This window comes from Procambarus clarkii, chromosome 53 (assembly GCF_040958095.1).
Source record: "Procambarus clarkii isolate CNS0578487 chromosome 53, FALCON_Pclarkii_2.0, whole genome shotgun sequence".
NCBI classification, from domain to species: Eukaryota; Metazoa; Arthropoda; class Malacostraca; order Decapoda; family Cambaridae; genus Procambarus; species Procambarus clarkii.
This window is the reverse complement of record NC_091202.1, coordinates 23,974,631-24,262,988: the sequence shown is the minus strand read 5'-3', so window position 1 is coordinate 24,262,988 and position 288,358 is coordinate 23,974,631. Positions and strand designations below refer to the sequence as shown.

General features: G+C 44.9%; 4 protein-coding genes and 1 long non-coding RNA gene across 6 annotated transcripts; 3 read left to right on the top strand and 2 right to left on the bottom strand.

The window, feature by feature from the left end:
• Window positions 1-40,639: 40,639 nt before the first annotated feature.
• LOC123767055 (uncharacterized) lies at window positions 40,640-107,470 on the bottom strand. Its single transcript, XM_045756521.2, is given in 7 exon segments — window positions 40,640-45,046; window positions 51,512-51,738; window positions 79,588-79,741; window positions 83,069-83,241; window positions 100,437-101,318; window positions 101,320-101,826; window positions 107,161-107,470. Coding segments are annotated over 6 exon segments (2,943 nt in total). The 5' UTR covers window positions 101,509-101,826; window positions 107,161-107,470; the 3' UTR covers window positions 40,640-43,728.
• Window positions 107,471-123,409: 15,939 nt separating this feature from the next.
• LOC123767053 (cilium assembly protein DZIP1) lies at window positions 123,410-163,219 on the top strand. 2 transcript variants are annotated; one of them, XM_045756520.2, is made up of 3 exons: window positions 123,410-123,507; window positions 159,357-159,756; window positions 160,617-163,219. In XM_045756520.2, exons 2-3 carry the CDS (start codon window positions 159,400-159,402, stop codon window positions 163,203-163,205), a joined length of 2,946 nt encoding a protein of 981 aa, XP_045612476.2. In that variant the 5' UTR covers window positions 123,410-123,507; window positions 159,357-159,399; the 3' UTR covers window positions 163,206-163,219. The 2 variants fall into 2 exon arrangements, with proteins under 2 accessions (XP_045612476.2, XP_069160902.1); XM_069304801.1 differs by lacking the exon at window positions 159,357-159,756 and having other exon boundaries at window positions 123,427-123,507.
• A 14,620-nt stretch (window positions 163,220-177,839) lies between these two features.
• mRpS5 (mitochondrial ribosomal protein S5) lies at window positions 177,840-237,495 on the top strand. Its single transcript, XM_045756519.2, has 9 exons — window positions 177,840-177,994; window positions 185,939-186,094; window positions 204,393-204,518; window positions 206,712-206,939; window positions 214,224-214,454; window positions 217,193-217,392; window positions 225,374-225,529; window positions 233,600-233,716; window positions 236,945-237,495. The coding sequence occupies exons 1-9, from the start codon at window positions 177,919-177,921 to the stop codon at window positions 237,047-237,049; spliced, it is 1,395 nt and encodes a 464-aa protein (XP_045612475.1). The 5' UTR covers window positions 177,840-177,918; the 3' UTR covers window positions 237,050-237,495.
• A 21,984-nt stretch (window positions 237,496-259,479) lies between these two features.
• LOC138352362 (uncharacterized) lies at window positions 259,480-266,314 on the top strand. Its single transcript, XR_011222778.1, has 2 exons — window positions 259,480-261,798; window positions 265,579-266,314. It is a non-coding gene; the product is annotated as an uncharacterized lncRNA (long non-coding RNA).
• A 14,218-nt stretch (window positions 266,315-280,532) lies between these two features.
• LOC138352454 (jerky protein homolog-like) lies at window positions 280,533-280,889 on the bottom strand. The gene has a single exon (XM_069304947.1). The coding sequence runs from the start codon at window positions 280,887-280,889 to the stop codon at window positions 280,533-280,535; it is 357 nt and encodes a 118-aa protein (XP_069161048.1).
• Window positions 280,890-288,358: the final 7,469 nt, after the last annotated feature.

Genomic DNA, 288,358 nt, shown 5'->3' with positions numbered 1-288,358 from the left:
ACAATAAGGTCAACAATATATGTCTCGCTGGAGTCATACATTTGAAGAAAGTTTGTGCAGAATATTCACAATATATCACAAAGGAGAACTGTAGCAAACACTTTTGGAAAACTGAAGCCGGGTTGTTGTTGCTGTTGTTGATTTAGGGGCGACGACGATGGTAGGATGGGATGCGCCCCAGCGTACCCGTTAAGGGCTAATCGCGAAGCCCGGAAAGGGTGAAATGCCAAGCCTAATCGCGAAACGATTGACGTCAATCACTGGAAACTAATATGCCTCGCGGCAAAGAAACGCAGACAGGCAGATGATTGGGGAGCCCCAGGAGTCCCTCAGGGTGGTGAGCACCGGCCCAGCCCCACACAGAGAACACTAGGTAGCAAAACCAAAAACTCGGCCCCCAGCTAAAACGCAAAAGTCATCTAGTGCTCTCCGGCAGAGCAGAAGCCAGCCGCCCACCACGGGTGAGGGCACACCAGGAGCCCACCAATACCCACCAACTCGCGGCACCTCTTGGCCAAGCCGGCGCCAGACACCGTCACCCCGCCGGGAGAACCAACCAGAACACGTCAAAACAAAATCTACCAACAATCCCGTGACCCAAGGCGATATATGTGCGCCAGGCGTCGTAAAACCAGACCGTGGAATAGGGATGCCAAACGGCAGTAGCAAATCCAAATCGCGAAAACAAAACGTGAAACGGCGGCTCCCAGGCGAAGGTGTCCAGACGTCCACTCGTTGTCAAGGTTGAACCATGAGTCCCTGAAGTCGGGTTCTCCGCCAGCGTGAGATAACAATAACACTGAGCCCGAATACGCTTATGAACGGCGGGGCGAAATCCCTGAGTTGGTAACCACTTTCCTTCTTCTCAACAAAAAAACAATGTCGAATACTTGGGATAATGGAACAAAACAACAAGAAAATAGCAAATGCAGAGAAACCACAAGATACAAGATAAGTGGCAACTGGAAACGTCAACTGGTGGGGAGGACCAAAAGCATGCTGGAACAAATATGGCTGCAGCCGGGCTGGATGATGGCGTCGTCTGTAGAAAAGAACACTGCTTTTTCCCCAACAAGCGGTGGGTTTTCTGAGGGGAAGGAAAACGTATGTCTGGGAGCTGAGTCTAACCACTCAAGCTGCGCGCGCAACGAGCCAATGTTATATAAGCTCTGCCCGCAAACTCGGGGGGTCTCTGTTCTCGACAAGCAAGCAGCTACTCACTTACAAAACGTCCACACTCCTCCCGGGATCCTCTGCATCCCCTGTTTTCTTTCCAAGGGACGACGCACAGGCAGGCTCAGGGGGCACTTGTTCTAGCTTGCTAAGCATTTGTGGTATCTTTGGGGGTGCTCCGCCGGAACCCCCAAAGTGATAAGCCTGCAGATAGCTAAGAAATATTACCATGAATTGTAATTAGTGTAAATTCAAATAATGCAACTTTCAATTACTAACTATAGATGTAGTTATTAATTGTAATTGATTTAATACTTTATCATTAAGGATTATTCATTATAATTATTCTTTAATACTTTATTGTTATGCATTAGTCACTAATTATTAAACATTCACCCTAATTAGCTATTTGATTCATTAAAAATAATTGCTTATCATTATACTATGTTATTATTATTATATTATTTATTATATAATAATAATAATTTATTATTTATTATTAATTAATTATTTATTATTATTAATTTATTATTTACTATTATAAAATAAACAAGTCCCCAATCTGAGCGCGTTTTCTTCCAACAATAGAAACAATGAATATTTGCAGAATTTGCAGAAAATAGAGAAAATTGCCAAAAAATTTAGAAAATTGACATCGTGAACATCGTAGGAGCCAAGAAAATGAATCTAACGTTGACAAACTTGCTAGATGAACGGAAGCCGTAGGGTACTAGTAGGGCAGGATCCAAAAATTATGAAAAATAATGTAGAAGCACAGAAAAACACAGGAAATAGGGCATATAGAAGACACAGAAATCAGGAATCACAATGTCTCGGACAACCCAGCTGAAAAACATTGAGCAGCACCCAGCAAACCGGAGAACATATATGGTGCAACCAAAGACAGCAAACTGAAACTGTAGCATTGAACACCAACTCTCAATCGAATTTAGAAGGATGACGATGAAGACAGCGTGGCGAGGTCCTTGTGATCACCGTATAGGCCGATTACTCACTGCGCCAGTGTTGAGGTGGTCGCCTATGGGGCAAGGGACAACCGACCACGTGGAATGTTAAAGATATGGAGTTATATTAAAGACAGGGGCTCACCTAGAGCTGTAGTCTTCGAGTTGGAGGATTGAATTATGCCTACGTTTCTTAGAGGAGAGGATGGGCGAGGTCCAAGAAGTCTTGTCGAGATAGGGTACCCCAATAAGTCCTAGGTGGGTCGGTAGCAGGTCTACACATGATCAGGTGGGGTTCTTCTCTGTCTGCCTCTAACTCCTCCGGGCGTGGGCGATGCGCAGAGACGATGCGCAGGGCCCACGTCCACCAATCAGGAGCACAGCTCTGCCTAACATATGAAATATTCCCGCTGGCGGGCACTTTGAATATGATTCCCTCCACAACGTGAAGAAAAATAACAGGTACATTATAGTAAAGTTTGATGATTATCAACAGTTACATATTAGGAAGGTAGGTATCAACAGGTACATTTCAAGGTAGGTAGAGTAGACATAGTATTAACCTACAAGCAAAAGTTACTAGTGTGCAGGGCAGGAGAATGACATACCCTAACAAGAACCTAAATTAGGGCGGCACTCATGTGTATCTGGGATGGAAATCCAATTACTGTTCCCTTGAACATTTGTGTAATATTAAGACAAAAGGAATCGAGTTTATACAGGCCAAGACTGGCATTAAGAGTATTGCCACAATGATTAATTAAGACAGATTCAATCAAATTTCTTTCAAGAATGTCCCTGCTGCTAGCGATACATTTTGAGTCTTTCCTGTTAATGGCATGATGACAAAGACTGACGTGTAGATATAGTGAACTGAACTGTTGTGCCGTTAGAAGAGGAACGGTGTTGAGTCAAACGGGATTCCAATATTTTTTTAGTCTGGCTGATGTACTGGAACTTTCAATATTTGCATGGGATAGAATACGCACAACCTACAGTTGACGCTGGAGAGGTCTTGCTTAAAATGAATCTAATCGTATTGTTGTTTTTGAACACTACATTAATATCAAAGTTATTTAAAACCAGAGAAAGTTCAGCAAGTTCACCAGAGTACGGAAGAACAAGCGAGTTTCTGAGGTTAGGTTTAGGCCTGGGATTATGACTGTAGAACGTCCGCTGAGCTTGTCCAAACGACTCATCCAAAACTGTTTTGGGATATTGTAGCCTAGCACCAATTTCGTACATCTTTGCCAACTCGTCATCAACAAATTCCAGACTACAAATCCTCAAAGCTCTGAGAAACTTTCCAGTAAATATAGCCCGTTTGACTATAATATGATGATTTGAATAGAAATGCACAAACGAACAAACATTAGTAGGCTTCCTTATACACATTAACTTTACAGCACCTATTGACTCTGTGGATCATAATGTCACTGCTGGCTAAGCGCAGCTTGCCCTCATGTAATATTAAATATAATTTCAATCGATTTATGCAGAATCGTCCACACAAATTTACCTTCAGTGATTGACACAGATAAGATGCAGTATTGTGCAAGCGACCTTCATTATTCTCACTGCCAAGACAACAACACAAAGTTACTCGGGAGGGATTAGAAACGGAAGCAAACCCGCACTCAGAGACACGCGATATTATGTAAATGTTGGTGGGCCAACAGTGGGAATCTGGTGAGACAGTTTACAGACACTCGTCCCGACGTTACTATGCAAATTGTTGCAAACTTGGTAATATAAAGCAAAGTGGGTCTCGGCGTCTCTGGGTAGTGCAAGCCGCTCCTCTCCTTGTCGGTGGAAATAATTATATTTACCATTCCACTTGTTAATGTGAGCCACATCACATCCTTCAGCACAATATGGAATTTGACTTTGTTTTCATGTACTGTATATGTTTATGGACTGAGGAAGGAGCAAGGCCAGGAATGCCACTCACAGTGCAGACACCAGATTACTGTTGTCTTTCTTAATAAACTCATTCTTGCTTTTAGGGTCAATAGCAGACCGAGTGAAATTTAAATACTTCCTGCTCATTTGGGTAGTAATGTGACCCGCTGGGAAGTTCAGTATATGTCACTTGGAAGGGGAATAGAGTTGTGATCCATAAGGTTAAACAAAAGGAAAATAGGTTAAGAAATGGTAAAAATTGCCTACTCATATCACATAACATTGAAAGAACGAAGATAAATCGCTTGAAGAAAACAAGAAAGCTAAACAATCTGTTCTTGATAGACTGGAGATAGTAAGTGTCAGAGAAACCTTTGGGTGGTAGTCCATTTCACAAGATCACAAGTTAGTTGTGGATAGGAGAAGAAAGAATGTGTTCAGTTATTATGGCAAACAATTACAATGAGAAGCCGCCATGCGAGCATTGCGCGTCCATGCTTGAGGAGAGGCTACACCACTCTCAAGTTCCAAAGAGCACGAGCGTGGCTAATAACAATAGAATAGAGAGAAGCGATATAAAGCGGGAGACCATCGACTCCGGGTCGGCTGTCAGACTCAGTGTTCTGGTGATGAAACGAACGGGTACTATAACAGACTCGGTGTTCTGATGAAACGAACGGGTACTATAATAGACTCAGTGTTCTGGTGATGAAACGAACGGGTACTATAACAGACTCAGTGTTCTGGTGATGAAACGAACGGGTACTATAACAGACTCGGTGTTCTGGTGATGAAACGAACGGGTACTATAACAGACTCGGTGTTCTGGTGATGAAACGAACGGGTACTATAACAGACTCAGTGTTCTGATGAAACGAACGGGTACTATAACAGACTCAGTGTTCTGGTGATGAAACGAACGGGTACTATAACAGACTCGGTGTTCTGGTGATGAAACGAACGGGTACTATAACAGACTCGGTGTTCTGGTGATGAAACGAACGGGTACTATAACAGACTCAGTGTTCTGATGAAACGAACGGGTACTATAACAGACTCAGTGTTCTGGTGATGAAACGAACGGGTACTATAACAGACTCAGTGTTCTGGTGATGAAACGAACGGGTACTATAACAGACTCGGTGTTCTGGTGATGAAACGAACGGGTACTATAACAGACTCAGTGTTCTGGTGATGAAACGAACGGGTACTATAACAGACTCAGTGTTCTGGTGATGAAACGAACGGGTACTATAACAGACTCAGTGTTCTGATGAAACGAACGGGTACTATAACAGACTCAGTGTTCTGGTGATGAAACGAACGGGTACTATAACAGACTCGGTGTTCTGATGAAACGAACGGGTACTATAACAGACTCAGTGTTCTGGTGATGAAACGAACGGGTACTATAATAGACTCAGTGTTCTGATGAAACGAACGGGTACTATAATAGACTCAGTGTTCTGATGAAACGAACGGGTTTTCTTTCTTTTCTTTAATTTTCAGATTTGCAAGTTGGGCGTTTACAGTGTCAAGTACATATTGAGGCTAGTTTAAGTAAAGCACATCTTGTGTTGCTTCCCATCCTCACCGCCGTGCCCAACACACTCAGCCGCTGCTGGTCAACTACAAGGAATCTACACCGCTCTAGTCTTGAGTAGCGCGGATACCGCCATTAAGCAGAGTTGGATTCTTAGCTGCGGCAACTCAATTACTCAAGGTAATTGTTCCGAGATTGGTCGGTTTAAGCCCTTCCCCGGACCCAGTGGCCACAGTACTGAAGAGTGACGTTCATTACACGTTTAGTAGACGTTATCAGCGTCGTTGACGTTGATTCAGCGTTGCTTGGATATTGTGTCTACTGAAGGTGTTGCTGTCAGTCGGGGCATGACCGTGGAGTTGTTGGTCTGGCGTCGGACGGGTTGTTGTTGACGGTCATGGTGTTGTTGTTAGACGGGTGACGGTCCAAGAGTCACAGCCCCGCTCCTGTCCCAGGTAAGTCCACTACGGGCTCACCATAGCCCGTGCTACTTGCAACATTTTGCTTCAAGTAGCGAATCTTAAACAACAACAACAGGGTGACGGTCGTGTTGTTGTTGGTCGGCCTTCAGTTGTGTTGGTGGTCGGGCGAGGGTCGACGTGTTGGTGGTCGGGCGAGGGTCGACGTGTTGGTGGTCGGGCGAGGGTCGACGTGTTGGTGGCCGGGCGAGGGTCGACGTGTTGGTGGTCGGGCGAGGGTCGACGTGTTGGTGGCCGGGCGAGGGTCGACGTGTTGGTGGTCGGGCGAGGGACGACGTGTTGGTGGTCGGGCGAGGGTCGACGTGTTGGTGGCCGGGCGAGGGTCGACGTGTTGGTGGTCGGGCGAGGGTCGACGTGTTGGTGGCCGGGCGAGGGTCGACGTGTTGGTGGTCGGGCGAGGGTCGACGTGTTGGTGGCCGGGCGAGGGTCGACGTGTTGGTCGGGTGTTCGCCAAGAGACGGTCTCTCTCTCTCTTAAGTAAGATTAGGGTTCACTGCTAGTTGAAGTACCTAGTGAAACTACAAGCAAGAGCTGTTATCCTATCTCAGCTCATCTGAAGCCTCCCCCTTGATTCTTCATTATTAGGAATGATCCTTATTTAAATCTAAGTAACAGTTATATAAGGAACAGGATGAGCCAATAGCCAACTGTGTGTTAGTGCATTTATGTAAACAATTGACGTGATCTCCCGTGTGTCATCCTGTTGAGAGAACAAGTTCCAGATGCGAGTTAGTCGAGGAATGAATGATCGCTGCTCAAGATGATTCCAACATTAGGCTGGTGATGGCTGAGAGCCTTGTGTCATGGGTACCAACTAATGGTTTCTCATGAAGCTGATCCAGGTGCGGAACTTTGAGAATATTGGCCTTATAAATAACAGTAAGTCCACCAACAGTAAGTCTCCCGTGTGTCATCCTGTTGAGAGAACAAGTTCCAGATGCGAGTTAGTCGAGGAATGAATGATCGCTGCTCAAGATGATTCCAACATTAGGCTGGTGATGGCTGAGAGCCTTGTGTCATGGGTACCAACTAATGGTTTCTCATGAAGCTGATCCAGGTGCGGAACTTTGAGAATATTGGCCTTATAAATAACAGTAAGTCCACCAACATCACAATGATGTTGGAGACTTTGATGTTCAGACCATTCCCACCAGACTTGGTCAAGAGTAGAGATGGGCCTCCTTGCCGGTCTCTCCACTCTGTCCAAATGTCTGATGAATGATGGGGGGGACAGTCCAGGAGAGCGACTGTTGATGATGTTGATGCTCTGTATGCGGGGGGGGGGGGGAGGTCGAGAAAATAAAACATGCACTGGACTCTCTATCAGCTAACAATGAACAGCAAGTGAATATAAGGCGACAGACAGAAGGATTGAGCAAAACAATGGAAAACCTGGAAAAACATGTCACAATTCTTTGGACTGACATGCTAGAAAGAATGAACAAAACAAACAAGGTCCCATAATCAAAGGACGTGAACATCCTTGTTGCCACGAGTCTTCTTGAGTCTATAAAAACCTATCTTCAGGAAACTAGAGACAAATTTAGTGAATATGAATTCAAAGCCCGGAGTATGTGTCCAGATACAGATTACAGTGATGGGACAAGACGAGAACGAAAACGAAGTGTGCGTCGTAGTAGATATGATGAATCAGCAGAAGAGATGTTTTTCTTTAAAACCGAAAAATTCATAGTGGAAACTTTCCTCCCTACTCTGGACACTAATCTTTGAATAGACAAAACGTCCAGAGAAAATTCACAGATTGGAAATCTGTTTTCTTTCTTCAGTGAATTGAAAACCATTGCTTCTGATGCACTAAAGAAAAAGTGTGAACATCTGGCTTATATGTATCACAAAGACCTGAATTATGATGACCTTCTAAAAGGTCACTCCAAGCACTACACGGCTCTGGGGGAACATTGTGAGACTCCTCCTCCACTGTACAGAAAAATAATTTCGGACAATTTGAAATCTGTATTCCCGAATGTTGAAATTGTACTCAAAGTGTTCATGTGCATGATGGAGACCAACTGTGCAGGAGAACGTTCTTTTTCAAGACTGAAACTTAGCAAAAATCTGCTTCGTAGCACAATGGGGCAACATCGTTTGAACTGGCTTTCACTCATGTGCATGGAGCATGACTTCCTGAAGACCATTGACTTCGAGCCAATAATAAAGCAATTCTCTGAAAAAAATGCCCCAAACGCTTGTCATAATAAGTTCGTAGTAATTTCATTCTGTGCCATCTAGTCTCTGTAGCTTACTAAGTATTCTTGTGTTTTTCAAGCTTTGTGTATTGTTCAAACGTTTATCATGTTGATTAGTTGCCGCTCTACAGCAGGTTGTTAATGTTTTAACACCAGTTATGTTGAAGTGACAGTGATATATGATGAATATTATCGAACATTTACTTTTTATTCCTGGTTGTTGTGGGGCCCCCAGCACACCTGGACCCCACACTATGGGCCCAGGGGCCCATAGTGCTGTTAAGACGGCCCTACGGGACCCACATACCGGCAACATGGGAGCCACGTACTAACAACATGGGAGCCACATACCGGCAACATGGGAGCCACATACCAACAACATGGGAGCCACATACCAACAACATGGGAGCCACATACCAACAACATGGGAGCCACATATAAACAACATGGGACCCGTAAATGATAGACTCAAGACTCTAGAAGAAGAGAGCCAGAGCGAGAGTAGAGCGGACCAAAGAGGCTCTAAGGCGCACTTTAGGTGGCAGAGCACCATAAAGAGCAGAGTTATTCCTAAAGTTGTGGTGACTGGTGTGGGGGAGCAGGTGTGTGCCTGGTGTGGGGGAGCAGGTGTGTGCCGGGAGGAATGAGGTGCTGGGGACGTGTGTGTGAGGGGCTCGGGGGCATATTAGAGCAAAATGATTGGTTAATGAGTAGATAATGAGGCGATGAGCAGTCGAAAACACTGCAGTAATTAGCTCAGTTTTATGACAGTTGAAGAGGATGGGGAGAGGTAATTAGCCTGGAATTGGTAGTTTAGCGACGAATGGTAAGTGGGGCAGAGGTGTGAGGGAGAGGTGTGAGGGAGTGTGAGGGAGAGGTGTGAGGGAGAGGTGTGAGGGGGAGAGTGAGGGAGAGTGTGAGGGAGAGGTGTGAGGGAGTGTGAGGGGGAGGTATGAGGGGGAGTGTGAGGGAGAGGTGTGAGGGAGAGGTGTGAGGGGGAGAGTGAGGGAGAGTGTGAGGGAGAGGTGTGAGGGGGAGTGTGAGGGGGAGTGTGAGGGAGAGGTGTGAGGGAGAGGTGTGAGGGGGAGTGTGAGGGAGAGTGTGAGGGAGAGGTGTGAGGGGGAGTGTGAGGGAGAGTGTGAGGGAAAGGTGTGAGGGAGAGGTGTGAGGGGGAGTGTGAGGGAGAGATGTGAGGGAGAGGTGTGAGGGGGTGTGTGAGGGAGAGGTGAGAGGGGGAGTGTGAGGGAGAGGTGTGAGGGAGAGGTGTGAGGGGGAGGTGTGAGGGAGAGGTGTGAAGGAGAGGTGTGAGGGAGAGGTGTGAGGGGGAGTGTGAGGGAGAGTGTGAGGGAGAGGTGTGAGGGAGAGGTGTGAGGGGGAGTGTGAGGGAGAGGTGTGAGGGGGAGTGTGAGGGAGAGGTGTGAGGGAGAGGTGTGAGGGGGAGGTGTGAGGGAGAGGTGTGAGGGAGAGGTGTGAGGGAGAGGTGTGAGGGGGAGTGTGAGGGAGAGTGTGAGGGAGAGGTGTGAGGGAGAGGTGTGAGGGGGAGTGTAAGGGAGAGGTGAGAGGGGGAGTGTGAGAAAGAGGTGTGAGGGGGAGTGTGAGGGGGAGGTGTGAGGGAGAGGTGTGAGGGAGAGGTGTGAGGGGGAGGTGTGAGGGAGAGGTGTGAGGGAGAGAGGTGAGGGGGAGTGTGAGGGAGAGGTGTGAGGGGGAGGTGTGAGGGAGAGGTGTGAGGGAGAGGTGTGAGGGGAGTGTGAGGGGGAGTGTGATGGAGAGGTGTGAGGGAGAGGTGTGAGGGGGGAGTGTGAGGGAGAGGTGTGAGGGAGAGGTGTGAGGGGGAGTGTGAGGGAGAGTGTGAGGGAGAGGTGTGAGGGAGAGGTGTGAGGGAGAGTGTGAGGGAGAGTGTGAGGGAGAGTGTGAGGGAGAGGTATGAGGGAGAGGTGTGAGGGGGAGGTGTGAGGGGGGGAGTGTGAGGGAGAGGTGTGAGGGAGAGGTGTGAGGGGGAGTGTGAGGGAGAGGTGTGAGGGAGAGGTGTGATTGAGAGTGTGAGGGGGAGGTGTAAGGGGGAGGTGTAAGGGAGAGTGTGAGGGAAAGGTGTGAGGGAGAGATGTGATTGAGAGTGTGAGGGAGAGGTGTGAGGGAGAGGTGTGATTGAGAGTGTGAAGGGGAGGTGTGAGGGAGAGTGTGAGGGAGAGGTGTGAGGGGGGTGTGAGGGAGAGGTGTGAGGGAGAGGTGAGAAGGAGAGGTGTGAGGGGGAGTGTGAGGGAGAGTGTGAGGGAGAGGTGTGAGGGAGAGGTGTGAGGGAGAGTGTGAGGGGGAGGTGTGAGGGAGGTGTGAGGGGGAGTGTGAGGGAGAGGTGTGAGGGTGAGTGTGAGGGAGAGGTGTGAGGGAGAGGTGTGAGGGGGAGGTGTGAGGGGGAGGTGTGAGGGAGAGGTGTGAGGGAGAGGTGTGAGGGGAAGTGTGAGGGAGAGGTGTGAGGGAGAGTTGTGAGGGAGAGGTGTGAGGAGGAGTGTGAGGGAAAGGTGTGAGGGAGAGGTGTGAGGGAGAGGTGTGAGGGGGAGTGTGAGGGAGAGGTGTGAGGGAGTGGTGTGAGGGAGAGGTGTGAGGGAGAGGTGTGAGGGAGAGGTGTGAGGGGGAGTGTGAGGGAGAGGTGTGAGGGAGAATGTGAGGGAGAGGTGTGAGGGAGAGGTGTGAGGGAGAGTGTGAGGGAGAGTGTGTGGGAGAGGTATGAGGGAGAGTGTGAGGGAGAGTGTGAGGGAGAGGTGTGAGGGAGAGGTGTGAGGGGGAGTGTCAGGGAGAGGTGTGAGGGAGAGGTGTGAAGAAGAGGTGTGAGGGAGAGGTGTGAGGAGAGTGTGAGGGAGAGGTGTGAGGGAGAGGTGTGAGGGAGAGGTGTGAGGGGGAGGTGTGAGGGAGAGTGTGAGGGAGAGTGTGAGGGAGAGTGTGAGGGAGAGTGTGAGGGAGAGGTGTGAGGGAGAGGTGTGAGGGGGAGGTGTGAGGGAGAGTGTGAGGGAGAGTGTGAGGGAGAGTGTGAGGGAGAGGTGTGAGGGAGAGGTGTGAGGGAGAGTGTGATGGAGAGGTGTGAGGGAGAGTGTGAGGGAGAGTGTGAGGGAGAGTGTGAGGGAGAGTGTGAGGGAGAGGTGTGAGGGAGAGGTGTGAGGGGGAGGTGTGAGGGGGAGGTGTGAGGGAGAGGTGTGAGGGAGAGGTGTGAGGGGAAGTGTGAGGGAGAGTGTGAGGGGGAGTGTGAGGGAGAGGTGTGAGGAGGAGTGTGAGGGAGAGTGTGAGGGGGAGTGTGAGGGGGGAGTGTGAGGGAGAGGTGTGAGGGGGGAGTGTGAGGGAGAGGTGTGAGGGGGAGTGTGAGGGAGAGGTGTGAGGGAGAGGTGTGAAGGAGAGGTGTGAGGGAGAGGTGTGAGGGAGAGGTGTGAGGGAGAGGTGTGAGGGAGAGTGTGAGGGGGAGGTGTGAGGGGGGGAGTGTGAGGGAGAGGTGGGAGGGAGAGGTGTGACGGGGAGTGTGAGGGAGAGGTATGAGAGAGAGGTGTGAGGGAGAGTGTGAGGGAGAGGTGTGAGGGAGAGTGTGAGGGAGAGATGTGAGGGAGAGTGTGAGGGAGAGATGTGAGGGAGAGTGTGAGGGGGAGTGTGAGGGAGAGTGTGAGGGGGAGGTGTGAGGGGAGGTGTGAGGGAGAGGTGTGAGGGGAAGTGTGAGGGAGAGGTGTGAGAGAGAGGTGTGAGGGAGAGTGTGAGGGAGAGGTGTGAGGGAGAGTGTGAGGGAGAGGTGTGAGGGAGAGTGTGAGGGAGAGTGTGAGGGGGAGTGTGAGGGAGAGTGTGAGGGGGAGGTGTGAGGGGAGGTGTGAGGGAGAGGTGTGAGGGGAAGTGTGAGGGAGAGGTATGAGGGAGAGGTGTGAGGGAGAGGTGTGAGGGGGAGTGTGAGGGAGAGTGTGAGGGAGAGGTGTGAGGGAGAGGTGTGAAGGGGAGTGTGAGGGAGAGGTGTGAGGGAGATGTGTGAGGGAGAGGTGTGAGGGGGGAGTGTGAGGGAGAGTGTGAGGGAGAGGTGTGAGGGAGAGTTGTGAAGGGGAGTGTGAGGGAGAGCTGTGAGGGAGAGGTGTGAGGTGCTCAGCTGCCTCACCTGGCCTCGTCACCACCACTCAGCTGCCTCATCTGGCCTCGCAACTGCCTCACTTGTCCTCTCAGCTACCTCACCTGGCCTCGCAACTGCCTCTCAGCTGCCTCACCTGGCCTCGCAACTGCCTCTCAGCTGCCTCACCTGGCCTCGCAACTGCCTCTCAGCTGCCTCACCTGGCCTCGCAACTGCCTCTCAGCTGCCTCACCTGGCCTCGCAACTGCCTCTCAGCTGCTGGTGAGGTATTTTCACGAAGAAAGCGGCGGACTTTATTTTCTGTAAGGCTGGATACTTGCAGGAAGACGGATGGTTTTACCCCGAGCGAGCTGTCAGCTGCACGGAGGTGAGAGGTGAGAGGCAGGAGGGAGAGGAGGCAGAGTGAGGCGGTGAGAGGAAGGGAGGAGCAAGGGAGAGAGTCAATGAGGTACTGAGAGGTGGCACAAAGGGGGAATGAGCGAGAGAAAAAGTGGGGTTAAGTGGTAATTGTTGGGCTTAATGAGATGGATATGTTATTATTGGCGTCATGACTGATGGTGGGTGTGTCATGACTGATGGTGGGTGTGTCATGACTGATGGTGGGTGTGTCATGACTGATGGTGGGTGTGTCATGACTGATGGTGTGTGTGTCATGACTGATGGTGGGTGTGTCATGACTGATGGTGTGTGTGTCATGACTGATGGTGGGTGTGTCATGACTGATGGTGGGTGTGTCATGACTGATGGTGTGTGTGTCATGACTGATGGTGTGTGTGTCATGACTGATGGTGTGTGTGTCATGACTGATGGTGGGTGTGTCATGACTGATGGTGTGTGTGTCATGACTGATGGTGGGTGTGTCATGACTGATGGTGGGTGTGTCATGACTGATGGTGGGTGTGTCATGACTGATGGTGTGTGTGTCATGACTGATGGTGGGTGTGTCATGACTGATGGTGGGTGTGTCATGACTGATGGTGGGTGTGTCATGACTGATGGTGGGTGTGTCATAACTGATGGTGTGTGTGTCATGACTGATGGTGGGTGTGTCATGACTGATGGTGTGTGTGTCATGACTGATGGTGGGTGTGTCATGGCTGATGGTGGGTGTGTCATGACTGATGGTGGGTGTGTCATGACTGATGGTGGGTGTGTCATGACTGATGGTGTGTGTGTCATGACTGATGGTGGGTGTGTCATGACTGATGGTGGGTGTGTCATGACTGATGGTGGGTGTGTCATGACTGATGGTGGGTGTGTCATGACTGATGGTGTGTGTGTCATGACTGATGGTGTGTGTGTCATGACTGATGGTGGGTGTGTCATGACTGATGGTGGGTGTGTCATGACTGATGGTGTGTGTGTCATGACTGATGGTGTGTGTGTCATGACTGATGGTGGGTGTGTCATGACTGATGGTGGGTGTGTCATGACTGCTGGTGGGTGTGTCATGACTGCTGGTGGGTGTGTCATGACTGATGGTGGGTGTGTCATGACTGCTGGTGGGTGTGTCATGACTGCTGGTGGGTGCCAACTCTGGTACAATTATAGGGACCCACAGCCTCAAAGAAGGGAACGAACACAGAGCATTTACAGAAAAAGTGCCATTTAACTCTCAATACGTATCAGTGTTCACTTCTCCTACCACCCCCCCCCCCCTTTTTTTATGTTGTACACTTTATTGTACAAGGTTATATATTTACATATCTGATTATTTACAAAAAGTGAACATAAAGATGAAATAAGGGGAAGTTTGTTTCCTAGAGGCTGTAGATTTCCTCGAACTCCTCTAACGCCTGGCAGGAACCGAGGATGCAGCGGACATTCCCCCTCTGGATCGCTACACTGAGGCGCTGGAAGAGAAAACTTGCCGCTCTAGGGTTTCTGGTAGTATTAATGAGCCTGGAACCAAAATCCTTACGAAACCTACTTGAGCTCTCTCCCCATGGGCCCGGGGTCTCAGACCCTATTGGAACCAAATTGTACCGGTGATCTATTTTCCTGTACAATACTTGGTTGACTTGTCTCTTTCTCTGTGTGTCGCCGTGGCTCATGCTTGGCCGACAGAGAGGTTGATGTATGTGGCTGCCAGGGTGGATATGCAAGTATAGTCCCACGCCAACTGTCTGCCACCCTTCCAAGGGCGCAGTGTGAGTCCGTCTGGTCGGCCGACAAAGCTAACTGAGTTACGGTTCAATAGATTGCGGGGCTCTCTTTCTGCTGGACACTGGGCAGAGGCACGGCTCCTCTTAATGATGTCATTGACTTCGTCGTGTCTAATGCCAACTGCCTGATTTTCCACAGTGCAGGCCATGCAGTCCATATTCGTCTGCATCTGCCTCACTGCAAATACACCTGTGAACAGTGTGGATAGAGGCAGCAAGGCGGAGAGCGACTGCAATACGGAGCTCCTGCGGATCAAGACGTGTGCCTGTCGCAGACATAGGGACTGCCAGAAGGAAGTCCCCTGCATGGGGAGCCTGCACAGCTGTGAGGCGTGCACGATCACTGGGATTGTTGCTGCCTCCAGCAAAGGTGTGGCTTCTTTGTCTACAATGGGGCTGTCCCAACTGGATTGTTTCTTGGCTTTCAGCATGGCTGGTCTGAGTGCTGGGTCTCCTATGGTTATCTTGAGATGATGATTCGGGGCTTTAGTGTCCCCGCGGCCCGGTCCTCGACCAGGCCTCCACCCCCAGGAAGCAGCCCGTGACAGCTGACTAACATCCAGGTACCTATTTTACTGCTAGGTAGAGGGGCATAGAATGAAAGGAACTTTTTTTTTTAGATATATACAAGAGTTGTTACATGGTTGTAGAGCCACTAGTACGCGTAGCGTTTCGGGCAGGTCCCTGGAATACGATCCCCGCCGCGAAGAATCGTTGTTACAACCAAGTACACATTTTACTGTTGCGTTAAACAGAGGCTACAGTTAAGGATTTGCGCCCAGTAAATCCTCCCCGGCCAGGATACGAACCCATGACAAAGCGCTCGCGGAACGCCAGGCGAGTGTCTTACCACTGCACCACGGAGACTGGTAAACTCTGCCCATTGTTTCTCGCCGGCGCCCGGGATCGAACCCGGGACCACAGGATCACAAGTCCAGCGTGCTGTCCGTTCGGCCGACCGGCTCCAAAATGGTACCCCCATTTTGTGTAGCATTCCGTTTAGTGGAATGAATGTTTTAGTGGAATTTAGAGTCCTGTATCCCTGCTAATCACACAGGGTGTCTGGTAGAATTTTATTAACCAGGTCATCTGATGCTGAGGAGGAAGACAGGAAGGCTGGGAGAGCAATTTGGGTGGCAGTGCGGACACCCAAGCCACCGAGCCTGACAGGAAGAGTGGCTTGTGTCCACGGGCATTCATTGAGGGAGAGGTTAACAACTTTTTCTAGCATGGTCTTCAATAATAGGTTATACTCTTTAAGCTTTGAGCTGTCGTAGGATGAGGCGCACCTCAGAAAGTAGGTTAGCCTCGGAAGGGATAGACATTTAGTGAGGAGATATAAAGCATCGTGGGCATCGATGTCACCTATCCTGTCTTCCATCCTCCTGAGGTCTGGGATTTTCTCATCAAGGATTTCCTCAATGACATTAGACCCAGGAGGGGAGGGGTCACTATACACGTGCTGAAGGTGTACGTGGTGCTCACTATACACGTGCTGAGGGTGCACGTGGTGCTCACTATACACGTGCTGAGGGTGCACGTGGTGCTCACTATACACGTGCTGAGGGTGCACGTGGTGCTCACTATACACGTGCTGGGGGTGCACGTGGTGCTCACCATACGCGTGCTGAGGGTGCACGCGTTGCTCACTATACACGTGCACGTGATGGTGACTCTGGAGCTCAAGCACCAAGGATGCTCAGCAGGTGGTGAGGATGCTGTGCACAAGAGTGAAATGATCAACACAGAGCTGAGCACAGTTCATCTCCAGCCAACTAACTCTAAAGTTACCTTCTTACTTTTGTTTCCAAACTCAATTTCCTTAGATCTGTTGACCCAAGTTGAGCAGCGTCTGGCCTCCTGCTCATGCCAACCACCGCCTCCCCCCAGTCACTTTCCTTGTTTCTCCCTCACCTTCACCTTCACCTTCAACACCACCTTCACCTTCACCCTCAACACCACCCTTCACCTTCACCTTCAACACCACCCTCACCTTCACCTTCAACACCACCTTCACCTTCACCCTCAACACCACCCTTCACCTTCCCTTCAACACCACCCTTCACCTTCACCTTCAACACCACCCTTCACCTTCACCTTCAACACCACCCTTCACCTTCACCTTCAACACCACCCTTCACCTTCACCTTCAACACCACCTTCACCTTCACCTTCACCTTCAACACCACCTTCACCTTCACTCTCAACACCACCCTTCACCTTCACCCTCAACACCACCCTTCACCTTCACCCTCAACACCACCTTCACCTTCAACACCACCCTTCACCTTCCCTTCAACACCACCCTTCACCTTCCCTTCAACACCACCCTTCACCTTCACCTTCAACACCAACCCTTCACCTTCACCTTCAACACCACCCTTCACCTTCACCTTCAACACCACCCTTCACCTTCACCTTCAACACCACCCTTCACCTTCACCTTCAACACCACCCTTCACCTTCACCCTCAACACCACCCTTCACCTTCACCTTCAACACCACCCTTCACCTTCACCTTCAACACCACCCTTCACCTTCACCCTCAACACCACCCTTCACCTTCACCTTCAACACCACCCTTCACCTTCACCCTCAACACCACCCTTCACCTTCACCCTCAACACCACCCTTCACCTTCACCTTCAACACCACCCTTCATCTTCACCCTCAACACCACCCTTCAACTTCACCTTCAACACCACCCTTCACCCTCAACACCACCCTTCACCTTCACCTTCAACACCACCCTTCACCTTCACCTTCAACACCACCCTTCACCTTCACCCTCAACACCACCCTTCACCTTCACCTTCAACACCACCCTTCACCCTCAACACCACCCTTCACCTTCACCCTCAACACCACCCTTCACCTTCACCTTCAACACCACCCTTCACCTTCACCCTCAACACCACCCTTCACCCTCAACACCACCCTTCACCCTCAACACCACCCTTCACCTTCACCTTCAACACCACCTTCACCTTCACCCTCAACACCACCCTTCACCTTCACCTTCAACACCACCCTTCACCTTCAACACCACCTTTACTATCACCTTCAACACCACCCTTCACCTTCAACACCACCCTTCACCTTCACCTTCAACACCACCTTCACCTTCACCTTCAACACCACCCTTCACCTTCAACACCACCCTTAACCTTCACCTTCAACACCACCCTTCACCCTCAACACCACCCTTCACCTTCACCTTCAACACCACCTTCACCTTCACCCTCAACACCACCCTTCACCTTCACCTTCAACACCACCCTTCACCTTCACCTTCAACACCACCCTTCACCTTCACCCTCAACACCACCCTTCACCTTCACCCTCAACACCACCCTTCACCTTCACCTTCAACACCACACTTCACCTTCACCTTCAACACCACCCTTCACCTTCAACACCACCTTTACTATCACCTTCAACACCACCCTTCACCTTCAACACCACCCTTCACCTTCACCTTCAACACCACCTTCACCTTCACCTTCAACACCACCCTTCACCTTCACCTTCAACACCACCCTTCACCTTCACCTTCAACACCACCCTTCATCTTCAACACCACCTTTACTATCACCTTCAACACCACCCTTCACCTTCAACACCACCCTTCACCTTCACCTTCAACACCACCCTTCACCTTCACCTTCAACACCACCTTCACCTTTACCTTCAACACCACCCTTCACCTTCACCCTCAACACCACCTTCACCTTCACCTTCAACACCACCCTTCACCTTCACCTTCAACACCACCCTTCACCTTCACCTTCAACACCACCCTTCACCTTCACCTTCAACACCACCCTTCACCTTCACCTTCAACACCACCCTTCACCTTCAACACCACCTTTACCATCACCTTCAACACCACCCTTCACCTTCAACACCACCTTCACCTTCACCTTCAACACCACCCTTCACCTTCACCTTCAACACCACCTTTCAGCTGAGCCTCAAAGATTTCAGTACATAGGCAAGACAACAAAGTCTCTAGGCAATTAATGCACAAACAACAGGGCTCCATCAAGGAACATATAATCTCACACAACCAGACCATCACCAGAGAAATCTTAACAAGCAACACAGAAATTATCGATAGATACAGCGATAGAAGGAGACTCGACATCAACGAGGCACTACACATTAAAAAGTCAAAACCAGCAATCAACAGCCAATTAACACATAATTACATTCTACCCACTTCAAGACCCCAAACTAGCACAGAAGCAAGCAGATAAAATATATACCCATGGTTATATATGCACTTTATACCCATTGTTTCGTGTCTTGTCTTTTCCCATTGATTTGTTTCTTGTCACCTCACCCAAAAACAAATATAAGCATGAAACTGAGGACATAAAAATTTGTCTTTGAAAATGTGAGAAGTCTTCCTAAACGCTTCTAGGCATCAGACCATAAATAAAAATGTAAAAATAAACTTTGAAGAGTTAATTTTTCTTTATTGTCTTGTTTTCTTTATTAATTATATATATACATATATATATATATATATATATATATATATATATATATATATATATATATATATATATATATATATATATATATATATATATATAATATATACCCCAAGCCTGAATGGTCCCCAGGCATACATACATGTAACTGAAAACTCACACCCTAGAAGTGACTCGAACCCATACTGCCAGGAGCACTTTGCAACTGGTGTACAGGTCCCCCATTATGCCTTGGGACCGTTCAGGCTTGTTTGCATTTGTGTTCCTCACGTGAGCCCCAAAGAATGAGGTGATTTGATAAAATACTATGCCCAAGATTACCATCAGAGTGCCGGCGGGCTGATGGGCAAATAGCCTGGCTACCATCAGCTTTTGTCCGGTCGTGATGGTCGAGTGGATTAGGTGCCCTGTACACCAGTTACAAAGTGCTCCTGGCAGTATGGGTTCGAGTCACTTCTGGTGTGTGTGTGTACTCACTTAGTTGTGTTTGCGGGGGTGGAGCTCTGGCTCTTTGGTCCCGCCTCTCAACCGTCAATCAACAGGTGTACAGATTCCTGAGCCTATTGGGCTCTATCATATCTACACTTGAAACTGTGTATGGAGTCAGCCTCCACCACATCACTTCCTAATGCATTCCATTTGTCAACCACTCTGACACTGAAAAAGTTCTTTCTAATATCTCTGTGGCTCATTTGGGCGCTCAGTTTCCACCTGTGTCCCCTTGTGCGTGTGCCCCTTGTGTTAAATAGCCTGTCTTTATCTACCCTATCAATTCCCTTGAGAATCTTGAATGTGGTGATCATGTCCCCCCTAACTCTTCTGTCTTCCAGCGTAGTGAGGTTTAATTCCTGTAGTCTCTCCTCGTAGCTCATACCTCTCAGCTCGGGTACTAGTCTGGTGGCAAACCTTTGAACCTTTTCCAGTTTAGTCTTATCCTCGACTAGATATGGACTCCATGCTGGGGCTGCATACTCCAGGATTGGTCTGACATATGTGGTATACAAAGTTCTGAATGATTCTTTACACAAGTTTCTGAATGCCGTTCGTATGTTGGCCAGCCTGGCATATACCGCTGATGTTATCCTCTTGATATGTGCTGCAGGAGACAGATCTGGCGTGATATCAACCCCCAAGTCAAGTGTGTGTGTGTGTGTGTGTGTGTGTGTGTGTGTGTGTGTGTGTGTGTGTGTGTGTGTGTGTGTGTGTGTGTGTGTGTGTGTGTGTGTGTGTGTGTGTGTGTGTGTGTGTGTGTGTGTGTGTGTGTGTGTGTGTGTGTGTGTGTGTGTACTCACCTAATTGTGCTTGCGGGGGTTGAGCTTTGGCTCTTTGGTCCCGCCTCTCAACTGTCAATCAACTGGTGTACAGATTCCTGAGCCTATTGGGCTCTATCATATCTACATTTGAAACTGTGTATGGAGTCAGCCTCCACCACATCACTTCCTAGTGCATTCCATTTATTAACTTCTCTGACACTGAAAAAATTCTTTCTAACGTCTCTGTGGCTCATCTGGGTACTAAGTTTCCCCCTTTGAGGGGGAAACTAGGGGACAAGGGGAACACATGGGGACACAAACTAAGTTTGTGTCCCCTTGTTCGTGTCCCACCCATGCTGAAGAGTTTGCCTTTGTCCACCCTGTCAATTCCCCTGAGAATTTTGTAGGTGGTTATCATGTCTCCCCTTACTCTTCTGTTTTCCAGGGATGTGAGGTTCAGCTCCTTTAGCCTTTCCTCGTAGCTCATACCTCTCAGTTCTGGGACGAGCCTGGTGGCATACCGCTGAATCTTCTCTAACTTTGTCTTGTGTTTAACTAGGTATGGACTCCAGGCTGGAGCTGCATACTCCAGGATTGGTCTTACATAAGTGGTATACAGGGTCCTGAAAGATTCCTTACACAAGTTTCTAAAGGCAGTTCTTTTGTTGGCCAGTCTAGCATATGCCGCTGTGTGTGTGTGTGTGTGTGTGTGTGTGTGTGTGTGTGTGTGTGTGTGTGTGTGTGTGTGTGTGTGTGTGTGTGTGTGTGTGTGTGTGTGTGTGTGTGTGTGTGTGTGTGTGTGTGTGTGTGTGTGTGTGTGTGTGTGTGTGTGTGTGTGGGTGTGTGTGGGTGTGTGTGTGTGTGTAAATCACGAAAAATAAACACGTGATTAAAAATGTGACAGTGTCAGACCACGGAGGAAGAATTGAAACAGGAATTTCTTTAAGTATTTTCGTATATTAATACATCTTCAGAAGGAGTGATTTACAGGTCAAGTATTGGACATATATAGGCAGGAGAGCATGGTGGAGTGAGGTGAGGTACAATAACAAATGAATGGGAATTAGGTGGACACAAATATGAGCCGCATAAGAACTGCAGAAGGCCTATTGGCCCATACGATGCAGCTCCTATTCATACCCACCAATAGTCCCACACATGGATAATAATAGTATAAGAGTGAGCATTAAGCTACCGGATGAGCATTAAGCCGGATGAGCATTAAGCTGCCGGATGAGCATTAAGCTGCCGGATGAGCATTAAGCTGCCGGACAACTACGATATACGTGAGCGAGACGTCTTGGGAGCATTCTTACTTGGTGGTGTTGTATAATTAAGCTATCAGCCTCGCCCGTCGGCCACCTGCCAAGTAAACTATTCCAATTACTGAGCCCGGAGCCTCATTATGTATTCAAATTGTCGTACTAAGGTCGCGCTAACGCTCATCTTCCATAATTATTCATAGTTACACTTATCGCTCCTTGAGAACCCCCTACAACTGCTGCCTGCTGCTCCTGCTCCCCGTGACACATGCTGCTCCTGCTCCCCCGTGACACATGCTGCTCCAGCTCCCCCCGTGACACATGCTGCTCCAGCTCCCCGTGACACATGCTGCTCCAGCTCCCCCGTGACACATGCTGCTCCAGCTCCCCCGTGACACATGCTGCTCCAGCTCCCCGTGACACATGCTGCTCCAGCTCCCCCGTGACACATGCTGCTCCAGCACCCCCGTGACACATGCTGCTCCTGCTCCCAGTGACACATGCTGCTCCAGCACCCCCCGTGACACATGCTGCTCCTGCTCCCCGTGACACATGCTGCTCCAGCACCCCCCGTGACACATGCTGCTCCTGCTCCCCGTGACACATGCTGCTCCAGCACCCCCCGTGACACATGCTGCTCCAGCACCCCCCGTGACACATGCTGCTCCAGCTCCCCCGTGACACATGCTGCTCCAGCTCCCCGTGACACATGCTGCTCCAGCACCCCCGTGACACATGCTGCTCCAGCTCCCCCGTGACACATGCTGCTCCAGCACCCCCGTGACACATGCTGCTCCAGCACCCCCGTGACACATGCTGCTCCAGCTCCCCCGTGACACATGCTGCTCCAGCACCCCCCGTGACACATGCTGCTCCAGCTCCCCCGTGACACATGCTGCTCCAGCTCCCCGTGACACATGCTGCTCCAGCACCCCCGTGACACATGCTGCTCCAGCTCCCCCGTGACACATGCTGCTCCAGCACCCCATAACTGCTGCCTGCTGCTCCAGCACCCCATAACTGCTGCCTGCTGCTCCAGCACCCCATAACTGCTGCCTGCTGCTCCAGCACCCCATAACTGCTGCCTGCTGCTCCACGCACACAACTTATATATGTTGTATTCAATATATACAGGGTGTTTAAAAAAAATCATGTAATTTCGTAATCTAATAACTTGAGCAATTATCGTTCAAATGATCTCAAATTTTAACCTCATGTGCGGAAACAACTCAAAATTTTATGTTTAATGTTTTTTTCTTTGCGGGGATATAAATGCTACAATTCGCTAAAAATAAATCAACTGCAATACAGATTTGGACAAGGCACAAAGAGTTCGAAGACGTAGACTGAACTCTTAGGCTGTGTGTGTGGGACAAATGGATCTGGACGACCACCGGAAGATATGGTCGAGCGGGTTCCGGAAGCATTTTTGCTAAGCCGCAGAAAGTCCATAGGAAGAGCAAGTCTGGAAACCCAGAGTCCTTCAACGACGGTTTGGCGTGTCGCAAAGAAATGCTTGCTAATGGCACCCTACGAGCTGCTGCCCGTTCAGGCTTAAAATACAGATGACAAGCAAAAAGGCAAGCAATTCTGTGTTGATAAGCATGAGAAACTTGAGGACGTTGAGTTTGAACTATGTTTAGTTTTCAGTGATGAGGCCATATTTCATACGAATGGCAAAGTTAACAATCATAATGTTGGCACTTGGGGCGAAGACAATCCCCGGGCCACAGTGGGGCACACGAGGGACCCACCAAAAGTGAATATGTTCTGCGCCATCTTCAAGAATCATCTTCATGGCCCGTTTGTGTTTGAGGGAAATGTGACCGGCGATGTTTATCTGCATGTCCTTCAGAACTGGCTAATTGATGAACTCATTGTAAATGGACATGAACACTACATTTTTCAACAGGACGGGGCTCCACCTCACTACGCGGGCTTATCTCAATGTGAATCTGCCAGGAAAATGGATCGAGCGCGCTGGTGGTAACGACAATGTGCTGTTGAAATGGATGCCACGTTCGCCTCACATGACATTTTAGCTTTTCTTTCTCTGGAGCTGTGTGAAGGGACTGGTCCCTGTCCCCCCCCCCCCCCCTCACTCTTCCTACACGCCTGGAGGAACTCCAGCAACACTGGAGATTGTTACACACGACATGCTGCAGGGTGCGTGGCAGGAGCTGGACTACCCACTTGACGCGGACGGTGTCACAGTCGCTGCGCATATTGAAAATCCTTGTGTAGCTTAAAACTAAAAATTTAAAAGTACAGAGGCTTACTACAAGATTTAGGCAACCTAAGAAGGGGTTAATCTATGCTCTGAAGTAAGAGCATCTCGCCTGACTCAGTAAGAGCACCTCGCCTGACTCAGTAAGAGCATCTCGCCTGACTCAGTAAGAGCATCTCGCCTGACTCAGTAAGAGCACCTCGCCTGACTCAGTAAGAGCATCTCGCCTGACTCAGTAAGAGCACCTCGCCTGACTCAGTAAGAGCACCTCGCCTGACTCAGTAAGAGCACCTCGCCTGACTCAGTAAGAGCACCTCGCCTGACTCAGTAAGAGCACCTCGCCTGACTCAGTAAGAGCACCTCGCCTGACTCAGTAAGAGCACCTCGCCTGACTCAGTAAGAGCACCTCGCCTGACTCAGTAAGAGCACCTCGCCTGACTCAGTAAGAGCACCTCGCCTGACTCAGTAAGAGCACCTCGCCTGACTCAGTAAGAGCACCTCGCCTGACTCAGTAAGAGCACCTCGCCTGACTCAGTAAGAGCACCTCGCCTGACTCAGTAAGAGCACCTCGCCTGACTCAGTAAGAGCACCTCGCCTGACTCAGTAAGAGCACCTCGCCTGACTCAGTAAGAGCACCTCGCCTGACTCAGTAAGAGCACCTCGCCTGACTCAGTAAGAGCACCTCGCCTGACTCAGTAAGAGCACCTCGCCTGACTCAGTAAGAGCACCTCGCCTGACTCAGTAAGAGCACCTCGCCTGACTCAGTAAGAGCACCTCGCCTGACTCAGTAAGAGCACCTCGCCTGACTCAGTAAGAGCACCTCGCCTGACTCAGTAAGAGCACCTCGCCTGACTCAGTAAGAGCACCTCGCCTGACTCAGTAAGAGCACCTCGCCTGACTCAGTAAGAGCACCTCGCCTGACTCAGTAAGAGCACCTCGCCTGACTCAGTAAGAGCACCTCGCCTGACTCAGTAAGAGCACCTCGCCTGACTCAGTAAGAGCACCTCGCCTGACTCAGTAAGAGCACCTCGCCTGACTCAGTAAGAGCACCTCGCCTGACTCAGTAAGAGCACCTCGCCTGACTCAGTAAGAGCGCCTCGCCTGGCTCAGTAAGAGCGCCTCGCCTGACTCAGTAAGAGCGCCTCGCCTGACTCAGTAAGAGCGCCTCGCCTGACTCGGTAAGAGCGCCTCGCCTGACTCGGTAAGAGCGCCTCGCCTGACCCAGCACTGAGGGAAGACAGGCTGTAAACTGTGCTACAATACCTGAGCTTCATATACTTGGAAATTTGCGACACATTACCATTGCGAGACGCTGTCTGGACGCTTCGTCTTTGTTTTAATGTTCTAAGTTTTGCGGTAAACGATCCCAGCCTCCTCCCGAGGGTCTCGGCGTCGGCTCCCCCGCTCTCAGATAACACTGACGGCCTGCTGCCTCGAAGACCTCAGACCCCATGGCAGGCTGCCTCGAAGACCTCAGACCCCATGGCAGGCTGCCTCGAAGACCTCAGACCCCATGGCAGGCTGCCTCGAAGACCTCAGACCCCATGGCAGGCTGCCTCGAAGACCTCAGACCCCATGGCAGGCTGCCTCGAAGACCTCAGACCCCATGGCAGGCTGCCTCGAAGACCTTAGACCCCATGGCAGGCTGCCTCGAAGACCTCAGACCACATGGCAGGCTGCCTCAGAGACCTCAGACCACATGGCAGGCTGCCTCAGAGACCTCAGACCACATGGCAGGCTGCCTCGAAGACCTCAGACCCCATGGCAGGCTGCCTCGAAGACCTCAGACCCCATGGCAGGCTGCCTCGAAGACCTCAGACCACATGGCAGGCTGCCTCAGAGACCTCAGACCACATGGCAGGCTGCCTCGAAGACCTCAGACCCCATGGCAGGCTGCCTCAGAGACCTCAGACCACATGGCAGGCTGCCTCGAAGACCTCAGACCACATGGCAGGCTGCCTCAGAGACCTCAGACCCCATGGCAGGCTGCCTCGAAGACCTCAGACCCCATGGCAGGCTGCCTCGAAGACCTCAGACCACATGGCAGGCTGCCTCAGAGACCTCAGACCCCATGGCAGGCTGCCTCAGAGACGCCATCTATCTATGGGACCCCAGACCCCATGGCAGGCTGCCTCGAAGACCTCAGACCCCATGGCAGGCTGCCTCGAAGACCTCAGACCCCATGGCAGGCTGCCTCGAAGACCTCAGACCACATGGCAGGCTGCCTCAGAGACCTCAGACCCCATGGCAGGCTGCCTCAGAGACGCCATCTATCTATGGGACCCCAGACCCCATGGCAGGCTGCCTCGAAGACCTCAGACCACATGGCAGGCTGCCTCGAAGACCCCAGACCCCATGGCAGGCTGCCTCGAAGACCCCAGACCCCATGGCAGGCTGCCTCGAAGACCCCAGACCCCATGGCAGGCTGCCTCGAAGACCGCAGACCACATGGCAGGCTGCCTCGAAGACCCCAGACCCCATGGCAGGCTGCCTCAAAGACCCCAGACCCCATGGCAGGCTGCCTCGAAGACCTCAGACCCCATGGCAGGCTGCCTCGAAGACCGCAGACCACATGGCAGGCTGCCTCGAAGACCCCAGACCACATGGCAGGCTGCCTCGAAGACCTCAGACCACATGGCAGGCTGCCTCGAAGACCCCAGACCCCATGGCAGGCTGCCTCGAAGACCCCAGACCCCATGGCAGGCTGCCTCGAAGACCTCAGACCACATGGCAGGCTGCCTCGAAGACCCCAGACCCCATGGCAGGCTGCCTCGAAGACCGCAGACCACATGGCAGGCTGCCTCGAAGACCGCAGACCACATGGCAGGCTGCCTCGAAGACCGCAGACCACATGGCAGGCTGCCTCGAAGACCCCAGACCCCATGGCAGGCTGCCTCGAAGACCGCAGACCACATGGCATGCTGCCTCGAAGACCGCAGACCACATGGCAGGCTGCCTCGAAGACCCCAGACCCCATGGCAGGCTGCCTCGAAGACCGCAGACCACATGGCAGGCTGCCTCGAAGACCTCAGACCACATGGCAGGCTGCCTCGAAGACCTCAGACCCCATGGCAGGCTGCCTCGAAGACCGCAGACCACATGGCAGGCTGCCTCGAAGACCTCAGACCACATGGCAGGCTGCCTCAGAGACCTCAGACCACATGGCAGGCTGCCTCAGAGACCACATGGCAGGCTGCCTCGAAGACCTCAGACCCCATGGCAGGCTGCCTCGAAGACCCCAGACCACATGGCAGGCTGCCTCGAAGACCCCAGACCACATGGCAGGCTGCCTCGAAGACCTCAGACCACATGGCAGGCTGCCTCGAAGACCCCAGACCCCATGGCAGGCTGCCTCGAAGACCCCAGACCCCATGGCAGGCTGCCTCGAAGACCTCAGACCACATGGCAGGCTGCCTCGAAGACCCCAGACCCCATGGCAGGCTGCCTCGAAGACCCCAGACCCCATGGCAGGCTGCCTCGAAGACCCCAGACCCCATGGCAGGCTGCCTCGAAGACCGCAGACCACATGGCAGGCTGCCTCGAAGACCCCAGACCCCATGGCAGGCTGCCTCAAAGACCCCAGACGCCATGGTAGGCTGCCTCGAAGACCGCAGACCACATGGCAGGCTGCCTCGAAGACCGCAGACCACATGGCAGGCTGCCTCGAAGACTTCAGACCACATGGCAGGCTGCCTCAGAGACCCCAGACCACATGGCAGGCTGCCTCGACTACCTAAAAGCGGTGGGAGGGGTGAGATGTGTGGTGGGATGGGTGAGATGTGTGGTGGGACGGGTGAGATGTGTGGTGGGACGGGTGAGATGTGTGGTGGGATGGGTGAGATGTGTGGTGGGACGGGTGAGATGTGTGGTGGGACGGGTGAGATGTGTGGTGGGAGGGGTGAGATGTGTGGCGGGACGGGTGAGATGTGTGGTGGGACGGGTGAGATGTGTGGCGGGACGGGTGAGATGTGTGGTGGGACGGGTGAGATGTGTGGTGGGACGGGTGAGATGTGTGGTGGGACGGGTGAGATGTGTGGCGGGACGGGTGAGATGTGTGGTGGGACGGGTGAGATGTGTGGTGGGACGGGTGAGATGTGTGGTGGGAGGGGTGAGATGTGTGGTGGGACGGGTGAGATGTGTGGCGGGACGGGTGAGATGTGCGGTGGGACGGGTGAGATGTGCAGCGGGTAATCTCGCATCATCTTGTCTGAGATCATGTTACTTATACATTTTATAACTTGTCGTTAAAATTCGAGAAATCTACTTTAGTTAAGCAGGCTACTTGTAATTATTTTATATATTTCAATAAGGTTATATCGTGCTCAAGACGAAGTGGTTTTCTGGGCGGTCGCCCTGCAATAGTCACCTCGTCTCCCTAGGTATTGTCGCCGAGGAGAGTTCGTTTCCCAGCTCAATGCTGGGAGTCCCGCCCAGGGAACTTGGCGTGATTGTTGTTGACTCGGCTCTTTATTGGCTGTCTCCTCACAGCCACTGTTTATTTACTTGACGCAAGACATCGAGCGTTTCCATGGCCTGCGTTTGTTTACTGATACAAGGCTCCAAACTCTTCCAGTGGCGCCAAGCGCACCTAAACACTTCATATCGACTTTGCTAACACAATTTAACTAAATAATGTTTAATTTATATATATATATATATATATATATATATATATATATATATATATGTCGTACCTAGTAGCCAGAACGCACTTTTTGGCCTACTATTCATGGCCCGATTTGCCTAATAAGCCAAGTTTTCCTGAATTAATGTATTTTCTCTAATTTTTTTCTTATGAAATGATAAATCTACCCATTTCATTATGTATGAGGTCAATTTTTCTTTATTGGAGTTAAAATTAACGTAGATATATGACCGAACCTAACCAACCCTACCTAACCTAACCTAACCTATCTTTATAGGTTAGGTTAGGTTAGGTAGCCGAAAAAGTTAGGTTAGGTTAGGTTAGGTAGGTTAGGTAGTCGAAAAACAATTAATTCATGAAAACTTGGCTTATTAGGCAAATTGGGCCTTGCATAATAGGCTGAGAAGTGCGTTCTGGCTACTAGGTACGACATATATATATATATATATATATATATATATATATATATATATATATATATATATATATATATATATATATATTGTTACGATAATCTCCTTCAAGAGAGATTTGGCCTGCTCTTTCCTATCGTCATGTTACTTCAGTACATCTACAACATCTAGATACTACAAGCAAGTGTAGTACATATTTGGTCAAATACGTTTTCCCAGGCGCAAACGTATCACACTCGCTCTCCACCTCCCCCCCCCCTCTCCCTCGTCGCCGATAACCAAACTAGCATTTCCAGCCTGGCCGCTTCTGATTGGTGAATCGACGTCTGCACCACTGCACTTCTGCACCTCGGCGCCATCTACCTAGCCGATGTCTGGGCCTGCACCAGCCATTGGAGTTAGAATATTCTGTGCTCTCAAGCTGAAACAACCATCTGATATACGCTCTGTCTATTAGTGGATGTTCTCAGCCAGCGCTTTATTCTCAGCACCTGTTAATTTCATTTTGTCTTTATCCATTTTAGAGTAACGTCACCACTATATTATTTTATGTTATTTTTTTAATCTTGTGAGTTTGCACTGCACATAGCCAAGGAATTGTCTTATTCATTATTTGTTTTAAATTTAATTAAAGTTTCATTGTTCATACTATTTGTTTTGCCTTACTTTGCCACAGGACACAACAGCTATGCAGTCATCATTTTTTTTTTAAATGTGATAGGCATTGACACCAGCCATTGGGAGGACTGCCGAACACCTACACTTCTTTTTTCCATCACATTTAATGGGGGCCTGTCCAATGAGCCTCACTCAGGTACTAGTACTTGAACATCAATTTGTGGTAAGTGTACTTGGCTTTGATACAGTTGCTTTTCAATATTTTCGTTACTTTTAATATTTATATGGTGCTGTGTGTATTGTGCTTTCCGAGGGTAGCATATTGTGAGTGTTGGATAACTGTGGATTACTGTGTGTATATATATATATATATATATATATATATATATATATATATATATATGTCGTACCTAGTAGCCAGAACTCACTTCTCAGCCTACTATTCAAGGCCCGATTTGCCTAATAAGCCAAGTTTTCCTGAATTAATATATTTACTATAATTTTTTTCTTATGAAATGATAAAGCAACCCTTTTCTCTATGTATGAGGGCATTTTTTTGTTATTGGAGTTAAAATTAACGTAGATATATGACCGAACCTAACCAACCCTACCTAACCTAACCTAACCTATATTTATAGGTAAGGTTAGGTTAGGTAGCCAAAAAAAGCTAGGTTAGGTTAGGTTAGGTAGGTTAGGTAGACGAAAAAACATTAATTCATGAAAACTTGGCTTATTAGGCAAATCGGGCCTTGAATAGTAGGCTGAGAAGTGCGTTCTGGCTATTAGGTACGACATATATATATATATACACATATATATACACATTATATATATACACACATATATTATATATATATATATATATATATATATATATATATATATACACATTATATATATATATATATATATACACATTATATATATACACACATATATTATATATATATATATATATATAATATATATATATATATAATATATATATATATATATATATATATAATATATATATATATATATAATATATATATATATATAACTGAAAACTCACATCCCAGAAGTGACTCGAACCCATACTGCCAGGAGCACTCTGCTGGTGTACAGGATCCCTTAACTGCTTGATCAACATGACCGGACAAAAGAGGATGGTAGCCGAGGCTATTTCCATCCCTCCACCCGCACTCGGTTGGTAATCTTGGGTATGGTATTTTATCAAATCACCTCATTCTTTCGGGCACACGTGAGGAACACAAATAGTCCTGGGGACCATTCAGGCTTGTTCGCATTTGTGTTCCTCATGTGAGCCCCAAAGAATGAGGTCATCAAGACAACGAAGAGTTGAGGCAGACGAATAAGCAGGACAGTCATAATCGAGTTTAGTCAGCACGAGAAAGGAATGTAAAGACGAGCATGTGCCTATCAGTTTCCCAGGAAGTATGGGATAAGACCTTAAGTAAGTTAAGGGCCTTAGAGTTTTCAACTCTGAGGTAAGAGATATGGAGCGACTAAGACAAATGAGTGTCAACGATTAACCCCAGAAGTTTAGCAGAATCTTTATACAAAAGAGGACTACCATGGAGCGACAAAGGAATTCGAAGAATGACCTGGTTTTGAGTAAAGATCATAGCACAAGTCTTACTTGTAGAGGCCTTAAAGCCATAATTGGTGACTTAGAACAACGAGGCATCCCATCGCAAGTTGAAGCCACTGTTGGAAGAAAGGCAAGTCATCACCCAGACAGCAGAGAGTAAGATCGTCAACATAGAGAGCTGAGAAAATGCCAGAGGGAAGGGAGGAAAGAAGACCACTGAGGGCAACCAGGAAAAGAGTAGTGCTCAGAACACTACCCTGGGGTACACTTTCGTATTGCTGAAAAGAGGCAGAGAGAGTGGTACCAAGCCTCACTTTAAAGGAATGACTAGAGAGGAAGCTTTGGAGGAAGAGAGGGAGATTACCACGAAGGGCAAAAGAATGGATTTGAAAAAGAATGTTATCTCCAGGTGGTGTCATATGCCTTTTTCAGGTGTAAAAGGACAACAACAATGGAGGTCTTTGCAGTAAAAACAGTACGAATAAGGACCTTCAAGTTCACTAGGACATCAGTCGTGCTGCAACACTTGCGAAAGCCATATTGAGAAGGGGGAGAGGTGGTGATAGCACTCCAAGAACCACATGAGACGGACATTAACCATACGTTCAGAGAGTTTGCAGATGCAGCTCGTTAGAGCAATGAGGTTAAAGTCTTCAGGGATAGCCGCTAGAGAACCTGGCTTCCAAATAGGAAGAACAACTGCCTCACGCCAGTCCTCAAGGACTGACGACGACTCCCAGATACGGTTATAAATATTTAGTAAATACTGAAACGTGCATGGAGGGAGATGGCGTTGCATCTCATAATGAATGTCATCTGAACCCGCTGCCGTAGAACCACAGAGGGTCAGGACAGACTAGAGTTCTGAGAGAAGGGATCATTATAGGGAAGCTGGAGATGTGTGTGAAAATCTATGGGAGAAGATTGAAGAAGGGGCTTATGAGCAAGAAAAGGAGGAGGAAGATGAGAACCGGAGCTAACAGTCAAAAAGTGTGAACCCAGTTCGGCCACAACCGACACCATATCTGCCACAATAGAACCACGAAGGTGAAGAATCGGCGAGAAATCTGGAACAAACTTACCCACTATCATACTGATTTTCTTCCAGATCAGGGGGCAGAGAAGTGTTAATTGTAATGGCGGAGACATGAAATTTCCAACTCTCACGCTTAGCTGTATGGATGGCCCTATGGGCCACCGCACTCACCTTCCGAAACAAAATAAAAAAATCAGGCATCTCTCGGCATGAGGTCAGGGGCAGAGCACTGGTCTTGTAAACCAGGGGTCGTGAGTTCGATTCTCACTGGGGGCAGGTAGACTCTCTGAGTCCATCTGTAATACCTGATCAACCAGGCTGTGACTCATACGTTAGGCTGCGAGCAGCCGCATCCAACAGTCTGGTTGATCAGTCCAGCAACCAGGAGGCCTGGTCGACGACCGGGCCGCGGGGACGCTAAGCCCCGGAAGCACCTCAAGGTAACCTCAAGGCATCAGTGTTTCTTCCAGGCTGCATGCTTACAGTGGACAGCCCAAGCACAGTCTGCATTCCACCTTGGAACGCACTTTCACGTGCCCTGGGTGGTAGAGCAAGGAACAGAGCAGAGGGCAGCGACAAAAACGGTGTCATGGAAAATGAGGAGTGTTCGAGAAAGAGGCAAATCAAAGAGGTCGGAAAGAGTAGTGCGTAAGGTGAATAGATTCCAGTCAGCCTTGGCAAACTGCTACCTAGGGAAGGAGAGGGGAGGGTGAAGAGAGAAGGTGACAAGGATGAGGAAATGGTCACTGTTATAGAGGTCATCAAGAATCTGTCAGGTGAAATCTAAATAAAGAGAAGGTGAGCAGAGAGGAAGATCAAGACAGGAAAGGGTGCGAGTGCAGGAGTCAACATGAGTGGGTTCACCAGAATTCAGAAAAGACAGAAGAGAGGACAAATGGTTCTAGCAAAGATACGGGCCGCAGAACACTGAATATGTGACTGAAAAAGTAGGGGGGAACGAAGTTAACATCATGACGGATCAAGAGAGCAGAATAGTTATGGGCCCCAGCAAATGCTGGAAGGAGAGAAAGGAATAAACACAGGAGTGAACAGGACGAGCACCAAACATCTGCTCCTGGAGACAGACAGAAAATTGTGAAAGCTGCATAATCAGAAGTTGGAGTTCATTGAAGTTGGTATAAAAACCACGAATATTCCATTGTAGAATAGACATTGTCAAAAAGAGATAACAAGGGAGAAACAAAAGCAAAGAAGAACACAGTAGACTAAGTAAGATCAGGATTAGTGAAATCGGGGTTATGGGGCATAGGTAAATCTAGCATAGATGATGGAGGCAAGGGAATGGGAGGAAGAACCAAAGTCAGGCTGATAAGAGTCTGGAGCAGGAGAAGGCATTGGAGAGGGACGGTCAAAGAAATCAAGGGGAGGAAGCACAGAAACAGGGAAGTGCACGGGATCAAGAGCAGCATTGGAGAGAGAATCAAGGACCAAGGGAACCTCCATAACTGGGACAGGCGACTCCACCGTTGAAATGGGAGGGGATGCAGGGATAGAGAGGAGAAGGACGGTAAGGAATATAGCAATGTCTTCTTACCCGCCGGCAGGAAGAAAGAGAGGAGCCAGGTTTACGTTTCTGATGTAGAGAGACAGGCGTACCAGCAGCAATGTACTGGGCGATAGCTTCTAGTCTCAACAGGAGCAGAACAGGAGCGGTCAATATGATGATTGCCGGGTGGAGGATGGATAATGACTTGGACAGACAGACATTGTGGAAGGCCAAAAGACAGGGGAGGGCTGAAAAGAAGGATTGGGGCAAGAAGGGAAAGAGGGAAGAGGAGACGAGAAAACTGGGAAGGAAGGAAACATCATAGGGAAACAACCACCTCGCCCAGCACGCAGAGGAGGAGGTAAGGTTGTGGTGGTGGTGTCTGGGTTCAAGGTCTGGAAACGGGTGAGAAAGTGGGAGAGGGAGAGGAGAAGTAGAATGTAAAAAAAAAAACATAAAAATGCCATAGAAAGAGGGAAGGCAGCGAACCTGTCATCTCATCTCAGGACAAGATAAACGACCGTGATATTTCAAATTTGTAGTGCATACATGCATGGGAGAAGGCAGGGTGGGCGTCACTGCAGTTCATTGAGCTTGGAAAGAAGAGCACTCCATCTTAGAATGACCCGAGTCTTCACACAAAAAGGCATAGACACTTCACTTATGCACCTGAAGGGACCATGCCCAAATTTCCAGCACCTATTGCAGAGGTGAGGAGAGAGAATATACTCCTGAACGGAGCATCTGGCACCAGCAAGAATTATGGAAGATGGAAGGGACCTACTATCAAAAAGTTATTTTTACTACAGTATGCAAAGAGGCTGACGATGACGACCACGAGGGGATCAAGTGAACATATCAATCTGGATGATAGAATGGCCCTGGGCCTCAAGGATATATTAAATATCTTTGTGGCAGTCTTTCAGTTGCCTATCACTAGTCACAACATGGTGCAGGAAAAGAACTGTGCAAATGCTGGCATTTAACCAGGCATTTTTGGAAATTCGAACAAGGGGTCTCTCCAGTACAGGACAACGAAGCCAAGCAGTCAGCCGCTTCCTGAGAGGGGGCAGCAATGACACGTGTACCAGTACAGGTGGGGTTAAAAGTGACAAATTTATCCACCGAATCAACTAGGTGTTTATGGAGGAATAAATCATCAGGACGTATAAGATCAACATGACTAAGATCAAAATACTTAGTCCACTTAGCAGGACCAAACAAATCTTGGAATGTATTAGATCGGGAAGGAATCATGCACGTGCGGAGGTGATGGCACCGAGCACCCCTAGTAAGGGGGGGGGGGGGTAAAAGGTGCAGTTGCTATGATAGAAGGAACTGCTCCAGGTGATAAGGTGGTCACCACTGGGGGCTTGAGGCTCAGCCGCAGTTTGCTAAGGCGGACTGGAACCTATTTACCCTCAGTGCTGCTCTCTCTGACCTCTCCCTTCTGCCTCTCCCTCGTGCTCTCCTCCTTTTTCATGACACTGTCTTCGACGCTGCTCTCCGCTCTATTCCTCGCTCTTCCTCTCGGGGTCCGCGCAAGTGGGTTCCCTGGTGGAAAACGGATTGTGCTCGGGCTGTCCGCTGTAAGCGTGCAGCCTGGAAGAGGCACCGCCGTCGGCAGACGACCGATTCTTTTCTTTCGGAAAGCGAGTGCGGTGGCCCGTAGGGCCATCCATACGGCTAAACGTGAATGTTGGGCATCTTATGTCTCGACAATTACGTCCGAAACTCCTCTGCCCCAGATCTGGAAGCGTATCCGCAAGATAGCGGGTAAGTTCGTTCCCGATGTTTCATCGGTCCTTCACCTCCATGATACTCTTGTGGCGGACCCGTTGCAGGTCGCTTCCGCACTGGGTTCCCACTTTTCTTCTGTTAGCTCTGGTCTTCATCTTCCCCAATCTTTCCTTCTTCGTAAACCTGTCCTTGAGTCTCGTCCTTTAGGTTTCTGCGCTCGTCTTCAGCTTCCCTCTAATGATCCCTTCTCTCTCTGAACTTCGTTCTGCCCTGGCCCTCTGCGGTTCTACGGCGGCGGGCTCCGATGGTATTCATTATGAGATGCTTCGCCATCTCCCTCCGTGCATGTCTCGGTATTTACCGAGTCTGTATAATTGGATCTGGGAGTCGTCATCAGTCCCTGAGGACTGGCTCGATGCCGTTGTCCTCCCTGTTCGCAAACCGGGGTCTCTGGGTACTTCCCCTAAAGACTTTCGCCCTATTGCCCTCACATGTTGTGTCTACAAACTCTTTGAACGTATGGTTAACGTTCATCTGATGTGGTTCCTGGAACACCATCACCTCCTCTCCCCTTCTCAATTTGGTTTCCGCAAGTGCCGCAGCACGACAGATGTCCTGGTGAACTTGGAGGTCTATATTCGTACTGCTTTTGCTGCGAGGACCTCCGTTGTTGTTGCCGTCCTTTTTGACCTGGAAAAGGCTTACGACACCACTTGGCGATATCAAATTCTATCTGATCTCAACTTCATTCTTTTGGCCTTCGTGGTCATCTCCCTCTCTTTCTCCGCAGCTTCCTCTCTCGTCGTTCCTTTCGGGTGCGCCTTGGTACCGCTCTCTCTGCCTCTTTTCAGCAATACGAAGGTGTGCCCCAGGGTAGTGTTCTGAGCACTACTCTTTTTCTGGTTGCCCCTCAATGGTCTTCTTTCCTCTCTTCCTTCAGGTGTCTTCTCCGCTTTCTATGTCGATGATCTTACCCTTTGCTGTCAGGGTGATGATTCGCCTCTCCTTCAGCGCCGGCTTCAACTTGCAATTGATGCCGTGTCGTCTTGGGCCACCGATCATGGCTTCAAGTTCTCTACTTCTAAGACTTGTACCATGACTTTTACGCGGAAACGGGTCGTTCTTCGTCCCTCTGTCACTTTATGGTCATCCCCTTGAGTACAAAGATTCCGCGAAGCTTTTGGGGTTATTCCTTGACACTCGTTTGTCTTGGTCTCCTTATATCTCTTACCTCCGTGTTGAGTGCTCTAAGGCCCTTACCCTCCTTCGGGTCTTGTCCCATACTTCTTGGGGGGCAGATAGGCGCACTCTCCTTGCTTTACATTCCTCTCTCGTCCTGTCTAAGCTCGATTATGGTTGCCCTGCTTACTCGTCTGTTTTTTTTTTTTTTTTTTTTTGAGATATATACAAGAGTTGTTACATTCTTGTACAGCCACTAGTACGCGTAGCGTTTCGGGCAGGTCCCTGGAATACGATCCCCTGCCGCGAAGAATCGTTTTTTCATCCAAGTACACATTTTACTGTTGCGTTAAACAGAGGCTACAGTTAAGGAATTGCGCCCAGTAAATCCTCCCCGGCCAGGATACGAACCCATGACATAGCTTCTCCTACTCTTTGCCGTCTTGATGCTTTGCACCATACTGGGTTGCGCCTCAGTTCTGGTGCCTTTCGTTCGACTCCCGTCCTTAGCTTGTATGTTGACACTGGCTTCCTGTCTCTCCAGGACCGCCGTGATCGCTACTGTCTTCGCTATCTTGCGCGGTCCTTACAACATCCTTCCTCTCGCCTCTGTCGTGCTTTAACTTTTACCCCTCCTGCGGTTCCTGTTCCTCTTCACCACCTCCCTCTTTCTGTCCGGTTATCGGGCCTACAGGATTCTCTTTCTGTTCGTATTTCCAATGTTTCTCCTCATGTTGTTCCTTCTTTGCCCCCGTGGAGAGTCCCTCTTCCGCGGTTTTGTACTTCCTTGACCCGTATCACTAAAGCTTTTACCCCTCCTACGGTTCTAAAACCCCTTTTCCTTGAGCACTTTTCTTCTCACTCCCGCTCCGTTTCTGTCTTCACCGATGGGTCTAAGTCTGCGGACGGTGTTGGCTACTCTGTTGTTTTTCCTGATCGCACTTATATGTGTCGCTTACCTCCAGAGACTAGCATCTTTACAGCGGAGCTTTATGCTATTCTCTATGCTCTTCGTCTCCTGCTTTCTCGTTGTCAGTCTTCCTTTGTAGTTGTTGTTGACTCTCGTAGTGCCCTCATGGCTCTCGGGTCCTTTAATCCGGTTCATCCAGTAGTTGTCGAGATCCAGCATTGGCTGTTTCTTGTTCACAGTAAATTTAAGTCGGTTGAGTTTTGTTGGGTTCCCAGCCATATTGGTGTGTCTTTAAATGAGCGTGCGGATGCTGCCGCCAAGGAAGCTGTCCGCTCTTGTCCCATCTCTCGTATAGGTATTCCATATTCCGACTTTTACCCAGTTATCTATTCCTCCGTCCTTACCCGTTGGCAGGCTTCTTGGTCGTCTGTTACTGGTAACAAACTACGTACTCTTAAATGTTGTGTTTCCTCGTGGCCGTCCTCCTACCACCGTAACCGGCGATGGAAAACAGCTCTGGCGAGGTTGCGTATTGGCCATACTCGCTTAACCCTTGGTCACTTGATGGAGCGCCGCCCTGCCTATTGTCCTAATTGCATTGTCCCTCTTACGGTCGTGCATGTCCTTCTTGAATGTCCTGACTTACAGGACAAGCGTGTGTCTTGCTTTCCGACCGCCCCTCGCGGTCACTTGTCCCTCAATAGAATTCTTGGTGACTCGGATACTTTTGATATCGTTCGCCTTATGCGTTTTTGTTCTCGTATTGGCATCCTTGGTGATATTTAGCGTTCTCTGATTATTCTGCGCATTTGATGGTGCTACATAGCCTTCCCGGTTTGGTGCCTTCTTTTGATAATTACTTACTTACTTTCTTGAGGCTCAGCCCTGCAACAGAGGTGTATATACAGTACTGTACAGTAACAATTTGTAAGGAAGTCTTGAAAAGATTGCTTTGTAAGGGCACTCGCTGAAGAGATTCAGTCATTCTGGAAGAGATTGTCAGTCAGTCAGGAAGAGATTCAGCTATTCTTAAAAATATCTATGGAAAATACCACCATGGAAGCCCTTAACATTGTTCATCTATCCTACTTGCATCAAATGCATCATCACTGAACTCAGAAAACGATTCATCTAGATATCATCTATAAAAATTGGAGATTACACGGGTGGGCAAGGGAGGTGCTTAGAGCTACAAATGGATACGCTTGCTGTATCATCCTCATCTGTGCTGTATCACTTGCATCCGACCTTTAGGTCCTTATTGTTAGGTCCTTATTATGCCTAGCTTGATCAATTATCATGTCTATTTTGAGGTTATCTTGATGATGATTTCGGGGCTTTTAGTGTTCCCGCGGCCCAGTCCTCGACCAGGCCTCCACCCCCAGGAAGCAGCCCGTGACAGTTGACTAACACCCAGGTACCTATTTTACTGCTAGGTAACAGGGGGCATAGGGTGAAAGAAACTCTGCCCATTGTTTCTCGCTGGCGCCTGGGATCGAACACAGGACCACAGGATCACATGTCCAGCGTGCTGTCCGCTTGGCCGACCGACTCCCTTTGTCTCTCATATTCTTCAAACAATAAGGTCTGAATTTCACCGACATAAGAGGGATCTTTCAACACTGCATCAGAGAGGAGTTTGGGAGCCAGAGGCGCGTGCGCCACCCATGGTCGCTCACTTAGTACTAACCCAGCCAGCAGCTGTAGGGCATTCTGGGAACTTTTTCCAAGATGGCTGCCTCTTACTGGAGGTCCAAAGAGTCCATTTCTTACACAACCTACCGCGCACGCATTTTGAATGGGTACGAAATATTCAAAAGATGTTTTCTTGGTTGGCACAGTTTCCAACCGACCAAGTTTTCTCGGTTGGGAAAGCACAAAGGTTAAGCCAGATCCAGTAACATAAATTTCTCTCAAATATTGGATTTACATCAAATTATATATTTTTGGGTTATATATTTAGTTTAGCAACATTATTATGATAACAAGAGCTATAAAAAAATACTCATTTTAGAACTGATTTATTAATTTTATTATTTCGAAGTTGTAGGTCACTGAACTGTGGTGACGAAATTGAATGAAATACGCATGTGTGAATACTGATTAAACCCGTCCACTCGCGCTGGAGTTGGTGTGCCAATAACATGAATAATTTCTCAAATAGCAGATGTCTATCATATTACAGTATATTTTTTATTTTATTTAGTTTAGTTCAATTATGATAATAAAGAGCTATTAAAACACTGGTTTTAGAAGTGATTTATTAATCAGAAACTTTCAAAGTCATGGGTCACTTAACTATGACGACACATACGAAAGTGAGCGAAACCTCACTGTAAAGTAAGGTTTACAGTACAGTATTCCCTTATCTGTCCACCATCACTCATCTTTTTTCATCACAGAAAATGTATATAAGAAGATTTCAACACATTAGCTAGCTATTCACACTTCAGTTTTTAAATTAATCTACAAAGATACATGTGCCACAAATCAGTGAACGAAAATCATGGAAACAGTCGTTCACTTGTGTGGACCACTCTGGCTGGTGTTTGGTTCATGTGATTCACTTGTCGTGTGATTCACTCGTGATCCAACTTGTCATATAAAGGAATTATTAATTGTAACTTGTGATAGAATGGGAAAGGTTCCCACCAGTTTGTGAATTCTGTCCCAACATCGTAAGCAAATCCGCACATCCCCCGCTTCGGTGAACCAGAGTAGGCCAAACAGGGTGAGTAAATTCAGCCTGAAAAGTGTGTGACCTAGCCGGAGATGCAGTGAATCGGGGTGCGTTGAATCGAAGTTGTATTGTACATTTAAAAAAAAAAAAAAAAAAGTTCTGCTGATAAAGAGAACAGCTCCTATTAGCTGGAACTGAGAGATAATGCAGTGATAAAGAAGAAGAATAGTAGTAAGGAGGGTTCACAAAGTGGATATGCAGCTGGTGCCTTTCTAGCATTACTGAGTAATACATACTAAGACAAATAATAAAGACTATGTTATTATGCTGTATTTTGTTATATATCATATAAATTTATTGCCCAATGCCAATATCTGTTAGTTTTACCAATGTCCAACAATTTTTTTTTTTTTGGGGGGGGGGGGATATTTTTTTTATTTTTTGCCTTTATTTATTATTGGATTTTGCTGTAGCTTCTACATCTTAGGGAATGCACACCCGTCACTATGTATGTGACGGGTGAACAAAATTGGTCAACAAGTTAATCAGTTACAGGTAGCAGAAATTGTTGCTTTTATTTATTTTTTTAATAAAAATTTACAGATTTCAAACTATTCTCTTCATCTCTTTAGGTTGTATTGAAAAATGGGGCCCAGATGTGGGCCTTATCACTTATTTAAAGTATACTTATAATCCTTATTAACCCATTATCCTTATCCCCATATTTGTTTTTAGGGGACTATTTTTTCTTAACTTTATTTCAAGACATATTGACCTACACCTTTCACATATTCGAGTACGAATGCCAAGCAATATTTAGTAAAACTTACAAGATATGACATAAATTCTAAATACTATATATTGTCGAGAAGTTTACCTTCATTTTTGCTCCATGAACAGGATTTTCAATGTTAGACAAGCTGTAAAATTCAGTTTCTGAACAATTATCACCATTTTTACATATTATGTACAAAGTTCTTAGTTCTAAGGCTTCTTCAATTGCATTTATTCATAAACCTATAACTTTAGGAGTTATAAATTTTTGTGTCTAAATTTTGCACATATTTTGAAGGCCAGTGACTATTTTTTTTTACAGTAACTATACTCTCAAACTCAATTTTAAATTGAGGAAAATGAACGTTATATGCCATTCTAAGCCCATGATGAATAAAATCAAATCTAGTGAAATATTAAATTTGTCAGCTTAATTTGAAATTGTGAAATTTTAATTTTTAAAAATAATTTTTTTCCTGTTCATGTTATGATATTGAACCATGATTAAAAATTGGAGCATTTACCATATAGATTATGCACAAAAATTTTGAGTGTGTTTGAGGAAGGTTGAGAAATTAGTCTCCCAGCCCCTTAACACCTAGTAACATTGTAGTGAATGTCTACCAATCGATAATTTGACTGATAGACAATATAAGTAAATAAACACTCCCAGCTTATGTAGGAAAGAATTTGTGGGAGTTTAATATCATACAATCCACTTTAAATTCATACAGTCCACTATCAAAATAAACGTAAGAAATAAATTTATATAAATATTCAATATAAATTATAAATTATAATTCATTAAATAAATTAATAATTGTACTAAAATAAATCTATAAATCCCACGAGTCAGTTTTCCCTACAAAAGATGAGGCTTTAACTAGATAACTAGTTCTTTAAATGAAGGAAATCCTTATGAAATCTTTGCTAAGTAAAATATAGCTTTTGTATGAAGAAAGGTTCTTCACCCTGGAATAGAGGGTAATATCCTCCCAACAGGAGGCAGATAGTACAAATGACCATCTGTTTGTGGCAAAATCAACAGACATTTTTCAAGCTCCCAAATAGTGAGTGCGAGCTCGGTAGTCGATCCATAATGAGCCACACCAAAGACATGTGGGCTTGCCAGGGCCTGAAGAGTTAGGACCAAGCAGGGCACCCAAGCACTAGGAATGCTCACTAAAACAAATGACACTGAGCACAACCTTCAGGATAAATACACACCTATGAAGGCCATCAGAGGCATGGTGTATGTACAAGCACATGAACCCTATTGCACCCCTTAATCAATAAACTCCAACCTCAGAGCCTGACACAGGAGTCAATGACCTTTGCATTAACTCTGGGCAAGGCACCTTACACAATAGGCCTGCCTCTATGGGATGAACTCCCAAACCCACTAGGGAAGGCACTCTGTCAGGACAGGGGTATCATTAAATAAATGCTTAGGGAAGGGCTCAACAAAAACACATGCACCTCAAAGTGAACAGTTTTGAAAGTCCACAAAACAATTGAGGCATGTAAACACATGCACCTGAAGCACACTAAATCTTGGAATCATACACAAACCAAATGGGGCCCCACAGGACAGAGTCCAAAGGATGGGCAACACTTCAGCCACAACGGGGGCTGTGGCTGAATGGACAGCGCTTGGGACTCGTAATCCTAAGGACTGGGACCGAGGTTCGATTCCCAGCCATGGCAGAAACAAATGGGCAGTTTCTTTTACCCTGATGCCCCTGTTACCTAGCAGTAAATAGGTACCTGGGAGTTAGACAACTGTTACGGGCTGCTTTCTGGGTATGTGTGAAAAAAGAAGTAAAATAAAAAATTAAAAATTAATCGTTAATTTATTGACAGTTGAGAGAGGCGGGCCAAAAGAGCAGAGCTCAACCCCTGCCAGCACAACTAGGTGAATTCTATTTAGAAAAAGCTGAGAACTGCTATAGCTGATGACCCAAGGAGCGGTCCATACAACTGGTCATCAGTGAAAGGACGAAAGTGTGTCCATATGAGACCTGACAGCTCCCAATGGTGCTGCCACCTAATGCTGGTCAGCTGTAATGAGAGGGGTTCAGCTCACTACTGATCAGTGGTGGCTCGTGGAAGAATAGAATGGTGGGACTGCATCACTGCAAGCTGCACACAACAGTACTGAATAATAATAATAATAATAATAATAATAATAATAATAATAATAATAATAATAATAATAAAAAAATAATTACAAAAATAACTGAAGAAATAAATAATTAAACAAAAGACTTTGATAAATATACTTCATACATACTGTAGTCCCGTAGGAGTCATCATTGTCATGTTGGTGGAGGTATGAGCTGCACAGAATGCAGTTCAACATTGCCAAATGTAGCACTAATAAATCCTACACTATTTTACAGCATAAAACCTCTATTTTTATCGTGTTTTAATGAAAATGTTCAAAATTCAGTTATAAATATATTGAAAATAACATATAAAGATTTTCTGTTATGACACATTTGTTTGTTTATTATTGTAGTGTGAGGTTGATGGAGTCATACACCTGGCAGAGTGTCTGGGGGGGACTGCAGCTCAGCAGCACCTACGGGCGAGTTGCCACTGTTACTGAGCGTATTGTTTGCAGGGTTGTTTGCTGCTTCACTTTTTATTACTTTGTGATTCATGGAATTGTCTGTATTACTTTGCTTACTTTTTGGATGTTTCCTTGGTGAGGGTGATTATAACAATCCCCCTGCTCCCTGCAGCTCTGTGAGGGAGCCAGAGTCTGGCTCTGGTCACCAGTAGGCTATTGAGGACTCCTAGGGATGATATGTGTGGAACGATCTCAGTGCTAGCATCAGGGAGTTTCTTCAAGACTTTATAACTTAATTTTATGATGAAGGCGTATATGTCCAATTTTGGCTGGACTCTGGAACAGTAACTTCTTGAACATAATAAAAGTATGGCGGGAGTGATAAGTGAACAGGTGCATGAGGACTGTCTTGTGTGGCTGGGCCTAAGGTCTGAAAAGTTGGTGCTGGTATGGTAGTTGCTGCTGAACTGCTTCCACTATGAGATACAGATGTGACAATGTGTGTGTGTGTTTGATGAGGATTTTGACCGGTTGTTCTAGGAAGCTGTGACACTGCTAGAGTTGGAACCATGCTGGTTGTTAAGCACTGCAGTGCCACCGGAGGTCTCAACTGACGAACATGCTGACTTCCAATACTCTGTGCACTTCTTGGTTTATTGGTTACCACAGATCCAGTTTCATTCCTTTCTGATATCACTAAATGTTCTGTAGACTCTGGTACACCCTGAGCTGATGATGCTGATGAAGACAATGGATCTACCATAGAATCTTGTATGATAAAAGCAGTAGTAGCAGGTGCTTCAGCTATCCCCTCTGGTAATGTGTGATGCTGGTTAGCCATATACTGGTTTAGGATGACCTGAAGAGACTGATACAATTCTTGAAGGCCACCTACCTCATGAAGAGAATAAGTAAGGCTACGAAGAGTATCCAGTTGTACTCGCACCATTTCTGCAAAACTGGCAGCCTCTCCTGATCGATCTCTTGGTAAAACATCAGTCGATATGCACTCTCGTCCTTCCAGGTCTCCAAGACTGCCTCTATCTGGCTCATCTGTGCAAAATGTTTGTACTGCTTCCTGTAAGGTTGAGGCTTGCAAGGGCGCACTATTAGACATCACATTATCACAACACCCTGTTTCATTCTCTCCAAATCTAGTTCTTTTTTGCTTCCTTTTCTTTCTCTGGCTCATTTCAAAGGAGACTTGTTCACTGGAGACTTTCCGTTTGGCTGATATCCCCATTTTCTTACAAAGGGTATAAACAAGATTAGCTATATCCTTTAGACGAGGATAATATGCCCTATCATCAGGCTGTGGAACCACCATGTCTCCAACATGCTGCATTTCCACATGACTGTCTAGAATACCCTTTATTGATTTTGGAGCAGTAACCCCTTCACATATAAGTTCTTTAATCTTATTAGTTATAGATGGATGGATGCTACGTGATCTGCCTTGCAGTGGGTGATTGTGAACTACACTTAATGGCAAAGTTATGTGGTAAAGTTCTTCCTTTTCCAAAGTTAGTCCCTGGCTCATGTCTCTTCGGAGTGCCTTTAGCATTACTTTTCTTTCTGTTGCCATTGCATTATAGGGAACTGCATACCCTGGGTACCTGTATAACACAATAATGAGAATAAAAATTACATGGTATAAGCATATATAGAAATCAAACCAAATATTGTTGCATTTTCCATAAGTTATTGTACCTCTTCATGGTGCCCATTAGTTAGCTAAAGACCATATCAGTTAAAAGAAAGGCAGCATAAAACCAGCATTGAATGTAATGAAACACCAGTTTCTGGGTGAGCCCCAGAGGTTCTCTGAAGCTAGCTTACTGATCAAGTGCCATACTACTTGGAGTCATCAGTTGTAGAGTTCATGTATGCCTACTGGGGACCATGGGCCAGAACCTGGCCCCCTCCGAGAGGCGCCGGAGCAATGGCCCATGAATACTTTACATTTAAAGTTTGTCATATTGTCATCCACCATAAAAGGCAGCCAGAGAGGTAGGCGAATCAAAACAAACTACTGCATGGTTAAAAAATGTGACCTATGCCCTCTAAATTTTAAGAGGACTCCTCCACCAAGAAACAAACAACTAAAACTTCGTCCAACTAGCCCCTTACTCGTTAGCTTCAACCCATCCCCCCCTCATTGGAGGGAAGGGAGCTGGCCTGGGTGAGTCAGACTGCCACCAGCTAGGTCTTGAATGATAAAAGCTCCTAAAACTCACTGACCAGAGGGAGGGAAGGAGGGTGTCGGATAGCCCCTAGGGTCTCACACAGAAACATTCACATTTCATTACGTTCAATGCTGGTTTTCAGTGGAGGAGCCCCGTTGGCTCCCTGAAGCTAACTACCAACACAGAAGGAAAAAACCCAGCGTTGAATGTAATGAAACTGCCATTTTCTGGATGAGCCCTGGAGGCTCCCTGGAGTTATCGAGCTAATATGTGATATATTAGACCAGAGCATTCATTAGTCTATGGAGTTCAGCCTATAGTGGCCCACAAGCCAGAGCCTGGCCCCCTCAGAGAGGTGCAGGAAGCAATGGCCATAGAAAACCCCCGTGGTTGGGGTTTTTCCTTATCTGCCAACGACCAGGGTTAGGCACCCAGAAAGGTAGGCATAACAAAACAAACTCCAAATGGTAAGAAAATGGCAACTAAAAAACAAAAAGAAAGAAAGAACTCCCTCCAATCCAAAGGGAAAAAAGCAAACATCACACTCCACCGCCGCATCGCTCATCTACCCAGCCCTCCCCTCCCCGCCCCAGCTACCTAGCACTCCAGATCGGAACATTAACCAAATAATGGGTGGCCAGGACCCTGTTCGACCTCTAAAATCCCTGCGCCTGAATATCAGCCCAAGACATGTTGCCAAATACAGCAGCCAATGCGGCAAACTTCCTAAAGTCATGGGCATGAGGATAAACCGCAGGCTGGCTAGACTTAATAACCCTGTAGAAGACCTGGGAGACCCGAGCCCTGGAGAGCAAGAAGCTCACCGACCCGACCCCCAGAGGCCAATGCCAACAGAAACAGAGCCTTGAAAAAACAATCTTGAACCAAAGGGGCCCACCACAAACAGAGGACAGGAAAGATAGGAGAGCACCCTGTCCAAGGACCATGAAGGCTCAGACTCGCATGAGCAGGCCGGAGGTGAAACAAAGCACGAGAAAGCTTATGGAACAGGGTAGAAGTGACAGCCACCCCATATGCAAGCTAGAGTGCCTCCACCAGTGCTGCATGATAGGAAGTGACAGTATTAGGCATTAAATGATGGTCCTGAAAAAGTTAAGACAGAAAGAACAAGATGACCCAAGCAGAAATAGAAGACAAGCTACAAAGAGAGACAAAATGGGGGAAGAATGCCAGGAAACTTCATACTGTCGTCGAGACGAAGCTCTCAAGTGGGACACCATCAACGAAGCCACCTGATCACCATACAAATGGTGATAAACTCACGTCAAAAAGACCAGGCATGAAGAGCGGAGGAGAAGACCGAAGCATCTGTATACCGAAGTGGTTTGACCTGCTGGAAGAGGTGGAGCCGCGGAAAACGCCCTGGGTCCGCACACTAAGCAAGCAGCGTCTGGAACCAAGGCTGGGCCTGCCACCAAGGGGCCACGAGGACTAATCTCCCTTGGTAGGACTCCAATCAAGCCAGAACCCGAAGAAACTGCTGGACCGGGAAAAAGAGGTACAGGTAACCCCACCTCGACCAGTGTTGTCGAAAGGTATCCACAGCGACAGCCTCGCAGTCGGGGAAGGGCGCCACACAGATCAGGAGATGCTGAGACCACGTCGACGCGAAGAGATCCATGTCCGGGAGTCAGTACGTCCGGCAGAGCCAACTGAAGGAGTCGGCATCGACAGTCCATTCCGTGGACAGGGGAATGAACCGAGACAGACCGTCTGCCAGGATGTTGGACACTCCTCGGATATGAACCCCACGGAGAGCCAAACTCTGAGAAGCCAGCAGACAAGCAACTCAAAGCAACCGGCCCCAAAGAGGCAAGGACCAAAAGGAAAGAAGCGAGACAGCCCATCTGCCAGGATATTGGATACTTCTTGAACTTGAATAGAGGGGTTGAGCTAAACCCCAAGAACTCAAAAAAACTCCAGCTCCAAGCCCTTCGGGCGGTGCCCCCTTCCTCCCCTCGGTTGACACAATGAACCACAGGGAAAGAGAGTCTGAATGGAGCCGGACCATAGAGCCCTGAGGAATCTGAAAGGTTCTCTGCAACACCTGAATCTGAATCCGGAATCTGCAGCACCTGCCACAAACTCCCACATGGTGCTGAGCCTAACGAAGAGAGGGGGCCCCAATGCTCCCGTGCCAGACTGGTGAGCACTGGTCACAAGGCTCCAACTGAGCACCGAAGCATCCGTGAAAACATTGAGCGAGGGAAGGGGAAGATGCCATGGCACCGAACCCCAAAAAGAAAGCCAGTGATGCAGCATCTGTCGCAGGGACACCAGGTGACGGACCCAGTGATCGCAAGAGTGCCAAAAAGGGGCTGCCCCGAAGATACAGGAACAGCCTCCAGAGCCAACCCTGCCCAACGGTAAACCAGAAGGGCAAAGTTCAAGCTCTCGCACAGCTGCTTGAGCAGCCTCATAGTGGTGGGGGGCCTCGTAGCCTGGTGGATAGCGCGCAGGATTCGTAATTCTGTGGCGCAGGTTCGATTCCCGTACGAGGCAGAAACAAATGGGCAAAGTTTCTTTCACCCTGAATGCCCCTGTTACCTAGCAGTAAATAGGTACCTGGGAGTTAGTCAGCTGTCACGGGCTGCTTCCTGGGGTGTGTGTGTGTGTGTGTGTGTGTGTGTGTGTGTGTGTGTGTGTGTGGTGTGAAAAAAAAAATTAGTTAGTAAACAGTTGATTGACAGTTGAGAGGCGGGCCGAAAGAGCAGAGCTCAACCCCCGCAAAAACACAACTAGTAAACAGCTGCTGATTCATCTGGGATCCCTTCAGCAGCAGCTGATGGCAGGACTGCAGCCAGAGCAAGGCCGCAGGGGGAAAGAGAAAGTGATGCAGTCCCAGAATTCCAAACAAGACCCAACCAAGTCTGAACCTGGGATGGAACACACTGAAACTTCTTCTAATTCCCCAGGAACTTGAACTTGGCGAGCTGGGAAAGAGCCAGATACCTGGCTAGCAGACAAGCAGACTGGCTGGGAGCCCAAACCAACCAGTCGTCGAGGTAGGCCAAGACCCGAAGTCCCAGCAGGCAAAGATGGGCCACCATGACCGGATTCAAGTCTCTAAAAATGCGAGGTGCCAGATTCAGTCCAAGAGGAAGACAACGAAAGCAGTAAGCTTGTCGCCCCAGCACAAAACCCAACCAATCCCTGAACCCCAGATGAAGAGGGACATACCAATAAGTGTCCTTGAGGTCCAGGGCTCAAAAATGGGCCGGACCTGGGACAATGTGGTCATCCAAAAGGAGGGGCAAGGAATCAATCAGTTCAGATGAGACAGGTCCAAAATGTATCAGAGATCTGCACAGTCCTGTTTCAAGACCAGAAAAAGGCTGGAACCACCGAAGAGATGAGGTCGCGTCAAACACGCCTAAGCAAGCCCACTCCAAGACAACCTGATGGATGGATGGAGACGAGGCATACCTCAGCAGAACCGACCTTACTGAAGGAGGAAGGGCCACCCACCGCCACTGAAACACATGAGACATGACTCGAAAAACCGATGAATCATGGGACCAGGCATGGACAAACAAGAGCCAGCTCCGACCCCCATCGCCCCGTTAAAGGACAACCCGCTAAAGAGCCAATGCGAACCCCAAGGGCCAGACCTCCTTGCAGAGCGAGCACAGTGCTAACCAGACAAAGCAGACTGCACCGGGGTTCGCTCCACCGACCCTGAAGCTGACACCACTGACCTACCCCGACCCAAAGCAACCTGAGCCCTGGTTCAACCCTTTTGAAAAAACTGAGACCGACCCCCCCCCCCTCGGGCACACAACAAATCAGAAATAAAACGGCAACCTATGGAAGTAGCCAACAAATACTGAACACTGTCTGCCGGGAACAACAAAGGTGAAGCAGAAAGAAGAGCCAGAGAAACCGAATCCAAAGACAGAGCCAGCACAGCCTGCTGACATATGAGACTAGAGGTCAAAACATGAAAACCATCTCCCAGAGGATTGGTGCATACCGCTTCAGTAAGGCAGACTGAGACCAAGATGCCCACAGCAGGCATCTCACTAAGTGACCCCACATCTTCCGAAAGCCAATCAGAAGGAAGCTCCAGAAGGAAAAGGTACCACACGACAGAGGCCAAGGGCACCCAAGTCCAAAGGTTATCAACCACCAAGACAGCCGAAAGAAAGGGGATCTGAGCATGTAACTGTAACTTTTGAGCTAAGCCCTGCCCCTGCTCAGAAACCCTCAGACGCTTCGAAGTCAGAAACAGGGATGGGAGGAGAAGGGCGAACCACACCCACCTGGGAAGGACGAAGGGGTGTGTACCAAACCATGGTCAAAACAACTAACACCCTCAAATCCAAGACCCTAAAAACCCAGTAGGCTTTTAGGTTCAGGGCTTCCAAACAGGCACACAACCTGGCATGTTACAACACAGAAAAATGCCTATGCAATGTGATTGCTGCCTGATACCTCGGAATATCTAATGAGGAATGGGTAATCGGGAGTACACGAGGAGAACAAATCCCGTAAGACTCCGGTCATAGATGTCACCAACCCATCAAACAGCATGGCGGAGGCAGAACGGATAAGCGTCACCCTGAGGCAAGGGCTATGAACAACTCTCAAATTCGCACAAGGCAAGAGCGGCTTGGAAGAGGTACCATTGAACAACTGAACTCGCTGGGGATTTCCAGGGCCTGTAGGGTGAATGCACTCTACAGGAAGCCCAGGCACTTCAGCTAGCTACACTGGTAACCCCCTGTCGGTGCAAGCAACCAGACCACTAGAAACTGCCGGAAAGCCCCAGAGACAACAGAGGAGTCCTACCATACACACCCTAGGTGGGCCTAATAAGGCAAAAGGCAGAACTCCACTGCCAAAAGAAGTGAACTAAAGCTCCAGCAAATGAAAGAGTGAAAGAAAAAACTCGAGACCTTACAACAGCCAACAAGAAGTCTGGGAGAAAACGTCAGCCCGCCCTAGCTAGCTGAAGAGCCGGCATCGTCAGCAATAGTGCGCCCCACCAGCCAACAACATTCCCCTACCCATGATAAGATGGAAGACCTAAAGGCCCCCCAATGCACCCCAAGTGCAATTACCACCACAAGCAAGGAAGTCCTCTAAAGGGGAGCGATTCCTGAATGCACTAGGGAAGAAAACCCTGACCACACAAGGGCAGTACAGTACAGTACTTACGGAGCACCTAGGGAAGGTGACCCTAGGCGCATGCAGCTCCAGTACTCTAAACTCCTGGCCAACACACACTTCCCTGTAAGAACAGCCTCACAAGGCAAAAAGCCAACAAAATGGGAAATTATCCAAAGTGAACCAATGACCTCTGGGCACATCAGTCAAGAACTGGCTAGTGGCGGCCCGGCTCTCCCTCCCCAATAAAGTGGGGGTGGAGCTAACGAGCGGGTGGCTTGTTGGACGAAGTCTCGGTTGTCTGTTTCTTGGTGGAGGAATTCTTTTGATACTTAAGAGGGCATAGGTTGCCTTTTTCAACCAGGAAGTAGTCTGTTTTGTCTAGGAAAAGCCTACCTTTCTGGGTGCTTTCCCTGATTGATGGCAAGATGACAAACTTTAAATGTAAAATGTTCATGGGCCACTGCTTCCTGAGCCTCTCTGAGGGGAGCCAGTTCTGGCTCCTGGTCCCCGGTAGACATACAAGAACTCTGCACTGACAACTCCAAGTAATATGGCACTTAATCAATAAGCTAGCTTCAGGGAACCGACAGGGCTCCCCCATAAAAGACCTATACTGAACAGCATAATGCTGTGATTCTCTCTCACTACAAAATGCAAATGAGTGCAAATTATTAAATAACAAAGGAATAAGGATTCTTAACAAAGTTAGAGAGGTATGTGGTAGGGTACTGATTAACCAGGTGAAAAATATTATGTACTTACTTGACAATTACTTTAACGTTAATCCTGGCAGTGCACGAGGTAAAAGTAACATCTTTGTATCGTTTCTTGGGTTGACTATCATTTATCACTCCTCCTCTTAATCTGTCTTTGTGTGCTTGTCTTGCTACTGTGTCTTCGGAGGCTTCAGAAATTCTTTTTTCGTGCTCAAAGTTCCCTTCTGTTCTATCTGTCATTCTGTTTTCAGCCGTTTTCTCTGCATCTTTCCTCTTAAAAAAAAAAAATAATTACTTTTGGAATGAAAAAGATTTTATGTTTGGAGAAGAACAATTGTAATGAACTGATTGTTGATATTTTGTCCCAGTGCCAAGCAATGCAACTTGTTACCAATTCCTTAACAAGTGACTCATTAGAGATGCTATCATTAGCTAAGAAAAATAAAGTATTCAATGTAATGAAGCTCCTCTTTCTAATAGAGCCCCAGTGACTCCCTGAAGCTATCTTGCTGAAATTGTTCTATGCTAATGGGTCACATCAGTCATGGGAGTTCTATTTGGCCTACCGGGGACTAGAGCCAGTAGCTCACCCTTTCAAAGAGGTGCAGAGAATGAACGACAATTTGCCACTCCATCCAGAAAGTCAGCGAAGCTTTACACACAACCGGAGGATTCACAAAAAAAATGAAGGCTCAGAAACTCCAAATAACCGCAAATGATTCATAAGGAACCGGAGCTCAAACTAGCTCAAAACTAGTTGGTACCAATGCCAACAACCAAGCGACTCAGCCCCTGCCATCTCCCCTATGTCAGTTCTGGAGCTGATGAACAACCCACTGATAAACAGATGAACCAAGAAGGAAGGGAGGGAGGGAATCAGGAAGCCACCAGGGATCTACCAGAAAGAGGTGTTTAATTACATTTAATGCTGGATTTCTGGGGAGGTTCTTCATTGGTTCCCTGAAGCTAACTAATTACAGAGAATTAAAAATGAGACTTACTAGGGAGGAGAGGTGGCAGGCACTAGGACAAAAACCAGTGTTGAATGTAATGAAATGCCATTTTCTGGGTGAGACCCCGGAGGCTCCCGGAGCTTACTAGGCTGATGTGCTAATGTCAGACTTTGGCATCAGTCATGTGTATAGAGTTCTGTGGGCCTACCGGGGACCACGAGCCAGAACCTGGCCCCCTCAAATCAGGCAAGGTGAGCAATGGCCTATAGAAATTTCCTTGTGGTTGGAAGCATTCTATGTCTGCCATTGACTGGGTCAGGCACCCAGAAAAGTAAGCATCCCCCCCAAAAAAACAATGTTGAATGTAATGAAACGCCATTTTCTGGGTGAGTCCCGGAGGCTCCCCGGAGCTATCCATGGCTGATATGGATACCCTAACTATTTTGCATCAGTTGATGTGGGTGGAGTTCTAGGCCTACCGGGGACCACGAGCCAGAACCTGGCCCCCCCCCCTCAGAGAGGCACGGGGAGCAATGGCCCATAGAATTGCACATGTGATTTGGAGCATTCTATATCTGCCATCGACCGGGACAGGCACCCAGAAAGGTAAGCGCCACAAAACAAACCCCTATTCTGGTTAACAACAAAAATCGACAAACGAGTGGACAGAACTCCCTCAGGAAAACGAACTAACAAGCATGACGTCACACGAGCTGCACCGCATGTCTGCGTAGCTCCCCCCTCCCCGGGAGGGGAAAGGGGAAACCCCAGACCCCTGCGCCAGCAATCCCTGCCCAAGTTCTGAGGCTGGATATCAAAACCGCAAAAAAAACGCCGACCGGAGGGCGGGAGGGTGCCGGGGAGCCTCCGGGACTCACACGGAAAATGGCGTTTCATTACATTCAATGCTGGTTATCTGGAGGGAGCCCCCTACGGCTACCCGGAGCTACTTCACCAAGGACTACCTAAGAAAACAAGGGGCCATACCCGGGAGGCAGTCGGTGAACCACTCCTCAAAACAAAGTCGAGACAACAACCCAAGGACCCCTCTGGAAAGCAGCATGCACATCATCCGCCAGAAAAAGGGAGAACGGCTGCAGCCGAAGAAACCTATGACCACGACCATAGGAGCCAAAAACCACTGCGCCTGAGAAGAGCATGAAGCTCTGCCACACGAACCCCAGAGGCCAATGCCAACATAAAGAGAGAGCCGAAGCAAAGCAAACCAGAACCGAAGGAGCCACAACAACCAAGGAGAAGAAAAACAGGAGAGCATCCTATCCAAAGACCAGAACGGCACAGGCAGTGCATGAGCAGGCCGGAGGTGAAACAACGCATGAGACAGTCTGTGAAACGGCACAGAAGGAACATTGATACCGAAAGATAGCAGCAGAAACCAAGGTGCCAGACCCAGGAACAGCCCCAAGCGCCTCTACATCCTCCGCAAGCCAATCCTATGACAGCCCCAGGAGGGAAAAGAAAATGCAGGACCAAAACCAAAATGCCACAAGCATGCAAGTCCACCGCCACAAGTGCAACCGACAGGGAAGGAACCCGCATAAGGAGCCGCCCCGCACCAACATCCCGCAGAAGGGCAGAAGCGAAAAGACTCATTAAGAGGAGCAGAATCGCCCCCAGGAAAACGAGTAGTGCCGAGACAGCGCTAAGAGAAGAGATATGAACAAAAGAACAGGAAGGCCAAACACCCAGAAGCTGCCTGGAATAGGACCCACAAGCCCTAGAAAGGACCGGAGGGAAGCTCAACCGAACGACAACAGACGTACCAGAAAATGGGAAGGAGCAAAACCGTCCCGAACCTTTGAGAACAAAAAGAAGCAAACACAAAGAACTAAGGCACAAAAACCCCGTCGCACCCGAGACCAAAAGTCATGCAGAAACCCCAAGAAGAGGGGGACATGACGAAGAAGGCCCGTCCCGGAAAAAAGGGGCGAAGACTATAGAAAAGCACCCACCGACAGGACGGAAGCAACAGGCACAATAGACAAGGAAACCGAGCCCAGGGAGGGGCCGACGCCCACAAAGCACGTGTGGAGAGGGGGAACGGAAAAACCCCACACCACAAAACCGCAAGCCCCGCCCAGAGGGGTAGAAATACCCCGGCGGGGACCAACGGGGCCTGAGGCCCCCTCATGTTAGCCCCTCCCAGCCCTGGGAACCCACCTTGCAGGCCCCGGGGCCGAGCTGTCCCCCCAAAGCCCCAGTGTCAAGAAAAACCCCGGGGCAGCCGTGAAAAAACACTAAGGAAGGGAGCCCACTAGGCTTTGGTACTTGAACCGAAACCGGAGGATAGGCGAAGGGCGAGACGAAGACCCCAAGCTCATCCCCAGCCAGCACAACGAGGCGAGGACAACGAGGACAGGACAGAGAATCCAAGGAACATGGAAAAACCAGGCCCGGCACAGCAAGACTAGCAAGGAAGGAGGGCCCCAAAGGGAGCACGGAAGGGCCGAACAAAATGCCACAACCAACTCCTACACGCAGCCGCAGTACCAAAACCGCAGCAAAATGTCACCACACTCCCCGAGGAAGCGACAGAGATGATAAAGATAAATCGGATCACGAGTGGCACACAAGGGGGACACAGGCGGAAACCGAGCACCCAACTGAGCCACAGGGACGGTAGAAGAAACGTGTGCAGTGTAACAGGCAATCGAAGGAACACATTAGGCAGCCCAACTTGGGCTGACCCCATACACAGCCCCAAGAGCAGAGATGAGAGCGCCCATGAAGCACAGAATACGCTCTCAGGCGAACGACAGGGAAGAGGCGGAACCAAAGAGCCAGAACCCAATCCTGCAAGCACAAGGAGGCGAGCACAAAACACCCTCGACACAGGAAAACGTACCACTGAACAGGCACCCCCACCATTGCACCGTGGAACAAGGTGGAGGTGGAGCCCCGAACTCAAGCAAGGTAGGACAAGCATAGGAGAGGGGCAGGAGGAGTACAGGCAGGAGCCGCCTCGGAAGGGCCAAGAGGCATCCGCAGACACCCGTGAACCGAGGAAGGAATCAGGTGGAGAGAACAAGAGCCGCCCTGTATGGGCTAATAGCCCTGCAGTAGGCACCTCGGGTGGTACGGTCCACGTTCTCAAGTACGTATGTACACCCATTCCTACTTCCAAAAACAAAAACAGCGTCAGGACGAAGGAGACGCTAAACCGCACCAACTCACCTGCAGAACATAGGCGCTGTTGGGCCATGACGCATGCCTATGAGTACGTAGCCGCCGGAGGCGGCCAGGGCGCCCATGCTGGAGAGAAGGAGGGGAGCGGCAGAGGAGGCTCCCCACCCTAGAATGCAGGGAAAAACCTCGTGACTTCCCCACAGCGGCACTCCAGAACACCCCCAAAGCAACGGGGCACGGATTGGATTAAGAAAAGAGCGAGAGGCGAAGCCCCCCCCCCCCCCGAGAGAAAATGTATGCAGAACAACACATGTGCACACCGCCCGGAACCAAAATAAACTCCCACGGCGCATGCGCAGGACGCGAAAGAAAAGTAGCCCAACACGGCGACAAGCAGCCCAACTGGCGACAAGTAGCCCAACCGACTACAAGGAGCCCAAACTGCCACAAGGAGCCCAACAGCTACAAGGAGCCCAAACGGCTACAAGGAGCGCAAACGGCTACAAGGAGCCCAAACAGCTACAAGGAGCCCAAACGGCTACAAGGAGCCCAAACGGCTACAAGGAGCCCAAACGGCTACAAGGAGCCCAAACGGCTACAAGGAGCCCAAACGGCTACAAAGGAGCCCAAACGGCTACAAGGAGCCCAAACGGCTACAAGGAGCCCACCCTGTCCAGAACAGAAGGAACCAGTATGGAGGCAAACTCCGGGACACACAGGAGGTAAGCCGCAAAGGCCAACCGCACCGCAGGCGAAGAGATGCGGGTAGATGAAAACCTCCGGAAGACGGAACCGAAGAAACCACAGGGACACGAACCGAACTCGGGGAGGAGCAGAACCCAAGCCCAAATCGTACGCAGAGGGGGGATAAAGAAAACCCCACTCCTCGCAACAGTAAGCCCCGCTCAGAAGGACAGAAATCCAGGTGGGGCACAATGGAGCGCAAGGCCCCCAAGGCCACTCCTCCCCTACCCCAGGAGCCTCTACACCAGGTCCCGGGGCCGAGTTGACCTCCAAAGCCCTGGTCCACAAGAAAAAGCCGGGCGGCCGAGAGAGCTGGAAGAGTAGGGGCCCACTGGTCGGACCCCGGAGCATCGGCCGGAGGAACAGACTCGAATGCCTCCGCAGCTACCCCGGATGGGACAACCCCCGAAACTGCCCAAGTCTCAGAACCTCTAACCCCGCCCCGACCCCGAAGCCTGCAGATGCGTAGGGGCTGGAAGCAGGAGGGGGAAAAACAATGGGGGCGTGGAAGGAACCAAGGCTGAAGTGACCAAAACCCCCAAGTCTGGGTCCCTACACAAAGCGGTGCAGCATCAGGGCGTCCGGGGAAGCGACAAACCCGAGCGCGTTGCAACAACCTACCCCGCAACGCGCGAGCTGCCTGCACCCACGGGAATTCATCAGGAGACTGGGTGAATGGAGTCACGAACAAGCAACAAAGCTCGCAGGACTCAGGGTCGAATGTGTCGCCAACCCAACAGGCAGCATGACGGAGGTAAAAACAAGGAGAGTCACCCTGAGACAAAGGGACAGAGCAACCCTCAACTCGCACAAAGCGAGAGGGGACACAAGGGTCACCACTATCGGACCCGAGAGCCCCCGGGGGGTTTCCCAGGGCCCCTAGACTGGGTCTGATAAGGGTTATCCCAGGCAGGGCACTGCTAACTGGCGCCCCAAACTACCAAGCAAACTGCTAAAGCTGAACCCACGGGACGTGTCCATCCGCGAGGGCGAAGTAGGGGGTGCCACCACACAAATGAACCTAATATAAGGGGGGGGGGGGAACACAAGGCAGATCCCCCTACCAGGCAAAAACAAATATAAAAGAAAAACCACACAAGTGGACAACGTACCCAGAGGGAACAGAGCCGGCCGCTGTCATAGGTGAAAACTAGCTACGCAGTACCCTGCGCCCCACCAGTGCTATAACTACCACTTACCCCAAGGTAAACAAGGGAGGAAACCTCCAAACACTCGGGGCGGCCAAATGCCAAGCAGCGAAAAGCCAACAGAGGTAGACCCAAGGTGACTTGTGGAAGGCAATCCCAAGCCCCAAGGGCGGTACTTACAGGGCACTCAGGGAAGGTGACCCTAAGCACATGCAGCCCGAATACCTAAGAATACTACTCCCAGCTCACACGACCACCGTAAGAGCAGCACTGCAAACAAGTCACAGCACTGAGACAAGACTGGAGCTGGAGCCACACGACCGTGGTCTGGGGCTCCCCCTTCCCCCTCCCGGGGAGGGGGGAGCTGCGCAGACATGTGGCGCGGCTCGTGTGACGTCATGCTTGTTAGTTCATTTTCCTGGGGGAGTTCTGTCCACTCGTTTGTCGATTTTTGTTGTTAACCAGAATAGGGGTTTGTTTTGTGGCGCTTACCTTTCTGGGTGCCTGTCCCGGTCGATGGCAGATATAGAATGCTCAAAATCACATGTGCAATTCTATGGGCCATTGCTCCCCGTGCCTCTCTGAGGGGGCCAGGTTCAGGCTCGTGGTCCCCGGTAGGCCTAGAACTCCACCCACATCAACTGATGCAAAATAGTTAGGGTATCCATATCAGCCATGGATAGCTCCGGGGAGCCATAGGGGCTCCCCCCAGAAAAACCTATTCTGGTGAAAATTGCTACCAAAAGCCGAACAAGTGGATAGAACTCCCTAAAAGAAACAAGCAAATGAGAATGACGTCACACTTAGCCGCACCACTGTCTGTGCAGCTCCTCCCTCCCCGGAAGGGGGAAGGGGGGAGCCCCAGACCTCCCACGCCGGCTATCCACCTTTCAGTTCTGAGGCTGGATGTCAAAACATGCGAAAAACTGCCGACCGGAGGGAAGGAGGGATGTTGGGAAGCCTCCAGGTCTCACCCAAAAAATGGCGTTTCATTACATTCAACGCTGGTTTTCTGGGGGGGGGGGGAAGCCTCTTTGGCTCACTGGAGCTAACTACCCACAGAGGTAGATACACCAGATGGACAGTTTAGTATTATATATTTATGTAATTAGTAAATATAAAAATCCTAATCTATCTTCCTTATCAAGGCAATTAACACTTGCGATGTTAGAATTTAAGGGACCAGTACTCACTCAAGATACAGCAGTGATGAAGCTCCATGTAGACACCAGATCATCAGTCTCCCTCCCCTTGTGATGTCCAACACTAGACCCCAGTGTCTGGTCTGAGAGACAGAACACACTCTCCTCTCCCTCTCTCATAACGAGCTTTTATACCCGTCCATCCCTAATTTTCCGTTGAAAGGACAGATTTGAATCTGGTAACAAGGGATAGCCTTCCAACCTTAGAAACTACAAGGTGAGGTAAGGTCACAGAAACCTCACCACCTCACAAACAAAGGGAATAAAGTATGCAATGCATTATAATCTGGAAGAAAATAAGCAGGTTGAAGCAGTTGAAAAACCTGACTTCAGGAGAGGACATTATGGCGACCTCAGAATTTTTTTTAGTGAGTATAATTTGACAGACTTGTTGCTAGGCAAGGAAGTGAATGAGATGTATGTCAAGTTTTGTGAAATATATGATAAAGGCACAAAAAAATTTATACCAAAACAGAGATTCAGAACTAGGAAACAGCAGTGTTCCAATAGAAATTGCGAGAGGGCCAGAGACCAAAAGACACAAAAATGGAATCAATACAGGAAGAGGCCAAACCCCCAAACATACCAACGATACAAAGATGCGAGAAACAACTACACGGCAGTGAGGAGAAAGCAGAAAGAAATTTTTAAAAAGGGATTGCAGACAAATGTAAAACAGAACAAGGTCTATTCTATAAATTCATAAACAACAAATTGCAGGTAAAGGATAATATTCAGAGGTTGAAAATGGGAAATAGATTCACGGAAAATGAAAAGGAAATGTGTGAAACACTAAACGAAAAGTTCCAAAGTGTGTTTGTACAAAATGAAATCTTTAGGGAACCAGACACAATAAGAATTCCAGAGAACAACATAGAGCACATAGAGGTGTCTAGAGACGAAGTGGAAAAAATGCTCAAGGAGCTAAGTAAGAACAAAGCAGTGTTCCAGATGGAGTTTCACCATGGGTTCTGAGAGAATGTGCACCTGAGCTCAGCATTCCACTTCAACTGATTTTTCAGGCATCCCTGTTTACAGGAGTTGTAGCTGATGTGTGGAAAAAGGCTAACATAGTTCCAATCTACAAAAGTGGAAGCAGGGAAGTCCCCCGTAATTATAGACTTGTATCATTGACAAGTGTAATAGTCAAAATATTGGAAAAAATAATTAAAACTAAATGGGTAGAACACCTGGAGGAAAATGATATAATATCAGACAGACAGTATGGTTTCCGATCTGGAAGATCCTGTGTAATGAACTTACTCAGTTTTTATGATCGAGCCACAGAGATTTTACAGGAAAGATATGGGTGGGTTGATTGAATCTTTCTGGACCTAAAAAAGGCTTTCGACAAAGTTCCCCATAAGAGGTTGTTCTGGAAACTGGAACATATTGGAGGGGTTGACAGGTAAGCTACTAACATGGATGAAAAATTTTCTAACTGACAGAAAAATGAGGGCCGTAATCAGAGGCAAGGTATCAGATTAGAGGAATGTCACGAGTGGAGTACCTCAGGGTTCAGTTCTTGCACCGGTGATGTTCATTGTCTACATAAACGATCTACCAGTAGGACTACAGAATTATATGAACATGTTTGCTGATGATGCTAAGATAATAGGGAAGATAAAAAAGGAAGATTGTGACGATTGCTTTCTTACGCAACACATTAAGGAACCAACACGGGAAAATAATATTTTAGATTTAGTGTTAACTAACAGGGAAACGCAAATTAATGACATCGAAATAGGGAGTGAGCTAGGGAGCAGTGATCACAAAGAAATCAGATTTAGCATAGAATGGAATAGACCAGTAGGAGAAAATTCTGTTAAAGTGCCAGATTTTCGAAAAGCTGATTTTAATAGCCTAAGAAATTTTTTGGGTCAAATTGATTGGAAAGGCTTGGGTATGGGGTGTGGGCCGGTCTTGGAGCGAGACATGAACCCAGCGATAGGTGACTTAAATGGGGATTTCGATGTGGATTCAATATATAACTTATTTAAGAATATTCTAAACAAAGCACAGGAACGTAGTATACCATACAAATTGAATAGATCGTATACTAATGACCCAAAGTGGATAACAAAGAATTTGAAGAACCTTATAGGTAAAAAGAGAGCTTGGTACAAAAGGATTAAAAATGGGGAGGTCACTTTAGAACAGGAATTCGTACAACTGGTTAGAAATGTTAAAAAAGAGATAAGGAAAGCAAAAAGAAACTATGAAGTTCGCATAGCAGGGCAAGCAAAGACAAATCCTAAAGGGTTTTTTCAGTTATATCGTACTAAGACTAGGGAAAGGATAGGTCCATTAAAAACTGAGACAGGTCAAATAACAGATAGTGATGAAGAGATGAGTAGTATTTTTAATAAATATTTTGTATCTGTATTTACTAAAGAGGAACTTAACAATATGCCTTCAGCCGAACAAGTCTATGTGGGTGGGGACGAGGACAGGTTGACGAGTTTAACAGTTACCAGGGAGGACGTTCTTAAACAAATAGTAAAACTCAAACCAAACAAATCCCCAGGGCCGGATGAAATGTTTGCTAGGGTGCTTAAAGAATGCAAAGAGGAGCTTTGTGACCCACTGTCAACCATATTTAATAAATCAATAGAGTCAGGCAGAGTGCCAGAGTTTTGGAAAGTTGCTAATGTGATACCAGTTTTTAAGAAAGGAGATAGATCACTTGCGTCTAACTATCGACCAATTAGCCTAACGTCTATTGTGGGAAAGTTACTCGAATCTATAATAGCAAATAAAATTCGTCTTCATCTTGAAAAACATAAATTAATAATTGAGTCGCAACATGGTTTTATAAATGGCCGTTCATGTTTAACAAATTTGTTATCTTTTTATTCTAGCATTGTTGAGGCAGTTGATAGTGGTAAGGATTGCGATGTTGTATACCTTGACTTTAGCAAAGCTTTTGATACAGTGCCACATGAAAGACTGATTAAAAAAAATAGAGTCTCATGGTATTGGGGGTGCTATATTAAGCTGGATTAGGGCATGGCTATACCAAAGGAAACAGAGAGTTAGTATAAATGGAATCAAGTCAGAGTGGGAAAATGTTGTAAGTGGAGTGCCTCAAGGCTCTGTCCTGGGACCTCTGTTGTTTATAATATATATAAATGATTTAGATTCAGGTTTGAGTAGCAACATTTGCAAATTTGCCGATGATACGAAAATCGGTAGGGAAATTAATTCGGAGGAGGACTCACTATCACTTCAAGTTGATCTAGATAGGGTTTTGAAATGGTCAAAGGATTGGCAGATGCAGTTTAATGCTGATAAATGTAAAGTTCTGAGGTTAGGTAATGATGATAGAGTTACAAGATACGAGCTAGATGGTGTTGTGATTGCGAAGTCGGATTGCGAAAGGGATCTGGGAGTTATGATTAGTAAGAATTTAAAACAAAAGGATCAATGCATAAATGTTCGTAATAAGGCAAATCGGACACTTGGATTTATTAATCGCAGCGTTAGTAACAAGACACCTGGTGTGGTTCTCAAGCTATATCTTGCTCTAGTTAGGCCCCATTTAGATTATGCAGTTCAGTTTTGGTCGCCATATTATAGAATGGATATAAATTCACTTGAACGTGTCCAGCGTAGGATGACTAAGTTAATTCCCCAAATTAGAAATCTTTCATATGAAGAAAGATTAACAAAGCTTAAGTTGCATTCACTGGAAAGGCGAAGAGTTAGGGGTGACATGATAGAGGTTTACAAGTGGATGAATGGACATAACCGGGGGGATATTAATAGGGTATTAAAAGTATCAACACAGGACAGAACACGAAACAATGGATATAAATTGGATAAGTTTAGATTTAGGAAAGACTTGGGTAAATACTGGTTCAGTAACAGGGTTGTTGATTTGTGGAACCAATTGCCGCGTAACATTGTGGAGGTGGGGTCCCTCGATTGTTTCAAGCACGGGTTGGACAAGTATATGAGTGGGATTGGGTGGTTATAGAATAGGAGCTGCCTCGTATGGGCCAATAGGCCTTCTGCAGTTACCTTTGTTCTTATGTTCTTCTTATGTTCTTATAAGAAACCTAGATGATTGTCATGCCCTTCAAGAAGACCTGGACAAAATAAGTATATGGAGCAATGCTTGGCAAATGGAATTTAATGTGAATAAATGCCATGTTATGGAATGTGGAATTGGAGAACATAGACCCCCCACAACCTATAAATTATGTAAGAAATCTTTAAAGAATTCTGACAAAGAAAGGGATCTAGGGTTGGTTCTAGATAGAAAACTGTCACCTGAGGACCACATTAAGAAAATTGTGCGAGGAGCCTATGCTACACTTTCTAACCTCAGAATTGCTTTTAAATACATGGATGGCGAAATACTAAAGAAATTATTCATGACTTTTATTAGACTAAAGCTGGAATATGCAGCGGTTGTATGGTGCCCATATCTTAAGAAGCACATCAACAAACTGGAAAAGGTGCAAAGACATGCTACTAAGTGGCTCCCAGAACTGAAGGGCAAGAGCTACGAGGAGAGGTTAGAGGCATTAAAAATGCCAAAACTGGAAGACAGAAGAAAAGAGGCGATGTGATCACCATGTTCAACATAGTAACAGAAATTGATAAAATTGATAGGGAAGAATTCCTGAGACCCGGAACTTCAAGAACAAGAGGTCATAGATTTAAACTAATGAAACAAAGCTGCCGGAGAAATATACGAAAATTCACTTTTGTAAACAGAGTGGTAGACAGTTGGAACAAGTTAAGTGAGAAAATGGTGGAGGCCAAAACCGTCAGTAATTTCAAAGCATTATATGACAAAGACTGCTGGGAAGACGGGACACCATGAGCATAGCTCTCATCCTGTAACTACACTTAACCTAAATGAATTCACAAGACATTCACAAGGTAATTACACTTAGGTAATTACCTTGTGGATGTCTCGTAAGTTAGGTACCATCCCAAGTTTCTACTTAAGTCACCTTAACAACGGTTACATCTGGACACAACAAATGATGCACCCCAGCTGAACCAACCAACCAAGCATCAATCACCAAAAGACCCCCTCTAGAACTGAGCTGATATGTTTTCTTTATCAGAAAAAATGAGAAGGTTGTAAACAAACTATGCACCTGGGCAAAAAGGGCAGAACCCCACTTCTGGAGAGAAAGACTGAAACTCCTCAACCCTACAGCCAGAAGTGAGAGCCAACAAAAGATCAGCGTTGAATGTAATGGAACACTTATTTCTGGATGAAGCCCGGTTGCTCCCTGAAGTTACTATCACTGATAGTGATCAACCATATACTAGGCTGCACTGTAAGGAAGGGTCCTATTTAGAAGAATGTTAGTGTGGCTAACTCTTGAATTTAGAAATTCCACCAGTGCAGAGACTAGTTCTGCACATGCGCAGTGCAGCGTCACAGTGTAAGAATGTTCCTCCTCTAAAATATGAAACATCAGTTCAATAAAGGAAAACCAATATCTCAAGTACATTCAATGATTTAAAATATTTATAAAAAGCAGTGTTACCTATTAAGAGCTGTGCCGTTGTTACGACCCTGGGTTCTTAATTGGTTGTGCCAGGAAACCAAGCTCAAATAGGGTTATGTAGGAGGAACATTTATCTAGCAGTATAGACTTGTATTTAAAGGGGACCTAGAACTTGTTTGGTTAATGGTTCCACTTCTCTGCCAGATGTAGGATTATTGCTTACAGAGATGGTATACTCTGAGTTAATTGATTATTACTGTATAATGTAAAGCTAGATGAACAGTTCTAAGTATAACTAACAAGTAGCAAGTAAAGGCTTGTCTTAGAAAACTAGTACTTTTTACTGTACAATTAGTTATTTACTCAGACAGCAACTGCTCATGGAAGCGGGAGAGCCTTCTTCTCTGCTGGAATCCTATCTGGACTGGTCGTGTGTCCGTGTAGGCTGTGTATTTACATCTTTTCCTCCTCTCTTCTCACTCCTCTATTCTGTAACTTCCAAGTCAAGTATCCTGTACTTACCATGCCACTGTAGTCTTAAGGTGTTCTTTAGTGTCTTCTAAGCCAGTGTTTTGAGCCCCAAGGGTTACCTCTGGGGTGGCTAAGGGTGACCACGTGTTGTTCTTGTTGTTACTAGCGTGTATTCTGTCCCTTACGGAATGTAGTCTTACCTCTAGCTGTGTTTGTAACCCTCGTCTCCTGCCTATATGGAGTGCAGGGAATTAACATAAGATTGAGGTGGTAAGAGATTATTGTACTTGGAGAGACTAGGGTTAATAAATTATAAGTAAGGTTTTTTAACCGGAGTATCGTTTTTACCTTGTTGTAGTGGGATGGTTAATCTCTCTAGATTTCAGACCATTAATATTAAATATTATTTGCTGGGAATTGTCTTCCCTGGGGGCTGGGCCTTACCTAACCCCACTGTTTAGGAACTCTGTGACCTTAGATATTGGCCCTCACAGAGCAAACACTAGTCCATATGAAACAGCTGTCCAAGGGTTAACACCCAGCTCATGTTTTTTTTTCACTGAACATTCTTGCAGCTTCACTTCTGGCTTGATAAATGGTCATCAGGTTCATTATGGGGAAGATTACCCTGACTCATTTGTTCAAAAGATGCAAGTTGCTTGGTGTGCAACCGCTGAGGCCTTTAACAGGCTCAAGGGAAACACACGACTTGATAATGGTCCAGGATGGACCTTAACATTGTCATTTCTTCATCTTCTGATGTGTGGTTTGATCATCATATCTTCAGCCACATTATAGTGACGCATCATCTGCAGGCTCGAAGGATGTATGCCCAGTATTATGATAGGAATATCAAGCCAGTGAAAATACAGGAAGGTTCAATTGTATTACTACTGTCTGAAGGTAACCTGCCGGGTCAGAGTAGAGCCTTGCAGGATAGATGGAAGAGACCTTACTGAATGATTTGAAAGACGTGTCCCATATATGTTCTGATTTCTCATATATATGATAGGGAACAGAAGTTGATGCATGTAAACAAATTAAAGCTATCCTACCCTAAGGATGAGTTACAGTTGCCCCTGTGCAGATTTGAATCCTAATGATAATGAAGAGGCAATAGAGGAGGAAAATGATCCTCTGCTCCAGTGTTGAGTGAGCATGTTTCACCTACACATGATATGTGCAAAATCCAAAACTAGGCTCAACTCTCCCTAGTTCACCAACTTCTACACTCCTTTTGTCTTCGTTGTGTATTAGTTTTTTATTTAGCTAATTTGGGAATGAACCACTAAGTCCTGCACTAGTTACTTTTGTCCTACCTGCTATTGTAATCTCTTGGGGGATGACTTGATCATGATTGTAACTATGTACATCTCATTTATGTTATCTTGACCCTCAACAGAGTGTTGGTATCTAAGTTAGTACACGTCATAGTGTGGAGGATATGTGGCTGTCCAACATGCAGAACACCTTAAGGGTAGCCCCAGAATGGCCACACCGACAAGTCAGACAGAATAGACCATGAGTGGAGGTTGAGGAGAGGTATTGCCAGGCTTTGAAAAAGGACGCACATACATGAAGAAGCAGAAATCAGTAGATGAAGTAGAAACAGGAAGAAGAAAAATATGAATCAGTAGTAGTGGCAACTACAATTTGAAGAGACCAAGAAGAAAGAAAAGATAAAATTTTGGCAGTTTAGTTATGAGGTATTGTGGAATATGTACAGAGTTTTAAGAGCTCAGGTGCCTCCCTACTGAATTCCCTCATGGTTAAGTGACCATCACAGTCATTAGTTTGGTTTAATATGAGTTTCCTTGGAGATCATAGAAACAATCAAAATCAATAGGCGGCCCTATACTAATACCGATTTCATCTTGTGTGACAATGGTGTAACCCAAGGAGCAGCCCTGCTTCGGTCTGTGACTCAAGTCAATAAGATACATGTATCTGTATAGGAAATAACAAATCTAGGTTCCATAGAGGAGGTCCCTCTCATGTTGGTCCTTGCGTATGTACCTTTCGGTGTACCTTCTCTGTGCCTGCAATTCAAGATCTCAAGACACTGCAATCATGCATACCTCCCTCATACCCTCCCTCTGCTGGTTTGGTCAGTCCAGACAAGTCAAATCGAAGAGTCCCAAAAGTGACTCTGCAGGTGTGAAGCATTTTTGTATGTTGTAGAGTCTAATGCTGTGTTGAACAGTAGAGAGCCATCGCCATTTGTGTCCCCTTGTTATTTAGTTATATGTTACATGTCAGCTAGTTAGTGAAGCACCATGAGAAAATTGTTGTTTCAAGGTTTTGTGTTAAATTCTGTCTAGTTTGAAGAAAAGTTGGCATAAATTCTTCAAATTTACATTAATTTTTCTTTTCTTTTGTTACCCCAGCAAGGGAAGATTTGTAAGGATGGGACCTGGGTACGGAAACCTTTTTTATAACTCTAAAGAAAATGGCGTTTATTACATTCTACCAAATTACAGCTATTGTACCAAATTAACAGCACTACCTTACAACAGATAGATGAAGAAAAGGAACTTGGAGTCAGAATCCATCATTCACTAAAAGTTGCACAACTAGTGAGAGCGACTGTAAAAAACCCAGCATTGAATGGAATGAAACGCCATTTTCTGGGTGAGTCCCAGAGACTCCCCGGAGCTATCCAGGCTGAATGGATATGTATAACTTTCTGGCATCAGTCAAAGTGCTTGGAGTTCTTGCCTACCGGGGACCACGAGCCAGAACCTGGCCTCCTCAAAGAGGCACGAGGAGCAGTGGTCTATAGAAACCCCCCCTGTGGTTGGGAGCATTCTATGTCTGCCATCGACCGGGACAGGCACCCAAAAAGGTAGGCGCCCAAAAACAAACCCTTATTCTGGTTAAAATATTGCTACCTAAAGCCGAACAAGTGGACAGAATTCCCCCAAACAAAATTATCTAACTAGCATGACGTCATCACATCATCATCCTAGACCATCCGCGCCGGTGATCCAACCGGCAGTTCTTAGGCTGGATGTCAAAATACGCGAAAAAGACCGCCGACCGGAGGGAGGGAGCGAGGGATGCCAGGGGAGTCTCCGGGACTCACCCAAAAAATGGGATTTCATTACATTCAACGCTGGTTTTCTGGAGGGAGCCCCGTCGGCTCCCCGGAGCCACCTCACCACAGATAAGTAAAAAAGGGAAGGATCCAGGAGGCAGACGCCACGTGCCCTAACCTAAAAACAAGAACACAGACGAAAAGAAAAGACCCTGCAGACAACCCAGGAGACCCAAACCCCAGACCAGGAATGAGGGACGGAAGGGAACCCGGGCAAACCAAAACGCGTCTATGACCCCCGAGGCCAAGACGCCCCAAGAACAACAAAGAGCTGCAACCGAACAACAAGGAAGCACCCTCGGCCCGACCAACCAAGCAGCAACCCAAGGACCAAATTGAGGAGAAGAAAAGAGACCATCCGGGCCAACAACCAGGACAGCACTGGAAATGCAAGAGCAGGCCGGAGGGAAAACAACGCCCAAGACAGCAAGCGGAACGGAGGAGAAGGAACAGCAACACCGAACGCAAGCTGGAGCAGCTCCGCCAGCGCCACCAAAGATGAGGCGACAGTCCATGGTACCAGAAGACGGTCCCGGAACAACCCCGAAGGGAAAGACAAGACAACCCTATCAGAGACCAAAGAACCCTTCGCAGTGATAGGAAAACCAGAAGGACAGGAAAACCACACACACCGCCGTCGAGACGAAGCACGCAGGTGGGAGACCAACAAGGAAGCCACCAGTGCCCACACAAGCGATGAGAAACGAGAGACAAAAATTGAGACATGAAGACTCGAGGGAAGGAACGAACCAGCGCTGTACAGAAAGGGACCGACCTGCAAAAAGAGGAGGAGCCGCGGGAAGACCCACAGGATCGAAACCGAATAAAGCAGCAGGGTCCGCCAAGGAAGGCAAAAACCAGAAGGAATGGCTGCCAAGGAACCAGGAACCCGACCTCAGTGAGCCGAAGGAACCAACCCAAGAGAGCAGACACACCCCGCCCAGGAGGAATTTCCCCCCCAGGACCCCTGAAGGACCAACAAGGCCAAACATCAAAAAACCAGGGCCCAGGAAGAGGTCAATATGGAAAGCGGGCACCATGAAGGAAAGCGCGAGATGCAAAGCAAAAAACAGCGACCCTGCAACCCAAAGGAGCAGCGAAACCAGCTCCAGCAGGGAAGAACGACTCGCGCATCTTCGAGGGATACCTGAGGGGAAACCACACAGGATGTGAACAGCAGGAAAACAAAAACGTACGGTCTGGAAAAGGAACAAGGAAAAGCCGGAGCCAGGACCGGAATCCCAGCTACCCGCCCAAAAAAGGAAACCAGTAGGGCAGGAGCGGTGGACCGGAAGTCCACAACCCCCCACAGACAGTGCAACACAAAAGCCTGCAGTGAGACAAAGAAAAAGTGAAGGAACTCGGTACCAAAACGTAACCCCGGGCAGTCCAAAAGCAGGGAACTGAACATGAACAGAGGCCCACCTCAGCACCCAACAACAGCACAGTATAGCCAATAAGCACCGACCCAGAAGCTCAGCCATGCGTAGCTTAGGAGAAAAACGGAAAAAAGCAAGGAAAAAAAAACGAAAACAGACCAAGTAGCCGCTAGGAATGCAATGTTCTTGAACCTGCCCGAAATGGGAACTTGCCCGAAACGCTAAGCGTATGAGTGGCTCCAGGTAATGTATGGACTAGCTCTAACATGAAATCCAACATCATGTACATAAATCAACTACGTATGTACTTTTCTTGAATAAAAATTGGAAATCGAATTTCGGATTTTGAACATACACGACCAACCACAAAGTGTGAAGTGGGAGGTCGCACACACACAGAGGGACACCATGGATAGTAGAGTGCAGCTAAGCACCGAAGATAGGCAAGGAAGGAGCGTCCAGAACAGAGACCAAGCAAGGAAGGACACAGAAACACGGACCGAGGGAATGAAGGAGAGTCCAAATATAGGGAAAAAGACCCATGTGCCAAAAAACAAACAAAAAGCACCATAATGCAGAGCAGCACCCCACAAGACATGAAAAAGAACCAGAGCAATGTCAGAGGAGGTAGGAAATAGAATGCACTTGGAAGGGATGTGGTGGAAGCAGACTCCATACACAGTTTCAAAAAGAGATAAGAAAGAGCCTAGGAGGCTCGGGAATCTGCACACCCGTCGACCGCCGACAGTCGAGAGGTGGGACCAAGAGCCAGAGGCCAACCCCAGCAAGCACCACTAGGCAAGTACCCCACAAAAAATCGAGAACCAGCACCTGGCCGACAGAGTTGCCAGACAGTACAACCTCACCTGCAGAGCAGAGACACAGCCGTGCCACAACACAGCCGAGCAGAGTAACATACCAGGAGCAACACCAGTGGCCTGCCCGAAACGGTTCTCGCACAAGAGGCAGCAGGTGTTTTAAGTACAGTACTGGTACCCGAAGAAAAATGCGAAGTCGAAGGTGAAAGACGTCCAGAGGTGCGTGCCCAGCAGAAGACGAGGTGCAGTACAGAGGTGGAAGAGGTGCCACTCAGAGCCACCCCACTCACGGAAGCAGAGAAAAGAATGACGCGACGTCCCCACACAGAAAATCTAAAACACCCCAGCACCTAGAGGGCAACAACTGGAGAGAGAAGACAAGCGAGAAAAACAGCGATAAGTGATGTGGAACACACGAGGACACCGCCCATAAACAAAAACACCCCGGCCCCAGTGTGTGAGGTACGAACCGCACCACCCATCCACTGGGTGGCGCAGCTCGTACACCAGTCGGACACACACATCGTATTATACACACATCGTACAGACACAGACACATATCATACAAACACCAGCAAGGTGTACGGAACGAAGACGAGGAACGTCAAAAAAAACAGGAAGGAGAGACGATGGGGAAAAAAAAAAGGCGAAACAGATGTGAAAGAAGACAAAGAGGGTGGAAGGGGACCAACGAGCCCAAAAAGGACAAGAGGAAAACCGCACCGAAAGTCAACAGACATGCCAATAATATTGGAAGGTATGAAGAGGTCCATGCACCCACGAGAACCATGACAAGCAAGTACAAATGCACGGAGGCACACACGGACAAAAAGGACAAACCTGATCAAGGGACATGCATTGACCCCAATACAAAGGGAACAATATCGTGATGGAAGAGTGAAAAGGATGAGGAAAAAGGGTGAAACACCCCCAGGAATGACGGGACCGACGGACACGAAAAAACACAGAACCGAACCCATGGAGGGGGAAGACCCGACCCAACAAGAACACAGAGACGGAAGGAAAATCCCCACTCAGAGGAACTGCAAACCCCGCACCGAGGGGAACAAAGACCCAAGTGGGGCAAAATGGGGCCGAGGCCCCCCCCCCAGGCAACCCCTCCCCAACCCCGGGAACCTGGACAGCAGGACCTGGGCCCGAGCCATACCCCAAAAGCCCCAGCCTCATAAGGAAAAGCCGGGGCAGCCATGCAAAACTCTAAGGAAGGGAGCCCACTGGTTAGACCCACACGGCACGGCTGGAGGAACAGACTTGAATAACTCTGCTGCCACCCCGGAAAAGGAAAAAAAAACTGAGACTGCCCGAGTCTCAACCCAACCAGACCCTGCTCCAACTCCAAAATCCATCTACGGGTCGAACCCGGAAGCAAGGGCAGGAAGTATGCACAACAGAAGGGAAAGGACGAGGGGCGGAAGGAGCCTGAGCAGAAGCGACCCCCACCCCCAAGTCCGAACCCCAACAACCAAAACGGGGCAGCCTCTAGGCATCCGGGGCGACAACCAACCAAGAGCGTTGCAGCAACCTACACCTAGCATGCAACACCACAGCCGCCTGCACCCGCTTATCACGACCAGTGGCCTTGGTGAACGAGAGCACATACAGACAACACCCATCGCACGACTCCAGGTCATAAGAAACAATGACCCAACAGGCAGCATGGCGGAGGCACAACCAGTGAGTGTCACCCCTGAGACAAGGGGATAGATCAACCGTCAAACTCACAAGACGCGAGGGGGGGGGGAATCAGGGGTCACATCCATAGGACCACGGAGCCCCCGGGGGGTTTTCCAGGGCCCTCAGCCTTGGTTACATGCTAAGGGAAGCCCAGGCAGGGTACTGTGAACCGGCCCCCAAGTCTACCAAACAAACTTCTAAAAAGCTGAACCCCCAGGACGTGTCAATTCAAGGGGGCAAGCGGGGAGTACCACCAACAGAAAAATATATATAAACCCAGAGAACAGCAAAGGGGGACCACAAAGGCAGACCCCCCACCAGGCAAAAACAAAAACAAAAGAAAAACCCTGCAAGAGGACAACGTACCCAGACGGAACAGAGCCGGCCGCTGTTATTGGTGAAAACTAGCTGTGCAGTACCCCGCGCCCCTACCAGTGACAAAAACTACCTCCTACCCAGAAACAAACAAGGGCAACAAAACTCCAGCCGACTCCAAGGGCGGCCGAGTACTGAACAGTAAAGGACACAGTGAAGGTAGAACCCAAGGAGTCTTGTGGAAGGAGGCCCCAAGCCCCAAAGGCAATACTTACAGGGCACCTAGGGAACAGACCCCTAGGCACATGCAGCCCGAGTACCGTCGAATCTCACTCTTGGCTCACACCTCACCGGTAGAGACAGTCTACACCACAAGGCATAGAACTGAAACAAAACCGGAGCCAGAGGCACTCGACTAGCCAGTAATCACATCAGCCAAGAACTGCCGGTTAGATTGAAGGTGCGGATGGTCTGGGGCTCCCCCTGGGTAGTGGGAGCCGGTGGTTCAGCAGACAGAACACTGGACGCGTGATCCTGTGGTCCTGGGTTCGATCCTGGGCGCCGGCAAGAAACAATGGGCAGAGTTTCTTTGACCTTGATGCCCCTGTTACCTAGCAGTAAATAGGTACCTGGGAGTTAGTCAGCTGTCACGGGCTGCTTCCTGGGGGTGAAGGCCTGGTTGAGGACTGGGCCGCGGGGACACTAAGCCCCAAAATCATCTCAAGATAACCTTAAGATAACCCCCCTTCCCCCTCCCGGGGAGGGGGGGGGGGGGGGGTTTGCAGACGGCGGCGTGGGGACGTGACGATGTCATGCAAGTTAAATACCAGTAATTTTGTTTGGGGAGTTCTGTCCACTCGTTCGGCTTTTGGTAGCAATATTTTAACCAGAATAGGGGTTTGTTCTGGGGCGCCTACCTTTCTGGGTGCTTGTCCCGGTTGATGGCAGACGTAGAATGCTCCCAACCACAGGGGAGTTTCTATAGGCCATTGCTCCTCGTGCCTCTCTGAGGAGGCCAGGTTCTGGCTCATGGTCCTCCAGTAGGCAAAAACTCTAAGCACTTTGACTGATGCCAGAAAGTTATACATATCCATTCAGCCTGGATTGCTCCGGAGAGCCGACGGGGCTCCCCCCAGAAAAGCTAACCAAACCCTAAGAATAATCAAATGTACCATTACCTTTTAAGGAAAAAAGGTAGCCATTCAATTGCATAAGTCTCTGTTGCACCCCCACCTGGATTATTGCATCCAGACAGAAAGACATAGCTACTCTGGAGAAGATGCAACACCGGGCAACAAAAATCATTCCAGAGCTTAGTCATCTCTTGTATCAGGAACAGTTGAGGGCCACAGGGCTAACAACACTGCAAACCAAGCATGACAGGGCGGATCTCATCGAAACCTTTAAAATACTTAACAATTTGGAGGATGTTGATCCAGACAATTTCTTCAAAAGGTCAGATGTAACAGGAATGAGGAACAATGGATTCAAGCTCAACAAGCCACAATGTAGGACTGAAAACAGGAGATGCTTTTTGACCCATAGGGTTGTAAACCCATGGAACCGCCTACCCGCCAAAGCCGTAAACGCCAAAACTCTGCTGGGTTTTAACCCTTAAACTGCGCATGGCGTATATATACGCCCTGAGTAACATGTCCCATGGTGCGCACGCCGTATATATACGCCATAGGGTGCCAGGCTCGATTCAATTGGCCCGCGGCTACACTGGGTTCACATTAGCTTCCTCAGGGCTCTTGTAAACAGACGCCTTTTTTTTTAAATCGTGGGCAATATTCTCAGGTGTGAGAGGCACAGTACTGTCCACAGTATTGTGCCTCTGCACAGTACTTCCACTGCTCATGGGTCCTCAGGACCCCTGAGCAGTGGAAGGGTTAACCACTGATGCACCGAGTTTATTGTGACATTTCCCCTGTGGGCATGAAATTAAGTGTTCCCAAAAAATTTTTTTTTCTTTGTAAAATGATAAATTCCCTTCCCTGAACATGTCTATGTAAAAATAAATACCAAATTCCACTTACTTTGGATGTGGGTACGTGGACAAGGTGCACTGTGACGTCATCAGGGGCTGGTCGCCCGTGCGTGAAACTCCCAGAAGCAGTCGCAGATATATTTTCAATTATTGTTCTATGTATTTCCAATGCGTTTTTTTTTTATCATATATGATGCATATTTGTGTCCTTTACAATATGTATACAGTAGAACGTTCATAATGTTTCATGGAACTGTGATACATGTGTCAGTACTGAGTCTACAATAAATGTTTTATTGTCGCAATATTACTTGTTAAAAATTCACTAAAATTACAATATGTACTGTTTCACACACTATTTACACAGTGACACACTGTATTAGCAGGTAAAGGATAATATCCAGAGGTTGAAAATGGGAAACAGATTCACGGAAAATGAAAAGGAAATGTGTGAAACATTAAATGAAAAGTTCCAAAGTGTGTTTGTACAAAATGAAATCTTCAGAGAACCAGACACAATAAGAATTCCAGAGAACAACATAGAGCGGATAGAGGTGTCTAGAGATGAAGTGGAAAATATGCTAAAGGAGCTCAGGAAGAACAAAGCAGCTGGCCCAGATGGCGTTTCACCATGGGTTCTGAGAGAATGTGCATCTGAACTCAGCATTCCACTTCACCTGATCTTTCAAGCATCCCTGTGTACAGGAATCGTAGCAGACGTGTGGAAACAGGCTAACATAGTTCCAATCTACAAAAGTGGCAGCAGGGAAGACCCCCTCAATTATAGACCTGTATCATTGACAAGTGTAATAGTGAAAGTATTGGAAAAGCTAATCAAAACTAAATGGGTAGAACACCTGGAGAGAAATGATATAATATCAGACAGACAGTATGGTTTTCGATCTGGAAGATCCTGTGTATCGAATTTACTCAGTTTCTATGATCGAGCCACAGAGATATTACAGGAAAGAGATGGTTGGGTTGACTGCATCTATCTGGACCTAAAAAAGGCTTTCGACAGAGTTCCACATAAGAGGTTGTTCTGGAAACTGGAAAATATTGGAGGGGTGACAGGTAAGCTTCTATCATGGATGAAAAATTTTCTGACTGATAGAAAAATGAGGGCAGTAATCAGAGGCAATGTATCGGAATGGAGAAATGTCACAAGTGGAGTACCACAGGGTTCAGTTCTTGCACCAGTGATGTTTATTGTGTACATAAATGATCTACCAGTTGGTATACAGAATTATATGAACATGTTTGCTGATGATGCTAAGATAATAGGAAGGATAAGAAATTTAGATGATTGTCATGCCCTTCAAGAAGACCTGGACAAAATAAGTATATGGAGCACCACTTGGCAAATGGAATTTAATGTTAATAAATGTCATGTTATGGAATGTGGAATAGGAGAACATAGACCCCACACAACCTATATATTATGTGAGAAATCTTTAAAGAATTCTGATAAAGAAAGAGATCTAGGAGTGGTTCTAGATAGAAAACTATCACCTGAGGACCACATAAAGAATATTGTGCAAGGAGCCTATGCAATGCTTTCTAACTTCAGAATTGCATTTAAATACATGGATGGCGATATACTAAAGAAATTGTTCATGACTTTTGTTAGGCCAAAGCTAGAATATGCAGCTGTTGTGTGGTGCCCATATCTTAAGAAGCACATCAACAAACTGGAAAAGGTGCAAAGACATGCTACTAAGTGGCTCCCAGAACTGAAGGGCAAGAGCTACGAGGAGAGGTTAGAAGCATTAAATATGCCAAAACTAGAAGACAGAAGAAAAAGAGGTGATATGATCACTACGTACAAAATAGTAACAGGAATTGATAAAATCGACAGGGAAGACTTCCTGAGACCTGGAACTTCAAGAACAAGAGGTCATAGATTTAAACTAGCTAAACACAGATGCCGAAGAAATATAAGAAAATTCACCTTCGCAAATAGAGTGGTAGACGGTTGGAACAAGTTAAGTGAGAAGGTGGTGGAGGCCAAGACCGTCAGTAGTTTCAAAGCGTTATATGACAAAGAGTGCTGGGAAGACGGGACACCACGAGCGTAGCTCTCATCCTGTAACTACACTTAGGTAATTACTCAGAATTTCGGAAGTGAGTAATAATCAACGAAGTAGTCCATGGTTCCGGCTCCCCATTCCGGGAGCCGGTCGGCCGAGCGGACAGCACGCTGGACTTGTGATCCTGTGGTCCTGGGTTCGATCCCAGGCGCCGGCGAGAAACAATGGGCAGAGTTTCTTTCACCCTATGCCCCTGTTACCTAGCAGTAAAATAGGTACCTGGGTGTTAGTCAGCTGTCACGGGCTGCTTCCTGGGGGTGGAGGCCTGGTCGAGGACCGGGCCGCGGGGACACTAAAAAGCCCCGAAATCATCTCAAGATAACCTCAAGATGGTACACAGCACGACTTCGCTGTGCACCAGGTACAGATAGATTTTCGCTTCCTGTTTCTTCGTTCTGTGTGCTTGTAAATAATGCACTCACATACACCCTTGGCGTTAGTACTTGTAGGTGGAATGTAGCCAAGCTTGTAAAGCTTAAGGTAGTATTGAAAAGATGATAGGAGAAGATCAATTTGTAAGGTAGGTAGTGAGGTAGATCGCTTTGTAAGGTCTGACACTAGAAGAGATTCAGCCAACCTCGAAGAGTGTCAATCTGGAAGAGATTCAGGCATTCTGGAAGAGATTCAGCAATTCTTGAAAATATCTATGGAAAACACCACCATGGAAGCCACTAACACTGTTCATCTATGCTACTTGTATCAGATGCATCATCACTGAACGCAGAAAACGATTCATCTATGTATCATCTACAGTATATAAATTGGAGAATGCATAGGTGGGCAAGTGTGGCACTCAGGGCAACAACTGGATACTCTCACTGAATCGTCCTCATAGGTGCTGTATCACTTGCATCCGACTTTTGTGTTAGGTCCTTATTGTGCCTAGCTTCACCAATATCATGACCCTTATGTTCTTCAAACAATAAAGTCTGAATTTCACCGACAGAGCGCAATCTTTCAACACCGCGTCGAACAGGTGTTTGGGAGCCAGAGGCGCGTGAGCCACCCATGGTTGCTCACTCAGTACTAACCCAGCCAGCAGTCCTAGGGCATTCTGGGAATTTTTTCCAAGATGGCTGCCTCTCATTGGAGATCCTAAGAGTCCATTTCGTGCACAACCTACCACGCACACATTTTGAATGGGTACAAAAAATCAAAGAGAGTTTTCTCAGTTGGCGCAGTTTCCAACCGACCAAGTTTTCTCGGTTGGCGCAGTCCAGTGGTTAACCCCTTAACTGCTCGGCTTCCAAATATGACACCCCCCCAGTGCGCAGGAAATAAATTCTCTGGAAAAAAAATCTTTTGTTTTTCTTAAAGTGTCAAAAACCCTTCCCTCAGTATGGATATGTCAAAAAAACTGGAAATTGTACTTACTTTGGCTGCTATGGGGTCCGTAAGTTGGCACGTGAAGTCATCATTCCCCGTTCGCCCGTGACGTACGCTCCTGGGGCCAGTAGGGCACCTGGGCCAGGGTGCACGAGTTGCCGCAAACATATTTTTGTTCATTTTTTGCACACGGTTCCAAATACATTTTATTTGTTTTTACGTGCTAATCCTATGTATAATGAACACGTACGCTATATTATGGTAGTAAAACATCCGTACTGTCCAAAGACACTGTGTTACATGCATGACACTTGTGCACACATATGTTGCACATATTTACCATGTATCATGCTAATTTATGTATATATGCAATCTATTTACACACTATACACTGTCACACACTATATACATTCACCATCAACACATTCAGAACACCGCGAGTGTGAGCAGCCACACCCAGCCAGTCTCCCTCACTCCAACATCTTACTCGCCAACATTGCTCCTCCCACCATACTGTTATTGTTTTCATTACACTATTTACACATGTTATATATACCTATCTACATGTTTTATTTACCAGAACTATGCAAGTAAGCTGGTATTGTGTCCAAACAGTACAGTGGCCACCATACACTGCATGAGAAATCACACAGCAGACAGCAGATGACGCTACGATTACAACGTCACCTCCCTCACCAAAATAGCTCCTCTCAACATACTCCTGTTGCTGTTACAGTATTACACTATATACACTCACACTGTATATTCCCATGTACATGTGTGTTCCCCATAGCGAACCACTAAGCTAGTATGGTTAGCAAAACAAGAGTGGCTGCCACACACAGTGAGGCTACCTTAATTCTCTCCTTCCTCTCTCCCTCACCAAAATTCCTCCTTCCACAATACTACGCACAATGCTAATTATAACCACAGTCCTGCTATTATCACAATCCTGGTCACTAATTCCTGTAAATGAATAATTGACCACAAGTTTAATTTGAAAAGGAACCTAAGAAGTTGTTTGAAGATTCCTAGATGGACGAAATAATGCTGTGGTGCTGTGGCTAGCGCTGTGAACATTGTGAACAGCATTGAATTACTGATATTTGAACATTGTACCCAGTCATTATCACACTCGGGCTCTTCTATAATGCTATCATGGCTAAATAATACAAGTTATATATATATTTTGACATTATTAGGGGATTAGCGGGTTAGTTTCAATCTCACAATTCAAAACAGTTGTGTGTAGTTCACTTGGAATTCTGTCTTGTATTTTAAAAAGTTCGATTTTTAAATATTTTTGTGTGTTCCCTAACTTTATATTACATGACTTAACTGTAAGAAGGCTATATTTTAATGACCTCTTACACTGGAGCAGAGTGGCCAATCACTTGTGAGCAATTAGAGCAGTGTAAGGGATAACCTTAGCCAGGCAGCTTCTTACCCAAAGGCCCATTACATCTGCAAGTATACACCTCTGTCTGCTTTCTTTGCACATATGTCTTGGGCGAAGATTTGGGTCTGTAGGTTTTTCATTTCTAACCAAATTTTGGTACAGTAGCTCAGTATCTGGATAATGTTTCCAGTCAGCACCAGGCGTGTGTGGCCTTCAGGCTGTTGTCCTAGTGCTTTTTTTTTTTTTGAGGTTACTGGTGTCATCCAGTACCATTCCTCCCATGGTAAGGCTCTATTTTTTAATCCTTGGGGAGTTAACTCGAGGAACCACAGAGTGGGTTTTCCCACTCCAAGATTGGATATAATGAAACCTCTTTCTGGTTGGTCCCCCAGTGGTTCACCATACCCACCTTTCCCCTTTACTTTTGGTATTCAGTTGTTGTGGCATGGGTGGCATGTAAATGGGGGTGGTAGGCAGCGGGTCGAGACCATTGGGTGGCCTGGTGGCCTTGGCCTTTTACTAACGAGTGGTTGCTAGCAACTAACAAGCATGTGCATGTTCATGTCAGGGTTGCCAATTCAGTCTCTGCAGTTACGTATTTTGTTGTGTCCTGCCTTTCTGGTGGTTTTTCCTTCGGAATACCGTGGTAGTCTAGTACCCCCTAGATTCCCCTTTTACCATTGACGGGGCCAGATTCTGGTACTGGCTTCTGGTAGGCACTTGTGAATCTTAGAGCTTGGTGTGATAACCTAGATTTGGAACATACCTGGTTTGTAGTTTGGAAAGCCCCAAGAGACCCACCAGAAAGAGGTATTTCATTACATTCAATTCTCTATTTTTTTACATTTAAATTAATATCCATAAAACTCACCTTAATTTTGTAATTCATTCCAAATGCACACTTGAGGTCATCAGAGGAGAGAATGGTAAAAGGTACCCCATCAAATTTGATTCGCTGATGGTTCCACATTATACGGCTAGCCTGTGACCTTGCAAGATGGCGCTGCTGTAAACTACTTGGATGACTGAAAAGAAGGAGATAAAGAGCATATTCAAGATAACTTCTAGTTTGTCATATGCACATTTAAATTTAATCTCAAGAAATAAAATTTTTGTATACACCATATATAAGCACATTTGTCTTATACTCTATATGACAAATGAAAAATGACAGATGAAAAAGTCTTACATCTTCAGTACTACATACTGTACAGTCAAATCACATTAAAATAGTTTGAGCAAGTCTATCAGGATTACAAATTGTCAGGAATTCAGTGCCAAAACATACTTAAATATTCAACAGAATATTTAAAAAAAAACAGCAATGAATGTAATGAAATGCCAATTTCTGGGTGAGCTCCGGTGACTCCCTGAAGCTACTATCACTGATAGTGTACCATCCACTAGGTCACATGAGCTGCAGAGTTCTATTGGCCTACTTGGGACCAGTGCCAGGACTTGCCCCCCCCCCCACCTCACAGGTGCAGGAGCAGTGGCATTTATTTATTTATTTATGCCACCAACAGGGAAGCAACCAGAAAATCAGCGAAACAAAACAAACCACTGCTGCCTTCAACAGAGAACGAAGCCTTGAGAACCACTGAAAGAACTCTCACAACTAGGTAAATAAATGATCAAAATCTCTTGAAACTAGTGCAAGCTCGTTCGCCCCACCTCCCCCACTCATTTGGTGGAGTGGGGAGGCAACTCTTGGTCAGCCGGTGTCTCCACCCTCAATTCTATGGTAGATGTAACCAACCCCATAACAAATTTGAGGGAGGGAGGGAGGGTGTCAGGGAGCCACGGGGGATCACCCAACAATTTGTGTTTCATTCAAGTAAGTTTATTGAAACAATAAGGTACATCTCAAAAGGATATAGTTGCTTAGGCTATTGTTACCCTCCAATGTGCATTTCATTACATTTAATGCTGGTTTTCTGGTGAAAGCCCCTTGTGGCTCCCTGAAATTAACTTCCCATGGAGAAGGAAAACAAACAAGCACCTACTAGTGAGGGAGAGAGCACAACAGGAATCAAAACAAATAGGAGACACCTGGTAGAGAGATATGACCCAAAGTTGCAAAAGAGCACTGAGGCTATTGAACGTTAACATGATCCTGGACCGCCAGAACTCTGTCCGATCTCCGCACATGAATAGCAGCCCCTGATATGTTCGTGAACACTGCTGAGGGAGTGGCAGACTTCCAAACATTATGAGCATGAAGGAAGACCCCAGGCTGGTGAGACATAACAACACTATGGACGACCTGAGAGAGGCGAGCCTTGGAACAGGAGGGGCCAAGGCAAAACTATCAATCCACTAGGTATCTACCGAGGCAGAATCAGTGGCGCGAATGTAACAGGAGAGCCACCACTGGACACAGCACATCATGCACCTCCGGTGAAATCAATCAAGCATCAATGACCAAAGGACCCCTCCAGATGCCAACCAACAAGGTCTCCACCAGAAAACAAGGAGCCAGCTGCAAACAAACCACCCACCAGGATGAAATGAATAATATCCCTGTCTGTGGGAAAAAACTTCCATATCACCTATAAATTGTTAATGCAACAGATAGAAATAAATTGCTGCTGGTTGTGTTAATTCCATTACAGTATAAATAAACACATTAGTAAGTCATAAAAGAGACGGAAAATGACGACTTTACTTAAGAAACCGGGGTAATTCGTGTCATCATCAACACGTCACAAAATCTATTTAGCTAATATTACATTAAATCATCAGTCTCAGGACTGAAACCAAAATAAAAATATATCTACTAAATTAATTGTATGGTCAATAAAAATTTGACATCAAATACAGTCCTCCTTTCTGAATCTCAATGAAAACGAGTTGAGTATGAGGCCAAAGCAAGGGGGGGAAGGAGGAGGAGGTGGAGAGCCATCATTGCTGTTGTTGGTGAAACTTGAGCCGCAACAGAGCGTGCCTCCCACAACACACAAAATTACTCCAACATGTCCCAGAAAGCAGCATGACTTATATTAGTCACTATTTGTTGCCAAGACTTGACAGAACTAAGGAAAGTGCAGAGTTTGGCTTTTCTAATACTGTAGTACATAATTTTTGTACATAATTAGACCTTGCAAAATGAAGCTTGACATAATATTATGTAATCACTATAGCATAACTATAGACATAATTTCATTACAGTGTGTGATAAACTGAATTATGAACCCCACTCCCCCCAAAAAAAGCGTTGAATGTAATGAAACGCTATTTTCTGGGTGAGACCTGGAGGCTCACCAGAGCTATCCAGGCTGATATCATTAGACTTTGGCATCAGTCAGTGTGGATGGAGTTCTAGGCCTACCGGGGACCACGAGCCAGAACCTGGCCCTCCCTCGGATAGACACGAGGAGCAATGGTCTATAGACATGCGCATGTGATTTTTAGCATTCTATGTCTGCCATCGACTGGGCCAGGCACCCAGAAAGGTAAGCGCCTCAAAAAAAACCTATTCTGGTTAAAACTACGAAAATAGACAAACGAGTGGACTTTTCTTCGTTTTAACCAGAATAGGGGTTTATTTTGAGGTGCTTACCTTTCTTGGTGCCTGGCCCAGTCAATGGCAGACATAGAATGCTCCAAATCACATGTACATTTCTATACCTGCTTGATGGGGTTCTGGGAGTTCTTCTACTCCCCAAGCCCGGCCCGAGGCCAGGCTTGACTTGAGAGTGTTTGGTCCATCAGGCTGTTGCTTGGAGCGGCCCGCAGGCCCACATACCCACCACAACCCAGCTGGTCTGGCACTCCTTGGAGAAAACTATCTAGTTTTCTCTTGAAGATGTCCATGGTTGTTCCAGCAATATTTCTTATGCTCACCAGGAGGATGTTGAGCAACCGCAGACCTCTGATGTTTATATAGTCTTCTCTGATTATGCCTATGGCACCCCGGCTCTTCACTGGTTCTATTCTGCCTTTTCTTCCATATCGTTTAGTATGTTGTTATTTTACTGTGTAGATTTAGGACCTGGCCCTCTAGTATTTTCCATGCACCTGTATGTATTATTTGATATCTCGTGTCGTCTTTCTACCGAGTACATTTGGAAGGCTTTGAGATGATCCAAATACTGTAGTTTAGGATCCAGGTCTTTGGTCCCCGGTCCTCAGGTCCCCAAGTCCCTGGCCCTACCCAACTGCTTCGAAAACCCAGAATGAAGGCTCTAAACACAAAGGAGGGCCATAATGAGTTGACAAGCCATAGCCACCAACAACAGGAACTGGGCTACAACTTCTTCAGGAAAGACGAGAGGGAAACAAAAGGAGAGGCAGACAAGAGAGCAAGACCCATGCCAAATCAAGAACATTGAAAAGGTTTGACAAGATACCTTTTTATATAATCACAGAGAACACTACGAGAGTGTCCTTCAAGAGTTTGATGAAGTATTTCACTGGAAGATGCCACACCCACCACCCACTTATTATCTAACACTTGCACAGAAGTAAGGTGCTGAGCCCACACTGGAAGATCCTGGGCCACTTGCTCATTTGCTATGGTCTCCTGACAAATAATAAAAAATGGTTAACACAAGATTGGAATATTAAAATACATTCAACATTAAATTTTTAAAGCACAAAATATTTTTCTTTAATCTAAAATTTCAAAAATTAAAATGTAACATTCAAAACTCAGACTAATAACCATTTTTATGATAATTTAGTTAAAGGCAGAGTATGATAAGATTTTAACATTACATTAGAAAGTTACAATGAATTTTATAACAAAATGAGATGTAACATGAATAATGGCGGCCCATGGCAGGCATCACCATATATGCAAGATGACAGAAGAGAAATCATGAGCACAAATTACAATTCTACAAATGTGAAAAGCTATAAGAATTTGTTATTACAGTATTTAACAAGAAATTATAGCATAATACAAGATCAGCCATTTCCAATTTACCTTTTTCTTCATAATTTATACTTTATAAAAAATCAGATACTGTACTATGTTTTCCCACTGTTCTATTTATACTGTATTACTGACTAATTCATCCTTACTCACTTAGCAGTAGTTGGGCAAGGGGCTAAAACCACACCAAACTACATCAAACCAAAAATTCTTATTTTATACTTCAATCATTATATTATCTTTTTAAAACTTGCCTGAAATGCTTTGTGTAACAGAAGCTTTGCAAAAAAAAAAACCAGCGTTGAATGTAATGAAACGCCATTTTCTGGGTGAGACCCGGAGGCTCCCCGGAGCTTTACCGGCTGATATGCTAATGTCAGACTTTGGCATCAGTCATGTGTATGGAGTTCTAGGGCCTACCGGGGACCACGAGCCAGAACCTGGCCCCCTCAGAGAGGCAAGGGGAGCAATGGCCTATAGAAACCCCCGTGTGGTTGGAAGCATTCTATGTCTGCCATCGACCGGGTCAAGCATCCAGAAAGGTAAGCATTCCAAAACAAACCCCTATTCTGGTGAAAATTGCTACCTAAGCCGAACTAGTGAATAGAACTCTTCAACAGAAAACACGGAAACTAGTATGACGTCATACGTCACCGCGCCGCTGTCTGCGCAGCTCCACCCTCCCCGGGAGGGGGAAGGGGGAGCCCCAGACCTCCCACGCCGGCTATCCACCCATCAGTTCTGAGGCTGGATGTCAAAACACGCGAAAAACGCCGACCGGAGGGAGGGAGGGTTGCCGGGGAGCCTCCGGGTCTCACCCAGAAAATGGCGTTTCATTACATTCAACGCTGGTTTTCTGGGGGGAGCCCCGTCGGCTCCCCGGAGCTAACTACCCACAGAGGAAGGTCAAAGGGACAAAACCGGGAGGCGGACACCACGCACCCCCCAAGGAGGCGAGACAACCGGCAGCAAACGCCAACCCAAGGCGCCACAGCCCCGAAAATCCCGGGAACAACACGAGAACCACGAGCAGCAAGGCCCCTGCACGAACACCAAAAATCCATGCCCGAAAGACTGCAAGGCCACGTCGCCCAGACGGCAGCGAGAGCAGCGAAGCCACGAAACGCCACAGGCATGAGGGAAGAACACAGGCAGCTTAGCCGCAAGAACACGGCTGACCACCCGGGACACCATCACCCGCGAACCGGGAAGAACAGAACCGGATCAACGCAAAACGCGCTCCGGACCCAAACGCCGTGGCACGCAAACAACAGCAGAGGGCCGCCACTGAACACAAAAACGACACACCCCCGGCCCGACCAACAAAGCACCAACAAACCCTGGACCCCTCCAGAATGCAGCAGCCCCACCCCGCGCCAGAAAAGATGGAGACTGCTGCCATCAAACAACCAAAACGCTAAAACCGAAGGAGCAAGAAAACACAGCGAACCGACCCCCAGAGGCAAAGGCCCAAAGGAAAGAGCCGACGAAAAAACACACCGGAACCGAAGGGGCACTACCAACCGAGGAGAAGACAGAGCACGCTGACCAGAGACCAGGATGGTGCAAGCGGCGCACGAACAGGCCGGAGGTGAAATGACGCACAAGACAGCTGACTAACGGTGCAGAAGCAACACCAAGACCGAAAGCAAGCTGAAGCGGCTCCGCCTGCGCCGCACGAAAAGAGGCGACAGTATGTGGCAAGACGACGGCCCCCAACCCCCACTAGAAAACCAAGCCGAGAGTAAACCAAGCCAACAAGAAGGACCCACCGAAGAAGGGACAGGAAAAGGAAGGACCGCCAAAATACCCCATACTGCCGCCAAGAAAGCACGCAGGTGGGACACCTACCACGAAGCCACCCGACCACCAACCGGAGGCGAGACCACGAGGCAGAACATAAGCAGCCCCGACAAGGCCCCCCCGAGCCCAGGAAAAAGGCGGAGCCGCGAGAAGATCTCGGGCGCGACCACCGAAACCCAGGCGGCACAAGGAGATGGAACGTCTGCCGAACAGAAAAACTCCGAAGCATGCAAGCCCGCCAGGAGTTCAGAAACGACGGGTCCGACGCGAGACATCGCAAGAACCCCCCCCAAAAAAATAAAACAACAACCGGCAGGGCAAGCTAGGAAAACCAAAGAAGGCGGAAGGGTCGCCGCCAGAACAGGACCCGAACCAAGGGGCACGAACAACTGCAACAGACCGAGACAAAGAAGCACATCACAGGACACAGGCTGACCAACGCCTAAGAACACACGCAGAACATTCCTGCTGCAGAAGAGGCAGGAAGAAAGAGCAGAAGCACAAAAAAAAAAACCAGGAGAACAACCAGGGGTGGACAATCAGGCAGGGACAAAAACCCCACGCAATCCCCAGGCACAAAACGGCAGCAAAGCGCCACTCCACAACCGGACACAGGAACAAGGACACGCCACCGTGAAACACGGTACCAATGCTCACGTGCAGCAGCAGCAGCAACAGGCACCACTGCAACATGCAACATGTAAATAGCAACTCCCCTCTGCAAAGGCAGAGAACGGAGCAGGCAGACCCCAGACAGGGCCAACGGAGACACGACAAAACCCTGCAGGCCCAGAAACCTGCACCAGGCGACCGACGGCGGAGAAACCCCGCTCGATACCTGCTGGATGAGGTACTGGGAGCTCTTTTACACCTCAAGCCCGGCCCAAGGTCAGGCCAGACCGGCCAGAGGATGGCCCACCAGGCAGCTGCTAGGAGCAGTCCACCGGCCCACATACCCCCACAACCAGGACGGGCCGGAACTGCCATACGAAAACAGGCCAGTGCGCCCTGGAAGTCCACGGACGAACCAGCAAGAAGGCTTATGCTCGCAAGTAGGTCGTGTAACAAGCACAGACCACTGATGGTAATACAGTGTTCCCCAAAAGTGCCAATAGCACCACTGCACTCCACTGGTACTATCCCGCAAGTTCTACCAGATAGGCGGGACCCAAGAGCCAGAGCTCAAATCCTGCAAGCACAGCCAGGAGCCTCACCAGGTGAGTACAGAACCAACCCTACAACCCCCACACCTCACAACATTAAAAAAGGAGGGTCCCCCGAACGACTCCAGCATGGGTTGGACATGCACATGAGGGGGACAGGAAGGGGTGATAAAAGGGACAGTCACTGGTGTGCGAACGGTCTCAGTCGTACAAAATTATTCCTAAATAAAGACAGGCATATGAACACCGCCGCATCCAGCGCCCGGCCAAAAGACGCCAGACCGCAGAAACTCACCTGGCGAATGGTGGCTCGAACTTGACACGACTCAACCGTGCCCAGAAGAACTTGGGAGCACCGCCAGGTGAAGACGCCAGAGCCGGACCCGCAGGAGAACAGGGAGAGGCGAAGGAGGCGGTCCACACCCATGACACAGAAAACCGCGGTGTCCTCCCCACAACTGGGAACCAGGACACCCCTGGCGCAAAGGGGCACATACCGCAGCCAGGGAGAAGAACGAGAGGCGAAGCACTGTAGCAAAAAAGGGCGCAAAACCCCAGCACTGAACCATCGCCCAGACCAAAACAAACTCCACGGCGCATGCGCATAACACGCTGGCCGAACCGCACACCCTCCCTGCGGGAAGGCGCCAGCCAGGACTATTGCACGAGAAAAGAGCCAAAAGAGGAAGCAGGAACAATAAAACCGGCCAAAGAAGCAAAGAGCCCAAAAAAGGGAACCCAAACGGGCGACAAGTAGCCCAAACGGGCGACAAGTAGCCCAAACGGCCGACAAGTAGCCCAACCGGGCGACAAGTAGCCCAACCGGGCGACAAGTAGCCCAACAGGGCGACAAGTAGCCCAACAGGGCGACAAGTACTAGGAGCCGACAGACGTTCCAATAATGCGGGAAGTAGCGAAAAACCTTCCCGTACCCTCGAGAACACAGAAGCCAACACTAGTCCCGAAGGCACACGAAGGCGCAGGCGCACCCGAGATCAAAAGTCACGCAGAACCCCATCGAACGGGGAAACATGACAAAAACACCGTCCCAAAAAGCGGGGGAGGAAACAACCACCCACAGGACGGAACCAACCGACTCAAAGGCCAAGGAACCGAGCCCGGGGAGGGGCCGACGTCCAACAGCACGTACGGCGAGTGGGGAGGAAAGACCCCACTCCGCGTAACCACAAGCCCCGCCGAGAGGGGGATAAAACCCCCCACGGGGTCTAACGGGGCCAAGGCCCCCCCAAGTCAGCCCCTTCCCAGCCCCGGGAACCTACACGACAGGCCCCGGGGCCGAGCCGTTCCCCCAAAGCCCCGGCCGTACCAGAAAACCGGGGCAGCCGTGAAAACACTAAGGAAGGGAGCCCACTGGCAGACTCATACAACACGGCTGGAGGAACAGGCCCAAATGCCCCCGTCACTACCCCGGAAGGGGAATTCCCCGAGACTGCCCGAGTCTCAACACCACCAAACACCCCGCCCTGAACCTACAGACGGTAAGGAACCGGATACAGGCAGGAAGGGTGAACCAGGGGAAAGACAAGGGGGCGTGGATGGAACCGAAGCAACCAACACCCCCAAGTCCCAAAACGAAATACAACGGGGCAGCCCCGGGGCTCCCGGGGAGGAAAACCACGAGAACGTTGCCACCACCAAGGCTCAAGTGCAACGCCCCTGCTGCCCGCACCCGCTTTGTTAGCACAACTGGGTAACCGAGCCACAACGAGCAACCAAACTCGCAGGACACCGGGTCGAAGGTGTCACCGACCCCACAGGCAGCAGACGGAGGCAAAACAGAGAGTCACCCAGAGACAAAAGGTGAGAGCAACCCTCAAACTCGCTGGAAGCGAGGGGGGGGCTCTGGGGTCACATCCATCGGACCCGCGCGCCCCCAGGGGTTTCCCAGGGTCCCGAGCGTTTACTTTAAGAGGACTCGCGCTCAGGTAATCCCAGGCAGGGTACTGCTAACCGGCACCCAAGCTACCAAACAACTTTCTAAGAGCTGAACCCCCGGGACGTGTACACTCACGGGGACCTAGCAGGGGGTACCACCAGAAATACTCAGAACACAAGGGACACAAGGGGCAAGAACGAAGGCAGACCCCCCCACCAGGTATATAAACAAAAGAAAAAGAAAACCCCGCAAGAGGACAGCGTACCCAAGCGGAACAGAGCCGGCCGCTATGATTGGTAAAGACAAGCTGCACAGTACCCCGCGCCCCACCAGTGCAAACACTGCCCCTTACTCTAAGGCGAACAAGGGAGACAGAACACCCGAGCACACAAAGAGCGGCCGAAAACCAAGCGGTAAACGGCCAAGCAGGGGCAGGACCCAAGGAACTTGTGGAAGGTGGCCCCAAGCCCCAAGGGCAGTACTTACAGGGCACCTAGGGAAGGGAACCCTAGGCGCATGCAGCCCGAGTACTGAAGAATCACACCCGGCTCACGCACCACCTAGAAAACAGACACCACACTCTAGGTACAGTGCTGAAACAACCACTGGAGCCGGAGCACATAACCATTGCCTATAGCATCAGCCGAAGAACTGATGGGTGGATAGCCGGCGTGGGAGGTCTGGGGCTCCCCCTTCCCCCTCCCGGGGAGGGGGGAGCTGCGCAGACAGCGGCGCGGTGACGTATGACGTCATACTAGTTTCCGTGTTTTCTGTTGAAGAGTTCTATTCACTAGTTCGGCTTAGGTAGCAATTTTCACCAGAATAGGGGTTTGTTTTGGAATGCTTACCTTTCTGGATGCTTGACCCGGTCGATGGCAGACATAGAATGCTTCCAACCACACGGGGGTTTCTATAGGCCATTGCTCCCCTTGCCTCTCTGAGGGGGCCAGGTTCTGGCTCGTGGTCCCCGGTAGGCCCTAGAACTCCATACACATGACTGATGCCAAAGTCTGACATTAGCATATCAGCCGGTAAAGCTCCGGGGAGCCGACGGGGCTCCCCCCAGAAAAAAACACTGAATGCAATGAAATGCCAATTTCTGCATGAGCCCAAGAGGCTCCCTGAAGCTATTACACTGATTCAGTGCCATACTACTAGGTGCCATCAGTTGCAGAGTTCTTATTTGCCCACTGAGGACCATGAATCAGAACCTGGCCCCCTTCAGAGAGGTACAGAGAGTAGTGGCACTATGAAAACCCTCAAATTTTAAAAAATTCACCTCTCCCACCACCAAAGAAAGCACCCAGAAAGTAAGCAAAACAAAACAGACCACTGCATGGTTAGAAACGAGACCACAGCCTCAAAAATGCCAAAAGAACTCCCTCAACAATGTACATAAACTATGAAATTTTTTTTAAACTAGCAAGCACTAGAATGCACCACCTCCCCCCTCATTTGTGGGGAGGAAGGAGGCAGGCTGGGCCAGCCGGCTGCCTTCACCGCTAGTTGTTATGATGATGGAAACACCCCATTGCCCTAGGGAAGGGAGGGTGTCAAGGAGCCTCCAGGGTCCACCTAGAAATTGACATTTTATTACATTTAACTCTGGTTTTCTAAGTCGAGCCCCTTGAGGCTCCCTGAAGAAGAAGAAAAAAGAAGAGGAAAAAAAAGGGCACACACCAAGGAGGAGGAAGCACTACAGGTAAAAAGACAAAAAGAGACCAACAGTCGCAAGTCACGACCCAAAGCCACACAAAGCCATAGAAGGCCGGAAACATCCACAGGACACCATGCTGCTGGGACCCTGTGCAACCACCATAATCCCTGCGCCTGAAAAAAGGCCCAAGAATGAGAAGCAAGGAGTGCCAAAAGATTGGACTATAGAAGCACAACAAGGGCATGAGGGTAGACCACAGGCTGGCTAAAGCATAAATCCCCTTGAACAACCTGAGAAACGCGAGCCCTGGAACATGGAACCAGAGCACACCACAAAGCGAACTGCCACCAGACACAGCACACAATGCACCCCAGCAGAAACAAGTAAGTGTTTCACCACCAGAAACAACCACCAGAAAGCCCCCCACCAAAAGTCAACCGACACTTTCCCAGCCAGAAAAGGAGGAGCCAGCAGCCCTCCACAAGGTGCTCACAAGGGCCAAAAAAACTAAAGCCCCCAGTACCAAAGATGCCCAAGAACCACCCACATCAGGCAACCGGAAGCTAAAGAAAACACTTGCCAAAACAAACAAGTGCCCCAGGATCAAAGGGGCCACCAGAAATGGAGTGGACAAAAGAAAAGAAAGAACCCGGTCAAAGGACCGGGTTCCTTGACTGGGTTCCTGAGCCTCGGGCGATGCAGGAGCAAGCCGGAGGTGAAGCAATAAGCAAGAAAGCATACGAAATGGGCAGAAAAGAAGCAACCCCGAATGTAAGCCAGAGAGGCACTGCCAATGCTGCAAGAATAGAGAAGGCAACATTACATTTGTCAATTACATTTATAAAACCGTTTTCTTAAGTGCAAACCCTGTTCTGAAACTCTTCCTGGACAGATGTAATAGAACACATAATTACCACACCAGACATAAATATCTCTATTATATCCCCAGAGTCAAACTTAATCTGTGTAAACACTCTATGCAAATAAAGAGACCTAGTCTATGGAACTTATTCCCTAATGAATTGAAAAGCTGTCCAACATTTGCCTTATTCAAAAATAAAACCAAAAAGTACCTAATTTCATCTTCATAGTTTTCTACCTATTGCTTTATCTCATATCTAGTGCTACCCAATCCCCCAATATTTGTACCTAAGCCATATTACTTTACCATTGTAATCTTAGATATCATCTGATATCATGGTTGTTGTATTGAGTGCATATTCTACTGCATTATTCCTTGAAATGATCCTCATATTGTGCTTCAGTGAACCAATGTATAACCCTGAAATGTTATCCTAATGTACCTAGTAATCCTTGTTCATTATTGTGAATTGTTAATATTGTGTATTATTCTAATCTGCTTGTGTCAAAATTTTCTTACAATGTACCTGTAAACATTTCTTATCAATTTTACTATAATTAATCTACTTAAAATTATCTGTACCTGTAAAGCTGTAAAGTATCTGTAGACATTTTTTGTCAATTTTCCTATGAATTATCTAAAAATTATCTGTTAGTTTAAGGACTTGCCCAAAATGCTATGCGTGCTAATGGCTTTACAAGAATGTAAAATCAACTTAATTTCTATATTGTCTGTTAACCCTCAATGTACCTTCTTGTATGTAAATAAATACATAAATAAATAAATAAATAAATAAATAAATAAATAAATAAATAAATAACATATGACAGAAGATGCTGCGCAAGGAAAAGCCAAGAAAGGACAGAATAACCAATCAGAAAATGAGAAGCAATGACGAAGGGACAAAATGGCAGAAGACACACCAAACCACAACAAACTGTCACCGGGAGGACTGCAGGCGAGATGCCTGTAACAAACCACATGTTCACTACAGAGTGGGTGATCCACTTGCAACAAAACACTAGATGTATAAAAGCGAAGATCAAACCAGCACAGTACAACACCAGGCCACCCTCTGAAAAACGTGGAGTCGCAGAAAACACCCAGGTTGGACACTGAGCAAGCAGCACCATACCCATGGCCCGGCTGGCCACCATGGAGCCAAAAGGATCACCGTAGCCCTGAAGGACTCCCTAATAGCACCAGTGTTACTTGGAGCAACAGCCAGACCAGGAAAAAAAAAAATGCCCCGTTATCTCAACCAGTCCAGCTGAAAGGTAACCTCAAGAGTCTCCCAGTCAGGGAACAGCATTGCAAAAGGATACAGACGCAGAGACCTCTTCGCATCAAAGAGGTCAACATCTTGGCACCCAAATGTCTAGTAAGCCAGAGGAATGAATCTGCATCGTTGGTCGTTTCCGAAGAAAGAGGAAAGAAGCAAGACTGATCATTGGGCAGGCTGTTGGACACTCCCTGAATATGAACCGCACAGAGAATCAAACCCTGAGAACTCAGCAGACGTGCTGCTCAAAGTGACCAGCTCCAAAGTGATCCTCCCCCTGGTTGAGACAAGAAACCACAGGGAAAAAGTTCAAATGGAGCTGGATCACAGAGCTCGGAGGAACCTGAACTCTCCACAGCGCCTGCCACAGAGCCGCAAACTTCCACACCATACTATGTGCTTGACAAAGGTGGGGCACCAACAACCCTGGCTGGACAGTGAGCGCTAGTCACAAAGCCCTACCAAGTGCCTAGGCGTCCATAAGGACATCGAAGGAGGGTGGATGAAGGCACCAGGAAAACAAACCCCACAAAACCCAAAGAGGAAGCCGGTGACGCAGCAGCTGGAGCAGGGCCCCCTGAGTACGCACCCAGCGATTGCGAGAGAGGTGAAAGCGGCTGCCCTGGGAAAGTCATAACAGCCTCAGAAGCCAAACCCTGCCCAAAGAAAAATTAGAAGGGCAAAGACTCCCACACAATTTGATTGTGAGAGATTGGAGCATCACACTGAGGAGTCACACTGCTGCAGGCTCCAGGAGAATTCAAATTATCTAAGTAATTAATTACCTAAGTGTAGTTACAGGATGAGAGCTACGCTCGTGGTGTCCCGTCTTCCCAGCACTCTTTGTCATATAACGCTTTGAAACTACTGACGGTCTTGGCCTCCACCACCTTCTCCCCTAACTTGTTCCAACCGTCTACCACTCTGTTTGCGAAAGTGAATTTTCTTATATTAGGAGAGCCAAACCCCGAGAACTCAGCAGACGAGTCACCCGAAGCGACCAACCCCAAAGAGACAAGGACCGCATCGAACCCCCGCGGTTCAGACAATGAACCACCGGAGAGCAGTCCAAATGGAGCCAAATCGTCGATCCGTGGGCGACCCGAATCCTCCGAAGAGCAAACCACACTGCCGCGAACTCCCGCACCGTGCTGTGAGCTTGACGGAAGGATGGACCCCAACGCCCCTGGTCGGCCTGGTGAGCACTGGTCATAAAGCAACAGCCGAGAGACGACGCATCCGTGTGCACATCGAGCGAGGGCTTGAGTAGGCGCCAAGGCACTGAACCGCAAAAAAACCAAAGAGGACTCGCGCTCAGGTAGTCCCAGGCAGGGTGCTGCTAACCGGCGCCTAAAACTACCAAGCGAACTTCTATAGCTGTACCCCAGGGACGTGTACACTCATGGGGACCTAGCAGGGGGCACCATCGAGGAAAACCGTGGAAGGATAGCCACCAGTGGAATAATAGGGCATAACCTCCCACCAGGCTAAAACAAAAAGAAAAACAAAACCCTGCAAGAGGACAACGAACCCCAAGGAACAGAGCCAACCGCTATGTCGGGAATACAAAGCTGTGCAGCACCCTGCGCCCCTACCAGTGCAAACTGCCTCATACCTGAAGGGAACAAGGGAGAACAGAACACCCAAGAACCCAACAGGCGGCCGAAAAACCGAAAAGGTAAAACGGACCAGCAGAGGCAGACCCCGAAGAGCCTGTGGAAAGTGGCCCCAAGCCCCAAGGGCAGTACTTACAGGGCACCTAGGGAAGCAGCCCTAGGCGCATGCAGCCCGAGTACTGAAGATAGCTCCTGGCTCTCGCACCCACAAAAACAAACACCACACGCGAAGCACAGCGCTGTAGCGACACTGGAGCCAGAGCACACGACCTTCGCCTATAGCATCAGCCTCAAGAACTAAGGTATGGGTAGCTGGCATGGAGGGTCTGGGGCTCCACGCCCCAGACCCTCCAGACCCAGACACTTCCCCCAGGAGGGGGAAGCTGCGCAGACAGCGGCGCGGCGACGTGTGACGTCACACTAGTTTGCTTGTTTTCAGTTGGGGAGTTCTATCCACTAGTTCGGTTTTTGGTAGCAATTTTCACCAGAATAGGGGTTTGTTTTGGGGCGCTTACCTTTCTGGGTGCCTGTCCCGGTCGATGGCAGACATAGAATGCTTCCAACCACACTGGGGTTTCTATAGGCCATTGCTTCCCTTGCCTCTCTGAGGGGGCCCGGTTCTGGCCGTGGTCCCCGGTAGGCCTAAGAACTCCATATACATGACTGATGCCAAAGTCTGACATTAGCATATCAGCCTGGAAAGCTCCGGGAGCCGACGGGGCTCCCCCCAGAAAATAGACTCGTATGGTGAACAACTCCAAGGGAGCCTGAGGGCTAACATGGAGTTAGGCAAGGAGATGCAACGAGAAACTTCATTGGCAACTCAAATAGAGTAGGTTAATAAAGAACTAGAAAAGTATAAAGAAGAAATAAAAATAGACATATGCGCAAGTTGTAAAAGAGAAAGAGACAATTAAGGAAGTGTGTTTGGAAGTCAAAACCAGAAATGACAAACAAGAAATGGATCTTAGGCAAGCAATTAGGAAAGAGCTGCTTACCAACAGTAAACTAGTATAAAACACTGCAGATAGAAGTCCATAATCATTTTTGAATGTTTAGAGAAGGAAATTTCCTCTAGGGTCGACAGAGCAGCAGAAGAGATGAAAATCATAGAAAAAATAGTAGGATTAGGAGAAGGCCTAAATTCAAAGGAGCATGTCAGTGATTTTAGGCGGATAGGAAAATATGAGAAAGACAAGAATCGCCCCTTAAGGATGACGTTTAATGAAGTGAAGTATACAACAGAAGTGCTTTGGAATGCCAGAAAATTGCAATGTGACGAAGATAGCAAACTTTGGTCAATAAGACAAGACATCTCAAAGGAGGACAGAGAAAAGCTGAAAATGAACCTCATTGAAGCAAAACATCTAAATGGGGATAAAAATGAAGAAGAAAGGAATTCTTTTTTCTTCAAAGTGTCAGGGACTGGAAAGCTTGTGAAATGGTACATAAAGACAAAGCAACAAAATCATTAAAGGAAGGGGGTGTAAAGAACAAAGGGAAGGGGAACATGATCCTGAAAATAGTATATACCAAGACAGATGGAGTGAGATCAAAAATATTGGAGTTGAAGGATATAATTAAGCTCAAAGTCCAAGATATTGTCGCATTAACAGAGACAAAACTTGAAGAAAATATTTTAAATGAGGTCGTATTTCCAAGGGGCTACTCAGTTTGGACAGGAAAACTAGGAAGGGAGGAGTGGCTGTGTCGGCGAAAGAACACCTGAAGGTAAGAGAGTTAATAATTGAAAACCCTCGAGTTATTGACATAATGGCATTGCAGATCTGGAATCAAGATGATAAGCTGATAATTTTAAATGCCTACACCCCACCAGCAAGCAACACATGGGCAGAGGAAGAACTGGATGACAAACGAGCCTCATAATGGTCATGAGAGATTATGGTAAGAGCTGACAAAGATAAATCCCGATTGTTGGTACTGAGGGACTTCAACTTTAAGGCAATAAACTGGGAGGCCTACGAGGCAAGAACAGAGGACATTTGGACAGGCAGATTTGTAAACCTCATCTTGGAGACATTCATGTATCAACACGTCAAGCAGGCCACAAGAATGAGGGAAGGGGATGTTCCGTCAATACTGGATCTAATATTCACCAGGAAAGAAGAAGAGGTATTTGACATCCAGTACTTTCCTCCCTTGGGAAAGAGTGATCACATCCTCTTGGACATTATATATGCTTTGCGATATAATCTAGTAGAGAATGGGGACATTGAAATAGTTGTTAAACTTGATTTCAAGAGAGGATGCTATGGGGAACCTAGAATTTTTTTTCATGGGTATAATTGGACAGACTTGTTGCTAGGTAAGGAAGTAAATGAGATGTATGCCAAATTTTGCAAAATATACGATGAAGGCAAACAAACATTCATACCAAAACAGAGATGCAGACCAAGGAAACAGGATTGGTTCAACAGAAATTGCAAGAGGGCTAGAGATAAAAAGACAAGCATGGAATCATTATAGGAAGAGGCCAAACCCCCAAACATACCAGCGATACAAAGATGCGAGAAACAACTACACGTCAGTAAGAAGACAGGCAGAGAGGAACTTTGAGAACGGTGCAGCAGACAAATGTAAATCAGATCCAGGCCTCTTCTATAAATTCATTAAAAGCAAGCTGCAGGTAAAGGATAATATTCAGAGGTTGAAAATGGAAAGGAAATATGTGAAACATTAAACGAAAAGTTCCAAAGTGTGTTTGTAAAAATGAGATCTTCAGGGAACCAGACACAATAAGAATTCCAGAGAACAACATAGAGCACATAGAGGTGTCTAAAGACGAAGTGAAATAAATGCTCTTGGAGCTAAGTAAGAACAAAGCAGTGTTCCAGATGGAGTTTCACCATGGGTTCTGAGAGAATGTGCAATTGAGCTCAGCATACCACTTCGGCTGATCTTCGTACAAAATAGTAACAGGAATTGATAAAATCAACAGGGAAGATTTCTGAGAAATTTCAAGAACAAGAGGTCATAGATTTAAACTAATTAAACAAAGATGCCGAAGAAATATAAGAAAATTCGTTTTCACAAACAGAGTGGTAGACGGTTGGAACAAGTTAAGTGAGAAGGTGGTGGAGGCCAAAACCGTCAGTAGTTTCAAAGCGTTACATGACAGAGTACTGGGTAGATGGGACACCACGAATGTAGCTCTCATCCTGTAACTACACTTAGGTAATTACAATTGCTTGTGCAACTGCCGAAACACCTGGCTCCCGCTCAACACCAGAAGATGGCGGCACTGCAGCCAGATCAAGGCCGCAGGAGGCAGGGAAAGTGACATCGACTAAGAATACCAAACCAAACCCAACCAGGTCCGAACCCCAAGTGCTCTTAACTCCTGGCTCATGCTGCACCAAACTGCACAGGAACAGCCACAAAGTCAAAGCCTCACTTAGCTGGAAAGAAGGACACTGGAGCCAGATCGACAGAAAAAGCACCGCACACATGTACCATCAGCAGAGAACCAAGGGTGGAGCTGCTCGCGAACTCCATGCTGTCTCCCTTCTCCCCCCAAATGAGTGAGGAGGTGGGATGAACGAGCTAGCACTAGTTTCATGAATTTTCAATTGTTTACAGTGTTGGGGGAGTTTTTTTGGTGGTTGTGAGGCTGCATTCTCACTTTTCACCAGCAGTGGTCTGTTTTGGTTCACTGACTTTCTGGGTACTTCTCTGGTGGTGGCAGACATGATTGAAAGTCATGAAGAATTTATCATAGTGCCACTGCTCCCTGTACCTCTCTGAGGGGGGCCAAGTTCTAGCTCCTTATCCCCAGTAGGGGACAAAGAGCGAAAAGAGGATAAGGGGGACAAGGACAAAAGAGGACAAGGACAAAAGGGGACAAGGACTTCAAAAAGAACTCCACAACTGATGGCACCTAGTAGTTTAGCACTATATCAGCATAGTAGCTTCAAGCGAACTACAAGGGGCTCTCCCCAGAAATCATATATTGTGAAGCAAACACTAAAACAAAGAACAAATACACAAGCAAATGACCCTGGTAAGATGAACAGTGTCCAGGAGGGAAAGCACTCTTGATGCTTGCTTCACTGTTCGTCTTATGGGGGACTATTTGCTTGTGTATTGAAATTGAAATAAGTTTATTGAGGTAAAATACACACAAAGGGATGAGGTAGCTCAAGCTATTCTCACCCCGTTCAGTACATCGTGTTAATACATACATAGACACACATCACAAGCAATAAACGTATTACCGAACATTCTGAGAGATAAACATATACATTTCCTCCTTTACACAAGTATGCTTGTGTATTTGTTCTTTGTTCCAGTGCTTGCTTCACAATATATGATTTCTGGGGAGAGCCCCCTTGGACTTGAAGAGGATGGCAGGAATGAGGAGTGTAATGATGGCTTTGCCATCAGGCAAATGACTAAGGTATCTATCTGAGGACTTGACAAGTTAGTCATGTAGCCACATGGCACCGTGCAGGTGTAATTAACAAGTGTATTGCTTTACGACTGGGTGCTACACTTTGTTTATGTTCTTGTTTCCTCATTTTCCAGGATTTGTTTACCTTGCTGTTTGTTTCTTTTGACCTATCCACCTTTCTGGAGGCTTTTATTGATTAGGATGATCTCGTATTCCCCTGCTCTTTGTGCAACTGTAGAGGGGGATTAGGTTTTGACCTCTGGCCCTGGTAGGATTATATTGACTTTCAAGAGCTGGGTGTGGACTAAATTGGGTGGAGCTATTCAGGGGCCAGAGTCACGAAGCAGTTACGCCAGCACTTACGAACCTGTACATCTTTTTTCAATCTTTGGTGGCTTTGTTTACAATTATAACAGTTAATGAGCTCCGAAGCACAAGGAGGCTGTTTACAACAAAAACAACAGTTGATTGGGAAGTTTTCATGCTTGTAAACTGTTTATTAAATGTAACCAAAGCTGTCAAAGATTGAGGAAAGATGTACACATTCGTACATACAGTACAGTGGTACCTCGGAATGCGATTGTCCCTGTATGCGAGGTTTTCGGAAGGCGAGGTGTATTTACTCCAAAAATTTGTCTCAGAAGGCGAGGGTTACTTCGGGAGGCGAGTTTGGACGCGAGTTTGTTGATACGCGTACAGCCGACCTAGCGCGTTCGTCGCCCCTCCGCCCCTCAGTTTATTATTGTCTCGCGCTCAGTGACTACCCCCACATCAATTCTTCTCGCGGATTTTCAGTGTTTTGTTGGATTTTTGGTGATTTGTCTATACAATTTGTTATTATATATCTCACCATGGGTCCCAAGAAAGCCAGTGGTAAGGATAAAGGCCAGAAAGCTCATGTGAGGATGACAATAGAGGAGAAACAAGAGATCATTCGGAAGCATGAGAACGGTACACGTGTTGTTGAACTTTGTAGGCAGTACAACAAAGCCACATCAACAATATGCACTATACTTAAGAAGAAAAATAAGATTATGGGTGCTAAAGTGGCAAAAGGAGTAAGAACATTAACGGCACAAAGACCACAAATACTTGAAGTGGAAAAGTTGTTATTAATTTGGATACACGACAAGGAGTTGAGGGGTGATAGTGTTTCGGAGGCCATTATTTGTGAGAAAGCCAGGGTGTTGCACGAAGACCTTCTAAAGAATACCCCTGCAACGAGTGATGCAGATAAGAAAGAGTTTAAGGCAAGCAGGGGCTGGTTTGAAAAATTTAGAAAGAGAAGTGGTATCCATAGTGTTACAAGGCATGGGGTTATGTGATGTGATTATGGAAGGGGACTCCCCTTCCAAACAGTAACTCCTCTCCTCCTCCCCCCTCCTCACCATCTTCCATACGCCTACAGCACTCGACAGCAAGGTAAGTAATAACTGGAACACAGTTTTGTAGGTTTATTTAGATGAATTAGGTAAATTAGGTATAAAAATTTAGTTTGATGTGGGGTTTTTGGGGTAGTCAGGAACGGATTAATTCATTTCCCTTTATTTCTTATGGGGAAATTAACTTCGGAATGCGAGTTTTCGGAAGGCGAGGCGTCTCCAGGAACGGATTAAACTCTTATTCTGAGGTATGCCTGTACTTGCGTAACTGCTTCGTGAATCTGGCCCCAGGTCGCTAGCATCAAGGAACTTCCATAGGAGCCCTCCAAGAAAAATCCTGATACAATTTAATTCCTTTTCTAATTTATGAAACTGAGCAGTACCATACCTATATTTCAACTACAGAAACTTCAAATATGTTCCATTTATATATATTCATGTGCTACAATTATCCCACCTGCCTCAACCATTAGGGTAATGAACAGTCACTGTGACATCACACACTTTATACAACATCGTTTATAAGCCGTTCCAACAATAACAAGAAAATATTATTAAATCATTTTCAGCACACCTATTTCCTGCATACTTTATACTGTACTGTACTTTATTCAAATCCATTAATACATATGTATTGCTTTTTCTTTAATTCTAAAAATATCTGATCTATACACCTTACTTACCAAATTCTTCATTAAACCTAATAATATGCAGCACAAATAAATTATGCACGCTTGTGGCTGAACAAACATTTAATGATGTACTTACCATGGGGTTCTCTATCTTATTTAAATGTTTATTTCTGGAGAGAAAATGAAGGTGCCTAGTTTTTTTCATTCCAATTTTTCCAATGTTGTCAACATCATGAATATTCTTCCATTTAAGTCTTGCTTTCTTGGCAGATTTCCTCCTTGGCCGACCAAAGTTTTCTGCTTCACTTTCATCTTCTAACTTTAGATCATCTTGAGATGCTTTGATAACTAAAGGACATTCTGACTTTGCTAGACTTGCATGAAAGTTCCATCTTGATTCAAAATTTGACTGATTTTGAATCTTACTTCCAAAATTAAATTTAGTATTTACATTTATTTTAATCTTTTTATCTTCAGGCTTCCTGGATAGATTTTTCCTGATATCATCATCAAAAATGGATCTTTCTGTAGTCCCTTTTACATAAGAGATGCTTCCATGAAGTATTCTGGAGTTATTCGTTGAGTCACTTGTGTGAGCTCGCTCAGGCTCGTGTTCTTGAGTGACCTGTACCAGGAGTTGTTCATCTACTAAATATGGCTCAGCAGGGGCCTGAGCTGAAGGATGCTCTTGAACTACCATGTTGCCTTCCAGATTCATCACCATACATCCAGCCATATCTTCTCTAATGACAATGGTATTTGAATCAACACCACTATTTGTGTTAATTGTAGCTAATACATTATCAGTCTCATGAGCAGACCCTTCAGAATTGTTTGATGAATGATTCAGAATCCTTTGAAGACATCCACCTTTACTTGGGACCTTACATTCAGAGGAAAGCCCCAATGGTTCACATTTTGCTTTCATTACTACTAAATTGTCTACTTGGCTTGAAATTGAGGTCACAAGACAATTACTAGCTGTTACTAATGCTGGTACTGGTGACTCAGTATTGTTAAACCCCTTCTGCTAGTGAAGTAGATTGCACAGGAATATGAACAGGCCTTCTGGCTATAGACTTGGATATTTTGACTTTAGGAAAAGACAGCTGTTCAAATGTCAAAGGTACAGGCTGTCCATGGGCCAGAGCTGTATTTGCAGCAGCTGTATTTTTTTGAAGGGTGGAAGTTGTTATAGGCTCTGCCATTACTACAACAACTCAAGTGACATGAGTTAAAGATGGCTACAGCACTGTATTCATATGAGGTCCCTCAATCAAGAATATTTTATTAATATCTTCATAAATCAGCATACAAGAATCTTGTATTCTTGACCATACTAAATAAATACAGTATATCTCAGGAGATACACATGAAGTTGGCATTGATTTAATATACTGTAATTGGTCATCACTTATCTCAGTTGTTTGTATACAACTCCCATCCAAGCCATCTGATGTAAAGGAGGAGGAGAATTACTGGTAGTGACAGAGGCACCACCAGTATATAATACACAACTCCAAACTCTGAAAAGAAAAAACAGCATTGATTGTAATGAAAAGCCTATTTCTGGTAGAGACCCAGTAGCTCCCTGAAGCAACCTCACTAAGATGACTTTTCACTACTAGGTGATATCAGTCTTGGGAGTCTTGTTTGGCCTACTAGGAACCAGAGCCAGAACCTGGCCTCCCTCACAAAGGCCCAAAGAACTGGAGATTGTTAAGATCAGCCACACTGGGAAAGCATCCAGATAATCAGCGAAGCAATACAGACAACTGCAAGGTTCATAGAAAACAAATCACTGAAACAGCCAAACAACTCCACAAAAAATTCATTCATAACAAATGGTTCACTTGAAGCTAGTTTTAATTCCCTGATGCAATTGCCCATCAACAGATGGCGTCCCAATCAGAGATCTCAGCTACCAGCCAGCTCCAGGTCAGACTTGAGCTGATGAACTATGAACTGACAAACCTGTTAGAGGGAATCAGGGAGCCACAGGGGAATTTCAATTTTCTACCAGAAAAAGGCATTTCATTACATTCAATGGTGGCTTTTTGGAGTGAGCCCCTTGATGGCTTTCTGAAGCTAACTATTCACACAGAAAAATGAAGAATGGCAACCAAACAGATCACTAAGACACAAAAAGTTCCACTAAACCCCAAGCTCAAAAAGCAACCCATGACACATCACAGAAGACAGCAACCACAGCTGTGAATATGTGAACCTCGTGAGCCCCAGGGTAGACCACAGGCTAGCTAGCTTTTATGACACTAGCAAACAACCTGAGAAATATAAGCCTCCAAGCATGGGGATAAGGAAACAGGGTCAACCAGCAAAGAGTCCACTGAGGTGGAACAGATGGCATGCAGAAAGCAGCGAAGAGTCGCCACCAGACACGAACAAATTATGCATCCTGGCATCAACCAAGCAGCAATCATCAAAGGATCCTTCTGGAAGCCAACCAGCTCATTCTTCACCAGGAAAGGAGGAGAAGGCTGCAAGAAACACAACATCTTTTCAAGAGACCACGATGGCTCAGGAACAGCATGAGCCGAGCGGAGGTGAAAGATGCCCGAGACAATTTTGGGAACTGCATTGAAGCAGTATCGATGATGAACAGTAGCAATAGTGACAGGGCTGACTTTGGAGCCAGTTACTGGCCCTGGGGTTCCAGGCTGCCTAATGGCAGCCATTGATGATTATAGGTTACCTTGAGGTTACCTTGAAAAAAGGTAACCTCTAATCTTAAATGGTTAGAGACAGTTTCAAGTAAACCAATTGTTTGGATTGAATTGCTGGTGGCTGTTTCAATGCTTTATTTTCTATGAACCTTGAAGTTGTCTGTAAAGCTTCACTGACTTTCTGGGTGCTTTCCTGGTGAAGATGTCAATAATAATCCCCAGCTCCTTGCACCTCTGTGAGGAGGCCAGGTTCTGGCTATGGTCCCTGGTAGGCTAAACAGTACTCCTGCGACAGATGTGACCCAGTAGTAGGGAGCCATCTCAATGAGATAGCTTCAGGGAGCCACCAAGGGGCTACCCCTAGAAGAAGCCGAAAATCAAACTTAACTCTTAAAGTGCGTTTATCATCATACATTGATTTACGGGGCATTGTGGTTATCATATTTTGATTAACACTATTAATATGATGCTAATATGGATCAAATAACTCTATGTGGATGTAGTTGAGTTTACCTTGACACAAAACATCCTGCTATAGTTTCATGATTTCCTTGTTGTGAGAGAGAAGATAACACTCATCCACAACTATTATTCAAATATTTAGTTGCACAGCCAGAGTACATATAGTCATTAATTTTTATCTTTTATATTACTTGCTTATTTTATAATGCTGAAAATATTACATTGTATGCTATACAGTAATATACAGTAATTTGTCATACATTAGAGAGGTGCATTAAGGGACCGGGAATCGGCAGAGAATCGCAAAAATATTTGAATTATGTAAAAATTACTAATAAATGTTAAAGAAATCTCCAATTTATTGACTTCAGCATCGTGAAAGTTTCATCCCAATATTTTCAGAAATAGATTTTTGACGATGTTTAAAAAAATAGTTTTGTTGATAAGGAGAACAGCTCCTATTAACTGGGCCTGAGGGATAATGCAGTAATAAAGAGGTGCAAGCACCTGTCCAACGCACAAAGAAGAAGAATAGAAGTATGAAGTATCCACAAAGTGGATATGCAGCTGGTGCTTTTATAGCATTGCTGAGTAATACATAATAACACAAATAATAATGAGTAAGTATGTTATTATGCTCTATTTTGTTATATATCATATACTGTAATGACATTGCCCGTTGTTAATATCTGTTACTTTCACCAATATCCAAATTTTGTTGTATTGTTTATTATCTGATTTTGTTGTAATCTTTATATCCTGAAGAGTGCATACCCATCCTTAATTATGTGAAGATAGAATGAAATTGGTCAACAAATAAATCAGCCACAACTAGCAAAACTTGGACTTTGAATTTTTTGGGGGGTGATTTTTTCACAGATTTCAAACTCTATTTCTTTGTCTCTTTAGGTTGTTTTGATGATTAGGGACCAGATTAGGGCTTTATCACTTATTTAAAGTATACATATATATATCCCCTAAATCATTATAATTTTTTTTTTTGGGGGGAAGGGAATTTTTTCTTGACCTCATTTCAACACACATTGATCTACAACTTTCATATATTCGAGTATGAATGCCAAACAATGTTTATTAAATCATACAAGTAAATTAATGAATTAGAACTACTATAATTATTGCTGATAACTTGAATTTCAATATCTATAATTAGAATTTCAACTTTGAAGTGAGCATCAAAAATCCAGTTTCTGGCCAATTCTCACCATTTTTACATATAGTGGGTACAGCTATCTGTTCTACAATCCTAGTTGATTGTTTTTCATAAACCCTAAATGTTGGAAGTAAATTTTTTTGTCTAAATTTGATGAATATCTCAAATGTATTGAATTGAATTCATTGGTATTGATTTTTTTTTTTTTTACAGTAAACTATACTAAATACTATAATAATAATAATAAATACAAATGAAGATCATATACTCTTCTGAGAGCATCATAATAATACTAAATGAAAAATTTGTGATATCTTATATTTTTCATACTCATTTGAAAATCTGAGATTTTCAATATTAAATGTTATAATTATTTTTAATTTTCTTGTTTTTTAAGTTACGTTGGTGATTATTTAGACAAAGTTGGAGCATTTTCAGGTGTTCTCATTGATAAGCTGAATTTCCAGGGCCACATACAAAATATAGCTGAATGGTTTCTAAAACAGTTGGCATTCTTTCTAAAACCAGATATTATGTACCTCGCCCTCCCCTGGTTTTATATATACCTCGCCCTCGAGGTATATATAAAACTCTGAACTCTAATGCTAATCCTGACCTTAAATGGTTCCTAGAGGGTTATAACAGAACCCATGGGGCACCAAACTAGGAAACAAATATCTTTTTGATATTCCAAGAGTGCAACTTAACCAAACTTAACCAAACCAAACCAAATTTGCAGAAATGCTCTACAAATCAAGGGACCCAGAATGTGGATTGACCTTCCCAATCATGTCGAAGACTGCCCCTCTCTCAACCAGTTTAAAAGAAAAACTAAGTACAGTACTACCTAATCAACTTCATGTAACCTACCTTACCTCCTAAATGTCAACCTATGTCTTGCTATTATCAAATATTAATGATTAATGAGTAATGTGTAAAGCTACTGATATCTAATTACTGGTATATTCATGTTTTTGATCTCAATTAGTTTTAAGTCTTAGTTTATAAGTTTTTTCTCACATCTTGCCCAAAATGCTGTGCGTATTTACCTGAATTTTACGTGAGAGGCCACTAACACTACTGTAGTGGCCTTGATGAGGACATGAAGCCAGCAGCTTGTTGAAAGTCCTTCCCATTTGCCTTGATCTTTTCCAGTTGTATGTACTTTAAAATTTAACAGAGTTTTGGCCTTTACATCTTTGACGGGTAGGCAGTTCCATGATTAATAACCCTGTGGGTGAAGAAGTATCTCCTGTTCTCAGTCCTACATTATGGCTTGTTGAGCTTGAAACTGTTGCTCCTTGTTTGTGTTACATCTAACCTCTTGAAGAAATTTTCTGGAAAATTTAATCCTCCAAACTGTTCAGTATTTTAAAAGTTTCAATGAGATTCACCCTGTCATGCCTTGTTTGCAGCATTGTTAGTCCTGTGGCCCTCAACTGTTCCTGATACATAAATTGGCATAGCTCTGGAATTACTTTTGTTGAATGATTTTGATTTTTTTTTTTTATATTAGTGGCTTTAAGCATAGTATATACTGGCTCTATCTAGAAATGCAACATTCTGCTTGTAACTCATTTTGCATGTACAGTATGTACTTTTCCCCTAAATAAACATTATTATTATTAATATTATTATTATTATTATTATTAATTCGTTTTCAACACTTTCAAACTTTTGTGCGGCTAATGGGATGTTGTCTAATCTTTCTAGTATGAACACTAGAAAGTGTGTGTGTAGAAAGTCTAGTGTGTGTGAGCAATGTAAAGCATTCATTCATAGTGTTTGCTGTCCCTTTATCATAATAATAATAATAATGTTTATTCAGGTAAAAGTACATGCATTCAAAATGAGTTACAAACAGAATGTTGGATTTCTACATAGAGTACGAACTGTGTTTCGGGCAAGAAGGGTTTTCTTAAAATCAAAACAAAGTATCAACAAAAATTTACAAGAACAAATAAGGGTATTTTATAACACATCTGGTGTGTACATAAATAATAAATAAATAAATGTTTATTCAGGTAAAGTACATATATACAAGAGGTTATACAAAAATTGATAGATTTATAGATAGAGCTAGTACTGTACATACAATGCCTAAAGCCACTATTACGCAAAACGTTTCGGACAGGAAAAACATTAAAGACTAAAACTTAATACTAATTGAGATTAAAGTATAGAAGTGTTGAGAACAAATAAAAATAAAAATAAAAAAAGGGGGGAACATGGCAGAAAAAGCAGCACAAATACAATTAGGTCGACAAACAGCGTTGTTTAAAAAAACAGACATGGGTTGACAATAGAGGGGTAAGGTAGGTTACAGGGAATTTATTAGGTAGTGCTTCGTTTTTATCTTAAACTGGTTGAGAGAGGTACAGTCTTTAACATGATTGGGAAGGTCATTCCACATTCTGGGTACTTTGATTTGTAGAGCATTTCTAGTTTGATTAAGTCGTACTCTTGGAATATCAAAACTGTATTTGTTTTACATGATGCATTGGCTTATGTATATTCAACACGATCACCAGTTTAGGTCTTACCTTCCATGAAAGATTTGCGACAAGTGTATCCAAGTGTTTCGTAGCTGGTAATAATGTTTCCTCGTGTAAACTCCCACAAGAGCAAGATTTTCTTCAATAAAATCTTGTCGGCAGCTTCTTCTTCGCGATAAGTGCAGTTTGCATGAAGGTTTTTACTGGAGCAAGAGCCCCAACACGGGGCCGAGAGCGGTCAGCTGGGGTCTGTTTACAAACATGACCACAACCACGACGCTCTTTTAGGTTTCAATGACGCCAGCTGATTAGTCAGAGCTGGTTTGTTTTTGTATTAAAGCAGGTATCATCTCCCCTAATTCCATGTATGATTAACTATCCTATGAGATGGGAATAATAGTCGAACCTATAGCTAATTCTCGATCTACACAGTGTAATATCTCATATAGAATAGGGTAGCAGCACATTGCTGTTTATACCTCATTTTGCTAATTAAAAAAAACGAAAATAGTTATAAATAAATAATAAATAAATAAATAAATAAATGTTTATTCAGGTAAAGTACATTCATACAAGAGGTTATATAAAAATTGATAGATTTATAGATAGAGCTAGTATTTTTTATTTTAGTTCATTTATTATGCACCCCATACCCATTTTGTGGGCGGTAGAGCTAGTACATACTCAAATTTGTAACAAATTAGATAACAAGTTCCTTGGTTCGTGTTACTGAAATTAACTGTCAAATTGGTATAAAAATGCTTAGGCTAACTCATCCTAATCCTTGCACAGAAGCCCTCCAGAATTTCTTTATTGAAGATCAGCATTGTTCCAAATGGATAACAAAAACTGGAACTCAACTCAGAATGTATCAGGTTCATGATTTGTACCAAGAGAAACAACAACGGCACTTTCCTGCACCGTGGGAGGTTACACCCTTTCCAGTTTTAATCCCTCCCTTTACACCCAAGAAGCAAATTAGAGATCAGCCCAAGCTTCGTCTTGAGGCAAAGCTCAACCCCTTAAGCCATATTGATGCTCTGTCCACAGAGCGTTCTGTCTCTCAAATCATATACACTGATGGTTCCCTACACCGCACCACGGGTGCAGCTGGAAGTACAGTTATTCTGACAATGGGCGAGGGCTTGTACTCTGAGTGGGGAGTCTGTATAAACAATTGGGCCTCTACCTTTCAGACCGAACTATTTGCCTTGATCCTTGCACTGAAATGTGTACAAGTCTCCAAACTTGATACATTAATTGTAAGTGACTCCTTATCATCCTTAAATGCTCTCAACTCTTTAAGACATAACTGTAACATGCTCGTGTCCGAAGCTAGACACAAATACAACAAAATTATTAAGGATGGTAACATTTCATGTGGTCTCCATCTCATGTTGGCCTCCGAATGCACGATAGAGCTGATAAGTTACCTTGAGGTTACCTTGAGGTGCTTCCGGGGCTTAGCGTCCCCGCGGCCCGGTCGTCGACCAGGCCTCCTGGTTGCCGGACTGATCAACCAGGCTGTTGGACGCGGCTGCTCGCAGCCTGACGTATGAGTCACAGCCTGGTTGATCAGGTATCCTTTGGAGGTGCTTATCCAGTTCTCTCTTGAACACTGTGAGGGGTCGGCCAGTTATGCCCCTTATGTGTAGTGGAAGCTGTTGGAACAGTCTCGGACCTCTGATGTTGATAGAGTTCTCTCTCAGAGTACCAGTTGCACCTCTTTTTTTCAACGGGGGTATTCTGCACATCCTGCCATGTCTTCTGGTTATGTAAGAGCAGCTGCTGGCTTGGGAAAGGGGCCCACGCCGTCTCCGTCCCGGTTTATATAACCTCGGGTCAATGCGCGCGCAGCTTGGGGCGGTTAAAGTCAGCTTCCAGACATACGTTCTCTTCCACTCAGAAAACCCACCGTTTTTGGGATACAGTGTTCTTTTAAAGGAGCCATTGAGTGTAACCTTGGATTGTCAATGAGCAATCTGAGAGCAGCAGTACACCGAGAACTTCAACAAGATCTTGTAGATCTGAGGCAAAGTGAAATTGACACCAGTAATTCCATCTATCATCACTACTATCATGCAAGAGGAGCCACACATCTATGGATCATCCAGTAAAATCAGCAGACTTCTAGATGTTACTACTGCTCGGTTTAGACTCAGTTACAAGTATCTCTGGGAATTCTCATTATCTGCTGATGTAAACCTGACCAAATGTAAACTGTGTCAACAAAATTATTCGCACACCCTCCGTCACCTTGTGATGGAGTGCGAAAAGATACGTGAATTTAGAGACAATTCTATAACCAATGTTCCAGCGATGTGTAAATATTTCATTCAAAATGATCTGCTACCAGAAATTTTAGCCATATATCCCCAGTTTGCTAACTGTAGGTAGTAATTGAGTGATTGTAACCTATCCACCGCTGCCCACTGGATGGGGGGCGGTGTGCAGTACAAACATATAAATTGTGACACTAGCTCTCCACATATGTCAGTTGCTTGATTTAGAACCTGTACTTGAGGTCGATCTCGAACCCATTGTTGATGTGACGACTTATATTGAATTTTTGTAACTAGCTCATCAAGACTATAACTTGCTTAGCTAAATGAACTGTGGGGTTCAGTCCCTGAGCCCATTATGTGCCTCTGTAACTCTTTCCACTACCGCCCACAAGATGGGTATGGGGTGCATAATAAATGAACTAAACTAAGTTCCTTGGCGTTCTCATTGACCACAAGCTGAATTTCCAGGGACACATTCTAAATATATCAAAAAAAGTTTCAAAAACTGTTGGCATTCTTTCTAAGATCAGATATTATGTACGCTGCCCTGGTGACTCTCTATTACTCCCTCATCTATCCATATCTCAACTATGGTATTTGTGCTTGGGGTTCTACTACCCAAAATCATTTACGTCCTGTAATTACTCAACATAAAGCTGCTATTAGGACAATATCCAACTCTTGCCCCAGACATCACTCGGTACCCCTACTCAAATCTCTGAATATGTTAGATATTAAGTCACTGCACATTCTCTCATGTGTATTATACATATATAAAACGCTGAATAGGTTGTAACAGAACCCATGAGCACCACATCAGAAATAAATACAGTTTTGATATTCCAAGAGTACGACTTAATCAGACTAGAAATGCTCTACAAATCAAGGGACCCAGAATGTGGAATGACCTTCCCAACCATGTTAAAGACTGTACGTACCTCTCTCAACCAGTTTAAGATAAAAACGAAGCACTACCTAATAAATTCCCTGTAACCTATCTTACCCCTCTATTGTCAACCCATGTCTGTTTTTTTTTTTTAAACAACGCTGTTTGTCGACCTAATTGTATTTGTGCTGCTTTTTCAGCTATGTCCCCCCCCCCCTATTTTTTATCTCTATTTTTATTTGTTCTCAACACATTTTATTCTTTATACCCAATTAGTATTAAGCTTTAGTCATTAATGTTTTACCTGCCCGAAACGCTTTGCGTAAATAGTCACTGCTTTCACAACAAAAGCGGGGAAGAAAGTGTATTACCATGATTTGGAGACTAACCGACTAAGTAGCGCGCGCGCGCATCGAGCAGGGTACTTAAAAGCGTGCCCGCGGTCTCAGCGTCTCTTGCTCGCTAGATACACTACAAAACGCTCTCCGCCATCCGTTACACGTGGACTACGACGCCAGTACCTCAGACGACTACACGCCTTTGACATAGCCTTCCACGCCACCCCCTGTCGCCTACAAGGGCGGCCCACATGGGGATCCTGATTTAGTGAAGTTTTCACTGTTAGCCATAGGCGTTACAAAGCAGCCGGCCCATCTCCATTATCCTAAGGTACAGTCCTGGCCGTGTTTCCCCTACACGTCCGCGTGTGGGGCGCCCTGTTTTAGTTAGGAATGCCCCCAGTGCCCTGGCGTGTGCCCAGCGCCTGTCCCCGGTTGTGCGTGTACTGACGCAGTAGCTAGCTGCCCCAGGTTTATTTGCCCTCTCTAAGGACCCCGGCGTGCGGGCTTACCCCGGCGTGCGGGCTGCACGCCGGGGTCCCTCCCCACCCGGGAGTTCCGTGCCCGGGCGTGCGGGTCGTGCCGTGCACGTGTGGCCCCTCCCCCTTCCGTACGAGGGCGGGCGGCACCCCTCTGGTGGTGTCGCCCACGTGGCCAGGCTCAGTGGCGTGCTTACCATGGCGTGGTCCCTGGGGGCAACCTATTCGCCCCTTGCCCTAGTGGGCGCCCCGGCCACGAGGCGTGCACGTGCGGGCTCTTCCACGCCCGGGGGCGGGCGGCGCCGCATCTGGTGGTGTCGCCCACGTGGCCAGGCGTGCTTACCCTAGGCGTGGTCCCTGGGGGCACCCTTCGCCCCTTGCGTGCGGGCTCCTCTACGCCCGGGGGCGGGCGGCGCCACTGTGGTGGTGTTGCCCATCTGGTCATGGCTCTCAGGGGTTTGCTTGCCCTAGGCGGGGTCCCCAGGGGCTCTGCTTCGCCCTCGTGGCCCTCGTCCTGCGGGTGCCTGGGCCACGAGGCATGCACGTGCGGGCTCCTCTGCGCCCGTGGGCCGGAGTCCTAGGCCCATGCGGACAGTCCTTGCCTAGGGGGCGTCACTGGAGCCCGGAGGTGTGCACGGCATGGCCTAGTGGCCTAGTGTCCGTGCCTGGGGGTATGGCGTGGGCCACGTGGACGGGCTCCTTACGGCTCTCACGCTTCTGGGGGCTGCATTAGCGGCCTTGCCTCGCCTGTCGCTCGGGCTGAGGGGCACTGGGTGTGGGCGTACCGGGCTCTCGCCCGCCACTGAGGGCCTCCTGCAGGCGGCGACCGGGTCTGGGGGCCACGTGGGGTGCACGTGCAGGCTCCCCCTATGTCCCGTCCCGGCTGCTGATGTTCCGGCGGAAGCTGGAATATGGAAGCTGGAATAGGTCATTCCACATTCTGGGCCCCTTGATTTGCAGAGCATTTCTAGTTTGATTAAGACGTACTCTAGGAATATCAAAACTGTATTTATTTCTGGTGTGGTGCTCATGGGTTCTGTTACAACCTTCTATGAAGCTTTTAAGATCAGGATTGGCATTATAGTTTAGCGTTTTATATATGTATAATACACATGAGAGAATGTGCAGTGACTTAATATCTAACATATTCAGAGATTTGAGTAGGGGTACCGAGTGATGTCTGGGGCCAGAGTTGGATATTGTTCTAATAGCAGCTTTGTGTTGGGTAATTAGAGGACGTAAGTGATTTTGGGTAGTAGAACCCCAAGCACAAATACCATAGTTGAGATAAGGATAGATAAGGGAGTAATAGAGAGTCACCAGGGCAGGGCGTGGTACATAATATCTGATCTTAGAAAGAATGCCCACAGTTTTTGAAACTTTTTTTGATATATTTAGAATGTGTCCCTGGAAATTCAGCTTGTGGTCAATGAGAATGCCAAGGAATTTGCCATCTAATTTGTTACAAATTTGGGTATTGTTTATTTTGAGATTTATATGACTAGAGGATTTATTGCCAAACAGAATATAGAAAGTTTTGTCAATGTTAAGGGTGAGTTTGTTGGCAGTTAGCCAAAGATGGACTTTATTTAGCTCAGTATTTACTGTGGCATTTAGAGCAAGAGGGTCAGGACTGGAGTAAATGAAGGTTGTGTCGTCAGCAAATAGAATTGGTTTGAGGTGTTGGGAGGCATTTGGAAGGTCATTAATGTAGATGAGAAAGAGGAGAGGGCCAAGTATGCTGCCCTGAGGAACACCAATGTTGATGGGTAGGGTGGGAGAAATTGTATTATTCACAGAAACATATTGGAGCCTGTCAGTAAGGTAGGACTCGAGGTATTGTAGGGAGTGTCCTCTGACTCCATAATGATGTAATTTAAGAAGAAGGTTATGGTGGTTGACAGTATCAAAAGCTTTACGCAGGTCCACAAATAACCCAACAGGGAACTCCTTTTTATCAAGAGCTGTATGAATCGAGTTAAGCATACTAATAAGTGCATCGTTAGTGCTTTTTTTGGGTCTGAAGCCATATTGGCAAGGGCTAAGTATATTGAGTTTGGCTAGATATGAGTAGAGCTGCTTATATATAAGTTTTTCAAAATTTTTTGACAAGTTTGGCAGGATTGATATAGGTCTGTAGTTGTTAACATCTGTGGGGTCACCACATTTGTGGACAGGCGTTACTCTCGCTTTTTTTAGAATATCTGGAAAGGTTTGGAGTTCAAGTGACTTGTTGAAGAGCAAAGCAATAGCAGGGGCTAAAGATCTGGAGGCTTTTTTGTAAATTAAAGTTGGTATCTCCTCAAGGGCACCAGACTTGGTTTTAAGGGAAAGGATTATCTCATTGACGTCAGTGGAGTTAATAGGCTTTAGGTACAGAGACTGTGGATAGTTACCTGTAAGACCTGTAACACTCTTGCAGCCTATAAGCTGCCACTAGTACGCGTATGGTGTGGGTCCACCACAACCGTGCCTTAAATTTGCCTTACACGTTACCACTGCATGCCAGCTTCTGCCCCCCCTTACTGCCTTAATACTTCCAGATTCACGATAGAACGCGCACGAGGAAAACCATGAATGATCGAGGACCACGTGGTGGGGCCCAAGAGGCGGAACACGGATCTTATGCCACCGTGAGAGGTATCCTGGGAGGCGACCTACTTGCTTCTAAGCTGCCTCCTCTCCCCCCACATCCGTGGGGCTCGCCACAGCGACAACGACCGACACGGGGTCGACCCTGGGAAGTCGGCCTCTGTGTGGACTGCGTTCACTTTCCCACACCTGTCCTGGGGCCAGCCTTCCAGGACTGGTCTCTGTGAGGGCGGGCTCCAGCGACGAAGATATACACGGGATCGACCAGTCATTTGCCATGGTGGAAAGCACTCCCTACATGGGTACAAACCCTGCAGTATGTACTCCTCCCAGGGGTCACTGTCGGTGGGCTATCCCGTCTCTCTACGCCCCATGACTTGTCAAGATGGCGCTCCATCGGCCCACCAAGGAAGCTGTTACAGTTAGCAGCAACTGCCTGTAGACCCGGAATGGTACTTTTTTCAGTCAGGGGGCACCTGACTGTTTTTTGACGGCCTCTCCGGGCATACGGGCACGGTTACGGCCATGGTAGCGAGCTGGCATGTTCCTACTTATGGCAGCCAGCTACCGCTCTGCCACCTCCCCTCCACATCCGTGGGGCTCGCCGCAGCGACAACGACCGACACGGGGTCTGCCTTGTACATCCTACGTCAGGCGGGATGTTGTTGCTCTGCCACTTTGAGGCTGCCTCGCGGCCAGCGGGCCTCGCCCTTCGAGGGGAAGGGGGGGGGGGGGGGTCCGGCCAGCTGGCCTGCGGTGGGGGTGCAGCGCCGGTTCCCAAGTGTCCCGCTGTCCGCAGCTAATACTTTGCCCAGTCTAGGTGCTAGTAAGCTCTACCTTTAGTCAGGAAACCCTTCTACTTATTCCTGGTCGGCCTCCATTAAGTGTTATGTGGCCTATTCACTTGATTGAACATTTGTGTCCTGACTGTTATAACTAGGTTTATATAATTACATTACATTGACATTAGGTTTCTGCAGAACGTGTTTACCATGTCACTAGGCTAAGCTTACTCACTTAATACGGGTGTACATTTTAAGTTAATTATTAGTACTCAGTAGACATGGATATGTTACATTTGTTCCTCTTATATATATTTTACATGTTCTGCAGAATTTAATTTACCATCTCCAATTTGTAATAAATAAGCCCCAAACTGTTGGCGTCTTTTTCCCCATGAGCAGAAAAAATGCATTACTCACAGCACTAGGTATTAACTTATCGTTCATTATTTTAACAGAAACTTGGCTAAATAAAGACTATACCCAACTCTACAACTTAGCTGGTTATAAAGCCATTCATAACTGTAGGCCTAATAAAAAAAGGTGGTGGCACAGCTATATTACCGAGATACATTTATCTGCAACAGTGTTATCTGCAATTCGTGACAGAGATGACTACTGTGAATATACTTTTGCTCAGTTTACAATTAAATCCCTTAAATCCTCTTTGATTATTGGAGCCATCTATAGATTTCCCAATACTAACATAGCTTCTTTCTCAGATAACCTAAGGAATCATATTATAAACAACAATCACAACAAAAACCACATCATTCTGGGAGGAGACTTTAATATTGACCTGGGTCAACAAAATTGCTCACAAGTTGACTATTTCCTTAACAGCATATGAACTCCTGTATGCTAATCCCCACAATCACCAAACCTACCCGAGTCACTCAAACATCAGCCACTACCTTGGACCACATATGGACAAACATAACAGCTCCCCTTGTATCTGGTATAATCTACGACAGAACAACTGACCACTATCCTACCTTTCTCATAGCGAACATGGACATAACACCACCAAAAAGCAAGAAACTTTCATTTAGGCTACACAGTGAATCAGCTTTAGACAATCTCAATTCAAAAAACTCTTAGCCTTTATAATAAATAAAAATAAATAAATAAATAAATATGTTTATTCAGGTAAGGTACATACATACAAGTGATGTTACATTAATGGATTGATATATAGATAGAGCTAGTACATACAATGCCTAAAGCCACTATTACGCAATGCGTTTCGGGCAAGAAAAACATTAATATCTAGAACTTAATACTAATTGAGCATAAAGAATAAAAAGTGTTGAAAACAAATACAAATAAAGATAAAAAAAAGGGGGAACATGACTGAAAAAGCAGCACAAATACAATAGGTTGACAGTGTTGATTAAAAAAAAATAATAATAATAAAAAAACAGACATGGGTTGACAATAAAGGAGTGAGGTGGGTTACAGGGAATTTATTAGGTAGTGTTTAGTTTTTATCTTAAACTGGTTGAGAGAGGTACAGTCTTTAACATGGTTGGGAAGGTCATTCCACATTCTGGGTCCCTTGATTTGTAGAGCATTTCTAGTTTGATTAAGTCGTACTCTAAGAATATCAAAACTGTATTTATTCCTGGTGTGGTGCTCATGGGTTCTGTTACAACCTTCAATGAAGCTTTTGAGGTCAGGATTGGCATTACAGTTCAGCGTTTTATATATGTATAATACACAAGAGAGAATGTGCAGTGACTTAATATCTAACATATTCAGGGATTTGAGTAAGGGTACCGAGTGATGTCTGGGGCCAGAGTTGGATATTGTCCTAATAGCAGCTTTGTGTTGGGTAATAAGAGGACGTAAATGATTTTGGGTAGTAGAACCCCAAGCACAAATACCATAGTTGAGGTATGGATAGATGAGGGAGTAATAGAGAGTAACCAGGGCAGGGTGGGGTACATAATATCTGATCTTAGAAAGAATGCCAACAGTTTTTGAAACTTTTTTTTATATATTTAGAATGTGACCCTGGAAATTCAGCTTGTGGTCGATGAGAACGCCAAGGAATTTGCCATCTAATTTGTTACAAATTTGGGTATTGTTTATTTTGAGATTTATCTGATTAGAGGATTTATTGCCAAACAGAATATAAAACGTTTTGTCAATGTTAAGGGTGAGTTTGTTGGCAGTTAGCCAAAGATGGACTTTCTCTAGCTCAGTATTTACTGTGGCATTTAGAGCAAGGGGGTCAGGACTGGAGTAAATGAAGGTTGTGTCGTCAGCAAATAGAATTGGTTTGAGGTGTTGGGAGGCATTTGGAAGGTCATTAATGTAGATGAGAAAGAGGAGAGGGCCAAGTATGCTGCCCTGAGGAACACCAATGTTGATGGGTAGGGTGGGAGAAATTGTATTATTCACAGAAACATACTGGAGCCTGTCAGTAAGATAAGATTTGAGGTATTGCAGGGAGTGTCCTCTGACTCCATAATGATGTAATTTAAGAAGAAGGTTTTGGTGGTTGACAGTGTCAAAAGCCTTACGCAGGTCCACAAATAACCCAACAGGAAACTCCTTTTTATCAAGAGCTGCGTGAATTAAGTTAATCATACTAATAAGTGCATCGTTAGTGCTTTTTTTGGGTCTGAAGCCATATTGACAAGAGCTAAGTATATTGTGTTTGGCTAGAAAAGAGTAAAGCTGCTTGTAGATTAGCTTTTCGAATATTTTTGACAAGTTAGGCAGGATTGATATAGGTCTGTAGTTGTTAACATCAGTGAGATCACCACATTTGTAGACAGGGGTTACTCTTGCTTTTTTTAGAATGTCAGGAAAGGTTTGGAGTTCAAGTGACTTGTTGAAGAGCAATGCAATAGCAGGGGCTAGAGATCTGGAGGCTTTTTTGTAAATTAAAGTTGGTATCTCCTCGAGGGCACTAGACTTGGTTTTAAGGGAAAATACCCACTGTCCTATGCTTACAAAACAAGTCACAACCAAAAGGCTCAACAATCCCTGGCTTACAAAGGGAATACTTAAATCTATTAATATAAAACATGACCTTGAGAAGAAGTATAGGTTAGGAATTGTCTCCAAAGAATTCTCAAAGAATTACTCATTATTGCTATCTAAGATAATTAGACGAGCCAAAACTAAATTCTACGAAGATAAATTTACCCAAATAAAGAGCAACATTAAACAAACTTGGAGCACAATTTCACAAATATTGGGATCAAAGAAGTCTTTAAATAACAAACCGACTCTCCTGTCTAATAACGATGGTCAGCTTTCAGCCTCTGATTCTGCTATTGAGTTCAATAGGTTCTTCTCTTCCATTGGTTCATCCCTTGCAAATGATATTCCATCTTCCAGTACTGACATTAAGGACTATCTTACAGGTAACTATCCACAGTCTCTGTACCTAAAGCCTATTAATTCCACTGACGTCAATGAGATAATCCTTTCCCTTAAAACCAAGTCTAGTGCCCTTGAGGAGATACCAACTTTAATTTACAAAAAGCCTCCAGATCTTTAGCCCCTGCTATTGCTTTGCTCTTCAACAAGTCACTTGAACTCCAAACCTTTCCAGATATTCTAAAAAAAGCGAGAGTAACGCCTGTCCACAAATGTGGTGATCTCACAGATGTTATCAACTACAGACCTATATCAATCCTGCCAAACTTGTCAAAAATTTTTGAAAAACTAATCTATAAGCAGCTTTACTCATATCTAGCCAAACTCAATATACTTAGCCCTTGCCAATATGGCTTCAGACCCAAAAAAAGCACTAACGATGCGCTTATTAGTATGCTTAACTCGATTCATACAGCTCTTGATAATAATGAGTTCCCTGTTGGGTTATTTGTGGACCTGCGTAAAGCTTTTGATACTGTCAACCACCAAAACCTTCTTCTTAAATTACATCATTATGGAGTCAGAGGACACTCCCTACAATACCTCAAATCCTACCTTACTGACAGGCTCCAATATGTTTCTGTGAATAATACAATTTCTCCCAGCCTACCCATCAACATTGGTGTTCCTCAGGGCAGCATACTTGGCCCTCTCCTCTTTCTCATCTACATTAATGACCTTCCAAATGCCTCCCAACACCTCAAACCAATTCTATTTGCTGACGACACAACCTTCATTTACTCCAGTCCTGATCCCCTTGCTCTAAATGCCACAGTAAATACTGAGCTTAATAAAGTCCATCTTTGGCTAACTGCCAACAAACTCACCCTTAACATTGACAAAACTTTCTATATTCTGTTTGGCAATAAATTCTCTAATCAAATAAATCTCAAAATAAACAATACCCAAATTTGTAACAAATTAGATGGCAAATTCCTTGGCATTCTCATTGACCACAAGCTGAATTTCCAGGGACACATTCTAAATATATCAAAAAAAGTTTCAAAAACTGTGGGCATTCTTTCTAAGGTCAGATATTATGTACCACGCCCTGTCCTGGTGACTCTCTATTACTCCCTTATCTATCCATATCTCAACTATGGTATTTGTGCTTGGGGCTCTACTACCCAAAATCACTTACGTCCTCTAATTACTCAACACAAAGCTGCTATTAGGACAATATCCAACTCTGGCCCCAGACATCACTCGGTACCCCTACTCAAATCTCTGAATATGTTAGACATTAAGTCTCTGCACATTCTCTCATGTGTATTATACATATATAAAACGCTAAGCTATAATGCCAATCCTGATCTCAAAAGCTTCATAGAAGGTTGTAACAGAACCCATGAGCACCACACCAGAAATAAATACAGTTTTGATATTCCTAGAGTACGACTTAATCAAACTAGAAATGCTCTACAAATCAAGGGGCCCAGAATGTGGAATGACCTTCCCGACCATGTTAAAGATTGTACCTCTCTCAACCAGTTTAAGTTAATAACGAAGCTATACCTAATAAATTCCCTGTAACCTACCTTACCCTTCTATTGTCAACCAATGTCTGTTTTTCTTTAAAGAGCGCTGTTTGTCGACATATTTGTATTTGTGCTGCTTTTTCATCTATGTTTTCATTTCTTGTTTTCATCTACTCATTATGCTCAATTAGTATTAAGCTTGTCATTTAAGTTTATCATGCCCGAAACGCTTTGCGTAATAGTGGCTTTAGGCATTGTATGTACTAGCTCTACCTATAAGTCAACCAATCTTTGTAAAAATTTATTGTATGTATGTACCTTACCTAAATAAAATATTATTATTATTATTATTATTATTATTATTATTATTATTATTAATCTTACAGAGGCACTTCACAATATTAACTGGGATTCTGAATTCAATAATACCCATGATATAAATTCATTAGCTAACCTCTTCCTCTCCAAAACTCTAAGCCTCTACAACCTTCATTGTCCCCTTCTTACCAAGCAAGTAACTGACAAAAGATTAAATAATCCATGGCTCACAAGTGGCATTCTCAACTCAATCAACAAGAAACATGAATATGAAAAGAAAGTTAGGATTGGCCTAGTTTCAAAGGAAGTAGCTAAAAGGTACTCATCAATGCTTACCAGTATCATAAGAAAGGCAAAACTTGCATATTATGTGAATAGATTCAATGAAGCAAAAGGCAACATGAAATGCACTTGGAAAACTATCTCTAGTATCCTAGGAACTAAACAACACTCACATAACCAAATAAAACTCTACAAGGATGGGGATATACCGTCAACTGATTTAGAAATGGCATATGAATTTAATAATTTCTTTTCATCGGTTGGTGCTAATCTTGCCAGTAAAATCCCACAGACTCAGACACATATTAACACATATCTCTCAGGCAGCTATCCAAACTCTCTTCTCCTTTCACCAATCAGCCCGGCAGATGTTGTGTCCATCATACACTCTCTAAAAACCAAGGCAGGGAACACCAGTGAAATTCCGTCCATTGTGTACAAGAGAGCCTCCCATGCCCTTGCCCCACCCATAGCACTACTGTTCAACAAATCTATAGAGTGTCACACCTTCCCTGATATCCTCAAAAAAGCAAGAGTAACGCCAGTCCATAAAGGAGGCAATCCGGCGGACATAAACAATTATAGACCAATATCAAATCTACCCATTCTATCAAAAATATTTGAAAAAATTATTTACAAACAGCTCTATTCCTACCTCGTAAAATACGACATACTCAGCCCCTGCCAGTTTGGCTTCCGGTCCCAAAAGAGCACCAACGATGCAATCATTAGTCTCCTTGACGTTATCTACTCAGCCCTTGACAAAAATGAGTTTCCGATTGGACTCTTCATTGACCTAAGAAAAGCCTTTGATACTGTTAATCACAACTACCTCTTACTTAAACTCCAGGATTATGGAATCCGAGGCCTTGCCCTTGACTACATCCGATCCTATCTTAGTGACAGACACCAATATGTAACCATCAATGATACAACTTCTTCCACTCTACCAATTACCGTTGGAGTGCCACAGGGCAGCATCTTAAGACCTCTTCTATTTCTTATATATATATATACGATCTGCCTAATGTCTCTAATATTCTCAAACCTATATTGTTTGCTGACGATACTACCCTTATCTATTCAAACCTCAACCCACATACACTAAATAATGTTGTGAATAATGAATTAAAAAAAGTCCACTTATGGATGTCAACGAACAAACTAACATTAAACATCGAAAAGACTTACTACATCTTATTTGGAAGCAAATCATCAAATGCAATTCAGCTACAGATAGACAACATTAACATCAGTAATAAAAATGATGGCAAGTTTCTTGGCCTATTCCTAGACAAGAGACTCAACTTCAGCACCCACATTCAACACATAACTTAGAAAGTCTCTAAGACAGTTGGTATACTCTCCAAAATCAGATATTATGTTCCTAACTCTGCTCTCCTCTCACTATATTATGCACTAATCTACCCCTATCTTAATTATGGTAACTGTGCATGGGGGTCTACCACTGCAAACCACCTTAAGCCCATCATCACACAGCAAAAATCTGCTATCAGAATAATAAGTAACTCTGCTTTCAGACAACACTCAGCTCCCTTGTTTGAATCCCTAAACTTGCTAAATATTAACTCCCTCCACACATTCTCTTGTGTCAAATACATTTACAAAACCCTGTTCTTAAATGCAAACCATGCTCTGAAACTCTCCCTGGACAGATGTAATAGGACCCATTATCACCACACCAGAAATAAATATCTCTTTGATATCCCCAGGGTCAAACTTAATCTGTGTAAACACTCTATGCAAATTAAGGGACCTAGTCTATGGAACTCACTCCCTAGTGAATTAAAAAACTGTAAAACTTTTGCCTTATTTAAAAGCAAAACCAAAAAGTACCTAACTTCATCTTCTTAGTTTCCTACACTGAGCTTTTTTTCTGACCAGGGGGAGAAAGATACTGGCAGTATGGGGCGTTAAAGTTTATTGAAGATTAAATTCTGCAGAAAATGTAAATATATAAAGTAAGAATTAACAGTAACAATTCCAAGTCCGAGGACTAGATTTAACATAAAAGGTACACCCGTAGTTTCTATGAGACCTTAGCCTATAGTGACATGGAAACTAATTCTGCAGAAACGTAAAGCTTAACTGTTACTAGAATTAAGGCCGAATGCAAATGTGAGTAATTATATAACACTAGGATATAACAGGCAGGACACAAAGAGTAACTAATAAGTGAGAGACCACATAACACATAAAGTACCCGACCAAGAGGCCGGAAAGACCTAATGAATAAGGAAAAGGGGGTGACTACAAGTAGGGCTTACTAGCACCTAGACTGGGCAAAGTATTAGCTGCGGACAGCGGGACACTTGGGGACCGGCGCTGCACCCCCCTTCCCACATGCAGTGGGGAGACAATCGGGACAACTGTGCAAAGCATGACGGGGGTACAAAAGCAGCCGCTTGCAAAGGGGGGGAGGGTGGGGTTTTGCGAGGGCAGCGGCGAGGGCAGGCGGAGTGAGGGCAGAGCCCCATTGTGCGCCCGTATTTATACGGCCCCAAACTGCCCGCGCAACGCCGCGGGACGCGCTGCGCAATTGTTTCTTTCTCCCCCGCCAGAAACATCCCCGCTTGCGATCAAGCAGTGACCATAAATTTGCTCTGTACCTAGTGTTACCCAATCTCCTAATTTTTATGTAATATCAAACAACCTTATCATTGTGTTCATTGCTGTCTTCTTTTATGTGCTAGCCATATGCTGTATTGTGACTACCAATTTTTGTCAACTACCATTCAAGCTGTCATTGCAATCAATCTTATATTGTTTCTGCTGTACTGTGCCTACCAATTTTTGTCAACTACCATTCAAGCTGTCATTGCAATCAATCTTAGCTACCTATGTGCTTTAATATACTGTACCTACAATTTTCTTTCATCTTCTTTTTTTCATTTCATGTAACAGTTATCATTTTTTTGTCTATAAATTTTGCAAGTATTTACCTTCTTAAAATTTTCTTAGATTAAGGACCTGCCCGAAACGCTGCACGTGCTAGTGGCTTTACAAGACTGTAATTACCATATTTGTATCCTCACATTCTTTATGTACATTCTTGTATATGCATAAATAAATAAATAAATAAATCAGCAAGTCTTTTGCGCACACCCCTCACACGTTCCAGACAGGAACGCTTTGCCCGAAACGCTATGCGTATTAGTGGCATTAGGTATTGTATGTACTAGCTCCATCTATAAATCCCACATTATGCTTGTAACTCATCATCTATGTATGTACCTTTACCTGAATAATTTTTTTTTTTTTAGTCCATTACTGATGCATATACCCAATACCACTTTCAATAGTTGTTCATACAGCTACGTCGTTTACCGTTTTATTTGTATATAATTTTTTACACTAATTCGATTAATTCTTAACCGTATTAATTTTGTTTTGCAATTAATAATTAACAATTATGATAATGTTTTCTTTACAAAGATGTTCCTCGGTCGCCATGGAATCCTAATTTTATAAACACAAACAAAGCCTGGATAGCGACCGCCCTTCTTTTCAAATCAAATCAAATCAAATATTTATGCAGGTAAAGTACAAACATACAAGGTGAGATACAACACGTTGATGGATTTATAGATAGAGCTAGTACATACAATGCCTAAAGCCACTATTACGCAAAGACGTTTCGGGCAGGAAAAACACTAAGACAAACTTGTGTTCATTGTGTTCATTGCTGTCTTTTTTACGTGCTAGCCATATGCTGTATTGTGCTTACTAATTTTTTTTAAACTACCATTCAAGCTGTCATTGCAATCAATCTGAGCTACCTATGTGCTTAATATACCTACAATTTTCTCACATCTTTTATTTTATTTTTTGGTCTTGCTTTGTAACTTATCATTTTTTTTATAAATTTTGCAAGTATTTACCTACTTAAAATTTTCTTAGATTAAGGACCTGCCCAAAACGCTGCACGTATCTGTGGCTTTACAAGATTGTAATTACTGTACTATACTATGTATCCTCACAATCCCAATGTACCTTCTTGTATATATATAAATAAATAAATAAATAAAACTTAATACTAATTGAGATTAAAGTATAAATTGAGTTGAAAAAATAAAAAATAAAAAAGGGGGGAACATGGCAGGAAAAATACCAAATATACAATTTGATCAACAACCAAATAATCACAACATTACCAATCGGGACATATACAATCTGCAGTGACTCCAAGAGTGCGATTCAAGCAATTACTTTCTCTTCAACAACATGCAAGGAGTTTGTTTACCCATGTCTTCAACTTCTTCATGAACATCGATTGAACGGTTATGATACCTCTATCCAATGGGTCCCAGCGCATTGTGGTATTCTCCATAATGAACTAGTAGATCAACTAGCTAAAGCAAGTGCACAACACACCTCACATTACCCGTCATCCAATTCCCCATGTTGCACGTAAAGGAGCCTTCAAAAATACCATCACCCAAGATTTTGCGACGAAATGGGAAATGTCATGCTCACCTTTGTACTATGGGTTCATTAAAAAGAAATGGGAAACTTGGAAACATGTCAGATATAAAAGCAGAGAAATTGATATAGCGATGACCAGATTAAGGCTGGGACACACCAAACTAACAGCACACAGCTCTAAGTACAGAACAGACATCAACGAACTCTGCATTCACTGTCAGGTGCCTGAAACAATCGAACACTATCTCCTTCACTGCTTCAGACATCATAGTGCCAGAGTAAATTTCAAACAAGTACTTATCTCACTTAAAATACCCTTTACCATCGAGCATATATTAGGAGGCGGTGACCACCGGTTAGAAGAAAAATACCAAATAGTCAAAGCACTGGCTAAATATCTACAGTCGACCAACAAACTGGGTCACATCTGACCCGTGCCACATTTATACCTGGCGCCACCAACAGCTAAACACAGACAACAACTGCCTCGTTGCAGTACCAAGGATCAGCTGACGCCATAAACACAACACACCACCCTTCGGTGCGGCAAGTCTCCCTCTAACACACACCTCTGTTGTAGTCGCCGCTCCTCTGTCTACAGCACAACGCAACAAGTACTTTTGAAACTCTTATCATCCTCAACATAAACGCCTCTACCAACATCTGTACTGGTGCAGTCATCGGGAGGACAAACCCTTCTTGCAAACTGCACCTACTATCAAGAAGAAGAAGATCAACAAACAGCATTGTTTAAAATAGAAGATATGGGTATAATGGGTTGACATTTAGGGGAGAGGTAGGTTACATGGAGCTAATTAGGTAGTACTTAGTTTTTATCCTAAACTGGTTGGGAGAGGTACAGTCTTTAACATGATTGGGAAGGTCATTCTACATTCTGTGTCCCTTGATTTGTAAAGCATTTCTAGTTTGATTTAGTCGTACTCTTGGAATATCAAATAGGTATTTGTTTCTGGTGTGGTGCTCATGGGTTCTGTTACAACCTTCTAGGAAGCTTTTAAGGTCAGGATTGACATTACAGTTCAGCATTTTATATATACAAAATACACATGAGAGGATGTGCAGTGACTTAATATCTAACATATTCAGAGATTTGAGTACATACATACATACAATACAAGAGTAAGGGTACCGTGTGATGTCTGGGGCCAGAGTTTGATATTGTTCTAATAGAAGCTTTGTGTTGGGTAATTAGAGGACATAAATGATTTTGGGTAGTAGAACCCCAAGCACAAATACCATAGTTGAGATAAGGATCTTCTTGAGGTTATCTTGAGATGATTTCGGAGCTTTTAGTGTCCCCGCGGCCCGGTCCTCGACCAGGCCTCCACCCCCAGGAAGCAGCCCGTGATTTTACTGCTAGGAAACAGGGGCATAGGGTGAAAGAAACTCTGCCCATTGTTTCTCGCCGGCGCCTGGGATCAAACCCAGGACCACAGGATCACAAGTCCAGCGTGCTGTCCGCTTGGCCGACCGGCTCCCTGGATAGATGAGAGAGTAATAGAGTGTCACCAGGGCAGGGCGAGGTACATAATATCTGATCTTAGAAAGAATGCCAACAGTTTTTTATTTTATTTTTATATATTTAGAATGTGTCCCGGGAAATTCAGCATGTGGTCAATGAGAATGCCAAGGAATTTGCCATCTAATTTGTTACAAATTTGGGTATTGTTTATCCTGAGATTTATTTTATTTGAGGATTTATTGCCAAACAAAATATAGAAAGTTTTGTCAAAGTTGAGGGTGAGTTTGTTGGCAGTTAGTCAGAGATGGACTTTATTTAGCTCAGTATTCACTGTGACATTTAGAGCAAGGGGGTCAGGACTGGAGTAAATGAAGGTTGTGTCATCAGCAAATAGAATTGGTTTGAGGTGTTGGGAGACATTTAGAAGGTCATTAATGTAGATGAGAAAGAGGAGAGGGCCAAGTATGCTGCCCTGAGGAACACCAATGTTGATGGGTAGGGTGGGAGAAATTGAATTATTCACAGAAACATACTGGAGCCTGTCAGTAAGGTAAGACTTAAGGTATTGCTGGGAGTGACCTCTGACTCCATAATGATGTAATTAAGAAGAAGGTTTTGGTGGTTGACAGTGTCAAAAGCCCTACACAGGTCCACAAATAACCCAACAGGGAACTCATTTTTATCAAGAGCTGCATGTATCAAGTTAATCATACTAATAAGTGCATCATTAATGTTTTTTTTTTGGTCTAAAGCCATATTGACAAGAGCTAAGTATATTGAGTTTGGCTAGATAAGAGTAAAGCTGCTTGAAGATTAGTTTTTCAAATATTTTTGACAAGTTTGGCAGAATTGATATAGATCTGAAGTTGTTGACATCAGTGAGATCACCACATTTGTGGACAGTGGTTACTCTCTCTTTTTTTAGAATATCTGGAAAGGTTTGGAGTTCAAGTGACTTGTTGAAGAGCTATGCAATGGCAGGGGCTAAAGATCTGGACGCTTTTTTTGTAAATTAGAGTTGGTATCTTCTCAAGGGCACTAGACTTGGTTTTAAGGGAAAGGATTATCTCAGTAACATCAGTGGAATTAGCAGGCATTAGGTACAGAGACTGTGGATAGTTACCTGTAAGATAGTCCTGAAGATTAGTACTGGAAGATAGAATATCATTTGCAAGGGATGATCCAATGGAAGAGAAGAACCTGGTTGATACCTGGTTGATACCTGGTTGATAGGGTTCTGGGAGTTGTTCTACTCCCCAAGCCTGGCCCGGGGCCAGACTTGACTTATGAGAGTTTGGTCCACCAGGCTGTTGCTTGGAGCGGCCCGCAGGCCCATATACCCACCACAGCCCGGTTGGTCCGGCACTCCTTGAAGGAAACAATCTAGTTTCCTCTTGAAGATGTCCACGGTTGTACCTGTAATATTTCTGATTCTCGCTGGTAGGACGTTGAACAACCGTGGACCTCTGATGTTCATACAGTGTTCTCTGATTGTGCCCATGGCACCTCTGCTCTTCACTGGTTCTATTATCTTCACTGGTTCTATTGAGTTCAACCTATTGGACTCAATAGCAGTATCAGAGGCTGAAAGCAGACCATCGTTATTGGACAGGAGTATTGGTTTGTTATTTAAAATCTTCTTTGATCCCAATATTTGTGAAATTGTGCTCCATGTTTTCTTAATGTTGCCCTTTGTGTGGGTAAATTTATCTTCGTAGTATTTAATTTTGGCTCTTCTAATTATTTTAGATAGCAATGATGAGTAATTCTTTGAAGACGATTCCTAACCTATACTTCTTCTCAAGGTCATGTTTTTTATTAATGGATTCAAGTATCCCCTTTGTAAGCTAAGGATTGTTTAGCCTTTTAGTTGTGACTTGTTTTGTTAGCATAGGACAGTGGGTGTTATAAAGGCTGAGAGTTTTTTGAAGAAAAGATTGCACGGCTAGATTGATGTCCCCTATGCTACCTAATTTGGATTCCCAGTTGATATTAGCAGCAGCAGCTATAAAATTGCCTATAGCAGTTTCATTGTGCAGCCTAAAGCTTATCTCCCTTGTCTCTAAAGATGGTTTGTTAATGTTGGTTAGGAGAAATGTGGGGGTAATGGTCTGTAGTGCTATCGATGATTATCCCTGAAGTAAGCGGAGAGGTTATGTTGGTCCAAATGTGATCAAGAGCCATGGCAGTACTATCAGTGATTCTAGTATATTTAGTGATTAAGGGTATGAGAAAGCAGGAATTCATACAGTTGAAGAAACTAGTAGCTAGGGTTATCAGGCTCGCAGAGGTCAACGTTAAAGTCCCCAGAAATAATTAAGTGGTTTTTGTTCAGTCTGTTCTTTAGTATTAGATTTCTAAGGTTAGTGTTAAATTCAGTCACATCAGTGTTAGGAATCCTGTAGACTGCTCCCACAGTCAGGACAGCATCGCTACCCTTGACTCTGAAACAGGCAAATATATACTTATTTATTTATTTATTTATTTATTTATTATTTATTTATTATTTATTTATTTATTTATTTATTATTTATTTATTTATTTATTTATATACAAGAAGGTACATTGGGATTGTGAGGATACATAGCATAGTAATTACATTCTTGTAAAGCCACTAGTACCCCCAGCATTTCGGGCAGGTCCTTAATCTAAGAAAATTTTAAATAGGTAAATACTTGCAAAATTTATAAAAATGATAACAGTTACATAGCAAGAAAAAAATAAAAGATGAGAGAAAATTGTAGGTATATTAAAGCACATAGGTAGCTCAGATTGATTGCAAGGACAGCTTGAATGGTAGTTTAACAAAAATTAGTAGGCAGAATACAGCATATGGCTAGCACATAAAAGAAGACAGCAATGAACACAATGATAAAGTTGTTTGGGTTAAGTACATAAAGATTGGGAGATTGGGTAACACTAGATACAGAGCAAATTTATAGCTCAGTGTAGGACACTACGAAGATGAAATTAGGTACTTTTTGTTTTTGTTTTTAAATGAGGCAAAAGTTTGACAGCTTTTCAATTCACTAGGGAGTGAGTTCCATAGACTAGGTCCCTTAATTTACATAGTAGTGTTTACACAGATTAAGTTTGACCCTGGGGATATCAAACAGATATTTATTTCTGGTGTTGTGATAATGGGTCCTATTACATCTGTCCAGGGAGAGTTTCAGAGCATGGTTTGCATTTAAGAACAGGGTTTTATAAATGTATTTGACACAAGAGAATGTGTGGAGGGAGTTAATATTTAGCAAGTTTAGGGATTTAAACAAGGGAGCTGAGTGTTGTCTGAAAGCAGAGTTTGTTATTATTCTGATAGCAGATTTTTGCTGGGTGATAATGGGCTTAAGGTGGTTTGCAGTAGTAGACCCCCATGCACAGATACCATAATTAAGATAGGGGTAGATTAGTGCATAATATAGTGAGAGGAGAGCAGAGTTAGGAACATAATATCTGATTTTGGAGAGTATACCAACTGTCTTAGAGACTTTCTTAGTTATGTGTTGAATGTGGGTGCTGAAGTTGAGTCTCTTGTCTAGGAATAGGCCAAGAAACTTTTCCATAATTTTTATTACTGATGTTAATGTTGTCTATCTGTAGCTGAATTGCATTCGATGATTTGCTTCCAAATAAGATGTAGTAAGTCTTTTCTATGTTTAATGTTAGTTTGTTAGTTGACATCCATAAGTGGACTTTTTTAATTCATTATTCACAACATTATTCACAACATACTCTCCATAAGGGTCTCTAGATTTAATTATTTGTAAGCAAGTCAGTTCTTGGTGGTAGTAAAGAGAAGTACCACCTCCTCTTTGTATAGGACGACAGTTATGAATAGCTGAGTAGTTAGGTATGTTGTAGAGTTGAGTAGTGTCCTCTTTTTAACCACATTTCAGTAAACAGAACAAAAGAGAATTTTTTGTCAACCGTTTGAATCAGGGCATTAACATCATCAAAGTGTTTGCTTAGAGATCTTACATTCAAGTTAATTACAGAAACATTGTGATTACACGCTAAAACATTGTTTACATCATGCGATGTATAATACCTGCAATTTTGATCATTAAGTGATGATTGTCACAGATACTAGATAAGAGGTTATGGTCTGGGTCTATAATAGTTTGCATAAGAGGGCTGTTTTATAGAAAAGCCAAAAAAAAGACAATTATAAAAGAACTAGCTACGGATAAAAAAGAATACTGTATATAAAACTATACACAAAATGAGGTAGGTTGCTTAAAGGTACTTTCAGGTACACTGAAGGTAATAATTTGCACAAATAATCAAAATTGCACAGGCAAAGCCAAGAGCACAATGGAGCAAGGGTGGTGAGGCTAGGCAACCTGGGTTACAAAGAAAAAGTAGAATAAAAATTCTAAAGTAATATAAACTTAATGGTAATTTAAGTAATAAAAACTTAATGGGAACTTAAGAAAAGTAAAAATGAACTAGAATACTTAATAACAATAAATTACCAATAAAAGTAAAAAAGCAATTAAGATATCTATAAAACAAATAGCTTACTTACTATAATATTATAAGTACACTTTAGTTGAATACTAAAGTTACACTAAAACACTAAAACAAAATGAGGTAGATTAAATAGAGATACACTCAGGTACACTGGATGATAAAGTTTATACTAGCGGACACAGGCAAAGCCAGTGTACAATTGAACAAGGTAGTAAAAAAGAAAAAAAAGAGACAATAATAAAGATGACAATTTTTTTTAATAAAGTTAAAACCTTTTGAAAGGAAGGGCAGAGCTATAGTACACATTGGTAGTTAAATGAGATTATAATTTGAATTCTGGTTATTCAGCAGCTATCCCATAGTTATTCAGGAAAGAATTGAGGTGAGCTCCAATAGGTTTTCCAGGGTCAGTCCTCCTAGCTATAATTTTACCTTCTCGCACAAAACAATGTTTAATTACAGGGGAATTTTTGCAGAAATCCCGCAGTTTAAGTCAGAGTACCGACAAATCAAAATTAAATCAAATGTTTATTCAGGTAATTATTTAGGTTTATTTCAGGGCTTCCGATCATAAGAACATAAGAATAAAGGTAACTGCAGAAGACCTATTGGCCCATACGCGGCAGCTCCTGTTTATCTCCAATCCCATTCATATACTGTACATGTTGTCAATCACTTATTAATCTGCCCGAAATGCTATGCGTGCTAGTGGCTTTATAAAAATGTAAAACTTCAAGTCTCTGTACTCTCATAAGCCCAATGTACCTTCTTGTATATAAATAAATAAATAAATAAAATAATCTATGTTTTCAAGAGGAAGACCAATGGTATTTGCAATTATCGATTCAAGCAACTTTTCCACAATTGACGTTAAGCTAATTGGTCGATAGTTTGACACAAGTGATCTATCTCCCTTCTTGAAAATTGGCACCACATTAGCAACCTTACACGACTGACTCTAATGATTTATTTAATATAATGAGCTCACAAAACTCCTCTTTGCATTCTTTAAGCACCCTGGCAAACACATCGTCTGGCCCTGGGGATTTGTTTGGCTTGTAACAATTCTATTGTTACATAAAGTATGGTGACAATAAACACAGACACTAAGAGAATTTATATATATTTGGTCGAGTATACAGAAGTTTGCAGTTGACACTTTGGCGAGCAATGGTGTGATAACGAGATGAGTGCACTGATAGTCGATACAGTATCTCGCAAGTGACTGTTCTAACCAACACTTGAAAGTAGACTGATTAATCCTCGCTACTTTGCTGCTTATATGCTCGGGCCGAGTATATTATTGGGATAATCTACTCGCTACAGGCTTGAGTTTCATGATTTGTTTAATAACATCCTCCCTGATGGGATATTTACGGCCTCACGCGGTAGCTGGTCCTAATCCCTGCAACGACAACTATAAGCCCTTCTCTTCACTCAGTTTTCTGCCGTCATACATTTATCTGACCAGTAACAGAAGAGAGAGGTTGTAAAGTGATTAAAACTTAACACTCACCAAGAATCAAGCCAGCAAGATCTGGTCTCGTGCAGAAGCCAAGTATCAAGTAGCATAAAAAAGCTACTCCCTTGGTAAGCTATGTTAATAGAACAGGTAATTAACACCTGTGTAAATAGGACCTGTTTGCCTGGGCCAGTAGGCCCAGTACTTAGTGTTTTGTCATTTTTATTTATATATATACAAGAGTTCTTACATTCTTGTACAGCCACTAGCACAGACAGCATTTTGGGCAGGCCTTTAATCCTAATTTTCCTTGGAATACAACTCGGCAAATCGTTTAACAACCAGGTACCCATTCACTGCTGTGTGAACAGTAGCTACAGTTAAGGACTGGCACCCAGTCAATCCTCCCCCGGCCATGATACGAGTCCAGGCTGAAGCGCTTACAAAGCGTTGGGCTAGTGTTTTACCACTGCACAACGGGGAATGTTAATTAAACCACGGGAAATGTTATTAAACACTACACCAAATTAAAAAAAAATTCAATGAACCTTAGGCATAATTTAAAGGACACAATTATTAAGTACTGTACTGTACTGTACTTGCAAAATGCCATATTGTAGAGCATTACTTATCACTAAGAGATGCATTAGAATAGGGTAAAAGTTTGGGCTAAAAGGGGCTAAAAATTTGGTGTATTGTGGTAGAGAAAGTCTCCTGAACAATTTTGGGATAACTCTAATTTGGTTCCTATCACAAAGCAATGCTGCTGCTTTTCTTGACATCATCTGCATGGTGTTTCCAAGATTAATAACATTAAATAAGTTATACAATATTTTTTTTTGTATCACAACAATACATTGTTATGAAGAAACCAGTTTTCTGATTCCCAAAGTTGATTGGTTGTAGTTTACTTCCAGAGACCATTATGTGCTTAACCTTTTCTACTACTGCTCCCAGGATGGATATAGGGGTGTATAATAAATAAATAAGGTAGATTACAGTAAATAAGTTATATTAAATTAACTCCTGCACTGCGCACCTGTTTCAAGAGACAACTCAGTGGTGCACACAAAAAAATTCAAAGTTTTTTCTAATATTGTTAAAATGTGTTCCATGATAATGAGACAGTTAAAAAAAATTATGTAGCTTACTTTGGCTGTGGTGGAGAGAGGAATATTCATAATGTCATCACTGATGAGATACCCTGTGGAAGTTGCCTAGGCTAGGCAGGTGGTGAGAATTGCCACGAATATATTAATACAGTACTGATTTATTTTAATGTCATAGATTTTGTTTTTCAGAGTTATTTTGTAGTTATATTATGCAATAGTGTGTAATTTGAGAAATTTAAATAATGTGTGGAACATTGACACACACAATTATTGTACATTGATGTCACTAATATGCACCGTTGCATGTTCCCCTGATTGCAACACAAGCAACTTGGACCCCAGCAGCTTCCCAGAGGACCTGCCTCACAGCATTCCCAAAGACTGGTGGGGGGGGGGGGTTAAGTGGGGAGCTTTACTGACTGATATCTGCAACTAGCTGTTTCACACTTGGCTGGCTTCATTTTTTCACAGGGCCTCTTCTTATTCAGCAGGCCATCAAATGCTCTTCACTTTGGGTAAATGAGCTCCCACACATCCAGTGCACAACATATACTGGATAAAGACAAACTATTTAGCATTGGTGGAACATGAACAAGGGGACAAATGAGCCACAAGGATGTTACAAAGAACTTTTTCAGTGTCAGAGTAGTTAACAGATGAAATGCATTAGGCAGAGAAGTGGTGGAGGTGGATTCCATACACAGTTTCAAATGTAGATATGATAGAGCCCAGTAGGCTCAGGAATTTGTACACCAGTTGATTGACAGTTGAGAGGCAGGACCAAAGAGCTGAAGTTCAACCCCCAAAAGCACAACTAGGTAAGTATATGCTGTACTCATCTCATCCATGTTGCACCTCAATGAACCACACAAATATAAATGGGAGGCTAGGATACTCCTTACTTCTTATTGACTCACTCATGCATCTTGGCCATGGCACTATGCTGACAGTAGCACTGTAGGATCTCTCAAATGTTCTGGATATATAACCTAGTGTCTAAAATTGACAAACAACTCCAGAACAATCCCACTGTCTCACAGGCATCTGCAGGAATAGTTTCTTCTCTTATGTGTACCACAGTATTTAGGAATTAGTTATAACTTAGCCAATGTAGCATCAATTAATAAATTTCATAGAAAGGAGGGACATCTTATCTTCTTATCTTGAGATGATTTCGGGGCTTAGCGTCCCCGCGGTCCGGTCCTCGACCAGGCCTCGTTTTTGTTACACACCCTCAGGAAGCAGCCCGTAGCAGCTGTCTAACTCCTAGGTACTTATTTACTGCTAGGTAACAGGGGCATCAGGGTAAAAGAAACTCTGCCCATTTGTTTCCACCTCCACCGGGGATCGAACCTGGAACCTCAGTACTAGGAATCCGAAGCTCTGTCTACTCAGCTATTAAGACTCCTATCAAGCCTCAGCTATCAAGACACAGAAACACAAAGTTCATAAAATGTTGAAAGAAAAGCAGACTTCATGTTACATTAATAGCCTCTACCAGAAATTTGAAATTTAACTGCCTAGGCTCTTTAAACTCAAACATCTTTACTATACTTTTCAAACAATCTTGGAATGTCAGAGACAATAAATGAGCCCCACACTCAAGTACTAAAACCTTAATAGGTTTGTTTTTCACTTGGCAAGAACTGTAAATCAAACTTGAAAATCACCACAAATTAACAATAATGCACCATGAAACATGTGCATAAATAATTACCACTGCAAGCTGCATGAAATGCCTAGGAATCGTGGTACCAAGAGCTGGCAAATGAAGTGAGCCACCCTTTTAAAGGGGCGAATCGCAAAAGGGCCAGCACGAATTACAAGAAGCAGCAGCCCTCTGTGAGGCACAAGCACAGCGCCGACCACAGAAGATGAACATGTCACAGAAGGCACACACAACCTGGAACCTGGTTCCACGGTAAGCCTATCTTGACCAATCACAGGCAATGTCCTAGTGCTACCCTACTACTTCCAGGAATGAGATAAGAAACAACAAGCACAAAGAAGGTCCAAAATAGGCTGACAAGATGCAGCAGCAAAAAAAAAAAAAATGACCACACACTTCCTCTGGAAAAAAAAAAAGTAGAAAAGTGGGAGGCAGACAAGAGGACCGAGGCCCTAGCTGATTCTAATGCCTGGGCTAAGACAGCCTGTCGGCACACAAGACGGGCAGCGTAGAATGCCACCTCCCAGAGCACGGGTGAATATGGTATGTGCAGTGCTGCTGACAATGCTGCAGTGGGCATGAAACCACCCACACCAAGTCTAGAGGTGAGTGTTTCAGTATCTTCATGGAGCCACTCAGAGTGGAGCTCCATGACTGCCAGAAACCATACAACTGAAACCACATGCGAGCAAGCCCAAAAAACACTTGAGTTTGGAGCTACACCAAGCCCGCATAACAGGAAAGAGCAGGAGCATACAGGCAGTCTTTGAGTGGCACAAAAGAAGGGCCACAAAGTCACATGAAACACGGTCGAACCCTCACGCCACTCAAGCATGCGGGAATGACAAAAGCTGGTTCCAAGTCCCAAGGGAAAACAGGATTGTCTGCTAGCCAGTTTCCTCTTAATGCAATCAAAAGGCAGAAGACCCATACTCAAAAGAGGCAGAGTCCATCAAAGAGGCACACTCCAGGTTATGCAGGAATGTACTTAAACAGATACTTATGAACTACTGATGAAGGGTCTCAAGATAAAAAACCTCTGAAAGGACGGTTTTGATGGGCCCAACGGCACATAGAAATGCAACCTGGCGAAAGCCAGATTCAAGTCAAAATCATACAAGGAAGGGGGATATGGAAACCCCTCCTTTTGAAGCAAAAAGTTCTTGCCCGAAGGAACAGATTCCCATGTGGCATCCAAGGAAATCCAAGGGGCCCCTTGCCAAACTACTCCCCATACCCAGGGAACCAACCATGAATGCTCCAGGGCAGAGTCTGCATCCTCGCCTACCTTCCATGATAGAAAAGTGGCTGGCTGGAAAGAAAACCCCAAAACCTCGGCGGGATCAACAGGCTAAACTACCTCCATGCCCGTATTGGAAGGAGCTGCTCCCGGATGCGGCGGACCTGCTCCCGGATGCGACGGACCTGCTCCCGGATGCGGCGGAGCTGCCCCCGGATGCGGCGGAGCTGCTCCCGGATGTGTCGTAACTGCTCCCGGATGCGGTCAAGCCGCATCCCGAACTAAACCCTGCCTTGGCCTGTAAAACCCTTGGACACTTCCTTGAAGTGTCCTCTGATTCTCCCCCCCTCCCCTTTCCCCAGAAGCAGAGGAAAAGAGCAGAGACAGGATGAACCATGCCAGAAAGGGAAGGAAGAGGTGCGGATGGAGACAAAAGTGGAGTTCACCATTGCCTCCAAGTTTGAGTCCCTAAACACAAGGCAGCCCATCTCTGGGTCATCCAACTGGGCATACAACCTAGACCACTGCAAATGTGTAAAACAAACCTGCAAAGCAGTAGCTGTCTGATACTTGCTAACTTCATTTGGAGGGTCAGATACAAGACTTGCCAGAGGAACGCAAACCCCACACAACTCTGGGTCATAGGTGTCCTTTGACCCAACAGGCGGTATAGCAGAGGCTGGATGAATGATCATTGCCCTGTGGCATGGATGACGAACAACCCTGAAACTTGCATGAGGCGAGAATCAGCTCAGAGGAAATACCTATAGACCAACTGAACCTGTAGGGGATTTTCAGGTCCAGAAAGGTAAACCATGCAGGACTCCCATACACTGGGGATGCTACACTGGACCTAAAAGTAAACCGCCACAGCCTGGGCTACACAGCGGGGAAAGCCGACTTTGGCACACACTATATACAAGCTGGCGAACCACTAGTGTTCTCCACCAACTAATGATTGCTCCTGACTCAGGTCTTGACAGAGGAGCAACAAGACCCCCTGACTCACCCAAGATGAGGGCAACCCCAAGGAGGAAGGATGTATAAGGGGGTGAATTTCCAAACATACCAGTGAGGATCTCTGACAATGGTAAAGAACACTCAGGAAAGGTGATCCTGAACACATGCAGCTAAAAGCCAGGCCACATTACACCATGGTGTACAAAACAAACCACACAGGACAAAGTGTAGAGAAGCACTTAGCTGAAAAGCACCAGGGCAGCCACAGCCACTAACAACCCTAGGGGCCCCTACTGCAGATGTCTGGAAGGCATTGCATCAGTGGAGAAACTGAAGGCTTGAGCTAATGAATAGCATGACCCTCGGCCCCTTCCTGCCCAAATGAGTGGGAGGAGTGGGGCGAATGAGTACATGCTTGTTTTGAGAAATATTTGATTGTTTGTGTACATTGTTGGGGACTTCATTTGGAGGGTTGTGAGGCTAAGATCTGTTTGAACCGAGTAGTGGTTTATATTGGCTCACTGACTTTCTGGGTGCCTTCTCCTGTGAGATGGCAATGTCACCTGCTTACCTGCTTGATACCTGCTTGATGGGGTTCTGGGAGTTCTTCTACTCCCCAAGCCCAGCCCGAGGCCAGGCTCGAAGAGAGTTTGGTCCACCAGGCTGTTGCTTGGAGCGGGCCACAGGCCCCATACCCACCACAGCCTGGCTGATCCGGAACTTCTCTTAGAAAACAGACCAGTTTTCTTTTGAAGATGTCCACGCTTGTTCCGGCAATATTTCTTATAGTCGCTGGGAGGACGTTGAACAACCGCGGACCTCTGATGTTTATAGTGTGTTCTCTGATTGTGCCTATGGCACCTCTGCTTTTCACTAGTTCAATCTTGCATTTTCTTCCATATCGTTCACTCCAGTATGTTGTTATTTCACTGTGTAGATTTGGGACCTGGCCCTCCAGTATTTTCCTTGTGTATATTATTTGGTATCTCTCTCATCTCCTTTCTAGAGAGTACATTTGGAGAGCTTTGAGACGGTCCCAATAATTTAGGTGTTTTATCTCGTCTATGCGTGCCGTATATGTTCTCTGTATTCCCTCTATTTCAGCAGTCTCTCCTGCTCTGAATGGGGAAGTGAGTACTGAGCAGTATTCGAGCTTCTTGTGCCTCTTATGAGGGGAGGGTGGGAACAGGTTCTGGTTCTGGTTCCAGTAGGCTGAAATCAACTCCACAGCTGATGTGATCCAGTAGTTAGGAGCCATCTCAAGGAGATAGCTTCAGGAAGCTACAAGATGCTCCAGAAACAGTCCTAAATATGGATAAAATGGGAAATACCTCTCAAAGTGTTGAGGTGTGCCCATATGAAGGACTGTGAATGTTATTACTAGATTTTACTACCGCAGATCCACAAGGTTCTGTTGAAGTTTTTGGTGTATTTTTATTGTCAGCTAGGCTGCTTATAGATGAAAGGGTTAATCAATATATCATTAATTATAAGACAGAGTTTATGATGTACTGTTTGTTCAGTGCATATCTTCTTGCACATTTTCTTTGAGTATGATTTATACCTACCTTTATGCAAGGTTTATGTCTTTTTTTTCTGTGGGAAGCCCCTATAGCTCCCCAAAGCTTACCGAGCTGATATGAATGTATTAGACCGTGGCATCATTCTATTGGAGTTCTTGCCTACCGGCAAGAAGCCAGAACCTGGTCCCCTCAGAGAGGCACAAGGAGCAATGGCCTATTGAAACTCCCCATGTGTTTGGAAGCATTTCCTTTTGGTGTATTTCTGCAGTGTGTGGTACACAGGCCAGGAATAACTATTCAGTACTGGGGCAGCTTGCGCTTAGGGCCACCTAAAGGTGGTGGAGGCCAAGACCGTCAGTAGTTTCAAAGCGTTATATGACAAAGAGTGCTGGGAAGACGGGACACCACGAGCGTAGCTCTCATCCTGTAACTACACTTAGGTAATTACACTTAGGTAATTACCTTCCCTAGGCACCCTGTAAGTACTGCCCTTGCGTCTTGGGGTTCTCTTCCACAATGCGTTCGGGAACTGCTTCTGTAGGGGTCTGTTGCTGCTCAGCAATTGCCCACCCTTGATGCTAGCTGGGTTTTTTTTTGCAGCCACTGTTTGGCCTTTCATAGGAAGTGGTATCATTGCTGATAGGGGCACAAGGAATTCTGCAGCTTGTCTCCCATTGTATGCAGTAGCCGGTTCTGTTCCTCTTGGGGACGTTGTGCTTTCGCAGGGTTTTCTTTTTCTTTTTGTTTCTTTTGCCTGGTGGGGAGTCTGGCCTCTTGGTTTATCCACCTTCTGTTATACTGTATAGGTGGTCCTCCGCTATGCCCCTGTGCTTGCACACGTTACAGAAGTTCAGGTTTTTTGCAGTTCTCTTGGTAGTTTGGGCCTAACCGGTTAGCAATACCTTGCCTGAGCTTCCCTTAGCAATCAGTCTAAGGGTCCTGGAAATCCTCATTGGTGCTCTTTGGACCTATGGATATGTCCTCTGGGTTCCTACTCGCTGAGTGTGAGTTTGACGGTTGCTCTGTCCCCTTGTCTCAGGGTGACACACACCAATTTTGCCTCAATCATGCGGCCTGCTGGGGTCAATGACTCCTTTGACCCGGAGTCTTTTTAAGTCCTGATCCTTGCTTGTACTCCTGTTTACCCATTCTACTGATATTGATGTTCGGATACAGGCGGCTTTGGCACTGCATGCTAGATATAGATTGCTGCAGCGCGCTATGTTGGTTGCTCACCTGGATGCCCTAAGGCTGCCCTGCTTGGGTTATAAGGACCCACACTTGGGGGCATTAGCCGCTTCGACTATGGTTTCATCCGCACTCCCTAGTCCTTCCCTGGTTGGTGTCGTCTTTCTCCCCACCCCCCCTCTTTGCTCCCAACTCCCAAACGTCTGAGGGGTTTCGGAGTCGGGGCAAGGCTTAGATGGTAGTGAGACTTGGGCGGCTTCGGGGACTGCCCCATCCGGGTTGGTGACGGAGGCATTCAAGCTAACTCCTCCCACCGAGGCTTCAGGGTTTTACCAGTGGACCCCCTTCTTTTCAGCCTTTCCCCTGGACTTTGCCTTTTCTTTAGGGGTGGCGGACAGCTCTGCCCCGTGTTCAGGCGTGGAGGATCCCGGAGCTGGGGAGGAGTTGACTTGGGGAGCCTGGGCCCCATTTGACCCCACTTGGGTGTTGATATTCTCACAGAGGGGCATGTTGTTGCAAGGAGAGGGGGGTATGATTTGGGTTTGGTTCCAGGTTCCCCTGGGTTCTTCTGTTCCTTCCCTCCAGAGGTTTTCGGCTTCTCGAATCCCACCTAAGGAGGTTCGGGAGGCTTATACCTCCTGCAAGACCCAGATTATGCCTCGGTGAGGGATCCGTCTTCTTTTGAGTTTGGTTTGGCCTTCCCCTTTTGGGTACGTTACCAGGTACTGGAGTCTTCCTGGTTGGCAGACTGTCTTTTCTTTTCGTTAGGAGCATGGCATGGATTTTGTCAGACCTGCACGCTTGATTGGTAGGAGACTTCCACTGTGGTACAGATTTAACTGGGGGTGAGTTTGAGTGCCTTAACTCATGCTTGTTCGCCCCTGTGCTTCCTCGGGATGTTGGCGTTGTGCAGCTTCACGTGCAGGTTTCCTCCCTTTTGGCTGCCTTTGTGGCTGCCTAGGTGGCTGAGGATTTACATGCCCGGGGACATTTGGCCTCAGTCTTGTTTCTTTTGTCTTCTCGAGCTGTCCTCAGACTGGCTTGAGAAGGATGTGGAGGCGCTGGGAGCCTGGTCTTCGTCCGGTGCGCTTGCCTCGGTGGCTTGGGCATTGCCTGCTTTGTTGAAGTTGTTTGCGCCAATTCTCAAGGAGGCGGTGTCTCTTGTTTTTGCTTCTCGCCTCGCGTGCTGATTGGCTGTGCTTGTTCTCTGCTTGGAATCTGCTTAAGATCTGGCTCTTAGGTTTTTGTTGCCTTTTTGTTCGTTGTTGTTTGTGGAGTCTCGGAGCAGTTTCAGAGCCAGCAGCGTCTAGTCGGCACAGTGGTCGCTCTGTTCGTCAGCCGATTTCTTGCAAGGGGCGTCGGCCTTTTCGTAGGTCGCCCTGGGCGATGGGGGGAGGGGGGAAAACTCACACTGTTTGCTCACGCCTAGTCCCATGATTCGTGGGCATTGTGGGTCATCTTGTCCAGCCTGTGGTAGCGTTGGGTGGCGCCTCTTTCTCTAAGGGGTTCGGGACTGGCAGGGCAGGCCTCTTCCCCTGTGCTCTGTCTGATCATCTCTGAGTGGGTATGCTTGGGCGTGGTCGAAACGACTTTGTCTCAGGTGGATTTCCCACCTGTTTCCAGTCCTGTTGCAGATCTGAGGTTCATTCTGGGTTTGTCCCATATGAACCCCCTGGATCATTTGCCCCTCTTTTCGGATGACCACACTGTTTCAGGTCTGGCTTCTCATGGAGCTGGGTGTTTGGATGGTGTCTCTGGACCTTTGGGACGTGTATTGGCACGTCCCGGTTCATCCGTGGTTCAGGTACTGGTTAGGTTTTGAGGTGGGGCAGCGGGTTTTCCGTTTTTGTTGCCTTCCATTTGGCCTGAATCTGGCACCTCACGTGTTCACGCATCTTACTCAGGTAATCTTGGCCTGTTTGCATCTGTTAGGGGGTTCGGGTTTTGGCCTACCTTGACAACTGGCTAGTGTAGGCTCCCAGCTGATCTGCATGTCTGCTCGCCAGGGATGTGGTTCTTTCCAAGCTTTTCGGGTTTGGGTTCCTGGTGAACTGGAGGACATCCCATCTGGTTCTGTCCTGGGTTCGGACTTGGCTGGGTCTTGTGTGGGACTCTCAGACTGCTTCCTTGTCTCTCCCTCCAGAGTCTTTGCTGCGGCTGCAGTCCCACCTTCATCTGTTTCTAGAGGGCTCCCGGGTCACTCGAGCAGCTGTGCGGGAGTCTGAACTTCGCTGTGCTTGTTTACCCACCAGATCGGGTTTAGCTACGGAGGCTGTTCTGGTTCCTTCGGGAATCTCCCTTCTGCCACTCTCGCGATCATTATGTTTGGCCTCCAGGGACTTTGCGTCGGTTGCTGTGTCTTCGTATTTTTTGGGGCTCAGTGCCGTGGTGCCTACCCGAGCCCTCGCTCGATGTGTTCACGGATGCCTCGTCTCTCAGCTGGGGCTTTGTGACCAGTGCTCGCCAGGCCAGCCAGAGGCGGTAGGCTCTGTCCTTTTGTCGGGTTCATAGCATGATGCGGGAGTTCGCGGCGGTTTGGTTGGTGCTCCAGAGGGTTCAGGCTCACAATCAGGCTCCATTCCGACTGTTCTCCGGTGGTTCATTGCCTGAACCACGGGGATTCTCTTTGGTCCTTGGCTCTTTGGGGCTGGTCTCTTAGAGTGACTCATCTGCTGAATTCTCAGGGTTTGGCTCTCCATGCGGTTCATGTCCGGGTGGTATCCAACATCCTGGCGGATGGCCTGTCTTGGTTCATTCCCCTGTCCACGAAATGGACGGTCGACGCCAACTCCCGGATGTGGATCTCTTCGCGTCGGTGTGGTCCCGGCGCTTTCCCATGTAGCGCCCTTCCAATTGCGAGGCAGTCGTGGTGGACACCTTACGGCAGGACTAGTTGAAGTGGGGTTACCTGTACCTCTTCCCCCCCCTCCCCCCCCCTCCAGCTGGTACCTCGAGTCCTGGCTCGGTTGGAGATTTACCAGGGGAGAATAGCCCTGTTGGCCCCTTGGTGGCCCGCCCAGCTTTGATTTCAGGCGCTGCTTGCGCGGTGTCCAAACCCGCGATGTTTCCCGTAGCTCAGCCTCTTTCAGCAGATCGGCCTGATCAGGTACCTGGCTGGTTTGGTCTTCTCGTCCACTGTTCGCATCTGGTCCTTCTGACATGGTTCTATCATCACTTGTATGGTGATCACGTGGCTTCGTTGATGGTGTCCCATCTGCGAGCTTCGTTTCGGCGATAGGATGAAGTTTCCTGGCGCTCTTTCTGACATTTTCTCTCTCTTCATAAGTTGTCCTCTATTTCGGATCGGTTTGTCTTGTCCTTTCTTTCTTTGCTTTTTCAGGACTGTCATTTGATGCCTTATACTGTCGCCTCATATCGTGCTGCACTGGCGGAGCCGCTTCAGCTTGCGTTCGGGGTGGATGTTACTTCTTCCCTATTCCGTAAGCTTTCTCGTGTTTTGTTTCACCTCCGGCCTGCTCATGCGCCGCCTGAGCTGTCCTGGTCTTTGGACAGGGTGCTCTCTTTTCTCTCTCTTCTCCTCGGTTTGTGGTTGCCCCTACAGTACAAGATTTTTTTCCAATGCTCTTTCGGTCCTGGTGATAAGGTTGTTCATTTGCAGCTGTCTCCTTTTCTGGCAAAGAATGAGTCAGCGGCTTTCCGGTGGGGTCCTTGGGTCATTGAGGCTTGGTTGGTCAGGTCAGGGGTGCATCATGTGTTGTGTCTAGTTGCAGCTCTTCACCGTTACCTGCGTGCCATGGCCTCTGTGGCCGGAGATGCAATTTGGGTTGACCCGGTTTCTCTCATTTCCTGTTCCAGGGCTCGGGGTCTCCCAGGTCGTCCGCTGGGGTATTCGGTCCAGCATGTCTATCCACGTGCCCATGACTTTTGTAAGTTTGCTGCTGTCTTTGGTAACATGTCTTGAATTGACATTCGGGCACTGGGATTTTGGAGGTCGAACAGAGTCCTGTCCGCCCGTTACTTGGTCAACGTTACGGGCCCTTGTAGGGCGTGTGTCGCTTTGGGTCGCAGGTTGCAGCCAGTTTCTCGACTTCGAGTTGAGATACGAGTGGCGGCCGCCTCTCGGGTAAGTCCCTCTTCTCACTTTTCTTTGGTTAGGTAGCTCCGGGAAGCTGTAGGGGCTCCCACAGAAAGCCAGCATTGAATGCAATGAAACGCTATTTTCTGGGTGAGCCCCGGAGGCTTCCCAGCACCCTCCCTTCCTCCCATTCTCCGCGAAAAATGTTTTTTTTTTTTTTGCATTTTTTTGATGTTCAGCCTCAAAACTGATAGCTGCAGCGGCGGGCGTAAGGGGGCTGTGCGGATGATCGGCGTGATGGTGTTAGTGATGTTTGCTTGTTTGCCTATTTTAGTTTGGGAGTTCTGCCTCCGTGTTCGGTGTTTAGGTAGTAATTTTTACCATGTGGGGTTTGTTTTATTACATCTACCTTTCTGGATACCAAACCCTGGTCGATGGCAGACATGGAATGTTTCTAAACACATTGGGGTTTCCATAGGCCATTGCTCCTCATGCCTCTCTGAGGGGACCATGTTTTGGCTCGTGAGTCCCAGTAGGCAAGAACTTCAATCGATTGATGCCACGGTCTAATACATTCATATCAGCCCGGTAAGCTCTGGGGAGCCTCTAGGGCTCACCCAGAAAATGATGTTTATTACATTCAACGCTATTTTCTGGGGGGGAACCCCGTCGGCTCCCCGGAGCTATCCAGGCTGAATGGATATGTATAACTTTCTGGCATCAGTCAATGCATGTAGTTCTTGTCTACCGGGGACCACGTGCCAGAATCTGGCCCCCCTCTAGAGAGGCATGAGAAGCAATGGCCTATAGAGACCCCCCCCCCCTTATGATTGGGAGCATTCTATGTCTGCCATCGACCGGGATTGGCATCCAGAAATGTAGGCGCCCCAAAACAAACCCCTATTCTAGTAAACTATTGCGACCAAAGACCGAACAAGTGGACAGAACTCCCCAAACGAAAATTAGCAAACAAGCATGACGTCATCATGTCGCCGCGCCGTTGTCTGCGCAACCCATCCCTTCCCTGGGAGGGGGAAGCCCCAGACCCCACCGTCGGCGACCCAACCGTTAGTTCTTAGGCTGATGGGATCTGGTGCGGTCGTGCCTCTGGCTCCAGTTTTCCGTTGCAGTTCTGTGCCTTGTGGTGTGAGCTGTCCCTTCTGGTGGTGCATGGGCCAGGAGTGATATTCCATGATACTCGGGCTGCATGTGCCTAGGGGTTACCTTCCCTAGGTGCCCTGTAAGTACTGCCCTTGGGGCTTAGGGCCACCTTCCCTTCGTCACCTTGATGTCTACCTCCGCTGTGCCGTTTACTGCTCGGTACTTGGCTGCCCTTGGGGTCTACCTCCGCTGTTTACTGCTCGGTACTTGGCCGCCCTTGGGGGTCTACCTCAGCTGTGCTGTTTACTGCTCGGTACTTGGCCGCCCTTGGGGTCTACCTCCGCTGTGCCGTTTACTGCTCGGTACTTGGCCGCCCTTGGGGTTAGCTGGGTCTTTTCTTGCCCTTGTTTGTCTCTGGGTAGGGTGTAGTTTTTGTCACTGGCAGGGGCGCGGGGTCAGCACCCGGCTCTGTTCCGCCCGGGTACGTTGTTCTCTTGCAAGGGTTTTTCTTTTGTTTTTGTTTTCTGCCTATTTGGGGGGGGGAGGTGTCTGCCTGTTGGTCCCCCATCGCTGTTCTTGAGGCATATCTATATCTTTATAACTCCACCTTGTGTTGGTGGTCCTCCCCGCTTGGCCCCTGTGAGTGTACACGTCCCTGGGGTTCAGCTATAGCAGTTTGATAGTCTTGGGTGCCGGTTCGCAGTACCCTGCCTGGGCTTCCCTTAGCGTGTAACCAAGGATAAGGGCCCTTGGGGAAAACCCCCACGGGGGCTAGGTGGTTCGATGGATGTGACCCGGAGTCCCCCCCTCGCGTCCTGCGAGTTTGAAGGATGCTCTGTCCCCTTGTCTCAGGGGGACACTCACCGGTTTTACCTCTGCCATGCTGCCTGTTAGGTCGGTGACTGTTTTGACCAGGAGTCATGCGACGTGTGTTGTCTGTACGTATTTCAATTCACCCAGGCCACTGTGCCTGATATGCGGGTGAGGGCAGCTGAGGCGTTGCATGCTCGCTTTAGGTTGCTGCAATGCACTAGGTTGGTTGCTGCCCTGGATGCCCCGAGACTGCCCCGTTTTGGTTATAAGGACCCGGACTTAAGGGGTGGGAGTCGCTTTGGCTCTAGTTCCGTCCACCTCTCCAAGTCCTTCCCCTTCTGTTGCCCATTCGGTCCCCCCCCCCCCCCCTTGCTGCCAGCTCCGAAACGTCTGAAGGTTTCAGAGCCGGGGCTGGGTTTAGTTGGTTGTGAGATTTGGGCGGTCTCGGGGGCGTCCCCTTCGGGGGCGGTGGTGGAGGCATTCGAGCCTGGTCCTTCTGCCGGAGCTTCTGGGCCTGGCCAGTGGACCCCCCCCCCCCTTTGTTCCAGCTTTTTTGGCTGCTCCCATCTTTTTTTGGGGGGTGGGGGCTCAGGAGGATGGCTCGGCCCCGGGTCCTCAGGGCAAAGTTCCCGGGGTTGGGGAGGGGTTGACTTGGGGGCCTTGGCCCCCGTTGAACCCTACCTAGGGTTTTCTACCCTTTGAGTGGGGCTTGGTGTTACAAGGAGAGGGGTTCTCTTTTGCTCCCTCCACGTACGACTTGAATTTGGTGTCCACCCCTCCCCGGGTTCGGTTCCATGATCCCGCGAGTTCTTCGGTTCCGTCTTTCTGGAGGATTCCAGCTTCCCATGTTTCGTCTTCGGAGGTGCGAGAAGCCTTGGCAGCTTACCTCCTGCTCGACCCGGATTATGCCTTCGTGATGGATCCGCGTTTCTTTGTGTACGGATCCCCTGATTCATACTGGTTTCGTTATGAAGTTCCGGAGTTATCCTGGTTGGCAGACTGTACTCTCTTTTCGTTGGAGGCTAGGCACATGTTCTGTCGGTCTCGTGCGCTTGAGTGGCGAGAGGTTTCTACGGCGTTCCAGGTTTTCCTGGGGGCGACTTCGAGCATCTTAATGCTTGTTTGTTCGGCCCTGCCCTTCCTCAGGAGGTTGGTGTCATGCAGCTTCACGTGCAGGTTCCTTCCCTCTCAACTGCCTTGGTTGCGAAGGATTTGCGGACTTGTGGCCTGCTTGCTTCGGTTCTGCGTTTCTTTTCCCTCCTTGAGCTGTCCTCGGATTGGCTTGAGTTGGATGTGGGAGCGCTTGGGGCCCAAGTCCGGTGTGCTGCCCTCTGTGGTGCGGGCATCGTCTGCTTTGTTGAAGCTCTTCACGCCCATCCTGCGTGATGCGGTTTCGCGGTTCTATGCTTCTCGCCGCGCGTGTGCTGGCTTCTTCCTTGGAATCCGCCTGGGCCCTGGCTCTTCGTTTGTCTTCTCTCTTTTGTCCGTTGCTGTTTGCTGAGTCTGCTGTGGTGCAGTACCTGCAGGCGGCCTCGGTTAGTTGTCGGCCAATGTCTGAATTGTTGTTGCTCTTGGGGGGCTCGCGGGGGCTCACGGGGGGGGGGGGCCTTCCCGGAAGGGTCGTGCCAGGGCTCGGGGGGTCTTTTTGTTGGGGTAGGCCTCTGGTGCCGGATTCGAGGCTGGCGACGCCTTCGGTTCCAGCTGTTGCTGGTCGGCGTGGGGTCCGCCCTGTTTGCCGCTTGGGTTCTTGCAAGGCACGTTGGTCCTTTCTCAGTTCGTCCCATTAACAGGGCGATGGGGGGTAGGTGGGACTCACCCGGTTTGCTCATGCCTGGTCCCATGATTTGTGGGCTTTTCGGGTCGTTTCGTGCGGCCTGTGGTGGCGTTGGGTGGCTCCTCCTGCCTCGGGGGGTTTAGGGCTGGCAGAGCAAGCCTCTTCTCCTGCGCTCTGTCGGATCATCTCGGAGTGGGTCCGCTTGGGCGTGGTCGAAACAACGGCACCCCCTCAGGTGGGTTTCCCGCCTGTTTCTGGTCCCGAAAAAGGACTGCGCAGACTCCGGTTCATTCTGGACTTTTCCCGTATGAACCCGTGGGTTTTGTGCCTCTACTTCAGGATGACTATGCTGTCCCAGGTCCGTCTTCTCTTGGAGCGGGGTGCTTGGATGGTGTCCCTGGACCTCATGGATGCACATTGGCACGTCCCTGTTCATCCGGGGTTCAGGGACTGGCTCAGTTTTGTTGTGGGGCGTCAAAGTTCGGGTTGAATCTGACACCTTGCGTTTTCACATGCCTTACTCGGGTCGTGGTGACCTGCCTGTGTTTGCTAGGTGCTCGGGTTCTGGCATACCTCGACAACTGGCTGGTTTGGGCTCCCAGCCGGTCCGCATGTCTGCTCACCAGGGATTTGGTTCCTTCCCAGTTAGCCGAGTTCGGGTTCTTGGTGAACTGGAGGAAGTCCCATCTGGTTCCCTCTCAGGTTCGGTCTTGGCTGAGTCTGGTTTGGGAGACTCGCACTGCTTCCTTGTCTCTACCTCTGGCGGCTCTGTTGCACCTGCGGTTCCGCCTTCACCTGTTTCTGAGGGGTTCCCGGGTCATGAGGCGGTTGTTCGAGAGTTTGTGCGGGAGCCTGAACTTTGCCATGATGGTCTACCCGCCGGGTCAGGTGTGGCTTTGTCGGCTGTTTTGGTTCCTTCGGGGACAGCCCTTCTGCCTCTCGCGATCGTTGGGTTCGACTTCCGGGGGCTTTGCGTTGGTTGCTGCGTCGCTGACTTCCTCTTCGGGTTTTTCGGGGTTCGGTGCCTTGGCGCCTTCCTGAGCCCTCGCTCGATGTGTACACGGACGCGTCGTCTCTTGGCTGGGGTTTTGTGACCAGTGCTCACCAGGCCGGCCAGGGTCGGTGGGGTCCGTCCTTCCGTCGGGCTCACAGCATGGTCCGGGAGTTCCCAGCGGTGTGGATGTCGCTCCGGAGGGTTCGAGTCGCTCACAGATCGACGATCAGGATCCATTCGGACTGCTCCCTGGTGGTTCATTGCCTGAACCGCGGGGGTTCAATGCGGTCCTTGGCTCTTTGGGGTTGGACGCTTCGGGTGATTCGTCTGCTGAGTTCTCGGGGTTTGGCTCTCCTGGCAGATCACGTCCGGGGGTGTCCAACGTCCTGGCAGATGGCCTGTCCCGGTTCCTTTCCTTTTTCACGGAATGGACGGTCGACGCCGACTCCTTTAGTTGGTTGTGCCAGATGTTCGGGACTCCGGACGTGGATCTCTTCGTGTCGGCATGGTTGAGGCGTCTTCCGGTATATGTGGCGCCCTTCCCCGACTGCGAGTCCGTCAGGGTTGACACCTTCAGGCAGGACTGGGCGAGGTGGGGTTACCTGTACCTCTTTTTCCCGGTTCCGCTGTTGCTCCAGGTGATGGCTCACTTGGAAACTTACCAGGGTCAGGTTGTCCTTCTGGCTCCTTGGTGGCCGGCCCAGCCTTGGTTTCAGGTGCTGCTTGCTCGGTGTCCAAACCCGAGGATCTTCCCGCTGCTCCGCCTCTTTCAGCAGATCAGTCCAGCCCTGTACGAGGCTGGTTCGGTCTTCTCCTCGAGTCTTCATGTCTGGTGTTTTTGACTCGGGTTTATCATTCCTTGTATGGTGCTCAGGTGGCTTCGTTGTTGGTCTTTGTCTCAGCGGCAGTATCCACTCAATTTAACAGCCTATATGGGGCTGAGCCCAAGTCGTTATTTACGGAGCTCCATTATTTCCGACGTTAAGTCGGGTCGGGTAATTTTTCAAGTAACATTCAGGTAGGATATATTTTATACTGTATAACTAAAATTAAATAAAGTTCATTGTGTAATTGCATTCCAATTTAGTGCATGGCCGACGATTAAGCCAGTTGCTGGCTGCTGCATGGATGATGTGTGAACACGCTCTGATCAAGTCCAGATGGGTGGGAAAAAATTGATTCATTCCTTTGTATTGAAAAATATTTCATGTATCAATCAGTGAGTTAATATTGTCTTAATAAAATTTTAGAGATGTGTTTTGATTTACCCTGAACAGTGCAGGTAATGTATTTTTAATGTTACGACACAGGCTGTGGCGGCCATGCCATAACAATGGCGATCGAGCCTTGTCACTGAGAGCTAGCCAAGACGAAATATTTTGAGCTCACCTTTTCTCTGCTGACGATAGAATATACATTTGCAGAGACTAATATGTAGCTTTTGTTGAAAAAAAAACAACTAATATCTTGTAATACTATAATAAAATTGGTAAATTGACTTACTTTTAATGTTACAACACAGGCTGTGGCGGCCATGCCATAACAATGGCGATCGAGCCTTGTCACTGAGAGCTAGCCAAGACGAAATATTTTGAGCTCGCCTTTTCTCTGCTGACGATAGAATATACATTTGCAGAGACTAATATGTAGCTTTTGTTGAAAAAAAACAATTAATATCTTGTAATACTATAATAAAATTGGTAAATTGACTTACTTTTAATGAAGCTGAAGATTACGAAGCTGTGATGATTACGTCATCCTCTGCAGCGCTTGTTTTATATGTACACTTATTTTCAGGCACTCACTTCACACAACAGCTAGCCTTACTACTAATTCACATGAGTTCTAATTCTACTTCACTATTGACAATTATTTCTACTGTATATTTACACTGTACAGTATCTTTTTGTCTAGGCTTAATTAATCATTAACACTTACAATACTGTACTCTATCAACACTTTTTACACTAATTTATATGCCTTTCAATCATATTTTATATCGTTAGTGGATGACTTGTCACGACTTGGTGGGAATTCAAGCATCGGCGGGTGCAACATGGCTTGTAGAGCATTCGTTGCTGGCGGATGTTCCACGACTTGTCGATGGGAATTCAGCATCGGCGGGTGCAGCATGGCTTGTAGAGCATTCATTGCTGGCGGATGCTCCACGACTTGTCGATGGTAATTCAGCATCGACGGGTGCAGCATCGCTTGTCGACGAAGATTTTTCACGAACCGTTGAAATCATGAATTTATCTATTTTTGTCTGAATCTGATTTTCTCTGGCTAACGTTCTGAGACATTGCTTTAAGGCTGTAAGGTGTACATAAAAATTTCCAATAACCTCATGTTTACTTTTTATTGAATATTCAATGAGTTCCTCAACTTGTTCCAATCTTTTCTGATATCCGACACCTCTAGGCAGAGCCTCACCAACATCGTCCGAGTCATCATCAGAGTCATCAGAGTCATTTCCGAGAACACTTTGCGCAATCTGTTCTTCAGTTAACAATTCATAACCAGGATTGTAATCATTTTCTAACCATTCATTGATATCATTCACTTGTACACCCTGACCAGCTTGGAGCAACATTGTTCGGATCGTTTCTTCAAACCCTTCAAAATCATTGGCTTCATTTTCAAAACCTTCGAATTCACTATCAGATACTGCTGCTTCACATCTAGGCCTCTCTGTTAACAGTTTCTTCCATGAATTTGTTAGTGTGGTTTCTTTCACTTTATTCCAAAGCCTAGCCCAGTGGAATATTGCTTCCCTGATTGTGTACTTTTTTAGATTTTCTAGTGTTCTTTGAGCCCTTGTATCCTTTCCTGTCAATTCATCTTCCTCGCTAGGTAAAACAACTAAAACATCTTCAAGCATTGCTGTTTGGTACATACGTTTAGCAGCAAGGATAACACCTTGGTCCATGGGCTGGATCAAGGATGTTGTGTTTGGTGGAAGTGCCATGCATTTTATTCTGCCATCCCTTGAAATTAACTTGCTAATGGGATGAGCAGGGGCATTATCTAGCAGCAACAATGCCTTAACCTCACTGGCCTTTATTCCACATTTGTTGATCTGGAATTCTCTGACTTCTTTGCAAAAGTGGTTTTCAAACCAGTCCGTAAATATTATTTGATTAAACCATGATTTCTTAGAATTGTAATATATTACAGGTAATGCCTGCATTATATTTTTTAAGGCTCGAGGATTTTTAGACTTGCCTACCACGGCACATTTTGTCCTGTGAGAGGCATCAGCATTAGCACAGAGCAAGACTGAGAGCCATTCCTTGCTTATCTTTCGTCCAGGAATATTTTCCTGCATCCTACTGGTTAAAGATGTACTTGGTACAGCTCGCCACATAAACCCAGTCTCGTCAGCATTATATACTTGATATTTGCTTAAATTATTACTGACAATGTACTCGTTTAATTTAGCCTTGAATGAATCAACATTAGTGGGATCAGCACTTGACGCCTCACCAGAAATTTTTTTGGTGTTTGAAATGTTATGCCGAGCCTTAAATCTTCCAACCCACCCATCACTTGCACTGAAATCTTTTATACCTAATTGAATGGCAAGTTTACTTGCTGCAACTTTAAGCTCTTCAAATCGTATTGCCATGCCAATTGTGCGGTGCTGAATAAACCACTTATACACTGCAGCATCCAATTGTGGATACTGACCAGACTTTACTGTTTTTCTCGAACATGCAGCACCAGAAGTAGCACACTCTACAGAAACAACTACACGGCAGTGAGGAGAGAGGCAGAAAGAAATTTTGAAAAAGGGATTGCGGACAAATGTAAAACAGAACCAGGTCTATTCTATAAATTCATAAACAACAAATTGCAGGTAAAGGATAATATTCAGAGGTTGAAAATGGGAAATAGATTCACGGAAGATGAAAAGGAAATGTGTGAAACACTAAACGAAAAGTTCCAAAGTGTGTTTGTACAAAATGAAATCTTTAGGGAACCAGATACAATAAGAATTCCAGAGAACAACATAGAACACATAGAGGTGTCTAGAGACGAAGTGGAAAAAATGCTCAAGGAGCTCGGTAAGAACAAAGCAGCTGGCCCAGATGGCGTTTCACCATGGGTTCTGAGAGAATGTGCATCTGAGCTCAGCATTCCACTTCACCTGATCTTTCAGGCATCCCTGTGTACAGGAATCGTAGCAGACGGGTGGAAACAGGCTAACATAGTTCCAATCTACAAAAGTGGCAGCAGGGAAGACCCCCTCAATTATAGACCTGTATCATTGACAAGTGTAATAGTGAAAGTATTGGAAAAACTAATCAAAACTAAATGGGTAGAACACCTAGAGAGAAATGATATAATATCAGACAGACAGTATGGTTTTCGATCTGGAAGATCTTGTGTATCGAATTTACTCAGTTTCTATGATCGAGCCACAGAGATATTACAGGAAAGAGATGGTTGGGTTGACTGCATCTATCTGGACCTAAAAAAGGCTTTCGACAGAGTTCCACATAAGAGGTTGTTCTGGAAACTGGAAAATATTGGAGGGGTGACAGGTAAGCTTCTATCATGGATGAAAAATTTTCTGACTGATAGAAAAATGAGGGCAGTAATCAGAGGCAATGTATCAGAATGGAGAAATGTCACAAGTGGAGTACCACAGGGTTCAGTTCTTGCACCAGTGATGTTTATTGTGTACATAAATGATCTACCAGTTGGTATACAGAATTATATGAACATGTTTGCTGATGATGCTAAGATAATAGGAAGGATAAGAAATTTAGATGACTGTCATGCCCTTCAAGATGACCTGGACAAAATAAGTATATGGAGCACCACTTGGCAAATGGAATTTAATGTTAATAAATGTCATGTTATGGAATGTGGAATAGGAGAACATAGACCCCACACAACCTATATATTATGTGAGAAATCTTTAAAGAATTCTGATAAAGAAAGAGATCTAGGAGTGGTTCTAGATAGAAAACTATCACCTGAGGACCACATAAAGAATATTGTGCAAGGAGCCTATGCTATGCTTTCTAACTTCAGAATTGCATTTAAATACATGGATGGCGATATACTAAAGAAATTGTTCATGACTTTTGTTAGGCCAAAGCTAGAATATGCAGCTGTTGTGTGGTGCCCATATCTTAAGAAGCACATCAACAAACTGGAAAAGGTGCAAAGACATGCTACTAAGTGGCTCCCAGAACTGAAGGGCAAGAGCTACGAGGAGAGGTTAGAAGCATTAAATATGCCAAAACTAGAAGACAGAAGAAAAAGAGGTGATATGATCACTACATACAAAATAGTTACAGGAATTGATAAAATCGACAGGGAAGACTTCCTGAGACCTGGAATTTCAAGAACAAGAGGTCATAGATTTAAACTAGCTAAACACAGATGCCGAAGAAATATAAGAAAATTCACCTTCGCAAATAGAGTGGTAGACGGTTGGAACAAGTTAAGTGAGAAGGTGGTGGAGGCCAAGACCGTCAGTAGTTTCAAAGCGTTATATGACAAAGAGTGCTGGGAAGACGGGACACCACGAGCGTAGCTCTCATCCTGTAACTACACTTAGGTAATTACACTTAGGTAATTACTCTGTTGTGCTCACATATTTTAATAGAGTATCCTTCTGTTTCTTGATGTCACTTACTGTACTTTTCCCGATGTTAAACTCTGCTGCTGCTCGTGCATGAGAATATCCTTTATCAAGTTTCTTAATTAACTCCAGCTTCTGTGCAACCGTCAGGCGCTTCCTTTGGGTAACTTTTGGCATTTTGTAAATTAAAAAGATCACAATTACAGTACAGTAATATCCTTCACAATTGAAGCTAGCCGCGCGAGTTCACGGTAAACAATGGGAACACATGGCCCGGCGGAGTACATACTAGGTCCGTGGGAAAAAAAATACCTAGTGCCTATACATACTATAAAAGGTATTTAATAAGAAAACAAAGACTTTTGCTTAATAAAAACTGTTTCAAAATATTTTATTAATAATAATTTACAATTTTCTTCATTAAAGTGAATCATTTTAAAAGAAAATTAAGATGTAATATATGACTCTGGACGATCCAGGTCGGTGGCGGCCTGGTCGCCATGTGAGGGGACGCTGATGCCACAACAAACCCAATACCGACTGTCGGTAATATCGACCGCAGACCGGTATAGCAGGCTCTAGATACTGGGCTCCCAAACCGGTCGTTAATACCGGCAGATCGGTATAAAAGAGGCCGTTAAATTGAGTGGATACTGTATGAAGTTTCCTAGCAGTCCTTCCGGTTTTTCCTATCACTGCGTCGGTACTCTTTGGTCTCTGATAGGGTTGTTCTGTCGTTTCTCTCTTGGTTGTTTCAGGACCGTCATCTTATGCCGAATACTGTCGCCTCATATCGTGCGGCATTGGCAGAGCCGCTTCAGCTTGCTTTTGGTGTTGATGTTACTTTGCAAGCTGTCTCGTGCGTTGTTTCACCTCCAACCTGCTCATGCTCCGCCTGAGCTGTCTTGGTCCTTGGACCGCGTGCTCTCGTTTCTCTCTTTTCCTCGGTTTGTTGTGGCCTCTTCCGTTCGGGATTGTTTTTCTAAGGCTCTTTTTCCTTTTGGCATTGGCCTCTGGGAGTCGGGTTGGGGAGCTTCATGCTCCCCTCCGGCGCAGAGGTTTCTGCTCTTTCAGTCCTGGTGGTCGTTTTGTTCGCTTGCAGCCATCTCCCTCTTTTCTGGCGAAGAATGAGATGGCTGCGTTCTGGAGGGGGCCGTGAGTTGTTGATGCTTGGTTGGTCAGGCCGGGGGTGCATCATGTGTTGTGTCCGGTTGCGGCTCTCCGCCGTTACTTGCACGCCACAGCTTCGGTTGCCGGGGATGCGCTCTGGGTTGATCCGGTTTCCCTTCTTCCCTGTTCCCGGGCTTGGGTCTCTCAGGTTGTCCGCAGGATTATTAAATGTAGCCAGCTTGCGGTTTTTCCCCGAGCCCATGACGTTCGTAAATTTGTTGCTTTGGCTGCCGTCTTTGGCAACATGTCTTGGGTGGACATTTGGGCCCGGGGTTTTTGAAGATCGAACAGGGTCCTGGCCGCTCGCTACCTGGTGAATGTCCCTGGGCCTGGTCGAGCCTGCGTTGCATTGGGTTGGTGGTTGCAGCCAGTTGTCTCGACTTCGCGTTGAGGAGTGAGGACGGACCGCCTCCCGGGTAAGTCCCTGTTTTTTCCATATCTTTGGGTAGTTAGCTCCGTGGAGCCGACGGGGCTCCCCCCAGAAAACCAGTATTGAATGTAATGAAACACCATTTTCTGGGTGAGTCCCAGAGGCTCCCGGCATCCCTCCCTCCCACCGGTCGGCGGTGTTTTGGCGTTTTTGACATCCAGCCTAAAAACTAATGGTTCGGTTGCCGACAGTGGGGTCTGGGGCTCCCCCCTTTCCCCTCCTGGTGGGGGGGGGGGGTTGCGCGACAGTGGCGCGGCGACATGATGACGTCATGCTTGTTTGCTAATTTTTCGTTTGGGGAGTTCTGTCCACTTGTTCGGTCTTCGGTCACAATAGTTTACCAGAATAGGGGTTTGTTTTGGGGTGCCTACCTTTCTGGGTGGCTGTCCCGGTCAATGGCAGGCACAGAATGCTCCCAATCATATGGGGGGTCTCTATAAGCCATTGCTCCTCGTGCCTCTCTAGCCCTTAAACTGTGCATGGCGTATATATACGCCATGAGTAACATGTCCCACTGTGCGCATAGCGTATATATACGCCATAGGGTGCCAGGCACGATTCAAATGGCCCGCGGCTACACGGGGTTCACATTAGCTTCCTCAGGGCTCTTGTAAACAGACGCCATTTTTTTTTTAAATCGTGGGCAATATTCTCCGGTGTGAGAGCCACAGTACTGTTGAAGCAACCAAGGCTGGCGCACACAGCATGAGCAAACAGCATTGCTGTTCAGCTTGTGACCACATCATCGCCGAAAAATGTCAAAATAAATATACCTGTATAACTGCTATTATTTAGTGCTGACAATATTACAGATGACCCCTAACTGTGATAAAAATGACCAGGATTGTGATAATAACAGCATTGTTGTGATAATTATCGCTGTGGGAAGAGTGATGCTGAGGGACGGAGGGAGATAGCATTGTTTACTGACTGTGAGGCCACCTGTTATTGTCTGCATTCACCATACCAGCTCAGTGGTTCTCTATGGTGAACACAAATGTAGATACTTATATGTAATGTGTGTATTAGTGTAATAACAGCAAAAGGATTATGTTCGGAGGAGCCATTTGGGTGACGGAGGTGACGTCGTCTGCATGATTTGTCTGCCTGTGTAGAGGGTGGCCACTATGCTCTTTGGGCACCCTACAAGCTTAGGTGTACAGATACGGTGCATACAATATGTTGATACTTATTTATAATGTGTGTATATAGTGTAATAACACTGCAAACAGTATTGTTGGGGGAGAAATTTAGTACGTGTGACCTTGAATGAGTGTGGGAGGCAGCCGCCAGCTGACTGTGTGTAGCGATGACTCTTAGTACCTGAACTAACTATCAGCTTAGTTGTACAGTTGTGGTGAACAAAACATATACATACTTATATATAACGTCTGTATATAGTGAAATAACACCACAAACGGTATTGTTGGGGGAGAAATTTTAGTGGGTGTGAACTTGAATGAGTGAGGGAGCCGCCAGCTGACTGTGTGTAGCAACGACTCTTAGTGCCTGAACTAACTATATCAACTTAGTTGTACAGTTGTGTTGAACAAAACATGTAGATACTTATATATAACATCTGTATATTGTGAATAAAATATAAAACAGGATGGTGGGAGGAAAAAGTGGGCGAGTGAGGCGTTGTTGAGGGAGTGGCAACGAGTGGCTGGCTGTGTGGGGCAGTCACTCCTCGTTACTTTTCGACTCTCAGTACCATCTTAGTGGTTCGTTATGGTGAACAAAACATGCAGATACTATATATAACCTGTGTATAGAGTGTAATAACTGCAAAACTATTTGTTTATTGTTTTATGAACATAATTGCATCACTAATATGCACACCATACTTTTGAGTATAGCGATGATTCACCCCATTTATTATATAAATATATCACAATACACACTATTGAATAATATTACTGCAAAAAACTAAGAAAAAATCAATCAGAGACATTGAAATAATTAGGTGATAATATCTTTGTGGCAACTCCCATCTGTCAGCTCGTGTGACGCTGACCGGCTCTGATGACCGCTCTGTCAACGCCCACTTTTTGCCAGACTTCCTCGGTCTATTGCGCCCAAAATATGTCACCTACGTTTTTTTTTATTTTTCCCGTGCTCAGGGAACACAAACACATTTTTAGAAGACGAAATAATTTTTTTATAATTTTTTTTTCTTGCGCACAGGGGTGTAAATCTCCTCAGGATCCCTTAGCAGCTTAACCCCTTAACTTGCGTTGCCTCCAATTATGACACCCCCCCAGTGCGCAGGAAATAAATTCTCTGGAAAAAATTCTTTTGATTTTTTAAAGTGTCAAAAATCCTTCCCTCAGTATGGGTATGTAAAAAAAAAAATCGAAATTGTCTTTACTTTGGCTACTATGGGGTCCGTAAGTTGGCGTGTGACGTCATCATTCCCCGTTCGCCCGTGACGTACGCTCCCGGGGCCAGTAGGGTGCCCGAGGCGGGGCGGGCGAGTTGCCGCGAATATATTTATGTTCATTTTTTGCGCACAGTTCCAAATACATTTTATTTGTTTTTATGTGCTAATCCTATGTATAATGAACACGCACACTATATTATGGCAGTAAAACATCCGTACTGTCCGAAGACACTGTTACGTGTATGACACTTGTGTACACATATGCTGCACATATTTACTAAGTATCATGCTAATTTATGTATATATACAATCTATTTACAGACTATACACTGTCACACACTATATACATTCACCATCAACACATTCAGAACACCGCAAGTGAGAGCAGCCACGCCCAGCCAGTCTCCCTCACTCCAACATCTTATTCACCAACATTGCTCCTCCCACCATACTGTTATTGTTCTTATTACACTATTTACACATGTTATATATACCTATCTACATGTTTTATTTACCAGAACTATGCAAGTAAGCCAGTATAATGTCCAAACAGCACAGTGGCCACTATACACTACATGAAAAATCACGCAGCAGACAGCAGACGACGCTACAATTACGACGTCACCTCCCTCACCAAAATAGCTCCTCTCAACATTCTCTTGTTGCTATATACACACACACTGTATATACCCATGTACATATGTGTTGCCCATAGTGAACCACTAAGGTAGTATGGTGAGCAAAACAAGAGTGGCTGCCACACACACACAATGAGGCTACCTCAATTCTCTTCCTCCCTCCCTCACCAAAATTCCTCCTTCCACAATACTACACACAATGCTAATTATAACCACAATCCTGCTATTATCACAATCCTGGTCACTAATTCCTGTAAATGAATAAGTGACCACACGTTTATTTTGAAAAGGAACCTAAAAATTCATTTGAAGAGTGTGGGTAGCGCTGTGAACATCGTGAACAGCATTGAATCACTGATATTTGAACATTGTACCCAGTCATTATCACACTCAGGCTCTTCTATAATACTATCATGGCTAAATAATACAAGTTATATATATATTTTGACATTATTAGGCGATGCTGTGGTCACACGCTGAACAGCAGTGCTGTGCGCTCATGCTGCGAGCGCCAGCCTTGGTTGCTCACTCACTACTGAGGCTCCCACACCCGGGAATATGGACCACAATTTTTTTTAAAGATGGCGTCTGTTTACAAGATCCCTGAGGAAGCTGATGTGAACCCCATGTAGCCGCAGGAGTTTTGAATGGAACGTGAAAAATACAAATACCCAGAGGCGCGTTGCGCAAACCAGACGTGAGCCTGCAGGCGCGTTGCACAGTTTAAGGGTTAAAGGCTAGAGGGGGCCAGGTTCTGGCTCGTGGTCCCCAGTAGGCAAGAACTCCATGCATTGACTGTTGCCAGAAAGTTATACATATCCATTCAGCCTGGATAGCTCCGGGGAGCCTCCGGGACTCACCCAGAAAATGGCGTTTCATTACATTCAAAGCTGTTTTTTTGTTTTTTGCAGGCATAGGTATTTTCTTTCCTAAAACAATGGCAATTAAAATGCAATGAAGACAACACTGGGAACAATGTCACCTGGCGGAGCTGTGGCCATTCCATCTGTGGTAGAGTTCCCTTCTCAGCGACGAGAGAGGGTGGACTGGCATAAACTAGCTTCCATAGATCTTCATGAATTGTCCTCAGGATGCACCATAGAGGTTCTGCAAGATAACTTATCACATGTTGCTTTCTGTGATGCCGAAGCAGAATTTGATGGAACCACTGCAGGCCAGCGCAGTCTCCTCAAGATGTTTCGTTTAGCTCAGCTCATAATTCAGTATCTCTTCCTTTCTCAAGAATTTGTCGAAACTCAACTTCAGCAGTCCCAAGAAGAAATTGTACAAATTACAGAGAAATATCAGCAGGTAAATATTATTTCTATCATAAGAACTTGGTAATATGTGTTTAAAATTATTAAGATTTTTTCTGAATTGGCTATTTTTTCAAAAGTAGTTTCCTAAAATCCCTATAAAATAATTTAAAACAATATCAACACCCTTTAATATTTTGCCCTCACAGTCCTTAGGTATGTGACCCCTCACTTTATCAGTTGCATTCATCTTGTAAATAAAAATAATGGTCAAAGTTTAATTGATTTAATTAACCTTCATCTTCTGATATAGTATCTTTTCCACTATTAACAATTATTTCCTCTGTAAATACAACTCCATATTTTTACGGTATTGTACAGTGTTCTCTGGATTACTCAAACAGTATCTACTTTTTTTTTTTTTTGCAGGGATATTCCTGTGCGGGCCCTAATCCTCTGGCTGGCCCACTAAAATAGTACAGTACATTGATAAGGTCAAGGAGGCTTATGTAACCACCAGTTGCATAATCTGGTGATAAATCAGATTAACTGTAGATCATTGTAAAATATAAATTCTCAGTTAAACTCTGGAAATTTTCCAGTTAGTGGCTGGATAACCCAGAGATTGACTAAATAAATGAGAGAATATGACAATAAATAAGATACACTTAAGGTCTCTTAATTCACTCTGTTATCCCAGAGATAACTGAAAAATCTCCAGATGGATCAGCCATGGGTCCATGGATCAGCCTCAATTTGTTTGAATAATCTGGTAAACACTGTATTCTTATACAGTATCACTCTTGCCTGTTCTAATAGTTTATTATCTCCTGATGGCACTGTTATTAGATTTAATATGTTAAAAATATTTGTCTATCTTGGCTATTAGTAATTTGTTTTCCTTACACTCTACAGGTTAAGACGAAGTTACTTGAGCAAGTTGAAGAAGCAAAAAAAATGAAAATTACAAATAGGAATATGCGTGAAACTGTAAAATATATAAATTCATTTGCACTTGCTAATGGCATATTCCAGTCCCTCAAGTGTCCCATGTGTCCTAAGACTTTTCGGGGGCAAGACTTCCTCCAGTCTCACTTATGGCGAAAACACCCTAATCAAGCCAGTGCTGTTACACTTCCACAAACTACACAGGTGCCATCAGCTGTATCAGGATCATGTGTAGCTCAAACTGTGACTTCAGAAACCAAAAATCAAGAATTGCATCCAACTAAGGAAGTTCCTCTTGAGTCTTTACATACTAGGGCTTCCTCAAATGTTAATGACATTGATTTATATAAATTAACTGAAATTGAGAAAAAATTTAATGTTATGAATGAAAATTTTAACAAAATAATAAGAGAAATGGAGGAGCAAAAAAGGTATTTAGAAAAAGAAAATGAAAAAGGTCAGGAAGAAATAAAGAAAGCCTGGGAAGAAAAGTATCACACAGAAAGAGTCTATGAAGCCCAGCTAGAAAAATTAAGTGTGCAGATTGCCCATCTCCAGTTGACAAATAGCAGTAATGCCGTTTCATTTGATAATGAGAGATTTGTAGAGCTCATAAAAAAGCAAGAAAATGAAATCAAGTGTTTGCATGCACAAATCCAAGAACATGCTGAAAATAATAAAGCTGTAGGGCTAAAAAGTGGAGATACTGTGGATGGATTATTTAATGAAATTCAAGCTCTGAAGAAGCAGGTAAGTGACCAGAAGAAAAGTTACAAATGCTCCTTAAAACAAATGCAGGAAGCTCTACAGAAAAATTATGACGAAGCGTTGGAATTTGAGAAAACTAAACTGAGAGTGATGATGACAGATATTTCTCACAAAGAAGCCCCAGTGGCAATAATATCCCAGAAACCTCCACCATCAACAAAAAGTGCAGCTATGAGAAAACCACCAACGTCAAGCAGAGCTACGAAATCATCTAACATGATACATGATTTACTTGAAAATTCTGAGACATTAACACATTTGAAAGTTGGTGATGCATCTCATTTGCATTATATGGATGCCCATGATTCAGAAACCCAGTCAGAATCAGAGAGTGAAACTGAAACATCACAATGGAACCAAAGTAGCCTGAAAGTGAAACAGCTAGAAATTAGTAGCTCAATTATAGAACAGGAAAAAGACATTCTCAAGCCAAAAATTGAGAGGGCTGAAAGCTTGCGATCTGAACATTCATATTCAGAATCTTCTAAAGATGACATGACTCCTTCTGAAAATGATACATCATCAGAGTCATTAAATCTAGATGACTTGTTGAAAGATAATCCACAACTATGGAATCAAATGCGAGAAGCAACATCAGATGTTCTAGCTTCAAAACTTTTAGCCTATGGAATAGATTCTTCAGCAAGTGGTATAAAGTTGGAAATCCTTACATCATGCTTATCTCAGTTGAGAAAGGAAAGGAGACTACTTGTGGATAAATATGATAATTTCTTGGATTTGAGAAAAAAATTAGAAAATGAAGTTATTGCAAAGGTCGATGACAAGATTGATAATGTAGATGATATATCTGGAATTAACCCGATAGAAACAGTGAACAGCAAAGCCAAAGAAAAACAGTCAGGTATTCTTTTAAGAATGGTGAAAAATGTTCAGTCAAGAGTTAGAAAGCAGTCAAAAGCTTTATCATCTTCTGTATCAAAAACCAGTGAATCAATGAAATTGGGGGTCAAAGATATATTTCATGATAATATTAAACCTGATGATAATATTAAAGCCATTACAGGAACATGTAGAGTTTTTGACAATCCAGATGAAAATATAAAAAATGAGAAGGAAGACGGTTTCTCAGAGACAGAATCAGATGACTCGAGTAGTGCTCAGATAGAAATTCATAACGAAACATCAAAGTCTGTCTCAAGAAACTTGTTTAATGATGAACCCTTACCAGAGACATCCGGTGCACGACCAAAACGTGATAACTATTTTGACAACAAGACCTATGGAGAGGTTCAGGAGGTCAGTGATTCTGACTGGGATTCTGATCCTAAATATGAAAACGTTAAAAAAGACCCACCTCCAAAGAGAAGTGATAGTCTGAATACTGCAGTAGTGTCGGCTAACTTGCATAACGTGACTGCAGACAGCTGGAAGGTGACTGAATCAAAGGAAATTAAACTAAAAAAACCAGAAGGAGCGATGGTGAGCAATCTCGCTAGAACCATTGAACTTCAGTTGAGTGGACGCAAAAAGGGCAAACCTACTGGGGCAGTGGATGTGATGTGTGGGAGTTTGGTGCCAAATAGTAGTCAAGAGAAAGGGACATTTTCAGAATATCCAAACACAAACCAAACCTCTCCCTTTGGAAGTCGGCAGCAGCTACAAAGTGCAAGTGATTCCTCCAATACTTTTCGAACCAGTCTTTGGGGATCGGTGGATGCTGTTGATAAAGTTTCTCAGGTGGGATCAAAGCTATCTGCTAGTAAAAGAAGAGATATAGTGCACTCTTGGGATTCTGATGATGATATTGATATAAGTGAAATTGAATAATTATTGGACATTGAGTTGTTTGTTTGCTTTATTCTTTTTTGTACTCATACATTTCCCATATTGTAGGCAAGGTAGTACAGTACTGTATTGTATAAAGAAGAAATTCCTGGAATGCATGATTTCCATATACAGCGGAACCTCAGCTTACGAATGCCCTTACTTACTAATTTTTCGAGTTACGACCCAATTTCGTTGGAAAATTTGACTTGCGACTTTGTTGATACACGTATGGGTTGACCGAGCGTGTGGTTCCTGGTGGCACTGGCAACCCCGCCTCAGTTTACCAGAGCCGACCGCTTAGTGATGACTGCTTGAATTCTTTGTATAGAATTTCATTGTTTTTTTGTTTTTGTTTTTGATTTTTGAACACAAAAGTAATTATTTTATATCATGCCATGGGTCCCAAGAAAGTCAGTGGTAAGGTTCAACCTAAGAAAATAGTTGTGATTAGTCCTCTACGGCAGTAGAGGATGTCCTTTCCTCATTAAGAAAATGTGTGAAGTATGAGAAGAATGCAAAGTTTTGTTGAAAAAACTAACCCAGATAAAGCTGTAGCAGGCCGTTGCATTGACTTTTTAAATGACAATGTAATGTCTCACTACAGACAAGTGTTAAAGTGTAGGGAAAACAAGTATCTTTGGACAGATTCTTAGACAAGCAAGTACTGTAGTGAACCACAACAAGGTCCTAGTGGTATGTCTGCAAAACATAGGAGAGAGTGTGTACCCCAGAGAAGTCATCACTGCTTGATGTTAAAATGGAAGGGTACTCCCCTTCCAAACAGTAACACCTCTTCTCCTCCTCCCCTCTTTGTCTTCCATACACCAACAAGAGTCATCAATAAAGGTAAGCTATAACTTGTACATGCTATAGTACAAAATATGTGTGTATGTTAGTACTCAAATTGTATGACGGTTGGTTTATAGCCAATCACAGACGAGTAAGCCTATGATGTCACAATCCACTGAGCCGGCAGTAGGCTGCTCTCAAGTAGGCCTCAGTATCTCACAGACCCAGAGCAGGTAGGACCTTGGGTGGACTCTATCTATACCTTGTTTGCCTTACCCAATAAAGCCCTTGAAGTAACGACAGTGTGTAATCTCTCCAGTCCCAAGCAAGTACAATCAACACCACCAAACAACAACGAATATGTGTATTATGTATGAAATGTACTGTAGTTTGAAGTTAATATTTTTGGGGGTGTGGAAGGGATTAATTCAATTTACATTATTTCTTATGGAAAAATTCGTTTCGAGTAACGAATTTTTGAGTTATGACCCTTCCCTTCGAATGGATTAAACTCGTAAATGGAGGTACCCCTGTACTTTTTATGCTTTGGAGTGCAGTAATGAAGAAAAAATAGTGTTGAATGTAATGAAACGGCAATTTCTGGGTGAACCCTGTTGGCTTCCTGAAGCTATTATCTTTGATATTTTGTCATACTACAGCCAGTCCTCCTGTTTGGTAGTATAGTAGTACTTAGAGTAACGAGGAGGACCTTAGTATGTATACCAGCGTACAATGAAATTAGAAAGTAGAAATTGGCACTATTGAGTTGGACAAACCGGAAAATTATTTTCTACTATGTTGCAAAGACAAACTAAACTAGCCCAACCTTCCTAGGCCTAATACATGATATCTGAGACCTAATCTAGTACATATGTGTGCAATACTAGGCCTAGGAATATTTAAGTATGTAGTTTTCATTTTTTACATCCATAAAGTTAATAGTACAAAGTTCTGATATCTAAGTGCTTAGAATGGCAATCTTTGTACTATGGTGCACATACTGTAGTTACAAAAACTACTATCTAAACAGGAGAATGGTTTGCATACTACTAGGCCCCATCACTCGTGGAGTTCTATAGGCCTATCAGGAACCAGAGCCAGAACCTGGCCTTCCCAAAAGAGCAAGGAGTGATGGGATGTACGACAAAATTCCATTGGGAAAGTCACCCAGAAAGTCAATGAAACAAACCACTGCTGGCTTCAAACGAAACCACAGCCTTGAGACTCGCCTAAACTTTGCACTGCGCACCACAACTGGAGCAATGGTGGCTAATTTTCTACAAACTGTGCACCATGACTCGGGCTATATTAGGGTACAGCGTAAGACTTAATACTCCCACGGGTACATGGGGCTCACATTGACTTTCTTAGGGCTCTAGTAAACAGACACCATTTTGAACAAAAAATCATGGACACTGTTCCTGAATGCGAAGGCATTAGTACTGAGTGAGCAACCAAGGGTAGGCGCGCACCCACCACAAGCTAACAGCACCACTGTTCAGCTTGTGTCCACAACATCACTTAAAAATGACAAAGTATGAAAGTACTGTAACTGCTATTGTTTTGCGATAATAGTGTTAACGAACATCTTGACTGTAATAAAGACTTATGTACAGTGTTAAGATCTCTTTGAACTTGATGATGTTCACAGCATGATGCAGACAACCACAGCACACTGCCTTATTTGGTGCATCTATGTATCATGAATGACCTCATTCTCCTTTAGAAAATAAATTGTGCGTAAAATGATTTATAGGGTCTTGGTAGTACAGTCGGGTTTGTTCTTGATGTACAATTGAGAATTCCGGGATTGACTCCTGGGTGGGACAGAAATGGTTGGTCATATTTCCTTTCACCTTATGCTTCCGTTCACATAGCAGTGAGTAGGTACTGAGGAGTTAGTCAGTTTGTTGTGGAGTTGCATCCTGGGTAGGGTCAGTTATTCGGCCGGGGGGAGGGGGCCTCGATGTAAGTCCACTGTGTATGAATACACTCTGGTTTCCTGTCCCCCCAACACAATGATTTATCAATTTATTACTACAGTATATTCTGGATTTACTGACCAGGATGCTGATAATACAGGAATAGCAACATTGTGCCTAGAGTAGGGATAAGTGTGTTATATTGGAAGCATTATGTCGAGTCAGGTGGTGTCGTGTCAGCTGACTGACGTGTTAACACTATGATATGTGTGTGGGTCCATCAGACCTGCTTAATGGTACATTAAGGTACATAAAATTGTACATAGTTATATATATTGTTACGTGTGAAGATACTGTGGCAATACCCAGCAGGTGGTAAGCTTCATGCTCAAACATTAACTTTGCCACCATGCGAACAACTAACTTCATAATTAGAGCACTATACTGCGATTAGATGTTAATTCCCCTTAACCCTTAAATGCACAACACATCAATAGCTGGGGTGATTAACTGTTGCGGAATTGCGCACCACAGCTATTGATGTGTTGGAGTACCGTGCAAGATTTAAAAGTCGTGCGGCTACATGGGGTTCACAGCAGCTTCCTCAGGGCCCTTGTAAACAGACGCCATTTAAAAAGAATATCGTGGGCAACATTTCCGGGTGTGAGAGCCTCAGTACTGAGTGAGCCACCAAGGCTGGCAGCATGAGCTAACAGCACTGCTGTTCAGCTTGTGACCACAGTATTGCCTAAAAATGTCAAAATAAATATGTAACTGGTACTATTTAGCAATGATAGTATTACAGAAGACCCCTGAGTGTGATAAAAAAAAACAGGATTTTGATAATAGCAGGATTGTTGTGATAATTAGAGCTGTGCTGTATGGTGGGAGGAGTGATGCTGAGGAAGGTGGTGTCTGCTGACTGACTGTGTGGCCACCTGTTATTGTCTGCACTGACCATACCAGCTTAGTGGTTCATTATGATGAACACAAATGTAGATACCAGTACTTATATATAACGTGTGTGTATATAGTGAAATAACAGAAAAAGAAGTATGTTGGGAGGAGCCAGTTTGGTGACGGAGGTGGATGTCATCTGCTGGCTGCTGTCTCTCTTGCCATGCAATTCTGTTGTGGCCATTATGTTTGGACACCATACCAGCTTAGTTGTACAGTTATGGTGAATAAAACATGTAGATACTTATATATAATGTACAGTATGTATATAGTGTAATAACACCACAAACAGTATGGTTGGAGGAGGAATTTTAGTGCGCTGGCCTTGAGCAAGGAGGGAGGGAGGGAAGCATCAGCTGACTCTGTGTGTTGACCTCTTATTGTCTGAACTCACCATACCACTGTAGTTGTACAGTTATGGTGAAGAAAACATGTAGATACCTATATATAACGTGTGTGTATATACTGTAAAAACAGCACAAACAGTATAGTGGGAGTAGGAAAGTTAGTGTGTGAGGGAGCTGTCAGCTGACTGTATGGCGACCTCAATTATTGTTTTATTATTTTTTTTTTTTTGAGATATATACAAGAGTTGTTACATTCTTATACAGCCACTAGTACGCATAACGTTTCGGGCAGGTCCCTGGAATATGACCCCCACGAAGAATCGTTTTTACAACCAAGTACCCGTTTTACTGTTGAGTTTAACAGAGGCTACAGTTAAGAATTTATGCCCAGTAAATCCTCCCCAGCCAGGATACGAACCCATGCCGAAGCGCTTGCGGAACGCCAGGTGAGTGTCTTACCACTACACCACAGAGACTGGATCACTCACCATACCATCTTGACTCACCATACCTTCTTAATTGCACAGTTGGTTCACACACATTTTATTATATAAATATATCACACTACACTCTATTGAATAATATTACTGCAAAATAACAGACAAAAAATCAGAGACATTGAAATAATTAGGTAATAATATCTTTGTGGCAACTCCCACCTGACAGCTCGGGTGGAGCAGACCACCTCCGACGCTTGCTCTGTCAGCGCCTCTTTTTTGCCAGACTTCCCCAACCTATTGTGGCCAAAATATGCCACCTACAATTTTTTATTATTTTTCTGGTGATCAGGGAACACAAATGAACACTTTTATAAAACAATTTTTTTTTTTTGTGCCTGGGGGTGTTGGAGGCTATAATTGCAAGAGCAGCCAAGGGGTTAATAAAAAAAACACATTTGACCTTTGCAGTGTGAAAATATGGGCAAGCATTAAAGTAAATTTAAGAAAAATATAACTAATTTAAAAAAATGAATTTAATCCTCAAATTTCAACTTGGCTTTTGCACACGTATGAAAGTAACAATAAAAATAAAACATGAAAGTTAAATTTACTCTGACTGAACAAATTATGAACAAAAAAATAAGGCTAACACAAATTATATTTACCAAACACCACAAACTGTGCATGAGCTGCTTGCGCAAGTCGTGGACAGCTAGCAGTGTAAACACCTTAGAGAACCTGGAGAGACTGAGCTCACAGAGCCAGTCATGGGTATTTATACCCTTTCTGGTGACATCACATCATGTGTCAGTGTTGCTGAATCAATCAGCTGGCCGAGTAACAAGGCGGCCAGCAGGTCTGGTGACTGAATTTAGTGGGGGTAGGTCTGGGCATCTTACACTGGGCCACAGGTGCAAATGTATATACAATATATCTGTGCATACCTATGATCTACAGTTTCTGTGATTCAAATAACAATGACAACCCATTGCATCATTTCACTTGAAAAACCATGATATAACATTAGAAACACAGATAAAATATCAAATACAGCTACAATTTCATGCAAAAAATGCAGAGCTAGGTTAAACTCTTCACACACACATTACCACACCCATCAGAACGGCTTATAGTGGTTCATAATCGTGCATGAAAATGTACATTAGTTATATATAAAGTTAGGATTCAGTATAATACACCAGCTGTGACTAGCCACATCGGACAGCCTGGTTGATCAGACCATCAACCAGGAGTCCTGGTCAGAGATGGGACCATAGGGACATTGATCCTCGAAATCTCCAACAAATAGGTAGTTTGTACAGTATTGTTCTAAGCAAATAATATACACATATTAGTGACATGAATATTTTTGAGCATTGCGATGTTCCACATTTTATTATATAAATTTCTCAAAAGACACACTATTGAATAACATTACTGCAAAAAAATCAGAAAAAACTAACAAGAAATATTGAAATATGTAAAAAATATATTTGCAGCAGCTTCTGCCCGAAGTCTGGGAGTCCCTCCCAGTCTGCATAAACAACTGGGCCTCTACCCTTCAGATCGAACTATTTGCCTTGCTTCTTGCACTGAAATATGTACAAGTCTCCAAACTTGATACATTAATTCACCTGGGCTGTATGGGTCTCGAACTGTGGACCCCACGCGTGTGAGGCCAATGCTCCGAGGCAGAAAATTCTGGAAACTTTCCTTTTAAGACTGCTCATAGCCCAGTCGATAGAGTGTCGGCCTCACACACATGGGGTCCACAGTTCGAGACCCATACAGACCAGGTGAATGGAATGTTTATTTCCACGGAAGTGTGGATGGCAATATACTTGATACATTAATTGTGAGTGACTTCATCAATCTTAATTGCACTCAACTCTTTAAGACATAACTAGCATGCTTGTGTCGAAAGCTAGACATAAACTGTTACGGCCTGCTTGAGCCAGGTTCTTTCTGAGTAATGGGACTTAGAGCCTCTTTTTCTATCATCCCACCCAAAGTCAATGGTAAGTTATCAAGAATTGGTGGTAGCAAGTAATTGTGCAAGGAATAAAGGGGGTAAACAAGACTAAATAACACCCTCACCAATATATTCTGTCTTATAATTACACATATGTACTGTCAGGGGTGTGTCTCTCTCTGTCTAGACGGTCACCGCCAAGTATAGCAGTGATAACCGTTACTTACTGTAGCCCCACGAGTTTTCACTCAATCCTCACGGTGCCACTATTCACCTGGAGAGTCTCTCAGTCTATCTCCGGCCGGCCTCGTAGCCTAAGATGAGTGAGAACACGATCACTTCACTTGATCATGTGCCCGCCCCGACAGAGGGCTCTACCGCTTACTAAAGGTCGCCAACTGGTGTTTCCCGTGTCCAGTAACACCTCAGTGGAATAGTTGTGGTAATATAGTAGTTTTTTTTTTTATTATTATTATTTTCTACCACAGACATGGCCACACATTTACAATGCTAACCAGCATATATACATTTTCTTCTGTCCTCCATGGACAGGGTTAGAGAAGTGTTAAACATATAGAGAACATATTGATTAAAGTGATTATATTATTGATCATATTGATTATAAACATATTGATTAAAGTGAGAAAGACATCAGGAGGTAAAATGTTTACAATTGCTAATGAAGAGAACCTCAACACTTTCCTCTCCCAATGTGGTTTGTCTCACCTTATTATCAATCTCAATGAGTCAACATAATTAACCCCCTGGTCACCTTGTGCGGGCTAGGTATCCTAAGTCTGCTTGTTTCACTTTTTAAATTAATTTTTAATTTACTCTTTACTAGTCATTTACTGGACTTAATTAATTGAGTGCATTAATATTTCTTTAGGTCTTATTAATTATAGTCATAACTAAATTATTTATAGTTAATAATCATTAGCTTAAATTTGCCTATGTTTATTATTCAACTTTTTTCTTTGATTTCATTTATTACCTAGTTTGCCTAGCCTCGCCATACTCCCTTACTCCATTGTACCCCTGGCTTTGCCTGTGTCTTAAATTGCAAATTGTTACCTACAGTGTACCTGAGAGTACTTGTAAGCAATCTAACTCATTTATCTTTTTTTGTTCATTTTGTTCTTGTATTGTATAGTCTTGTTTATATATTTTTCCCCCTTCTATATCTAAATTCTATTTTGTAATTGCCATTCTTGCCTTGTTTTCCTACAACCAGCCTTTTTATGCAGACAAGTATAGACCCAGAATTAAACCTCTTATCCACTATCTATGACAATCATCACTTTACTGATATGCCCGAAACGCTTTGCGTAATAGTGGCTTTAGGCATTGTATGTACTAGCTCTACCTATAAGTCAAACAATCCTTGTAAATATTTATTGTATGTATGTACCTTACCTAAATAAAATTGTATTGTATAATTGTATTGTATAATGATCAAAATTGCAGATATTTTACAGTCAATGGTGGTCAATGAGAATGCCAAGGAATTTGCCATCTAATTTGTTACAAATTTGGGTATTGTTTATTTTGAGATTTATTTGATTAGAGGATTTATTGCCAAACAGAATATAGAAAGTTTTGTCAATGTTAAGGGTGAGTTTGTTGGCAGTTAGCCAAAGATGGACTTTATTTAGCTCAGTATTTACTGTGGCATTTAGAGCAAGGGGGTCAGGACTGGAGTAAATGAAGGTTGTGTCGTCAGCAAATAGAATTGGTTTGAGGTGTTGGGAGGCATTTGGAAGGTCATTAATGTAGATGAGAAAGAGGAGAGGGCCAAGTATGCTGCCCTGAGGAACACCAATGTTGATGGGTAGGGTGGGAGAAATTGAATTATTCACAGAAACATACTGGAGCCTGTCAGTAAGGTAAGATTTGAGGTGAGCACCACCTGCCAGCTCACCCAGTAATATTGGGATCAAAGAAGATTTTAAATAACAAACCAACACTCCTGTCCAATAATGATGGTCAGCTTTCAGCCTCTGATTCTGCTATTGAGTTCAATAGGTTCTTCTCGTCCATTGGATCATCCCTTGCAAATGATATTCCATCTTCCAGTACTGATATTAAGGACTATCTTACTGGTAACTATCCACAATCTCTGTACCTAAAGCCTACTAATTCCACTGACGTTAATGAGATAATCCTTTCCCTTAAAACCAAGTCTAGTGCCCTTGAGGAGATACCAACATTAATTTACAAAACAGCCTCCAGATCTTTAGCCCCTGCTATTGCATTGCTCTTTAACAAGTCACTTGAACTCCAAACCTTTCCAGATATTAAAAAAAAAAACGAGAGTAACCCCTGTCTACAAATGTGGTTATCTCACAGATGTTAACAACTACAGACCTATATCACTTTAACGCGACCGTACCGTAAATATACGGCCCACTTGGCTAACGGATTCCGCAACCGCGCCGTAAATTTATTTATTTATTTATTTATTTTATTTATTTATGCATATACAAGAATGGACATAAGGAATGTGAGGATACAAATATGGTAATTACAGTCTTGTAAAGCCACTAGCACGCGCAGCGTTTCGGGCAGGTCCTTAATCTAAGAAAATTTTAAGGAGGTAAATACTTGCAAAATTTATAGACAAAAAAATGATAACAGATTACATGAAATGAAAAAAAAAGATGATGAGAGAAAATTGTAGGTACAGTATATTAAAGCACATAGGTAGCTAAGATTGATTGCAATGATAGCTTGAATGGTAGTTGACAAAAAATTGGTAGGCACAATACAGCAGAAACAATATAAGATTGATTGCAATGACAGCTTGAATGGTAGTTGACAAAAATTGGTAGTCACAATACAGCATATGGCTAGCACATAAAAGAAGACAGCAATGAACACAATGATAAGGTTGTTTGATATTACATAAAAATTAGGAGATTGGGTAACACTAGGTACAGAGCAAATTTAAAGTTCAGTGTAGGAAACTAAGAAGATGAAGTTAGGTACTTTTTGGTTTTGCTTTTAAATAAGGCAAAAGTTTTACAGTTTTTTAATTCACTAGGGAGTGAGTTCCATAGACTAGGTCCCTTAATTTGCATAGAGTGTTTACACAGATTAAGTTTGACCCTGGGGATATCAAAGAGATAATTATTTCTGGTGTGGTGATAATGGGTCCTATTACATCTGTCCAGGGAGAGTTTCAGAGCATGGTTTGCATTTAAGAACAGGGTTTTGTAAATGTAGTTGACACAAGAGAATGTGTGGAGGGAGTTAATATTTAGCAAGTTTAGGGATTTAAACAAGGGAGCTGAGTGTTGTCTGAAAGCAGAGTTACTTATTATTCTGATAGCAGATTTTTGCTGTGTGATGATGGGCTTAAGGTGGTTTGCAGTGGTAGACCCCCATGCACAGATACCATAATTAAGATAGGGGTAGATTAGTGCATAATATAGTGAGAGGAGAGCAGAGTTCGGAACATAATATCTGATTTTGGAGAGTATACCAACTGTCTTAGAGACTTTCTTAGTTATGTGTTGAATGTGGGTGCTGAAGTTGAGTCTCTTGTCTAGGAATAGGCCAAGAAACTTGCCATCATTTTTATTACTGATGTTAATGTTGTCTATCTGTAGCTGAATTGCATTTGATGATTTGCTTCCAAATAAGATGTAGTAAGTCTTTTCGATGTTTAATGTTAGTTTGTTCGTTGACATCCATAAGTGGACATTTTTTAATTCATTATTCACAACATTATTTAGTGTATGTGGGTTGAGGTTTGAATAGATAAGGGTAGTATCGTAAGCAAACAATATAGGTTTGAGAATATTAGAGACATTAGGCAGATCGTTTATATATATAAGAAATAGAAGAGGTCCTAAGATGCTGCCCTGTGGCACTCCAACGGTAATTGGTAGAGTGGAAGAAGTTGTATCATTGATGGTTACATATTGGTGTCTGTCACTAAGATAGGATCGGATGTAGTCAAGGGCAAGGCCTCGGATTCCATAATGCTGGAGTTTAAGTAAGAGGTAGTTGTGATTAACAGTATCAAAGGCTTTTCTTAGGTCAATGAAGAGTCCAATCGGAAACTCATTTTTGTCAAGGGCTGAGTAGATAACGTCAAGGAGACTAATGATTGCATCGTTGGTGCTCTTTTGGGACCGGAAGCCAAACTGGCAGGGGCTGAGTATGTCGAATTTTACGAGGTAGGAATAGAGCTGTTTGTAAATAATTTTTTCAAATATTTTTGATAGAATGGGTAGATTTGATATTGGTCTATAATTGTTTATGTCCGCCGGATTGCCTCCTTTATGGACTGGCGTTACTCTTGCTTTTTTGAGGATATCAGGGAAGGTGTGACACTCTATAGATTTGTTGAACAGTAGTGCTATGGGTGGGGCAAGGGCATGGGAGGCTCTCTTGTACACAATGGAGGGAATTTCACTGGTGTTCCCTGCCTTGGTTTTTAGAGAGTGTATGATGGACACAACATCTGCCGGGCTGATTGGTGAAAGGAGAAGATAGTTTGGATAGCTGCCTGAGAGATATGTGTTAATATGTGTCTGAGTCTGTGGGATTTTACTGGCAAGATTAGCACCAACCGATGAAAAGAAATTATTAAATTCATATGCCATTTCTAAATCAGTTGACGGTATATCCCCATCCTTGTAGAGTTTTATTTGGTTATGTGAGTGTTGTTTAGTTCCTAGGATACTAGAGATAGTTTTCCAAGTGCTTTTCATGTTGCCTTTTGCTTCATTGAATCTATTCACATAATATGCAAGTTTTGCCTTTCTTATGATACTGGTAAGCATTGATGAGTACCTTTTAGCTACTTCCTTTGAAACTAGGCCAATCCTAACTTTCTTTTCATATTCATGTTTCTTGTTGATTGAGTTGAGAATGCCACTTGTGAGCCATGGATTGTTTAATCTTTTGTCAGTTACTTGCTTGGTAAGAAGGGGACAATGAAGGTTGTAGAGGCTTAGAGTTTTGGAGAGGAAGAGGTTAGCTAATGAATTTATATCATGGGTATTATTGAATTCAGAATCCCAGTTAATATTGTGAAGTGCCTCTGTAAGATTGCCTAAAGCTGATTCACTGTGTAGCCTAAATGAAAGTTTCTTGCTTTTTGGTGGTGTTATGTCCATGTTCGCTATGAGAAAGGTAGGATAGTGGTCAGTTGTTCTGTCGTAGATTATACCAGATACAAGGGGAGCTGTTATGTTTCTCCATATGTGGTCCAAGATAGTGGCCTGATGTAGTAATAGCCGGCCGATCTAAAAAAAAAACATATAAATCCAATTCTTATTCGATCGACTTGGGGTTAGTATGAAAATGTTTGCCATTAAATTTCTGTTTTCTCTAATAAGCACATGGCCTATTTGAGAAAACGACATTGTATTGTAACTTAGAGGAGAGACTATTGAGTTGTTGACACAACGAGGGTAATCGCCCACTTCACACACTCTTAGTGTGGGCCGCGATCATGATTCTACATTTATATGCATATGTCTGTGTAGGGAATTTTATTGCGAGTTCAGTGATATAAAATATAACGCTATAGGACTAATGTGGAGCTGACAACAAACACAAGAGTATGAACATTATGTTTCTGTTTGGGCGCCACGGCGAGTGATATACGTTTTATTTATTTCATGGTGGGATAGCTAATGCTTTGGTGACATGTTATACATATGATCTTGTAGAGAATTTTATTGCGAACACATTGATACCAAATGGAAATACATAGCTCGAGAATTGGTGTCAGGAGAGTGAAAAGATTACACACTTTTTGGTGTTTACCCTCAAGAGCCCAAAACGCCGCGCGCACAATGCGCTATTTTTTCACGGGACGCGCGCGCATTAAAGTGTTTTAACAACTACAGACCTATATCAATCCTGCCTAACTTGTCAAAAATATTTGAAAAACCAATCAACAAGCAGCTTTACTCTTTTCTAGACAAACACAATATACTTAGCTCTTGCCAATATGGCTTCAGACCCAAAAAAAGCACTAACGATGCACTTATTCGTATGCTTAACTTGATTCATACAGCTCTTGATAAAAATGAGTTCCCTGTTGGATTATTTGTGGACCTGCGTAAGGCTTTTGACACTGTCAACCATCAAAACCTTCTTCTTAAATTACATCATTATGGAGTCAGAGGACACTCCCTGCAATACCTCAAATCCTACCTTACTGACAGGCTCCAGTATGTTTCTGTGAATAATTCAATTTCTCCCACCCTACCCATCAACATTGGTGTTCCTCAGGGCAGCATACTTGGCCCTCTCCTCTTTCTCATCTACATTAATGACCTTCCAAATGCCTCCCAACACCTCAAACCAATTCTATTTTCTGACGACACAACCTTCATTTACTCCAGTCCTGACCCCCTTGCTCTAAATGCCACAGTAAATACTGAGCTAAATAAAGTCCATCTTTGGCTAACTGCCAACAAACTCACCCTTAACATTGACAAAACTTTCTATATTCTGTTTGGCAATAAATCCTCTAATCAAATAAATCTCAAAATAAATAATACCCAAATTTGTAACAAATTAGATGGCAAATTCCTTGGCATTCTCATTGACCACAAGCTGAATTTCCAGGGACACATTCTAAATATATCAAAAAAAGTTTTAAAAACTGTTGGCATTCTTTCTAAGATCAGATATTATGTACCCCGCCCTGCCCTGGTGACTCTCTATTACTCCCTCATCTATCCATATCTCAACTATGGTATTTGTGCTTAGGGTTCTACTACCCAAAATCATTTACGTCCTCTAATTACTCAACACAAAGCTGCTATTAGGACAATATCCAACTCTGGCCCCAGACATCACTCGGTACCCCTACTCAAATCTCTGAATATGTTGGATATTAAGTCACTGCACATTCTCTCATGTGTATTATACATATATAAAACGCTGAACTGTAATGCCAATCCTGACCTCAAAAGCTTCATAGAATGTTGTAACAGAACCCATGAGCACCACACAAGAAATAAATATAGTTTTGATATTCCTAAAGTACGACTTACTCATACTAGAAATGCTCTACAAACAAGGGACCCAGATTGTGGAATGACCTTCCCAACCATGTTAAAGACTGTACCTCTCTCAACCAGTTTAAGATAAAAACGAAGCTATACCTAATAAATTCTCTGTAACCTACATTACCCCTCTTATTATATCCCCCCCCTTTTTTTTATCTTTATTTGTATTTGTTCTCAACACCTTTTATTCTTTATGCTCAATTAGTATTAAGTTCTAGATATTAATGTTTTTCTTGCCCGAAACGCATTGCGTAATAGTGGCTTTAGGCATTGTATGTACTAGCTCTATCTATATATCAATCCATTAATGTAACATCACTTGTATGTATATACCTTACCTGAATAAACATCTGAATCTGAATCTGAATCTGAATCTTATGTCATCCAATCTTTTTTTTTTTTTAATGGAGCAATTTGTCGACAGAATTGTATTTGTGCTGCTTTTTCAGCCATGTTCCCCCCTTTTTTATCTCTTTTTTTTATTTGTTCTCAACTTATTTTATTCTTTATGCTTAATTAGTATTAAGCTTTAGTCATTTAAGTTTTTCATGCCCGAAACGCTTTGCGTAATAGTGGCTTTAAGCACTGTATGTACTAGCCCTATCTATAAATCCATCACTCTTTGTAAAATCTCTTGTATGTATGTACCTTACCTAAATAAACATTTGATTTGATTTGCTTTTGAACTGGCAAAATTCTTGTGTTTTGTACATTCGATCATGTTTGTGGCCATTCGGGTGCGTTGTGTTTACGCTGGTGGGCGGCGTTCTTACCAATCCCGATTATGTCCATCACATTACTAAACTTCACTTAATAACTATATGCCTGTTAAGTAGAAGATTGTAACTGTTAATAGCATTATATTGTCGTTTTAATATTGAACATGTAGACATATACGAAACGTCCAAAGTTAGTGTCCGAAATGATAAAAATGTTAGTGTACGATGTGGTCAATGTACGGAGTGTGGGGATATAACTGTAAGGGGATATGGTTTGCACCTTGTTATTCTAATAATGGATAAATAATTATAATAATGGAAGCGCTAATTATATGAACAAGTGCCATGTATTTATTCAGACGAGAACAACAGCGAACACAAACCAGCGCATATACGAACGGAATGGTTTGTATGTACAAACTTCTCAGTGAACGAAGTTGTTTCTAGCCCGGTATCCGAAATTGCAGTATACGACTTGACCAGTCCCCTATGGGAGCTGCCCGGTGGCCCAGCTGGAAGATGTAAACATGGCCGGGTGTATGCTGCTCGCCGGCCTCACCAGGAATCTTTCCTGTGTGCACACCAAATGTGCTTCACCAGTTGGTAAGTATGAGGTGCTGGTTGGTGAGTGGGTGGTCCAGGTGTGAGGTGCTGATTGGTAAGTGGGTAACTACCATTGCGGGTTCAACCTCTGCAAACTACCTCAAGCCCATCATCACCCAGTAAAAATCTGCTGGGTGATGTAACAAACTCTGCTTTCAGACAACACACAGCTCCCCTGTTTAAATATCAAAACGTGCTAAAGATAAATTCACTCCATACATTCTCTTCTGTTAATTACATTTATAAAACCCTTTTAAGTGCAAACCTTGTTCTGAAACTCTTCCTGGACAGATGTAATAGAACACATAATCTTAGGGTCCTGGGTGATGAACAGCCAACTCACCTCAGAGGAGGAAGATTAGATTATGCTCTCCTGCTGAATGCACAGGACACGGATGCCAGTACACACATTGTGCACAGTTTATGTAGTGACCATTGGGCACTGATTACCACCGTCGACATGAGCAAGAGAAGGAAAGAGACAAATAAAAGAAAAAGGTTATCACTCGGACCAGATATGAGGCCGCACTTCATAAACAGGATGAGTGACTGGTTCACGGAATACCAAATCCCAGAAGACATTGACACATTTGTTGATGACCTTAACCACCAAATTGAGAGCTGTCTAAGAGTTCCGCGCCGTACGCCTGGGCGAAGTAACCCTCAGAGGAAGATAATAAAATGGTATGAGAATGATTACATAAAGATGCTTAACGCAAATGTGCGAGACATGAGTAGAGAGTACCGGAGACATCCCACTGAAAGTAACCAAGAGTTGTTTAAAACAGTGTGTCAAGTAGCCAGGGAAGAGAAGATTAAAGAGCGGGAAAGACAATGGCTTGAGTTCACTAGCTCTATTGGACGGGAAACATCTGCAAGACAAGTGTGGGCAAAAATTCAGATAGCTAAGGGGGGCAGAGCCCGGCCTGCGGCTCACAAAGACCCCCAGGGTAAGGCTGAGGAACTAATTCACAAGTGGAGTGATGCAGTATCCTCCTCCTCCCTCCCTGCAGAAATCAGCAGGGAACAGCTCCTGCGACATGATGACAGAAGAATTAGGATAACAAGAGCACTGTCTAGTGATGACGAGTATGGGGAACCAATCACAGCCCAAGAAGTAAGGGGCGCTATGAAAAAGGGTAAAAGTACAGCACCTGGTGAAGATGGCGTCACCTACGACATACTCAATGCACTGTGTGAAGTGTCTGGGAATCCACTACTCCACCTGTTTAACAAGTCATTCCTAAGTGGAGTGTTGCCCACACAATGGAAACACGCAATAATTATTCCCATACCGAAGCCTAATGACCCTGGTAATTACAGACCTATCAGCCTCGTGTCATGCACTTGCAAGATGCTTGAAAGGATCATCCTAAACCGACTGTTGCACAAAATAGGCAGGTTAGGGGAGGGGGTCAATGGATTTGTTAAAGGACGGAGCACAGCAAATTGTATAGTTAATTACTTGGTTAATGACACGGCTAGGTACTCTGTATTTGTTGACATCAAAGGAGCCTTCGACAAAGCACAGGTGATTGCGATCCTGGACGAGCTTGCATGCATGGGTGTCAAGGGGAGACTCATGAAATGGGTTGAAGACTACCTCACAGGAAGGAAAGCCAAGGTTTGCTTCAATGGAGCAGTCTCCAGAACAATGAGTATGGAACTCGGGACCCCCCAAGGCGGAGTCTTAAGCCCTACACTATTCAATGTACTTATGAACGCCATTGCAATTATTGATTTTCCGGAAGGAACACAACAAGTGGGATATGCAGATGATGTCCTAATACAAGCTCCCACCTTGGGAAAAATTGAACAGTCCATTGAACTCCTCGGAAGGAAATGTATTGAGCTCGGTTTCACTCTCTCCACAAACAAGACGAAGGCATACTCCCATCACAAGCGGAGAGCAAATGAAGAACTGCAAATTAATGGTGTAACACTTGAATGGGTTGACCACTACCGGTACCTTGGCGTCACTGTCGGCTCTAACAAGGGAAAGAAAGAGGAGCTCAATCAACTCATAGGAACATGCAAAAGTCGACTCAGGGCACTGAAAGCTATGACCTGGAATGGACATGGAGCCTCTATTGCCGTGCTCAAAATGATGTACACAGCCTATGTGCGCTCCGTCATAGACTATGCCGCACCAGTACTGTGCACCTACTCCCAAAGCGATATGAAAAGGCTTGAAAGCATTCAAAATGAAGCCATGACAATCATTCTTGGAGTCCCAAGAACTGCCAAAACGTCTAATCTACGAGAGGAGTTGTCCCTTCCCAGTATTAAAAGCAGAATTCAGGAGCTGAATGCTAAGCTTGCAATTAGGATAGCCAGAGATCCCCATTGCAATGATATTGCCAAGAAAAAACTGAGCTCTGTGCTACTTTCAGGGGGAAACAGGAGAAGCAAAAAATGGCATCACAGAGCAGTCTGCTACCTTGAAGAGCTTCACCTGCTTGAGCAAGCCCGTGAGCTCCTGCCTGTAGAGAGGTTACCTCCCTGGGAGGATGACTCATGCAAGATCATCATCAATGAAATGGCAATGAAAAAATCCAACATGATACCACAAGAAATGAGGCACAAGTATCTCGAGGACATTTATAAAGAAGCCGGAGATGAACTAGATCAAATCTACACTGACGGGTCATCTAATCCTATCAATGGCAGGGCTGGTGCAGCATACACGGTAATCAAGGATAATACCTTCCAACGCAGAAATGAAGAAAAAGCACGTATTGAGAACTATGCCTCTTCAACGCAAGCAGAGCTAACTGCCATTGTTATGGCGTTAAGGTTTCTTGAACGGAACACTAATGGTGCAGTGATTTGCACCAATTCAAAAGCAGCACTGCAAAGCCTAAGTAAAAATCAGGCAGAAAATCTTGCAATAGTCGCTGAAATCAAGAGAGTTGTGAGAGTACTTACCAATCAGGGAAGAGTCATCAAGTTTCTGTGGATCCCCTCCCATGTTGGAATATGTGGGAATGAACGAGCAGATGTGCTGGCTGCTGAAGGCGCTGAAGGAGACCATATTGAATACTTCATACCCAAGACTCAACTACAAATTAGAGGTATTATCAGGCAACATCACCGTGACAAGGTAACTGAGGAAAGGAGGATAGAAGCACAAACCAGTGAATCTGTACGATGGTACAACATGGTTGCAGCTGGCAATCCCAATCAGTATGGCCGAAGAGGAGGACGATGAGTGAGAGAATCTGTAATAGCGAGAATCCGTCTTGGATACAAATATCCATGGAGATTTGGAATGGAAACAACAGTTGATCAGCGAAGTTGCAGAATCTGTGGTGAGAGTGATGGACACCGCCTTGACCACTATCTACGTGAATGTGAACACCTGAGAGACATTAGGAATAACTGTAGAATAATAAACCCCACATTGTTTGAGTTAGGAAAACACTATTTGTCAAATATTGATACTGTTCTTAAAAGATTTCCCCATTTTGCACCCGCAAGATAACGTAAGCTTTTAAGGGTTGATAAATGTTAATCTTCTTGTTTGAGGAGCTGTTCACTTGAGACAGTTAAGCAAGTCCCAGCTGTGTCTGGGTACAAGTGACAGGATGAACAACCCAGCGGGTTTTCTTCCTATTGGGGAGTGTTGTACATTCTGCTATGGCGGTATGTTCACTCACAAGATGAGTGGCGCTGCCCAATAAACTCGCCCCTCGGGGCAAAATTAAAAAATTTAAAAACACATAATCACCACACCAGACGTAAATATCTCTTTGATATCCCCAGAGTCAAACTTAATCTGTGTAAACACTATGCAAATAAAGGGACCCAGTCTATGGAACTTATTCCCTAATGAACTGAAAAGCTGTCCAACTTTTGCCTTATTCAAAAGTAAAACCAAAAAGTACCTAATTTCATCTTCATAGTTTTCTACCTTGTGCTTTATCTTGCACTGTACCTAGTGCTACCCAATCCCCCAATATTTATACCTTAGCCATATTACTTTTCCATTGTAATCTTAGACATCATTGATATCATGATTGTTGTATTGAGTGCATATTCTACTGCATTATTCCTTGAAATGATCCTCATATTATGCTTCAGTGAACCAATGTATAACCCTGAAATGTTATCCTAATGTACCTAGTAATCCTTGTTCATTATTGTATATTGTTATTATTGTGTATTATTCTAATTGCTATTGTGTCAAAATTTCTTGCAATGTACAGTACCTGTAAATTTTTTTTGACAGTTTTACTGTAATTATTCTACCTAAAATTATCTGTACCAGTAAAGTAAAGCTGTAAAGTGCCTGTAAATTTTTTTTTTTCAATTTTACTATGAATTATCTAAACATTATTTGTTAGTTTAATGACTTGCCCAAAATGCTATGCGTGCTAGTGGCTTTCCAAGAATGTAAAATCAACTTAATTTCTATGTTCTCTGTTAACCCCCAATGTACCTCTTGTATATAAATAAATAAATTAATAAATAAATTACTGTATACAAAACTTTTGAACTGACAGACTTCTAAATAACTACTTAGCACGCCTTACTGAAGTCACTCCCCAGACTGGCTTGAGGAGTCGGTCATATGGAGTTGATTTAACTTCCAGACAGGTTTTTTCACTCGTCACTCCCGAGACTGACTTGCCACAATCATCAGGCACTAAGAGTAAGAAATCCCCAGCTATACAAACTTTCCAGCAATCTGTCACTTTAAAAAATCATTTAAACCCCACACTCCCACGACACATCCTCCAACCACTCCCAGATATTCAACATGCTGTACTACTGGCATGTAAAGGAATACTGATGTAATCACATCCCAGACGTAAAGATTTGCAATACCACAATCTAATCTAACCTATCTTAAATTAACCTTCCCCAACCTAAAATAACCTCATACACACTAACCCTACATTACTTAACATAATGTAACCTACCCTAATCTACTCTAAACTTTTCTGATTTGCGACTAGCTCCCAAACATGCTTCGACTCACTCAGTCTCTTGACTAAACCACACACTTTCCATAGCACAGCAACACTCGGTTACCACCACCAACACAACTCACCTTTGCAGTCCCGAGTCAAGTTCCACTCATGTTTATTTTTGTCATTATCCTCACGCATACAGATGACCGTGATAAGTTTCAAACTGCCAAATTATGAACATTGATGTGCCACTGTGAGTGACGCATCTTTCAACTTTACCACTCGTGCAGTCATTGGGAGGAAAAACCTTTGTGAAAACTGCACATATCACAAAGAAGAAGAAGGGTGGTCTAGGTGTGAGGTGCTGGTTGGTGAGTGGATGGTCTAGGTGTGAGGTGTTGGTTGGTGAGTGGATGGTCAAGGTGTGAGGTGCTGGTTGGTGAGTGGATGGTCAAGGTGTGAGGTGCTGGTTGGTGAGTGGATGGTCCAGGTGTGAGGTGCTGGTTGGTGAGTGGATGGTCTAGGTGTGAGGTGTTGGTTGGTGAGTGGATGGTCAAGGTGTGAGGTGCTGGTTGGTGAGTGGGTGGTCAAGGTGTGAGGTGCTGGTTGGTGAGTGGATGGTCAAGGTGTGAGGTGCTGGTTGGTGAGTGGATGGTCCAGGTGTGAGGTGCTGGTTGGTGAGTGGATGGTCTAGGTGTGAGGTGTTGGTTGGTGAGTGGATGGTCCAGGTGTGAGGTGCTGGTTGGTGAGTGGATGGTCAAGGTGTGAGGTGCTGGTTGGTGAGTGGATGGTCAAGTTGTGAGGTGCTCGATGTAGGTGGCCCAAATGTGAGGTTTTAACGTTTTTTGGCAGTCCATCTTGGGTACTAATAAACTAGCCAATTATCATGTGGGATGCCTTTATCCGCATATAGTGGTAGGTTTACTTCTTATGTGCTTTGTATAAGTTTCTTGAGGTATTCTGAAGTAACCTGTAGCGAGTAATCCTTATACTCACTCCATTATCTCATTATGTTAATGGCGTAACTAATTAGCACTAACTACACAAGCTATAATCCTATCCCTAATTACAGGTAACAGTCCTCACATCCTCCTATCCTAGTAGAGAAAGATGAGGGGTAGTTACCAACCAAATATAAGAAGCGATATGAGAATAGACAACAGTACAATTTCCACAGTCAAGAATGTAGCACTCGGCATATGCAGATCTAATCGACCCCAAGACGCTCCAGCTTCGACACAACAGACAGCAGACTAGGACCGCATCGAGCTACATCGCTCTCCCACATAGAGCTCCGCGACTCCGGCCACACTCGGCTCCCTGCTCTGCTCCAAGTTCCATCTCAACATCTACGACACTGCTGTATCCAGGACTATTAAATAAATATGAAACTCACTAAACACTGCGTATGTATCTAATCTACTCAACAACGTAACATCGTCGTATGTTACATTGGTGACCCCAGAGAGTTTTGACGGTACCCAGCCACGACGGACTAAAACATGGACTCTCACTGGACCGCTACTTCTGCTGCCTACGGGCTGTGGACCGCTGCCAATACCCTCCCCTCAGCAAGGATTTTCATGGCGATCATCTCTGCATTTTCATCAATTACAGCTTGCTGCACCGCGAGCATTACTTACTCATCTGACAGTTTCATCAGCAACTACATCATTGCAATCAATCTTAGCTACCTATGTGCTTTAATATACTGTACCTACAATTTTCTCTCATCTTTTTTTTTTTTTTTTTTTTTTTTTTCATTTCATGTAATCTGTTATCATTTTTTTGTCTATAAATTTTGCAAGTATTTACCTCCTTAAAATTTTCTTAGATTAAGGACCTGCCCGAAACGCTGCGCGTGCTAGTGGCTTTACAAGACTGTAATTACCATATTTGTATCCTCACATTCCTTATGTACATTCTTGTATATGCATAAATAAATAAATAAAATAAATAAATAAATGTGGGATCTAAAGCCTGTCCTGCCGACTCTCCGTCGCTGCCAGGGCACTGCTTGTTCTACAGGGACTCCCACAACAGCTGCTCTCTCATCAGATTCATTTATTCTGATACTCTGCCGACTCAAGCCCTTTGCACAGTACAAGACTTACAGCTTGTGTTTCCAACACTTCATCGCCTCCAGGACAATTCAGCTCTAGCAGTGATTTCCTCGTTGTTCTAACTATGTGCCTACATTACCTCCTATTGTCCTGGTGCCCGAGCCCATCCGCCCCGGATCTAAATGCTCCACCAGCGACCTAAGGACACAACAATAAAGCACATTCTTCTCTCCTGCTACACCGAGCTTGTCCACACACTGCTTGCATCTTTTGGTACCAGGACTACATGTTCCACAGTGACCCAGGGAACAGTAGCCTCGTACCCTGAACTGTGTATTGTTGATCTGGCAATTTGCAGTTTCTTCTGATAAACTGCGAGCTGTATGCCATGTATAGTGCAGAGGTGATTGGGAAATTAGTAAAATCATGCAGGGCCAACCAAAGAAATGATCATTTACCTTGTTCACCTAGAGGTGCCTAATTTCCATTAAGGAGTTGCTTATTTTGTTATGTCTGTGCTTTATGTTGGGTTTTCCAGAATCGTGATTGATCTCAGATTCCCTGCTGCCCTTGTCTCATGAGTGAGCCAGATGCTGATCCTGGCTTGCATTGGGCTACTGATGGGGTCTTGGAAGCCCAATGTGTTGGGCTTGTTGGTATTTGAGAGAAATTTGGGAAGCTACTAGTGGCTCACCAGAAAAAGTCATTTTATTATATTCAGTGCTTGATTTTAATTCACACAGAATGATAACTTTTCTACATGACCATAGACTGACAACTTTTCCCAAACATAAAAATGCATTACTGTAATATATTAGTGATACTGTATGTACAAATAATACATACCCAGTACCTTATTGTTAACGAAGTCTTCATGTATGTATAGACCTATAAGAAGTTGTACATATTTATCTATATTTGCAGCCTGTAAATCCATTCTCTACTTTGCTTGTACTGTATTTCAGGACTGAGGCAGTATGTTACTCTAGCACAGAGGGCATGCCTGATAGACGAGAACTCTAACTCTAAACTAGAAAAGCAGAAAAGAATAAATCAAGTTGTGTGTGTACCTTCATTGCCACTCATACAGTCAGCCAGGTCCACAAGCTTCTTCAATAAATGTAAGTTACATTATGCACTGTGACATTTACAGTTACCCTTTTTCTTCTTTCTGGTCAAGTCTTGGAAGAGTGGGTTGGGCTTCTGGTCAAGACAGCCTTTGATTGAGAGTTGTTGGTGGACCTGCCTCTTGTCAGATCTGTCAGTCCTTTAGTGAAAAGTCCAGTGATGTGGTGGTGGTGATATTGCTGCAGGGTTTTTGGAAAAACCCTGTCCAGGAATTCCTGGTGCGGTTAGGTGGGTCTCTTGTGTTCCTCAGGTATCAGTGTGAAGCAGCTGACTTCGCTACTGTACTAATACGTGTATGTTGTATTTGGGAAATATTGGACAGGGTGTTACTTAGGTGGCTTATTGTCTTGGATGTTGGTCTGTTTCCTGTGGCCAAATAAAATTTCCAAAGAGTTGTATGATTTCTTGACTGATATTTTTTTGAGCTGGGCCCCTTTTATTATGATAGAATATAGAATATATTCTATATATTCTATCTAGAACCCCCCTGTCTAGAAATGTAATCATAATAAAAATCAATTTCCTTAAATACAAAATTAATGAATGTTAAAATATGTACAATTTTAAAGGATTTGTGGCTTAGCTATGGCTGAGTCCCAGAGGGGTCTGTGTCCCGGAGACGGTATCCTGACAAATGAAACCTTTAATTAAAGTGGATGGCTTCTCTTGTAAATTTGACAAGTTATATGATGACTACAGGAAATGCTGCTTCTCGATCCCATGTAAATGCAGTCTTCATAAATCAACTTCTTTGGATCATTTCATATTAAATTCACACAGATTAAGTATCTCCACATTGATTGATTTGACTAGTATCAATTCATGTCTCCTTAATGATAAATTACATGAAATTTCTAGCACTTGCATATGTATCTAGAAATAACTTGGCTTAAGACTAACTAAACTTTGGGGTTTTTTCCCGCTTTGTGACCTGCTCTTTAATTGATAGTTTTATACTTTTTTCTATGGTATGTAGCTAAGCACCAATACTGGGATCCCATAAACATGCTGAACTACAAAGACTACTTATCAGTGTTTTTTTTTTTTTTTTTTTGAGATATACAAGAGTTGTTACATTCTTGTACAGCCACTAGTACGCGTAGCGTTTCGGGCAAGTCCTTAATCCTATGGTCCCTGGAATACGATCCCCTGCCGCGAAGAATCGTTTTTTCATCCAAGTACACATTTTACTGTTGCGTTAAACAGAGGCTACAGTTAAGGAATTGCGCCCAGTAAATCCTCCCCGGCCAGGATACGAACCCATGACATAGCGCTCGCGGAACGCCAGGCGAGTGTCTTACCACTACACCACGGAGACTGTAAAGACACGGAGATTGTGATGTTTCAGCATTTGAAATGATAGCCTTGGTGTTGATGTGGTGAAGTTATTAATATAGGCTTTTTACAGCTCCCAAACTCACACTGTTAGTACACTTTGTCCAAATTATAGGACTGAACAATGCTACTGTCTTAAATAGTCTTAATTAAACATAGCACTTTAGTTTTAAATTTATTGTTGGCAAAACATAGACTCCATCTGGATCGTCTTAAACCAAATGCCTTGTGTGGCATACAGAGCATTGTGTTGCACCATAACTGGGGGGCAGAGGTCCATGTTTGGCTTGTGTGGCATAGCATTGTGTAGCACCGTTACTGGGGGGGGCATAGGTCAATGTTTGGCTTATGTGTTGCACCGTTACTGGGGGCAGAGGTTCATGTTTGGCTTGTGTGGCATACAGAGCATTGTGTTGGTGCATGTTTGGCTTGTGTGGCATACAGAGCATTGTGTTGGTGCATGTTTAGCTTGTGTGGCATAGCATTGTGTAGCACTGTTACTGGGGGCAGAGGTTCATGTTTGGCTTGTGTGGCATACAGAGCATTGTGTAGCACTTGTTACTGGGGGCAGAGGTTCATGTTTGGCTTGTGTGGCATACAGAGCATTGTGTAGCACTGTTACTGGGGGCAAAGGTTCATGTTTGGCTTGTGTGGCATACAGAGCATTGTGTAGCACTGTTACTGGGGGCAGAGGTTCATGTTTGGCTTGTGTGGCATACAGAGCATTGTGTAGCACTGTTATGGGGGCAGAGGTTCATGTTTGGCATACAGAGCATTGTGTAGCACTGTTATGGGGGCAGAGGTTCATGTTTGGCATACAGAGCATTGTGTAGCACTGTTATGGGGGCAGAGGTTCATGTTTGGCTTGTGTGGCATACAAAGCATTGTGTTGGTGCATGTTTAGCTTGTGTGGCATAGCATTGTGTAGCACTGTTACTGGGGGCAGAGGTTCATGTTTGGCTTGTGTGGCATACAGAGCATTGTGTAGCACTGTTACTGGGGGCAGAGGTTCATGTTTGGCTTGTGTGGCATACAGAGCATTGTGTAGCACTGTTATGGGGGCAGAGGTTCATGTTTGGCTTGTGTGGCATACAGAAGCATTGTGTAGCACTGTTATGGGGGCAGAGGTTCATGTTTGGCTTGTGTGGCATACAAAGCATTGTGTTGCACCGTAACTGGGGGCAGAGGTCCATGCTTATTCTCCGAGACCTATGGAGTGGCCAGCTCATTTTTAAGGAAAACATTTATTCTTGTTTATACTTCTAAAAAGCAACATTTTCTGGGGGGGGGGGTTATCTTCCACAAGTCACCTTGGGGTCTACCTCTGTTGGTCTTTTGCTGCTCGGTATTTGACTGCCCTAGGAGTTCTGGGGGTTTACGGCCTCCCTTGTTTACCTTGGGGTAAGAGGTAGTTGGCACTGGTAGGGGCGTGGGGGTACTGCACTGCTTGCTATCACCTACTGTAGCGGCCAGTTCTGTTCCGCCTGGGTATGTTGTCCTCTTGCGGGGTTTTTCGTTTGCTTTTGTTTTCCTGCCTGGTGGAGTTGGGTCTGCCTTTGGTTGGTTGCCCCCCTGTCTATATTTAGGGTCTATTTTCATATCTGTTTTTGGTGGTATCCCCCTGCTAGGACCTCGTGAGTGGACTCATCCTGAGGGTTCAGCTTTTACACATCCCGGTGGGGTGGGGGGTCCGCCTTTGGTTGGTTGTTCCCTATTTATATTTAGGGTCTATTTCCATATCTGTGTTTTTGGTGGTATTCCCTGCTAGACCCCCCGTTATGACCCCCGTTATGTTGGAGCCGGTCAGCCAAGCGGACAGCACGCTGGACTTGTGATCCTGTGGTCCCGGGTTCGATCCCGGGCGCTTGCGAGAAACAATGGGCAGAGTTTCTTTCACCCTATACCCCTGTTACCTAGCAGTAAAATAGGTACCTGGGTGTTAGTCAGCTGTCACGGGCTGCTTCCTGAGGGTGGAGGCCTGGTCGAGGACCGGGCCACAGGGACACTAAAGCCCCGAAATCATCTCAAGATAACCTCAAGATAACACGTGAGTGGACACATTCTGGGGGTTCAGCTTTTACAAGTCCCCCATGAGTCCCAGGGTTTCACTACCAAGCAGAGCTTTCAGGTTTGCTTGGTAGTTTCTGGCGCCGGTTCGCAGTACCCTGCCTGAGCTTCCTTTAGCATATTACCAAGGCTAAGGGCCCTGGGAAACCCCGTGGGGGCTCCATGGTCCGATGGATGTGACCCTTGAGTTCCCTCTCGCTTCTTGCGAGGTTAATGGTTGCTCTGTCTCCTTGTCTCAGGGTGACATTCACCGGTTGTGTATCCGCCATGCTGCCTGTAGGGTTGGTGATTCTTTTGACCCGGAGTCATACGACATTGTTGTTGGTACATGCTCCAGTTCTACCTAGCTACTGATGGTGATATGAGGGGTGCATGCAGAAGCTGCATTGCATGCTAGGTACTAGTTACTGCAATGAGATGGTTTGGTTGCTTCCCCGGATGCCCCGAGATTGCCCCGTTGCGGTTTTAGGGACCTGAACTTGGGGGTTGCTTCGACTTTGGTAACGTCCACCCTTCCTTCCCCTTCTGTTGTGCATCCGGTACCCCATCCCCCTTGCTTCCAGCTCCGACACATTTGTGGGTTCGGAGGCGAGGCAGGGTCTAGTTGGTGTTGAGACTCAAGCGGTTTTGGGGGTGTTCCTTTCCGGGGTGGTGGCGGAAGCATTCGAGCCTGTTCCTCCAGCCGATGCGTATGGATCTGACCAGTGGGCCTTCTTCTTTAGTATTTTTTCGGCTTCCCTGGTTTTTTCTTGTGAGGCTTTTTCTTTTTTTTTTGGGGGGGGGGGATGGCTCCAGGTCCTCAGAGTGAGGTTCCCGGGGCGAGGAAGGGGTTGACTTGGGGGTGGGGGGCTTAGGCCCCATCGGACCCTGCCTGGGTTTTTGTTACCCCTCAGAGCAGGCTTGGTGTTGCAAGATTTCTCTTCTCTCCCGCCTCGTACGCATTGGATTTGGCATTCTACCCCTCCCTGGGTTTGGTTCCGTGCTCCTGTGGGTTCTTCAGTTCAGTCTTCCGGAGGTTTTCGGCTTCCCGCGTCCAGTCCCATGTGGTGCGAGATGCCCTAGCGGCTTACGTCCTGCTTGACCCGGGTTACGCCTTAGTAGTGGTTCCGCGTTCTTTGCGTTTGGATCTTGTGTTACTGAGTTCGTTACGAAATTCCAGGGTGGTCCTGGTTAGGAGATTGCCTACTTTTCTCGTTGGAGGCTTCGCATCTGTTCTGTCGGTGGGTGGTGCTAACTTCTTTCCTGGAATCCGCTTGGGTCCTGGTTCTTCAGTTTTCTTCACCTTTTTGGCCATTGCTGTTTGCAGAGCCTGCAGTTGTGCAGTCTTTGCAGGCAGCTTCGTCTAGTTGCCATCCTGTGTTCGGAATTGTTAGTCCTCCAGAGGGCTTGTGGGGGGGGGGGCCCTTCCCGGAAGGGTCGTGCCAGGGCTCTGGATTCTTCTGTCATGGTAGGCCAGTTTCGTGATTTCTGTTCTGTTCGGCGGGGGTGGAGGGGTGTCCCCCTGGTTGGTTTCATATCAGCCTGGATAGCTTCGGAGAGCCTCCGGGACTCGTCCAGAAAATGACGTTTCATTACAGTCAACACTGATTTTTTCGGACTCTATAAAGTGAATACAGAGGCACCTTGACTTACGATTGCCCATACTTACGAATTTTTCGCATTACGATGTAAATTTCGTTGGAAAATGCAACTCGACTTACGACTTTTGCTAACTGACTGGTTGCAACTGTGAATGCTTGATTGACTGTGAATGCTTGATTGACTGTGAATGCCTGATTGACTGTGAATTCCTGATTGACTGTGAATGCCTACCTTACCTTGAGGTTACCTTACCTTGAGGTTACCTTGAGGTTAGTTACCTGACCTTGGTAATGCCTGAATTGACTGTAAATGCTTGACTGACCGTAAATGCCTAACTGGTTGCTACCACAACAGTGAATGCTTGACTGCCTTGGTTATGACTGCCTGTGACCGGTCTTGACTGTGAATGCTTGACTGACTTCTGACTAAGTGACTGGTTCTGACTGGCTGCCACATAACAGGAAGTGGAAATGTGTGAAAGGAAAATCTGGAACTGGTGATGCAGATATGAGAACAGTTTAAGGCGAGCAGGGGATGGTCTCACTGTCTCCTCCTCCCCCTCCTCCATACACCAACACAGCTCCCCCCCCCCTCCCTCCTCACCGTCTCTCATGGGTCAACAAGAGTCCTCAGTAAAAGTAAAGTGCAGTTAAATGTTCACTTATTTTATTAATGGTTTATATTTATACCTGATTGTGTTGTGTATGAAAAATATGAGTAGTATTCTTTATAAAATGTATTTTTAAGTTAATATTTCTGGGGGAAGCCCCGTCGGCTCCCCGGAGCTATCCAGGCTGAATGGATATGTATAACTTTCTGGCATCAAAGTGTTTGGAGTTCTTGCCTACCAGGGACCATGAGCCAGAACCTGGCCCCCTCAGAGAGGCATGAGGAGCAATGGCCTATAGAAACCCCCGTGTGGTTGGGAGCATTCTATGTCTGCCATCAACCGGGATAGGCACCCAGAAAGGTAGACGCCCCAAAACAAACCCCTATTCTGTTTAAAATCTGGCTACTGAAAGCCGAACTAGTGGACAGAACTCCCCAAACAAAATTATCTAACTAGCATGACGTTATCACGTCGCCGTGCTGCTGTCTGCGCAAACCCCCCCCCCCTTCCTGGGAGGGGGAAGGGGGAGCCCCAGACCCATCCTCCAGCAACCCAACCTTCAGTTCTTGGCTGCTGTGATTGCCTCTGGTTGAGTGCCTCTGGCTCCCGCTTTGTTTCAATTCTATGCCTTGTGATGTGGGCTGTCTCTACTGGTGGGGTGTGAGCCAGGAGTAATATTCCACAGTACTCGGGCTACATGCGCCTAGGGCTCTCTTCCCTAGGGGCCCTGTAAGTACTGCCCTTGGGGCTTGGGGCCACCTTCCACAAGTCTTCTTGGGTTCCACCTCCGCTGTGTCCTTTACTGCTCGGTTCTGGGCCACCCTTGTAGTCGGCTGGGGTTTTGTTGCCTTCGTTTGTCTGGTTAGGTGGTGGTTTTTTGTCACTGGTAGGAGCGCGGGGTACTGCCCAACTAGTTTTCACAAATAACGGCAGCCATCTCTGTTCCGCCTGGATATGTTGTCCTTTTGCGGGGTTTTTCTTTTGTTTTTGTTTTTGCCTGGTGGGGGAGGGGGGGTCTTCCTTTGTGTTTCCCCTTGCTGTTCTAGGAGTTCCATTGATTTTTGGTTGGTGGAGGAGTTATATGGATTTTTGGTTGGTGGTGCTCCTTGCTTGGCCCCCGTGAGTGGTCACGTCCCGGGGGTTCAGCTTTTAGAAGTTTGTTTGGTAGAATTGGGTGCCGGTTCACAGTACCCTGCCTGGGCTTCCCTTGGCGTGTAACCATGGTTAAGGGCCCTGGAAAACCCCACGGGGGCTTAGTGGGATTATGGATGTGACCCCTGAGTTCCCCCCTCACATTTTTCGGGTTTGACCGTTGATCTGTCCCCTTGTCTCAGGGTGACACTCACCTGTTTGCCTCCGCCTTGCTGCCTGTTGGGTCGTTGGTTCTTTTGACCCGGAGTCCTGCGACAGGTGTCGTCTGTACGTGCTCCCTTTCACCCAGGCCATTGGTCATGATAAGCGGGTGCAGGCGGCTGCGGCACTGCATGCTAGGTTACTTGCTGCAACGCTCTTGGTTGCTTGCGGCTCCTGGATGCCCCGAGACTGCCCCGTTTAGGTGGTAGGGGTGGACTTGGGAGTGGAGGTCTCTTCGGCTCTGGTTCCTTCCGCTCCTCCTAGTCCTTTCCCTTCTGTTATGCATACTTCCTGCCCTTGCTTCTGGCTCCGAACAGTAGGCGGGTTTCGGGGTTGGAGCAGGGTCTGGTTGGGTTGAGACTCGGGCGGTCTCGAGTTATTTTTTTCTTCTTCCGGGGTCGCGGCGGAGGCATTCAAGCCTGTTGCTCCGGCCGTGCCGTACGAGTCTGACCAGTGGGCTCCCTTCCTTAGTGTTTTGCACGGCTGCCCTGGCTTTTCCTTATGAAGCTGGGGCTTTGGGGGTACTGCTCGGTCCCGGTCCTGTTGTCAGGGTTCCCGGGGTTGGGGAGGGTTGCCTGGGGGGGGGGGCTTCGGCCCCGTTTTTGCCCCACTTGGGTCTTTGTACCCTCAGTGCGGGGCTTGCAGTTCCTCTGAGTGGGGATTTTCCTTGCCCCTCTGCGTTCTTGTTGGCTCGGGTCTACCCCTCCCTGAGTTCGGTTCCATGTTCCTTCATGTCCGTCGGTTCCATCATTCCGGGGGAATGATGGAACCGAATAAATTGGTTAAACTTATCCAATTTATACCCACATTTTCTTCATCCTTTTCGCGCTTCCATCGCAATACTGTTCCCTTTGTATTGGGGTCCATGCATGGCCCTGGTTCAGGGGTGTCTTTTTGTCCGTATGTGCCTCTGTGCATTTGTGCTTGTTTGTCATGGTGCTCATTGGTGCGCAGACCTCTTCATACATTCCAATATTCTTGGACCATCTGTTGACTTCTGGTGGGGTTTCCCCCCTGGTCCTTTTCTCGGGCTCGTTGGTTCCCTTCCTCCCCTTTTGTCTTCTTTCGCCTTATTTTGTTTTCACATCGTCTCTCCTTCCTGTTTTGCCGTTCCTTGTCTTCGTTACATACGCCTTGCTGGTGTATGTACGATATGTCTGTAAGGTCTGTGTCTGTACGATATGTGTATTTACTATATGTATGTGTCCGACTGGTGTACGAGCCGCACCGCCCGGTGGACAGGTGGTGCGGTTTGTACCTCACGCGTTGGGGCCGGGGTGTTTGTTCTGGGCGGTGTACTCGTGTGTTCCACGTAGTTTATCGCGGTTTCTAAGGCTTCTCTTTCCAGTCGTTGCCCTCTTGGTACTGGGGGTGTTTTAGATTTTCTGTGTGGGGATGTTGCTTTGTTCTTTTTTCTGCTTCTGGGAGTGGGGTGGCGCCTTCTCCACCTCTGTACTGCACCTGCACCGGAGTAGTTCTTACACAGTTGATATACGAACGTACTGTTGGATTGCTTATTGGTGCTAGTACTTCCATTACCTGCAGCCACTCATACGTATAGCGTTTCGGTCGAGTTCCCATTTCGGGCGAGTTCCGGTCCTTTGTGTTCCTGGCGGCTACTTGGTCCGATTACGTTTTTTTTTCCTCGCTTGATCCCATTTTCCTTCTAAGCTACACATGGCTGTGCTTCTGGGTTGGTTCTTCTTGGCTATACTGTTGTTGAGTGCTGAGGTGGGCCTCTGTCCAAGTTCAGTTCCCTGCTTTTAGACTGCCCCGGTGTTCCGTTTTGGTACCGAGTTCCTTCACTTTTCGTTGTCTCACTGCAGGCTTCTGTATTGCACTGTCTGGGGGGAGTTGTGGACTTCCGGTCCGCCGCTCCTGCCTTACTGGTTTCCCTATTTGGGTCTGGTAGCTAGGATTCCGGTCCTGGTTCCGGCTTTTCCTTGTTCCTTTTTTGGACTGTACGTTTTTGTTTGCCTGCAGTTCGCGTCCTGCGTAATTCCCCTCGGGTTTCCCTCGAAGATGTGCGAGTCGTTCTTCCCTGCTGGAGCTGGTTGCGCTGCTCCTTTGGGTTGGCAGGGTCGCTGTTTTTCAGTTTCATGTCTCCCGTTTTCCTTCATGGTGCCTGCTGTCCTCAGTTGGCCTCTTCCTGGGCCCTGGTTTTTCGGTGTTTGGCCTTGTTGGTCCTTTAGGGGTCCTGGGGGGCGGGGGGGGGGGGGGGAGGTTCCTCCAGGACGGGGCGTTTCTGCTCACTCTGGTTGGTTCCTTCGGCTCGCTAGGGTTGGTTTTCCTGGTTCCCTGGCAGCCATTCCTTTTGGATTTGGCCTTCCTTGGTGGACCCTGTTGCTTTCTTTGGTTTTGATCCTGTGGGTCTTCCCGCGGCTCTGCCTCCTTTTTGCAGGTCGGTCTCGTCCTGTGCAGGGCTTGTTCGTTCCTCCCCTCGAGTCTTCGCGTCTCGGTTTTTATCTCGTTTCTCGTCGCTTGTGTGGGTGCTGGTGGCTGCATTGTTGGTCTCCCTCCTGCGTGCTTCACCATGCTTCTCCTCCCACCTGTGTGTGGTTTGTCATGGCGGTCCTTCTGGTTTTCCTATCACTGCCAAGGGTTCTTCGGTCTCTGATAGGGTTGTCTTGTTTTTCCCTTCGGGGTTGTTACGGGACCGTCTTCTGGTACCATGTACTGTCTTGGGTGGCGCTAGCAGAGCCGCTCCAGCTTGCGGTCGGTGTTGCTGTTCCTTCTCCTCTGTTTCGCTTGTTGTCTTGGGAGTTGTTTCCCCTCCGGCCTGCTCTTGCGTTTCCGGTGCCTTCCTCGTTGTTGGCCCGGGTGGTCTCTTTTTCTTCTCCTCGGTTTGGTCCTTGGGTTGTTGCTTGGTTGGTCAGGCCGGGGGTGCTTCCTGGTTCGGTTGTGGCTCTTCGCTGTTCACAGGCGCTTCTTAGCTTCTGGGGTCATAGACACGTTTTGGTTTATCCGGGTTCCCTTCCTTTCCTCATTCCTGTTCCGGGGTTCGGGTCTCTCGAGTTGTCTGCAGGTATTTTTCTTTTCGTCTGTGGTCTTGTTTTTAGGTTAGGGCGCGTGGTGTCCACCTCCCGGGTCCTGCCCTCTTTTACTTATCTGTAGTGAGGTAGTTCCAGGGAGCTGACAGGGCTCCCCCCAGAAAACCAGCGTTGAATGTAATGAAACGCCATTTTCTGGGTGAGTCCCGGAGGCTCCCTAGGCATCCCTCCCTCCCTCTGGTCGGCGGTGTTTTTCATGCTTTTTGACATCCAGCCCAAGAACTGAAGGTTGGGTCACCGGCGGATGGGTCTGGGGCTCCTCCTTCCCCCTCCCGGGGAGGAGGGGGGTTGCGCAGATGGCGGCACGGCGCCGTGATGATGTCATGCTAGTTAGATAATTTTGTTTGGGGAGTTCTGCCCATTCGTTTGGCTTTCGGTAGTCATATTTTAACCAGAATAGGGATTTGTTTTGGAGCGCCTACCTTTCTGGGTGCCTATCCTGGTCGATGGTAGATATAGACTGCTCCCAACCACACGGGGGTTTCTATAGACCACTGCTCCTCGTGCCTCTTTGAGGAGGCCAGGTTCTGGCTCGTGGTCCCCGGTAGGCAAGAACTTCAAACACTTTGACTGATGCCAGAAAGTTATACATACCCATTCAGCCTGGATAGCTCTGGGGAGCCTTCGGGACTCACCCAGAAAATGGCATTTCATTACATTCAACGCTGTTTTTTTGGGTGTGTGGAACGGATTAATTCAGTTGACATTATTATGAGAAAATTTGCTTCGACTTATGGGACTGGTTTAACCCTTAAAGTGCGCATCACGTCATATGACATGCTGGACGTTGTTCCAGTCAACTGCGCATCACGTCATATGATGTGTTGGAGTACTACGCAAGATTTAAACTGCCCGCGGATACACGGGGTTCACCACACCTTCATCAGGGCTCTTGTAAACAGACGCCATTTAAAAAAAAAATCGTGGGCCAAACTCTCGGGTGTTATTGGCCTCAGTATTGAGTGAGCAACCAAGCCTGACGCACGCAGCATGAGCTAACAGCGCTGCTGTTCAGCTTGTGACCACAGCATCGCCTAAAAATGCCAAATTATACTTGTTCATGCTATTATGTAGCGATGATATTATTACAGAAGACCCCTGACTGTGATAAAACTTACCAGGGTTCTGATAATAGCAGAATTGTGGTGATATTTAGCGCTGTGCGCCATGGAAGGAGGAGTAATGCTGTGGGAGGGAGGGTGGTGGTGATGTCTTTTGACTGTGTGTGGCCACCTTTTATTGACTGCACTCAGCATACCAGCTTAGTGGTTCGCTATGGTGAACACAAATGTAGATACTTATATATAACGTGTGTATAGAGGGTATAAACAGCAAGAGAAGGTTTGGAGCCGCCATTTTGGTGAGGGCGGTGGCGTCGTCTGCACGACGCTACCGTGCAGACGACGGTGTTGTTTACTGGTTACCACGATGGTCTTTGGGCACCATACCAGTTTATTTGTACAAGTATGGTGAATAAAACAGGTAGATATTTATATATAATGTGTGTATATAGCGTAATAACACCCCACAGTATTGTTGGAGGAGAAATATTAGTGCGTCTGGCCTTGAGGGCAGGCCGCCGATCAGCTGACTGTGTGAGTAGCCACATCTTTGTGCCTTTACTCACCATACAAGCTTAGATGTACAGTTATGGTGAACAAAACATGTAGATACTTATATATAACGTCTGTATATAAGATATATAGCGTAATAACACCACACAGGAGGAGAAATATTAGTGTGTTGGAGGAGAAATATTAGTGTGTCTGGCCTTGAGGGCGGCCGCCGATCAGCTGACTGTGTGAATAGCCACATAATTGTGCCTTTACTCACCATACAAGCTTAGATGTACAGTTATGGTGAACAAAACATGTGGATACTTATATATAACGTCTGTATATAGTGAATTATAGCAAAAACATTATTGTGGGAGGAGAATGTGGGTGAGTCAGATGACTGGAGGGAGGGCGGGAGTGGCTGGCTGGTACACGGCGGTCACTCCTCGTTACTTTTTGACTCATAATAGCAACTTAGTGGTTCGTTATAGTGAACAAAACATGCAGATACTTATATATAACCTGTGCTTATAATGTAATAACCGACAAAGTATTTGTTCACTGATTGATGAACATAATTGAATCAACAATATGCACACCATATTTTTGAGTACAGCAATGATTCACTCATTTTATTATATAAATATATCAAACTACACACTATTGAATAATATTACAGCAAAAAAGGTATGAAAAATCAATCAGAGACATTGAAATAATTCGGTAATTATCTCTTTGTGGCAACTCCAGCTTGACAGCTTGCGAGCAACAGACCGCCTGGGACGCACGCTGAGTCAGCGCCTATAATTTGCCAGACTTCCCCACCCTATAGCGGGCAATATATGCCACTTATGATTTTTTTATTATTTTTCCCGTGATCAGTGAACACAAATTAACAGGTTAGAAAGAAAAAATAATTTTTTTTTTTTTCAAAATGACATGCACCTGTGGGGATGACAGGATATTAAACCCCGAGCATGTTAAGGGTTAAATTTGAAAGTCGAGGCCCCACTGTAGTACCAAGTTTTATGATATAATTGCTTAGTATGTCAATCTTTGTACCATGGTGCACATGGTTACAAAAACTACTACAGATATCTAAACAGGAGGATGGGTTGCTATCTCAGTGTTGCTAGCTACATGGCAGCACTGGTCTAGACCCCCCAGAAAGGGCATTTCCTTACATTCACTGTGGACTTTTTCTTGGATTGTATCATCAGGCTTTCTTTCTACAAGGTAAGTTTTGTTAGCGTCCTTGTTGTCTGGCTACGGCTTCATTCTGGCCTTGGGGGTTTACGGTGCTCTGCCTTATCATAGGCCCCTAGCTCCTCTGGGATTGTCTTTTATTTTTCTAATTTGTGTTTGTTTCTCTCAGAATAGCTGGCCTCTTCTGTTGAAGTGACATTAGTGAGATAGGTTCATGGATTTTCTGGGGAGAGCCCCTACGGCTCCCCGGAGCTATCCATGGCTGATATGGATACCCTAACTATTTTGCATCAGTCGATGTGGGTGGAGTTCTAGGCCTACCGGGGACCACGAGCCAGAACCTGGCCCCCTCAGAGAGGCACGGGGAGCAATGGCCCATAGAATTGCACATGTGATTTGGAGCATTCTATATCTGTCATCGACCGGGACAGGCACCCAGAAAGGTAAGCGCCACAAAACAAACCCCTATTCTGGTTAACAACAAAAATCGACAAATGAGTGAACAGAACTCCCCCAGGAAAACAAACTAACAAGCATGACGTCACACGAGCCGCGCCACATGTCTGCGCAGCTCCTCCCTCCCCGGGAGGGGGAAGGGGGAGCCCCAGACTCCCGCGCCGGCGATCCCCGCCCCAGTTCCTCGGCTGATGGGATAATGCACGGTCGTGTGGCTCCAGCTCCAGTCTCGTCTCAGTGCTGTGACTTGTTTGCAGTGCTGCTCTTACGGTGGTTGTGTGAGCTGGGAGTAGTATTCTCAGGTACTCGGGCTGCATGTGCTTAGGGTCACCTTCCCTGAGTTCCCTGTAAGTACTGCCCTTGGGGTTTGGGGTTGCCTTCCACAAGTCACCTTGGGTCTACCTCTGTTGGCTTTTCGCTGCTTGGCATTTGACCGCCCCGAGTGTCTGGGGGTTTTCCTCCCTTGTGTGCCTTGGGGTAAGTGGTAGTTATAGCACTGGTGGGGCGCAGGGTACTGCGTAGCTAGTTTTCACCTATGACAGCGGCCGGCTCTGTTCCCTCTGGGTACGTTGTCCACTTGTGTGGTTTTTCTTTTATATTTGTTTTTGCCTGGTAGGGGGGTCTGCCTTCTGTTCCCCCCCCCCCTTATATTAGGTTCATTTGTGTGGTGGCACCCCCTGCCTCGCCCTCGCGGGTGGACACGTCCCGTGGATTCAGCTTTAGCAGTTTGCTTGGTAGTTTGGGGCGCCGGTTAGCAGTGCCCTGCCTGGGATAACCCTTAGCAGACCCAGTCTAGGGGCCCTGGGAAACCCTCCGGCGGCTCTCGGGTCCGATAGTGGTGACCCTTGCGTCCCTTCTCGCTTTGTGCGAGTTGAGGGTTGCTCTGTCCCCTTGTCTCAGGGTGACTCTCCTTGTTTTTGCCTCTGTCATGCTGACTGTTGGGTCGGTGACACATTCTACCCTGAGTCCTGCGAGCTTTGTTGCTTGTTCGTGACTCCATTCACCCAGTCTGCTGATGAATTCCCGTGGGTGCAGGCAGCTCGCCCGTTGCAGGGTAGGATGTTGCAACACGCTTGGGTTTGTCGCTTCCCCGGACGCCCCGATGCTGCCCCGCTTTGTGTAGGGACCCAGACTTGGGGGTTTTGGTCGCTTCGGCCTTGGTTCCTTCCACGCCTCCCTTGTTTTTCCCCCTCCTGCTTCCTGCCCCTACGCATCTGCAGGCTTCGGGGTCGGGGCAGGACTAGAGGTTCTGAGACTTGGGCAGTTTCAGGGGTCTTCGCCTCTCGCTCTTTCCTTAATCCAAACCGTGCCCCGTTGCTTTGGGGGTGTTCTGGAGTGCCGCTGTGGGGAAGTCATGAGGTTTTTCCCCGCATTCTAGGGTGGGAGCTTCCTTCGCTGCTCCCCTCCTCCTCTCCAGCATGGGTGCCTTGGCCGCCTCTGGCAGCTACGTACTCATAGGCTTGCGTCAGGGCCCTTCAGGGCCTAGGTTCTGCAGGTGAGTTGGTGTGGTTTAGCGTCTCCTTCGTCTTGACGCTGTTTTTGTTTTTGGAAGTAGGAATGGGTGTACATACGTACTTGAGAACGTGGACCGTACCATCCGAGGTGCCTACTGCAGGGCTATTAGCCCATACAGGGCAGCTCTTGTTCTCTCCACCTGATTCCTTCCACGGTTCACGGGTGTCTGCGGGTGGCCTCTTGGCCCTTCCGAGGCGGCTCCTGCCTGTACTCCTTCTGCCCCTTTCCTATGCTTGTCTAACCTTGCTTGAGTTCGGGGCCCCGCCTCCACCTTGTTCCACGGTGCAACGGTGGGGGTGCCTGTTCGGTGGTACGTTTTCCTGTGTCGAGGGTGTTTTGTGCTCGCCTCCTTGTGCTTGCAGGATTGGGTTCTGGCTCTTTGGTTCCGCCTCTTCCTTGTCGTTCGCCTGACGAGCGGATTCTGTGCTTCATGGGCGCTCTCGTCTCTGCTCTTGGGGCTGTGTATGGGGTCAGCCCAAGTTGGGCTGCCTAATGTGTTCCTTCGATTGCCTGTTACACTGCACACGTTTCTTCTACCGTCCCTGTGGCTCAGTTGGGTGCTTGGTTTCCGCCTGTGTTCCCTTGTGTGCCACTCGTGTTACGATTTATCTTTATCTTCTGTCGCTTCCTCGGGGAGTGTGGTGACGTTTTGCTGCGGTTTTGGTATTGCGGCTGCGTGTAGGGGTTGGTTGTGGCATTTTGTTCAGCCCTTCCGTGCTCCCTCTGGAGCACTTGTCCTTGCCCTTGTCTCCTTCCTTGCTAGTCTTGCTGTGCCGGGCCTGGTTTTTCCATGTTCCTTGGATTCTCTGTCCTGTCCTCGCCTCGTTGTGCTGGCTGGGGATGAGCTTGGGGTCTTCGTCTCGCCCCTCGCCTATCCTCTGGTTTCGGTTCAAGTTCCAGAGCCTAGTGGGCTCCCTTCCTTAGTGTTTTTCACGGCTGCCCCAGGGTTTTTCTTGACGCTGGGGCTTTGGGGGGACAGCTCGGCCTTGGGGGCCTGTAGGGTGGGTTCCCGGGGTGGGGTGGGGCTAACGTGAGGGGCCTCAGGCCCTGAGGCCCCTAGCTTGCGGTTTTGTGGTGTGGGGTTTTTCTGTTCCCCCTCTCCACACGTGCTTTGTGTGCGTCGGCCCCTCCCTTTGCTTGGTTTCCTTGTCTATTGTGCCCGTTGCTTCCATCCTGTCGGTGGGTGCTTTTCTACGGTCTTCGCCCCTTTTTTCCGGGACGGGCCTTCTCCGTCATGTCCCCCTCTTCTTGGGGTTTCTGCATGACTTTTGGTCTCTGGTGCGACGGGGTTTTTGTGCCTTAGTTCTTTGTGTTTGCTTCTTTTTGTTCTCGAAGGTTCGGGACGGTTTTGCTCCTTCCCGTTTTCTAGTACGTCTGTCATCGTTCGGTTGAGCTTCCCTCTGGTCCTTTCTAGGGCTATTGGGTCCTATTCCAGGCAGCTTCTAGGTGTTTGGCCTTCTTGTTCCTTTGTTCATATCTCTTCTCTTAGCGCTGTCTCGGCGCTACTAGTTTTCCTGGGGGCGATTTTGCTCCTCTTATTGAGTCTTTTCACTCCTGCCCTTCTGCGGGATGTTGGTGCGGGGCGGCTCCTTATGCGGGTTCCTTCCCTGTCGGCTGCACTTGTGGCGGTGGACTTGCACGCTTGTGGCATTTTGGTTTTGGTCCTGCATTTTCTTTTCCCTCCTGGGGCTGTCATAGGATTGGCTTGCGGAGGATGTAGAGGCGCTTGGGGCCGTTCCTGGGTCTGGCACCTTGGTTTCTGCTGCTAGCTTTCGGTATCGATGTTCCTTCTGCGCCATTTTGCAGGCTGTCTCATGCATTGTTTCACCTCCGGCCTGCTCATGCACTGCCTGTGCCGTTCTGGTCTTTGGACAGGGTGCTCTCCTGTTTTTCTTCTCCTTGGTTGTTGTGGCTCCTTCGGTTCAGGTTTGCTTTGCTTCGGCTCTCTTTTTATGTTGGCATTGGCCTCTGGGGGTCGTGTGGCAGAGCTTCATGCTCTTCTCAGGCGCAGTGGTTTTTGGCTCCTATGGTCGTGGTCATAGGTTTCTTCGTCTGCAGCCGTTCTCCTTATTTCTGGCGAATGATGTGCCTGCTGCTTTCCAGAGGGGTCCTTGGGTTGTTGTCTCGACTTTGTTTTGAGGAGTGGTTCACCAACCACCTCCCGGGTATGTCCCCTTGTTTTCTTAGGTAGTCTTTGGTGAAGTAGCTCCAGGGAGCCGTAGGGGCTCCCCCTAGAAAACCAGCGTTGAATGTAATGAAACGCCATTTTCTGGGCGAGTCCTGGAGGCTCCCCGGCACCCTTCCGCCCTCCGGTCGGCGTTTTTTTGCGGTTTTGATATCCAGCCTCAGAACTGGGGCGGGGATTGCCGGCGCGGGGGTCTGGGGCTCCCCCTTCCCCCTCCCGGGGAGGGGGGAGCTGCGCAGACAATGCGGCGCGGCTCGTGTGACGTCATGCTTGTTAGTTCGTTTTCCTGGGGGAGTTCTGTCCACTCGTTTGTCGATTTTTGTTGTTAACCAGAATAGAGGTTTGTTTTGTGGTGCTTACCTTTCTGGGTGCCTGTCCCGGTCGATGGCAGATATAGAATGCTCCAAATCACATGTGCAATTCTATGGGCCATTGCTCCCCGTGCCTCTCTGAGGGGGCCAGGTTCTGGCTCGTGGTCCCCGGTTGGCCTAGAACTCCACCCACATCAACTGATGCAAAATAGTTAGGGTATCCATATCAGCCATGGATAGCTCCGGGAAGCCTCCGGGACTCACCCAGAAAATGGCGTTTCATTATATTCAATGCTGGTTTTTTTTAACAAGTCCTCTCAGAAATAAAGCAGTGCATATAAAGAATTGCATCTTCTGGTGAGCCACTCTGTAATTTTGTTCCTTCACTGTTCTTGAATTAGAGAATCCTCAATTCCATGGGAATTGAGGGTTTTCTCTTTGGGGTGGCTCATAAATGAGGTTCAAATTTCATTAAGCAATTGATTGTTTTGTAGGGATTTTGATTTCTGGTGGGATGTTCTCGATTTTGGGTTGTTCTATGACTTATCTTGTATAGGTAGTCAGAGTCTGGTCCTGGTTCTCGGTAGGTCTCAGAGGCCTGGTATGTATCCTAAGACTTAATTTCTCCATGTTGTAGTTTTGAGAAGCTACTGAGTGACCCATCAGATGGGAGCATTTCATTACATTCATTGCTTTATTTTTGGGTAAGGGATTATATGGATAGTTCTTAGATCTTGGAACTCTTGACTGTTGAGCTATATATGAGAGTTTTCTTTAAGTCATCATAAATGCCAGAGAAGGGATTGAGAGTTTTCATAAATGCACATTCTGTTGTCATTCTGGGCTGGATTGAGTATCCCTAGTACCTTATATTACTGCAAGAGGTGTTTGAAAAATTTATGTTGGTACTCTTGGTAGAATATTTTCCCGCTGGTCTGTTCACTATCTTGTCTTTAGCCACAGCAGATCTTATATTAGTGGCCAACCAAATGATTCTGCTCTAAAAGGTTATTTTTATACTCGGTATACTCAGTCGGATTATCTCACTTTATATTTGTTTTTGCAGTAACGGCTGATCAGTTATGGAAAGGTGTGACAAGCGTAAGCAATGCTGGGAGGAAACAAGGACGTGGGAAGGGTGTCGGCAGGAAGATTGCCAAAAATCTCAACAGAGGACAGATAATTGGCATAGGTGAGTAATACTACAATTAACACTAGACTGATTTTGAAATGGATATTTATTACTTTAATGAATATATGTCAGAGAACCAAGGTGCTATTCAGTATATGTTTGATATTTTGCATTGCTATGTTAAACATTTGGTCTTAAGTTTTAATAAACTTTTATAAAATAGTTTTGTAAATACAAACGGCCAGGTGCTTCATGAACCCGTCGGGGCTGTAACTCATCAGATAACTTGTGTTTGTATATGTGGTCTGTCATTCTGAAAATCTGGGGGAAAAAATCGACAAATTCATGGCATAAGTTCAACAGTATTCTGTTTGTACTCACCAATACGAGAAGTCCTGATCCACTTGCTAACTTGATTATCGTTGATGATGGAGCATTGTTATTACATGGAAGAGGTGATGTGGTGGATGTAAACTAGGAGTTCCTCTCTTAATTTTTTCTTTTTGCTAATTTTCTTGGCCACAAATCCTACAAAATCTGCCCCGTCATCTTCCTCAGGATAGAGACCTGATGACAGCAAAATTTTGTCCAACCATTTCTTAGTGTAACTTTACTTGTCCCATGCATTAGGAATAGTCCAGATAGTTGATTTTATTATGTGGTATCATGTAGACTTGAAAAAAGTCCTTAATTGTTCCTGGCTAATTATGATGACATTTGGCAAACCTCTTGTAGTGATGCTTAACCCATGCATTGCACACCTGTTTTTGGCAAAAATTTCATGGTGCAGTTGTTAAGGACATATTTTTGTTGTTTTTATAAATGTTCAGGTAGTGTTAATGTCAAAATGTTTCCAAACTAAACTAATTTCATTTCAAAACACAAAGAGTGATGAAAACATTTAAAAACATTAAAATATAGCCTAATTAAAAAAAAATAGACAGCTCTCAAAATGACATTTGTTGGCTGGCGCAGTTGAGGGGTTAAGGTTCTTAATTATTCCTTGATCCATGGGTTGGATCAGTGAAGTTGAATTGGCTGGTAAGAATGTACAAGAAAATTACCAGTAGCTAGTAAATGGCTAGTAAATGTGCCATTTACTGGCTCATCACTTAGTGGATGTGTTACACTATTATCTAGCAGCAGCACAACTTTGCTGTTCTGTGGGAGGCCAACACTTTTCAGGTGCTCCTTCACCCTCGGGGACAAAGTTCTTATTAAACCACTCTACAGATACTACTCAAGACATCCACTCACTTGACTGGTCCTTATAAATCATAGGAAGACATCTAGCTGACTTTAAAACCCTGGGGGTTTTTGCTAATCCCAATCACAAGTACAGTACTTAAATACTCGCCAGCACCAGTAGTGTTAGCAGACTGCCTTTCACGATGTATGCTAATGAACCTAATGCCATGGCGGATTTTAAAGCTTCGGAGCCATCCATCACTGTATACACACTTTTCAGGAATTTTCATTGATTGGTGAAACTCGCGTGCTTTTTCCATGAGCACCCTGCCTGCCACTGGCTTCTTCGTCTCCTTACGCTTCTGTTTGTACCACTGTTACACTGCATTATCAACACACACCACTTTTGCTTTACTTACTACCTTCCTATTTCATATTGCAATATCACTTCCACTTCTAGAGAAATAGTACAAAATTATAGGTTTAGCCTTAAGATAAAAACTGTGCTCTTGCTAATGCCACATTCAGCGCTCGCAACACTTTTTGGGACTTCACTCGTGACCTTCTTAAATTAATTATTTCAACTTTATCAAATGTCATCACTGACCTCTATCTTTTACGTATCCTGCTTGTTGAAGCTTTCACTGACACAGTGGGTGCATTTGGAGTTGACATCGTGCATGGATGTTCCTAGATTGTGGTGATATATCCAACACATAGAATGAACACTCCAGTCTCATTACAAATCAAAACAATTGGCCATGAATCTGGGGCCTCACGGTAGAAGGCACTAGAGTGGTGCCCGACACGGTCAGTGGGCAAACTAGGCTCATTCACCCAAACACCCCCACCCCCCACCACCCTGGGCAATGAGGCCTAGTGGACGCTTGCCTGATGAGCTGCCTGAACTATTATATATGAACCTTGCACTATCCGAACTTCGAGTATCCGAATCAACCCAAATTAGGAAACTGGCATTTTTGGATACATGGCGTTCATAAAGCACATGGCTGTCTGTATTTAAATAATTGATATTTTATGCATTGCTAATTTTTGTCTTTTTAGGTTCGGAAAACATGGTGTGGCCAGGCCTGAATGCACCTGTTATACGTGGCAGAGAACTTGTTCAGCAGCAAAAGCTTCCAAAAGATGAGGAAAGGGAAGCAAAGCTCATCAAAATGAGGAATTCTATGGGGTCATTTCGTGCTCTCCGAATCAGTCCTCTTGAAAGAGGTTGGTCAGGCACTAAGATGCCTGGAAGGAGCATAGGTCCACCAGATCCCATTGGAGAAGGTAATTTTGATTCCTTTGAAAATTTGTGAAAACTCAGTACTGTATTCCTGATCCATAAAATTGCAATGGAAAATAGTGTTAGATCTATTAGATTAATTTCTTATTGAGTGTGAATATTTAGATACAAAGAGGGACACCATGTTTGTAGATGTTGTACCCACGTACCCCGATATGCAAGCTATAGTTTGCGCATTCCTGAAAGGGGACATGTACCAGTCAGTTCACTTTCAGACATACATGAGCGTGTGGAAGGATAATGGGCGACCTAGTACAGTATTTTTTTTGTATTTTTGGCCATGCCATTAGTCTTAACTTTTAGCAATACCTTGCACTTAATGCACACACTCACCTTACATCACTTCTCACTTTGTTGGTTGTAGGGTCAGGAGTGTCATGCTTTCCTCCATAAGCAGGGTTTTTCGTTCTTTTGGCTATTGGGTACCTTGTTAAACGATTCACAGGTCATATTCCAGGAAAAACTAGTGGGTAAGGCTTGCCATGTGCTATGGGAAGGGAAAGCTCTAAGCCTGCTAACAGGAGTCACTATAACACCATATTAAATAAATATAAAAATCACTAAACTCTTTGAGGCTTGTCACCTAAACTCGTATACGTTGCAAGTCATCTGTTCCTGTACCCACCTGTGTAAAAAAACAAAACAAAACTAAAGATTACCATTCATATTAAATGGGAATATGTTGCACTAGTCTTTGCATTTCATAATCTATGAGACTATGGATATTGTCCTCAACTGACCCCGTATGATTGAATCACTTGTACTGTAGTTGTATTCATTGCAGCTTTGGTCCTCATTTACTCTTTCTCCTTTATGTATAATTTGTTTCCATTGATTCTAGCCATGGCAATGCCTGTGGCATAATTCACCAACATAATCTCAGATCTTAGAAGCATATTTATGTAACTTATTCAATAGTTCTTTAATTTCCCCTCTTCTACTCTCAGCTCGTAGCATTTTCTTCAAACCTGTTCATAAGCAGATGTTTCGCATAACTGTTCTGTTTGTTTTATTTGCCAAATTATAAATTACTTTAGCAGAATATGTATTTCCTGTGGGGAGCCCCTTGAGGCTTCGTAAAGCTCTCACACTGATACAGTGCCATACTACTAGATGCCATCAGTCATAGAGTTCTTATTGGCCTATGAACACTTTACATTTAAAGTTAATCGTGTCTACCACCACCAGGGAAGGCACTCAGAAAGTCAGTGAAACAACACAGACTACTGCATGGTTAAACCTGAGATCACAGCCTCAAAAACTGCCAAAAGAACTTCACCAACTATGAAAACAAACAACCATTGTTTTGTCTGGCACTGTATCAGCGTGATAGCTGCAAGGAGCCTCTGGGGTCTCATCCAGTAATTGGCTTTCATTACAGTCGAAGCTTGTTTTCTGGGGGGGGATCCCCTTCGGCTCCTCGAAGGTATCAAGGCTGATAAGATATTAGACTTTGGCATCAGTCAATGTGAATGGAGTTCTAGGCCTACCGGGGACCATGAGCCAGAACCTGGTCCCCTTAGAAGAGGCAAGAGGAGCAATGGCCTATACAAACCCCCATGTGGTTGAAAGCATTCTATGTCTACCATCAACTGGGTTAGGTACCCAGAAAGGTAAGCGCCCCAAAACAAACCCCTATTCTGGTTAAGAAATTGCTACCGAAAGCCGAAATAGTGTACAGAACTCCCCAAATGGAAATGAGCCAACGAGCCTGACGTCACTACGTCACTGCACTGCTGTCTGCGCAGCTCCCCCCTTCCCTGGGAGGGGGAAGGTGGAACCCCAGAGCCTCACATTGGCTATCCACACCTCAATTCTTTGGCTGATGAGATTGGAAACGGCCATGTGACTCTGCTTCTGTTTTCCTGTCCTCCAGCTTTGTGCCTTGTGGTGTGGTGCTGCTTCTCTGGTGAGGGTGTGAGCCAGGAGTAATTTCACATGTACTCGGGCTGCATGTGCCTAGGGTCACCTTCCCTAGGTGCCCTGTAAGTGCTGCCCTTTGAGCTTGGGGCCACCTTCCACAAGTCACCTTGGGATCTACCTCTGCTAGGTCTTTTGCTGCTTGGTGATTGACCACCACCCTTAGTGTGCTGGGGTGTTTCATGCAACCTTGTTTGCCTTTGGGTAGGGGTAGCACTGATAGGGGCGCAGGGTACTGCACAGCTAGTTTTCACCTCTCATAGTGGCCAGCTCTGTTCCGCCTGGGTACGTTGTCCTCTTGCGAGTTTTTTCTTTTGTTTTTGTTTTCCTCCCTGGTGGGGGTTTCTGGCCTTGGTTTTGGTTTCCCCCTAGTGTTCTTGGTGGTCCCCTGCTAGGCCCCCATGAGTGGACACGTCCCAGGGGGTTCGGCTTTTAGCAGTTTTCTGGGTAGACTTGGGCACCAGTTAGCAGTACTCCTGCCTGAGCTTCCCTAAGTGTGTTCCTGTCTAAGGGCCTTGGGAAACCTCACTGGGGCACTTGGATCCAAGGGATGCGTCCCCTAATCTAAGGAAAAATGGTCTCGGAGACCACTCTGTGTACTGGCTGTGCAAAAATGATGATGTAACTTTCTTGAAGGTGATTGAAATCCTGGATAAAACTCCTGCTGAAAACAGAGAATCACTAATAAATGCCTGCATAGCAATTTCTAATGTCTTCAAACAAACTGTCCATGAAACCCAGGTACAAACAGACGTGGTGTAGAGCTCAGTGTCAGCGGCGCCTAAGTAGAGCACGGAGTTGGGGACGCTGGAGAAGAGCGCAGAGTCGAGGGCGCCGGAGCAGAGCGCGGTGTCGCAGGTGCTGGAGCAGAGCGCGGAGTCAGGGACGCCGGAACAGAGCGCCGTGTTGATGGCGCCGGAGCAGAGCGGGGTGTCACGGGCACCGGAACAGAGCAGAGTGTCGGGGGTGCTGCAGCAGAGCGCGGTCCCTGGCAATGGGAAACAAACAACAAGGACCCAAAATCTGTCGGTATTACAAATGGGGTACCTGTAAGCATGGAAGATTGGGAAGAACAAATGGAACATGTAAATACGATCACCCTTGAAAGTGCAGAAACTTCCTCAGTACGGGTAAATGTACCAAAACCTGTGAATTCTTTCACCCAGAAATTTGCAAGAACTCTTTAGCCAGGAAAGAAAGCTTCAATTTGGAATGTCCAGCTTTTCATATAAGGGCTACCAGGCGAATATAACCAACAGACCGCCACTATGAAAACAGCCACAACTCCATCGACCAGGATGATTTTTTAGTGAGAGAGAGAGGAAAAGAATGGCTAAAAATGTCCAGACTCTACCACTATCTTGGTTAAATGCTAGAGAGGGTGCAAACACACTGGCCTTCCTACCAGAGCCTCAGATATTAACACCAAGTAAAGCATTTAGAACTTCCACAAACACGATAACATCATTTATATTTGCCAACATCCAGGATATTAAAACACGCATATCCAACAAAGTTCATTTTATAGATGGTCTCCTTCATGAGGCAAATGAAGTGTTTGCAGCCCTAATGGAAACTCACACAAAGGACTACCATGATGGTGAAATATGGATCGCAGAGTACAATCTTTTCAGATGTGACAGGAAACACCAGCTACAGGGTGGGGTCAGCATCTACATCAAAGACACACTCATCTATACTGAGCTGCTAAACACCACAAATAATATGGTGGAAGTGCTGATAATCAAAATAGAGATCCTAAATGTAGTTATTGTCCTTGTATACAAGTCATCGGGGGCAAACCCTCAGCAGTTTAAAGACCAACTAATGAAAATAGAACACTGCTTGGAAAACTTTACAAATCCAGCCCCAAACATCATCCTGCTTGGGGACTTCAACCTACGGCACCTGAAATGGAAGCACCTGGCTAATACAGTAATATCAGAAAGAATACCAGGAAGTAGCCTAAATAAACAGGCACATGCAAATGACCTGCTACGGATGTGCGACAGGTTTGCCTTAAACCAGCAAATAGTAGAACCGACTAGGAAGGAGAACATGCTGGACCTCATTTTCACCAATAATGATGAATTGATCAGGAACATAATAATTACAAATACCTGTTACTCAGATCACAACTTAATTGAAGTTCTGACAAGCATGGGGAATAGATCTTCAAAATCAGTCCCGATTCTCGGTGGAGGAGACTTCAGGAAATTCAACTTCAATAATAAACAGGTAAACTGGGAGCAAATAAACCAGGACTTCACAGAAATAAACTGGGAAGAGCAGCTAGAAAATTTAAACCTGAACCAATGCCTGAAAAAAATAAGCTCAGTAGCACTAGAAACATGCTCAAACCGCATACCCCTAAGAAAAAAAGAGAGATGCAGATTGGAATGGGAACGTCGTTCCCTCTATAGGCGAAGAAAAGAATCGCGGAACAACTTGAGCATCGTACCCTATTTCAAGATTTTGAAGAAGCCATAAACAGTATGCCTTTGCACTCTGCACCAGGCCCTGATTCTTGGAACTCCATATTCATCAAGAACTGTAAAAAACCACTATCGCAGGCCCTTCACATTCTTTGGAGACAAAGCCTAGATACTGGTGTTATCCCTGACATACTAAAAACAGCAGAGATAGCACCACTTCATAAAGGAGGAAATAAAGCAGAGGCAAAAAATTACAGACCGATAGCACTAACATCACACATCATAAAAATCTTTGAGAGTGCTAAGAAGTAAGATCACAAAATATGTACATGGAATCACAGCATCTGCATAACCCCGGACAACATGGTTTCAGAACAGGGCGCCCTTTCGTATCACAGTTGTTGGACCATTATGACATGGCATTAGATGCTGTGGAAGACAAACAAAACACTGATGTAATTTACACAGATTTCGCAAAAGCCTTTGACGAATGTGATCATGGTGTTATTGCACATAAAATGCGTTCAAAAGGAATTACCGGAAAAATAAGCAGATGGATCTACAATTTCCTGACTAACAGAACCCAATGTGTAATAGTCAACAAAATAAACCCATCAACCAGTGAAGAGCTCAGTCTCCCAGGGTACTGTGCTTGTTCCAGTACTTTTTCTCATCCTCATATCGGACATAGACAAGAACACAGTCTATAGCACTGTATCATCCTTTGCAGATGACACTAGGATTTTCATGATGGTAGGCAACATAGAGGACTCAGCAAACCTCCAATCAGATGTAGATCAGGTCTTTCTATGGGCTACAGAAAATAATATGGTGTTTAACGAAGATAAGTTCCAGCTCGTGCGCTACGGAAAAAATGAAAATATAAAAACGGAAACCATGTACAAAACTCAGGCAAATCATAACATAGAACGAAAAGGCAATGTAAAGGATCTGGGTGTATTCATGTCGGAAGACCTTACCTTTAAAGAACACAATAAAGTAGCCGTCACAACTGCAAGAAAAAGGACAGGTTGGATAACAAGAACTTTTCACACTAGAGATGCTATACCGATGATGATACTTTTCAAAACGCTAGTGCTCTCGAGAGTGGAGTACTACTGCACAATGATAGCCCCTTTCAAAGCTGGAGAAATTGCTGACCTGGAGAGCGTGCAGAGATCTTTTTCTGCTAGAATCCATTCGGTAAAACATCTAAACTACTGGGACCGACTAAAGAGCCTAAATCTGTATTCCCTTGAGCGCAGGTGGGAGAGATACATAATAATTTACACGTGGAAAATATTAGAGGGACTGGTCCCAAACCTGCACACACAAATAACATCACATGAGACCAGAAGGCATGGCAGGATGTGCAGAATACCCCCGTTGAAAAGCAGAGGTGCAACAGGTACTCTGAGATAGAACTCTATCAACATCAGAGGCCCAAAACTGTTCAACACGGTTCCACTACACATAAGGGGCATAAAGGGCCGACCCCTCACAGTGTTCAAGAGAGAACTAAATAAGCACCTCCAAAGGATACCTGATCAACCAGGCTGTAATTCATATGTCAGTCTGCGAGCAGCTGCGTCCAACAGCCTGGTTGACCAGTCCAAGCAAATAGGAGGCCTGGTCGACGACCGCTTTTGGTTGTTCCTCCCGGAGAGGTCATGCCAGGGCTCCGAGTTCCTTGGCCGTGGTAGGCAGGTGGTGCCATCTTTAGAGCCGGCACTGCTTTCAGACCCGCCTTCGTCTGGTCAGCACAGTGTTCGCTCTGCTCGTCAGTTGGGTTCTCGACAGAAGCATCAGCCCTTTAGCGATTTGTCCCATTGAATGGGGGGAAGAGAGCCTCCCCCCATTGATGGGTGGGGGAGGCTCGTGCTGTTTGCTCACGCCTGGTCTCATGATTTGTGGGCTTTTCAGGTTGTTTCTGACGGCTTGTGGAGGCGTTGGGTGGCCCCTTCCCCTTCGGTGGGTTTGGGGCCTGCCTCTTCTCCTGCACTGTGTCAAGTCTGGAAGTCTGTCAAAGCGCACCCACCTCTGGAGTGGGTGCACTTTGGTGTGGTCAAAATAACGAAATCCCTCAGGTGGGTTTCCCGTCTGTTCCCACTCTTGAAACGGGACTATGCGGTGTCCCGGATGCATTGCTGAGGTTCATTCTGGATTTGTCTCGTCTGAACCCCGGGGTCTATTGCCCCTCCTTTTGGATGACTAGTCTGTCCCAGGTCCAGCTTCTTTTGGAGTGAGGCGCTTGGATGGTGTCCCTGGACCTCTGGGACGCTTATTGGCACACCCCGATTCATCCGGGGTTCTGGGACTGGCTCAGTTTTGTTGTGGGGCGTCAGGCTTACTGCTTTTGTTGCCTTCCATTCGGCTTGAACCTGGCTCCTTGCGTGTTTACATGCCTTACCCGGGTCGTGGTGGCCTGTCTGCGTCGTTTAGGGGTTCAGGTTCTGGCCTCCCTCGACGACTGGTTGATGTGGGCTCCCAGTCAGTATGCATGTCTGCTCGCCAGGGGTTTGGGTCTTTCCTAGCTCGCCGGGTTCGAATTCCTGATGACCTGGCGGAAGTTCCATCTGGTTCCCTCTCGGGTTTGGTCTTGGTTGGGTCTTGTGTAGGCCTCTCGGTCCGCTTCCTTGCCTCTCCCTCCGGTTTCTCTGCTTCAGCTGCAGTCCCACCTTCGCTTATTTTTGGGGGCTCCCGGGTCACCCGGCAGATGCTTGAGGGTTTGTTTGGGAGCCTGAACTTTGCTGTGTTGGTCTACCCGCCGGGTCGTGTTTGGGTAGTCAAAGTCTAATATATCCTTATCAGTCTGGATAGCTCCGGGAAGCTTCCGGGTCTCGCCCAGGAAAATGGCGTTTCATTACATGCAACGCTGGTTTTTTGCACTGAATGTTTTTTTATATATTTCAGATAATTTTGAAGGATTTGACACAAAGGTACTGGAACTGAAAGTTGTAACATGTATGACTGCAGTTTTTGGAAGGAAACGACGAATGAGCATGTTTGTTGTAACAGGAAATGGTAATGGTTTAGGTGGTTTTGCATTAGCCAAGGCGACAACTGTGACAGATGTCATCAGAAAAGCGAAGAATGTAGCAGGACAAAGATTGCTTTACATTGAACGTTACAATGAGCACACAGGTGAGTCAAGCTAAATATTTTGATCAATTAGTTATTTTTTACCAATTAACTCTACACAGTTGAAGTGTAGCCCTTCAACTGTGCATAACAACAGGGTCACTGCATTGGTGGTGTGCACAGCAACCAGGGGACACTTTTAGTTCTAGTGCAGATTTAAAACTCCCTTGGGTATACTGGACTTACATCCACTTCCTCAGGTCTCCAGTAAACAGATACCATCTAGGAAAAAATCATTGGCTCCCCTTCTGGGTGTAAGGGCCGGGATACTAACACAGCACATTCAGCAGCAGCTCACACCATTGCCATGCAGCCCATGCTTACACCATCATTTAAAGATGAAATAAATGAGTACAGTATTTGTAATTATTTATTGATGATAGTGACATAGAAGATCCCTGATTGTGATAAAGATTATATTCAAGGTTCAGATATCAGTAAACCCAATGCTAGTGATGTTCCCAAAGTAAGGAAGCAACTCGTCCTCTTAATAGGACATTACATTTTGATGTATATAGTACTTAACGTAAGGTCAAAACTGTCATACTAGAAAATAATAGCGGGGCACGAAATGACATAATGTCCCATTTTCTGTGGGGGGGGGGGATGTTCTGTGGTTTGTTAGGATAAGGCATTTTAATACGATAGTTTCTTATTGTTGTTGGGAAGGCTCGCGAGAACAAGCTGGAGGAAGACAGCCACAGCTGCTGGTTTGATGCCTCTATGCATCATGCAATGGGACCTCATGTTTCTTTAAAAAATAAACTTATGGAAAATTATTCATATTCATGATTTAGTGACCAGGAATTTGATGATAATGGCACAGATGTGGTTAGTTAGCATTCTGTATAGTATATTAAAGGCTTTTGCTGCATCAGGTGGTGGTGTCCGTTGGTAGCATGTGGTGCTATGCTGTGCTTGGATTTCATTACCACACCCACTAGAACTGCTTATCGGTTTAATAATAAAGAATTAATAATAAAAGTATTTGAGAGAGTGATCAGGTGTCAGGTCACCAGTTTCATAGAGACTAATGACCTCCACAACCTAGGCCAACATGGATTTAGAACTGGAAGGTCATGCCTCTCACAACTACTTGACCACTACGACAAAATCACTGAGGCATTAGAAGAAAAACAGAATGCAGATGTGGTATACACGGACTTCGCAAAGACATTTGATAAATGTGATCATGGAATGATAGTATACAAAATGAGGTCAATCAAAATAACAGGTAAAGTAGGGAGGTGGATACTCAATTTCCTGTCAAGCAGAAGAGAGTAACAGTCAACCAAATAAAATCGAGTCCATATACAGCTTTGTACCTCAGGGTACAACCCTTGCACTACTGCTTTTCCTTATTCTCATATCAGATATTGAACCAAAATACAAGTCACAGCTTTGTATCATCCTTTGCAGATGACAGAAAAATCAGCATGACAATTACCTCTGCTGAAGACACTGAAAAACTACAAGCATCTATTAATAAAGTTTTCAACTGGGCAGCAGAAATACAGGGAATACAGAGAACATAAACGGCATACATATACGCAATAAAGCATCTAAATTATTGGGATCGTCTCAAAGCTCTCCAAATGTACTCAATAGAAAGGAAATGAGAGAGATATTAAATAATATACACATAGAAAACACTGGGGGGGCCAGGTCATAAAATAGAATAGAACCAGTGAGGAGCAAGGGTGCCATAAACACAATCAGAGAACACTGTATAAACATTAGAGGTCCTCAGTTGTTCAGCATCCTCCCAGCGAGTATAAGAAATATTGCCGGAACAACCATGGACATCTTCAAGAGAAGACTAAATAATTTTTTTTAAGAAGAGCCAGACTAACCGGGCTGTAATTACCTAAGTGTAGTTACAGGATGAGAGCTACACTTGTGGTGTCCTGTCTTCCCAGCACTCTTTGTCATGTGGTGGATATGTGGGCCTGCGGGCTGCTCCAAGTAACAGCCTGTTGAACCAAGCTCTCACAAGTCAAGCCTTGTCTCGGTCCAGGCTTAGGGAGTAGAAGAGCTGCCAGAACCCCATCAAGTAGGTATCAACCAAGCAGGTATACATTGATATTATAGTGACATAAAAAATACTTTGTCACTTATTACTAGAATATAAGTTTAACTTAAAAATTAATGAGTTTATTTATTAAACAACAATAATATAGGATTTATTTATAAAGTTAGGACAGTGTATATTAATAATAAGGTGAATACACTGGGTCATAACGTTCTCTCCGGCTTGGTGGGCTTGTCTTGTCTTCTTATGTTGCTCTTACAGTGCATTGGTTGCAAGGATCAACATCCCTGCAGCCTGGTCTCTGGGCTGGCACTCTAGTTTAGAAGGTTATCTTGAGGTTATCTTGAGATGATTTCAAGGCTTTAGTGTCCCTGCGGCCCGGTCCTCGACCAGGCCCCCACCCCAAGGAAGCAGCCCATGACAGCTGACTAACACCCAGGTACCTATTTTACTGCTAGGTAACAGGGGCACTAGGTGAAAGAAACTCTGCCCATTGTTTCTCGCCGGCGCCTGGGATCGAACCCGGGACCACAGGATCACAAGTCCAGCGTGCTGTCCGCTCGGCTGACCGGCTCCCGAGGGCCCCATCACCAAAGTGTGTTTGATTATATTTAACATTTGATTTTTGTTTTATACTTTCTATTTATTGATACCTTTGAATATTTCATATTATTATAGAATGCTAATATCATTTGTCCTGTTTACATAGTGCTTCACGACTTCTTCACCCAGTATGGTTATACAAAATTGTTTGTCAAGAAAATGCCCAAGGGATATGGCTTGGTGTGTCACCGAGCCATTCGCTCAATCTGTGAAACCATCGGCATCAAGGACATTCATGCTAAAGTTGAAGGATCCACCAATGTGCAGAATCTCACTAAGGCCTTTTTCTTAGGCCTTATTAATCAGGTAATGTACATTGGTTTGAATTTTTTTGCATGTTTTGAACAAACCCAGTTGCCTTTCTGCAGTGATTTTGAATGAAATATCCTGTTGTGTCCACCTGTGTACTTCATCTTGGCAGCAGTATGAAGTTTCTTGGCAGTCCTTTCATTATTTCTTATCCCTTCGTAGGTTTACTTCTGTCTCTGATAATGTTGTCTTGGCCTTCCTTTCGTGGTTGTTCCAGGACTGTTATCTTATGCAGAATACTGGCGCCTCGTATCGTGCAGCACTGGCGGAGCCGCTGCAGCTTGCGTTCGTCATTGATGCTATTTCTGCACCGTTCTGCAAGCTGTCTTGTGCGTTGTTTCACCTCCATCCTGCTCATGCGCCGCCTGAACTGTCCTGGTTGTTAGGACTGGGTGCTCTCCTTTCTCTCTTCTCCTCTGTTTGTGGTGACTTATTCGGTTCAGGAATATTTTCCCAAGGCTCTTTTTTTTGCTGTTGGCATTGGCCTCTGGGGGTCGGGTCGGGGAGCTTCATGCTCTCCTCCGGCACAGGGGTTTCTGCTCTTTTGGTCCTGGTGGTAGGTTTATTCGTTTGCAACCGTCTCCTTCTTTTCTCACGAAGAATGAGACTGCTGCTTTCTTTAGGGGTACTTGTGTTGTTGATTCTTGGTTGGTCAGGTTGCAGGTGCATCATGTGTTGTCCGGTTGAGGCTCTCCGCCGTTACCTGCACGCCATGGCCTTGGTGGCCGGGGATGCGCTTTGGGTTGACTCGGTTTTCCTTCTTTCCTGTTACAGGGTTTGGGTCAACCAGGTCGTCCGCAAGGTTATTTGGTCCAGCCAGCCCGCGGTCTATCCTTGTGCCCACGACGTTCGTAAGTTTGCCATATAACTTAGGAAGTTTGTTCATAAATTAGATGGCAGTCAGTTTGAAGACTGGCTGCCGTCTTTAGTAACATGTCTTGGGCTGATATTCGGGCACAGGTTTTTTTGAGGTTGAACAGGCTCCTGGCCGCTTGCTACCTTGTCAATGTTCCTGGGCCTAGTCGGGCTTGTGTTACATTGGGTCTGCGGTTGCAGCCAGTTGTCTTGACTTCGCATTGAGGAGTGAAGTCGAGCGTTGAAGTCCCCCGTATGGAGCGAAATGCTTATAACCATATGGGGTTTCTATAGGCCATTGCTCCTCATGCCTCTCTAAGGGGGGAGAGTCATGTCTCTTGTGGTCCCCGGTCGGCCTAGAACTGCATGCACATTGACTGATGCCAGTGTCTAATACATTCATGTCATCCAGATTAGCTCCGGGAAGCCTCCCGGTCTCACCCAGTAAATGGCATTTCATTATATTCAATGCTGTTTTTTTTAACTCCTATTTAGGTACTAGACTTGACAGAAATGAATTCCAGTCTCGTGTTTGTCTCATTGTGAGGTAAGACTAGGTGACAGAAATAAGTCACTAGGACTGCATCAGCCCTTCCATGTTATTTATGGGAAAAATTATTATAACATAGGGCAAGTCCTCAGTGAAACCAGTTTAATTAATCTTTAATAATTACAACAGTCTTATAGATTTAAACAGATGATGAATCCTCATAGTTTATTTTGTTATTTTAGGTTAAAAATTTTATTTGATAAAATGTGGACAATTATCTCTAACGTAAGCTTCTCCTGTTCCTGTATTTGATCGATTATCTGATGTTACATCAGAAGCCCATAATCAGAAGTATCAGAAGCCCATACATCATAACATCAGAAGCCCTCGTTTGATGTTACACAAGATCTAGAATGCTGTTCCGTCAGGTAGGCATTTTGTTTGCAGCCAGCTCCTCCTTTTCTGGCAGAGAATGAATTGGCCAACTTCTGGAGGGGTCCTTTGGTTGGTTAGGCCTGGAGGGCATCATGTGGTGTGCCCGGTGATGGCTATTTGCCTTTGCTTTTGTGCCACTGTGTCTACCTCAGTAAATGCTTTGTAGGTTCCTCCTCACTAGTATATACCAGTTTTATTTTCTCTGGATAGTTAGCTTCAGGGAGCCACAAGGGACTTCTCCAAAAAACTGGTGTTGAATACTGTATAATGAAACCCGTGTTCCTGAGTGAGCCCCAGTGACTCAATGATTTTCCCCTCCCAAGTCGTCAATTTGGAATGTTTTGTGTATACATTTGCTCCAGAACTAACCGCTCGAGCCAGTGGACAGCATGAGCCCATCCTTCCCTCCATCCCCAAATGAATGGGAGGGGTGGGGAGAATGAGCTCTTGGTTGTTTTGAGAGTCAATTGTTTGTTTACATTGTTGGGGTATTTCATTCGGTGGATTGCAAGGCTTTGGTCTCTTTTGAATCCAGTCTGTGTTGGTTCATTGACTTTTTGGGTGTCTCCTGGTGAGGTGGCAGAGTGTCATCTGCTCCTTGTGCCTCTTGTGAGGGGGGCCAGATTCTGGCTGCTGTCCCTCGTAGGCAGAACTGAACTCCATGGAGTAGAACAACTTCCAGAACCTCATCAAGCAGGTATCAAGTGGGTTTGACTGATGCAATCTAGTAGTTGGGAACCATCTCAGTGAGATAGATTCTGGGTGCTACTAGGGCTCACCCAGAAGTTGGCATTTCATTACATTCAGTGTTGTTTTCTGCGGGGAGCCCCGTCGGCTCCCTGGAGCTGTCAGACTGATATTAGTTATATTAGTCTGGGGCTTCGGTCACATGGAGTTCTGCCTACTGGGAACCACGAGCCAGAACCTGGCTCCCTCAGAGAGGCGCAGGGAGTAATGACCTATGAAAACTCCACTCTTTGAATGTGTATTCATGTCTGCCATCGGCCGACATTAGGCACCCAGAAAGGTAGGTGCCCCAAAACAGACCCCAACTGATAGAAAATTACAACCCAAGACTGAACAGAGCCTAAGTACTCCCCCCAAGAAAAACAAGGCAACAAGGAAATCGCCATGAAACCGATGCGCTGCTTGTTACCTGGTTGATTGCCTTCCCCAGGGGGGGGGGGGGCGCCCACCTGAGCTGGCTGCCTGCTCACTAGTTCGTCGACTGAAGCCAACTGGGGTTGATATCTCCTCCGGCCTCAATTTCCCGTCAGGATTTTGCCTTTGCGGCGTTACCTGCTTTGTGTTGGGCGGTGGCCAGGAGTAAGCGGTACTTCAGGCTGCATACGCTTAGGGTTCTCTTCCCTAGGTGCCCTGAAAGTACTTCCTTTAGGTCTCAGGGTTATAGGGTTATATTCTCTGGGGCTTTCGGGTTCTCACTCCCATAGGGGTTGCTGTCACTTGTCATTGAACTCGCCCTTGGGATCTGCAGGAGAAGGGGGTCTTGGTGTTTTTGTTTAGACCTGGGTAGGGTGTGTTTGTTACGGGTTGGGGCGCACGGTGCTGCATAGCTCGCATACTGGCAGTGGCCGTGTCTCTCTCTGGCCTTTTGTTGTGGTGCACTTTTGGGGGTTTTCTTTTAATTTCTTTTCCCTGTTATTTTCTGCCTGGTGGAGGGCTGCCTGGCTTCCCATTAGGTGCACTTAAATTCCATTCGGTAGTTTTCCACTCCGCCCCCGAGGTTGCTCCCTTCACAGGGGTCAGTTTGCCTGGTAAATAGACGTGGTTCAACAGACTTTGCAGCACCAGTGCCTGGGCTTCCCGTAGGGATACATCCACCCTGCGGGCCCTGAAAACCTCCGTCGGGGCTTGGGTTTACTATAATTACTATATTTACTGGGGTCTTCTGAGTCAGTGGGGTTCTGAGTCCCCTCTCACTTTGCGTGAGGTTGAAGGTAATTCGTTGCCCTTGTCTCAAAGTGACGATCATCTGTTTTGCCTCCGTCATGCTGCTTGTTGGGTTGGGGACACCTTCGATCCGGAGTCGTGTGAGGCTTGTTCCAGGTCGTTATCCAATTTACTCATTCTTCTTCGGAAGTTCTTAGGGGTCAAGTAGGTATGGTAGGTATTTGTTATTGCAATGTTATGCTGCCGGCTCCCAAACGTATGAGGGTTGTAGAGTCAAGGCAGGGCCTAGTTGGAGATGAGACTTGAGTGGGTCCGGGGGCTGCCCCATTCGTTGTGGGGGACTGAGGCCCTTGAGCCTGATCCTTCCGCCGAGGCTTCTGGATCTTATCAGCAGACCACCTTCTTTTGTGAGTTTCCCTTGAACTCTGCTTTTGTCTTCAAGGGTGGAAGATGGCTCTGTCCCGGAGCCTGGTTTTCAGGCTTCCGGGGCTGGGGAGGGAGTTGGCTTGGAGCGCTTGGGTCCCGTTTGATCGTGCCTGGGCCTTGTTGCATTCGGGGTGGGGGTTTGCTGTTGCAGGGTTCGGGGTTTTCGTATACCTGCTTGATACCTGCTTGATGGGGTTCTGGGAGTTCTACTCCCCAAGCCTGACCCAAGGCCAGGCTCGACTTGTGAGAGTTTGGTCCACCAGGCTATTGCTTGGAGCGGCCCGCAGGGCCACATACCCACCACAGCCCGGCTGATCCGGAACTTCTCTTAGAAAACAGTCCAGTTTTCTCTTGAAGATGTCCACGTTTGTTCCGGCAATATTTCTTATAGTCGCTGGGAGGACGTTGAACAACCGCGGACCTCTGATGTTTATACAGTGCTCTCTGATTGTGCCCATGGCACCTCTGCTCTTCACTGGTTCAATCTTGCATTTTCTTCCATATTGTTCACTCCAGTACGTTGTTATTTTACTGTGTAGATTTGGGACCTGGCCCTCCAGTATTTTCCATGTGTATATTAATTGGTATCTCTCTCGTCTCCTTTCTAGAGAGTACATTTGGAGAGCTTTGAGACGATCCCAATGATTTAGGTTTTTTATCTCGTCTATGTGTGCCTGTATATGTTCTCTGTATTCCCTCTATTTCAGCAATCTCTCCTGCTCTGAAGGGGGAAGTGAGTACTGGGCAGTACTCAAGACGGGACAACACAAGTGACTTGAAGAGTACAACCATTGTGATGGGATCCCTGGATTTGAAAGTTCTCGTAATACATCCGATCATTTTTCTGGCTGACGCAATATTTGCTTGGTTATGCTTCCTAAACGTTAGATCGTCGGACATCATTATTCACAAATCCTTTACATGCTGTTTTTTTACTATGGGAAGATTCGATTGTGTTTTGTACCCTGTATTATGTTTCAGATCCTCATTTTTGCCGTACCTGAGTACCTGAAATTTATCACTGTTAAACATCATGCTATTTCTGCTGCCCAATCGAAAACTTTGTTGACATCTGCTTGTAGTTTTTCAATGTCTTCAGCAGAGGTAATTTTCATGCTGATTTTTGTGTCATCGAAGACACGGACAGAAGGACGACACGAAGCTGTGACGTGTATTTTTGTCTATATCAGATATGAGAATAAGGAACAGTAGCGGTGCAAGGACTGTACCTTGAGATACAGAGCTTTTAACATCGCTTGGACTCGATTTTATCTGATTGACTGTTACTCTTTGTGTTCTGTTCGACAGGAAATTGAGTATCCAGCGTCCTACTTTTCCAGTTATTCCCATTGACCTCATTTTGTGAGCTATCTCCCCATGGTCACATTTGTCGAACGCCTTTGCAAAGTCTGTGTATACAACATCTGCATTTTGCTTTTCTTCTAGGGCTTCTGTGATTTTGTCATAGTGGTTGAGTAACTGTGACAGACAGGATCTTCTTCCAAAGGTTTTCCACCTCTCGGATTTCCCTTATGGAGGTTCGGGATGCATGCCTTTACACCCCTGTGCTTCCTCATGAGGTTGACTTGCTCCAGTTGCACGCTCAGGTCCCTTCCCTTTTGGCTGCCTTGGTTGCAGAGGATTTTCGCGCTCAAGGGCATCTGGCCTTGGTCTTGTGCTTCTTTTACCTTCCCGAGCTGTCCTCAGACTGGCTTGTGGAGGATGGGGAGGCATTGAGTGCCGGGTGGCCTCAGTTGCTAGGGCATCGGCGGCATTGCTGAAACTGTATGCGCAACTCCGGGAGGCGGTGTCTCTGTTTTTTTGCCTCTTGACTTGCATGTCGGCAGGCTGTCCTCGTGCTCTTTTGATTTGGCTTGGGCCCTGGCTCTTAAATTTTCGTCTCCTTTCTGTTCATTGTTGTTCTTGAACGTGGTTGTTTCTCAGTTTTTGCTGGCAACTTCTGCTAGTCTTTCTTTTTGTCCTCTTTCTGAATTATTGGTGATCCAGGGTGGACATTCTCACGCTTCCCGGAATGGTCAGCCAGGGCTCAGGCTTCTGCAGGTCGAGGTATGCTCTTAGTGCCAGCTTCTGTGCCGGTGCCGCCTCCAGAGCCATCTTCATCTGGTTGGTGTGGTGGTCGCTCTGCACGTACGTTGGCTTCTCGGAAGAGGCGCCGGCCCTTTTGCAGGTCGCCCCATTGACGTGACGATGGGGGGGGGGGGCAACCTGGCTCTGTTTGCCCACACTTGGTCCCTTGATCTGTGGGCGTTTCGGGTCATATCCTCCGGCCTGTAATGGCGATGGGCGGCTCTTCCTCCTCTCAGAGGATCGGGGCTGGCAGAGCAGGCTTCTTCACCTTCGCTCCATCAGGTCATCTTAGAGTGGGTGCGCTTGGGCGTATTCAAAATGACTTTGTCCCTTAAGTGGGTTTCTCCCTTGTTTCCATTGCAGAAACGGGACTGTTCAATGTTCAACAGGAATGAATCTTCGGTTCATTCTGGACTTGTCCTGTTTGAATCACTGGATTCCTTGCCCTCCTTTTGGATGACCACTCTGTCCCAGGTCTGGCTGCTCTTGAAGCGGGGTTCTTGGATGGTATGTCTGGACCTCTGAGATGCGTATTAGCACATCTCTATTCATTTGGGGTTCAGGGACTGGTTAGGTTTTGTGGTGGGGTGGCAGGCTTACTGCTTTCGTTACCTTCCATTCAGGCTGAATCTGGCACCTCGTGTTTTCACGCATCTTACCTGGGCCGTGGTGGCCCCTCTGTATCTGCTAGGTGTTCGGGTGTTGGTTTACCTTGACGACTGGTTGGTGTGGGCTCCCAGTCAGTTTGCTTGTCTGCCCACCAGGGTTTCCCAGCTCGCTAGGTTCAGGTTCCTGGTGAACTGGAGGAAGTACCATTTGGTTCTGTCCCAGGTTTGAACTTGGCTGGACCTTGTTTGGGATTCTCAGACGACATCCGTGTCTCTTTCTCCTGCGGCATTGCTCCAGCTGCAGTCCTGCATTCGGCTGTTCCTGAGGGTGTCCCATGTCACTAGGCGGTTGCTCGAGCAGCTGTGTGGGAGTTTGAACTTGGTTGTGCCAGTTTACCCTCTGGATCGGGTTTGGCTTCGGCATCTGTTCTGATTCCTTCGGGGCCGTTCCTTCTGCCACTCTTGCTATCCCTGGGTTCGTCCTCCGGGTGCCTTGCGTCGGATGCTGCATCTCCGGCTTCCTCTTCGGGTTATACGGTGTTCGCTACAACACCACAAGAAATCTCTTGTATTTGACTTGTAGTCACTCCATGTGAATCATTAGGCTCAGGGGGGGAAGGGCCATATTCACTATCAGTGCTGCTGAGAGGCAATATTTGGCAAATATTCATTAATCACTACACATGAAATTATTTGTACTTCAAATAGCTTCAGACTTGAGTAGTCGCTTTATATATTTCACTGCTTGAAGACTAGTACCAGACTGAGGAGTGACTGGCGATAGAACTCGGCGTGTGCAAACACATTGCTGTGTTACAACATATATTTGATTTTTGATTGTCAAATAGACACACTATATCTGGAACAGAATATAACTGACAAGAGTTCTTAAAACATGTCTTACATCAGCACCTATAGCTAAAAAAATATTAAGGAAATACAACATTTCAAAGTTATGATTAAATTAGCAGTTAAATTGACCCCATTTTCATTCTAGTATTAAAAAGGCCTGGGTATCATTTTGTATATCATTAATTTTATTTTCCCATATTACATTTCCAATCAGTCTCCATACTGGTGTTTTCACATTTCACAGTAGTGGTACACCGGATAAATAATGATGATGATGCTAATGATTTAACAATTTCAAATTTACTATTTCCAGAAAACACACCAACAACTAGCAGATGAAAAGCAGCTGAACCTTGTGGAGTTTCGTGAAGAGAACCTGAATTTTCCCAGGGTAGTTGCAGCACCTCAGTCAAGCAAGGTGCGCTTACCAGAGGAAATACCCACCAGCGAAGAACTTGATTTTACACGTGTAAGTTAACATTGCTCCAATTGCAGATTTAGATATTTGTTCATTTGTTATTAATTCTAAAGAATTATATTTAAAACTTTTTAATTTCCTCATAATGTTGGATTGTGTCCTAATTTTAGAATTTTTAGAGATTCCTAGTAGGTATGCATTAGTTTATTATAGAAATTACATATTTTTATACTTTCCTTTTGGAAGAATACATTTATCCAAGTAAACGACCTGATCGACCTCTTCGAAATTTGAGCCACTGAGTATGTCTGGGATGAATGAATGTCTTCATTCAATAACTCCCTGAAGTACCAAACCTGGGTACCCCAATTTTTAAGTACTCCACCAGGATCTATTGAATCATAAGTGCCTACTGAAGACCAGTACCAAAATCTGCACTCCTCATTTGAGGCAAGGGGAGTCTGGGAATACATAGATCAACCCAGACCACAGAAAACAACCCACCAGAAATGTATAGTACCCAAAACAAGCAACTGTATGGAAAATATTGGAAACCCTGATACAAAATTATATGTATACTCGTGTTCCAGAACCAACTACTTGTTAGCAACACTTGCTCACCACCAGATGGCAGCACCAGTGACTTGGGGTCCCAGCTCACTGCTTCAGTCAGTCATGCACCTGGTTATACGTACCCCAGGTGTCCCTGCTGCTCTTTGTCCTTCTGAGCTCCGCTAAGTGTACTTGTCATTGTTATTTTTCATCTTCATGTCCATGTTTTTTCAGCTGCACTATTGCATAATCCTCAGTTCTCTATTTACTTCCATTACTTTCTCTAGAAGGTATCTCTAGCCATTTATGACTAGAGGTACCTTTTCTAGTTGTCACTGGCATTACCCCAGACTATGGTTAGGGTGTTCTCTAAGTGGGGTTGGGAGTGTGTCACATGGGGTTTCCTTCTTTCAAGGTTCCTTGCCCTGGGTAATGCTGGTGCCTGTTCCCCTCTGGAGCTTGATGGTTGAGATGGACTGAAGTGTCCTAAAAAAGCAGTATGAGGACATGTTTAGCACCCCCAATATACAGCATGAAAGTGGAAGATCCGGACAGCTTCTTTATGCTTGATATCCAAACTCCTGAAAATGTAACCGATATCAACATGAACGCTGCAGATTTTGAAAAAGAAATTGAAAACATGCCCATGCACTCAGCCCAAGGTCCAGACTCATGAAATTCAATATTTATAAAGAAATGCAAGGTGCTAGTAGCACAGGCACTCAGTGGGCAGGAAGAGCTTGTACACAGAGGATATACCAGAAGCATTTAAATCAGCAGATAAAGCTCCTCTTTGCAAGGTAAGGTTACCTTGAGGTGTTTTCGGGGCTTAGCATCCTCACGGCCCGGTCGTTGACCAGGCCTCCTTAGATATACGGAAGAAGCAAAGCATTGTCTAAGAATTACATACCAGTCGCACTAACGTCCCATATAATAAAAGTTTTTGAGAGTGTGATCAGGAGTCAGATTTCCAGTTTTATGGAGATCAATGACCTCCACAACCCAGGCCAACATGGATTTAGAGTGGGAAGATCATGCCTCTCGCAGCTAATCTCACATGTCACGCCTAGCTCTGGCCTTAAGGAGTAAAAGCACTCCCAGAACCCGCATCACAATATGATCAAGATATGGTGTTTCTCTTTTGAAGGTGTGCTGGGGATTTGTTATTCTTGGCTCCTGTTATCAGTTTAATCCTCCTTTCACCGTATGTTCCATGATTCCGGTGGTAAAACAAAGGCATCACCAAACTTGAGGCTTTATTGATCATATAATTGCAGTGTAATAACCTGCAATAAGACAAGCCATACGGTTTACAAGCCATATGGTTTACAAGCCATACGGTTTCAGCACCGTATATAATAAGTAGTTTAACAACAAGCTAGTATTGCTTATAACATTAAGCAATATGTTTAACAATAGGTAGTTTAACAACAAAAATAACAATTATTGTCATTAACAATAAGCAATGAAATTAAACAAAGAAAGTAATTCCTGACTCAGAGATTCGGGTAGAAATTACATTTTACCAACCTTAACGCAAGCTCGACTCGGCTGACCTGACGATCAGAACACGTCTGATTTGACGGTCGAGCGAGCGTCCAGCTGGTGTGACATTAGCTCTGCCCCCAATACAGGAGCTATGAATGTATGACATTTTACCACAATTCCATTGGCTTTATTTCATGTTTTGTTCCCTACACTGGGTTTGTGCCATTGTATACCCCAAAGTTTTCATTCTAAGGGTATTTACTCACTCACTCACTCACTCACTCACTCACTCACTCACTCACTCACCCGAATGATAAAGGTGGTTTTCATGAGCGAAATCGCGAAATGAGGAACTGTTAGAAAGGAAGTGCTGTCTAGCAGGTGTAGAGAAGTTCAAAAGAATATTCTTGCAGAGGGATATGACAAGGGAAGAGAGAATGCAGGCAGCAGACGCGAGGAAGGAGCGCAGGGAGAGAGAAAGGAATCAGGGAGCCACACCCCCGATCCTTACAATCCTAGAGGGGAATGGGGAACCCTTCTCAAACAGTGCATTAGCCACAGGGAGTGCGGCACCACCCCCACATTCTGCCCAACAGACACCCTACCTGCCCCAACCCCTGTCAGCCCCCCACAAAGTACCCACCTAAGGCACCCTCCCCCCACCCACCCCTCTCCTCCCACTCACCCCCCTCCTCCCACTCCCCCCTCCCCCCCAGGACCTCCCTTCTCCCTCATCCCCCAAGCCCTCCCTTCTCCCACATGCCCTTCCGTCTCTCCCACCCACAAGCCCTCCATTCTCCCCCACCCCCCCCTAAGCCCCCCACTCTCCCCCACCCCACCTAAGCCCTCCCCTCTCCACCACCCCCCAAAACCCTCCCCTCTTCCTCAACCACCTCAGCCTTCCCTTTCCCCCCACGCCCCCCAAGCCCTCCCCACTTTATTGCCCCCCCCAAACCCCCCTTTCTCCCCCATCCCCCACCCCCCCAACCCTCCCCCTCTCACCCCCCCCAACCCTCCCCCCCTCACTCACTCCCCTCCCCCCCTCACTCACTCCCCCTCCCCCCCTCCCCCCTCACCCACTCCCCCTGCCCTCCCCCTCCCCCCTACCCCCCCAAGCCCTTCCTCCTCCACCAGTCTCCCCATACCAGATCCTCCCAGCTCCCGCTCACCCCAGACCCCACAGGTTTCCCCCAGAGGAGAAGCAGAAGAGAGTTAGTTTCAGGGCAATGTACTCGAACATAGATGGGATCACAAGCAAGGCAAGTGAACTAAGGGAAAGAGCACAAGAAGTGAACCCAGATGTAATTGGACTCACTGAAACAAAACTATCTGGAATCATAACGAATGCCGTGTTTCCCCAGGAGTACACAATAATAAGGAAAGAGAGGGAAGGTAGGGGAGGAGGCGGAGTGGCCCTACTCATGAGAAAGGAATGGAATTTTAAGGAGATGGCTATCCCGGGCTGTGAGGGTTTCAGAGACTACATAGCAGGCACCATGACAATGGGAGGACCAAGGATAGTAGTGGCAGTAATATATAATCCTCCACCAAATGACAGAAGACCCAGTCAAGAGTACGAGAGCAACAACATGGCAGTTAACACTATAATTGAGAGGGCAGCCTCTTCTGCCTGTAGAAATAGATCCCACCTGCTCATCATGGGGCAGGTGGGACTTCAATCACGGCAGGATTGATTGGGAGAACAAGGAACTGCATGGAGGCGAGGATACATGGAGAGCCAAACTACTGGAGGTGGTGAATAGAAACTTCTTAACCCAGCATGTCAGAGAACCCACAAGGATAAGAGGAAATGACGAACCAGCGAGACTCGACCTGGTCTTCACCCTGAACAACTCTGACATAAGAGAAATCAGTTTTGAGGCCCCAGTAGGAATGAGCGACCACAGTGTATTGGTGTTTGAGTACCTGATTGAAGAAGGGTATTGAACTCGAGGAGGGATACCGAAACCAAAAGGTTAGCATACCGAAAGGGAAACTATGAGGAGATAAGAAAATTCCTAACAGATATAGCATGGGAAACAGAGCTCAGGGAAAAGACGGCCCAAGATATGATGGAATACATCACGCAAAAATGCAAGGATGCAGCAAACAAGTTTGTCCCAGTCCAAAAGGAAAACAGTGAAATGAAGATGAGAAACCCATGGTTTAATCAGAGATGTAGGCTAGCTAAGCAGCAAAGTAAAAGGGCATGGAGAAACTATAGGAAAAACAGGACACTGGAGAGCAGAGAAAGATACCAGAATGCCAGGAATGAATATGTCAGGATGAGAAGAGAGGCAGAAAGACAATACAAAAATGACATCGCAAGCAAGGCAAAGACTCAGCCTAAATTGCTGCATAGCCACATCAGGAGAAAAACAACAGTAAAGGAACAGGTTATGAAATTAAGGATAGGGGCAGAAGGATTCACTACAAACGACAAGGAAGTGTGTGAGGAACTGAATAAGAAATTCCAAGAGGTCTTCACCTTAGAGCAAGGAGAAATCCCAGAGATAAGAGAGGGAATAGCTAACCAGGAACCACTGGAAGAGTTTGAGAGTACCAGCGGGGAAGTAAGGAAGTGTTTACTAGAATTGGATGTGACAAAGGCTATAGGCCCAGATGGAATCTCCCCTTGGATACTAAAGGAAGGAGCAGAAGAACTGTGCCTCCCGCTCTCCATGGTGTATAACAAATCACTGGCAACAGGGGAACTGCCAGAAATTTGGAAAGCAGCTAACGTAGTCCCGATATACAAGAAAGGGGATAGACAGGGGGCACTGAATTACAGGCCAGTGTCCCTAACCTGCATACCATGCAAGATGATGGAGAAGATTGTGCGAAGAAAGCTAGTGGAGCACCTGGAGCGAAAGAACTTTGTAACACAGCATCAACATGGATTCAGGGATGGCAGGTCCTGCCTCACAGGGTTACTTGAATTCTACGACCAGGCAACAAAAATAAGGCAAGAAAGAGAAGGGTGGGCAGACTGCATATTTTTGGATTGTCAGAAAGCCTTTGATACAGTGCCACACAAGAGGCTAGTGAAAAAACTGGAGATGCAGGCTGGAGTGAAAGGGAAGGTACTCCGTTGGATACAGGAGTACCCAAGTAACAAGAGACAACGAGTCAGTGTGAAGGGTGAGGTCTCAGATTGGCGAGACGTTACGAGTGGAGTACCGCAGGGGTCAGTCCTTGGACCTATACTGTTTCTGATATATGTAAATGATCTTCCAGAGGGTATAGAATCGTTTCTCTCAATGTTTGCCGATGATGCAAAAATTATGAGGAGGATTGAAACTGAGGATGATAGTAGGAGGCTACAAGATGACCTAGACAGACTGAGTGAATGGTCCAACAAATGGCTGTTGAAGTTCAACCCGAGTAAATGCAAAGTAATGAAACTAGGCAGTGGAAATAGGAGGCCAAACACAGGATACAGAATAGGAGATGAAGTACTTAATGAAACGAACAGAGAGAAAGATCTAGGAGCTGATATCACACCAAACCTGTCTCCTGAAGCCCACATAAAAAGAATAACGTCTGCGGCATATGCGAGGCTGGCTAACATCAGAACAGCGTTCAGGAACCTGTGTAAGGAATCATTCAGAATCTTGTACACCACATATGTAAGACCAATCCTAGAGTATGCGGCCCCAGCATGGAGCCCGTACCTTGTCAAGCACAAGACGAAGCTGGAAAAAGTCCAAAGGTATGCCACAAGACTAGTCCCAGAACTAAGAGGCATGAGTTACGAGGAAAGGCTGCAGGAAATGCACCTTACGACACTGGAAGACAGAAGAGTAAGGGGAGACATGATCACAACCTACAAAATCCTCAGAGGAATCGACCGGGTAAACAAGGATAAACTATTCAACACTGGTGGGACGCGAACAAGGGGACACAGGTGGAAACTGAGTACTCACATGAGCCACAGAGACGTTAGAAGGAACTTTTTCAGTGTCAGAGTAGTTAACAGGTGGAATGCATTAGGCAGTGATGTGGTGGAGGCTGACTCCATACACAGTTTTAAATGTAGATATGATAGAGCCCAGTAGGCTCAGGAATCTGTACACCAGTTGATTGACAGTTGAGAGGCGGGACCAAAGAGCCAAAGCTCAACCCCTGCAAGCACAAATAGGTGAGTACAAATAGGTGAGTACTCACTCACTCACTCACTCACTCACTCACTCACTCACTCACTCAGCTATGCACCTACTGTTTGAGGTTTTTCAGCGTACTAGTATTTTATAGCTTTGGTCCATGTTGCTGATCACCTTTTCTGTCTCGACCACTCTACTTGTTGGGTAGAGTGGATTAGGGTGCTGGGTCTTTACCAGTTGGCCAGGTTAAGGTTCCTAGTTGGCTGGCTGAAGTCTCAGTTGGGTCCATCGCAGGTTCAGAGCTTGCTGGGGTCTCTCAGTCAGCTTCCTGTCTTTGCCACAGGCAGTGTTGCTGTGCTTGGCTTTGCATTTTCATCTGGTGACAATGCTCACCTGGGTCCTCAGATACTTAACCAGCTGTGCGGTAGCCTGACCTTTGTCTTCCAGATTTACTCCACTGGCAGTATTTGACTCCAGGCTCTGTACTAGTTTCTCTGGTTTCAGAATTTTTGGAGCCTCGTAAGTCTGTTGCCCCCGAGGCTTTACAGTGGCTGCTTGTGGTCGGGGTGCCTGCATTGACAGGGTTTACCGGCTTAGCTGACTTAGCGCCTGAGCTTCCTGTGGTGCTCATTCACCCTACTGGCCCTGGAAAACCCCCTGTGGGCTCTGTCGTACTATGGATACTTCTTCATAGCAAGTCCCACAAGACCCGGAGTCTTGTGGGACTTGCTCCCTGCTTGTGCTCCAATTTACTCATTCCTTATCTGATCATCAACAGGATCAGGCAGCTGCCGCATTACATGAACGGTTCTCTCTCTCTTGTAATGGGCCAGGTTTGTTGCCTGTTTGGAAGCCCCAGAGCTGCCCCTCTTGGGTGTTAGGGACTCAAATTTGGGGGCGTTGGATACTTCAGCCTTGGTTCAGTTCGTGCCTCCTCTTCCTTCCCAAGTGGGCGTGGCTCACCCTCCCAGGTTCATTGGTTTGTCATGGGGTTCATCAGCTCCAGAACTGATATGTGGAGCTGGCGGGGGCTGGGTTGCCTGGTCAGGGTAATTGGTACTAGTTAGTTTCAAGCTAGATTGAGTGAATACCTTGTTCTGTGTGAATCATTTAGAGTGGTTTGGCAACTTCGAGGCTTCATTTTCTGTGAACCTTCCAAGTGTTTATAAAGCTATGTTGACTTTCCGGAGGCTTTTCTGGTAGGATGGTGGATTGTCACCCACTCCCTGCACCTCTGTGAGGTGCAGGGAGTGGCTGAGGTGGCCAGGGTATGGCTTTGGTCCCCGGTAGGCCAAACAGAGCCTCAGTGACTGATGTGACCCCATAGAGCCATCTTAGCAAGGTAGCTTTAGGAAGCCACCTGGGCTTCCCCAGAAAGAGGCATTTCATTACATTCAATGCTGGTTTTCTAAAAGTTGTGCATGGAATTGGCTTCAACTACCTCTTCCTTCAATGCATTCCATATTGCCAACCACCAGTATAAGGAACGAGAACTTACTTATATTTTTTGACTCGGTTGCGTGTCCAGCTTCCACTGATGTCTCTTTGTCATACCTCTTTTAAATTTAAATAGGCTTCCTTTGTCCACTGTCTTTATTCTCTTCAGGATCTTGTATGTAGTTATCATATTCCTTCTGTTTCTTCTCTTTTCTAAGGTTGTGATGATGAGTTCTCTCAATCATCTGCATGGCTAAGGCCTCTCAGTTCTTTATGGTGCTAATCTTGTATGAGAAGAAAGTATATGGTAAGAAGAATTTATGATTAGATAATAGGGGCTAATACCTGATCAACCAGGCTGTGATTCATACGTCAGGCTGCGAGCAACCGCGTCCAACAGCCTGGTTGACCAGTCCAACAATCAAAAGGCCTGGTCAAGGACCGGGCCACGGGGACGCTGAACCCTGAAATCATCGCAAGGTAAGGTAGGCTGGGAGGTATTTATTTTTCATGGTTGTGTTTATTAATTATATGATTTCAGTACGTAATGGATGGAAAAGTGCAGTTGCAGAGAAAGAAACACCCACCATTTTATAAGAAGTTGCCAAGCTATAACATTTATCTGAAAAAATTTGCAAAACATCGTAATAGAGAAAAGGTAATCAAGATTTACTGTTTATTTACTAGCCTAAGTTTTATTATATTGTACTTTCTTTGTGCGAGTATTATATTTTCCTTGTAGTATTTTGCTAATTAGTTTTAAACTTAGTTCATTATTATTTGTTGGCCTCAACCCTTAGACTGTGACTTATTGGTACCACAGTATCAGTCTACTGATATTTGGATATTTTGCTTTAAAGAAAACCAATAAAATTTTGCTCTGCTTACTAATCTTTAATTTTATTTCAAATTCAATTCAATTTCTTCTTTCTAATTGTCTTTTATGTCAATATATTTATGATGGTCCTCATCATTACTATAAGTACTACCTAAACAGGAGAATGGGCTGGGATAGCTGGCTTCTCCACCCTCAGTTCTAGATGATGGAAGCACCCTTGATGCCCTGGGGAAGGTAGAGTGTCAAGAAGCCACTGGGGCTCAACCAGAAATTGGAGTTTCATTTCATTAAGCACTGCATTTGTTGGGGAAAGCCCCTTGAAGGTAACTACCCATGGAGACAAACGGGCACATACCAGGGAGGAGGCAACACCACAGGAATCAAGACAAAAAACAAGACACATCTACAAAAACACAACCCAGAACCACATAATGGCATCGGAGACCGAGCACAGACACCAGACACTGAGTTATCAGAAACAGGTCGACCCCCCAAAACCACTGTGGCAAAAATCAGGCAAGGACAGATAAACCAGGACACCCGGAAGAGCAGCACAACTGCGATCATTACAGACGCTAGGACAAACTGCAGGCTGGTCAGACAAAATGACTCTGGATCCTGTGAGACACATGACCCCAAAGCCACAAAAGGGCACAGGGGGCCCGGGAACAGGTATGCTCTAGGTATAACCAGTGGCACAAAGGAAGCAGTCACAAAACACAACACAAGATGCACCCCCCCAGCCAATCCAACCAAGCAACAATGACCAGGGGACATCCCAATGGAAGCCAACTGACTCAGACTTTGCCAGAATAGGAGCTGGCAGCAACAAACAAAAGCCCTGGTGCTGGGGGAGAGCAAAGGTGCACCCATCTGACAACAGGAAGCAAGAGAGGCCATAAAAGAAGACCAGAAAGAAACAAACCTGGACCAAAGGGGACACTGGAAACTGAACAGAAGAAGGAAAAAAAAACATGGCCAAGATACAAAATAGGCTGTTCACAAGTCAAGCCTGCCTGCAGGCCGGGCTTGGGGAGTAGAAGAACTCCCAGAACCCTATCAAGCAGGTATCAAGCAGGCTCAGGCAATGCAGGAGCAGGCTGGGATGCACGAGACAGCTTGTGAAATGGAACTGAGGTAGTAAAGGAAGACCTTACCTTTAAAGGTAAAAGGAAGACCTTACCTCTAAAGAACACAATAAAGTAGCCATCACAATTGCAAGAAAAATGACAGGTTAGATAACAAGAACCTTTCACACTAGAGATGCTATACTTATGATGATAGTTTTCAAGATCCTAATGCTCTCCAGAGTGGAATACTGCTGCACCATTACAGCCTCTTTCAAAGCTGGAGAAATTGCTGACCTGGAGAGCATGCAGAGATCCTTTACTGCTAGAATCCGCTCAGTAAAACATCTAAACTATTAGGACCAACTAAAGAGCCTAAATCTATATTCTCTTGAGTGCAGGCGGGAGAGATAAATAATAATTTACGCATGGAAAATAGTAGAGGGGCTGGTCCCAAACCTGCACACAGAAATAACACCACATGAGACCAGAAGGCATGGCAAAATGTGCAGAATACCCCCGTTGAAGAGCATAGGTGCAATAGGTACTCTGAGAGAGAGAACTCTATCAACATCAGAGGCCCGAGACTGTTCAACACGCTTCCACTACGCATAAGGGGCATAACTGGCCGACCCCTCACAGTGTTCAAGAGAGAACTTGATAAGCACCTCCAAAGGAGACCCGATCAACCAGGCTGTGATTCATACGTAAGGCTGCGAGCAGCCGCATCCAACAGCTGTTGTTTTTTCCTGACCACACCTATATGTGTCACCTGCCTCCAGAGACTATCATCTTCTTGACAGAACTTTATGCTATTTTGTATGCTCTTTGTCAACTGTTTTTTCTCTGAATATCTTCCTTTGTTGTAGTAGTTGACTCTCGCAGTGCCCTCATTGCTCTGGAGTCCTTTAATCCAGTCCATCCTGTGGTAGTTGAAATTCAACATTGGCTGTTTCTTATCTCCAGCATGTTTAAAACTGTGGAGTTTTCCTGGGTTCCCAACCATATTAGTGTTCCTTAAATAAGCATGTGGACACTGCCCTAAGGAGGCTATCTGCACTTGTCCCATCTCCCTTAAAGGTGTTCCTCATTCCGACTTCTACCCAGTTATTCATTCCTCAATTCTTGCCTGTTGTGGCATTTGTCTTCTGTTACTGGTAACAAACTGCGTGCTCTTAAGGATAACATGTCCCCATGGCCTTCCTCATACCACTGTAACACACGGTGTGAAACGGCTCCAGTGAAGTTATGGATTGGCCATACATGTTTAACTCGTGGGCACTTAATGGAGTGGCACTCTGCTCCTTATTATCTAAACAGCATTGTCCCTCATACGGTTGTGCATATCCTTGTTGAATGTCCTCACTTCCAGGACGTGCGGTTGTCTTGCTTCCCGACTCTCCATCACGGTCACTTGTCCCCTTGATAGAATCCTTGGTGAATCAGATACCTTTGATATTGTTTGCCTTACAAACTTTTGTTCTAGTATTGGTACTCTTAGTAATATTTAACACCTTTTGAATATCCTGCACATTTGATGGTGGTACATAGTTCCCCTTGGCTTAGCCCCTTCTTTTGATAATTACTTACTGTACTTGGTTTGACCAGTAGCTCGGAAAGCTACTGAGGGCCGCACTAGAAAAGAGTATTTAATTACATTCAGTGCAATAAAATTTCTAGGTACTGTATTTCATGTGGACTTAAGGTCACTTTTTGTAAAATCTGCCACAAACTAACCAGGCAGTCACAGATGCTTTCCGCAGCCAAAGGGCTAAAAACGTTATCAGTAAGTGCCATTCAGTTTCAGTGGTGTAATTTTAATGTTGTAATTCCCAATATGATGTGAGGACTGTTGAACCATTGTCATAACTACTACAATAAAAATGTTCAGCTGAAAGTATGCATGTCTGGATAATATAAACCATAATTATAAAGATTTAATAATTCAGGTTCCCCTTCCCTCTCTCTCTCCCCCATCCAGGTCCAGGTAGACATGTTGGTTGAGCGTGGAGAATTGTGCAGCTTCTACACTGACCAGTACGCTGAGTGTAGACCTGGATTCTCAGTGAAACAGGAAGAGGCTTGATAGACCACAGCAAATAAAAAATACATAATACAGCTTTCTAATTACAATATTGTTATAAATTGGCATTAATACATATGTTTTTTATTTTTATGGTTGGTTTACTGTACATAAGTGGAAGTTTCAGAATGTGGTCAGTACAAAATTAATTGGAAATCTAGATTTCATCATTAACCCATGCACTGCGCAAGTATTTCAGAAGGCATTCCTTGTGTGTACAAGAAAAAAAACTAAAAGATTATTTTGCAATCTTATGTTAAAATATCTTCCTTGATCATTGGAAAAATAACAACAAAATTGTAAATCAGCAACTTTGGGTGAAGTAAAGTGATGAATTCTCAAAAATGGCATCAAATCTTAATCGCTGATGTAGCAAAATTCATGCCGGGTTGCTCCTGGAGGTGGAAGTTGCTATGAACATTTAATATATATTTTTTAATCATTTTAAATGTTTTATTAAATTTTTTTCAGTGCAATTGTCTGTCTGGTTGTCAATAATGCAATATATATCACAGAACGTGTAGACTGTTGATATGCTCCGATATATTCGTGTCTGAACAAGCACCCACTGGTCTGAACAAGCACCCACTGGTCTGAACAAGCACCTACTGGTCTGAACAAGCACCCACAGGTCTAAAGAAGCACCCACAGTTCTGAATAAGCACCCATAGGTCTGAACAAGGCCCCATTTGTCTGAACAAACACCCACAGGTCTAAACAAGCACCACTGGTCTAAAGAAGCACCACTGGTCTAAACAAGCACCACTGGTCTAAAGAAGCACCTAATGGTCTGAACAAGCACCCACAGGTCTAAACAAGCACCCACTGGTCTGAGCAAGCACCAATAGGTCTGAAAAAGCAATCTCTGTTCTGAACAAGCACCCACAGGTCTGAACAAGCACCAACAGGTCTAAACAAGCACCCACATGTCTAAACAAGTACCCACAGGTCTAAACAAGCACCCACAGGTTTGAATAAGCACCCACAGGTCTGAACAAGGACCCACTGGTCTAAATAAGCACCCACACGTCTAAACAAGCACCCACAGGTCTAAACAAGCACCCACAGATCTGAACAAGCACCCACTGGTCTAAACAAGCACCCACAGGTCTGAACAAGCACCCACAGATCTGAACAAGCACCCACTGGTCTAAACAAGCACCCACAGGTCTAAACAAGCACCCACAGGTCTAAACAAGCACTGACAGGTCTGAATAAGCACCCACTGGTCTGAACAAGCACCCACTGGTCTGAACAAGCACCCACAGGTCTGCACAAGCACCCACTGGTCTGAACAAGCACACTTTGGTCTGAACAAGCACCCACTGGTCTAAACAAGCACCCACAGGTCTAAACAAGCACCCACTGGTCTAAACAAGCACCCACTGGTCTGAACAAGCACTGACTGGTCTGAACAAGCACCCACTGGTCAGAACAAGCACCCACAGGTCTGAACAAGCACCCACAGGTCTGAACAAGCACCCACTGGTCTAAAAAAGCACCCACAGGTCTAAACAAACACCTACAGGTCTGCTCAAGCACCCACTGGTCTGAACAAGCACCCACAGGTCTGAACAAGCACCCACTGGTCTGAACAAGCACTGACTGGTCTGAACAAGCACCCGCTGGTCTGAACAAGCACCCACAAGTCTGCACAAGCACCCACAGGTCTGAACAAGCACCCACAGGTCTGAACAAGCACCCACAGGTCTGAACTAGCACCCACTGGTCTGAACAAGCACCCACTGGTCTAAAAAAGCACCCACAGGTCTAAATAAGCACCCACTGGTCTGAACAAGCACTGACTGGTCTGAACAAGCACCCACTGGTCTGAACAAGCACTGACTGGTCTGAACAAGCACCCACTGGTCGAAACAAGCACCCACAGGTCTGAACAAGCACCCACTGGTCTGAACAAGCACCCACTGGTCTAAACAAACACCCACTGGTCTACACAGGCACCCACTGGTATAAACAAGCACCCACAGGTCTGAACAAGCACCCACAGGTCTGAACAAGCACCCACAGGCCTGAACAAGCACCCACAGGTCTGAACAAGCACCCACTGGTCTGAACAAGCACCCACTGGTCTAAACAAGCACCCACTGGTCTAAACAAGCACCGACAGGTCTGAACAAGCACCCACTTGTCTGAACAAGTACCCACTGGTCTGAACAAGTACCCACAGATCTGCACAAGCACCCACTGGTCTGAACAAGCACGCTTTGGTCTGAACAAGCACCCACTGGTCTAAACAAGCACCCACAGGTCTGAACAAGCACCCACTGGTCTAAACAAGCACCCACTGGTCTGAACAAGCACCCACTGGTCTGAACAAGCACCCACTGGTCTGAACAAACACCCACTGGTCAGAACAAGCACCCACAGGCCTAAACAAGCACCCACAGGTCTAAACAAGCACCCATAAGTCTAAACGTAAGTGACCCCTCACTTGCTCTAGTTGCCCTTGGGAGGTGGTAATCTTTGGGGTGTATAAATACTCCGAAATTACCATCTCTCTTAAGGGTCTGAGCTGTGGTGCAGTGGGTTAAAGGCATACCTGTTATGCCAGTAGCTGGAAGGCTTCTGTGCTGGCTAAGGTTTGAGTCTCCTGGTGGGAAAGTGTTCTAAAGTTGTATAACTTCACTTGCGTGACGATCCCAATAATTTAGGTGCTTTATTGCATCTATGCGTGCCGTATATGTTCTCTGTATTCCCTCTATTTCAGCAATCTCTCCTGCTCTGAAGGGGGAAGTGAGTACTGGGGATGGGATCCCTAGATTTGAAAGTTCTCGTAATCCATCCTATCATTTTTCTGGCTGTCGCAATATTTGCTTGGTTATGCTCCTTAAACGTTAGGTCGTCAGACATTATTATTCCCAAATCCTTTACATGCTGTTTTCCTACTATGGGTACATTTGATTGTGTTTTGTACTCTGTATTATGTTTAAGGTCCTCATTTTTACCGTACCTGAGTACCTGGAATTTATCACTGTTAACAACCATTCACATAATTCCATACTGTTCACCATCTTCCTTAACCTTCACCACCTTGCCTACCTTTCATCACCTTCCCAACCCATCACAACCTTCCCTACCCTTCATCACCTTCCCTTCCCTTCACCAACTTCCCTACGCTTCACCATCTTCCCTTCCTTTCACCACCTTCCCTTCACCACCTTCCCTTCCCTTCACCAACTTCCCTTCCCTTCACCAACTTCCCTTCCCTTCACCATCTTCCCTACCTTTCACCACCTTCCCTTCCATTCACTATCTTCCCTACCCTCCACCACTTTCCCTACCTTTAACTAACTTCCCTACCTTTCACTAACTTCCCTACCTTTCAAAATCTTCCCTACCAATTACCACCCTACCCATCACCACCTTCTCTGTCCTTTACCACCTTCCCTACTCTTCACCACCTAATCAGCCCTTCAGCATTTTTCCTACCCTTCACCATCTTCCCTACCCTTCACCACCACCTTCTCTACCCTTCACCACCTTCCCTAACCTTCACCACCTAATCACCCCTTCACCACCTTCCCTACCCTTCACCACCTAATCAACCCTTCACCATCTTCCCTACCCTTCTCCACCTACCTCACCCTTCCCTACCTTCTCTACCCTTCACCACGTTCCCTTCCCTTCACCACCTAATCAACCTTTCACCACCTAATCAACCCTTCACCACCTAATCAACCTTTCACCACCTAATCAACCCTTCACCATCTTCCTTACTCTTCAGGATCTTACCTTCCCTTCACCACCTTCTGTAGTCTTCACTATCTTCCCTAATCTTCACCACCTTGCCTACCCTTCACCACCTTCTCTAGTCTTCACCATCTTCCCTAACCTTCATTATATTACCTACCCTTCACCACCATCCCTACCCTTCACCATCTTACGTACCATTCACCACCTAATCAACCCTTCAGTACCTTTCCTACCTTTCACCACCTGCCTTACACTTTACCACCTTCTCTATCCTTCACTACCTTCCCTACCCTTCACCACTTAATCAACCCTTCACCACCTTCCCTATTCTTCACCATCTTCCCTAACCTTCACCACCTCGCTTACCCTTCACAACCTTCCCTACTCTTCACTATCTTCCCTTGAATTCACCACCTTCCCTACCCTTCACCATCTTCCCTAACCTTCACAACTTTCCCTACCCTTCACAACCTTCCCTACTCCTCACTACCTTCCCTTCCCTTCTCTTCAACACCTTCCCTACCCTTCACATCCTCCCCTACCCTTTATGATCTTCCCTACCCTTACTACCTTCCCTACAGTCACTACCATCTCTTCCCTTTGCAACCATCCCTACCCTCCACCACCTTCCCAACTTTCCCTATCTTTCAGAACCTTCCCTACCCATCACTACCTTCCCAACCCATGACCACCTACCCTAACCTTCACAACCTTCCCATCTCTACACGACCTTTCTTCTCTGCCCTTCAAACCTTTCCCTCCCATTCTCCACCTTCCCTACCCTTCACATGGTTTCCCACCAATCACCACCTATAATTCCCTTCACAATACCTACCCTTAATCATCTTCCTCACCCTTCGCCACCTTCCCTACACTTCACCACCTTCTCTACCCCTCAACACCTTTCCAACCCATCATTTTTCTATCAACCCTTCACCACCTTCCCTGCTCTTCACCTGCCCTTCACCATAGGCCCAATTGGGTCGACTTCGTCCAGTCTATGTCTGTCTCTTTCCCAGACTCAGGCGACTGCCCTTCGACCGTGAATAGATAAAGAGATACAGTCATCCTTATGAAAAAAAGGTATTTCACACTGCAGTAATAGGAATCTTCCTTGACTTTGTAGGTGGTATACAGGTCCAAGTTTCACGAAGCACTTGGGCCATGCATCAACACGTCCAACCCAACTATGAATCACCGCCAACCTCGCTATATTTTATCCATCTGTGATATTGACTATATATTAATTTGTTCACCCTTCACGGTATTTAGAATTGTTTCTACATTTTGGTGTATTAATTTATTTATTCAAAAGTTTCTGATTCAAAATGAATTAGAAAATGAATAAGATCGTTAATTTATTTATGTTGATGACTGGGTTGGTGATGGTAGGGATGGTGCAAGTGTGGATGACAAGCCAAGAAGCGGAGATAGATTCCCACCTGCATCTCCTTCGGCTACAGGTTCTCGAGTGGCACAAGAACTAATATAGCATCCTTCACCTGCTGAGGCAGCTGGCCGTCTTCCTCCACCTCCTCCCGCCTGGGATTGGCTGTGATGAATCGCTGCTCGACGGTGACGTGGAGCTGGAGCCTTTCTGGGATAGTGTGCCCTTCGTGGGCACATTCCTGCGGCACCAGCAGACTCTCCGGCTGGTGAGGGGTCTGAAGGACTTCCTGGTGCAGGTCGGAGAGGTGCCTGCAGCGCAGCCTATTGCAATCTGGAGTCGTTGGGAAATTCTCCCAATTTCTTTGGCTATCTTAATATTTTTGTTTAATAATGCCTGGCCGCGATGTGTGGCCCGTCCTCGGGACCGTGACTGCATCGGTGTGCAGCACAAATTGTCTCTCACCGCTCCCACAACCCTCTGAGCCACGACATGATGCCACAACCCTGGGAACAACCCTCTGAGCCACGACATAATGCCACAACCCTGGGAACAACCCTCTGAGCCACGACATGATGCCACAACCCTGGGAACAACCCTCTGAGCCACGACATAATGCCACAACCCTGGGAACAACCCGCTGAGCCACGACATGATGCCACAACCCTGGGAACAACCCTCTGAGCCACGATCTTAGGATGGAGAACCATCAGGAGAAAGTGCCAAGTAATTAAGACAATATAGCATTGAAAGGAATCAGGATAAGAATTTGGGATGGGACTGAAGGATGGAATGGTGCCCAACCTCTTGGAGGGTCGGGGATTGAACGCCGACCTGCATGAGAGGAGACCGTTGCTCTACCGTCCACCCCATGTGGTTGGGCACACAGCGAGGAAGAAGCACGAGTGATTGGCGATGAGTGGAGCAGCGGTGACGGCTGCCTCGGTGCTGTGTCATGATGAAAAGTGATGTTATCGATGGTTTCGTTTGGCCAAAGTGGCTGTGTGTGTGTGTGTACTCATCTAGTTGTGCTTGTGGGGGTTGAGCTCTGGCTCTTTGGACCCGCCTCTTTAACTGTCACTCAACTGGTGTACAGGTTCCTGGGCCTATTGGGCTCTATCAAATCTTCATTTGAAACTGTGTATGGAGTCAGCCTCCACCACATCACTGCCATCATATCACTCTTGGGTCCTCAGCTTCGACCTGTGTCCCCTTGTTCGTGTTCCACCCGTGCTAAATAGTTTGTCTTTGACCACCCCATCAATTCCACTGAGAATTTTGTTGGTGTTGATCATGTCTTCCCTTACTCTTCTGTCTTCTAGGGACATGAGGTTTAGCTTCCGTAGCCTTTCCTCGTAGCTCATTCCTCTCAGTTCTGGGACTAATCTGGAGGCATATCTCTGAATCTTCTCTTTCTTTGTCATGAGTTTAACTAGGTATGAACTCCAGGCTGAAGCTGCCTATTTCAGGATTCGTCTGACATATGTGGTATACAAGGTCCTGAACAAATTCTTGCACATGTTTCTAAAAGCAGTTCTTATATTTGCTAACCAGCATATGCCGCTGATGATATCCTTTTGATGTGGGCTTCTGGGGACAGGTTTGGTGTGATATCATCCCCCAGAGCTTTCTATTTGTCTCTTGCAGGATTTCACCTCCCAGATAGTACCTTGTGCTCCCTTCACCTAATTTCAATACTTTATACTTTCCAGAGTAAAACTCTAGTAGCCTTTTTCTATACCATTCCTCCAGTTTGTACAGGTTGTCCTATAGTCTCTGTCTTCACCTGTTTTAATTCTTCTCATTATTTTTCCATTAGCAAGCTTGATGAGGAATTAGTCTATATCCTCAAGAAGATCGTTTACATATATTAGAAATAGGATGGGTTCATGTACAGATCCCTATGGGACTCCGCTGGCGACTTCTTGACGCTCTGATGTCTATACTGTCACAAGGGGGTGGCCCGGGGCTCTGCTAGCACTCAGCTGCTAGGGGTTCAAAAGGCAGAATACTCAGCCCCCTCCGACTCCCGGGATTCACCGGAGTCTCCTTGGTCACACAGGAGAGGACCAACAATGCCCACCTCCGCAGGTCTTTGCTTCCACCACAAAAGGGGGGTGCCACTGATTCACCCTGGAAGCCTTTCAGTCAAACACGGGGAAAGACAAACACACATGCGTTGCTGAGCCACAGCAATGTGTGGCCGGGAACTGCTTGTATATAAATAAAGATGGAAATGTTCGTTTGATCAAAATCGCTAATCTCCAAAAATTCTTCATCGATTGCTTTGAAATTTTCACACAATGTTCCATTCACATCCGTGTGATATATATATATATACATATATATATATATATATATATATATATACATATATATATATATATATACATTTATATATATATATATATATATATAAAATATATATATATATATACATATATATATATTTAAATATATATGCAATTGACAATCACAAAACACTGATCATTTTATGCGGAAAATCCACAGAGAAATATGAAAGGAGGTGAACGTTTCGGCTTGTTAAAGCCTTTGTCAACACCAAACTGACTAGAGGAGAAGGGAGAAGGGGGAGGATATACAGGCCGACACCTGACCAACTCATCCCTAGGGAAAGAATTAACCAGAAACAGGTATAGCTTAGCTTAGAATGGTCAAAGAGGATTAAGCGGTCAGAGAATAAGGATGAAAGATTAAAGAAAAGCCTCATGAACACACAATATATGAATATAAAATTATAATGAGACATTGTAAGCCTCTCTATCAGAGTTTTTTCTTAAACTGTTGTGCAATATTATAACTTAAAAATGGATCAAGTAAGTAAGTAATTATCAAAAGAAGGCACCAAACCGGGAAGGCTATGTAGCACCATCAAAGACGCAAAATAATCAGAGGGCGCTAAATATCACCAAGGATGTCAATACGAGAACAAAAACGCATAAGGCGAACGATATCAAAAGTATCCGAGTCACCAAGAATTCTATCGAGGGACAGGCGACCGCGAGGGGCGGTCGGAAAGCAAGACATACGCTCGTCCTGGAAGTCAGGACACTCAAGAAGGACATGCACGACCGTAAGAGGGACAATGCAACTAGGACAATAAGGAGCAGGGCGGCGCTCCATCAAGTGACCATGGGTTAAGCGAGTATGGCCAATACGTAACCTCGCCAGAGCTGTTTCCCACCGCCGGTTACGGTGGAAGGAGGACTGCCACGAGGAAACACAACATTTAAGAGTACGTAGCTTGTTACCAGTAACAGACAACCAAGAAGCCTGCCAACGGGTAAGGACTGAGGAATGGATAACCGGGTAAAAGTCGGAATACGGAATGCCCTTACGAGAGATGGGACAAGAGCGGACAGCTTCCTTGGCGGCAGCATCCGCACGCTCATTTAAAGACACACCAATATGGCTGGGAACCCAACAAAACTCAACCGACTTAAATTTACTGTGAACGAGAAACAGCCAATGCTGGATCTCGACAACCACTGGATGAACTGGATTAAAGGACCCGAGAGCCATGAGGGCACTACGAGAGTCAACAACAACTACAAAGGAAGACTGACAACGAGAAAGTAGGAGACGAAGAGCATAGAGAATAGCATAAAGTTCCGCTGTAAAGATGCTAGTCTCCGGAGGCAAGCGACACATAAGTGCGATCAGGAAAAACAACAGAGTAGCCAACACCGTCCGCTGACTTAGACCCATCGGCCCCCTCCCCGCTCAGCTCGTTGTCGCCGTGTGGGGGCTTAGTGGGTGGCTGCCGGAGTGTGATGCTCCTTGGGACAGTCCTCTGTCCTTTTCTAGCCTTGTGCTCCTGCTGCCGTCCTCTCCAATTCTGCTGGGCATCTTTTCCTTTTCCTTCTGTTTCGTTTTTCTCCCCCCTCTTCTCCTATCTGCTTGCCGTTTCCTACCGACCTTTTGCTCGTTCTGGTTCTTCCCTTGGACTTCTTCTATTTTGACGCCCGGGTGCTTGAGGAGGCATACTCATGCACCCGTAGAACTGCAGTACCCGACGTCGAGAGCGAGGGGAACCTTTTATTGTCAATCCCCACTTCGTCACTGAACCCGATCTCGACGGACTGTCGGTTTCTTAAGGTGGCGTTTGTGGGGCGTATACTCGCGACGCACCCCTAGGAGGCCCCGACAAGATCGGCGATAGCTTCTTGTTGGGTGTCCTGCCTCTAATTGTGGCTCCATGGTGGGTGTGGGGGCACATTCGTGAGTGAATTCTTTCTTTCGTCAAGATGATTACCCCTGCTTCGGCTTCTTCTGGTTTACCTTCTCAGGCTCGTGGGGTGGGCGACCAAGCCCCCGAGTCGGTCCGTATTGGAAGACCGGGCTCTGTAGCCTCCGCTGCATTGGGCCCCGACCTTGCTCCTCCTTTGGCCTCTGACTCCTTCCTCTGGCTCCCCTCCCTCCTCTGTGGTTGGGTCGATCCCCAAGCCCCCAGTGGTGACTACCTCGTCCCCTGGCGCGGCTCCTTCTCTAGTTGTAACTACTGCGCCTTTTAACCCCTCTCTCTCTGGGGGTTCTCACCGCCGTCCTCGTCACGGCCGCCCTCGCTCGTTTCCTTCCAGTTCTGCTACCTATCAAGCCTTGTTTGGTCCCGCTTCGTGGGCCAAATATTTTGATCTCCTCCCTCTTGATTCTGCGCCTCCTGACGATTTCTCCCTCCATCGACATCTCATTGATTCCGTGGATGCCTCCATTACTTTCAACCCCACTCGTCTCGGTACACGTGTCGTTGCTGCTCCTTCTCAGGATGCTGCTTCCCGCTTGGCTGCCTTATCCTGCCTTGGCGAGACCCCCGTTCGGGTCTCGAAGAACGTTCAGTTGAATGCCAGTGTTGGCACTCTTTTTGCTCCCGCCCCATGTTGCGACCGGTGTTCGGGACCTGCGCGACTGCCACGACGATATTCGACATATCCTCGCTGCCCAGGGCCACTCTATTCTCCAGGTGGACACGTTTACTCGTCCCCCTCGTGGTAGTCGCCGTCAACCCCTCCGGGTTGTGAAGATTACCTTTGATGGTAGGACCCTTCCACCCTCTGTCATTCTTGCTGGTGCCAGGTGCTCTGTCCAGGAGTACATTCCTTCTCCTCGGCTCTGCAACAAGTGCTGGAGGTTTGGGCATGGTGCCCTCCGCTGCTCCGGGACTGTCTCTCTCTGTCCTTTGTGTGGTGGCGAAGGTCACTCTTAAGTCGGAGTGCGCTTCTCCCCAGGCTCGTTGCCTCAACTGCGGTGAGGCCCATCCTACCTTCTCCCGTGCGTGTGTCCATTACAAGCTTGAGGCAGCCGTCCTCAACTTGAAGCACCGGGAGCGTTTATCTTTTCCTGAGGCGAGGCGCCAGGTTCGCCGGCTCCCGCCTTATGCTAATATCTCTTATGCTCGCGTGTTGCGCTCTTCCTCTCCTCGTCCTTCCCGCCTTCCTCAGACTCACAACCGTTTCCGGGCCTTGGACCCTGATGCGCCCACTGCCCCCTCCTCTGTCCCTTTGGGTTCTCTCCCGAAGGATCCTCCTCCTGGTCCTCTGTCTGGGGTTCCCCTTCCTTCTACCCGGTCTGTCGTGTCTTCTGTGTCTTCTTCCTCGTCCCCCTCCGATCCTCCTTCCCATCCTCTTCCTCCATCTATCGGCTCTCCCCGCCGCCTGTCGGTGCGGGCGGATGTCCATCGCTCTCCTAACGGCCGTCGTGTGTGCTCTCGTTCGGCTTCTCCTGTTGAGACACTGGAATCCGTTGCCCGGTACGTAGTTGCTGGGACACCGGTCTCTTTAAGTCAGAAGTGTAAGCCTGGCTCCTCTCCTTCCTCTTCCCCGGCGGGTAAGAAGGCTTCGCTTTCTTCCTCAGCTCCTCCTTCTGGCTCTGTTGCTCCTTCCCCTCCCGTTTCAGTGCTTGCGCCCCCTGTTCCTGCTATGGAGGTTTCTTTGGCCCCTGCTTCCCTGTCGGTTGCTGCTCTTGCTGGGGTGCGCTCCTCTCTTTCTACTCCCCCTCTTCCTGCTGCTGTCCTTGACTGCTCCTCTCCGTTGTCTCCTCCTCCTCCTCCTCCGGACCCTGCCCGCCCACCTCTGATCTGTTCTCCCGTTTCCTTCCCTCCGTCTTTGCTCAGTTTACCCATGCCCCCTAACCCTGACTTTGCTGACCCTGATCCCGACCCTGATATTCTTTAACGTGCTCTGTTGCTCTTTCGCCTTTGTTTCTTCCTTGTTCTCTGTTTTTGTCCTTTCTCTTCTCGTCGTTGTCCATTCTTCAATGGAACGTTCGAGGTTATTACGCCAATTTCCTCGAACTCCAACTTCTGGTTTCGCGGTTTTCGCCCCATTGTGTCTGTCTCCAGGAGCCAATGCTTGGTGCTCGTCCTGGTCGTTTTCGTGGCTATTCCTTTCTCTCCCCCCCCCCCCAGCCATTGCTGGGGCTTCTAATTCTTCTGCTCTCTTGATTCGGGCTGATGTTCCCTTTGTTCCTTTACTTTTTCCTTCGCTTCTCCATTGTTCTGCTGCTCGTATCTTTGTGGGGAAATGGTACACAGTTTGTTCCATTTATCTCCCCCCGAGTGTCCCGCTTTCTCTTCCTGATTTGAAACACCTCCTAGACTCCTTGCCGGAGCCTGTGCTCCTGCTGGGTGACTTCAATTGTCGTCATTCTCTTTGGGGTGACGTTCTGACGAATACCCGGGGTCGCCTCCTTGAGCCGTTTCTCCTCTCTTCTTCCCTGTCTCTTCTGAATTCTGGTGAGCCCACTCATTTGGACTCTCGAACTCGCACCCTTTCTTGTCTTGATCTTTCTCTATGCTCTTCTTCTCTTTACTTAGATTTCACGTGGCAGGTTCTTGATGACCTCCATGGAAGTGATCATTTCCCCATCCTTGTTTCCTTTTTCTCTTTTCGCCCTTCCCTCTCTTTCCCTAGGTGGCAGTTTGCTAAGGCGGACTGGACCCTATTTTCCCTCAGTGCTACTCTCTCTGACCTCTCCCTTCTGCCCCTCTCTCGCGCTCTCCTCCTTTTTCATGACACTGTCTTCGACGCTGCCCTCCAGCTCTATTCCTCGCTCTTCCTCTCGGGGTCCACGGAAGTGCGTTCCCTGGTGGAATGCGGACTGTGCTCGGGCTGTCCGCTGTAAGCGTGCAGCCTGGAAGAAGCACCGCCGTAGGCAGACGACCGATTCTTTTCTTTTCTTTCGGAAAGCGAGTGCGGTGGCCCGTAGGGCCATCCGTACGGCTAAACGTGAATAGTTGGGCATCTTATGTCTCGACAATTACGTCCGAAACCCCTCTGGCCCAGATCTGGAAGCGTATCCGCAAGATAGCGGGTAAGTTCGTTCCCGATGTTTCACCGGTCCTTCACCTCCATGATACTCTTGTGGCGGACCCGTTGCAGGTCGCTTCCGAACTGGGTTCCCACTTTTCTTCTGTTAGCTCTGGTCTTCATCTTCCCCAATCTTTCCTTCTTCGTAAACCTGTCCTTGAGTCTCGTCCTTTAGATTTCTGCACTCATCTTCAGCTTCCCTATAATGATCCCTTCTCTCTCTCTGAACTTCGTTCTGCCCTGGCCCCTCTGCGGTTCTACGGCGGCGGGCTCCGATGGTATTCATTATGAGATGCTTCGCCATCTCCCTCCGAGCACGTCTCAGTATTTACTGAGTCTGTATAATCGGATCTGGGAGTCGTCGTCAGTCCCTGAGGACTGGCTCGATGCCGTTGTCCTCCCTGTTCGCAAACCGGGGTCTCTGGGTACTTCCCCTAAGGACTTTCGCCCTATTGCTCTCACAAGTTGTGTCTGCAAACTTTTTGAACGTATGGTTAACGTTCGTCTGATGTGGTTCCTGGAACACCATCACCTCCTCTCCCCTTCTCAATTTGGTTTCCGCAAGTGCCGCAGCACGACAGATGTCCTGGTGAACTTGGAGGTCTATATTCGTACTGCTTTTGCTGCGAAGACCTCCGTTGTTGCCGTCCTTTTTGACCTAGAAAAGGCTTACGACACCACTTGGCGTTATCATATCCTATCTCAACTTCATTCTTTTGGCCTTCGTGGTCATCTCCCTCTCTTTCTCCGCAGCTTCCTCTCTCGTCGTTCCTTTCGGGTGCACCTTGGTACCGCTCTGTCTCCCTCTTTTCAGCAATACGAAGGTGTGCCCCAGGGTAGTGTTCTGAGCACTACTCTTTTTCTGGTTGCCCTCAATGGTCTTCTTTCCTCTCTTCCTTCTGGTGTCTTCTCCGCTCTCTATGTCGATGATCTTACCCTTTGTTGTCAGGGTGATGATTCGCCTCTCCTTCAACGCCGGCTTCAACTTGCAATTGATGCCGTGTCGTCTTGGGCCACAGGTCATGGCTTCAAGTTCTCTACTTCTAAGACTTGTGCCATGACTTTTACGCTGGAAACGGGTTGTTCTTCGTCCCTCTTTGTCACTTTATGGTCATCCCCTTGAATACAAAGATTCCGCAAAGCTTTTGGGGTTATTCCTTGACACTCGTTTGTCTTGGTCTCCCCATATCTCTTACCTCCGTGTTGAGTGCTCTAAGGCCCTTACCCTCCTTCGGGTCTTGTCCCATACTTCTTGGGGGGCAGATAGGCGCACTCTCCTTGCTTTACATTCCTCTCTCGTCCTGTCTAAGCTCGATTATGGTTGCCCTGCTTACTCGTCTGCTTCTCCTTCTACTCTTCGCCGTCTTGATGCTTTGCACCATACTGGGTTGCGCCTCAGTTCTGGTGCCTTTCGTTCGACTCCCGTCCTTAGCTTGTATGTTGACACTGGCTTCCTGTCTCTCCAGGACCGCCGTGATCGCTACTGTCTTCGCTATCTTGCGCGGTCCTTGCAACATCCTTCCTCTCGCCTCTGTCGTGCTTTAACTTTTACCCCTCCTGCGGTTCCTGTTCCTCTTCACCACCTCCCTCTTTCTGTCCGGTTATCTCGCCTGCAGGATTCTCTTTCCGTTCGTATTTCTGATGTTTCTCCTCGTGTTGTTCCTTCTTTGCCCCCGTGGAGGGTCCCTCTTCCGCGGTTTTGTACTTCCTTGACCCGTGTCACTAAAGCTTTTACCCCTCCTACGGTTCTAAAACGCCTTTTCCTCGAGCACTTTTCTTCTCACTCCCGCTCCGTTTCTGTCTTCACCGATGGGTCTAAGTCAGCGGACGGTGTTGGCTACTCTGTTGTTTTTCCTGATCGCACTTATATGTGTCGCTTGCCTCCGGAGACTAGCATCTTTACAGCGGAACTTTATGCTATTCTCTATGCTCTTCGTCTCCTACTTTCTCGTTGTCAGTCTTCCTTTGTAGTTGTTGTTGACTCTCGTAGTGCCCTCATGGCTCTCGGGTCCTTTAATCCAGTTCATCCAGTGGTTGTCGAGATCCAGCATTGGCTGTTTCTCGTTCATAGTAAATTTAAGTCGGTTGAGTTTTGTTGGGTTCCCAGCCATATTGGTGTGTCTTTAAATGAGCGTGCGGATGCTGCCGCCAAGGAAGCTGTCCGCTCTTGTCCCATCTCTCGTAAGGGCATTCCGTATTCCGACTTTTACCCGGTTATCCATTCCTCAGTCCTTACCCGTTGGCAGGCTTCTTGGTTGTCTGTTACTGGTAACAAGCTACGTACTCTTAAATGTTGTGTTTCCTCGTGGCAGTCCTCCTTCCACCGTAACCGGCGGTGGGAAACAGCTCTGGCGAGGTTGCGTATTGGCCATACTCGCTTAACCCATGGTCACTTGATGGAGCGCCGCCCTGCTCCTTATTGTCCTAGTTGCATTGTCCCTCTTACGGTCGTGCATGTCCTTCTTGAATGTCCTGACTTCCAGGACGAGCGTATGTTTTGCTTTCCGACCGCCCCTCGCGGTCACCTGTCCCTCGATAGAATTCTTGGTGACTCGGATACTTTTGATATCGTTCGCCTTATGCGTTTTTGTTCTCGTATTGGCATCCTTGGTGATATTTAGCGCCCTCTGATTATTTTGCGTATTTGATGGTGCTACATAGCCTTCCCGGTTTGGTGCCTTCTTTTGATAATTACTTACTTGCAACATCCTTCCTCTCGCCTCTGTCGTGCTTTAACTTTTACCCCTCCTGCGGTTCCTGTTCCTCTTCACCACCTCCCTCTTTCTGTCCGGTTATCTCGCCTACAGGATTCTCTTTCCGTTCGTATTTCTGATGTTTCTCCTCGTGTTGTTCCTTCTTTGCCCCCGTGGAGGGTCCCTCTTCCGCGGTTTTGTACATCCTTGACTCGTATCACTAAAGCTTTTACCCCTCCTACGGTTCTAAAACGCCTTTTCCTCGAGCACTTTTCTTCTCACTCCCGCTCAGTTTCTGTCTTCACCGATGGGTCTAAGTCAGCGGACGGTGTTGGCTACTCTGTTGTTTTTCCTGATCGCACTTATATGTGTCGCTTGCCTCCGGAGACTAGCATCTTTACAGCGGAACTTTATGCTATTCTCTATGCTCTTCGTCTCCTGCTTTCTCGTTGTCAGTCTTCCTTTGTGGTTGTTGTTGACTCTCGTAGTGCCCTCATGGCTCTCGGGTGCTTTAATCCAGTTCATCCAGTAGTTGTCGAGATCCAGCATTGGCTGTTTCTCGTTCACAGTAAATTTAAGTCGGTTGAGTTTTGTTGGGTTCAAAGCCATATTGGCGTGTCTTTAAATGAGCGTGCGGATGCTGCCGCTAAGGAAGCTGTCCGCTCTTGTCCCATCTCTCGTAAAGGCATTCCGTATTCCGACTTTTACCCGGTTATCCATTCCTCAGTCCTTACCCGTTGGCAGGCTTCTTGGTTGTCTGTTACTGGTAACAAGCTACGTACTCTTAAATGTTGTGTTTCCTCGTGGCCGTCCTCCTTCCACCGTAACCGGCGGTGGGAAACAGCTCTGGCGAGGTTGCGTATTGGCCATACTCGCTTAACCCATGGTCACTTGATGGAGCGCCGCCCTGCTCCTTATTGTCCTAGTTGCATTGTCCCTCTTACGGTCGTGCATGTCCTTCTTGAATGTCCTGACTTCCAGGACGAGCGTGTGTCTTGCTTTCCGACCGCCCCTCGCGGTCACCTGTCCCTCGATAGAATTCTTGGTGACTCGGATACTTTTGATATCGTTCGCCTTATGCGTTTTTGTTCTCGTATTGGCATCCTTGGTGATATTTAGCGCCCTCTGATTATTTTGCGTATTTGATGGTGCTACATAGCCTTCCCGGTTTGGTGCCTTCTTTTGATAATTACTTACTTAGACCCATCGGTGAAGACAGAAACGGAGCGGGAGTGAGAAGAAAAGTGCTCGAGGAAAAGGCGTTTTAGAACCGTAGGAGGGGTAAAAGCTTTAGTGATACGGGTCAAGGATGTACAAAACCGCGGAAGAGGGACCCTCCACGGGGGCAAAGAAGGAACAACACGAGGAGAAACATCAGAAATACGAACGGAAAGAGAATCCTGCAGGCGAGATAACCGGACAGAAAGAGGGAGGTGGTGAAGAGGAACAGGAACCGCAGGAGGGGTAAAAGTTAAAGCACGACAGAGGCGAGAGGAAGGATGTTGCAAGGACCGCGCAAGATAGCGAAGACAGTAGCGATCACGGCGGTCCTGGAGAGACAGGAAGCCAGTGTCAACAGTTCAGCATTTTATATATACAAAATACACATGAGAGGATGTGCAGTGACTTAATATCTAACATATTCAGAGATTTGAGTACATACATACATACAATACAAGAGTAAGGGTACCGAGTGATGTCTGGGGCCAGAGTTTGATATTGTTCTAATAGAAGCTTTGTGTTGGGTAATTAGAGGACATAAATGATTTTGGGTAGTAGAACCCCAAGCACAAATACCATAGTTGAGATAAGGATCTTCTTGAGGTTATCTTGAGATGATTTCGGAGCTTTTAGTGTCCCCGCGGCCCGGTCCTCGACCAGGCCTCCACCCCCAGGAAGCAGCCCGTGATTTTACTGCTAGGAAACAGGGGCATAGGGTGAAAGAAACTCTGCCCATTGTTTCTCGCCGGCGCCTGGAATCAAACCCAGGACCACAGGATCACAAGTCCAGCGTGCTGTCCGCTTGGCCGACCGGCTCCCTGGATAGATGAGAGAGTAATAGAGTGTCACCAGGGCAGGGCGAGGTACATAATATCTGACCTTAGAAAGAATGCCAACAGTTTTTTATTTTATTTTTATATATTTAGAATGTGTCCCGGGAAATTCAGCATGTGGTCAATGAGAATGCCAAGGAATTTGCCATCTAATTTGTTACAAATTTGGGTATTGTTTATCCTGAGATTTATTTTATTTGAGGATTTATTGCCAAACAAAATATAGAAAGTTTTGTCAAAGTTGAGGGTGAGTTTGTTGGCAGTTAGTCAGAGATGGACTTTATTTAGCTCAGTATTCACTGTGACATTTAGAGCAAGGGGGTCAGGACTGGAGTAAATGAAGGTTGTGTCATCAGCAAATAGAATTGGTTTGAGGTGTTGGGAGGCATTTGGAAGGTCATTAATGTAGATGAGAAAGAGGAGAGGGCCAAGTATGCTGCCCTGAGGAACACCAATGTTGATGGGTAGGGTGGGAGAAATTGTATTATTCACAGAAACATATTGGAGCCTGTCAGTAAGGTAGGATTCGAGGTATTGTAGGGAGTGTCCTCTGACTCCATAATGATGTAATTTAAGAAGAAGGTTTTGGTGGTTGACAGTATCAAAAGCTTTACGCAGGTCCACAAATAACCCAACAGGGAACTCAAAGTTCATGCAAGAATATGCAAGAAGAACTCAAAGAATATGCAAGAAGAACAATGCAAGAAGAATATGCAAGAAGAACTCAAAGAATATGCAAAGTCAGTGAGAGAATGACAGAGATAGAGCGAGGAAAGAAACAGAGAGATAGGCTGACACCGAGAATAGCAGAAACGAGGAGAGGCAGAGACAGGAGCAGAAGGACAGGGACAGACGGACAGGGCCAGACGAGGGACGGGGGAACAGAGGGGGGGGCAGTGGGACAGAGTGAAACAGGGACAGAGGGGGGGGGGGCAGTGGGACAGAGAGTGAGACAGGGACGGAGAGAGGGACAGGGACAGAGACAGAGGGGAAGGAACAGAGGGACAGGGTCAGAGAGGGGGACCGGGGGACAGAGGGAGGAGAGGGGGGCACGAGACCAAGAGAGAGGGGACAGAGGAGAGACACGGGACAGAAAGAGTGGGCAGGGGGGACGGAGAGAGGGACAGGGACAGACAGAGAAGGACAGAGACAAAGGGACAGGGACCGGGTCAGAGAGGGGGACAGGAGGACAGAAAGAGGGACAGGGGGACAGGGGGCAGAGATAGAGACAGGGGAACAGAGACAGGGACAATGGGACAGAGATGGATAGGGGGACTGGAGGAAAGGGAGGGGGGACAGATGAAGGACAGCGGACAGAAAGAGTGGGCAGGGGACAGAGAGAAGGACAGAGGGACAGAGATGGACAGAGGGACAGAGATGGACAGAGGGACATAGAGGGACAGGGGGACAGAGAGTGACAGGGGGACAGAGAGATGGAAAGGGGGACAGATAGAGGAACAGGAGGACAGAGAGGAACAGGGGGACAGTCGAGAAAGACAGGGGGACAGAGAGAGGGACAATGGGCTAGAGAGGCACAGGGAGACAGAGAGATGGAAAGGGGGGACAGAGAGAGACAGGGGGACAGAGAGAGACAGGGGGGACAGAGAGAGGGACAATGGGATAGAGAGGGACAGAGAGATGGAAAGGGAGGACAGGGGGACAGAGAGGGGGACAAGGGGAAAGGGATCGGGGACAGAAAATGTGGGCAGGGAGACAAAGTGAGGGACAGGGGGACAAAGATTGACAGGGGGACAGGAGGAAAGGGGGGAGATGTATGAGGGGGAATGTTTGCGAAAGATGGAGAAGGGGTATTTAGAACGGTAAGTTAGAGAGGGGACAACTAAGGCGCATCATTGAAAAGCAAATGAGCATCATTGCAATAGCAGGAGCCACGCACATCTTCAGCCTGCGTTGTTGAGACATTGTCTATTAAGTGGTGTCCAATAACAGTATCTTCGGTATTTAAGCGATACCTTTAAAAATACTAGAAATATTGAAAGATATTAATCCAGATATTAATCCCCTTGTGCAACGCAAACAAAGGGCAACAGCTTCTAGCTCTACAAGCGACACTATAAAATAGAGAACAGGCGATTGTTTTTCACTCATAGTGTAATAAACCCACCCACCCGCTGAAGCCGTAAATGCCAAGACATTACTTCCGTTTAAAATTAAGCCGGAAAAATCCTCAGGTATGTGGAGGATGAGGGAGGCCTTTGATCAACCGCCGACTTCCTGCTCCGTCGAGACCATCTGTGGTCGCCCACAGCCAAATTCATGCGAAACATGTATGTGTGTGTATTAAATATTTTAATTTATTATTTCCAAGATTTAGCTGTTAGCTCTTGGACCCCGCCTTTCTAAGCGTCGGTTGTCTAATGTACCGACTCTCGGCCTCTTTTCCTTCATCATATCTTAACATATATTTTTATCTAACACCCACACACATCCCCAGGATGCAGCCTTTAGCAGCTTTCTGACTTCCAGGTTCCTTTTTACTGCAAGGTGAATAGAGCCATTAGTGTGTATATGTTTGTGTGTGTGTGTGTGTGTGTGTGTGTGTGTGTGTGTGTGTGTGTGTGTGTGTGTGTGTGTGTGTGTGTGTGTGTGTGTGTGTGTACGTGTGTTTGTGTGTATACTCACCTAGTTGTGGTTGCGGGGGTTGAGCTCTGGCTCTTTGGTCCCACCTCTCAACTGTCAATCAACTGATGTACAGATTCCTGAGTCTACTAGGCTCTATCATATCTACATTTGAAGCTGTGTATGGAGTCAGCCTCCACCACATCACTGCCTAATGCATTCCATCTATTAACTACTCTGACACTGAAAAAGTTCTTTCTAATATCCCTGTGGCTCATGTGGGTACTAAGTTTCCACCTGTGTCCCCTTGTTCGCCTACCACCTGTGTTAAACAGTTTATCTTTATGTACCCTATCAATTGCTCTGATAATTTTGTAGGTAGTGATCATATCTCCCCTTACTCTTGTCTTCCAGTGTCATGAGGTGCATTTCTCGCAGCCTGTCCTCGTAACTTATGCCTCTTAGTCCTAGGGACTAGCCTATTGGCATACCACTAAACTTTTTCAAGCTTCGTCTTGTGCTTGACAAGGTGTGTGTGTGTGTACGTGTGTTACACACACACGTACTTATGTGGTACGTGTGTACTACATAATTGTAAGGCGTTTGCTGAATCAGAAAAGTCGGCTAGCAGTCCACCCTTAACGACACAATGAACTCATTACATAAAAAATACGTGGCTGTGCAACAGTGTGTGGGAATTGGGGAACTGGTGTGCATTCAGACGACTGGTGAGGGACCAACAATGACGTAGAAGGATGGCACCAGCGTCTGAATCAAAGGGCAGTGAGGAACAACTTGGCTTTATATATTTTAATCCCCTTACTGTACCGTGAGGCGTCCTTGATAACCTTGCAATACCAACTGGTTTCTCATCAAAAAGCTGTAGTCCAGTCGCCGCAAGGGCAATAAAGAGAAACAGGAACATTTGTGGAAGCTTTGGGACCGTTACGAGGAAAAACAGATAAGCACCTCAAGTTCCTCAAGGAATGTTCGCGTTTTATCCCAGGAAGTGCCTGAACTAGAATTAGAAAACAGCAGTCTGTTTACTGGCTGTTATTTAACTTAAGTTAGTTGTAAATGATAATGTAAAAATAGTCACTTCATGAGAACTGATGAGTTGGCCAAGACTTTTGCTCGTAAAGAGGGAATTGATTACCAACTTGGACTGCCTTTGAGCAGCCTGAAGGCAGCAATATCCCAGGAACATCAACTAAATTTCGGAGACTTGAAGCAAAATGAAATTCACGCCAGTTACTCCATCTATCATCATTCTATTATGCAGGAAGAACCGCACGTCTATGGGTCATCCAATAATGTTAGCAGACTTCTAGATGTTACCACTGCTAGGCTTAGGCTCGGCTACAAGTACCTCTGGGAGTTTGTAACATCTGCTGATGTAGACTTGACTAAATGTGTGGAGCACATGGCTGTAAAGCTGCCGCCCAGTTGGGTGGGTGTACAGCAAGACTAGTAACTGTGTGACTCACCATAGCTGTAAAGTGCCTTGTATAGTGACTGTTGTAAGCCTCTTGTTGATCACTTGTGGCACAAAAGATTATTGATGTGTGTATTTGTGTAGGTGATTAGAAATGTATGTGTATGTATATATGTATACGTATATATATATATATATATATATATATTCAGATTCAGATTCAGATTCAGATGTTTATTCAGGTAAGGTATATACATACAAGTGATGTTACATTAATGGATTGATATATAGATAGATCTAGTACATACAATGCCTAAAGCCACTATTACGCAATGCGTTTCGGGCAAGAAAACATTAATATCTAGAACTTAATACTAATTGAGCATAAAGAATAAAAGATGTTGAGAACAAATACAAATAAAGATAAAAAAAAGGGGGAAACATGACTGAACAAGCAGCACAAATACAATAGGTTGACAAACAGTGTTGATTAAAAAAGAAAAAAAAAAAAAAAAAAAAAGAAAATAACAGACATGGGTTGACAATAGAGGAGTGAGGTAGATTACAGGGAATTTATTAGGTAGTGTTTAGTTTTTATCTTAAACTGGTTGAGAGAGGTACAGTCTTTAACATGGTTGGGAAGGTCATTCCACATTCTGGGCCCCTTGATTTGCAGAGCATTTCTAGTTTGATTAAGACGTACTCTAGGAATATCAAAACTGTATTTATTTCTGGTGTGGTGCTCATGGGTTCTGTTACATATATATATATATATATATATATATATATATATATATATATATATATATATATATATGTGTGTGTGTGTGTGTGTGTGTGTGTGTGTGTGTGTGTGTGTGTGTGTGTGTGTGTGTGTGTGTGTGTGTGTGTGTGTGTGTGTGTGTGTGTGTGTGTGTACATGTATGTATGAGAGTGTGTACATGTATATATAACATTAATAATTTTGTAACTAGCGTCACAAATTGTTATTTGCTTAGCTAAACGAACTAGAGGGTTCAGTTCCTGAACCGATTATGTGCCTCTGTAATCCTTTACACCACCGCCCACGGGATGGGTATAGGGTGCATAATAAAGAAAGAAATTGAATTGAATTGGTCTGATTAAGACTTTATGACCATGTAATCTATGTTTTGCTCCACTACTTACTGGTTGAGTATGGGGTGCATAACAAATAATAGCCTCCTTCGAGGGCGCCTTGTTTCTAAACGTGTTAGTCTTAAATCCTTTAATCTCAAATCTTGCTACAATGTACCTCTTAATATATGTTATGTACTCGATCTCGCAACCCAATGTACCTTCTTGTATATAAATAAATAGATTTCAACTGTAAGGGGGTATGGTTTGCACCTTGTTATTCTAATAATGGATAAATAATTATAATAATGGAAGCGCTAATTATATGAACAAGTGCCATGTATTTATTCAGACGAGAACAACAGCGAACACAAACCAGCGCATATACGAACGGAATGGTTTGTATGTACAAACTTCTCAGTGAACGAAGTTGTTTCTAGCCCGGTATCCGAAATTGCAGTAGACGACTTGACCAGTCCCCGCTGATCCTACGGGGTATGGTCGTTTCGGCCACAACCATTGTTCGAAGCTTGTTTTCTGTTCGTTAAAACTGTATATATTGTTATGCTAGGCAGTATTATTTTAAGTTAGGGTGTATTGGGCTAGTTAGGTTAGGATAGTTTGGGTTAGGTTAGGTTGGGTTGAGATAGGTTTGATTAAGTCTCAGCAGTCTCCGTGGTGTAGTGGTAAGACACTCGCCTGGTGTTCCGCGAGCGCTATGTCATGGGTTCGTATCCTGGCCGGGGAGGATTTACTGGGCGCAATTCCTTAACTGTAGCCTCTGTTTAACGCAACAGTAAAAAGTGTACTTGGATGAAAAAACGATTCTTCGCGGCAGGGGATCGTATTCCAGGGACCGTAGGATTAAGGACTTGCCCGAAACGCTACGCGTACTAGTGGCTGTACAAGAATGTAACAACTCTTGTATATATCTAAAAAAAAAAAAAAAAAAAAAAAAAAAAAAAAAAAAAAAAAAAAAAAAAAGTAGGTTTAAAAAATAAACAAGCGAATCGTCTTGTGTACGATATTACTTATATCCCATCTCCCTAGGAGAGAACTAATTCCTTCAAAAAGTATAATCGTATGATATTATGTTTAAATAAAATATTCCAAGTTCATTCAACAATTAGAAAGATGAGCAAAATTATAGCTGATAAACGTAAAATAAGTTGTAAGCAAAAAAATATGAAGTAAGAAAACAAAAATATATGGAACCAGAAAAAACATTGGAACGCTTGTATGAGCAACGGGCGCCATTTTGTCAACAGCATCTTGTGAGTGTCCAGACAGGAGCATAAAACCTTGGCACAAACTGCACCTATCATTAAGAAGAAGCAACACCATTGACCTTCAAAGTGCTCACATCAAGTCTATCTTAAAGAAACAACACTTAAGCCTTGTCTAACAATATTGACGCTGGACTGACCTGTCTGCCAACTTCATCACGCGTGCAGTCATCCAGAGGAGAAAACCTTCACACAAACTGCATCTATCATAAAGAAGATGAAAACTTACCAGTGTCCACAGTGTGAAAAGGTGTTCAATCATCTTGGGAATATGAAAAAGCACATGTTAGTGCATTCAGGTGTCAAACCTCATGAGTGTCCAGAGTGTCGGAAGAGATTCAGTCAGCTTGGAAATGCGAGGAGGCATATGTTAGTGCATTCAGGTGACAAACCTTATGAGTGTCCACAGTGTGGGAAGAGATTCAGCCAGCCGGGACATGTGGAGAGACACATGATGGTACATTCAGGTGACAAACCTCATGAGTGTCCACAGTGTGGGAAGAGGTTCAATCAGCGTGGACATATGATGACACACCAGATGAGGCATACGGATGAAAAACCTTTTGAATGTGCTGAGTGTGGCAAAAAATATAGAGAACTTGTATCTATATTACGTCACATGTTACTGCATACAGAAGACACACCTCATGAGTGTCCAGAGTATGGAAAGGAATTTAGTCATCTTGGAAGTATGAAGACTCGCAGAATGGTTCATGCAGATGAAAGACGTTATGAATGTGCAGAGTGTGGCAAAAAATTTAGAAACCGTGGAGCTATAATACGTCACTTGTTAGTGCATTCAGGTGATAAACCTCATGAGTGTCCATAGTGTGAGAAGAGATTCAGTCAGCTTTGACATGTGGAGAGTAATGTAGAGGGAACCACATTCAAAGTGCCCGCCAAAGGAGACATTTTACAGTATAGGCAGGGCTGTGCCCTGATTGGTGGACGGCGACGGCGCACAGCCTACCCGCGCAGCAGCCCCGCGCAGGCCGAGTGGGCCAGATTTGAACTGCATGTGACCCAACGCGGACGACGCCTGCCCGGCACCACTGGCACTTAGGATATGTGCCCATAGGACCCCTAAGAGGCATTGATTCCCTCTGTCCTACCCTTCCTGAGGAGCCTAGACTTGCTCCACTTACCCTACCAGCCCTTCCTCTCCCTACGACGACAGTTCCAGGTGAATTACTGTACTATTGTTGTAACACGTGGGTCACCTCTACAGTAACAAGATGATTCATTCTGGTGATAAACTAAACACTATTCAGTGTGGGAGATGATTGAGAGAATGTTGAAGTATAATAAAACACATATTAGTACATTAACTTGCCTTTAATATAATATACAGTTTGGAAATTTAACTTCATCATGAAAATATTGTGCTGTCACTATTTCAGTTGGATATTCTACAGAGGTAATGTATATTTTGTTTGAGAAATATACCTCACTATAACAGGTAAATATCTAAAGGTATTTTATTATTTTTCTTCAATGAAAGCTAGAGGCTCCTTGTATACCAAGGAAGAACAAGAGAGCTCTCAGTATAGAAGCTGGGTGCTCATAGATCAAACAAGAAATAGAGAAGCTGTCAGTGTAGAAGTTAGATGCGCCTCATAGACCAAGCAAGAGCTAGATAAGCTGTCATTGTAGACAAACTCAAATTTGCTCATAAATAAATAAATATTTCCTTCTTTTTGCAAAGATAAAATAAAGTTTTAAATGTTTTTTTCTTCAAATTTATTTTTAGAAATTCATTTAATATGTAATAATATATAATCTCTGTAATTATGTTATGGACATTTTTGTTGTGATTTTTTAGCATGGGAGCTGGTGAAGGACATAGTTTAAGATGTACTCAAGATGAGACCTATTTATTGGTAAGAGAAATGTATATTTATCAAGAAATTACCTCATCAGATTCCTATGCAAACAGATATTCAATTTGTTTTACTTATCTTGGTTAGAAATATATATCATTTAAGAGTTTATAGTAAACTGGCATTGACAACAGAAACTTTTATTTCACATGCCTAACTTCACCCAGTTATGTTTAATTGTTGCCCATTACATTAGCCTGATTGACTGTCAATAATATTAGCCTGACTGAGTTATATTAGCATGTCTCTAAATTATTGACTGGAAGATTGAGCAGTAGCAGCGGGCTGTGTGGGGGTGGTGGGCTTTAGCGCTCCAATTTTAAAGTCAATTTTTTGGGTGAAAAGAGTGTGATACTGGTGCTAAGTGGCAGACAAATGTACAAAGTGCTCAAGCTGCGATAGATCATCTAATTATTGTTGAAAGTAATATATATAAGTGGAAAAAGGAAACTATTACTTGAATGATACTCCAGCTTGGTCGATGGGATACAACCAAAAGCACCCACAGTATTTTTAGCTGAATAAACTAGTGTGTAGTATAAAGTAGATTTTGTATGGTTAAACACACTATTAATGCAACAACAATATATAAAATTAAATAATTATATATATATATATATATATATATATATATATATATATATATATATATATATATATATATATATATATATATATATATATATATATATATATATATATATATGTATATATTAGTATATTTTGGTAGCAGTCTTTCCTGTAGACATATATTATTAAATATGACCGAAAAAGTAAGATTAATAATTCTAACACAAATTTTCTCAATCTTTCGTACATTACGCTTCACTGTTGGAGGTAAATCAAAAATCACTTCTCCAAAATTCATTTTTATTTCTAGTCTGACGCGACACGGGCGCGTTTCGTAAAACTTATTACATTTTCAAAGACTTCACAAATACACAACTGATTAGAACGTATCTCTGATTTTATATCTACATTTGAGTGAGGTGGGAAGGGTGATGTGGCATTAACACAAGACGGAACAGGAGGGGATATTAATAGGGTATTAAAAGTATCAACACAAGACAGAACAGAAACAATGGGTATTGAATAGAAGTGTTTGTAGAAAGCCTATTGGTCCATATTTCTTGATGCTTCTATATTGGAGCGGAGTCTTGAGGTGGGTAGAATATAGTTGTGCAATAATTGGCTGTTGATTGCTGGTGTTGACTTCTTGATGTGTAGTGCCTCGCAAACGTCAAGCCGCCTGCTATCGCTGTATCTATCGATGATTTCTGTGTTGTTTACTAGGATTTCTCTGGCGATGGTTTGGTTATGGGAAGAGATTATATGTTCCTTAATGGAGCCCTGTTGCTTATGCATCGTTAAACGCCTAGAAAGAGATGTTGTTGTCTTGCCTATATACTGGGTTTTTTGGAGCTTACAGTCCCCAAGTGGGCATTTGAAGGCATAGACGACATTAGTCTCTTTTAAAGCGTTCTGTTTTGTGTCTGGAGAGTTTCTCATGAGTAGGCTGGCCGTTTTTCTGGTTTTATAGTAAATCGTCAGTTGTATCCTCTGATTTTTGTCTGTAGGGATAACGTTTCTATTAACAATATCTTTCAGGACCCTTTCCTCCGTTTTATGAGCTGTGGAAAAGAAGTTCCTGTAAAATAGTCTAATAGGGGGTATAGGTGTTGTGTTAGTTGTCTCTTCAGAGGTTGCATGGCTTTTCACTTTCCTTCTTATGATGTCTTCGATGAAACCATTGGAGAAGCCGTTATTGACTAGGACCTGCCTTACCCTACAGAGTTCTTCGTCGACTTGCTTCCATTCTGAGCTGTGGCTGAGAGCACGGTCGACGTATGCGTTAACAACACTCCTCTTGTACCTGTCAGGGCAGTCGCTGTTGGCATTTAGGCACATTCCTATGTTTGTTTCCTTAGTGTAGACTGCAGTGTGGAAACCTCCGCCCTATAATCTCTATAATCTCTTCCCATAACCAAACCATCGCCAGAGAAATCCTAGTAAACAACACAGAAATCATCGATAGATACAGCGATAGCAGGCGGCTTGACGTTTGCGAGGCACTACACATCAAGAAGTCAACACCAGCAATCAACAGCCAATTATTGCACAACTATATTCTACCCACCTCAAGACTCCGCTCCAATATAGAAGCATCAAGAAATATGGACCAATAGGCTTTCTACAAACACTTCTATTCAATACCCATTGTTTCTGTTCTGTCTTGTGTTGATACTTTTAATACCCTATTAATATCCCCTCCTGTTCCGTCTTGTGTTAATGCCACATCACCCTTCCCACCTCACTCAAATGTAGATATAAAATCAGAGATACGTTCTAATCAGTTGTGTATTTGTGAAGTCTTTGAAAATGTAATAAGTTTTACGAAACGCGCCCGTGTCGCGTCAGACTAGAAATAAAAATGAATTTTGGAGAAGTGATTTTTTATTTACCTCCAACAGTGAAGCGTAATGTACGAAAGATTGAGAAAATTCGTGTTAGAATTATTAATCTTACTTTTTCGGTCATATTTAATAATATATATATATATATATATATATATATATATATATATATATATATATATATATATGTCGTACCTAGTAGCCAGAACTCACTTCTCAGCCTACTATTCAAGGCCCGATTTGCCTAATAAGCCAAGTTTTCCTGAATTAATATATTTACTATAATTTTTTTCTTATGAAATGATAAAGCAACCCTTTTCTCTATGTATGAGGTCAATTTTTTTTTATTGGAGTTAAAATTAACGTAGATATATGACCGAACCTAACCAACCCTACCTAACCTAACCTAACCTATATTTATAGGTAAGGTTAGGTTAGGTAGCCAAAAAAAGCTAGGTTAGGTTAGGTTAGGTAGGTTAGGTAGACGAAAAAACATTAATTCATGAAAACTTGGCTTATTAGGCAAATCGGGCCTTGAATAGTAGGCTGAGAAGTGCGTTCTGGCTATTAGGTACGACATATATATATATATATATATATATATATATATATATATATATATATATATATATATATATATATATATATATATAATATTTATATTTATAGGGAAAGATTGCCAGACATGAAGCAGTCAATGACATCATCAAGAGAAGTTTGGCTTCAGCTGGATGCCCAGCACAAAGGGAACCTCAGTTGTGCAGACCTGACAACAGCCAAAAACGCCCAGATGGAGTCACCCTGCAGCCGTGGAGGGAAGGTAAACAGGTCGTGTGGGACTACACGTGTGCATCCACATTGGCTGATACCTATCTACCTTACAGCGCAGCTGAGGGAGGCGGGGCGGCCACCTTCAGGGAGACCCAGAAAACTAACAAGTACAGGGACCTAGAACGTTGTTACAGGTTCGTGCCAATAGGCTCTGAGACTCTGGGCGCCTGGGGTAAATGTGCACTTAAGTTCCTGAAGGAGCTGGGCGAGGAACTCATTGGGAAGACTAGAGACCCAAGAGCGGCCAGTTTTATGTTTCAGCGCCTCAGTGTCGCTGTTCAGAGGGGAAATGCGTGCTGTATCTTGGGTACGCACCCGACCCCCGAGGAGCTGGACGAGGTCTTCGAACACTGATTGGTATATTGTTGTATAAGTGTGTGTTTTCTGTAAACTGTAGCATTGCAATAAAATCAAATAAAAAAAAAAAAATAAAAAAATAATAGGGGTAGTAGGAGAGGAAAAGATTAAAGTATTCAGTGAGAATCCACAAGGTCTTCTCTGAACACTATTTATTTTCTTCTTCGAGGATGTGGGTCCCTTTAATTAAACCAGTGGTGGTACCCCTAAATATATATTTATATATATATATATATATATATATATATATATATATATATATATATATATATATATATATATATATATATATATATATATATATATATGCGGAAAATCCACAGAGAAATATGAAATGAGGTGAACGTTTTGGCTTGTTAAAGCCTTTGTCAACACCAGACTGGTGTTGACAAAGGTGTTCAGTCAGGTGATGTTCAGTCAGTCTGGTGTTGACAAAGGCTTTAACAAGCCGAAACAAGCAGTGTTTTGTGATCGTCAATTGCATATATATATATGTCGTACCTAGTAGCCAGAACGCACTTCTCGGCCTACTATGCATGGCCCGATTTGCATAATAAGCCAAGTTTTCCTGAATTAATATATTTTCTCTAATTTTTTTCTTATGAAATGATAAAGCTTCCCATTTCATTATGTATGAGGTCAATTTTTTTAATTATAGTTAAAATTAACGTAGATATATGACCGAACCTAACCAACCCTACCTAACCTAACCTACCTTTATAGGTTAGGTTAGGTTAGGTAGTCGAAAAAGTTAGGTTAGGTTAGGTTAGGTAGTCGAAAAACAATTAATTCATGAAAACTTGGCTTATTAGGCAAATTGGGCCTTGCATAGTAGGCAGAGAAGTGTGTTCTGATTACTAGGTACGACATATATATATATATATATATATATTTATATATATATATATATATATTTATATATATATATATATATATATATATATATATATATATATATATATATATATATATATATATATATATAATTAAATTATTAAAATTTATCTAATTAAAATTTATTATCTTTAAGATTATTTTACTTAACAATTATCATTTATCAAATTTTTTTTATATATTCATCTTGACAGTCTCTACTGATTTTTTTGTTCTCTCCACCAAACTTGTGTATCCTCCATGGCTATCTAGTGACCTTTATTCTACCTCTAATTGTTTCAATTCTTTTGTTTACTTGCATTTATTGTTGTGTTTTGCCATAATTATTCTCTAATTTTAGCAGACTCAATACTTTGTAAGCTCTTATTGTGTTATTATATTATTATATTGCTGTGTTTTGCTATAATAACTTTCTATTTTACAGCAGATTTAGTTTTCATCTGTTCCTGAAATTGCTTATCTTATTGTATCGTGACATTATCTTATCTATATGTTTACTGATATTGATCCAGATCGAAATCTTCTGTCCCATATCCACACAAATCAGCACATTGATCATCATTATTGCAGGTATTACACAGCAAATCTTGCAAAAAACAAACTCCTAAATAGCACCTGCTTATCAGTTTACAACCAAAATGTTAGGTCACTTGGTAAACATTTTGATGATATAAATGCACTTCTTACAGCACTAGGTACTAAATTATCTTTCATCATTTTAACAGAAACTTGGCTAAGTAATGACTATACCCAACTCTACAATTTAGCTGGTTATAAAGCCATTCATAACTGCAGGCCTAATAAAAAAGGTGGCAGTACAGCAATATATTACAAAGATACCTTCACTTGCAATAGTGTCATTAGTGATAGAGACGACTATTGTGAATATACCTTTGCCAAGTTCTCCAGTAAATCCGTTAAATCCTCCCTGATAATCGGTGCCATCTATAGATTTCCTAATACCAACATAGCTTTATTCTCTGACAATGTAAGGAATCTTATCATAAATAACAATCTCAACAAAAATCACATCATTCTGGGAGGTGATTTTAATATTGACCTGGGTCTTCAAAACAACCCTCAAGTTGACTATTTCCGTAACAGCATGCACTCCTGTATGCTAATCCCCACAATCACCAAGCCCACCCGAGTCACTCAAACATCTGCCACTACCCTGGATCACCTATGGACTAATATAACAGCTCCCCTTACATCTGGGGTAATTTATGACAGAACAACTGACCACTATCCTACTTTCCTCATAGCAAACATTGACACATCACCACCAGAAACCAAAAAACTTTCATTCAGGCTACATAGTGAATCAGCTTTAGGCAATCTCTCTAATGCACTCCACAATATTAACTGGGAATCTGAATTTAATAATTCACAGGATATAAACTCATCAACTAACCTCTTTCTCTCCAAAACTCTAAGCCTCTACAACACTCACTGTCCCCTCCTTACCAAACAAGTAACTGATAAAAGAAAAAATAACCCGTGGCTCACAAGTGGCATAATTAAATCAATCAACAAAAAACATGAATACGAAAAGAAATTTAGGAGTGGCCTAGTTTCAATGGAAGTAGTTAAAAGGTACTCGTCAGTGCTTACCAGTATCATAAGAAAAGCAAAACTTTCATATTATGAGACTAGATTCAAAGAAGCAAAAGGCAACATGAAAAGTACATGGAATACCATCTCTAACATCCTGGGAACTAAACAACACTCCCACAACCAGATAACACTCTCTAAGGATGGCCTTACACTGTCATCTGACTTAGAAATGGCGAATGAATTTAATAGCTTCTTTTCATCGATTGGTGCTAACCTTGCAAGTAAAATCCCACAGACTCAGACACATATCTCTCAGGCAGCTATCCAAACTCTCTTCTCCTTTCACCAATCAGCCCGGCAGATGTTGTGTCCATCATACACTCACTAAAAACCAAAGCTGGGAACATCAGTGAAATCCCATCCATTGTATACAAGAGCGCCTCCCATGCCCTTGCGCCACCTATAGCTCTGCTGTTCAACAAATCCCTTGAGTGTCATACCTTCCCTGATATCCTTAAAAAAGCAAGAGTAACGCCAGTTCATAAAGGAGGTAATCCGTCAGACATAAACAACTATAGACCAATATCGAACCTACCCATACTATCAAAAATATTTGAAAAAATTATCTACAAACAGCTCTACACCTATCTCGTAAAATTCGACATTCTTAGCCCCTGTCAGTTTGGATTCCGCTCTCAAAAGAGTACCAACGATGCAATTATTAGTCTCCTTGATATAATTTACTCAGCTCTTGACAAAAATAAGTTTCCAATTGGACTCTTCATTGACCTGACAAAGGCCTTTGATACTGTTAATCACGATTACCTCTTAAGTAAACTCCATCATTATGGAATCCGAGGCCATGCACTGGACTATATCCAATCCTATCTTAGTGATAGACACCAATGTGTAGCCATCAATAATATAATCTCTCCCATTCTACCAATAACTGTTGGAGTGCCACAGGGCAGCATCTTGGGACCTCTTCTTTTTCTTATATACATTAATGATCTGCCTAATGTCTCTAACATTCTGAAACCTATTTTGTTTGCTGATGATACTACCCTCATCTACTCCAACCCCAACCCACATACACTAAATGGTGTTGTTAATAATGAACTAAAAAAAGTCCACTTATGGATGTCAACCAACAAACTAACACTTAACATAGAAAAGACCTACTACATCCTATTTGGAAGCAAATCTACAAATGCAATTCAGCTTCAGATTGACAATGTAAACATTAGCAATAAAAATGATGGAAAGTTTCTTGGTATATTCCTAGACAAGAGACTCAACTTCAGTACCCACATACAACACATAACTAAGAAAGTCTCTAAAACAGTTGGTATACTCTCCAAAATCAGATATTATGTTCCTAACTCTGCTCTCATCTCTCTATATTATGCACTAATCTATCCCTATCTCAACTATGGTATCTGTGCATGGGGTTCAACCACTGCAAACCACCTCAAGTCCATCATCACCCAGCAAAAATCTGCTATCAGAATAATATCAAATTCTGCTTTCAGACAACACACAGCTCCCTTGTTTAACTCCCTAAACATGCTAAACATAATCTCACTCTACAAATTCTCTTGTGTCAACTACATTTACAAAACCCTGTTCTTAAATGCAAATCCTTGTCTGAAACTCTTCTTGGACAGATGTAATAGGACCCATTATTACCACACCAGAAATAAATATCTCTTTGATATCCCCAGAGTAAAACTTAATCTGTGTAAACACTCTATGCAAATAAAGGGACACAGTTTATGAAACTCACTCCCTACTGAATTGAAAAGCTGTCCAACTTTTACATCATTCAAAATCAATACTAAAAAGTACCCAATTTCATCTTCATAGTTTTTCACTTTTTGCCTTAAAATTGCACTGTATCAATTGCTACCCAATCTCCCAACCTTTATGTTCCCAATTTGAACATATTTACCATTGCGATCATTGCTGTTTTCTTATATGTGCTGCCAATCTGTTGTATGGTGTTTATAAATCTTGTTTATCTGTATCTTTTGCTACCCAGTCTCCCAATCTTTATGTACCCAATCTGAACATGTTTACCATTGTGATCATTGCTGTCTTATATGTGCTGTCAATCTGCTGTATGGTGTCTATTAACCTTGTTTAAATTACTAATCAAGCTGTCAATGTAATTAATCAGAGCTTTAATATAACAATGTGCTGTAATATACCTACTTATCTCTCTCATCTCATTTTTCTCTTGTAATATATCTTTATCATTTATCAATTCTGATTGAAATTACCTACTTAAAATTATCTGCTAGATTAAGGACCTGCCCGAAACGCTGTGCGTACTAGTAGCTTTACAAGAATGTAAATACTGTACTATCCAATGTATTCTCACAAACCCAATGTACCTTCTTGTATATATGTAAATAAAATAAAAAAATTAAAAAAAAAATATATATATATATATATATATATATATATATATATATATATATATATATATATATATATATGCGAACAAGCCTGAATGGTCCCCAGGACAATATGCAACTGAAAACTCACACCCCAGAAGTGACTCGAACCCATACTCCCAGGAGCCACGCAACTGGTATGTACAAGACGCCTTAATCGGCGTCTTAATCGATTAAGGCGTCTTGTACATACTAGTTGCGTGGCTCCTGGGAGTATGGGTTCGAGTCACTTCTGGGGTGTGAGTTTTCAGTTATATATATATATATATATATATATATACTGTAACCCCGCGATTAGAACATCCGAAAAACGCCCTTATACGACCAAAATCGTGAACGGATAAAGTTATCACAATATCCGGCCAAAATAGCCACAGGGACCGGATTAAAGCAGGTTTTCTGCAGAAATTACACTATCCGGTCAGTCCCCCTGATAATCGTGCCTTTGTCCGTATATGAAAACATGAGGCGGGCCATACGGTATTAATCCCGTCTGCCCGAGACTCGAGGCGCATGGTGTAGGTGGGGGTGGGGTGGGTGGGTGGTGTTGGGAGGGTGGGAGGGGTGCGTCAGGAGGGACTACCTGGGTACAGGAATTACCATTAATTTTAGAACAATTAATCATAGCCAAAAACAAATAAAATAACTACTAGTAATTATGTAATAACAAATAAATAAGTTTCCTAAAAGCATTGTGCACAGGCTGAAGTTTCCTTCAAAAATATTGTGAATTTTTTTTTGTGAATGGCTGCCCCAAGTGGACCTGTCCAACACTGGTCAACCCATGTTCGTCCGTCCCTCGTGTTATACACAGTGCTGCGCCATTAGTGAAATATTTTTTTAAATAACTTTTTTATTTTCATAGTAACTTTGAACATTTTTGGCCAAGAATATGTCTGGTAGCAGCATCAATTGTTCTGGAGGTGTTAAGAGGAAGAAAGTTGTCCTAACAATAAAAGACAAGTCACAGATATACACCTCAACCAGTGCGGCCTCACAGTGTTGCGCCATTAGTGAAATATTTTTTTAAATAACTTTCTTAATTTTCATAGTAATTTTGAACATTTTTGGCCAAGAATATGTCTGGTAGCAGCATCAATCGTTCTGGAAGTGTTAAGAGGAAGAAGATTGTCCTAGCAATTAAAGACAAGTTACGTGTTGTTCAAACAGTGAGGCGTCACAGGCAGCCAAGCGCCTTCAACAAGTGAGGCGCCACAGGCAAGCCAAGCTCCTTCAACAAGTGAGGCATTATAGGCAAACCAAGCGCTTTCAACAAGTGACGCGCCATAGGCAAGCCAAGCGCTTTCAACAAGTGAGGCGCAAGCAAGCGCCTTTAACAAGTGAGGCGTCACAGGCAAGCCAAGCGCCTTCAACAAGTGAGGGCATGCAAGCGCTTCAACAAGTGAGGTGCAAGCAAGCACCTTCAACAAGTGAGGCCTCACAGGCAACCCAAATGCCCTCAACCAGTGAGGCTTCAGCAGCTGGCAGTCAAAACTAACTTAGCTTAATGAACTGTACAGTAATTTTAAGTGTTAATTTTAGTGTTGTGTTAGTATAGGTTACGTAAATTGTTAAGAATTTTTAACTTCAAGATGTGTGGCATCAATCAAGAAGACGAACACCAACAAGGTAAGTTGAGGTTTCTAGTTGAATATTTAATAATTGTATGTGGCAAGGCAATTCAAATTATGTTGTTTGTAGTATAAAAATAGTTGGAAATGGTCACTTTTGGACTCGTAGGTGAAAAAGTACCATTATCCGAAAAATGTGATAATCCGGCTGGGGGTCCTTCCCATATAGTCCGGATGATCGAGTGGAGATAGTATATATATATATATATATATATATATATATATATATATGACAATGTCAACCATTGACATTGTCACATTTTTAAACACGTGTTTATTTTCGTGATATACACATTATATATATATATATATATATATATATATATATATATATATATATATATATATAATGTGTATATCACGAAAATAAACACGTGTTTAAAAATGTGACAATGTCAATGGTTGACATTGTCATATATATATATATATATATATATATATATATATATATATATATATATATATATATATATATATATATATAATGTACCTAGTAGCCAGAGCGCACTTCTCGGCCTACTATGCAAGGCCTAATTTGCCTAATAGGCCAAGTGATTTTATTTTCAATAATTTTTTTCCAAATAGTTTACTTGAGTTGTTATTATTTTATATTAAGACCATAATTTGTTGACTTACTTGTGTTAGTTTAGGTTAATTTAAGAAAGGTTAGGTTAGGTTAGGTAGGGTTGGTTAGGTTCGGTCATATATCTATGTTAGTTTTAACTCAAATTTAAACACAATTAACTCATACATAATGAAATGGATAACTTTATCATTTCATAAGAAATAAATATTGAAAAATTTATAAATTCAGGAAAACTTGGCTTATTAGAAAAATTGGGCCTTGCATAGTAGGCCAAGTACGACGTTCTGGCTACTAGGTACAACATATATATATATATATATATATATATATATATATATATATATATATATATATGTCGTACCTAATAGCCAGAACGCACTTCTCAGCCTACTATTCAAGGCCCGATTTGCCTAATAAGCCAAGTTTTCATGAATTAATGTTTTTTCGTCTACCTAACCTACCTAACCTAACCTAACCTAGCTTTTTTTGGCTACCTAACCTAACCTTACCTATAAATATAGGTTAGGTTAGGTTAGGTAGGGTTGGTTAGGTTCGTTCATATATCTACGTTAATTTTAACTCCAATAAAAAAAAATTGACCTCATACATAGAGAAAAGGGTTGCTTTATCATTTCATAAGAAAAAAATTATAGTAAATATATTAATTCAGGAAAACTTGGCTTATTAGGCAAATCGGGCCTTGAATAGTAGGCTGAGAAGTGAGTTCTGGCTACTAGGTACGACATATATATATATATATATACATATATATATATATATATATATATATATATATATATATATATATATATATATATATATATGTTGTACCTAGTAGCCAGGAAGAAGGTTGTCCTAGCAATTAAAGACAAGTTATATATATATATATATATATATATATATATATATATATACATATATATATATATATATATATATATATATATATATATATATATATATATAATAATAATAAGAAAAAAATAAAAAAGGAAGGGGGTGGTAGGAGAAAAGCACACAGAAACTGTATTGGAGGGGATCTAAACATTCCCTCTAATGCGTTATGCGTGGTTTCCTCCGAGGCTATGGGTCCCCCTTCTTCCAGCTAGAGGTGGTACTCCCTTCCCATAAAAATATATATATATATATATATATATATATATATATATATATATATATATATATATATATATATATATATATATATATATATATATAAAAGTTTGTGAGGGTACCACCTCTGGTGCCAATGTGGGGACCCATAGCCTCGGAGAAGAAAATAAAAAGTATTCAGAGGAGACCTTGTGGTTTCTCACTGAACACTAATATTATCTTCTCCTACCACCCCCATTCTTTTGTATGTACACATATATATTTACTTGAACTTTGTTACTAAAAAGGAGTTACATATGGGTTACAAAGATGGTTATCATAGGTTGTCGAGTTCCTCCAGCTCCTCAGATGGCGGGCAGGAACCCTGGATGCAGTGCGCATTTCCCCTCTGTATCGCCACACTGAGGCGCTGGAATATATATATATATATATATATATATATATATATATATATATATATATATATATATATATATATAATATATATTATATATATATATATAATATATATATATATATATATATATATATATATATATATATATATATATATATATATATATATATATACTGTAACGCTGCGATTATCCAGGATTCAAACATCCGGAAAACGCCCTTATACGGCCAAAATCGTGATCGGATAAAGTTATCACAATATCCGGCCAAAATGGCCACAGGAACCGGATAACCGGATAAAAGCTGGTTTGGCCGGATGAATATTCCGCCATACCGTATTAATCCCGTCTGTGGCTCTAGACGCATGGTGGAGGAGGGGGTGGAGTGGGTGGATGGTGTTGGGAGGGTGGGAGGGGTGCGTCGGAAGGGACCACCTGGGTACAGGAATTACCATTAATTTTTGAACACTTAATCATAGCCAAAAACAAATGAAATAAGTACTAGTAATTATGTAATAACAAATAAATAAGTTTCCTAAAAGTAATGTGCACAGGCTGAAGTTTCCTTCAAAAATATTGTGATTTTTTTTTCCTCCTGGCGGCCTACGTAACGTGCTATAGCTGCCCCACCCCAAGTGGACCCGTTCAACACTGGTCAACCCATGTGCGTCCGTCCCTCGTGTTATACACAGTGCTGCGCCATTAGTGAAATATTTTTTTAAATAACTTTTTTATTTTCATAGTAACTTTGAGCATTTTTGGCCAAGATTATGTCTGGTAGCAGCATCAATCGTTCTGGAGGTGTTAAGAGGAAGAAAGTTGTCCTAACAATTAAAGACAAGTTACTGTTATACACCTCAACCAGTGTGGCGTCACAGTGCTGCTCCATTAATGAAATATTTTTTTAAATAACTTTCTTATTTTCATAGTAACTTTGAATATTTTTGGCCAAGACTATGTTTGGTAGCAGCATCAATCGTTCTGGAGGTGTTAAGAGGAAGAAGGTTGTCCTAGCAATTAAAGACAAGTTATGTGTTGTTCAACCAGTGAGGCGTCACAGGCAGCCAAATGCCTTCAACAAGTGAGGCACCACAGGCAAGCCAAGCGCCTTCAACAAGTGAGGCGCATGCAAGCACCTTTAACAAGTGAGGTGTCACAGGCAAGCCAAGCGCCTTCAACAAGTGAGTACATGCAAGCACTTCAACAAGTGAGGCGCATGCAGGCGCCTTCAACAAGCGAGGCCTCACAGGCAACCCAAATGCCTTCAACCAGTGAGGCTTCAGCAGCTGGCAGTCAAAACTAACTTTGCTTAATGAACTGTACAGTAATTTTAAGTGTTAATTTTAGTGTTGAGTTAGTATAGGTTACGTAAATTGTTAAGAATTCTTAACTTCAAGATGTGTGGCATCAATCAAGAAGACAAACACCAACAAGGTAAGTTGAGGTTTCTAGTTGAATATTTAATAATTATATGTGGCAAGGCAATTCAAATTATGTTCTTTGTAGTATAAAAGTAGTTGGAAATTGTCACTTTTGGACTCGTAGGTGAAAAAGTACCATTATCCGAAAAATGTGATATACTATATGGGACCAAACCCAGTTCGTTGGAGCGTTGGATTCGTTGCAAGAGGTTACCTTCAGGAGGCGTTTGCGTCAGTGTCTTTTTTTTTTCTTGTACACAATAAACATGCATTATCATATTACATACTGTACCTATATTTTACTACTCTACTTAAAAATACTGTAATTCATGTATTTACCTTATTGTTGGAGTTATGTCCATCTTGAAGTTTTGTGAAGTTGTGAATGCTCTACAGTAAATACGTACTGCAGTGCATTAACCCTTTAACTGCGCGGCCTATAAATATGACACCCCCCCCCCCCAGTGCGCAGGAAATGAAACCTCTGGAAAAAATTATTTTTTCTTCTGAAAGTGTCAAAAACCCCTTCCTGTATATGGGTATAGCAACGGAAGTTCGAAATTGTACTTACTTTGGCTGCTACAGGGTCCGAAAGGTGGGGCGTGACGTCATCATTCCCCATGCGCCAGAGCAGTATGCTCTCGGGGCCGGTGGGGCGCCCGGGGCGGGGCGCGCGAGTTGCCGCGAATATATTTTTGTTCATTTTTGCGCACAGTTCCAAATACATTTTATTTATTTTTACGTGCTAATCCTATGTATAATGAACACGTACACTACATTATGGTAGTAAAACATCCGTACTGTCCAAGGACACTGTTACGTGCATGACACTTGTGTACACATATTGTGCACATATTTACCATGTATCATGCTAATTTATGTATATATACAATCTATTTACAGACTATACACTGTCACACACTATATACATTCACCATCAACACACTCAGAACACCGCGAGTGTGAGCAGCCACACCTAGCCAGCCCTCCCTCACTTTGCCAACATTGCCCCTCCTATCATACAGTTATTCACACCAATGTTTCATGTTCATTTATGTGTATTTACAATATATGTACACAATATACACTCACACACTAGATACATTTACCATCAACACATTCAGAACATCGCGAGTGTGAGCAGCCACACCCATACAGGCCCTCCCTCACGCCAACATAGCTCCTCCCACCATATCTTGAGGTTATCTTGAGATGATTTCGGGGCTTTAGTGTCCCCGCGGCCTGGTCCTTGACCAGGCCTCCACCCCCAGGAAGCAGCCCCTAACAGCTGACTAACACCCAGGTACCTATTTACTGCTAGGTAACAGGGGCATAGGGTGAAAGAAACTCTGCCCATTGTTTCTCGCCGGCGCCTGGGATCGAACCCAGGACCACAGGATCGTGCGTACAGCGTGCTGTCTGCTCGGCTGACCGGCTCCATACCATATGGATACTCCATACTCCATTCATATGGAGGCTCCATACTCCTCCAATGACCATACTGTCATTGTTTTTATTACACTGTTTACACATGTTATATTTACTTATCTACATGTTTTATTTACTAGAACTATGCAAGTAAGTCGGTATTGTGTCCAAACAGTACAGTGGCCATCATACACTGCATGAGAAATCACACAGCAGACAGCAGACGACACTACAATTACGACGTCACATCCCTCCCCAAAATAACTCGTATGGGCCAATAGCAGCTGCCTCGTATGGGCCACTAGCAGCTGCCTCGTATGGGCCACTAGCAGCTGCCTCGTATGGGCCACTAGCAGCTGCCTCGTATGGGCCACTAGCAGCTGCCTCGTATGGGCCACTAGCAGCTGCCTCGTATGGGCCACTAGCAGCTGCCTCGTATGGGCCAATAGCAGCTGCCTCCTATGGGCCAATAGCAGCTGCCTCCTATGGGCCAATAGCAGCTGCCTCCTATGGGCCAATAGCAGCTGCCTCCTATGGGCCAATAGCAGCTGCCTCCTATGGGCCAATAGCAGCTGCCTCCTATGGGCCAATAGCAGCTGCCTCCTATGGGCCAATCCTGGTCACTAATTTCTGTAAATGAATAATTGACCACAAGTTTATTTTGAAAAAGAATCTAAGAAGTCGTTTGAAGATTCCTAGATGGACGAAATAATGCTGTGGTGCTATGGCAAGCGCTGTGAACATCGTGGAACAGCATTGAATGACTGATATTTGAACAATGTACCCAGTCATTATCCCACTCAGGCTCTTCTATAATACTATCACGGCTAAATAATACAGGTTATATACAGTATATATTTTGACACTATTAGGCGATGCTGTGGTCACACGCTGAACAGCAGAGCTGTGCGCTCATGCTGCGAGCGCCAGCCTTGGTTGCTCGCTCACTACTGAGGCTCTGACACCCGGCAATGTGGACCATGATTTTTTTTAAAGATGGGGGTCTGTTTACAAGAGCCCTGAGGAAGCTAATGTGAACCCCATGTATCCGCGGGAGTTTTGAATGGAACGTGAAAAATAAAAACACCTGGAGGCGCGTTGCGCACCCGAAGCCTGGGCCTGCAGGCGCGTTGCGTAGTTAAAGGGTTAAGCCATTAGCACTGTATTATTAAAAGTAGTTTTGCTGTATGTTGAATACTACAATACAGTTCATGTATTGTAATGTTCATGTAATGCCCGAAACGCTTTGCGTAATATAGTGGCTTTAGGCATTGTATGTACTGTACTAGCTCTACCTATAAGTCAACCAATCTTTGTAAAAATTTCTTGTATGTATGTACCTTACCTAAATAAACATTTATTTATTTATTTATTTATTTATTTATTTCATGAAAACTATTGTACACTAGAATTACTGAATTTTAATTTTAACACTATGTACACACTTAAATTTAACACTTATCCTAATTGTTCACTTCACACACAATGTTTTTAGATGATTGCATCAGCTTTGCTGGTGCTCGCTGCTGCTGTGTTGGCTTCAGCTGCTTTTGTGCTGGTGCTGGGTACGGCTGTGCTGGTGCTGGGTACGGCTGTGCTGGTGCTGGGTACGGCTGTACTGGTTGATTTTCTACTAGTTCGTGAAAAAAATTGACTCATTTTAGTTTGTTTCCTTTTTTTTTGTCATGTCCTTGAGACAAATATCTTTCATCATCCTTAGGTGTTGATAAAAGCCTGGTAGCTCTGGATTGTCAGTTTGTGAAACAATATCAAGGAGTTTTTCAACATAGAACAATGCGTCAGCACACGTAGCAGATTGTAAACTGCTATCATTCTCAACCTCATCTTCCTCTCTGTCGTCGTCAATAGTGCCAGTAACATTTTGTATAATCTCATCATCTATTAAATGACCAATGGGTGGATCAACTGCATCAATATCTAACCACTCCTCCACATCGTTCAGCGTCAACTCCACCTCACCAGCGGCACGCAGTTCTTGATAAATATCATTTGAAAATCCTTCAAAATCCATTTCTTCCTCAGTCACTTCATCAGCATGATCAAGCAACAGGAGTTTTTTCCAACAATTTCTTAATGTTGACTCTTTAACTTCATCTCAAACTTTAGCACAGTTGTAAATGGCTTCCTTAATTGAGTATTTTTTGTAACGTTCCAGTGTTACTTGACCTCGCGAATTGGTTCCTTGTCTTTTGTCTTCATCTTACTCATACACCACCATGATTTCTTTATTCATTGCTCGTTTGTAGAGCCTTTTCATTGCATATGTAACACCCATATCCATTGGCTGGATCAGAGAGGTGGTATTGGGAGGCAAGGCATCAACCATTTGATGCTTCCATCATGTGACCCTAATGTGTCGAGCCCTACATGAGCTGGGGCATTGTAAACCAAGAGTAATGCCTTGACATCATTCCGTCTCACTCCACACTTCATTATCTGAAAATCTCTTACTTCTTTGCAAAAATGATTTCTGAACCAGTCTACAAAAATATCTCTAGTCAACCAAGCTGTTTTAGAGCTGTAGCAGACTACAGGTAGCTTGTTCCTTAAATTTTTCAAAGCATGTGGGTTTTTTGACTTCCCCACAATGGCGGACTTTGTTCTGTGACTTCCATCTGCATTTGCACACAGCATGGCAGAAACTTTTTCTTTGTTTACCTTACGGCCAGGAACACTCATCTAGCCTAGATGCCAAAGTGTTGTTCTGCAAGCATTTCCAATTAAAGCCTGTTTCATCGGCATTGTATACCTGAAAACACCTTTAGATCATTTGTTATTATGTAATCATTTAATATACGCTTAAATGGCTTGACAGAATCCATATCTGCACTTAATGACTCTCCACAAACTTTCCTGTTCTTAATATTATGTCTATTCTTAAATCTTTGCAACCATCCTTCACTTGCTCGAAAATCTGGAATATTCATCTTTTATGGAAATTTATCGGCTGCTGTCTTAATGGCGTCGCCGCCAAGTGGCATCCCCACAGAGCGCTCCTGGTTAAACCATTTATACACAGCTTCGTCCAAATTCGTATTTGCAGAACCTTTTATTGTTTTCCTTTTATTTAATGCACCACTATCACTCAAAGCAAGGAACTTCCTAATATCATCTTTCTGTCTCTTGATATCACACACCGTACTTTTCCCGACATTAAATTCTGCTGCCAGCTTAGTAACACAGTAGCCACGTTCATGTTTCTCTATCATGTCTAATTTCTGCTCAATGGATAAAAAACTTCTCTTCCTCTTTGTAGATACAGCACGATTAGCAAGCCCTTGAGACATCTTGTTGTATATTAATAAAGCTGTAGTAAAAAAAATGGTAAATTCCATGATTATTCTTTCACCGGTGGACAATTACGTCACTCGCACGCAGACAAAGCTAACGGCACTGGGTGCCTACTGTATGACTAGGTCTATACACCCTCCAGTAGGCTGGTGTTTAAGCCAGATCCAGTAACATGGATCTGGATGGATTTTGGATTAACATGGATTTTGCTGCTAAGCAAAAAATCAACCTCTATATAAATGAGTGCCTTACAAAGCAGCGTGGATCCCTCCTCCTCAGGCTGCGTAAAATTCGCAAACTAAATCCTGGTCTTATCAAGCAGTGCTACACTAGGGAATGGAACGATCATTGCAAAGAAGGAAAGTGCAGGAAAAAGATATGAAATAAAGTGTGACCAACAACTACTGGCCTTCTTTAGTGATTGTGGTATGTCTGAAAACCTGAACCCGACCAATGCCAATACTTAAAATATCTCTTTGAGTGCCTGAACCTAACCTAACTTAATCTAACTTTGTCCAAGGTGCGGTCTCTGCCTTACCATTTACCTAATGTTCTCTCATTCATATAATTTCCTAAGTAATCAGTCAAGTCTCCATGCACTTATGCAAGCATCTACCTCAGTATTCATTGTAAAATTTTACTCTTAAATCTAATCTTACCCTATTTTTTTACATTTTAAATTTAATTGTACTGATTTATGTCATTTATTGAAATTAATTATTGATCTCATTTTGTTCTCTTGATTAAGTTCATACTAATTATAGGCTAAAAACTAAGCTAAATAAAATTAATTATCTTTAAAATTATTTTACTTTACAATTATCATTTGTCAAATTTTTTATATATTCATCTTGGCAGTCTCTACTGATTTTTTGTTCTCTCCACCAAACTTGTGTATCCTTCATGGCTATCTAGTGATCTTTATTCTACTTCTAATTGTTTCAATTCTTTTGTTTACTTGCAGTTATTGTTGTGTTTTGCTATAATTATGCTCTAATTACAGCAGACTTAGTATTTATTTAAGCATTTACCTCAGTGTCTTAGTAAAATCTTGCTCATAAATATAATCTTACCCTGTTATTTTTTTTTTATTTAATTGTAATTTGATTTATACATCATTTATTGTAATTAATTATTGAGCTCATTTTGTTTTCTTAAGTTCATACTAATTATAGGTTCACAACTAAGCTATATTAAATAATTTATTTTTAAGATTATTTTTACTTTACGATTATTATTTGTCTTTATTTTTTGCTATACTGTATATTATTCTTGTCAGTCTACTGATTTTTTCTTCTCTCTTAACCTAACTACTGTATCCTTCCTGGCTATCTACGAGGATCTTTACTGTACTTCTAATTGTTTCTATTTTTTGTGTACCTACATTGATTGTTGTGTTTTGCTATAATTACTTACTATTTACAGCAGATTTAGTATTAAACTGTTTCTGTAATATTATAGACTGTGGGTTGGTTGGTGTTGTCGTCGTTGATCCTTCTCTGCGGACAACCCAACCCACAACTCGGTAGAGTGCTTATACTTCACTAGGAGATCACCCTTGGCGCTTCTGGCTCTTGGAGAGGGGCTCAACGTTACACATTTTGGGGATGCGGCTCCCACACCTAGCCTCGTTGTCACGTGCACACACCCACTCGAGCCGCTGTGACTCCCCACTCTCTCCTTAGGTAATATGATCTCCTCGATCCCCTTTTGGCTTATTAGTACTACCTTCTACCCTGTCCACAGCAGTGGTTCTTGGTTCTTTCTCTCTCTCTCTCCTTCTTTACTACTTCCTGGGAAGCCTCACTAGGACAAGGGCAAACACCAGCAAATTGGGATACATTTACTGGACAAAGCACATACACACATATAATAATAATGAATCCTATACTCTATAATATCACAATCAGGTTGCACTCCAACACCATCAGAACTCTATTATCAGCTTATCAAGTGGTATCCTATCTCCTGGTTCACCACCTGATACTACCCCACCTCCGCCTCCATCTGAAGCCTGGAACTTTGCTTTAGCAAACTGGGACCGATTTCAAAACCTCATTTCAGAGTGGCAAAGAAACTAAGATCTTCCCGAAGACATTAATCAGGCAGAACAAGAATTTGTCAAAGCGATTCAAAGTGCAGCCAACCACTCAATCCCACTGAAAAAACAGTCCACCGGACACATAAGAACATAAGAACATAAGAACAAAGGTAACTGCAGAAGGCCTATTGGCCCATACGAGGCAGCTCCTATTCTATAACCACCCAATCCCACTCATATACTTGTCCAACCCGTGCTTGAAACAATCGAGGGACCCCACCTCCACAATGTTACGCGGCAATTGGTTCCACAAATCAACAACCCTGTTACTGAACCAGTATTTACCCAAGTCTTTCCTAAATCTAAACTTATCCAATTTATATCCATTGTTTCGTGTTCTGTCCTGTGTTGATACTTTTAATACCCTATTAATATCCCCCCGGTTATGTCCATTCATCCACTTGTAAACCTCTATCATGTCACCCCTAACTCTTCGCCTTTCCAGTGAATGCAACTTAAGCTTTGTTAATCTTTCTTCATATGAAAGATTTCTAATTTGGGGAATTAACTTAGTCATCCTACGCTGGACACGTTCAAGTGAATTTATATCCATTCTATAATATGGCGACCAAAACTGAACTGCATAATCTAAATGGGGCCTAACTAGAGCAAGATATAGCTTGAGAACCACACCAGGTGTCTTGTTACTAACGCTGCGATTAATAAATCCAAGTGTCCGATTTGCCTTATTACGAACATTTATGCATTGATCCTTTTGTTTTAAATTCTTACTAATCATAACTCCCAGATCCCTTTCGCAATCCGACTTCGCAATCACAACACCATCTAGCTCGTATCTTGTAACTCTATCATCATTACCTAACCTCAGAACTTTACATTTATCAGCATTAAACTGCATCTGCCAATCCTTTGACCATTTCAAAACCCTATCTAGATCAACTTGAAGTGATAGTGAGTCCTCCTCCGAATTAATTTCCCTACCGATTTTCGTATCATCGGCAAATTTGCAAATGTTGCTACTCAAACCTGAATCTAAATCATTTATATATATTATAAACAACAGAGGTCCCAGGACAGAGCCTTGAGGCACTCCACTTACAACATTTTCCCACTCTGACTTGATTCCATTTATACTAACTCTCTGTTTCCTTTGGTATAGCCATGCCCTAATCCAGCTTAATATAGCACCCCCAATACCATGAGACTCTATTTTTTTAATCAGTCTTTCATGTGGCACTGTATCAAAAGCTTTGCTAAAGTCAAGGTATACAACATCGCAATCCTTACCACTATCAACTGCCTCAACAATGCTAGAATAAAAAGATAACAAATTTGTTAAACATGAACGGCCATTTATAAAACCATGTTGCGACTCAATTATTAATTTATGTTTTTCAAGATGAAGACGAATTTTATTTGCTATTATAGATTCGAGTAACTTTCCCACAATAGACGTTAGGCTAATTGGTCGATAGTTAGACGCAAGTGATCTATCTCCTTTCTTAAAAACTGGTATCACATTAGCAACTTTCCAAAACTCTGGCACTCTGCCTGACTCTATTGATTTATTAAATATGGTTGACAGTGGGTCACAAAGCTCCTCTTTGCATTCTTTAAGCACCCTAGCAAACACTTCATCCGGCCCTGGGGATTTGTTTGGTTTGAGTTTTACTATTTGTTTAAGAACATCCTCCCTGGTAACTGCTAAACTCGTCAACCTGTCCTCGTCCCCACCCACATAGACTTGTTCGGCTGAAGGCATATTGTTAAGTTCCTCTTTAGTAAATACAGATACAAAATATTTATTAAAAATACTACTCATCTCTTCATCACTATCTGTTATTTGACCTGTCTCAGTTTTTAATGGACCTATCCTTTCCCTAGTCTTAGTACGATATAACTGAAAAAACCCTTTAGGATTTGTCTTTGCTTGCCCTGCTATGCGAACTTCATAGTTTCTTTTTGCTTTCCTTATCTCTTTTTTAACATTTCTAACCAGTTGTACGAATTCCTGCTCTAAAGTGACCTCCCCATTTTTAATCCTTTTGTACCAAGCTCTCTTTTTACCTATAAGGTTCTTCAAATTCTTTGTTATCCACTTTGGGTCATTAGTATACGATCTATTCAATTTGTATGGTATACTACGTTCCTGTGCTTTGTTTAGAATATTCTTAAATAAGTTATATATTGAATCCACATCGAAATCCCCATTTAAGTCACCTATCGCTGGGTTGATGTCTCGCTCCAAGACCGGCCCACACCCCATACCCAAGCCTTTCCAATCAATTTGACCCAAAAAATTTCTTAGGCTATTAAAATCAGCTTTTCGAAAATCTGGCACTTTAACAGAATTTTCTCCTACTGGTCTATTCCATTCTATGCTAAATCTGATTTCTTTGTGATCACTGCTCCCTAGCTCACTCCCTATTTCGATGTCATTAATTTGCGTTTCCCTGTTAGTTAACACTAAATCTAAAATATTATTTTCCCGTGTTGGTTCCTTAATGTGTTGCGTAAGAAAGCAATCGTCAATTAATTCTAGAAAATCTTCTGCTTCACTATTCCCTGTTTTGTTCAACCAGTTTATTCCGCTAAAATTAAAGTCACCCATGACATAAATACTGTTAGATCTAGATGCTCTAGATATTTCATCCCATAGATGCTTTGCTTCCATTCTGTCTAAATTTGGTGGCCTATATATTACTCCTATTATAATATTATTAGCTTTTTCGTTTAATTCAATCCAAATAGTTTCTGTGTGTGGCTCTGTTTTGATTCCCTCTTTGAGACTACATTTCAAATTGTCCCTAACATATATGGCTACTCCACCTCCTCGTCTAATATATCTATCTGTGTGAAATAGTTTAAATCCATATATTTGATATTCAGCTAATAGTTCTCTATTTTCTACATTCATCCACGTTTCGGTAAGTGCAATAATATCTATTTTTTCTGTGCAGACAAGAGCATTTAATTCGTTAATTTTATTTCTTAGACACCATAAAGATCATTGGTACTATTGCGAACGTGTCAAAGATCTCAACCATAGACTCAACAGAACAAGAAAGCTATACAAAAAACAGCCAAGTGACAGCAAAACAGTGATGTGGCAGCAAATTCACCGAGCCAAAGGGAATAAAACACCTAAAGCTCCACACCCCAAGGATCCTCAACAGGAAGCCGAAGTACTGGCAACCAGGTTTGCAGAGAGAGCAGCCAGCAATCAACTTCCACCAGATGTATTAGCAGTACAGACCGGACTAGAGGAAGAAAGGTGGCACAGAATCCTTACAGCATGTGAAGAAGTCTCTGACACTAATGCCCCCTTCACACTGGATGAGCTCAATCGGGCTAAGAAAAACTCCAAGGATACATCCCCTGGAGCCGACAAAATAACCTATAAAATGATTAGAAACCTCGGCTCAGAGGGAGACGCTGCATACCTAAGGTTAATTAATTTAGCCTGGACTTCTCAAACTAGACCTTCTGCTTGGAATAGAGCAGACATAGTGCCGATCCAAAAACCCAAAGATCCAGCAAATCCCAGACCCATCTCTCTCCAAAGATGTGCAGCCAAGATGGCTGACAGAATGGCACTCGACAGACTGGAGTGGAAAATGACTAAACTGCACCATGATATGTATGCCTATAGAAGAGGGGTTGGCACAGTGGAATGTATTACAACTCTGTTAGCCCACTTGAATGACAGACCAGGAATGCTGATATTCCTGGACCTCGAAAAAGCTTTTGAACTGGCTAGCGCCCCAGCTATTCTCTGCTGCCTCATTGACAAAGAGATAAGAGGCAACCTGCTCTCCTGGACCAAAAACTGTCTCATAAACAGAGAAGCAAGAGTAAAACTTCATGGCACAGTCTTTGAGTACAAAAGACATGAAAGTGGTACACCGCAAGGAGTATTCTCAGCCCTCTTCTCTTCAACTGCTTAATGGAAAGAATAATGAGGTTGAAACTTCCACATCACTGCAGGCTGCTAAACTACGCGGACGACTTTGTCATCATCATAAAAGGAAGGGATGCGGCGCGCCTTGCACCCAAATGCTTAGACTGCATCAGTATAGAGGCAAAACAGATTGGGATCAAACTCAACCCCTCAAAGTCAAAGGCCATGCCCATAAAAATAGCGAAGCCCAACATCCAACTCACAGTACAGGGTCAACCAATTGAATGGGTCGACACCTATCAGTATCTAGGAATCATCCTGCACACACACATGAATTTTAATGCTGAGGTCACTTACTTGAGAGAGCGAACTGCGGCCCGGACGGCAATCCTCAGGTCGCTAACCTCTCTTTCTGGAGGAGCCAATCTGCAAGTCCTTCGCACATACTGTGTACAGGCAGTCAGATCAGTGATCGATTATGCCGCACCTGCACTCACAAATCTATCACACCAGCAGTGGAAAAAGCTTGAAGTTGCCCAAAACAATGCTATGAGAGCAGCACTGGGAGCCCCCATGTGGACCAGGCTTGAAACTCTTAGACTGGAGACGGGTTTGCCCTCTCTACAAGAAAGAATATCACAAAGGACAGCTTCAATTGTCAGTAAGATAATAATTTCTTCTGATCCAATCCCAGTACGGCAGGCCTTGGTGGTTGGACTTGGCCAAAACAATGGAAACTCTTGGGCTGCAAGAGCAGGAAAAGTCCTAAACAGACTACATTTAAAAAGCATGATTCTTGATAGAGAGGGTGATCATCCACACCCAAATTACACTCCTTCTGCACCGTGGGAAGAGCCTACTTTCAAAATAGTAATAGAAAGTCTCCCAATGAAAAAGGCTGCCTATGATCCGACTATCCTAAGGCGCATAATAGAAGAGCAAATGTATGGCATAGCAGTAGCAGGAGCCACCCACATCTTCACAGACGGATCGGTGGACACAGAATATGAGAGTGCTGGCGCTGCTCTTTGCACGGCCAGCGTACAGGCATATTGGACACTGAGAGGACTAGTATCATCAACCCAAACTGAGCTGTTTGCCATACAACAGGCATTCGCATATGTGATTGCACAAAACACTCAAAATGTAATCATACACACAGACTCAAAAGCTGCACTTCAAATACTAGGGCAAAAACAGTGGAAAGACAGTGTGGAAATAATTACCACCATTTTGTATCTTGGAGCAGTCGCTAAAGGCAAAGGACTCAACATAACCTTAAACTGGATCCCATCCCATATTGGAATCCCATTAAATGAAAAAGCTGATGAAATTGCTAAATTGGCAACTCGTCATCCAGTGATACATAAAACAATTCAACCCAGCCTAGAGAACATAAAAAACATCATCACCAAAAAACTCTCACATCTCAACAAAGCCTACCTACACCAGAGAATAGCTGAAGGTTCGCCATCTGCAACATGGTATCTTTAGGCATCCTA

Excerpts from the sequence above, each read along its gene's own strand:
- mRpS5 (XM_045756519.2), top strand. The coding sequence starts at position 177,919 with ATGGCCGGGTGTATGCTGCTCGCCGGCCTCACCAGGAATCTTTCCTGT. Across the intron at positions 206,940-214,223 it reads ACCAGATCCCATTGGAGAAG|ATAATTTTGAAGGATTTGAC; the intron begins GTAATTTTGATT and ends TATATATTTCAG. Across the intron at positions 233,717-236,944 it reads AACATCGTAATAGAGAAAAG|GTCCAGGTAGACATGTTGGT; the intron begins GTAATCAAGATT and ends TCCCCCATCCAG.
- LOC138352454 (XM_069304947.1), bottom strand. The coding sequence starts at position 280,889 with ATGTCTCAAGGGCTTGCTAATCGTGCTGTATCTACAAAGAGGAAGAGA.
- LOC123767053 (XM_045756520.2), top strand. The coding sequence starts at position 159,400 with ATGAAGACAACACTGGGAACAATGTCACCTGGCGGAGCTGTGGCCATT. Across the intron at positions 159,757-160,616 it reads TTACAGAGAAATATCAGCAG|GTTAAGACGAAGTTACTTGA; the intron begins GTAAATATTATT and ends TACACTCTACAG.